The sequence below is a fragment of the Parasteatoda tepidariorum genome, chromosome 6, assembly GCF_982258835.1.
Source record: "Parasteatoda tepidariorum strain Cologne lab strain chromosome 6, Ptep-v5.0, whole genome shotgun sequence".
Classification (NCBI taxonomy): domain Eukaryota; kingdom Metazoa; phylum Arthropoda; class Arachnida; order Araneae; family Theridiidae; genus Parasteatoda; species Parasteatoda tepidariorum.
Window position 1 is genome coordinate 59,322,471 of NC_141760.1, and position 264,213 is coordinate 59,586,683.

The following is a 264,213-nucleotide window of genomic DNA, read 5'->3' on the forward strand; positions in this document are numbered from 1 at the left end:
CGCATTAATATTTTCTATAACAAATACAGTAAATTTAATCTAAATTTTGCCGAGAATTCTATGCTTCTGATGCAAAGTGATTGTAAAATATTGAAACTGTCAAATACCTCGATAAATAATCAAAAAATTTGTTCAGATATTTTTTTGAGATATTTTATCATTGGTATTTTTGGGCATATCATAACGTTGTCCTTTTAAATTTCGTTATATGTGGCTATTATGGTGAAGCAAAAATAAGTTTCAAAAGACTACTTCAAAGAAAACTCAGAGAAAAAAAAAAGTATGCTCAGAATTACCAGAATATTATAAGGTTTATCGTATTTCTGGCTCTATGTAAACACCAAACAGCTCGACAATTTTCACCAAAGCGCTTTGGCATAACAATAAAACATTATTTTACAGTAAGTGATAAAATTTGAGAAATTTGGTAATTTTATCATGATACCTTAGTAGACCATGGTATAAAAACCATTTTTATTCTGTTAAATTTACTTTTCAGTTTTGTAATTTTTATCAATGTGTAGTAATAAGAATTATAATTTTGAAAACCAGAATTTATAACGAAACGAAAAATATATAACCATATAATCGAAAAATTAAAAAAAATGAATGGTTTAAATTCCGTATATTTTGGTTTTCATTTTCAAAATTATCTTATTTTTATTAAAAATATCATTGTTTTAAAAACACAAATACTTCATAGTAAATTCGAAAGTGAATTTGTAACGCTTGTCAATAAAGTTAATGATATGGTGTAATTAACAATAAAATATGATCTTATAACAATATTTGTTAAATGTGGTGGAATTTGGTAATTTTATCATGCTACTTAAGAGCATGGCGTAAAAACAATTTATTCGATTAAAGTTACATTTCAGCTTTGAATTTCTTACTGAATGTGTAATAATAAGAGCAATAATATTTAAAACCAGAATTTCCGATAAATTGTTAGTTTATGAATGAAAAAACTGCCAACTGAATTAACGTGCACCTCGCTGCGTATGCAAGCTGGTTGTTTTGTCTGCCACCAGGATCGAGCTCACTACCCCCAGCTTTTCAACTAGCGGTATGAGCATCGCCTCAACCGACTGCACTACCGAAGTGCCGAATTGACCAGTTCAAAATTGATCCGTCTTATTGGATTTCGAACATTTCATTCCCTAAGATATTCGATCTCGAAAAGTTCGCCTTTAGAAAGAAAAAAAAATTAATTACCTATTTACGCTGCATGGGGAGGAAAACCGCGTTTAACTGACTATAAAAGGATTTTATGACCAGTGATTTATCTATTATTGGAGGTATTTTAGGTCAAGACTGTGGTCTGCACTGCGAAAAATTCTGGATCAAATTACAATAAAAAAATACTGACACCTGAGTCTCAGTACTTATTAATGTCATAAAATTTTAAGGAACAAAAAAATCTTATAAACCGTATTTTTTACATTATTTACCATGAAATCACTGAATCAGTGTAGTCAAATAAATATTACTGTAGAAATTATGGAATAAAATTCTTTGGTAAAAATGGATTTTACAGATGCTGTACTCTTTACCATAATCTGATCCAGAATTTTTTACTTTGTGTGCAAGCCAGGAGAGACAACCAATTATTGCCGATTTTCGAATTTTGGTCGCATCATTAGTGCAAACCAAAATTTGTATTAGTTCTATATATCGTTGTATTAAGAATTAGTAACATATTAGTATTATGTATTAGTACTACATTATTATTATAGATTAGTATTATATATTAGTTTTGTATTAATATTATGTGCTGATATTATGCATTAATATTATGTATTAGTATTATATATGGTTGAAAAATCGTTGACATGCATATTTACCACCTATCGTCAGGATAAGTACCTGAGTCTCCTCATTCGAGCAAACCATGTATTAGTACTATACATTGAAAAACATGTTTATGTAAATATGTGAAATTTTAAACAAAGTCGTACCAAATACTTATTGGTACTGTAGTTTATAAAAGGAAATAAATAGCATCAAGCAATTTGATCCATTTTATCATTGTCTGTATAACACAATGGCTATCTGGGAGGATTACAAATTTTGCATACTAATTTAACAATTATTTCTTTTAAGCTGAACTTTGGTTAAGAACTATATTATTGTCATTGTAATTGACCCGTAACACGAACTTAATAATAAATTGATTTAAAAATATCTACAGCTTAAAGTAAATTTTGCTTCTTTTATTACTTAAAGGGAAAAAATGCCACTTTTATTGGATTTATTGTTTGATAAATGACTGATAGAACAAACAAACAAATAAGCAAACGAATATGTTCGAAACGGCTGATTGCATGAAAGTGTTGTTGACCTGTTATTCGGCCAGGGTTGCAACTTCTTCTTCTAAAAAAATACATTGACGTTTAATAATTTACATTTTCAATCAGAAGTAGTTTTTTACTGGTAGTAAAAAGATAGCAGACTTGACTCTTGAATAGGAAAAAACGATTCCCGCTTAAAGTTAGCACATTCCATAGATTTTTTCTTCTTTTTGATGACATCGCATGCAATGGTACAGAAAAAAAAGTTTTGAAATATGCATAACAATTTTAAAAAACATCAAATTCTTTATTAGAATCTGAAGGGACATCACGAGGAGTTGAATGCTTTTTGTATTGATTCGTTTTAAACGAGCAAATGACACCACATATAGTGCGGAGACACCGTTGCAAAGTTACTGTTGACCTATCAATAACAAGCCCTCTGTGATAATGTGTATTAACTATTTTGGGGTTATTTATAAGCAAAATAAAAATACATTTTATAAACTTTTAATTCTTTTATTATCTATTTACAATTTTTATTTTCACATTTTAGTTTTTTATTTGTTTAATTCAATTAATTTTTGTGGAATGAAAAATTTAGAAAAAACTATTAAATTAGCAAATGTGTGTTGTTTTATAAAATAATTTTCTTATGCATTTTTTCTTTAATTTTAAAACTTTAATAAACTATATTCCTAACAATAGAATCATATCAACAGATTGAGTAACAATATTAATAGTAAAACAACCAATTTTATGACCTGTCCTCGCTAAACTCATGGGGCTAGTATACACGAGAACAATTTTAAAAAATATGAAAATATATACATCCAAATCAGTTTTGGTATCATTTAAAAGGAAGATAAATGTTTAGCTTTTAATAAACATTTTTGAAATATGTTCGAATTGATGTTTTATAAACTTTTTGGCAACTTTATTAATATTCTCCTTATAATAACGAACTAAATAGCATTAAAAAACATAAATACTATAAAACTTAAATAGCTTAAATACGAGGGTTGCTATTTATATTTCTGGGCTTGGAAACAGTAAGTGTTGCTAGGCGACCGCAGACGATTTTAATCGAAAGTTTGATGTTTTTAAACATAAATTCAGCAGACGATTTACCATTATAGCTTCACTTGTGTTGTTGACAGTAAATTGAAAAGTTCTTCTGTTTCAAAAAATGGAATTGAATCGTGAACATTTTCGTGCCATTATTTTTCATAACTTTCGACGTGGATTGTCAAGACAAGAGTGCTTCGATGAACTTAATTCTTTTTTTCAGCGATAAAGCGCCATCCTACAGCACTGTAAAAAATTGGTATAACGAATTTAATCGTGGTCGATGTTCGATCCAGGACGAATCCCGTGCAGGTCGTCCAAAATCCGTTGTTGTGCCAGAAAAGATCGATGCTGTGCGTGAACTGATAAAGCAAGATCGTCATGTAACATATCGTGAGATAGAGGCGTCTTTGGACATTAGTATGACTAGCATCAATAAAATATTGCATGAACATTTGAGCGTAAAAATAATTTGTTCGCGTTGGATCCCGGATAATCTGACAAACGCTCAAAAAAAGGCTCGTGTCGATTGGTGCAAGGAAATGTTGGAAAAATACGTTCAAGGTACATCAAAGGCTGTGTATAACATCTACACAGGTGACGAATCATGGATCTATGCATATGAGCCGGAAACAAAACAGCAATCAACTGTATGGGTCTTCCAAGACGAGGCAAAACCAACAAAAGTTGTTCGAGGAAGAAGCACATCGATACAAATGATTGCCTGTTTCTTCGGCATTAACGGTCATGTGGCAACAGTGGCGTTAGAGCAACGCAGGACGGTTAATTCTGAATGGTACACGACCATTTGTTTGCCAGAAGTCATCGGAGAAATTCGAAAAAAGCAGAAGAACAGGCTTCATCATGACAATGCGAGCTCTCACGCATCGACTCAAATAAAGGCAATAAAGGCATTTCTGACGGAGCGAAAGATCGAACTGATGGGTCATCCGCTGTACAGCCCTGATTTGGCACCCAATGACTTCTTCTTATTCCTACTCATCAAAAATAAATTACGTGGACAACGATTTTCGACCCCCGAAGAAGCGATTGATGCATTCAAAACGCATGTTTTGGAGTTACCTCAGTCGGACTGGAAAAAGTGCTTTGAAAATTGGTTCAAACGCATGCAAAAGTGTATTGATCATCATGGAGAATATTTTGAAAAACAATAAAACCAATTTCGATCCTACACATTTGTTTTTTCATTATTAGGCCAGAAATATAAATAGCAACCCTCGTAAACTCATGCATTAGATCAATTTAGAGATCGCTAAATTCGCCTTGAGTGATCTCTAAATTCGCGAGGAGCGTGCTTGCTAAGAAAGGGAAAAATGAAATAAAAAATAGTTTAAGTCATTTTATAAACTAAATAACAAAAACACGAACTTTTATCTTGTAATTTTTTACAGATTATTCTATTTCTATTTTATTTTATAACCGGCGTTGTACAGCCCACCCAAATTAGAGTTTACGACTTTCAATGTTTTACTCGATAGACTTGTAATTTTGATCACAGCCCAGAAGACAAGGGAACTCCAGCTTTAAGCATAGGAATTTTTCATCGGAACTAACTCGCATTTGCGTTACACTGAGGGGAAAACCCAAAATACTCCAACGGTTAGCCCGATGGCAAGGAGATTTTAAAACACGATCTGTCGATCTTTGAGGATATTTTACATCAGCGCTGTGTTATATACAAGCCTAAAACTGAATTCGTATCAACCAGCCACTGCTGGGATTCGAATCTGGGACGCCTAAAGGGAGGCGAATGATTTTTCCCCTGAGGCACCGTGGTTCCGATTCCTCTTATTTTGCTTACATCCTGCTTAAAATAGTTCTACTATTTTTGAAGCGTGAGTGAGGAAAATAATTTATAAAAACATCTTTTTGTCAATTTTTTTTTTTACTTTTCTTACTTGTTAATATTCTAACAATCAAAACCAAATGCAACTTGTGCAGTTCCTGAATATGTTTATCTAAGAACTGAACAATTACGATAATTTTGGTTCTCGCAAAATAAAAATAATTAATTTCATAATTAGAAGTATCGCTTGCTCAAAAGAGTGTCCTTGAAAAAATTCCATGCATTTTCTGAGGTTACAATTTTCTAGTATATTCAGCAAAATTTCCAAATTGTTTTCTACTAGAAAACATTTTATTCGTTCTTGACCCTATTACCTCATTGTTAATTCATAAAATTCTTTCAACCTCATTAAAGTTTGACATACATTAAAACTCGAGAAAGCTCATTTTTAAATTCTAAACAATTCTAGAGAATAAACACTCTTAAGCTATGCAGAAGTAAAAATATGATTCTGTTTAAAAAAAAAATGAATAAATAAATAGTCTACTTTTTTTGTTTATCAGGGTTCCCACTCAAATTTTCAAAGCAATTCAATGACTTTCAAGGACCTAAAATCCCATTTTTCAAGAACCTATCCGGTTCTACAGTTATATACTAAAATACATATCAACCAGATTTTACAATTACGTAGAAGCAGAAATTGTATATTTTTGAAGCACAATGCTTATTTGACAACAACAAAAAAATTATTTATTAAATTTATCAGCTAATAATTCAAATGGTTGATAGTTACATTGCAGTTTCAAGTCACTTTGAAAAATTCAAATTGTCAAATAAAATAAAAAATTTAAAAAAAAAATTATTGACATAGGATACTAGCCAACATTTAAAAACTACCATTAGTGAAGCTTTTCATGAAAAATTTAATTAAGGGAATTAGAATTAATGAAAATCAAGGAATGAATAATGCATATTATGTTAAACAAGCATAGTAAATAATTGACAAAGTTTGTGTAATTGCACGGTTATTAAAATATACTTTTTTTTAATATGTTAGATCAAATTTTAGGTTACCGGAAATTTATATAATCAGATAAAATATCAAAATATATTCATTTAACATATCTGTTTCAATTTTAATAACAAATTATCTATTTTGTTACTTAAGAATACCAATAATGTATTTTGAACATAATAAAATCTAATGTAGAACAATATTTTACAGATAACTAAGACTTACCAAGGTTTATTTTCTTTAAAATAGATCCATAAAATGCGAAGCGTTATTTTTAAAATTTTGTGAATATGCGTAATTTTCATTAAATCACATTTATACGAATCTAGATACACTATATTCAAATCAAATTTATAAGAAAGGGGAAGTAAGTCTCGAAGATTGCGCAAATCACGTATCACAATATGTGATTTGTAAATTGAGATAGAATTGCGGTGTTTGTTTCTTAAATCGGAACAATGTTAATAGCAAATGATACAAAACGCACGAACTAACAAGTCGTTAATCACACTGTGTCATACATAAATCACTTTGCTGTGAATTCTGTTGCGTGATTAGCTAATAGTTTTCATGTGAATGGTGATCATTATGATGCAAATTGCAATTTGTGATTCGAAAAATGCTTAATATAGAACAGCTATGTATGATTCTTAAATAATTTCGACGAGAATTGTGAGTAGTAATTCTTAAATCTCTCTTTTGAGAATCGCATTGCGTGATTTGTAAACTACTAGAATGAGAATTGTAAGGCATGATTCTGAAATTACTTAAATATGTATCACGTTATATGATACAGATATAACTTTAATTGAAATCATAATGTGTGATTGATATATCACTTTTATGTGAATCATGATGTGATATTTATAAAATACCTTAATGCGAATCCAGATGAGTAATTTGAAAATCACTTTAAAGTAATATTAAACATGTGATTCATTAATCGCTTTCATTTAAATTGCAATTCATAGAACATTTTATATGAATTCTGATCTGAAAATCAGGAATAAGTTTAATGTGAATCACAATGCTTATTCATAATCAATGAAAGCTGCAGAACTAAATTTTATTTATTAGCAGTAAAAACTTTATGCAAAAATTTGATTATGATAAAAAATTAATTATCATTTGTACATAAGTTAAAAGAACAAATAGGATAACAATATTAATCTGCCATAATAATAAAGTTAGCATATTGAACATATTTCTAATTCGATTAAACATTATAAATCATTCAAAAACTATGACTGCAAAATCTAAAACTTGCTGGAAATTACAGCTGTGAAACATCAGAGAGATGAACAATAATCTGGTGTGAAAAATTCAAGAGAGAAAAGTTTTGCATCTTCTTTAACCCCTTTTCACATCAATAATTAAAATTTGCATTTATAAGAATTTCTATAATTTTCCTCTGAATTTATTTATTATTTTTACTACTTTTTTGTAAGGATGATTGGTATTAATTTAATTCCTAAAAAATCAAATACTTTTCAAGCACCCTATGGCAGAATTCAAGGACTTTTCAGGGCCCTGATTTTTTTCAACAAAATTCAAGGACTTTCAAGATTTTTCAAGTACCGTGGAAATCCTGTTCATGTTTCAGAAACTAAATCTAATAGTCCTATGCCCTGTGACAAAGATGGAAATAAACGTGAAAGGAAGAAAGAAAATTGCAGAAAAGTTAGCTAGAACACCAATTCATCTGCCTTAACTGGAATATTCAAAAATAAGCAAACTTTAAATTTACTTTTTTTGTAGTAAAAAGTACGTCAAATGGTCAATTTTTTATCCATCAACAGAGTTTGACATACAAATCTACCACTAAACTCACTCTAGTGTTTTATATTAATTCGAATATAATATTATTTTATGTTTTGTTATAATATTTTTTGCATTTTTAATTGGACCTGTTTACTAACGAAAAAAAAAGAAAAAACAGACATGTCTAGTTTCATATAAAAATTCCTCACACATAGGAATCTGCCCCATTGAATGGTCATGCGAATTTCCTATAATTATCATTTCAATTATTATTTTTACCACTCATTATATTATTTTTCTGCACCGTTGATAGATTTCTTTGTCTATAAAGAATTTAATATGGAAATCTATTGCATTGAAGAATTACATAATTTTCAGTCCAATAATTTAATTTTTACCACTTATGATATTTTCTTTTCATAGATCTATTTGTCTATAAAACAGATGAGAATAAAAAAAAATCTATTGCATTTAAGACATCGCTAAATTTGATGATCATGCTACTTTCTTATAATGAAACATTTAAGCATGTAATAGTCAAACAAATGAACTAAACATTCATGTTTTGTTCCATCAATCAAAAGTGCCCTCTAAAATTGAAAGCTGGTTAGATTTTGATGCTTCTCTCCTTGACCGAGCTTATACCGCAAACATGTTTTGATATTCTTTCTAGAAGAAAATATCAAATCTAAATCACTTCTGTAAGCAAATTTCGGCATTAAATGCCACTCAAAAATGAAAGGAAGGCTAATTTTGTTTATTTCAAATTTTTTTAAAAATAAAATGTCGCTGCGGGTTCCAGTCGGAGAATAAATCAAGAGCGGATAAGGCTTTCCCTTAAAAAGGTTGCAGTAAAACATGTTTTTATTTATTTAAAAGTGAAAGGAGTATTTGTAGTTAATTAGAGTTGAATGACCCTTTTTGACTTTCAATGTTCGTTACATTTGAACAAATGACACGCTATTATGGTAAAGATAATGAGATATTTAATTTTTTCTTCTGTATAAAGTTGGTATATAACTTAGTAATTATTTTTCATAACAAAATGATAGGATTTTAATGCGTATGAAACTTTACTTTCGTAACTTTTGCTTTGAATAACAATTAATTTAGTAATTCTTGATTTTAAAACTCCCCTTTTAAAATACAAAAGAAATTTTTTGGACACGTGTTTAGTTATGCCTTTAAATTAATGTTGTTGCTGTTTAGTCACTGTTTAAAATCTATATTAAGCCAAGGATGCACTACTAAAGAAGTTTTTGTACTAGTATGGCATCAGGAGAAAGGAAATATGGAATTTATCTGGCATCATTTAATTTTTTTATCAATACTGCGCTGATGTGGAAGCTGATTAATATTCTTTAACCAATGAATAAATGAAGAAAATAATCAGAAGAGACTCCTCACATCGCCAGTTATGAATGTGCGATAGAGAGAAACGGGGAAGCAGTAAAAAAGAGAATCATTTTATTAAGGATTGCACTGTAAAAAATTCCAGATTAATTTACGGTTTAAAATACCGGCACTTTGGATGCATCATCTGTAAAATACATTTTTAAAGTAAAATATTATACTGTAATTTTGACAGTAATATTCCTTTAATTATAGTGATTCAGTAATTTTTCGGTACCGTCAGATGGGGTGACTTTGTGCAGAAATTTTCAGTTCCAACTTTGACCTAATAAAAAAATGGTTAAAATATGCTGAATTGTACAACATCTAATTTAAAATTTGTTGTTAGCCATCTAGGAAGTAATTGAACGTAGTTAAGAACTGATTTGAAATGTTTATTATTTGTAAACAATCAATTAGTCGAATGCACGCAATCACCCCGGAATGGGGTGACTTTGTACAATGCAATAAAATAATAACTTAGTTCAGTTATTTTCATTCACTTTGACTTAAAATGGTTTAATAAACAATATTTAACATTGTTAACGTACAATACAAGTATATTACATATGAATATGTACTATGTAACAACAAATCTACTTAAGATGAACATAAAAACTTTAATTTTTAGATTTCTTAACATTTTTGGATTTTTTCCTATTAACTAAATCTTAGGTAACATTTTTCATGATTTTCAGGTACAATTAAACATTTGATATGAATTGACATGAATGAACAGTTAAATGAATTCCCACATTTAACGCCCCCAAATTGCCTCCAACTCTGCAACTCGGAATGATTTTCTCTTATTAACAGTCTCTTATTAAATGTCTTAAACAATTATCATATGGAAATTGAAATAAAAAATAACAATATGAAAATCAAAAATAATATTAACCGTGAGATTTCGAATACTTCGCATGAATTTTGTTCCAAATCGTGTTTCGGTGAATTCCGAACTTTTTTGACGCTCTCGAAACGGATAAACCATTTTTTACTTCTGCCAAACATTTTTTTAACGCTTCTTTGGTGTAGTAATCACAATAATTTCCTGCTCCAAGCATTCTTTTATAAGTCCTTGGTATATTTTTCTCTGAAAGAAATTACCCAAAGTCACCCCAGGGTTACTTTTTCATTAATTATTAAATAATTAACATTATAATAATTGAAAACAAAAAATTATGCATGATTTGTTAGCTTAATTGATAAGACTTTTAAAGTATAACCTTCCTTCCTGGCCAGGATAACTAGAACTTCTTCAACCTAGCAGACTTTCCAGCCTCCGATTTTGCGACGTTGAAAATTTGAAACTGTTTGTAACTTGAGCTTACAATTTTCCAAGAACGATGATATTTACATTGCCAGTTCTTGGTAAACCATTAGTTCGTTGTGTTGACAACACAAATCAGTTGATACCGAGCCTTAAAAAAATACCCCTAGATGGCACGACGCAAAAATTTAAAAAATTACGGTTTGCACAAAGTCACCCCTCGTTGCCCAAAGTCACCTCATCTGACGGTATTACTGTACAAATTACAGTATATCAATTTTTTGTTCCATAAGCAGCTTCGGTAAAAATGGATTTTACTATAAAAAATACAAGCGCTCAGGCTCTCGGTACTTTTCATCGAAATTTGATCCGATTTTTTTAGAGCGTGAACGACTACACTTTTTTTAAAAATTTCTATAAAAATTTGGAGTTATGCTATTAAATGGAAATTGAATGCTACAAAACGTTATTATATTATTAGTCCTGGTCATGGGCTATTTGTTGCATTTAGTCAAAATTGTATGCATTTGTATTAACCTTTCTACTTGAACAAATTTTGTCAGCGTTGGAGTTTTCATCTTATTCAAGTAAAACGTATGGATTTTGAATGAATGCATCTTATATGAAAACATCGTTTTAGTCAAAAATGTCTCTTTTTTCTAAAATATAACATTGAAAATATAAAGCTCATTTTGCATGCTTGAATAAAAAACTTTTTTTTTGTATTTTCTAGTATTTATTTACTCGACTTTTCATTCACAGTAGAAGTTTTCAAAATCTAAGCTGGATAAAATATTATCATATCCAAAACTCAATTCGAAAAACGAAAATAAAAAGTTAAATATGAAAAAAGAAATATAAAACCAGTTAAATCGCAATCTGAATACATGAAAACAATTTGTAGCAGTTCAAGTATATACTACTTAAAAAATTTAAATGTTTTTATGCGTGCTTACGTTTGAATTTCTGCAGTGGTGGACAGAAAATTGCATCACCAAGAAAAATTAATATTTTTCAATGTTTAAGCGTTATTTAAAGCCAATAAAATTAGCATGGTTTATGAAAATTGAGAAATGAGATCTACCCACGATCTCATTGTTGAATGCTTCTGAAATACTAAGTCGTCCAATTTCTGTAAAAACTGAACTGCTAACTAAAATTAAAAACAGTCATTTGTCTTGTTCGTTAAGCATTTAAAAGCTGGCTCCACATCTTCAATTGACTCAAAGGAAAAAATCGAAGTATTTATTTTAGGAATATTCGACACTGATTGCTAAAAAACTTGACTACAATAAATCGACAATATGAAGAATAATTTACTTCAAAGCGTGAAACAGGTGATGTTAGGTGAAGGATCGGATTGAACCGAGGGAGGATTGTCAGAACAACTTGAACAGGAATTATATTCTTCAAATATTTTAACATCCTACACCTTTATTTTATCATAACAATAGAAGTGTATTCTTTAAACGAAACATGTATTCAGATGGAGAGAAAATTGTAATAAAATTACCGTATTGTACGGTAATGACATTTCAGGAAAAAAAACATAATTCTGGCTAATAAAACAAAAACATATGACATTTCAACCATTCATTTCCGTTTCTAGGGTAACGCTTTTCTAGATATTCAGATTTTCAAAATTATAATTCTTATTATCACAAATTTAATAAAAAAATACAAAACGGAAAAGTAAATTTAACACTAGAAAGTATTAGAATATACCTATATTCTTATTATAGAATATATTCTTCGTATTAGAATATATAGAAAGAAATTAGTATATACCTATATTGCCTAAAAGTATGCGGCATGTAAAAGATCCCTGGAGTGCCTTATTGGCTCTTGGCATTTCCGGCAAAATTAAATTCCTAGTGCACTTTAGCATCCAAATAGAGTCTCGGTGCTGCCATCTAGTGTGGCAGAAACTAGGCGTCCAAATTAACATGACCAACGGTATCTCACCCATTGTGGTGGTCCTGAAAGAGTGGATACCACCTCTAGAGAACGTACTAGGTTTGCTCATCGGCAAGACCGATTGTGTAGCTCATTGGAAATAAAGAAATTAAAAAAAGAATATTGCCTAAAAGCAGTCAAAATGACAGGATTGTGAATGCGTAAATAAATTTGTTTAAAATTAATTTTTAACATTTTTTATGTTATTTACAGTTATTTAACAAGTTATTAGTAAATATTAACAATAAAAAAAATTATATGTTGTACAAAAAGTCACAAAATTCTAAGAAATTGTGTCATTATAGACATCATTGTTTTTCTAATTGAAATTAAAAGCAGTCAAAATGACTTCCTTAGGCAATCTAGTGTTAACCGAATAGATCATTTTTAAGCCATGCTCTAAGGCAGCGGTTCTTAACCTATGGGTCGCGACCCAAAATTGGGTCGCGCTGAGTCGAACCAAAAAAATTAGTAATACACCAAATAATAAGTAATACCAACACCTCCTAGACGAAGTCATTGTGGCTTACTCAGCCTAATTTTGACTTTTTTTGGGTCGCGACATGAACATATTTCTCAAATTTGGGTCGCGACTTAAAAAGGTTAAGAACCACTGCTCTAAGGTAACATGATAAAATTACCAATTTTTATCATATATTATAAAAACATATTTTATTATTAATTTTACCAAAATCAGGACCAAAGCGTTTCGATAAAAATTTCTGAGCATTTTGGTATTTCCATAAGAGCCATAAACATGGCGAATTTAACCATATTTTTTCTCGGTGCATAAAAAGCAATACTCCATCAGTTTTCCTCATCTGACGTAGTTCTTTTTGTACGCCACTGTTTATAACAATACCATACAATGTGTGTTTAAATAATGTAAATTACACATAATGATTTTTGCTATTAATTTATAAGCAAAATATTTCATTTATTAATTTTTCCTTCTTTCATTTTCTTTATATGCTCTCGAAAAAATTGCAAAACTCTTGAGGCCTTTTATACAAATCTATATATTCATAACTTTCACAATTAATTTATTTACATGCATTAAAACATAAGTATTCGTGCTATTATTCAAGATAAATAATGTATGTTTTTTTTTCAAAAAGGTTGCTTCAAAAAGTTTTTTTCAAAAGGTCCCTTAAAATGTTTTTTCAAAAAACGTTGATTCCGAACTTACTAAATATTTATTAAATACTTATCTTGGTTTTTGTAAACGTTTTAATGCCCCATAACATGTTATGATATAAAGTTTAGTGTGGGTATGAATTTTAGCGAGTTATTTTTTAACCTAAAGTAGTAGCTAACAGAAGAAAATACTTTATAACAATTTCATAGCAACTGCCAGATGGGTCTCGTAATTCAATCCTTTTTCTTACTTAACGTTTTCTTTTAAATTTCCATTATTGTCTAAAATGCAGCTAAAGTCTGGGTTCGGAAACAAAACAATCAATTGTTTACAGAAGGGTTATACTTGGGTCAAATAAAACCCTGAAACAAATTCTTGCTCAGACCTAAAAGTTGGAAACTCGTGACAAATAGTTATATTCAGTTTGCTTGAAAATAAGCCTGCTGGCGATACCATCAACTAACTTGATCTTGAATGTCAAGTTAAATCAAAGCTTATAGTAATAGGAAATAGCTTATTTAAATAGTTGAAAATGACCTTTACAGTTCAAGATCACAAGTCTATCTGTCTTTTAAATTATGATCACAATGGTGCAATAAAACGTGAGCTTATAACAAAAATTAAAACAAAAATTTGATAGTATTGTACTAAAATCCACAATTATGAAGCGTTTTCCTATTGAATATCTGTTTATTAACAAACCTTTACGTATCAAAAATAATAAACAGTAATTATTTCAATAAAAAAGATATGTGAGCAGGATTGGTTTAATTTTTCAGTTATTATGAAAGTGACATTTCCTTTTACTTTACAAAGTGGTGGATTTTACTTGTGACGTAAATGATGACCGTTAATGAAGTACATTTTACACATTAAGAATAGCGTCAATGTTTTGTTTATTTTTCGTATTTATGTAATAATATTTAAAAAAGAAAGAGAAGGAAATGCTTATTCTAATCTCAAGTTCCTACTTTAATAAACAACACCAAATTTGGAAACTTATTACAGCATTATCCTCAAACTATCTATTGAAATATCAATGATAACAAAAAAAAATGTTTTGACAACGTTTTCTATTTTATTTCGACTTTCGAAAAAATAACGTTCAAAAATTTAAAAAAAATTTTTAAAAATTTACTTAAAAAAGAATAAGCTGTAAAGTATTATTTTTAGAGTGCTTGTCTGGTTTCAAGTTAAATACATACCCTTATTTTTAAATAAAAATATTGAGAAATATTTTATTTAGATTTATTTAAGTAGAAATATTTTATATTAGTGTAATTTCTTAGCATTATCATTACTTTATTTATAAATAAAATAGTATGTTTTAAATGCTATAACTTTCGTTTTTATATGCTTAGAGAGTATGCTACAGTCACATTACGGGTAAAAAATAACTTAATGAGGAAGGAATGATAGTAGATAAGAGTCATGTTTCGATCATCGATAACAATCCGATGTTTTGCGATCTTTTTTAATACTAGATTGCCTAAGGAAGTCATTTTGACTGCTTTTAATTTCAATTAGAAAAACAATGATGTCTATAATGACACAATTTCTTAGAATTTTGTGACTTTTTGTACAGCATATAATTTTTTTTTATTGTTAATATTTACTAATAACTTGTTAAATAACTGTAAATAATATAAAAAATGTTAAAAATTAATTTTAAACAAATTTATTTACGCATTCACAATCCTGTCATTTTGACTGCTTTTAGGTAATATAGGTATATACTAATTTTCCGTCTTTCTAGTGTTAAAATTTGCATGAAAAATGCAGTCTTTAAATGAAATGACTGAAAAATTGTGCGCATGATATTTGCATTCGTTCTTTGCTGCTTTTTTTTTCATTTCAGTTTTTACTTTTGAAATGCTGAAACAAAATTATTTATGTCAGTGGTGCATGATAATTAATAGGGAGCTTATATCACTTTTTATCTTTTCCGAAAAAGAAGTTTCAGTTTTAGTAATTACATAAGCAACTGTCATCCATAAAAGTAATATTTTAAGCAAATTATTTTTACAAAGAAATATTCCAGTTCACGTAAGTCGGAATTTAAAAAAAACAAATTTTAAAAATAATAATTAAATCCGGAAAATGCCATTTAAAGAAGATTTTTAATATTAGTTTTAAGGGGAAAATGCAGATCAAAAACATTGATGTATAGTAGCAGTAATATTTCTAAATGTTGCTTTAAGTTATAACAGTGAAATTATGCATGCGTTTCGTAGAAAAAATAATTTTCATATCATTACATTTAATTAGAAAAGATTAGAAATTTATGGTTCTTGTCATTTGAAAAATTATTCGTGTTTATATTTAAGTTTTTTTTTCCAGGAAATATTATTTATTTGTGTATATATGTCATTTAATAATAGAAACATAAAATACATACAAACATAAAATACATATACGAACATAAAATACATATTCAAACATAAAATACATATACAAACATAAAATACATACAAACAAATTAATAGTCATAAGACATCAATATATCTTTATTAATGAAACTTAACAAGGTCAAGTACGACGGACTTTTTCTTAACACAGAAAACTTTAAACCCGAAAAAAGCAGTGTATTTGAAATGCTTCGGAAATTGAAAAGGAAAATAATTAATTGAAAATTATACTGAAAAGCAAAAACATAAGAATGGTTGCAGTTAATTAGTTCGTATTGCGGGCCAAATAATTTGAGGTAAGAGGAAAAGGAAGAAGTCAAGCAGAAAATTGCACTGATACTGCCTTGTTTCTTTTTATTGAACACAATTATGTAACCATTATATAAAACAAACAATATCATTGAAGTTTCTGAAAGACAGAGTTATATTCATTTAAATTAAACTCTAATATTATAAGATTTGACCTTGTATTGGCAATATAATGAACTGTGTTAATTATGTTAGTAAAAGAAACTGTCAATCTACTAACAGTAAATATGTGAAAATTTTATTAAATAATTAAATACCTGCGGTAAAGTTAATGCACACTTTTAAACCTAATTAGGATGACATTTGTCATTCAAAAAAAAAATACTCAAATAAAAAAAAAATTTAAGGACTTCCGTAATCATAAATATATCGCGTATGAATCTCAATTAGGATACCATTGTTTTAGTTATTCTAATAATGTAGTACACGAATAGTAATATTAATGCCTTCAATCACCACTTAGACCACTTTTCAATTTAAAAATTCGAGCCATTTCTGCCGATTTCTTTCAATTTGAAAGCAATTTCTTCAGAGATTAATTCATTGTTGTAAAACTTGGGTTTACAATTACACTCAATGTTTAAGTATATGAAAGTTTTTTAGAACATGCATGCTGAAAACGAAAGTAAAATAAAACATAATGGTCGCTATACGGGATAACTTAGACCACACATTAAACATTTTCGGATCAAATTCCGATAAAAAGTACCGACACTCAGGATGCCGGTACTTTTTACCGTAAAATCAATTTTTACTGGAATATGTTGCGAAACAAAAAAATTTGATATACCGTAAATTTACTGTAAGAATTATAGTAAAATTACGTAATAAATATTATTGTAAAAAATTACGGCATAATATTTTACGGTAAAAACTGATTTTACGAATGATGCACCCAAAGTGTTGTAATTTGATCTGGAAATTTTTGCAGTGTAACATTAAGAATTAAACATTTGACTCGTGTTAGCTGGCAAAGTGGTGATAAGTAGCTAAAAAAAATTATATGCTACCCTAAACATTTATTAGAACACTTAAATCCCGGTGCATTAGGCTTAAATTGAAATGACATTGTAGAAAAAAACCAAGTGACACTAATAAAAATATGTTTATTGATCAAAGATGCTGACATTTGCTGTCTGATATCAATATTCAGTTTTAATTGTTTCATGATCACTAAAAACAAAGTTCAATATCATATTTTTGCGTAACAGAAATCATCGATAAGCAAAATTCCAATCTATTGTAGAGTACTCTGCATCCAAGTGAAAAACTCTGTCCCAGAAGGTAATACAACTCACTTGATTTTCTGAGGATTAATGGCCTAATGGATCTTGTCTGACTTCGTCCAACAGTCGAAGGATAAGCCACAAGAATTTTTTTTTAAATGTAGCGGGTAAAATTAATCACCAATCAAAATTATGAATACTTTCTGACATAACTTACGTTCAACCCTCCGATTAGAATTATATTCTCTTTTTCTAGTCCACTTGAAAAACAAAATTTTCAAAATTTTTCATTTGATTTTATTATTTTAAGTAATGGGAGTTTTGTTCAAGCCTTTGAAAATATTCTATAAATTTATTTCATCACAGTATGATAGCGTAGTCACACATTGCAACAAACATAATAGCATAAGCTGATATATAACATAAGTTTTTTATTAAACACAATAATTTAAATTGTAAACCCATTGCTGTTACCCATTGGTTTTATTTTATTTTAAAATTTTCAACAACAACAGCTTTATTCAAATCTTTGAAAATATTCTATCAATTTATTTTATCACAATCTGATAATATAGTCACACATTGCAACACGTAACCAATAAGATATAAGAGTTTTCAAGAAATTCAGATTGTAGCATAAGAGAACATAATATATGAAATAACATAAATTGACATGTAACATAAGCTTTTCATTAAACACAATATTTAAAATAGCCAACCCGTTGCTGTTACCCATTAATTTTACTTTATTTCAAAATTTTCAACAATAGAGCTTTATTCACAAATCGTTGAAAATATTCTATCAATTTCTTTTATCACAGTATGATAACGTAGTCACATATTGCAGCACGTGAATAGTGAAATTTAAGAGTCTTCAAGAGTTTCAGATTGCATCACCTTAGCAAGATATATGAAGTAACATAAGTTGACGTGTGACATAAGTTTGTGATTAAACACAAGAATTTAAATTGCAAATCTGATACTGTCTAACTTTGAAAACTTCCGTTTAAAGCCTTCAATACTATTTTTTTATTATTTTAACTATATGTTAAATTCAAGGAATGCAGAAAATAGTAATTTGCATATGCGTATATGTTTCAAAACTAAGTTTGTTTGACCTTTGGAACTGATCGTTCCACATTTAGATACTATTACGCAGACACTTCAAATGCGAACAGAACTAGCCTATTTTAAAGCAAGTGACATTAGAATAAATTGTTTTCCTTGAGCATTTACATAATGCTTTTAATTTCGAAAAATTCTCCTCATGTCAAAAACATCTCTATTTTAGAAATTTTTTAAAAAGATTTAAAAAAATTGAAATGCATAAATTTATTTAGAAAAATATATTAATTAAATATATCTTCAAAAGTGATATACAAACGAAAAACATTGAAATTTTAATTAAACGTAAGCAATAAAACTTAAAAATTATTACATTTAATCCATTCTAAAAGTAATTTAAAATACAGTTAATGTGCATTATATTAAACATTGAAAGAAATTCAAGAATAGCAAAATACAGAAAAGATAAAATATTTAAATCAAATCAAAACTTACTTTAGTTACTTAGAAAAATTTTGCTTAAACTTCAATAACACTAGAACTCCTTAAAGAACAAAACAACCAAATTTTAAATAGAATTACAAAAGAACAGGTGAAACTAAACGGGTGAACGCAATTTCATAAATTCGATCAAGATTAATAGAAGAAAACGATAAATCAATCATCAAACAAATTAGTAGTTAATCTCATTGTTGCAGCAGTGCTCTATATACATTAGGTAGAGAAATACGTTTAATTGCTATTTTGTTCCGTTAAAAATCTTCAGTAGAAAATCTTCGAATACATATCAGAAGATTTTATACTTGAGAGGAAAAATAATATTTTTATTTTAAAGCAAACGATTTTGTGAAACTGCTTGCTTCATTTATGAATTCTCAATCGCAACGCTTGAATACGCCTTCTAACGGGGAGGATATTTTCAGGCTACTATTCAAGTTTGCATTTAGTTTTATCAGAATCATTGGCATAATATTTAAGATTACTAACTAATTATTCTGAAAATTTTTCAGAATTTTTTTTATTCTGAATATTTTGTTATTCCGAATTTTTTTTTCTTTTGACTTAGTAGTTCCGCCATTCGTATGAACCTTTTAAATTTGTTTTTACTTAATATTAAGAAATAGTACAATCAAGAACATGCAGCTCCACGTATGTGTACCTTGGTACGTATAGCGATATTTATAACAGTGTAGTAGTCAAGTGAAATCTCACAGTATTATTAGTATTTCATTTTATATCTATTTGGTAATATTTTTATATGTAATTTAATTACAAAATTAAACTAAATTACCATAATTAAATTAATCTTTTACATCAAGGTAAATACATATAATTAATAGCCTTACCTTTTTGTGTTTTCCTCCATAATTTTGAAATTTACCCCCCCCCCCCCCAGTTTTAAACATTTTTTAATAATTAATGTTAGATTATTTTTAATAATTATTTATTTTGAGTGGTTTGCATAAATAAAAAAGTTTTGAAGCTGAGATTTAATGCAGTGTGGGGTTTTTAAAAAAAAATTCTAAATAATTATTAAATCTATTCATCATTGTATTAAAATAGATTATAATATTACAATGCGCAAGTTTGTTCCCATTTTTGATCAAACTTAACATTTGAAATATTTATATTCATCAACTTAGTTTAGACCTGAGGTCCAGGTATGTGTACCTAAAATTATGAGCCACTGGCAGTATATAATATATTTTATTAATCTTATTAGTAAAATAGAAATAAATAATGTAATAAAATCAGTAAAATAGAAATTCAGAACTGTATCGGCACTATTCCTGTATACTTCGGTAGTGAAGAGGTAAAAATTACAGTTATTATAGTTAAACATTGGACTGCTTTTTGCGAGTATTTTGCGCTGTCTTTTTCGCTTCTTGTAAATTTGCTCAAAATGAACATTCCAAATTAAACCATATTATCAACTATAAACCATCTTAAACTTGATTGAATAAACTTTATGGTTACTCTTGAAAGGGAAAATCTTCTTGCGATGTCAAACTTGGCCAATGATATGAACAATACGATAGATGTTTTTTCTTTCTTTTTGAAACGGGAAAATGGTTTAGTTTAAAACCTTAAAAAGTTAACAGCAAATTTCCCCAATGGAGTGATATTATGGTATTGGACTGATTTGTACGGAGAATGTAAGTAACTCTATATTTATGTAATAGAATGTATCTTCTTCTATACTCATTAAAAAGTAATTTTTTTTACTGAAATGAAAGCGAAAAAAAAAGAGAGAGAGAGAGAGAGAAGGGTAAATCAAGGCAGCAGTTGCCAATACAATTCAGGTCATTTCAAGTAATAATAAAAGACCTTACATCTTAGAAATAGTTGTTAGAAATGTTAAAGGTTGTTCGAATGCATATTTAAGCAACATAATTCTTCTCTGAAATGAATCCGTAACATTGCAACTCCCGATTTCTGTGTTTTTCCTTCTAATATAAAATGAGTTAGCATAATGAGTATAATAATTAAATGTTTTGTAAGTTTTTTTTCCTTTATATTATTTTATTTCGCTAATAATAGAGGTTTGTATGGTAATGTGATTAGGGTACGTTTGCATTTAATTAAGTATGCAAATGACATTGGGTGGAAGCCTGTTTAATAAAAATGAAAACGCCATTTTTTTTTCTTGTGGGATTATTTGTAAGTGATAATTTATTATCAGTTTAAATTGTGATTAAACTAGGTCATTAATGGTAGAATGGGGTAGCCAGACAATGAAGAAAACTATTTTAAGTTTGATAAGTCATACGAAGTGACAGGAGTTTTCAAACATATCGACTAACATTATCAAATTCAATGAAGCGGAAAGTGTTCTTAGTTAAATACAACTATACCTTATTTAACTGCTTCAATTAATTAACTATATTTCCTGAAATATATATGATATCTGACCTTATAGATATAATCTAATATCATTATATTCAAATTATAACCCGTAAGGGGGCGGGACAACTTTATAAGCAAGATTATAAACATTTTTAAAGAATCAAACCTTTGTTTTAAATGTTAAAAAAAAATTACTCTCTTCTTTTTTTCGCGTAATTAGAGCAGATTTACCCCCTAAATTTCTCAGTAACTTTGGGCATGGAACCAACCTTTTTTCATCAACCAATTATTTAAAATTGTTTCTCCTCCAGATGAAATAATTTTTTAAACAATTTTATGAAAGGTTCCAAACAAAATAAATATTACTTTTAAAGCAAAAAATCAGGAAATAAGGAATAGAATTTTTTTTTTTTTTTTTGGTGAAAAGTAAAGAAATTTTTCTTTTGAATTCGAAAGTAAACAGAGTATAGGTCTATAAAATTGTTATAAAAAAAGTATTTCTCGTAAGTCAAAGTGAAGCTTAAGGTACCCAGATTTTAAGGCTGCAGAAAAAAACACATTAAATATTTGTCGGATTTTAAAGGGTTACGCAATTAAAGGTTCTTTATAACTAATTATTTTAAACAACCCAAATGTTACCAAAAGTTTCAGAAAATACATACATATTTACTAATAAAAATAAATGTCAAACTATACACTTTATTTTGTAAACAAGCATTAATTTTATTTTATTTTTATTTTATTTTATTTCATTTTATTTTATTTTTATTTTTATTTTTATTTTTATTTTATTTTATTTTATTTTATTTTATTTTATTTTATTTTATTTTTATTTTTATTTAATTTAATTTTATTTTATTTTTATTTCATTTCATTTTAATTTAATTTAATTTAATTTAATTTAATTTAATTTAATTTAATTTAATTTAATTTAATTTAATTTAATTTAATTTAATTTAATTTAATTTAATTTAATTTAATTTAATTTAATTTAATTTAATTTGGATCAACATTCTTGCACTAACCTAAAGACTCCACAATTGCGAGACCGGTGGCAGTGCAGCATTGCGTACCGACTCCCTTTACTTCCCAAACAGGCTAGTATTCTTTTAGAGTATTCATAGATCAGGAGTGGGGATGGGGGACTTCAACTCAGAGGACTGAACCCCGACTCTTGTATCACGTGGGGAACTGTTCCAAGTTAGAACATTTTCATCGATACTAAATTTAGTTTAGTTTTTAATTTTTGACTTAGAACATCAAACTTATGTTACAAGAAAGATTTATGGCTCTAAATTTTAAAATATCAGTCTGAGTGGAAAAGAACAGAAAGAAAAATAAAACAGCAAATTGAAATTCTTCAAAAAAAAAATGAAATAAAAAAATTATGGAAAGATTTGATCGAAAAAAAAAAAAAAAGAATGAATGTATTAGGAAACATAATCTGAGTTTTTGACCTCAGTTTTAAAGTGAAAGTGGTGAACTTGACTTTGGCATAAATTAGTCCTGACAAATTGCGTGAAAAGAATGAATAAGATAGACGAATAATGAGGGTGAATGTATTGAGAAATTTTACTTATAAAGGTTACTTATGACGCATTTAACTCCAACAAGCTTTGTCAATTGAGGACATTTCTCAATTTTCATGTCATGTGCTCAATTATCAAGTTATCATGCTCAATTATCATGGACATTTATCATGTAATAGATCCATTTTCCTATGCAAGAGCACATTTACAATGCTCCCATTGCATTTCATCTAATGCATCTCAATTTATTTACTATTGTTTAAAACAGAGTATTTTTTGGATGATTGATTATATCAAACAAATAACCCTTTTCAAATTCAGATCAAAATAAATATTAATGTATGTAATCTTTTTTTTTTGTTGTCATCAATGAAGTTTAAGGACTTTAATAGCATACAAAGCTCTTTTTTCCGTATATTATTGATACAGTTGGAATCATGATGAAGTTTAAGGACTTCAACAGTATTAAAAGCTCTTTTTTCGTATATTATTGGGACAATTAGATACTGATTCATTACGCAAAAAGTTTTAATAATCAAAAGTATTTCTAATTTTACGAAAAAAATTTTTGTCAATTTATTCGTAATCTAAATTCTTATACACTTATTATTTTATTCTATGCATTTTGTTTGTGATAATACTGGTTTGAATATTTCCTTGTGCGTGATGATTTAATTTTTTGTACTGTTTATTAGGTACTTTATTTCACACTAGAGCACTAGAGCTGCAGGATGGGCTATTGGCGATGGTTTGGGAAGCATCCCTGAAGATGATCCGAGGACATGCTATCGCAATTTTGATCCTCTGCTGAGGGGATGGCTCCCCTGCTTTGGTAGCCCGATAACCTGTGTGTGAAGACGATCACTTTTCGGTAGAACAGTTTAACGAGAACCGATGCCTACTATTTCTTAGATTTCTTGATTATTACTGTTCTATTTTTATGCACTTATTTTATCGAACTCATTTTTTAATTCTTTGCGTTATATTAAGTTTAAACATGGTTGGAAAAAATTAGTCGAAATAAATTTTGTCTGCTGAATCTAGTAAGCAGAATAATGTAAATCAAAACAGTATTTCCAAGAAGAAAAAAAGGTTTTAACACATAAGCACAATTTGTCGCACATATAATTTTGAGAGTCATGGGGGTTCAGGGGATAGTACTATTGAACAAGCCATAGGAGATTTTTGAGGATTTCTCCCCATGCAACGTAAATGCGGGTTAGTTACATAAAATTTCTTCCACGAAGGCTAATTTGTCGCAATGTTTGACATAAGGGTTCTCCTGTCTTCTCAAATGGGTACAAAATTACATGGCTTTTGTAGTTGAACATCTATAGTATTAAACTCAGAATTGGTTTAACTTTTCAATATAGGTTACGAAATAAAATAAAATATTATTTTGAATTTTATAAATATACATAGCATATTTACTCGAGTGAAAATAATTATTCAAATACTTAAGATAAGCATGAATCGTTCATAGAGGATGAACTTTATGTAATTGATGAGATTGATTAAAAATAAAATAGCAGACGAAAAAACTTAATTTAAAGAAATGAAACTTTTCACAAAATAGATTTGCAGTTAATATCCACATGTAAGAATTTTAATACAATATAAAATCAAAGTAAATTGTAAAGCAAATGTACCACAGATTTTTTATTTTTAGTTCTGAAGTTTTCTGCTTTTTGTTGTTCCACAGAAGTCGCTGTGTAAATAAATCCATTGCTTTTTGTCGAGGGGCCCTTTGAAGGAACACATTGTAAATAACCAATTAAACCGAACGTGTAAAAAAAAAACGTTATTCGCTTCATATTTTCAAGCATCTTCAGGATCGAATTAACTTTCTTTTTCTCAAAAATGTTGAATAATTCTGATTAAAAACCTCTTTTTATTTTGTTAAAGGCAAAAACACGAAGCAGCCTCTTGATTTTTTTTAAGTAGAGAAATATATTTAACATTATGAGAAAAAAAAGTGATGAAAGCTGTTACTTCCCTGTAAAAAATTTTTTAAATTTGCTAAAAAAATAAAACTTTTAAAAACTTATTTAAATACTTTTAATATTTTTGCAGCTTAATAAAATTTTTCTTTTGAAAATATATTAATAGAAAATATAATAATATATAAAAGAAAATAATATTTAGTAGAAAATACATATAGACATATTAAACATACGAGCCACAATCTGTAGTTATGCAATTTTTGTAAGGCGAGTCAAATTTCAAAATGGCTGCTCCCTAATCGTAGTTTTGGTCTAAAAATTCTGAAAAAATTAATTTAGTCGTGAACCATATTTGATCCATAATGTCTTTAGCTTAAAAAATTGATGCGTGGTTGTAAAAAAAACTAAATTATGCAAAATTATCTGGTTTGTTACTTGTATGGTTTGTTACCTGTTAATGTATTTTTCAATTCCTGCAATTAGTTCAAACTTTCCCTATAAATATTTACGTATCTTGTTCAAATTTTCAATCCTTAATAAAATACTTTTTATTCATCCACTCAAATTCAAATACAGTTTTTTAATTTTGTAGGGGATGACACTTGATTTTAATACAGTTTTTTAAAATATTAATTCATTAATTAAATTTAATTAAAAATTTAATAATTTAATTAATTAAAAATTTCTCTTATATAAGATATTCCACAGGATATAAATGTAGGAATAAGTACAGTCAGGGACGAAGCGTGTAAATTGATGGAAAAAAATTTCTTTTTTTAATTATTTTTTTATTTGTTGACCTAAGTAGGAATTGACTTTAAAAAAAATTATATTGCTTGTTTAGTTTAACTTAGTACTTGTGTAAGTAAGACTTAGTTTAACTTATGACTTATAAAATTTTTGAAAAAATCTTCTTTCACAGGAACTATTGGACCGATTTCGTTCAAATTTTTTCTTTCTGCCATATAAAATTATGTTCTTTATAGTGATATAAAAATTGGTATGCTTTGAAATTTAAATTATTTTTAGCTGCTATTAAATAATGTATTCAAAAATAATAAATAATAATTAAAAACTATTTTTACCTGAAAGTGATCTTTATAATGATGTTCAAAAATATTTCGATTGGCTTAAAAAGTTTCAGAGATATAGCGAAATGCGGAGAAAATAAAAATAACAATAAGGGGTCAAAACGTGCAACCGCTTTATAAAGACCATATTATCAAGGTAGGGGCTACTCTACATATTTTGAGGACCAGGAGCCTAATTGTGCTGGAAAAAAATGCATGTTCATACAGAAAAAAAAAACAGTTTTCTGTCTGATTTTGTACATTAAAATAACCTCTGTACTAATTAATTGGTACAATAAATGTTAGGCTTACAAACCTGAAAGATTCAGTGTTGGACTTCTCCATTGTGCTTATTTTTTTTACACATTGTACTTAAAATTGTTTAATTTTACTCATTGCGTTGAATTAGCACAAAAACCAAATCTTAAGTTTTGAAACTATTAATGTTTCTCAGCTAGCCTCAATATTTTTCAGTATAATAGAATAGCTTTTTTAAAATAAATTTACTTTATCAAAAAAAATATATATAAATAAAAAGTGTTTTTGAATATGATAATACCTTCGAAACTCAAATTCCTTGCGTTTTATTTCTTGCAACAATTTTAAACATTTTGGTCTCCTTTATCTCAGACGATAACAAAGAGTCAACTAGTTTTCAGACTTATACATGTCGAAGAAAAGCTTTGTTCCAAACATTGGACAACTTAGAGGGGATTAAAAAAAGTACGTTTTAATAATTCTGATCAATTCTCACGAACTCGCTGTCGCTGATCAAACATCTCATTTGCTGCCGTCAAACTTTGAATCGGATCATTATCCACCAAAGTTTCTTGAGTTCAGCTACACATCTTTTTCCACATTGGTAAGTATTTAATTAGATTTATGATTTAACAAAAATGCTATTGGATGTTATTAGTTCTCTAAATATGCTCATTGCTAAATATTCACTTTTAGATGTCATTATTTTATGAAAATAATGTATTAAATTATAATTGAATGTCAGCATACAATGCTTTTTGGAACGCTGCTCTTGTCATACTTTGTAACAATCAAAGAAATTTTAGAAATTATACAGTAAAACCTCTCTTGAAGGACCACTCTCTGTTCTACAGTGAGATGGTCGTAAATGGAGATTGGTCATTTTCAGGAGTTTCTTCCATTGACTTCAAAATGTTACCAAAGGTGCAAGAGTTTTCGCAAGCATTTTTAATTTTACTTAGTGTTATTTTCTTGGTATAGAAATGCCACTTGTGTTGACGCCGTGAAAGCCGTATCCAAAAATAAAATTTATCGTCAATAAAAATGATCCCTACTAATATAATTATGTGTACAAACAAATTCACCAATTATAAATGATAGAAATATCTTAAATAAATGAACAATTATTTTTTCTGTTTAAGTTTGCGTTTAATTTTGTATCACAAAAATAAGCTTACTTTAAAAAATAAGAGGTCCTTTTGTTTGAGATGCATAGTTCTTTTTTTATAAAATGATCTAATTTTTCTAATTTAATTTCTAACTCTAAAACTAAATCATTGATAATCTCGTCCTCAGTGCACTCTGACTGTAACATGAGGCTGTCATTCTCTTTCAGCAATCGTCAGAAAGAGCTTCGTGTAATAAGAGCCACTCACAAGCATTTGAATCTACTTATTTGTTTCGTTAATATTTTTTACTTTGTCACTTTTTCGGGTTTCCTTACAGGGTTTTCCTTTCTCGGGTTTTTTCAGCATTTGGTGCGGATCTTTGCCCGGTAGCTGGGAGAGGCTCAGATCGTCTCTCCTAATGATTTTCTTTAACACGAAGTCTGTAGAAAAAGTTTCGTGCCTTTCAAAAGTGGTCGTAAATTGAGGAGGTCGCTATACAGAGGTGGTCTTTCCTTGAGGCTTACATGGTTTGAAGCTATACATAAGCTATTATTGATAAAAGCAATTTCTTAAAGCGCTTGAAAAGTCCGTGAGACTTCATGCAATAATTTTTTAGTCATTTTATAAAATCTAACTATGTACAGTAATTTAATGATTGTATCACACGACCCAACGAACTCGTTAACAAGACGAAAGTCTTGCGTTTCAAATACATCAGCCAGCCAATCAGAAATGGAAGCGTTATTAAGGCAGAAATTATTGTAATTTTAATGAACATTTTTATATACGAGCTGCAAAGTTCTTCTTCTTCTCCGGCACTACAGTCTATTGTAGGCCAAGGCTGTCTCCAAAAGTTTATTTCATCTGAAAGAGAATAGTTTCTATTTAAAGATAATTTTGCAATTGTAAATTTGTTTGTAACAATCAATTTCTTAAGAGTTTTGTTTATATTTTATGAAATAAATTATATCTTAGTTGAGCAGTCTTTGAAAATAAATTAAAAAACATTATTTACTGCAATTTAGGTAGTAAACATACTTAATTTTGAATATTATAAAATAAGAAAGCATATTTAAACGTCGTAAAGAGTTTTAAAACTTAAAATCTACTAACAACTCTCACTTCAAAAATTATTTGTAGTTGTTTAAAAAAATATAGAATAAGCCATATTTTTTAAGTTTTGCTTGAACAAACCCAATAGGTATTCAAGAGTATCTTAGTACAGCAATCAGGCTTCCATAAAATATTGAAAAATTTGATGCTGAAAAAATTTAAATTAATAATTAATTTTGAGGTTTCGAAGTTTTAAATCTATTAAGAACAATCATTTCGATATGTTTGAACTCAACAATTTATTCAGCAATGAAAACAAAAAATTAATAAGGAAATGTTACAAGATAGTTTTATTTTGCAATCTCTAACATTTCCAAAAGAAATATCCGCATTATCTTTATTTTGTACCAAGATTCTGAAATTCTATAAAAGGCGCGAAGTTCCGCAAGATTCATCATAATACATATTTAGAGTAAATTTATATGCAATGCGGAAAGTAACAGTACAGCTACTTTTAATTCAGTGATCGGGTTGTCACGTACTAAGATGCTATCTTAATGATTCGAAGGAAAAATCTTGAATATACGTCTTAATTTGCGCAGGCAGTATTTTAAGCCACGAAATCAGATACAAAATTGTATTTTCTCTGAATAAAAGCACTATATATATATATAGTTTACGTCTACTAATGTTCAACTCCATAGACTTGAGTTTTGAACCTAATCCAGAAGACAAGGGATCTGCTGGATCAAGTATTGAGAGAAATTTTGCTTCAGTGGAGGACTCTTTTATGGATATATGGAGAAGAATACCGAGAGAACCTCCCATGGTTAGTCTGACGGCAAGGGGACTCTAAGCCCTGATCCGTTTACCACTGAGGATATTTCACGTCAGCACTGTGGTCGGTGCAAGGAATTCGTATCCACCAGCCATTTCTGGGATTCGAACCCGGTTCGCCTCACTGGAAGGCGAACGCTCTATCCCCTGAGCCATCGCGGCTCAAGTACCTTTTTTGACAAATGTTGATTATTGGCCATAAAAATATGGGTTATGGACCCAATACATAAAATATGATTCCAGTAACATCGTCGGAAGAGCGGTCGAAATTTTGGGATGCTTGATGTTGATTTTTCTTATAACGTATTTCACCATATCTCTGATACTATTTAAGCCAATTCAAAACTTTTAGAGTACATTGATGAAAAACGTTTACTCAAATGTCATTCCAAGCAAAAGGTAATCAGAATACTTTCTAATCGTTTATATAATAGCAAATATTGAAAGAAGTTGTAAGTAACAATAATTTTGTTTCTTAAAGCATTACTTATTATTATAAGTGATAATGCGAAAAATTATCACTTATTGTCAAACAGCAATTATTTATTATTATTAAAACTCCAAAGAAACAAACAGAAAAAAGTAAATTCAAAAAAGAGCATTACGTGTAAGTAATTTAGAAGGCGAATGTTTGTTTTTTTTGAAACTGTGGTTAACTATAGTGCAGTTCATTGCAAAAGTGTATGAACGAAGAACATTTTTTTTATTGAATCAAAAATATTAATATATTTCACTGTAAATATTGTATTAATATTATATGAAAAATTACAGAAAATGAAATTTTAAACCATGAATGGAACGTTTTTCATAGAATCGATTGGTCATTTATTCTATTTGGTAAGCCCAAACAGAACATCATTTCAAAAATTACGAGATGTTCCAAGATATGCAGATGATGTAAGTATATGTTTATTCCATTGTGAATTTTGAAAACTATTCAGAGTTAATGTACACACATACTATAAGTTATTCAAATCCAATCTTTCTAAAATAAATTATTCCCTAATTGTTTCAAAATCAAATAATAGAACACTTAAGAAAAGGATGAAATACGATACTTTGGAAAAGGAATTTAAATTCTAAATCTTAAGAATAGTTCATATTTTCTTAAAAAATATTACTATGACCTTAATTAATCTTTAAATGATTAAAGGGAATATTTAATATTATAAAATTCATTAAAATATGAAGTCAATTTTCTTACACGAAATAGAAAATAATATTAACTGTAAATATATTTCTATTAAGCCTCAAAGTTTCAGATACGAAAACTTACTTTTCTTTATCGTTCTAGTATGTACCTATTATTTTGGATGCATTTTTATTTCCAATGCCAATATTAATTTCTCACATATTTTGTTAAACAAATATTTCTGTAGTTTTTTTTAATATAATTTGCAAATGTTTAAATTATCTTACATTTTCATGCATACATAATATTATAAATTATTTACAACTTCTTAAGTATTCACCTTTCTCATTTCAGGCTATTCCAAACCTAACAGCCATGTTTCTTCTAGAAATATGCATATCCATGTATACAAAAAGATCGAAAGTAAGATTAAATGATGCCATCACTTGTTTGTCTCAAGGAATGTTTATGGATGTTGTTGGGTGAAGTATTTTATTGTATGTGAATCTTGAATACGAATGATTGCATGAGATTGCAAGATTGAATGAGATCGGTGAAATTACAAGATTTAATCTTTTTCACCTTACTTATAACTCAATTTATTGACATATTATCTTCACCAAAGTGAATTCATTGCTGATCGAAATTCAGAGCATTTTTCGTCTAACTCGAATTTTTATCTTCACTGGGGCTCTGTGCCTAGTAATAATACAAGTTGTAATACTTTTTTCAACCCCTACTAGCGGAATTTGTCGCAAAACGAAACGAATGTCACTCTTTTCCTGACTTTTACAGGCAGAATTCGTTTTGGCATTTTGTTATCAATCAGTTTTTTTAATTTTCCAATTAGATGAAGTGTTCGAAACTTGACTGAAGCTGTGTGTCTGTAGCCAAAACAAGAAGCAATTGTTTTCTAATTGGTAAAACCAAAATATATCACGATTTTCACGAAACAAAATTTGATCATTTTTAGATATTAACAGATGCAAAACTGAAAAAAAATATTATAATAACAATAAATTTTAATAAATTAAAATTTTAAAGAATAAAAATTCAAATTAAAAATAATTTAAATTCCCCCCTCCCCTGTTTTTTGGAGAAGATGTTTTCAACGTTTTTTGTTTTAGATCTTTAAAAAAAAAATTATTTTGTCTTTTTTGGCCAACTTAAAAATTTTGCAGTTTTCAATTTTTTTTTTTTATATTATCCTTTGATGTAGAATGAAATTACGTGAATGATAAGTTGGTAAGGATATAGTGATTGTAAATCGGATGGGGCAAGAACGATTTTTTTCTCCAAAATTTCTCCCCAATCAAAACTTCCTCACTAGTATTCTTTAAAAATGACTGTTAAACGATTAACGACCGTCAAAAGTTAAAAGATAAACTTCTCAAAAACGAAACTCTAGAATTGTAAAGTTTTCTTTTTATGGTATGATTTTCCCCTGTGTTTCTTGTGCTTATTAATATTGTTTTCCACTCTTTTACTCCCTCATGAACAGTTGTGAGCATGCTGTCACCATAAAAAGTCGTTTTGAAGGATATGCAGGGTGTTTATAAAGTTCCGGACCCATTTTGATGTTTAATAACTCATAAAATAATAAAGATAGATTAAAATTAATAACATAAATGGTTAGATAGACTCAAAAAGTTTCATGACCCTTGTTAATGAACTTCCACGTGTGCCCCCTTCGTCGCACGGAGAATATCAAGTCGATAGTCAATTTCACGCCAGGTAGCGACAAGCATGCTGGCATCCACAGAGGCTGTAATTCTGGCTTTTAGTTCATCAATGTTCGACACTACAATAAAATACATAAACAAATAATAAATCTAAGCTAAGCAAAAGACGTAGACAAGAAAGAATTATATTTCAACAACATCGATGAGTGAAACGGCAATGTATTTAATTAACTTTACTTTAACTAACATTCTAACTTACGTAGAGATACTTAGTTCAACTTTAACACGCCCTTTTGCTTACAAATGATCAGCTGACATCATAGGTCTCATGTGTGGGTATATGTGATCTTCTTCTTCTTGAAGTGCAAGTAGGCAATTCTTTTATGATTTTTATTAATTTTATGCTGATGACAACCAAAAAGTATGGAAATGTGGGGAAACTTGATCCTACCATGTGATTTTCCAACCAATAAAAATGTACCTCCAACTGCGATACCATCATTAGATTTTTATGAATATGAAGATAAAAACTTTTAAAAAATTCTGAAAATGTAGAATGCATTATTTTTAAAGAAATTTTAATAGATTTTAGAAAATACTTATTTTAAAAATGATTCATTTGCAGATTTTTCGCTCCAGGAGGACAACTGGTTACTTATTTGTACGTCTATCAGAACTGGAGACTTGTAGACCTGCCCTGGAATTCTTTATGGACATGGTGGTTTTGTTTTTTGGCATTTGATTTTTTTTACTACTGGGGACATCGTGCAGTTCACGGTAAAAAAAATTATTTATTTTTATTCAAATACAGGATGAATGCTACCTTCTGTTACAAATATGAAATTTTTCTTACTTCATAACTTGGAGTAGAAATAAGGAAAATTTAAAAAGTATCCCACACTCAAAATACACAGTAAAATAATCATAATCGATCAAATTACGGTAAAAAGTACCATACTTTTACCTTAAAATCCGTTTTCGCCGGAACATGTTATTGAGTAAAAACTCTGATGTACCGCAATTTTTACAGTATTAATTACAGTGAAATCACTGTATCGCTCTAATTAAATAAAAATTAGGGATATAATATTTTACTGTAAAAGGGAATTTTACGGTAAAATGGATTTTACTGATGATGCATCCATTGTGCCGCTACCTATTCCGTAATTTCATCCGAAATTTTTTACAGTGTACATTCTGAAAAGTCCTTGAAAGCAATGTTCGCGAACAGAATTTCAATACAACTTTTTGCAATATTTTCAGAGCAAATTCATGCGCGAATAAGGGTTCATTTAAAAAGAAATTCAATTAACATTCTATTCACAAATACTAAAAATTCAAATGATTAGTTAAGATTTGCCTTGATTTCAGATTAAAATGCGTGTATGTAGTTTTCTTAATAACATTAAGAATGTACAAGGCATTAGTCCCGTGATTTTTAAACTCCCGTGTTCAGTGAATATAATTTAACATATTTTTTTTTACTTACGTTCTTTTAACACATTCAGTTCAATAATCCGCCGCAATGTAAGTAGTATTTCACACTTCATTACAGTTATCGTTTTAATCGACTTCATTAGCATCATATTTATTACATTCGTCCGAAAATATAGAAGAAAATTAATCACCCCATTAATCACAACAAATTACCGATTTAGTTTAAGAATAAAAAATAAATTTATTAATTCTTGAATAACGAAATTGTAGGATTTTCGCAGTCCTTAAAAATAAGGAAAATTATTACGCAACGATAACCAGAATTTTAAGATTTTATTAAATACAAATCTGGACAGATACATACAAAAACGTACAGTTTTTGGGAAAAGAAAGCCAAACTCATAAAAAAAGTCACACTAGACTAGGCGAGATATGATATGATGTAATCTCAGACATCAATCAGTATTCAAGACAGTATTTTATTAACAGGCATTGCTGATTTTGAAAAGGTTTTAAGAAGTTTATTAGAAATTTCTTTTCTACGAGTACGAATATCAGCATAATTTGTTCTTTCTATATATGTGTTACCGTTAATGACCGAAATCAAGAGAATGTCGACTTTCATCGGCGTATTTCAACATTCACATAGACGCTTTGGTGAATGGTCGAAATATTTGTTATATCCGATTTTATATTAATTTATTCGTTGATATTATTATATTTATGCGATATTTTAATTTCTGTTTAAGATAGATTAGGAGAAACATCAGTGTTACAGTTACATATATATATATATATATATATATATATATATATATATATATATATATATATATATATATATATATCAAATCAAATAATCAAAATGAAGATAAAACAAAGAAAAATTATAGATATATGAAAAAAGGGGGGAAATAATAAGTAAAAAAATAACAAACAACAATTTTTAAAAAAAAGAAAAAAAAAGAATGAAATTTTATTTAAAAAAACCGGAAAAAAAAACATATAATCTTTTCATCAACCCACACGATTATATCCGCAAAATGAAACTTATTGTTTTTCTTAACTTTCTTCGTGTTTTCTTGTGTTTATTTATTTATTATATATATATATATATATATATATATATATATATATATATATATATATATATATATATATATATATATATATATATATATATATATATATATATATATATATATATATATATATATATATTGCAAAAGCAGGTTTCTACAACTTTTTATAATAATTATTAATCATTAATCAGTTATATATTACAAGTTTATTTCAGAAATAAATATTTTATGGGCAACTCACCATGTTCACCATAGTTCCGAAGACTATAACATCTCGACAAATGTAAGGCAATCTATATTGCAGTACTTATATCTTTGGGTAAGTAGACAATGAATAATATTTAGCTTTACTTAAGTATTTTGAATTCTTTGATGAAAGTGGATTGTTTATTAGAATCATTAATTATTCAATGGTTCCACCTGGAGTTTTCAGAAAGGAGAACACTGGCCTGATAAATCAATGCATTTTTTAAAAAAAAAATTTATAAAATTTTGAAAACTGTCATTTAAATAATCTAATGTGCTAAAAAAATCTACCTTTATCAATGAAAAAATAAAAATAAGCATGAACCAGAGCACCATTATCCATCGAAGCTGCCAGGTTTCACGTTGTTGACGAAAGAATATTTCAATAGTGTAAAAACTATTGGAGTACTTAACATTATTGGCGAAATTTTTTCCATCTAAAGTACTACTCGTACTTAAAAATAAAAGAAATAATTACCAACGTTCTCAGCATAATTATTGAACTAAGATTCGAGTATTCAGGCATATATTTTTTTACCATAAAGAAATTTCTACATTAAAATCGTAAGAGCTGGTAACTTGGCCTAGCTGCTGATGCTAGTTTTGATATAATAATTTAGCAATATTTAAGAAATGTAAATAATTTTATCTTTAGATAATAACTTTATTAATAAGATTATATTAAAAGTAATATTATTCTTCAGCTCCCGTAATTAAACACGGAACATTTTGTATTCAATATATTTAATTATTATATTTTGATGTAAGAACATTTTATTAATATTTTAATTGAAACGAAATAGACGATCACTTAGATTTGAAAAATAATCATCTGTACGTGGAAAGAAAAATTTAACTTAAAAAATACAGTTTGTGTGACTCAATACGAAGAAATAAATGAGAAAAAATTTTACCAGTCGATGAGATTTACGCCAATTCGAACAGGGAATGGTTTTCATCACCCTTCATTACGTTTTTAATTTGTTTAAAAAATTTCAACATCAATGTTAAAATACTCTCTTGACCGGTGATGGACATCTACTAGAGCACGAGCTTATAAAACAAAGTAATAAATATCTGGAGAAAAAAATAATTTCCACGACAATGGATAATTAGTCAATATTTAAAGCAAAACCTTGAAAAAAATAACGAAAAAGCACTTAAATTTGCAATAAATTTCGAACAAGTTGGAATTACTAAAGAAACAAAACTCAAGTAAGTTCACAAATAATGATAACTCCTTTAACACTCCAACAATTAGTTCCGTAGTTGCATTTTAGTGGGCTGCAAATCGACCAAACATGTTTTTTTACCTGCAAAATTAGCGGTTAATAATTTTCGAATTAATTGAGTGCGAAGCTGTTTTATTTCGTAATTTTTGTAATTTTTCTACAACTCATCATAATTTCAAATTTTAAATTTTATTTTTTTATTTATTTATTATTTTTTTTCCTTGCAGGAAAGAAAGTGAGAAAAAATTAACGAAAAAATTTACTTAAAATAGCAATAATTTTCAAACAAATTTGATTTTTTAGAAAAAATGCTTGTCTTTAATTTATAAACAAATCTATCATTTTCCGCACGTCGAATTTCAACTCTTTTGTACTCTTGTGGTCTATAGAGCGGCCCGTATGATATTTTCTAACTCAAGCTTAACAGTTAATAATTCTCAAACTAATAATTAATTTTTTTAAAAATTCTATTGAACTTCTTGTACATGTTTCTACAATCTGCGTTTTCTATACATTTTCTTGTATATTTTCTGCAATTTCAAGTTTCTAAGTCCCAGTTTTTGCGGTGCAAAACAAAATGTAACGTTAACTTGAATAACTAAAACGATAGCTGCGGTGTCGGCCTCTGTGATTCTTTTTCTTAGAATTTCTTAAATTGCATGTTTTAATTCAAGGTATTAGCTGATTCTAAGCATTCCTTCAATCACATAATAAGTCATTTATGTAATATTTCAACAAACAAGTTTTATAATGATTTCCATTCATTAATGGCAAACAAATAAAACGTAAAAGATAATTCGCAATATTTTTCTTTTCAATTCATTTTCACAATGTTCCATTCAGATATACAAGGAAATTAAAGATTCAACCGTCAATAACAACAGTTGTTATGATGCCAATGAAAAATATTAATAGAAAGAATGACATTATTTTTTGGTTTTATCAAAGTGATTTTCATTAAAATCTTTTCCATGGATATAATAAATTTGATGATATTATTTCAAACTTTTGTTTACTCATCATTTCTGATTTCCTTGAATAGATTGAAGTGCGCAAAAAGTCAACAGAATTAACAAATAACTTTCCATTGTGCGTGCATGGTAAATTACGTTTATCTCTAAAATAGTTTCCTACTTTTTTCAAATATCATAAACATTCATACAATTGATTGTATTGATGCTGATGATGGTTCACTCAACATCAATAATTTAGGCGTCATTCACCAATTGATTACGTCAAATCATCAGGAATTTGGTCACACAAAATCAACAATTTAGGCATTGCTCACCGAAATATGTTATAATATTATTGTTCCCCTCGGAATTAATGTTCGACAAATTTGTCGCTTTTAAATATGTTTGGAATTTACAAAATAGTTACGAAAAATAGTTTTCTTTTTGCATCAAATTCCATGCATTTAAAAAATTTATTGTACTAATTTTATTGTTCTACGCGTGGTATAGAATTCAAATCCGTGGTATTCAAATCGAATAACAGAGAGTGACAGTACAATATTTTTTAAATTTAAACAATGAAATTTCAAATTTACAAGTTGTGCTGTGCTTTGGATTCATGTACTGATATTTGTAATTGATTTATAATTTTATTTTTAGATAATTAATTTTATTTTTAGATAATTAATTTTACAGTTTTAAGATAATTAATTTTGAATGAAATATTTTGTCAGCTCTTATTTTCTCTGTTTTTATCATTTATTTATTAATTTGGTCTCAGCATTTTAATCTCTATATTATCTATTTACTAATGTTATTTTAGCTTTTTTACACTTAATTTTAATAAATATCAATCTTCAATCTTTAGGGGCTGATGAACCTAATTAGTTCTATAGTGTTATATATTGCAATTAATAACTTTTGATATGTACCATAACATGAATTATGTAATTGTAAAGTTTGATTTTTTTTCAAGCTTGTCTACCATAATAAGTTTTTTGAACCACATAATGAATACCCAAGTGGTCCGAATGGACCCTTAGATTTTCATTGCTGGTGTGAACCTTAGTAATTTGTTAGAATGCAAGATGAGAGGAGGCACTAAAATAACTGATAATATCTATAATTTAAATAATGTTCTTGTCACTGGCATGTTTTTTTTTGCCCATAAGTACTTTAACACTTTACTATTAAGCTTGAAAAGCACTAACTTAAACTAATGATTTTTAATGCGTACATAATAGGGTTTGGAAAAGTTTGGAGTTCAGACATACGTCCTTAAAGTTAATTTTTACTCAGCTTCTGAAAAAATATCTTTAAGGCTAAGGGCATGGCTTTAATGAAAATAAGGTTATACGAACGAAATACTGATAGATTTTAAGTTAGTCAATTATTCAAAACAATTATTATTATTATTTATATCAATTTATTATTGCATTTTAGGTTATGTTTTTGCCGATAGCATTATTTGTTCCATTACCTATGTACTATGTTCATTCTCAATTCAGCCGCCTTTATCAATTCTGGATACATACAGAAGTAAGCTATTTGTTTTTTCTTATATAGAGTAGAATTGGGAGAGAAAGCACTATTATTTTTAACTTATTATTTATTATTTTATTTTGATTTATTATTTTATTTTATAAGATACGTTGAACAGACGACCCAATTTTGAGTATCCGTCTACCATTGAGAATATTTTACGTCAGCACTGTGGTCGGTGCGGGCCGGGTGTAGCATTCGTATCAACCACCCATCGCTGGGATTCGAACCTTGTTCACTTCATTGGGAGGCGAGTGTTCTATCCCCTGAATCACTACGACTCAACTGATTTATGTTTTATTTTATTTTATAAACGTCGTCAAACAGTCGGGCCAATTTTTCAGGTTTACACTACTAATGTTCAACTTTGTATCCTTGTAATTTTGAACCCAATCCAGATTTATTATGTTTGCCCATTAAATTTGCCTATAGAATTATTATGTTTGTCCATCAATGGAAAACTAACAAAAATTTTGACTTGCGGTGTATATATGTTGGTCATTGCTGATCTATTAACACCCTCAAACCTCCTTGTTTTCCTCCTCGTATTCTATATTTCCGTACCGTTCTTGATTACAAAACAGAAACTATAGCATGCTTATTTTTCTAGCTTTTATTGTGTCTTATATATGTTGCCAAGTATTCTTTTCAACTATCAATTAATTTGTATCATAATTTGTATCATTGATATCTTAGTTTTAAACATGCCTGGAATAGCAATTTTTTTAATTTTGCTTCAAAGCTTATGAGTAGTTATATGAATTTCATCAGAGAATTGTCTTTTTATCACGTCATGCTTGACATCAATACAATGCAGAAGTAGGAGAATTCTGGCAAATACCAAGTACCCCTCTTTCTCTCGTGTATATGTTGTTTTAAGGTATTTATTCACTAATATATATATATTTTGTACTTAACTTCAGCTCATAAAATCTCTTGGACCCTTGGAATATGTCCTGAACACACCGAGCCATCATCGAGTGCATCATGGTGAAGAAATTTCTATCTTCTTTTATATGTATCACTTTTAAATGATTGCTTTAGTTGTTTATTTAAAAGATTCGCGGTATTCAGTGAAGATTAATAAGATGTGTATTTCCATTTAGAAGCGTAAGAAACCGATTGTTCAAAACTTACTTTTTATTTACGGTTGATTTTGTGTTTTTTAATTCAGACTTAGCAAAAGTGATTTTCCTCTGATGTATTATCTCTTTATGACAAATTAAAACCATGAAAAATTATTTTTATACTTCTCTATATATGCACTGTTGTTAAAAGTTAAGAAAACTTTCAGATTTGGCTAATCAAAGCGAGAACTATCCTACTAATTTTAATAAATTTTTCTAGAAAAAATTTATGGAGGAAATTATGGTAAAATGGAATTATTATGGAAAAAATTATGGATTCTATAAAATGAGGAGATAAAAAAATACGTATAAGATAACATAAAATGCATCTACTGATAATGTTGTTTAATACACAATCCCAGAAAAAATCGATTAATCTATACATTGAACCATAATCCAGTAAACATTTCTTATAACTTTAAAAAATAATTAAACTGTTTCATGTTTCCCTTCTACTTGAAGAGAATAGTATTATGTTTATTTATTTAAACAAGCATAATAGAATGATTAACTATCAGTACTTTATTAAAGCTAAAACAAATCTAAACAACGATATTATGGTTCAATACGTTCCTAAATTTTTTAAATATTTAGAGATATTTTTCGGTATATTTACTTTTCAAGCAAGTTGTCGTTTCTTAAACAGATAAAAAAAATTTTTAATTTTTCTCTAGGTAGAAACAGAAACTGCATTGATAAAAATTATGGAGGAACTCTTATTATTTGGGATAGGCTTTTTGGCACTTTTGAAGCAGAAAAAGAAGAAATATTGTATGGTTTGACACATCCAATTAATTCTTTTGGCCTATTTCAAATTCAGGTATGATTTTATGATGCAAGCTAATATTAGATAGTCAATATAAGACAAGCTAATAAACAAAAATTCGTTTTGCAATAAATTATTTAAGAGATGTTTGCTTGAAGGAATTTTTTTTCAAATATATTTAGATATTTATTTGTTTGTTATATTACCTAAGTGAATTTGTTTACGAATTTAAAATATTTCTTCTCTAAAACTATTCTTAAACTATTTCAAAATCTATTTAAATTTTTAATGAAACCCTGTTATGCCACCGTTAATAACTAGATTAACTCTATACTCTATACACTTAAACATTTTTTTAAAAAATGCTAGTATTAACTTTTTTATAAAGTTATGTGAAATGCTTGTTTTTAATAGCCAACATTCCAATTTACAAAAGCCATCTTAAATTGTTTATACTTGCCAAATTATATATTGGCAAATTATTTTTGACTGGTCGTGAATTAATACTCTAAACTGTGATTACAAGTCTAGTGGATATTAGAGAGTTAGATTGGAAAGTCATTAGATTGAAATTTTACTTTTTGATTTCATCAACCCTTATTTCATTAAAGTTGATAACAGCAATATTACTGTTGATATTGAAACATTTTATGAAAACTCTGTAACTACAATATTATACTGATTTTTTTTCCTCATTTCATGACGAAAACTGAGTTTTAAAGCTTTGATGGTCATAACGTCCCTGAAAAAACCCTATGAAGAAGCTGATTTTTAAGTGTCTCTAAAAATTATTGTTATGAAATTTTAAAATGTTATGTTTCTAAACTTGGTCAGATGATTAAATTTATCTTCAATGAATATTCAAAATACTATGAATCGTTGTTTGTAGAATCCTTTACAAATATGGAGCAAATTTGTCATGAAGTTTGAGTCAAATTTGTCATATTTCATTAAAACAGGCATAAAGTTAAAACGTTTTCAAAATATAGAGAATCATTACACATATCAGTCATAATGAAGTGTGCATCAAATCTCATGAAACTTTGAATTAATTTTAAAATTCCATTACAGTTTTTTTCCAGAATGTATAATAATACTTTCAATACCTTTTTCTCTATAAATCACTCCAATAATGCTGAAGTCGATAATTTTAATCTCCTCACTTAAATATTAATTTGTGGTCACGTATGCAAGTAGGCATTTTTTCGTTTAATTTTTAGTACAGGCTGTAACTGCATATGAAGGTGTTATTTGAATAATGAGATAAATACTCTTTACTTTATTTGGAGACGCAGAGTTGAAAAGCGTAACATTGTTTTTCCAATCTTGTCTGCTTCTTGGTCCCTTTACACTTAAGCAAATATAAGCTGAAAGTGTACAGATTTTAAAATAAAATAGAAATCACTAGGAAATGGACTTAGCATCACCTTCATGTGATGCTAACTTCCTTTTTTAATAATTAGATTTAGTACACTATTGAAATAATCTTCATATATTAAGGACTCTACTGTTTTATTTAAACAGCTATTGGGCATCCATTATTTAACGATTGCTATGAACTGTGTATCATTTGTTGCAGTTCGACCATTGTGTTTACATGTGGAAAGCTTTCTGGAGTTATAAAGGAATAAGGAATAAACTATCCGTACTGTTTAAAGGTCCCGTAAAGATTAATAAGATGTGTATTTCCATTTAGAAGCGTAAGAAACCGATTGTTCAAAACTTACTTTTTATTTACGGTTGATTTTGTGTTTTTTAATTCAGACTTAGCAAAAGTGATTTTCCTCTGATGTATTATCTCTTTATGACAAATTAAAACCATGAAAAATTATTTTTATACTTCTCTATATATGCACTGTTGTTAAAAGTTAAGAAAACTTTCAGATTTGGCTAATCAAAGCGAGAACTATCCTACTAATTTTAATAAATTTTTCTAGAAAAAATTTATGGAGGAAATTATGGTAAAATGGAATTATTATGGAAAAAATTATGGATTCTATAAAATGAGGAGATAAAAAAATACGTATAAGATAACATAAAATGCATCTACTGATAATGTTGTTTAATACACAATCCCAGAAAAAATCGATTAATCTATACATTGAACCATAATCCAGTAAACATTTCTTATAACTTTAAAAAATAATTAAACTGTTTCATGTTTCCCTTCTACTTGAAGAGAATAGTATTATGTTTATTTATTTAAACAAGCATAATAGAATGATTAACTATCAGTACTTTATTAAAGCTAAAACAAATCTAAACAACGATATTATGGTTCAATACGTTCCTAAATTTTTTAAATATTTAGAGATATTTTTCGGTATATTTACTTTTCAAGCAAGTTGTCGTTTCTTAAACAGATAAAAAAAATTTTTAATTTTTCTCTAGGTAGAAACAGAAACTGCATTGATAAAAATTATGGAGGAACTCTTATTATTTGGGATAGGCTTTTTGGCACTTTTGAAGCAGAAAAAGAAGAAATATTGTATGGTTTGACACATCCAATTAATTCTTTTGGCCTATTTCAAATTCAGGTATGATTTTATGATGCAAGCTAATATTAGATAGTCAATATAAGACAAGCTAATAAACAAAAATTCGTTTTGCAATAAATTATTTAAGAGATGTTTGCTTGAAGGAATTTTTTTTCAAATATATTTAGATATTTATTTGTTTGTTATATTACCTAAGTGAATTTGTTTACGAATTTAAAATATTTCTTCTCTAAAACTATTCTTAAACTATTTCAAAATCTATTTAAATTTTTAATGAAACCCTGTTATGCCACCGTTAATAACTAGATTAACTCTATACTCTATACACTTAAACATTTTTTTTAAAAAATGCTAGTATTAACTTTTTTATAAAGTTATGTGAAATGCTTGTTTTTAATAGCCAACATTCCAATTTACAAAAGCCATCTTAAATTGTTTATACTTGCCAAATTATATATTGGCAAATTATTTTTGACTGGTCGTGAATTAATACTCTAAACTGTGATTACAAGTCTAGTGGATATTAGAGAGTTAGATTGGAAAGTCATTAGATTGAAATTTTACTTTTTGATTTCATCAACCCTTATTTCATTAAAGTTGATAACAGCAATATTACTGTTGATATTGAAACATTTTATGAAAACTCTGTAACTACAATATTATACTGATTTTTTTTCCTCATTTCATGACGAAAACTGAGTTTTAAAGCTTTGATGGTCATAACGTCCCTGAAAAAACCCTATGAAGAAGCTGATTTTTAAGTGTCTCTAAAAATTATTGTTATGAAATTTTAAAATGTTATGTTTCTAAACTTGGTCAGATGATTAAATTTATCTTCAATGAATATTCAAAATACTATGAATCGTTGTTTGTAGAATCCTTTACAAATATGGAGCAAATTTGTCATGAAGTTTGAGTCAAATTTGTCATATTTCATTAAAACAGGCATAAAGTTAAAACGTTTTCAAAATATAGAGAATCATTACACATATCAGTCATAATGAAGTGTGCATCAAATCTCATGAAACTTTGAATTAATTTTAAAATTCCATTACAGTTTTTTTCCAGAATGTATAATAATACTTTCAATACCTTTTTCTCTATAAATCACTCCAATAATGCTGAAGTCGATAATTTTAATCTCCTCACTTAAATATTAATTTGTGGTCACGTATGCAAGTAGGCATTTTTTCGTTTAATTTTTAGTACAGGCTGTAACTGCATATGAAGGTGTTATTTGAATAATGAGATAAATACTCTTTACTTTATTTGGAGACGCAGAGTTGAAAAGCGTAACATTGTTTTTCCAATCTTGTCTGCTTCTTGGTCCCTTTACACTTAAGCAAATATAAGCTGAAAGTGTACAGATTTTAAAATAAAATAGAAATCACTAGGAAATGGACTTAGCATCACCTTCATGTGATGCTAACTTCCTTTTTTAATAATTAGATTTAGTACACTATTGAAATAATCTTCATATATTAAGGACTCTACTGTTTTATTTAAACAGCTATTGGGCATCCATTATTTAACGATTGCTATGAACTGTGTATCATTTGTTGCAGTTCGACCATTGTGTTTACATGTGGAAAGCTTTCTGGAGTTATAAAGGAATAAGGAATAAACTATCCGTACTGTTTAAAGGTCCTGGTTGGTCACCTGGCAAACCTTGGCATGGGGAAATAAACGACATACCTGATGTGAGTAACAGCTTTATTAGTTGCTTCATTTCTTTTGGAGCAGAACAAAATGCGATACTTTCATCAACTCAGCCGTTACTTTTGAAAATTGATTAAGTACATTTTTTCATATATCGAGATATTTCAGAATTAGTTTAAATGAATTTAAAAGTATTGTCAAAAGAAAATCAATTTAGGTAATGTTTTTTAATACTATAATATCATTAAACTTTAAAATGCAATAATGATTATCAAATTCATAAGAAAAGTGAACGAATTTGTATGGTGCCAAAGTTGATAATAACATTTTAAAGGTAATAAGAAAGGTAATTAAAGGTAATAAGAAAGGTAAAGGTAAGTAAAGTTCATATTGTTTTACATATGTAGCTTTACTGGGATAGATTTTTAATGTAGACTAGAAGGCTCCGGCACTACTTACCAACTCCCGTGTTTCTCAATCATCTTTATTTTATTTATTTATTTTGTTTGTTAAACATCAATATTAATGAGAAAAATTTCATTCATTGACGAGACTTAAAACAATTGGAATAGGAAGCTATTTTTATTAGAGCCCCTGAAATAGAAAAGACTTAGGTTTGATCACTCTTTATTAAGTTATTTTATTTTGTAAAATTTCACTATAATTGGTAAGATCTATATCTGGTAACAGGTAATCTATCTCTAAAATCAACTCCGTAAAGTTAGAGCCTTTATTTTTATAAACATCATTGAATATCCGACCCAATTTTTGGGTTTACGAATACTAATGTTCAACTCCGTAGCCTCGCAATTCTGAACCCAATCCAGAAGACAAGGGAACTCCCTCCTGGATCAAGTATTGTGAGAAATTTCGACTTCCTGGATGACTTTTTTGATGGAACTAGCCCGCATTCGCGATATATGGAGAAGAATAACAGAGAGAACCTCCTACGGTTAGCCTAACGTCAAGGGGACTCGAACCCATGCTCCATCTACCACTGAGGATATTTCACGTCAGCACTGTGGTCGGTGCAAGCCGGATGCGGAATTCGTATCGACCAGCCATCGCTTGGGATTCGAACCCGGTTCACCTCATTGGAAGGCGAATGCTCGATCCCCTATGCCATCGTGGCACAAGTTAGAGCCTTGATTTAGGGGAGCCTTACGTAAAATCAATGAAACTATGCGCGAGTACTAGAGGACGTGAAACGTTTCTTTGAAGGTATTACCGTCACACCTGATAAAAACATCAATTCTCTACCTATTAACTTAAAAATTTAACAAATTATTTATTATTGAAAAGACTTGTGTTTAACATTGGGGTTTATTTGTAAAAATAATAGTATTTTTTTAACACTAGAAAGACGGAAAATTAGTATATACCTATATTGCCTAAAAGCAGTCAAAGTGACAGGATTGTGAATGCGTAAATAAATTTGTTTAAAATTAATTTTTAACATTTTTTTATATTATTTACAGTTATTTAACAAGTTATTAGTAAATATTTAACAATAAAAAAAATTATATGTTGTACAAAAAGTTACAAAATTCTAAGAAATTGTGTCATTATAGACATCATTGTTTTTCTAATTGAAATTAAAAGCAGTCAAAATGACTTCCTTAGGCAATCTAGTGTTAATGAGGTCATATTTTTCAAAAAAAGACCGCCTTGAAAGTTATGGTTGAATTTTTAATTAAATCAAATGTGTCATTATAATTATTTATTTACAAATAGGTATAACACGATTTAAAACTAATGAGCGCTTAATACTCTATATGAGAGCAGGAGTAGATGCAAAATAAGTTTTATACTTCTCAGCCTTCAATAATTACTCATATGAAAGTCTTTTTCAATGTGCATATTCATACTATAAAAAGAGAATCTGCATTTTAAAGAAAAGAAAATAGAGTTTTGGAAATTTTATGGTAGATTAAAACCCTAAACTATCAATATCCTTGAGTGTTTAAAATTTGAGCAAAACTGCTTTAATTTAATGCATTTATAAAAATAATTAAAATTATAACTTTGCTCAATATAAAAATATAACAGATGTTTACATACGCTTCATATTTTAGGTGAAAGCTCCCGTTCCTAAATATGATGTGCAGCTCCCAATCTGGTGCAATGTCTATGTAATATGCCAATTCCTTATACTAGTTCAAGGACATCTAACTATAATGGAGTTTTATCATGTAAGATTAAGAAAAATTCTAAAAGTTCTTTCAGATTTTCTTTGCAGTGCTGCCATTGCATCTGGATTAGTGCATGAGTATTTAAAGCTCTAAATATAATGTAAACTAAAATTTGATATTATGTTAGACTTAAATTTTAAGAATGTATATCACTTTAGTCATCGTAAATAGAATAATTGTCTCAAGGTTACTCTCTCCGTTACTATGGTTTCAGCAATGCTTTATTTTTTTCCTAGAAAAGAAGTCTAATAAGAAGTTGGAGCGTACAGTGCGTGAAATAAAAAAGGCATCACCCTGAATAACTTTCGTTCTAATGCTTGGATTTTCAATAATTAAGTGTCAATCTTAATTGTTTCAGGGAGTGGCTACAAATATGCTAATTAATTAGTACTAAATATTAATTAAGTTACGAAATCAGACACAAAACCGTACTTTCTCAGAATATATATATATATATATATATATATATATATATATATATATATATATATATATATATATATATATATATATATATACATATATATATATATATATATATATATATATATATATATATATATATATATATATATATATATATATATATATATATATATATATATATATATATATATATATATATATATACTTACCTTCCAACTAATAAAATTCATGATGACCTTCTTCAAATTCATAGCATGTTTCATCTCAGTGATATTATTAATGAAGATAACTGGAACTTTCTAGTACGTATTAACCTTAACAACAATTATATTCTTTTCAATGACCACCTTTTTCAACAAATTAATGGTATTCCCAAGGGAAATAATTTTAGTACTAACATCTGCAATATTTTTCTTTTTCTACAAGAATATAGATTTGTAAAATCACATGTTAATCTTCCAATTAATTCTCTCTTTCTCAGATTCATTGATGATCTATTAGTTATTAATTTTAATGATTTCGATATTCTAGCAAAACATATTTATCCAAATGAATTAATTCTTAATAAAACAAATAATAGTAATTCTTCAGCAAATTTTTTAGATTTGACTCTTAATATTAATGTAGATAAAAATATTACATTTAAACTTTTTGACAAAAGAAATGATTTTAAATTTCCAGTTAAAAAATGCATTGATTTTAACTCTAACTTAGCCAATAAGGTTTTTTCTAATATTATTGCCAATCAAATTCATAAATTTTACAGAAATAATTCTAACTATAACGAGTTTTTATTAGATACTGATATATATAAAAACAATTCAATTAAAAGCCATTTTCCGAGTTCATTTCTTAAATTCTATTTTAAAAATATCTTAAAAAACTTGGTATATTAATTTTTAATTTTTATTTAATTTTTCTGTTTTAAGAATGAGCTCTGATTTTTTCAAGGTAGGAACTAACTATGATAAACTATTCCTAAAGCCACTGGACGGAATAGTTTGGATGTATGACCTTTTATACTGGATTAGTTAAATATTTTTTAGTTACTTTTTAGTATTTGTAGCCTCTTAAAATTGATTTAATTTTAATTGTCCAGTATAATAAACAGTTTATTTATTTATTTATTTATTTATTTATTTATTTATTTATAATTTTTGCATAAGTGGAATGGGCTCTGGTTCGTAAAGAACCACCCCAAATGAATGCAGGTGATACGTGTGTACTTTAAAATTATGTAAGGTTGTATGAATGAAGGATAAAACCTATAAACGGTTTTCTATTCCTGTATGCAGGCTCTGATTTTTAAATAAGTCACCCTATGAAAGATGGATATGTGTAATCTATAAAATTATGTAAGGTTTTATGAACGAAGGATAAAGTCTATAAACGGCTTTCTATCCAATTGTACAGACTGACTTTTAAATTAATTTCTCTATGAATGAATTTTTTTTTAGTCTGCTAATTTAATCAATCCGTTAAACATTTTTATTATTATTTCAATTTTTAAATTTTTAATTTTTTCTCATAGATGGCAGCACTAATATTTTACTAAAAAAATTTTCTTCTTCTTCGATCAAATATATATATTTTTTTTTAATTTTATTTTATTCGATTCAAGCTATAAGCACAACTTCCAATATTTTACATCTTCGCGATTTTTGTTAACTGTTTTATTATTGTACTTTTAAACCTAAACCGCGCTTTAATTCCCGCCGGTAAGTTCGATTTCTTTTTACATTTTTTTTTTATTTCTTGATTTTTTACAACATAAGGTTTTTTGCGATATCGACACAAATAAAGAATAATTTTTATCTTAGGATAATTACTCTTTATTCAGAAATATCGCATTTATAGCAATTAGATGTGTCTTGATAACGACTATTTGCTTTTACCATTCTTGTTTCTCTACCATTTAGTTTTTTATTTTATTCATGTTTTTCATGTTAATTTGTGTTTATATATATATATATATATATATATATATATATATATATATATATATATATTCTGAGAAAGTACGGTTTTGTGTCTGATTTTTTTGTGTCACAAGTTTAGTGGTTTTCTTTGGATAAAGATAATTTGCAAACAGCGTCTGAATGTTTCTATACATTCTGATGCGGATTTTCGTAAATTCGCTCAGCATTTTCTTCAATGACTATCAGCTAAATTTATCACAAAATGTCACTATACTAATATAGTAATTAATGCTTAATTTCTAATTTCTTTTATTACAAATTTACTTTACGGTTCTTACCATTACTACATATGCCAAATACCTTTTAAACAAAGCCAGTCAGGTGCTTAGAAAACTGCAATGGTGGCAGCAAAACTAGGAAGTTAAATGTATTTTATAGTGTTTATAATCATAGCAACATTCAATAATCTATTTCAATAACTCCAAAAATCTGGTTACAAAATCTTAAATGCTGAAATTTTAATTTTAAAGTTAAACATAGCTTCATAATTTTAATATAGAGGCCAAGGTTTTTTTAATGCTTTAAGGAGCGCATGAATCCTGTTAAAAAAATAATATACAGATGTTTGCTTTCGTGAGCATAAAATTCTGATCAAAATAATGATCATCTTCTTGATGGCAAAAATTTCATTGGCTTAAAAAAAATGAAGCTGCTAATGAAAGTCAACATGTTTTGAGCTCTCAAAAACAAGCACCCATTCTAAAAACTCGCCAGGCGTAAATGAAGAAAACAAAAGTCATTTGAAACAGAAAATGTGAAGTTGCCAACGAAAAGTGAAAAATAAAACTGTAAAACCTGAGAGTGAAATAGAAAATAAAAGAGTAAATAAAAACAAAACCATGAAAACCGCAGTGGCCGAGAGGGGAAAATCAGGGCAAAATGCAGTTTCACGTGCTATGGAGAAATCGTGAGAGAGCTCAAGAGAATCAGCATTCATATGAATAAAATAAGATTCCCGGGTATCGAGATGAGCTGACATGCCGGGATAGCTAGGAATTTTGGCATGATCAACATTGTATACACACCAGGTAACACAAATCAATATGCCAGCAATTAAAAAAAATTGCTCTCGAAATCTAAACCATAGTGGCAAAAAACAAATGGTCCAATCTCTTTTGCCGATGATCCAAGAAAGGAATCTCGAATAGACAATCAACAACCATGCGCACTTTTGTGCTCTTGGTATCGTTCGCTTGGAGGAAAATCTTCTGGTAGCACTGTTGCAATGAAAAAAAGGGAGAATGTTGGATATGATTTGGAGTAGTTTTTTTGCATTGGATATCGAAAAAAGCTTATTTGGAGCGATAAAAAAGAAATTTTAGAGAATGAGCCAATAAACATTGTCCGTGACATATTTTAAAGTTGTGATATATCTTAGATCCATGCTGTTTTATTTATTTTTTAAGTCGTGAGCACCAAAAAATGAGTTTTTATTCATTTTTATGCTAGAAATCTAATTTTTTGGGTCAGTAAAATTAAAATTGGTTTTTTTCGCCTCAATTTTTCTGAAGTAATTTTAATTTTTTAAACTTTTAATTCTAACTATGGTTTCAAAAAAATATTAAATATGCATCAAGATTTACATTTTAAGCAATGATTCTTTTTTCTCAAGGATTCTTTCTTGCAATGATTTGGCGATTTTAGTTTTATTTCCCTATTTTTATGTATCAGGTAAACAAAGACATGTGATATTTTTCATCTAGCTTTAATTTTATATCATAGCTTAATTCGTTTACTTAAATAAATATCAAGTTATCAATCTATTAAACAAAATTTATTCAATATGTTAACATTCTGATTGTTGAATCACTTTATACGGATTACACTCTACAGAATGAAATGAATAATATGCGTTTAAATTAAAGAAAACCTGTTTTACAAAAGAAATAATAATAATACAATGCATTCCAAATTTTTATCTTTCAAAATTTTATAGATTACTTTAAACAACAAAGTAGACTGCATACGTTAAAATGGCCAATTTCCTTAAAGTTAACAACTTTTTATTTATTACTTTTTTTTTAAAAGAACAGAGTTTTGAAATCGGTTAGGCTAAAAATGTTTTATTTTTTTGAAAATTTGAAGACACGTAATAGCTGATTAACGAAACCAAAAGTGCCAATTCTATTCACCAGAAAATTGGACTACCAATTTCCTAAATTTTATTTGAATTGTTCAAAAATTTATATAGTTAAATACACTTTCAAACAAATTAAATTCCTATTTAAATAAAATAGGAATCATAGGAAAATTTATCATTTACTGTTTATCACTTACTTATAAATATTTCAGATGAGTATATGAAAGCAACTGATTGTGAAATGATGAAAAGAAACAACTATATCAATAATAAGCTTTAAAATGCATTTTCTGAAGCACTAAATTTTTCCATATTTTTTCCCGATAGACATATATAGTCGAAATCAATTGAGACTGTTACGAAATTTTGTGAAAATTAGATTATTGTTAAGATATTTTGTGACAATGATACTAGTCTTATGAAATTTCGTGACAATGAGACCATTGTTATGATATTTTGCGACACTGAGACTATTGTTACATTTTGTGATAATGAGATTATTGCTATGATATTTTGTGACAATGAACTACTGTTATATTTTGTGACAATGAGACTATTGTTATGGAATTTTGTGACAAGGAGACCATTGTTATGATATTTTGTGACAATGAGACTATTGTTAGGGAATTTTGTGACAATAAGACCATTGTTATGATATTTTGTGACAATGAGACTATTGTTACATTTTGTGATAATGAGATTATTGCTATGATATTTTGTGACAATGAACTACTGTTATATTTTGTGACAATGAGACTATTGTTATGGAATTTTGTGACAAGGAGACCATTGTTATGATATTTTGTGACAATGAGACTATTGTTAGGGAATTTTGTGACAATAAGACCATTGTTATGATATTTTGTGACAATGAGACTATTGTTACATTTTGTGATAATGAGATTATTGCTATGATATTTTGTGACAATGATACTATTGTTACATTTTGTGATAATGAGATTATTGCTATGATATTTTGTGACAATGATACTACTGTTATATTTTGTGACAAGGAGACTATTGTTATGAAATTTTGTGACAAAGATACTATTGTTAGGAAATTTTGTGACAGGGAGACTATTGTTATGAAATTTTTGCAAATATTTTAAACATTATAAAAAGCACAACTGCAATCGTTACCTGTTGGTCAACCCTGTATTAGACAATTTATAATTTGCGTGATCCAAAAATACGCGCTAAAATGACAAAAGATAAATTAACGCATCACATACACTGTATTTTTTTAATTAATAATAATTTTAACTTTTAGGTGAATTTTAAACTTATGAAAGCAAATAGACTTATTTTACTGTTGTAATTTTAACAAAACATTTACTGATTTAAATGAGAATATTAATAATTGAAAATCGCATTCGCTTTATCCCCACAGGCACTTCCCCGTTTAGTATTTAATGTAGCTGTCATTGAAGAAATATTCTCTTTATACGCAATTGGGATTCTTCTGGATAAGAGGTAAATATTATTCGACAATACAATATACAACATACAAAATAATCTGTACAATAACTGTAATTCAACTGTAGATGATTAAGCTATTAAGTTTCATTCTTAATTTGTCCTTTTCTACAACATTCGCAAGATTTCAAATTTCATCCAAATTTTATGATTTAGCGTCGTTTATTTATATTAACTGTGAAACAGTAAATTTTCAACTTTTAACAGAGGTATTTCCCGATTGCACTAATATCTTGAATAAAAATTTAGAAAGTACACATAAGTCTTGGTTTTAAAAACTTTTTTTTCCCAATGAGCTGCCGATAAGCAGACCTATTGCGTTCTCCAGAGGTGGTATCCACTCTTTCAGGACCACCACAATGGGTGAGATACCGTTGGTCATGTTAATTTGGACGTCTAGTTTCTGCCACACTAGATGGCAGCACCGAGACTCTATTTGGATGCTAAAGTGCACTAGGAATTTAATTTTGCCGGAAATGCCAAGAGCCAATAAGGCACTCCAGGGATCTTTTACATGCCGCATAATCATACGACATGGCCGCTGAGGATTTTCTGCATCCCGAAAATCAGGTGTCTGGGTCGGGGATCGAACCCGCAGACTTGGGCTCATAAGGCAGACGACAAACCAACTGCGCCACCCAGTCACTTCGGTTTAAAAACTAGCTTGATGTATTTTTTCATTATTTTTTTAATATTTTTCTTCATAACTTTCGTCGGAAATTCTGGCATTTCTTATTTTTCGAAGTGCTATACAGCTGCTGAGCTATAAAAATATAAAGTTACCACTTAGGTACTACATTAAAGGTACCAAGATTTCTTTCCTATAAAAATCAATCAATAAATGAAAAAACAATCAATAAATGACCATTTTTTTAAATTTTGAATAATCATCATTTGAATAATCATATTAAAAACGCAAGCTAACATAGATTCAAAGGCCTGAATAAGAAACATTTAAGGTAAATATAGGAAAACTTGCACACGTTTCAACTGAATAATTGTAAAATATGTAAAGATCGTTATTTTACAGAACTATCCAATTAAAATGCTGAAAAAGTTTTTTTTAAGGATATTCCTTATTATTTTGTTACTATGCTTTTATTTTAAAGAACAATCATAATAAAACCAAGAAAGCTCTCTTTTCGTACATAAGAGATATATTGCTTACATGGGAAAGTGGCATTGTTATTAATAACTGTAATCCGATCATTAACAATAATGATGGAATTTAAATGACTTTATTGGAATGTATTTGCAAACAAATATTGATAGAAATTAATATTTCAACTTAATGATTGATTAGGATCGCAAAAGGAGTTTTAAATGTAAAAAAATAGTAAAGAATCGACGAAAATATTTTTTTCAGAAATGGATTGGATATCCTTGCTTAGTTTCTATACTTTTATTGACCCTTCGTTTGACTACTCTGATATCTGCACAAGAATAAGAACAATGCCCTTTCACTCCGAATGTAGCAAGTGAGCTAACTCACCTATATTTGGTTAAATTTATTGCACAGATATTTATTTAAAATTGATAGTTTCCTGAAAAAATCGTTGGTGTTCGAATCGTTAGCTAAAAGTTCGGTAGCTTATTAGAAATCGTTTGACTTAACTCTTATCATGAAATAGAAATTCAGAAGAAGAGCTATGAAAGATTGAACACTTGTCTTGACAACAAATAACGTGCTCTCAAGTGCGCATTGCAGACACTACTGTTGTTCAGTGCTTAAAAAAGTAACAAACAGAATCATTTTCATGCATTAGGACTATCTTAAGGGTTCGAGGTCCTAACCCTAAATATGCTAATTAGTGCAGACGATATTTTAAGTTACGATATCAAGCACAAAAGCATACCATCTCTTTAAAAACACCTTTTTTTCTTGACAGATTTGGATTCTCGACCTTCAGAGTATGGGGTAAACGCAATCCAGAAAATATGCCCACAATAGTTTCAGGCTTTAGACCATTTAATGTTTATTTCACATTTTACGTAATTCCCTATTTCTCCAAAACTGTTTAAACAACTTAAAAATTTTTCACTCAGTTATAAAATTCGTTTATCCAAAGAAAATTCCAAGTGAAGAATAATTGTTATGTATTATTTGATATTATTTTATTCTATAATAGTCGAAAAAAATTTGACAGCATAAATTTTCTCACAGTCATTTTAAATGGCAAACATATGACGTGACATGTTAAATGGTAAAATATAAAATGTGACTTAAATCGATCGAGTAGCTAACGAGAAATCAATTTTAATTTTACGACATCTTAAATTTGGATAATTTAAAAACCATTTTACCCATTTAATTTTGTTCTGTTTTACCCAACATTCTTTAAAATGAAATTTTCCCAGCTTTACCTTATCATAAAAATTTCTGCTTTAACCAGAAAATTCATTCTTCTATCTCAACATTCGCATTTTAAAAAATCAGGGGTTTTTTTTAATTCTATTTTTAGGACTTATTTTCCAAAGGTGGAGTTAATCAGATGCCTGCTGCACTTCGCTATTGAATACTATTTGCTTCAATATTCGAAAATTACCACTTCCATTATTCAAGCAAGATGGCTTCCAGTGATGATGATTCAAGCAATTCAATTAATTTCTCTCGTTTTTTGGTTAGCTTATTGTACTCTGGAAGTATCCATTAAAGGAAAACATTTACGATTTATGATTTTGAGAGATCGATTCAAAACAGTATAAAATTAATTTCTGATTACACTTTTCTTTGTGAAAAAGCTTTTCTGAAAGTTGTACCTATTACATTTAACCTGATATTAAATAAAAAATAAAATTACTTTTTAAATTTTTATTTAGTACAATGAGTAGCTGAAGAGATAAAAATATATCTCTGAAATCATAATCAATAAAAGTTCGAGATAGTCGAAAACAGTTCTTGGTATTTATGCTGTCAGTAAATTCTCCATTAATTTATAGAATTTCTCCATTTAAAGGAAAATATATCGATTTTAAAAATCTAGTTCACATGTTACGCTGAGGAAGAACTAATATGTATGGCAAATATTAGCATTTTGGTATTGAGAATAGTCTATTAAAAAGAGTATAAAAGAGAAGATTTATTTTATACAAAAAAAACATCACCTTTTGTAAGATTCGTATGTGTTATATTATTTTATATTAAATCTGAATAAAGTTATTGCAGTTGTTAAAAATATCAATTAAGTAAATGATACATGTAATAATAATTGAAATAATACTTCTTCAAAGTAGTAGAAAACTTGATCTTAAATGGATTAAGATTAGGAAACGATTGCTTGAGTCTAATCGAAATCTAAAAATAAAAAAAAATTTATTACATATTCAATCTATAATAATAATTTATTATATATTCTGTTGTACTGAAAAATCGAATCGAAATCTATAAAATATTTATATTTTCAATTTCTAATAGTAATTTATTATATATTCTGTTGTAAAAGACAATTTTTAAAAACAATTTTTAGATGAAAATATTTTATTACTATAATTTTCCAGTTATAAAAAATGTAAAGTTAATTTAGGATATTTATTGCAAGAATCACTTAAATGAAAAATATACTTTAATTCAAACAATCTTTTACAGTCAACGCTTTTCCAGAAAGAAAAGAACATCAAACTTCGAATGAAAATCGCCGTAAAAAACATCTTATGATTTAATTATTACTTCTGAATGGTCAAATTGATACAGATTATTTCATAATCTTTAAACACATTAATACAAAAAACTTTCAGCTTTACTAGCAAAAAAAAAACACTTCAGCTTGTTGTTTTTGCAAGTATCTTTGTTTTACTAATCCCATATATCTGAGGTACAGTCACCACCAGGAAATCTAATTTCATGTGCTAAAATATTTCCTTCTTTAGAAAAGTCTACAAGAAAATTTTGATCCAGCTGTAAACCACCTTTCTCGGTGTCTACATTAATCATAAGCATCATCGATCCTTGTCTGAAAAATAAAATGCATTTAATGTATTTCAAAACTTAAGGTACTTTAAAAAAGTAATTTGACGCATAAAAGATGCTTAGTACGTAAAACAATATATGACACACAAATTACACTTACAATACGATAAAGATACTTGATATTATAAAGTAATTTGACCTATAAAACACACTTCAATATCTTTTATTTAAATTTGATTCTTGATGTGTAAAAGATACTTTGGTACATAAAATTCACTTATGTACATTAAAGTTAATTTGATACAGTTAAAGATAGTTAAAATAAATAAAAGATACACTAAAACTATAGAAAATATTTCTTTATACGGTTTGATATATATAAAATACACTCAAGACAAACGAAAGATAATTTTTGATGCGTAAAAAAAGAACTTAAAATAAATAAAATATATTTTGACTTATAAATACTCAAAATGAATAATTTAATTTATTTTTAAATATAGTTTTAGGTAAATTAAAGATGCTTGGTATTGATAAATTGTATTGAATGTAATTTTCGTCGCTTTTTAAAATTATCCGTGCCGAAAATAGAGTTTATTATAACAGTGAGCTTAGAGAAATATCTCCTACTGTGTTTCAGTTTATAGTTTCCAGAAAAAGATGCCAAATACTGAATAATAATAGTAAAAGAAAAAGATATTAAGATCTTTAGAAAAATAAGAATGGAAAATACTTTAATAACAGTTAGAATTAAAAATTTTGCCTTGCAATCATTAGAGTCTGAACTTTCGTATGAAGAAGAATGTGGAGTGAACAGTACAATAAAGTTTATTAAATTATACTGTTTTTCAATTTGCGTACCTCATTAATACTTTGATTGATAGTTGTACAGTGAATAAAAAAAGTGAACGGACCAGTCTGAATAACTTTTGATCTAATAATCGGATTTTCACGTTTTAGGATTTAATCTTAATAGTTCGGAGGGGGGACTTCAAATATGCAAACTAATTATTGCAGACGATATTCCAAGTTGCAAAATCAGACTCAGAAACGTAGTTTCTCTAAATAAAAAACTTTTTTCGAGGGACTCGGATTTCTGAACCCCAAAATATAGGGGGTAGCCGTAATCTGGGAAATATGGTCCCAATAGTTTGGTAAGGAGAACGGTCCAAAGTTTGGACCCCTAAATGTCAATTTTTTTTCTCCGTATTTCACCTATTTCGAGACCATTTTAAGTGAATTGAAAAACTTTTGTGATCAGTTATAAAATTCGCAGTCAAAAGATTATTTTTTTAATTTTTTTATCTTATTTAATATTGGTCGAAAGGATTTTGAATTCAATTTTTTACATCATTTTAAATGAGGTAACTTTGCATGACAAAATGCAAAAGTCAAGCTAAATCAATCAAACAGTTCCCTAAGTAATCGAATTTTTAAAAAAAAAACAAAAAATTTTTAAACTTGATTTTTCAGGAAAATTTTTTTCGCGTAGTGTGCGCTTATTATGCTCTTAGCACTACATTGTAAGTCAGTAATTTTTAGTATACTTCACCAATTCATCAATTATTTGTTTTTCTTTTAATTTTTCAACATTGAATAATTTTTTGAGAATATAAAATCTATGAAAAAATTTTCTGTCAACTTTGGATGAGGAAAAAACATTATATTTAATTTGAACCTGTTAAAAACGAAATAAAGTATATAGTCTTACTCTATTATCTCAGGGTAAAACTGTTTATCCCAGGCACTGAACAATGAATTTGTAACATACAGTCTTTTGCCATCCAGACTTAATTGCAGCATTTGAGGCCCTCCACGAACAGGAATCCCTTTTATATGAGGTCTCTCTGGCTGAACCTGAATCATAAACGTGTATTTAATGATTTGCCTAAAAATTAAAGAACAATTTATACTAACTATTGCTTAGATAAAGCAGTGTCATACAAACTTTACAATTATACTTGCATTTTTAATATACTAGGACTAAAAGCAATAAAACTCAGCTTTCTTATTTATAATAAACATGCATATTGGTTGGTTGGTTCTAATGTCACTTGCCACACGGGAAAGCCTGCTTGGTGAAACCGAGCAAATTTTAAGGCAAAGTGTGCGATTCTTGTTTTTCAGTGGCGCCATCTATGGTCAAGTAATCAACTTCGCCACACCATACGTCACACCTGTTTATAAGGCGGACCCATCCACAGATCATAATTTTGACCTGAATCAGAGAGCGATCGATCTCCAATCCAGTACCCCCAGAGGTATTGATTTGTTATGGGCACATGGAGGACTTTGCGACTCGACAGAATTTTAACGTGCATCAGTCACCAACTACACGGGGAATCTTCGGCCGGCGGATTTCGAACTAACATACGTATAGAAATTATATATGGTTTTATAAATATATATTTAGAAGTAACCGAACTTAAAGATACTGATTTTTAACTTTATGAAGGATCTCTAGGTAATAATTGAACCGGTTGGATATTTTACAAGCGATTAGCATTAAAAATTGGAAAGTGAAATCTTCATGTGTTCTCAGTATATAAGTAGCAGAAATTAAAAATCTTAAACATTTCAGACTTTTAAAAAAATCTCAAGGTTAGAATTGGATGATACCACTAGAATATTTTACAAGTGACTAGCGTAAAATTTATTTATTGGAAACTTCATGTTTTTTTTTTACTATATAAGACAGAATATGAATATCTTACACATTTGAGACTTTTTAAAGAATCTCTAGATTAGAATTGGGCTAGAGTATTTTTTGTATAATTGACAACCTTAGAAACTGAAATTGAAAAGTGTCATGTGTTTCAAATAGATTTAAAAGCAACAAAATTTAGCTCTCTTATTTATTACAGTTATTATTGCCTGCCAAAATGATAAATATAATTTTCATTCACCTAAAGTATTTTACTTATTATGAAATTAGTATCCTCATTCTTGCAATATTTCTTAGCAATTTTTTTAATCAAATCACAAATTGGTTAAAAGCTAAATTTACAGTTGCAAATTTTATTTAACTGAATAAGATTTAATTTGCATTGCAATGTATTATAAATTATTTTATCTCAATTAGTTTCAATTAATTTATGTATTTTTTAAGAAATGCATTTAACCTTCAGCTCTGCATCTTCAACAACAATAACTTTTTCTCCTTTACATATGCTGCCTCCAAGAAATACCTGTTAAATAAAATAAACAATAGCTGCAAATGGGTAAAAGTAAAACAATTATTAAGATAATAATATACAAAAAAAACTGTAAAAATAACATGGATATACATAAACGTCATAGAACGCTTAAATATAGATGCTGGATACTCTTAATACTCTAAAGATGAAATTCAGAGTGAAAAATATAGTTGACTCTATAGCAGCATCCATGAAAATTTAAAACAAAATTATCGAGCCAAAAAAATTATTTAGTGCAAAATTATATTGCCTAAAGTAACAGTAAGTTAGTGAGAAACGGTTATTATAATATATCTATGTTAAATTTATGATGCTTTTAGGCAAAACATTTCAAACTTTAGTACGAAATAGATAGTAGATAAAGTGAAAATTTCATTGTAGTAGTAACGTTGTTTACCTGTCCGGTAAGCTTTATATTTTCTGTATCTGAAATATCATACTGTCTGATATCTCCGTGAAGCCAGTTGCTCACATAAAGATAGTGATCATCCATAGATATCAAAATATCTGTTATCAATCCTAATATAAAAAAGTAATAAAAATTTAACATTTTAATAAAACTTTAATTAAAATTGCAAGTGTGTAGATGGTATTTTTTTTAAATGAAAGCAGTGCATTGGTGCATTACAGTTTTTAAAGTCTATGTATAACAGTCCATTAAAAAAATAATAATTGAACATTTTGATGAAAATTGTATAGATATTGCGGGGTTTTTTTAATATAATTGGGCATAAAAAAATGCCAAAAAAATGTACAATGTGGATTGGCAAATGAATATTTAAGCTAGGAAAAAATTAAAAGGCTATCGAAAGTTGACGAATAATAATTGAGAAAGGAGTGTAAGGAAACTTGTTAAATTGCGCGATATAACCAAAAGAAGTTGAAAGATACTTGAACCTCTCAAGTTCAAATCAGCAATCAAGCAGGTTTTGACATTCTTACACTCCCTAATGTATCTAATTTTTTTTATTTCATTTTTTAAAAGAGTTGTAAAAATGTATTTCGAGCGATGTTAAGACGATTCAGGCAGGAGCAATGAAAAAGGATATTTCGAGAAAAAGCCATGTTAGAGTTTATGAAGACTTATTTCATAAATGTTGACTGATACGAGTTCTACTCCCGGCTCGCATCGACCACAGAGCTGACGTGAAATATATTCTGCGGTAGACGGATCATAAGTTAGAATCCCCTAACCGAGCGCCTAACTGTGGGAGAGATTTTCGTGGTTTACCTTTCCTTTTAACACAAATGTAGGTTAGTTCTACCAAAGAGTCTTCCACGAAGGCTAGCTTGTCCCGATGATTTATCCGGGAGTATCCTTGCCTTCTGGGTTGTGTTTAAAATTACAAGACCAATTGATAGTCATCTACTTAGATTGTTCAGCGCCAGTTATAAAATAAAATAAAATGTACGCGTCAAATATAACAAGTGATATCTCTCCCATTTATGTAAATATCCCCTTATACATTAAGAAAATATCCTCAAATGTGAAAACTGTCGAATTATTAAAAAATAACAAAATCGATTTTTAATAATTTTACCGAAAATATCCATTCATAAATATTATCCTCCTACATCGTAGTTGTAACGAGTAATAACGAATAATAACGAGAATAAATCGTGGATATAAAATTCTACCTACAACTTTACTTATATCCACCCATGAAAGGTATGAAATCAAGTGTAATGTCACACACAAATAATAACTCTGTATCTTAATATTTTACCCGGCATTTCAGGAAGAATCCAGTTTGCTACTTTTTTGTTTGGAGTTCTTGCGACCAATTGAGATTTCCAAGAACCATCCTACAAATATAGATTCATAAATATATTAAAATAATATAATATTAGATAATAAATGAAAATTCGATTCTGGTTATAATTGAAAACATTTGAAAGTATTTTCATGAAATAAAAGTTGATGAAAAAGCTAAAAATTAAAAGTTTTGCTTTGAATTTTACAAGTATGTAAAATTTGAACAGTAACCAAAAACAAAGTAGTCAAAATCTAATCCCGTAGTAGAGGATATTGATCCATACTGCGTAGAGCGAAGTACGCAATAGAAGAACCAAGCCCAGTGACATTTCAAGGAATTTAAAAAAAAAATGGCCTTAGACTGAGAAATATGCGATAGCTGTTCCAAAGCAGTCATTGAAACTTATAATAACATAATGTTCATCACTTAAGAACGACAATAACACAAAGCTGAGCTATTATAATGCTAAACAATGTGAAATGCAAAAAGTAATTACCCATTTATTTACTTCTGTATCCTAAAATTACCTATAAAATTATTTTATTACAATTCAACTCAAATCGATAAATTTAGTTTTAATATAATATCGCTAAAAATGTATGTGCACTATTTTATACAGAATGTTCGGCTATGATGAGTCTTAATACATATTTTTTGAATCATTGCAAAGAATGAAGTTAAAAATGTGTACAAAATAATGAATATTTAGCAAGGATAACGCCATCGAAATGCAATGATTCACTTCTAAAGATGATGCAAAATTCATGTTAGTCATCAAACTGATTCATATTTTTTATAGCCCATTGTGCAGCTCTAGTGCGACGTAAATGAGCAACAGCAACAACAATCATATTTTTTTATCCAAACTTCCTCACTAGTGGCTCGACACTAGTAGCGTTTCGTTACTTCCTCTCTTAAACACAAATTTGAGACCCATAACTCGCATATTTTTTATCTCATTTTAGACAAAGTTTCTAAACGCATATTTCATCAGAGCAGTTGCAAAAGAATTCCTCGGTCATTTGCTCGAAACCAACAAAAATGGACGGTTCTTTTTATTTGGAAGCAAACTATTGTGATCAGTTGCATAAACAAGATCTATGTGGTATAATTAAAATGCATCGACAAAATATGTAGTGTTCCTAATGAGAATCAAGCTCTAAATGGGTAGAAAAATCGATTTTTACTTAGAAATATGCAGTTTAAAAGAAAATTAACTCTTCAATGCGAAAAATATAAATATTGTTTCAAATATACTGTGTTCTAAGAAATTCAATTAATTAAAATTATTTAAACTTTTTCATTAGTACATTAAAAAATGGCAAATTTTAAATTTTAGAATATTGTAGAATATTTTTATAGTGTATTTCTTCACATTTCGGTCGGGAAACAAAAGTCACTAGACTCAAATAATATGATATTCATGTACCAAAATATTTTCTTAAAAATCCGGTCAAATATTAAGTAAGCATCTAATGAGGGAGGGGGTTTATCACTTGCTTATTTTAACAACAAGGAGAGAGAAGTGGTATGATAAAAAATAACCTTATTTTCAATTTATTTTTTTTTTTAGTTAAAATAAAATCATAACGTGAGGGAAATTTTCAAATGTGAAATAAAAGTTGATTTCGGGAAGGAAAAAATGAGAAAAAAAATTCTTTTTTCAAGGAGTTTTACAGGTTAAGGATCTTGAACACAAAAGACTCCTAATGAATTTTCCACCCAAATTTTTCCAAAACATAACTTTATTTAATGCATAGTTGCGTCATTTTATTTGAATTTAATCCTAAAACTGTATATAGTACAATTCAAAGAAAAAAGCCAAGGGGGGGGGGCTGCAGCCTTCTTATGTAAGCATGGAAGGGGGGTTGTAAATTGCTTATTTTTGTTGACAAAGAGGGGAGAAGTTCGAAATTGCCAAAAATATGCTTACGTATTATTTAACATTCCCAAAAAAGTTACTTGGATTATGCACTTTTCGTATAATTTTTAATAGCAATTTAAAAAATCTTTGAACTACCTGGGTAAATTCAATAATATTTTTCTAGACAATTGCTTCGTTAAATCATACAAATTCTTTTAAAATATTTTTTGAGTGATAAATTGCTCCAAACATTGTCAAGTGCATCGGACGCCGGATTCTCAATTAGATATAAGTAAACGACAATACAGAACAACGTGATACTTCATTTTAAACTATTATATTATATGAAGTAATATTTTGTACAAAAATTAACTTATTTTTCAACATTCTTTTTACATTCCTTTATTCGGGAAATATTTTTCTTAGATCATTTTATAGACGCAATATTTTGTCTTTCAGATTTCGTTTACATATCATTTTAATCAGTTCGCTGTTTAAGTTAGGTAACTTTGTAACAAGATATGGGTTAATTTTACATGGTTGTAACTAATTTGAATTTCGTTACGGTTCTCCAAATTTCTGTCAAATGTAACTGGAATAGTTATATGAAGCTGAAATTATCTCCAAAAAGAACTTTAAACCTAAGTAGAACAGTGACTTTTAGACAGTAGGAATACATAATGAAGAGGCAGACTTTATCACTCTGTTGCTTAAAGAATCGAAAAATTGGTGATCATTTAGAAGCAAATAGTTTTACATTTCTAGCGGTTTGTAACGTTTATGGATTATATGTCACCAGACTGGCAACACTGTGTCAAAAAGGGTTAATTAAATGTGTGAGTTGACCTTAAAGTTTAATTAAAAAGGTTATGGCCTATTTTACATTCTTTCAATGAATCACGTGGATGCAACTAAACTGAAAAAGTACTTAAATCTGCCGAGTCGGAAAGTCCTCCATGTTCCCATAATAAATCAATACAGCTGGGGGTACTGATTCAGGAGTTTCCTTGCTTTCTGGATTGATTCAAAATTACAAGACTACGGAGTTGAACATTAGTAGTCGTAAACCCAAAATTGGGTTGACTGTTCAACGACGGATATAAAATAAAATAAAAAATAAAAATAAAAAGTAGAGCCGTGATGGCTCAGGGGATAGAGCGTTCGCCTTCAAATGATGTATACCGGTTTCGAACTTCACGAATGGCTGGTCGATACGAATCCGCATCCGGCTTGCAACGACCACAGTGCTGACGTGAAATATCCTCAGTGGTAGACGGATCACGGATTAGAGTCCCCTTGCTGTCAGGCTTTCCTGGTTTTCATTTCCATGTACAATAAATGCGGGTTGATTCTATCAAAAAATTCTCCACGAAAGCAAATTTTGCCCAATACTTGATCCAGAGTTATGCTTTTTGAATTGAGTTCGAAATTACAAAGCTGCGGAGTTGAACATTAGTAGTCATTAACCAAAATTAGGTCGGTTGCTCAACAACGGTTATTAAACTAAAATATTAAGCAAAGTATTCCTGCAAAAGCCCATTGTTCATGGAGGATAAGGCTCTTCAATTTCGAGACCAACGGCATGATTGCGGCAATGTGGTCAGCACTGCGCACAGGCAGCCTTTACTACCCAGACAAGCTAGTACCCATCGATCTGAAGCTGGGTGGTCTTCTAGCCGCCACTGGTGTTTGAACCCCAGTTCTTATGCAATGAAATTCAAACCATAAAAGAAATATTTAATATCAGTAATATCAAACTCACGCTGTGCTTGTGAAACTTGAAAACTGTGGACGATAGAGCACATCCTACAAATCCAATGGCTGAATCAGGATTGTGAAGGAACCTAACTTCCAGTGGAATTAGACCTTCTGCTCCTAAATCCATTCGCTGGATTCGCTTTCTGGTAGTCCAATCCCAAATGTTAATACTGTGACCGTAATGACCTAAGACAAACACGAGATCTTTAAATTTTTATAAAAACATCAATAATTCCTTTTTTTTTAAAAAAAATCATTAGATACTATCAGTGACACTAAGTTGATGAAGAACAAGTAAAGTGACTGTTCTAAATTTTGTTGATTTTTATTCTTTTTTATGCTTTTTACGACATCGCGCTCGTCGTTTTTCGAAGCTTCAAAAGCGTAGCTCACTTCGCTGGTGGAGAACTGAGTGCCGTAGGTTCGATTCTGGCAGCCGACTAAATTACCGGCATCCATGCTTAGCAAGGTGAACGTTAAATCTACCTAGGCTAAAATTTATCCTGTCAATTTAGTTGCTTAAGTTTAGAGAGAAAAGTACCGGCTCAAGTGCTGTAAACATCGCCTGACCAAGAGCAAAATTACGTAGCATTCCTACCATGACCGTTAGCTAGAGCCCGAGAAATGAGGCTAGATAGTTTTCAATCATTGGGTGATGTGACTCTCAAACCAGCAAAAGTAATTAAATAACCAGCAAGATAATGTGGCTCTGCATTACACCATGTTAAAGTTTGTCTCTAATTTGGGCTATAATGTGGCTCAAAAGGCTTAAAAAATTTTAACAGTATAGTGATTAAGTTTTCTGTGTTATTTCCTATTATCTGTAAGCCATCAGATATACAGTTTCAAATCTTTTAGATTCAATCCTTGAAGTAAAAAAGAATAAACCACATTAAAATGTTTATTTTTTTACAAAAATTAATAAAGACAAATTTGCAGCAAATTTACCTTTTTGTACGTCTTCCAGAAAAAATCCATTTCTAAAAACATTGGGTGCAGCCCACTCTGTGCTAACCATGACATTGTGGCGAGGCTGATACCAATAATCGTAGTTAAATTCAACACTATCATTTTCGTCTTGCCATGTGCCTTTCACTTTGAATGTGCCTTGCTCTAATAGTACAAAAGTACCTGAAAAGGAAGACTTATATTATTAATACTTTATTGCAGTTAAACGTCAACATTTAAGATTTTGAAATCAAATCTGTTCCAAACATTATGCTAAACTAAACCATTCTGACTATTCTGAATAAACTATTCTGACACCTAGACTTCGTAATAAGTAGTTTTAAATAAATATATAGTGATGTTTAACACTAGAAAGACGGAAAATTCGTATATACCTATATTGCCTAAAAGCAGTCAAAATGGCAGGATTGTGAATGCGTAAATAAATTTGTTTAAAACTAATTTTTAGCATTTTTTATATTATTTACAGTTATTTAACAAGTTATTAGTAAATATTAACAATAAAAAAAATTATATGTTGTACAAAAAGTCACAAAATTCTAAGAAATTATGTCATAGACATCATTGCTTTTTTAATTGAAATTAAAAGCAGTCAAAATGACTTCCTTAGGCAATCTAGTGTTAAAAAGTAAACATCGGACATAACTTCATTTACTATCATTTAGTTGAATATTAGTTATCTATTTTGAGATTCGCATGTAACTATATTTTGTTTTCGCAAAAAATTTTAAAAAAAAAAGAGAAAAAGGACACCTATGAAAACATCGTACTTGCTCCTGTGTTTATGGACTATCTTATCTTTGACTATTTTCTCATAGGTATAACCATCAAGGTCACCCCTACTAGCAAAAACATTTTTATTTACCTCGACTTATTCTTTCTACTAATCTTTTCAAGAAATAATTCTCACTTTTGTGCAATTTTGTACTTTTGAAAAGAAAAATTTTTTTTCTTAGTGACGTCTAACTATCAGCTTGAAAATCGTTAAAATAAAGCGTTTTTAAAATTTTTCAAAACTGTCGCTTTAAAAGTTTGTCAAGTCAAACTGTAACCTTCTCATAAAATAAAGACCAGCTTTTTTTCACAAATGAGAATTTTAAAAAAAAAATTTGCTCGTGTTTCAAATACAAATTTATAATTTCTTTTACAAACAATATTACTTTGATTTTAGATAAAACAAAGAAATGTTATTGTTGTTAATCGTATTTGTAACATTTTATTGAAATTTTTGAAATTTTTTTCTTAAAAATAGAATTTAGAAAATTTACTTCACATTAAATGGATCCCAATCACAATCACCATAATGCATGCAAATGATTTAAAAAAATCGTTTTAGGCAGTGGTAGCTAAACCAAGAAACTATCACTATTTCTAAACCATAAACTTTCTTCCACTATCATGCTTTGAAGTTTCCATTTTTGTCTATAATCATTGTTTTTTAAATTCTCCGCGAATTTTTCAACTCATTCGTGATCAAATCATGTTAGGTTTCCTTAAAATGAAAAGATAAAGGGGTTATAAATATTTAATAGTAGCCAGTTGCAGCACAGCCTACAAATGTTATAAAGTGATGAGTCACGAGTTCGATTCTGGAGTCTGATTAAACAGTGTACATACGAAGCAATTTGCAGATTAAATATGATGGAATAAAGGATTCGACTGAATTTAGGTTTCAATGTCACAAGAGCCAAAATAGTCTATGCTCCAAATAGAGCCGCGATGGCTCAGGTGATAGAACTTTCGTCTTCCAATGAGGTGAACCGGGTTCGAATCCCAGTAGATACTAATTCCGCATCCGGCTTGCACCGACCACAGTGCCGACGTGAAATATCCTCAGTGGTAGACGGATCATGGGTTAGAGTCCCCTTGCCGTCAGGCTAACCGTGGGAGGTTCTCGTGGTCTTCCTCTCCATGTAACGCAAATGCAGGTTAGTTCCATCAAAAAGTCCTCCAAGAAGGCAAATTTTCCCCAATACTTGATCCAGGAGTTTCCTTGTCTTCTGGATTGGGTTCAAAATTACAAGGCTACGTAGTCGAACATTAGTAGTCGTAAACCCAAAAATTGGGTTGACTGTTCAACGTCGGTTTTATAATATAAAAAATAAAAATATGCTCCAAATAAAAAGACATTAAATACTCAGTTTACCGAATCAAATGGTGTTCTAAACTAAGTCTGTTGCAAAAAAGAAGTTATGGGGAGAAAGATCTGGAAGGTGCCTTTGGATGATATGAACTGTGTTTAGCCAAAAGAAGATGAGCTCCACCCACTAAGAGTCGGCGTGGTTTAAAACTGAAGTGGAAGTTGCAGAAAGATGGTCGAACCAGGCATTGGTCACAATGTTTGAACGACGGATCAAAAATATCTGGCAGTCATGCCATGTATTGTTATTTTTAAACTTCAGGTTTTATTTCCCCCTAATTATAATCCTTGATTTTGAGTCACCCGTTAAAAACGTATCAACTACGATTCTTTTTAATTTCTATAAGGTTTTTTGAGTTACTCTAAAGCAAATCTTCTGACCTTGATAAAAAAATATTATAGTTTCTTAAAATTATAATTCTCGGATTCATATGATACTCATATATGATTTAATTAATCACACTGTATTAAGACCTGGTTTCTTAGACAGGACGCCGTCAGCTGGAAATCAGCGCTAACCTCTGATTGGTCCATTTGTGAGTTTGATAGTATACGTCATCGAACGCTCATCTTGAACTACAATTGCCGTCCAACTCAACTGCAGTTGGATTACAACGTGACGTTAACCACAGCAGCAATGGCGGACAACATCCAACAGCGCATTGAAATCAGCCAAGATTTTGATTTTGACATTAAACATAGCTTCTTCATTAAACATAGCACTCTTCATTTAGCTCAGCTATAATGTGTTTTTTCTTGGACAAAGTCATTATTTGTTCTCTAAAACACTGGTCGACAATAACAAAATCAATACAAATTCAAAATAAATATTTGTTTTCGTTATTAACGCATGCGCAATGAGAGATAATGTCCGCGTTGGACCGACTGCTCACGCTGAGCTAACAAAAAAGTATTTTTTTGGCGTCAGCTCTACGTCAACTTTCCGCTGACGCCCAGATAAGGCGTTTGTCCTAAGAAACCAGACCTTTACTTAAAGATGAAGCAAAAAAAAAAAACAAAAAAAAATGAAATAGATACACACACCTTTAGCTTCTCCAGTTTCATCACCTAAGCAGCTTATCATGACATCACCACTTGGCAAACAATGCACTGTATGAGGACCACCGGCCTTACCCTTTTCATGAAATTCTTCGGTATCAACTACCTAAAATCATGTGACAAGATATTTATTACATGTGACAATATAATTATTATAATGATGATATTTCTTATTAAGAAGCATTTAACACTCACACAAAATTAATTTTTACTAAAAAAGTGGAATTCCAAAATTGATATTGAACAAAATAGTGAATCATTTAAAAAGCATATCAAAAGTACTATCTTTGCATAGCTGCAGTTTTGATAAATTTTGCAGAATATTTTTTTCTTAGCTATGAAATTTGTTAGCAACAATTAAAAAAACGTGGTATTTTCTTTATTTCACAGTAATGTGGATAACAATAAAGAAAATATCAACCTCACCAATTAATCGTCAGATCTTTTAAACTTATGATTTTTTTAAAAATAATAATGAGCTAAGATAACTTTAAAGTTACGAAAGAAAAACAAGTTTGAAGTTAATAAGTGAATATTATTTTGTATGTAACATCGTATTTCTAAAAACGTATACCTCTTATGTAAGTGGTCAATAAACTCTATTCTAAAGCCGCGATCGCCCGCACTTAATCCAAATACGAACTGCTCTCAAATCGAAAAAATTTCACATGTGCCTGGTGAGCCTCAATTTGTTAACCACTTTTATATACTAATCAGTAGAGCCCGGATTTTGATGATCTAAAAAATCTCAACTAATGCCCTTAAAAAGAGCAAAAAATGCCCTTAAAAAGGGCCAAAAATGAAAATTGCGCAAAAAATGCCTTAAATAAAGTAAAAATATTGAATTAAAAAAATATTTTTGTCTTTAAAATTATTAATGAGTCATTTAAGAAATATAAAGCAATGCAATACTTATTTTACGTTCATTAAAGTTTGAAAAATATGTTTTATATCCTAAAATAACAAAAAAAGGAAAATATACTGACTCCAAAATATTTTTATTTTGTATAGAAACTTTAATGGATGTAACAACTTCCATCTCATAATATTACTAAATATCAGAATTACATTGGATTATTAAATGTTTTTTGTTAATTTGAAATGTAAACGAGCGTCTCTTGTCTGAAAGTAAATTTTCATTCCTGCAGAAGCTTCTTTTAACGTCTACTGATGTTATAGGTGCGTACTTGAAAAAGACGGTCTCACTTACTTACAATTCTTCTTCAATTTGAAAAGATTTTGCTTCACCTGTTAATATTCTATAGATTTTCTTCATTGTTTGGAAGCCAGTGTAATAATGAAAATTGATAAAAAATAGTAAAAATTGGAAAAAATTAACAAGAAACTTTAAAAAATGCATTAAAATGCAAAATATGCCCCACAATTTAAAGAAAAATGCCCTATAAATCTAAAAAAATGCTCTAAAAGACAAAAAATGTCCAAAAATGCAAAAAATGCGAATGTCATCAAAATCCGGGCCTTCCTAATCAGTGTTTGTATCATTGATTTACCGAATGTGATAATGTCATGCTGCAATAATGTAGCATTTGGTCACGACTCAATTTTAAAAAAAATTCTAAAATCACAGATGCGTGTTTGAATTACTTATTTAGGTGCAGAAATAGTGGATATTATTTTAAATCAAATCTATTAAACCAAGAATCGCATTTAACTCTAACTTAGAACATAAAATCGTCCACAAAACACGCAAAAATTGATTATTTAGAAGCCACACAAATGACATATTTTAATAAATAAACGAAATATTGAAAAACTGTCAAATAAAGTTCTCTTTCAACAGTTATTTTAAATTACTAAAATAGGTTTTGCATCACTTTAAAATATACAAAGACTTCTTTTCTGTTAAATGGCATTGTTGCCATTTGGTCAATAATAACTTATTTTCTAATACATCAGGTCAAAGAGACATAGTTTCACATGTAAAGAATGGGGCTCATGAAGCCTATATCACTGCAGTAAAACACGATCTAAGTTTTATTTTTGGATTTTGTTCTTAAATTTGATCAACTTATAACTTACGATAAGTTCCAAAGATATTATATTAAAATTACTTATGTTCCTCGATTGTTAAACTCCTGTAAGATCTTTAATGAGGACGGTCAATGAATTAGTTACTATATAGATTTGTGTAAGAAAAAAACGGATTTTTTTTTCATTAAGTGTAACCAAATATGATAAAGCTGGTACTGGCACATACTTCCAAAAATAATCAATTTAACCAGAATATAATTTTTTCTTTATTTAAATGCTTGTTTTTGGAATTTGAGGATTATTTAAGGTTTATTTAACACCTTTATAGTCACTCAAACGCTCATTGCAACTTCCACAAAAAAATAATAATAATAATAATAATTTAATTACCACGCTAATTTTGCATGGCTTGCCCGTCTGGCCAAAATGATTTTTGTGTGTTCTATATTGCATTAATTTTTTCAAACCATTTTAGTAACGATAATAATAAAAAAAAATTAAAAGCATTAAAAATTTACTCGAATTGTGTGTTTCCAATAACCTTGGCTTCGCCATCACCGGTGACCCCCATAGCATTCGACGTGTTAAAGTCGAAGTGTTTAACATTAATTTTCAACTCCATAACAACATCATAATTCAAAGCACAAGAGTCTTCCTGCATTAATTATGCTAATCTTCGTATTTATGTCATATTTGGTATTATGTCTTATAATAGAGAAAATTATCTTAAGAGATTATAAGGCTAAGGTTGAGGGCAATTAAACAAGAATGTTTAAATATTTGTTCAAGAAATTCAAATTACCTTGTGTATACGTGGTGCTCGTGGATCAGTTTCAACGTCAATAATGTAAATTCTGTCCGAATTTATTCCAGGAGCAATTAAGTAACTACGACGCACCGAACACATCTTGCAACTGCTGCATGCGTTCCATCCACTGTGGTGCAATTCATCGCCAATATTAGGAAGAGCAGTTCTATGAATGATCTGAAAGGGAAAGGTGGATTCAATATTACACAAAAGGCAGTGGCTATTGTACCCATTCTTTGAAAAAATATTCTAACCGCTATTTGGCCGACTTTCGGCAAAAGCATCACTTTACAAGTAAACCAGAGCACGAATTTGATTCTGTAGCACTAATGTTATTGAATTTCTGAAGACTTTTGAAGAGATAGTGCTGATGTCATTCAACCGATCCGAACTGTCTAGTTAGTAACCTTAACCACTTTACCATAATAAAAGGCCGGGATAGCCTGGTCGGTAGGGCACTGGGCCCATGTCCGAGAGTTCGTGGGTTCGAACCCCACCGGTCAAAGATTCCCCGTGTAGTAGATGGTAACTGATGCACGTTAAATCTGTCGACTCGCAAAGTCCTCCATGTCCCCATAACAAATCAATACCTCTGGGGGTACTGGATTGGAGATTGATCGTTCTATGATTCAGGTCAAAATTACGATCTGTGGATGAATGAATGGATGTGTGAATGGGTCCGTCCCATAAAACGGGTTGTGGCGTGTGTGCGGCTGAAGACGAATTCTTGACCATAGGATGGCGCCACTGAAAAACAAGAAACGCACACTCTGCCTTAAATTTGCTCGGCAGTGTGGCAAGTAGCATTAGAAACAACAACAACCATAAGAAAACGTTTATGTGGGATATACCGGGAAAGCGTATACTGAGTAGTAGCACATAATCTTATAAAAAATCAGTGTAAGGTATACCAGGCAAATGTTTTCCGGGTAGTGGCACTTAAACTTGAAAAAACATCAGTGTAGGGTATACTGGGTAAATATATATAGAATAGTGACACTTAACCTTAACGGTAGGTACTTAAGCACTAGATTTACATCGCATTAGCACAATGAGATATTAGTGACTGTCGGGCAAACATACCTGAGGATGATCCGAAGATAAAATATATCGCAATTTTGATCCTCTGCAGAGAGAATGGCTCCCCTGCTTTGGTAGGCCGACGACTTGCGCGCGATATCGAGCACTTTACGGTAGAGCAGTTTAACGAGAACCGATACCACACACCCTCGGTCCTTAAGTAGGCTAATCAAAGTGGTCACCCATCCGCTTAATGATCGCAGTTAGTGATGCTTGACTTCGGTGTTTTCTACTGGGAACCGTGTCTTCATGATCAGTCACTACGGAACATTAACCTTAAAGAAACTTCAGTTTATGGCATATCAATTCAGAGATAGCGCTTAATAATTGGAAGAAAAGCGTGATCCTATAACACTCGTAGTCGCTTTTGTTATCAAAACTTTAAAAATAAATAAATAAAAAATGAAAAAAGTCACAGAATCCATTTTGTGATTGGTTGTGATTTGCTTCGGCACGATAGAACCAATTGATCGATGTAATAGACACTCCTTATGGATGATTTTTTCTACATAAATGTAAACAACGACAATCTCGAGCTCTTGACCTGCCCTACTTCCGGTTAGAAAGTATACAGCTGCTTACTATACAGCTTATTCTGCAAGGCAATATTTTCAAACATATAATTTAATTTTCAACGAAATAAATAAATTATATAGTTTCTGAGCTTGAATCTGCTGTATTTCATAAAATATCAATGATATTAATTAATTCTGGTGAGTTTGAAGTGAAAATTGATTCTATTCGCATTGTTAAAAAAATTGCATGGATGCTAGATTTTGAAAGTACTCGCTTTTTTGGCAGCCTCTATTCCTCTTTTTACTTGTTCATTATTACTGTTTGTTCTTGTTGCAAGGCGTGCACTAGCATACGTTAGAGTTAACATATTGTTCGAGCATTGAGATTAGCTTCATTTTGCAAATTATAATTTAGATTTAAATTTCGAAGTTGGTATATTGTTGACTAAATAAAGAAGTGTTTAATGACGAATCTTTATTTCAAATGACGATTCTTACGTCTTGAAATGACTGGTCTTCAAATGACAATTTTATAACTGTTCTTTTTTTAAACACAAATAATAAATCAGGTAACACGTATACAAAAAATACTGCTCAAGTCAAGAAAGCCTCAAAACCCAATGAGCCAAATGGTTTCAAAATACACCGGAAACAGAAACCTGGAAGCATAGACGAAAAAGAACTTGCAGTGCACCATAGTGTAGAAAACACTATCCATTCAAAAACATTTAAAGTAGACTTGCATTTGTTAGTGTAGCTTTTTTCGCACAAACATAATATCTTTTCAGATGATATTATGAAAGTGCAAACAAACATTTTAATTAAAGAAAAAGTTACTTTCCAAACTAAACAAAACTACTACGTAAGTTTGCTTATTTCTCAACTTGATTTCAACGAACATTGTTTTTACCAACGTAAGCACTTTCGCTTCACGGTATTGTACAGATGTCTCAAGCGGTATTTAGCTGCCGCGGTATTTTTCAGGAACTTAAACAAAGTTTGCAGTTCAGAAATTCTCGAATATGAAGATTCTCGAATATGAAGAATCTTCCAAGGAATATTATGTCTCTGGGTACCTTCAAAAAACCTGGGAGAGCACAATACCGTAAAAGAATGTTCGAACCAATGTCTCGTTGTAATTTTTACATATATCATGTCGAGAAATAAATAAAGTATATGTAGTAGTATAAAATTTATTGAATATTTAGTTGTTGTTGTTTTTTTCATTAGATATATGTCAGGAGTCAAACATTATGAAAGCAAAAATAATTACGAAAATGATTGATAGTCTTACTTTTGAAAAGGTACTTGATTCGGGATCCAAATCCACTGTAGCTATGAAATCAGGAATATTCGTTGTTTGCCATTTAGCAGATACACATGTAACATAAGCCAGTTTTTCTCTTTCTGCCGACTTGAAAGCTTCCAGAGGACTGTTGTAACCAATTTGGCGCACAGGGGACGCTGTTTACAAAAAAATTATTTAACACCTGATATTTTTACTTAATGTGTTCTATTTTATTTTGTTTCAAAAAAATTTTTTTTGAGTGCTTCTCACTTTATTGTATTGATATATTTTGCTTTGGATACATTGATACAATATTAGAAAGCACTCCTTTTGGAGGATACAATCGTGTGAGCTGATGAACAGATTACATATTTTTCTCTGTATATATATATATATATATATATATATATATATATGTTCATATATATGTATATATATATATATATATATATATATATATATATATATATATATATATATATATATATATATATATATATGTCATATATACATACATATATATATATATATATATATATATATATATATATATATATATATATATATATATATATATATATATATATATATATATATATATATATATATATATGTCATATATACATACATATATATATATATATATATATATATATATATATATATATATATATATATATATATATATATATATATATATATATATATATGTAGAATGTTCTGCAATCACTGAATTTAATATAATATTTTAGAATTTTTGACAAAAATGAAGTCAAGAAAGTACATATATTAAGGGTCTCAAATTAATACTTGAGCCAGTATGACACGATACGCTATCGAACTCTGTTTAATCGATTTTGAGGAGAGGGTGGTAAAGAATATCAAAACCAATTTGATTTTCTGGTTAACCTTGAAATATTTGTTAAATTTTTTTCTTCTATATTTATGCTTTAAACAAATTAGGTTCTAAGTTTCTGTAAACACTCAATCTACTAATAAATATTCTTAAAAATACTGAAAATCATAATATATTATAATTCAACATCAGTAAAATGAAAAACGATCAATTTCTTTAATGTATATACGGTTTGTAATCTACATATTCCTTCAGGGAAAATAACTAAGCAAAACTGTAAGTGAAGATATAAACTTTTCTTGGTGGAGAACAAATTATTGCTTTTTTCTACAAATTTGGTACAATTACTATAATTCCTAATATATACAATCTGTTATACGAGTTTAGTACAGTAAGTTTATAAACATACTACTAGCAAAATAACAGGGGAAAAAATGGAACACTTATAACTTTTGACCTAATGTTCAAAGTTTCATAAACTAAAATGCAATCTTAATATTTCGAAATACCAATCAATGCAAATTAGTTTGTGCAATCGATGTTTATGTAAATGATGTTGATGCAAACGCGACACAAATGCGTATTTTATCTGAATAAATATTCCTATTGTTTCTACGTATTGTTTCGGCTTACCATTGTTTTTTTATTCTTATACGTATTCTCGATTAAAAAAAGGAAATATTTTCTGGTTTCTTTAGAAAAAAATTAACGTAACATTATATTTCTACTATTTTATTTTTGAAGAAAAATTGGAAAAATTTAAAAAAAAAAAAAAAAAAAACTGATGTGAAAAACTGAAACAAGGTGAGTTGTGAGATTCAATTGCAATTATAAGTTTGAAAGAATATTTGAAACAAATAAAAGCATTTGAAGTAGATATTTCTCAATAAATTATTTTAAATTGCCAATTAAAAAATTTATGTAAGAATTTGATTGATCGCATGAATGTTGAGTTTATTGTCCTAGGAAGAGAAGAGTCTGTATCTGCGTAACTATGCCAAACTCAAGCAAAATTTTGTACTCAAGTAAATGAAAAGGTTTTATTAATTTACAAGGGAAAACTAATTTCTTAATTAGTAATTTCTTAATTTCTAAGCAACAATGTGAAAAAAGTCAAAGAATTTTTATAAAACTTCTCAACTGCCTAGCAACGAAAGGAATATGATAACATTTCTCATGAACATTAACCAAACTCAAAATTTTACAATTATTTACAAATTACTAAATAAATTTTATTAACAGCCTCGATTACTTTTTAGTGACTGTCCAATTATTGTACAATTTTAAAAAAGTAATCGATGTTTCAAATTTGAAAAAAGCAGTTTTATAATTCGGCTAACTAAAAACAAATATTTTTAAATTAAAAAAGCATACAATTATTATGTATCTACTTAAAATAAAATATTGATAAGTTTTAAGACATTTAATCAAAGTAAATATCTAAAATTTATTACATTTCATTGATATAAATAATTTTCTGATTAATGTGCGCATTGTAATTGCAATTTTGTTAATCATAATTTCTCATAAAACTGTCTTACGATTTCGATACTGTGTTACTATATTTACACTAATTCAAAAAGTGGTTATGCGTGTATGAATTACTTTATTAGACATTCATAATTTTATATTTTCATAGTAAAAAAAATATGTTGAGCAAAGACTATTTTAATCGAGAGTTATTATTAAACCAGATGGTGGAAGTGCTTGGTATAATTATGCGAATTCTACTTCCGGACATTTTTGCATTTTGAGATTACTAAAGCTTTTATTTATCATCCACACAGGGTTTTTGTTTTTTCGTTTTAATATAAATACGGAGATAGTATTTTAATTAAAATACCTTTGTACCAATAAGAGTGATACAAATTTTGAAAATAAAATAACAATATTATTACTTACCCATGCTCGCAGCGTCTTATCAACGAAAATAACAACTTCCTTCTGAAGTTCACTGAAAGTTCAAGATCAATTGAACTAGTTTTAATGTCATGCGCCAAATTGAAAGATAACACTATCACCCAATAAGACAGATTTTTTTTTTCTACTACAGCTATTTTTTTACTTCTTCGTCATTTACTTTTACAATTTCATCAGTATTTTTACCAACAGTTCATTTGCTCTTGTATAAGAATATTTTTTTAATGAAAATAACGCTATTATTACTCGTTTCGGTATTTATTTTGCAAGAATAAATTCAAGAATAAAACTTATATAATTCGAATTTATGTCTCATGCTTTTTAATTTAGTAAAAAAAAAAGTATAAAAATATTTTAGACGAAATGTGCGTTCAAGTTAACTGTATAAACTCTGCTGAATTTATAACAAGAGATAACAATATTTGAATTACACATGTAAAGTAAAATCGTCATATGAAGTAGGAAAAAAAAGTGTAGTTGCAAAGTTTTGTAGTTTCATGAGATAAAAATAAATGAATGAAACAGCTTTTATTAAAACTAATTTTTAAGAAAAATAATTAGCAACATTTAAGCATTTTCGTTGAATTTTTTTTTTAAAATCATGATCAGCGACTGTATGAATTTCATCAATTTAAATTTTTTATAAATTATTAATTTTAACATTGAAAAAAAAAGGAATAATGCATATTAATATATATATTTATATTATTTGTATATATATATATATATATATATATATATATATATATATATATATATATATATATATATATATATATATATATATATATAGGACGCAATTATAAAATTTGTTTACGCAAAGATAATTTAAGGCAAAAGAAAAAAGATCAATATTTTATCATTTTTAATTTATTCGATAATCTAAAAGGATATGCATTGTGACCTATGAAATGTTTATATCCTTTAAAGTAAATAATTTTGCCTTCAGTACAATTGAACTGAATTAAAGTAATGTGGTGCAATTCTATAAAAAGAAATTCTGTTTCTTACAACATTAATCGTTTTAGTGAAGTTTACATTAAAAAATAATAACGATAAAAAGAAAAAATTGTAATTTTTAAAATAAAAAAAAATAAAAAAAAAACGAAGTCTAAGCTATTTAATTATAATTATTAATTATTGGAATTATTTAAAGAAAATGACTGGTGTAAAAATATTTAAGCTCGAAAAACTGAGAAAGCTGTGAAGTGCAAGTTAGTGAAATGCATTTCACTAACTTTCATGTTAGCGTTTAGCGACTCTTTCAACAAAGAAAAAAAGAAATGCGAATCGCCCTCTATTTCTAGAAAAAAACTGAAAGATATGTATATATATATTCATGAATACGATAATATATTAATGAAAAAAAAAATTAGGTTTCGAAATGCATTCTTCGTACCAGTCTTTCACGTAGGAGAAAAAGCAACTGTGATTTGAACTCAATTTCTAAAAAAAAAAAAAAAAAAAAAAAAAAAAAAAAAAAAACGGAACGAAAGTGATTAGTTCTATTTCAAGAAAATAACTTCCGTGCAAAATATTTTTGTTCAGAAAATAAAGGCTGCGAGAAACAAATTTGTAATATGTCTGTCTTAACATTCAAATGCCATTTGTAGAAAAAAAAAACTCAAAAACTGTCATAATTTTAAAGAATGACTCCCACAGAAAATACTGACGTTCGTAAAAATAAAGCTTCAAGGAAAAAATCTGAAAAATTCATTTCTGAACCATCTTAGTACACTTTTTGTGAAGCAAAAAAAAAAAAAAAAAAAATTCACTGCTTTTTCCAGAAGAAGAAAAAAAGTAAAGCTCAATTCCAAATAACAAGTATGTAATGAGAAATAATAAAACAAGCTTTTATTTTTCTGAATCTATAAGCTGAAAATTTTCGATATGACGTAGGGTTGATATAGGCGATATCTAAATTGCACATTTGAAGTCAGTTTTAAAACAAAATAAAAAATGATAGATCTCATACTTTGTACAAGGCCAAACATATGTATTGACAAATATTTTCCCATAATAATAAAAAAATTTCCATATATATTAGATTAAAAATAGTTATAAGTTACAAGTAACGTATTGTATTTATATGTAATAGTTAATGTACTTTTTTCGCTCCTTTAATTGCATCTAAAGAGCAGCCATCATCCATGGACACGACAACAACAATGCATTTTTTTGAATGATTCATCAAATCCCTCAATGAAAAAAAGACAAAGAATTTTTTTTTTTTTTTCGTACTTCCCCATTTAACCAGGGCAGGCGATGAAGAAGCCAATGCTAAGTCACTGGGCTCTAGTAAGTTCAATTGTTTTTCATTAACATTTTTTAGCAGACGGATATTTTTTATAAAAATAAAGAAATCAGCTGAATTCACTTGTGCAATGGAAAAGTACCATTTTTATTCCCTGCAACAAGTAGATTTTTACAAATTATAATAATTAATGTATGAAATTGCTTTCTAAAATGATCACATTAAAGATTAAGCATCTTATTAAATTACAATACTCAGGGGTCTGTCTAGGTTTTTCTGTGAAAATTTAGACATAATTTGTGAAAATTAAAAATTTTATTAAAAAATCAACACAAAAATATGGATTTATCGTTTCTTACAGGATGCAAAAATAAAATTTTAATAAAAAGTATTTTGTGAAACTACCGTTTTTCCTAAAGTTGAATTTGTGAAGGCACAGCTAAAGTAAGGTAGTAAATTTGGCATGGACAGACTTTGGCTTGACATATTTGAAATTCTTTCTGCTTTGAATTTATAACTTTTGGATAGAGTGTGTTAACTTAAGTTTAATCCTCCATTATGCAATCGTAGAGAATCAATAGAAAGGTTAAGGTAATTTCATTTATTACTTCTCAATTGTGTCGCACAATTTGTATTCCTAAGTATAAACATTTTTCATCTTAGGTTTAATCTTACATTATCGAATCATAGCGAGACATTTGTCCCACTTAAATTTAAAAAAATAGTGAAATAGAAAGATTAAGGCAATTTCATTTATTACTTACTCTATTGTGTCACAAATTCTGCATTCCTAATTATAAACATTTCGTTTTTCAAATACAGTTAATTATTTCTGAAACCTAGGTAATTGCTTATTTTGTTACATTTAACATATTAACAAAATATTCTTACATAAAATTATATTTTTCATAAACCAAATTAAATTTTTTTCATCACCTTTTAAATAAAAAAAGATGGAAGAGAAACAATCACTAGGGTTGATAAATGAAGCCTCCCATCTTTAAAAATTAACATTTAATCATTCTAAACGTCGTAACCATCAAGCTTTTTGTACAAAGCGTCAAGGTTGAATTTAGTGGATGAAATGAAAAAAGTAACAAGGATTGCTCTCGTTAAGCAATTATACAACCAAAGCAAGGATTCCTTCATCAGATCAGTGCAAGCCAAGGCTTTCTAAGTCTGCTTCCTCCAGGCAGTACAACTTATTGTAAGCTTTCCCTCCCAATGCTCTCAAATCCTTCTCGTAACTGTCTAACCACCTTGTAGGGGGTTTGTCTCTTCCTTCTTCTTGTACCCTCGATTTTTGAGATAGTCAATTTTTTAGCTGGATCTAAATTTTCATATCAAAAAATGTGTCCCAGTCATCTCCTCCTGTAGGACTTAATAACTCTCAAAATGTTAGGTTGTTTATATTCATTTTATATTTCATGGCTATATAAATGCCTCTGAAAATTACTAAGAAGACTTTCAAAAATGAGCAATCTATTTTCCTCTAATTTATTAATTACCCAGCTCTCACAACCAGACAAAACAATTGGTCTAATCAGAGTTTTGCGTAATTTGACTTCAGTACTTGTAGAGATAAATTTCGATTTTAACTGGTATCTTAGACCTACATAAGGGATTGCACACCATGTTCTTTGACGCTCACTACCTTAAATTTTGTTTCCTTCTCACTCATTGCCAAGCTCAAAATTCTAGGTTTTAATTCAATATAAAATGTGTTAAAAGAAAGGATATGTTTGAAATATTTAGAGAAAAAAATAAGATTACAAGATCTGCTCGAAATCTGAAGTCCGTTAAGTAAAAAATTCACCCTACTGTTTGAAATCTATTTTGAAAAAAAAAAAAAAAAAAAAAAATTTAAAATTTTCTAGGTTCTTAGAAAAAGTTTGCAAACTAGAGAAATTTGCAAAATAGAAGTTCAATAAATGAAAATCTAAGAATATATTGCCAAGTAATTGTGTGTTATCATTTTATAGGTAGTGTTTTAACAAATGCAATATATCTAATTGATAAACATTTATACTATTATTTAACTGCCAAGATACACATAGAAGATTGGTAAATCCTATAAATTTATTATTTAGAATTACAAATAAATTTTACTATTTATAGCAATATTTTAAAATTTAATTTTTATTATAACTGGTTAACATATTCAATCAAAACAATGAAGTTGAAATTAGTTTTTAAAATGGATAGGAGTATTGAAAAATTTACTTTTTCTATTGTTGTTAAATAATCACTTTGGGGAAAATCTTAAGCTTTTTTAAATAGTAACCAAAAAATAAATAAGAATTTAGAGGACAGACTTGTAAAAAAAATTGCCAATTTCAAGGAAACGGCATTCTTTCCTTACAGTAGCTCAATCAATAAAAACTTAAAATCAAATAGAACTTCAATTTTTTTTAGAAATTGAAAATAATACAATTGATTTAAATTTAAACTGTGATCTGAAAAACATTTGGAAGATCTCTGAGTTGAGATTTTGGCGAGCATAAACACACCAGTATTTTGAAGAAAGGTTAATGCAATAAAACACATAGGTATATTTGAATGAAACAATTATCTTAGAAGGAATTATCTGTTACTTTGAGAAACAAAAATGATTGTGACTGAAAAAATGATGGGGATTAGCAAGCAAAATAAGTAATTATTTCTTATTTTTAAGAAATAAAAACAAATTTCAAATCTAAGGTTGATTTATTCAAGTACTTTTCTTAAAATCATTAGTTTAAGTCAAAAAAACTGTTTTTTAAAACATATCGATTTTAATTTTTTAAAATACATCATTGATTATAATTATAATGGGAAATAATTTAAATTTTTTATTCTATAGTTATAAAATTAATTATCACAGAATTAATAAATTTCAATTAGCAAAATTAAATAAGTACCTGGTGTGAAATAAATAACTACAGCTTCTGCTTAATCTTAGAAAGCTTTGGTAAAAAATAAAGTGAGTGTGTAATGCATTTTTTATATGTTTTTATACATCTTTAAAATGTAATTATTGAAAGGTAATTTTTTTCACAAAAAAACATAACGTTGATAAAAATTCTTCCAATTGCTGGTTTTAAAAACACATCAAAACTACATTTTGTTTAAAGATATATATGAACTATGTATAAGCAATATTAATTAAGAAATCACTGTATTAAGGCATAAAAGCAGAACAAATATAAATTACTCTTCTTGTTTTCTTATAAGAAACAAGTATAAAGATATATTTGTCAAACTGTTGTTATGGTATAGTACAAGGCTACACAAAGTTTAAAATAAAAAATCTGCGAAATTAATTTGGTGATTTTTTAAAGCCTGTTTTTCAATTGTTATAATGGTAAGTATAAATTGTATTTAATTAGAATCTTGAATTCATATGCATTAAACATTTCTATAAGATTTTTTTTCAGGCAGTAATCTAGTTTAAAAATTACATCATAATTTTTAATACAACAAAAAAGCTGCATTATAACTATAAATATTCTTTTTTAAATTATCGCAGCAAGGAAATATTTTTACTAAACAAATTTATAGTTTAATATTTTATTGTAAAAAGAGCTGCATAGTATAAAATAGAAAATAAATGAAATTAGTATTTAACATTCATAAAACTAGCTATTATTGTTTTTATGAAAAATATCTGTATTTGAAAAAAATATTAGTTAAAGTATTATTATTAGTATTAATAAAATAACAGTTCTTGAAACATGCACACACTTTAATTGAATATGTGGGTTACTTATATTCAAATATCACGAAGTATTTAATTATATTCTGCCATGCACACAGTGCAACAGGTGTTTAATCACTTTGTTACCATGCATGTACAATTAACCATTATTTATTCCCCATTATAAGGCCTCTAATGGCAATGTGGAAAAAGTGCACTGTAAATAGGTAAAAGCACTTTTTTTTTAATTTAACCATTGTTAGTTTACTTAATTAATATAAAAATATTTAGGAACACAAGCCAGTAAAATATTGAACAAAATAAATCTCTGTTTCAGTTTTATAAAAATCACTTTTACTGTTTTCTTACAGCTCAACATTCAAATATTTTCTTTATAAAACATAACATTTAAATAGTTATAAATTGAATACAACATTCTGTAAGTCAACTGGATGTAATTCCAAATCAACTTCATTTTCAAAGCTTTCATTGGTAAATATATCTAAATGTTTAATTTTCTTCTTCGGAGGTTCTTCATTCTCTTCCATATAGTCAATTTTATTCATTACAGCTACTTCTGCAAACAGGTGTAATACTTCTTCCGGGGTTGAATTAATTAACTTGTCGGGTAGCGACAATCGACCTTTGTTTTCACAACCAGACAGTATGTGTTGAGCGTATAATTTAACCGCTGGATTATAATGCTTACGAAGTATATGAAGTTCCCACAGAGCAGTCGAGTGAGGATTACAATGTTCAGGATCTTCAATTTCTGGCAAATATATTCCACTACCAATAGAACTTTCAGAGTCAAGTAATATGTCAGATCCCTTAACATTTAAAATAAGGTTTCGCAATGAACTCAGTAATCCCAAGGTACCATGCACGGGAGTCTGTAAACTCACAGTACAAACTCGTTTTATGAAGGCTAACATCCTATTAGAAGATATTCTTTTCTTTTTTCTTAATATGTTAAACTCTAAGCACTTCAGAGTTAAATCAAGATGCTCTATATCCGTTGAATGACTTAAATTCCATAGTCCTTGATACATATGGCAATATATTTTATGGGGATCTATGTGCAATGATTCAGCTTGTCCTGCCAGAATTGTAAATAAAGTGTAAACGCCGTGCAATTTCTCAACATCATTCAGTTTACCTGATTCCATCATACCACATAACACAGCATTCAGGTCATCGAAAAATTCTAAATTTATTAAATGAGCGAATTTTGAAAGACCTTCTAATGCAGGAGCAATAAGAATCATCTTATCGCCGTCTTTCAGAATGTGGAAAAACACCCAAAATATTTTGTTTAGCGTTTTAGTGTGGTGTTTCCTGACAGTTTCAACACTTTCATAGGCTTGAGTTTCTTTCAACTCTGCTTCCAATTCTTTCATCTTCTTTTTATCTCTACGCTGCGTGCGAGACATTCTTTGCCATTCCTTTCTGCCTTTATTCATGTCAATCTTTTCAATTTCCGGCTTGGCCTCACGAAGATTCAAACTCAGAAATGATCTCAGCAAAGCAGGAGGAATTCTAAACTTTCGCTGTTTTATAACACTCACTATTTGCTTCACTAATTCTTCAGAAGCTTCCCCTAATTTATCAGCCTTAAACATTTTTTGAAAGGCATCACAGCACAACTCAGTAACTTCTTCCTCACCGTCAATAGCTAATGGCACTAACTTATTAATAATATCTCTGAAGAAATTAAAGCTGAAACGAGTCTTCAGCAACTCACACTTACATTTCAACGCAACCAATCCAATTTCGATAGCAACTTTTTTAAAGGTTAAAGAGGCAGACGACATTTGAGTAGATCTCATATCACGAATAAGCTCATACAGTAAATCTAAATACTTCTTGTAACACTTTAACAGGGTTTGTTCGTATCCCAGCAATTTTTTCGTCTCCTTCTTCAGTTTAACCTTCGAATCAGTTTCTTCTTGTAGCCTGATTTTATAGCCTGGTAGAATATCAGAAAACACATGCAACAGAGAGAGGCACAATATTTTCTTTTCGCTTACAATCATCTTAGTGGTTGGATTTTGGAGCATGGAAATGAGTTCCTTAAGAGCCAACATATTATTATCTGGGTCCTCAATTAAAGACGTACAAATTAGAGCCACCTTTCGTTTCAGTTCTTGCAGTTGCTTCTTCTGATGAGCATAGGTCTCGATCAAATTTTCAGATTTAATGTTTTTGACGGTTTTAATTTCAGGAGACTCGTCCTCAGAATCAGGTAAAATTTCCGATCTAAACATCAGCCCTTGTTTGTTTTTAATGGGAAGCAAATTTCGGACTTTAGTACTTTTTCGAATACGTGGTTGCTTCTCATAATTTTCTTCAATATCACTACATTCAGACGAAACAACTTCAGTTTCTTCTTCGCTTTGTCTGTTTTTCTGTTCATGATTGGATTTGAAATTTGATTTTTTCTGTTTAGAAAAACTTTTCTTCTTGAAGTTTGCCTTATTCTTTTGCTTAACATTAGATTTTGATTTGTCACGTTTTTTAAATTTTGTTTCCTTACGAAGTTGTTTCTTTTTTACGCTCATTTTATACCTTTTTATTGGATCAGAGCACGTTTCTGTGAAAGTAAACAAATTTCGGCAAGTCAACAAAAAGTACGCGGTTGAAGTTGCAAGGAAAGGCATCAAAAAAACTGAGGCCTATTTCTAGCTTATTTTGTTCACGCTAACAAATATTCTGATAGAATTTATCCATTATTTTTTTATTATGGAGGCATTCAAGCAAGAGTTTTTATCAAATTACAATGATTTAATACAATTTTATTCGTTTTTATGAGTTTAATCGTTTTCGTAAAATAAGTCTTAGAGATTACAAGAGAATTAGAAGTAAGATAACATTATTCACCATGTGCCGAAAAGAAAAACAAAAACAAGTCTGCAAGTGGGGCTATTTGTAAATTTTTAATAATTTAAGTTATCACAAAAGGGCATAAACACTAAAAGAATTTATTTATAATAAATGAACACGTGTTTTAAGTGATTTCAAATGCATAAAAATGTCGATTGAGGAGAAGTTCCTTGCCGCCGTTGATGTCGTCAACAGTATTCCATACGATGGTTACTATTTATACATGATGATTGATTTTATACCTTTGATAAACTTAATTATTGCTATTATATAATTTAATTACTACATTTAAACTTTGCTGTCCAGTATCAAAAAAAATTGCAATTTATTATATTCTCGACTTAATGCTTAACTTTAGGATTAATCAAATTTCAAACTGATAGTAAAACTTGTTAAGGTGATGTGCCCTTGAGGCCATTCAAATGCTATTTGTTTGTTGCTTAAATGTATGAGATTGTCTGTAAAAAGATAAGATTCTGGTGCTTACGATTTTGAAACCTTATTTTTGTGCATTGAGTTTCTGGAACTTAATGCAATTGTTAACACATAACTTAAAATGTTGAACAACTCTCTACAGGGCTGCAAAACAGTCGGCCTTTTTTGAATAAGTCCAGTCGGCTGGTTTTTATTAAAAGAATTAACTCTTATTTTTTTAAAAAGTCAGCTTTTTTTTTTTTTTTTTTTTTTTGGTTTCTTTAATTTTTTACTTTATTTCTCAACACGTGTTTCATTAAATTTACTTTATTGTTTACTATTTAGTAAAAACATATTAAGTATAACTCACATTTAGCTAAAAAATTTTATGATGCGTTTAGTGTCTAAAAGGCACAAACAGTCATTATCTACTTTAAGTTACACAATGGCAATATCATTTAAAATATATTTTCATGATTTAAGAAATGTTGTGAGTACTTTATTTACAATTCTATGTACTACAAAAAGTAATAGATTATGATAAAAATAATAAATTATTAATATGATTTTAATAATCAATTTTTTATTTTATTAAATTATTAATTAAAAAATAATAACTTATGAGACAGTATTGAGCTGTTTAGTTTACTGATCCACTAAAACTATAAAACAAAAATATATAAGTTGAAAATTTCCATTGTGTTTTCAAAATAGCTTAGACATAAATGAAATATATCCATTTAATTTATCATTAATTTTTAATAAGGTAATTAAGATTTTTTTATTAGTGGTTTTAAAAGTCTAATTCTGTATTCCTACAGATAATTTTTTAATGTACTGTTTAGTTTCTGTTTAAAATAAAATTTAAAACAGTAGAAAAACGAGTAACTATTTTTAATAAGCATAGGAAAAAGGAAATATATCTTTTCACAATTTATAACATTAAAAATAAATTCATAATAAAATAGTTATTCTAGTTTGAATCCTTACTGCACACTTTTACTTTAGTATTAAGTTTTATTTTACTTCAAATTTTTAAGTTTATTTTTTAAGGACACTAAATATTAGTGATTCTGGTTACACTACTTACTTTGACACCACCCTAAAGTCTTTCTAAATTTATTACAATAATGATAGAAAATATCCGAACTGTATATTTTAATTGCTCCAGAACAAACCTTCTTCAAAAACTGTGCTAAATCTTCTTTTTATCTGGAATTTTCTGTAAAACAGTAAGATTAATTTAAAGTAATAATAAAAATCTATCTTTTGTTGTAAAAGTTGGGAAATCCATTATTATACTTCCTAGTAGTTTAATATTATTCTTAACATTTCTTAAGATCTCTATTACTCATTTATTAAGATTTCTTAAGATAAGCTTGTTTCTCTTTCTGTAATGGTTAAACCACTCTGCATATGCCCATCTTTTTATTTTTCTACAGTCATTATGTGTTTGGATCATAAGAAATTGTTCCTGTTTATTAAATCAAAACTATAGCATGACCATTTATGTACTTTCATTTATGCTTTATTCATATTATTTTGATATATTCATACATAAGACAAAGTATACCTATATCCTTATTTGCATATATATATTTTAGAAGCCTATCATATAATACATCAATATTATAAGATAGGCTTCTAAAATATCTATACAATTAAATGCATATTTTATTTGTTCCTAGTTATGAACTAAACTTAAAATAGACACAAATAGATAAAATAGCTAATGACTTTTGTTTCAATTAACATTTCAAATGAATAATGTTGCATACTTTTAGAGGATAGCTTATATGAGAATTATCAAAAATTTAAGCCAGAAATCCCTAAGAAGACAAGTGATGACGCTTGCTTTACGATAGGGCTAATTAGGATTGAGCGTGTAAACTCTTTGGCGTAAGCCCCAAGACATTAACAGATAAAGCAACTCTAACATAAATCGTTTAAAGATATAGCATTTAAGCAAGACCTAGACTAAAGGTAGAGGTATGCAGAAGACATTAATCACTCCCTCTCTGAAATATAAATGGTGAATTAGTTTTTTATATCATTTTAGATTAATGTTTTGTATAAATTAAATAGATTTAAAAACTGTTATGGTTTGATTGCATTTCAGTAAAGTTTGTTTTAGGAAAACCGAAACATTTAATTAAGAAAGTAAATTAAATTACTTCTGTTCCCCTGTTTTTCTGCTCAATAGTTCAGTAAATAAAATGATCAACATTCTCTTTACAAAGGACTTGAATCTACTTTATCTCTTTAGCATTTAATGTTTGAGTATCTATATTTTATATCTTAATCACAATTTTTCTCATTTAGGAACTTTTGAGCCATCAGATGAGATTATGCTGAAATTTTATGCCTTTCAAAAGCAAGCAACTGAAGGTCCGTGCAAAGAGCCTAAACCTTATATTTGGAACACTATAGGGAGAAGCAAATGGTAATTTATTCACTTGTCTTTCAACATGATAAACTGTAATAGTAAACTGTTTGATTTTGTATAAGAACATAGATGTGAAAATGCAGCATAAGAGCTCTAGCTCATAAAGCAGCATTAATCATAAGTAAGAAAAAATTCTAGTCAGACAAAAGATAACAATGATTTGTGTGTGAATAGCGTACAATAGCCAACAATCAAACAGTTTATAATAAAACTACATTCAATTACAGTGTACAACCACTGCTTGAAAGTAAGCAACATTAGCATAGCAAGCTAGCATTAGTAGACAACCATTTACTAATGTTACTTACTCTCTATGGGCTTAATATGACATTTCCGCCCCTACATTCCTTTATGAAATATGCTTATTTTAGGTCTCCTCTACCTGTCTTAGCATTCAAACCATCCTGTATATTGATAAATTTAATTACATATATTTATAAATTATTAACTATACTTTATATATTATTAATATATTGTTAACTATACTTAATAAGGAATTTATTTTCGTGACTGAACAAGTTTTGTCTGTTTTTCTCTTAAAATTTAATTTGATATTATGCTAGCCAAATACCCATTCTTCATACGGGAGAAAAGCAAAGCACCGATTACTGAGTACTGAAAAACACTACAAAATCATACACATAACTTTCAGGCTAATACTGACACAAATAATAAAGCTAAAATGATACCAATGTTTTTTTTTTATTTACTAATATTTTTTGCCTTTCTTGGTTGATTTACATTATTAGATTAAGCAAAAGTTAGCATTATTAATTAAGCAAATTAGATTAAGCAACAGCTCATCCCATCAAAATAAAGATTGACTGTATTCTGTATCAAATGACATAATGCTGTTGCTCTAGGCAACCCATTTTTAAAATATTCCACAGTCAAGCTGCTTCTTCCAGTACTTATATCTTTGAGGGATCATAAAATCATAATCTATCTTAAAAATGTACGGTATTGGTGCAGCTGTAATCGGCACCAAATTTACATTAAAATGCATTGTACCTATCTAAGAATATATTTTGTACCTATTAAAACTGCACCAATTTCTATGATGCTAGTAGTGCCTATTACCAAATTTAAGCATCATTGGTGTCAGTAATACTATGGCTACTTTTTACAGTATCCCATAATAAATAAGTACAATTTCCTATTAATTTTGCTTTTTAGTTGATGGTTTATTTTTTTATTTCAATTAGTATCAATTACCAAAATTAGTTAAGCATCATTGACGTCAATAATAGTTTGCCGATTTTGACATTCTCTAAAACGAAATTGTACAATTTCATTATTATTTTGCCTTATAGTACATAGCTTATTTTTTACTTTAATTTGTAATTATTACCAAAATAAATCATCATTGATGTTAATAATAATATTGGTGTTTTATTACATTTCTCTTCAACAAATTAATACTATTTCTCCCTTAATTTTGCTTTTCAGTTTAAAACTTATTTTTTTATTTCATTTATCATTTATTTTAAATTATATAGTTTTATAAAAACATGTTTTAAAATCATAATTATAAACAAAATAAATATGTGGTTTCAGATTGCCATAAAAATATTAATCTGGCAAAATAGTCTGCTTATGTACCTTTGATCACATCAAGGGCGCCGGCAGGGGGGTGCAAGGAGGTGCACTTGCACCCCCCCTGGCTTTTTTTCAACAATTAAAGAGGTACAGAAAAACAATTTTGTTATAAACTTTTTTAATTAAAAACATTTTTATTCGAAAACAAATAATTAAGTAATTATTGATATATAACAATTAAAAAATTGTTTAATCAAACAAGAATTGTAATCGTCTTGTTTGCTGTCCAAATCTGTTTATAACTTTTTCAATGAATTCTGAGTCATCTTTAATTCTTTTCTTATGCACACTGAGCATGCATTAACTACTTAATCTCTCGTGAGACATTGTAGACCTATTCCATGTTTTGATGCGTCGCATTGTGCTAAAAGTGCGTTCAATAGTGCACGTAGTAGCTGAAAGAGTTAGGCCAATTTTGATTACCTCCGCTACTACTGGATAAAACGGTGTGGCCTCGATAACTAAATCGATGTATTAAAGGGATTCATAAGAATTTTCTCCATTCCTCCACATTTCGTACCACGTTGTAGCTTCAGTGATGAAATTCAGGGAGAGCTTATTTTCGCAACCGGAACTTACTTCTTTTCTAATGTTTTTACTTAGGCTGATTCAATCATCGTTGATTAATAAGAAAAATTCATTTTTAGGAAAAATACATAAATGTTAAATAAAGGTTCTTTGAAGTGTGTTTGTTTTTAAAGTCTCTAAATAACTCAATATCTGTATGCAAACATTACCTTGAATTATTACAGAATAAAGCTCTACACTATTTTATTTAATTTTTTTTTAACTTAGGCTTTATTTGTTTCTACTCAGTGATGAAGCCAAGGGCCCATGTTATCCCTCTCCTGAAATTTTGAGTTTAAAAATATATATAATCTCAATAGAAAGAACTTTTCTGTATATATTTCTTAAAATTTTTCCAAAAATAATTTTTTATCTAATATATGCAGTATTCTTATTCTTTAAATTTCAAGATATCATCTAGCGTAATTTGAAATAAAATTGCTATTTTCCCATAATGTAATGTAAAATTTAAGGTAATAACTAAATAGAGAAACATGACTTTTAACACTAAATAATTCAGATTCGTGTGTGCTATATTTGACATATAAAAAATAAAGTTACTTTAAACCAGAGGTGGAATTTTGTGTGGCACACAAACTTAATTTAAATTGAAAAAAAAATAATATTTTGAAAAAAATTTTAATATAAAAGAATTAGTAAAAATTAAAACAATACAGAAATCACATTAGTGTTTGTATCCTTGTAAGTTTTCTCCTTATTATTTGTAATTGTAAAATTGTATCATTTAGAAAAAAAGTAATTAAATGTAATTTTCCGTTTATTATTTTCTTGCTCATTTAAATACATAAAAATGATGAGCAAAAAATTGTGATTGATTAAATGTTAACCATTGTTTAAATTTCACTAGAAACAATTAAATTTTTCAAGATTTTAAGATAACATCTGTGATATTTGCTAACTTATAGATTTATTTGATCTAGAAAAAAAAAGTTACTGTACGTGTAACAATTCAATGAACAACATTAACACGGTAGTACTTATTTACACTAAAAGTGGTGCACATGATGCTCAGTGTTAACCACTCCTGCTTTAAACAATTAAACTTCCTAAGAAAAAGAAAATAAATGCATTTTAAGAAAATCTGATGAAGTAACATATCTCTTGTTTTTTTTTTTTTTTTTGCTTGCATGCGGGTATTGAAGATATTGCTTTTATTTAAGAAAGAAAAAAAAATATTTCCATTATGAAGTTTAATTTTTTGAAGAAAATAAAAATTTTGTTACAAATTGACAATAAAGCCACATTTCGTACTTCTTTTAATGTCATATCTAAAAGTTACAAGTTTTAAGCTGTGCATGTTTTTAGATTGCCATGAATAAGTAGTATATCTTCGAGGTAAATATATCTTAACTTAATATTTAGCTGCTAGAGACCAGTGTCTTTTAAAAACTTAATTGTATTTATTTTACACTTTAAAATAACTCTCCAGAAAAAGGATCAGACAACTGAATATTATTTTTTCTAAAATATGTATTTTATATTATTTTTACTGACAATTTTTTCTTGCCATCATCATTCAACTTGTGATGATAGGAAAAGCTCCTTTCGATTTAATGAAACAGATTTTTAAATTTCCAAACAACAAACGTTATCAAGATAAAAGAAAACGCCAACAATGTTTGGAAATCTAATGCAAAACATAATGAGAAGATTATAGCGATGTAGGGGAAGTTCGTACGGACCGGGTGAAGTTACTTCCGCTTAACCTTTTCACGTGGGCGCAAAAGTAAGAAATCGAGATCCTCTGGTGGGCTCTTTCTGAGACTGGGGGATAAATTCAAGAAAGGGAACCGCTAATCCCTAGAACAAGACAAGTGATGAGTGTTAAGCATCCCCAAGAGTTTTATTCTCCTTCTGTTATTCTAAACGCCATTTGCTATCTTTTACACCACGGCAGTTCGGGGTAATAGAAATACCACTGGGGGTGGATTCCAGTTTTTTGTTGAACAGTGAGAAAGCGCGGGAAAACTTCTTTGGTGGTTTTATAGGATTCAGGGTAAAAAACTACATTCCGAATGTCACATGTCGACTATTTATAGTGTTTTATAAACATTCAGAGTTAGTGCGGTGTGTCACAATTTCCTGGTTTTATTGTTTTAAATTCTATAAACAACACATAATCCTAACCATAGTCCCGAAAAACTATTCATTACGCTAGCTATAAAAATATTATGCGCGCGCAATCACTATATATATATATATATATATATATATATACATTTTTTTTTTGTTCTATCAAATATTTTACATCATATATTAACTTTAATATTACTGAAATTGTAGTGTGTCATTGCTTTACATTAATACTTTCAACGTATTATGAAACATTTAAACATTTTACTGTTTAAAATGTAAAAATATTATAACAGATTTGAGGAATAATTAAAAAAAACTTTGTTCTTTGGAATATTGTTTCAACGGGTAACTCAGTTTTTGAAAATTTCAGTTTGGTATCGCTGGCGTTATTTAAATAAGTTATTAAAGTTATATCTATTTTTTTATAAGCTCTTTGATGCCATATTAAAAGGATTGGTTTATTTACATGTTTCCGCAAAAAATAAACAAGCTAATGAGGTGCACAGTGATAATAAACACTCTATTATTGAGTTTAAAAACGTCGGAAATTTCAAGGACCAAAGGGAAAAGCTCGATCTACATCCATTTTTCACGTAAATAATGGATAGATCTTCCTCTCTTGCATTTTGGGGATTACTATGTTTAAAGTGTGAAATCAGTTCTTCCTGAGAGTTATCATGCAGTGAAATCGGGTCATAATGCGGAAAAAACCCTTTTGTTCGAGAGTGAAATAGATTTTTCTTTGAATCAATTTTTATATACATGAAGAGTTCTTTTTCGTGGTCATAATTTATTTAATTATAAATATCTATATTATACATTATAAATATCGGTATTTTAATTTATAAATATTTGTAACATTGCTGAAAATTTAATATCTCATCGAAAGATAATAAATTTTAGGAAAGAACATAAATAGTTGTAATGTCATATTTTTGTAGACAGGTCTCTTCAGTCTGAATTAATAGTGAATGGATTTAAGTCATAGCCGATGGAAAAGAAAATATAGGAAATTTAATTTGATGTCAACTCTTTGAATGAATTATTTTATTTTCATCTTTTTGATCTATCAACTTATGAAAAATACCGGTCACTTCAATAAATGATAAATATTTTTTCTCTTTATTCAGCAGAGTCATTTACTTATTATTGTTATTATTATTATTGATAATAATAATGAAATAAGAAAGCAAGGTAAATGAGGATAATTTTGCCCTAACTCCCGGCTAATTTGAAAGATCCTCTCTTGTTAAGAAAGTAAGATCATTTCGATTGAAAATTATGTTATCAAATAAATTCTTCTTATTTTATAAATTTTTAAGATTTCTTAAAAAATTATAAACTATAATAACTTTGTTAATTATTTAAAAATAAATACACAAAATTTTTTAATTAATTTTCAAAATAGTATATAAAAGTTTATATCATTCCTTTAAAAAATATTATATGCGTCAACCGAACTCTAAATTTAAAACACGATTCTTAGTACATTTATCCCTTGAACTCTTAGTTAGAATCTAATATGCGTTCTAAATATCTAACAAAATTTTTCTTCAACTTCCTTTATGTCTTTTTAAAATAGTTCCAAAAACGCGAAAACTCATAAATATTTCAGTTAATGTGCTTCAGTTGCAAATGATTATCATATAACAATCGGGCTCATTTCTTTTATTTTGCTGCAAATTTCATGAAAAGTAAGCACTTTATCGAAACTGCGTAGCATATATAATTTTTTTCCCTAGCATTTTTACATTTTTTTTAAAAAACATAGTCATTCACAATTGACTTCAACTTACTCCTGTAATAGATTTGTAAAATTTTATTGTTCAAAAATTTAGCTTCAATCTTATAAAAAGATGCAAAACTGAGATATTAAAAGAATTTCTAGAAACTACAACTGAAAGTTAAACTGTGTGTAGAAAGAGGGAAAGAAACATGAAAATCGCCACAGAAGGAAAATGGTTTTCTTAAGAAAGTTAAAAATAGCGTTTATGATTTCAATTTCTTAAGCATAGAAAATACATTAGTAATTATAAATTATATATTCATAAATGTGACATTTAAAATATTTATGTATCTAAAAGTATAAATACTCTTCGGTAGTATTAAATATATATATTTCTCTTCGGAAATGCAGATATTTATTTAAAATCATGTAAGAAAATTTTTTTTAAACTGCAGGAATTATAATCAAAATTTTAAAATTCTAATATCTATATTTATAACACGAATTTAAAACAAAACCTAAAAAAAACTATTTATTTGAGTTTATGTAAAATATATGGCTTTCATATTTTATTTCAATTTGATTTAATTTACTTAAAAGAGCGCTTTTCGATTCTGATTAATCCATATTTTTTTACATACAATTGAAAATATTCGTTAAATTATATTTGTAATAAAGAAATTAATTTATTCAAAATATAACTCACAAGTAGAACGAAAAAATTTGTACAAAAAAATAGCAACAATGAAACTGACTAAAAAAGACGTAAGAAAACGGCACACAAACAAAAAAGTTCCCGAATTTGGTATAGATGTTTGAAGGTAGGTGGGAAATGTAAAGAAACCTTTCTCCCCTTATCTTAAAAAGGTGAGACCTCTCATAGTGACTAAAACAATAAAACAAATCCCACTGTAACTTGATCCTGTCTCTTAACTGAGGAGGAGATTTTTTCCCCTATTCTTCCTCTGAAAGTGTCACATGCCCACCACAGGACCCCAAGATCAGATGTGACAACTGCTGTCATAGCCCCCCGGAAAAGGTTAACCGCTTAACTAGCTGTTTGTTTGTTTATTTAGAAAACGAGGTGAATATATATCTTCTAAAATTTCAAGATATGACGCTTTGTCCAGTTTGTTAATCTTATTTGGGAGAAGCTGTAAGAGTGAAAATGCTTTTCTTTGTGTAGAAGAAAAACGATCTTTCAACGATGATATAATGGAGTCCAAATAAGGAATAAAGATTGACTTCCTGAAAAATTATTCGCCGTTTTTAGAAGGCACATTCGATATAAAGGGTGATTCTAAAAAGATGGGCAAAATTTTAGGAAGTGATAGTACACACCCAAGCAAACAATTTTTTATCAAAAAATGCATGGTCGAAAACAAAATGCAAAGGTGCTGGCGCTGGCACATTAGGAAAGTTGTTTGATGCAAATGTGAAAGCTCCATTCCTGTTGCGAGTTACTGCGCTGCGTTATTAGTCCCTGCTTGTCGCCAAGCTTATGGCCGCTGCAGGGTAATTTCGTGATATTCCTGGTGCTTCAGAATGTTCGCCTATCTTTTCTTCGCCGTTGTACTGCGTGCATAGCCGCTGCTGGCCACTGTTTTGAACACTTATTGTAATCACATGCCATTAAATTAGCTTTTATAACTTAACTTCATCGTTCTTTGTGTGTTTTTGCCTCACATAAGAACATAAACTTTGACGCCCTCTAGTGGTTTTGCGTTTTGTTTTCGACCATGCATTCTTTGATAAAAATTGTTTGCTTGGGTGTGTACTATCACTTCCTAAAATTTTGTCCATCTTTTTAGAAAAACCCTGTATAGCTATATTTTTAAATTTCCTTTAATAAAATATAAATAATACTATATTTTCTAGTAGTTATTTAGTTTAAAAAAGGTGTATAACACGAACTGACTTCTCACAACTGTAAAACTTCATCAACACAATCAATACCAATATTAAGCGTGCACAAACACGTTAGAATACAAAACTACTGTTTGTAGTTATTTGTGTTTCAGAGTCAGTAGCTGTGCCATCAATACAGTTTCTCGAGGCAAAATTTGCAAGTGCAAGAAATTCGCACTTTTTTTTAAATATCTTGGTAACAATGAAGAAATGTATTTTGAAAAAAATTAACAGATGAAAGCATATGTAATAACAAAACAAAATGTAATAACAGAATATTTCTATTTTTTTGGGGGGGAGGGAGGGGTTAGTTTTTTAGAGGGTTGCACCCCCTTTCATATTATTCTGCCGACGCCCTTGGATCACATTGATAATTTTAAATCATTATGCCAGGTTAAGTATTACAGAACGCACAATACACAACTTCTTTGATTAGAGCTATAAGCTAACAAACACCTTTTGTTATTTTAGAGATATTTGACAAAACTGAATCATTAATAGTTTACTTTAAAACAATGGCTTCGGCTGATTTCATTTCTTGAAATGTCCCCGATTTTAAAAATCGAAAATCCGGCTTCTTAATAAGTTTGCAATTGTACTCATTCGACTCCATGTTGAATTTTGTATTTTTAGAGGTTAGTCTACCGTTTACCTGCAATCCGGTTTACACAAACCTATTCGCACAAATTCTATATTTTATTATTTATGTATAGATTATTTTAATAGCTAAATAATTATGGATTTAAATTGTAGTATATATTGACACATTTTAGTTCATTTAGTAATTTTTTACTAAATTGACTAGGATCTTTCATTCATTTAAATGTCTATGGTATACTTTTTTAGTCTATGTAATTTAATTGGGGATATTTTTATAGGAATGCTTGGAATGATTTGGGAGACATGTCTTCACTGAGAGCAATGCAAAAGTATATTGAAGAACTGACCAAAGTAAGAACAAAAAACAATATTTTTTACTTGTTTCTTATATTAGTACAAATTTCTGCAAATGTATTGTACAGTGTAACGTCCCATATCCAGACGTCCCTTTTCCGGAAGGGTCGATTTCCCAGACACTTTTTAACAATCAAAATAAACAAACATTTCTTCATCTTCCCCTCTCCTTTAAAAAAAAAAAAAAAAAAAAAAAAAAAGTCTTTTGACAGGTTTTCCCCCTTCTCAGCTTCTAGAAATCTATGCATTGAACCCATAAATCAACAGAAAAGAGAACAGAAGATCTACTAAGACCATGAGGCTCCTCCTCTGGAATGCAGGAAAGGGGGGGGGTTGTTTTCAAAAGAGCACAACTGAGTCCCCTCCCTCCCCCTTCTTTCCTATGCAGCTGGCTAGTAAAAGAGGCATTTCCTGGAACCTTTTTGAATGTTAAAGTGGAGGGGGAATCCCCTTTAGTCACACAAGAAAAAATAAAGAGAACCCAATTAGCATGCCACGCCTTTATGCTTGATTGATAGCCAATGATGGGAGAGAAAATATGAATTTGTCACTGCTCCGCCCTCAACTTGAATGACAAGTAAGGAGGAAATGAATTTTTCTTCTCCACCTACCCACCTTATTGAATGACGTGAATTTCCCCTTCTTGCTTGAATCGTTCTAGTTCAAAATGGTGGAGAGAGCAATTAATATTTTCATAACTGGGAATTTTTTTCGTTTTCTATATTTATTTTTAGAATAGCAATAATTATTTTTTTTCTAATATTTTATTTACGTTTGATTAAATATCATTCTAATACTAAAACATTATTGCCCGAAAAATAATGTTTATTTATTTTCTGCTTCTTAGATTCAGATCATTTTAAGCTTTGTTTACCTTGGAGGTCAATTATACGGAAAAATCAAATATACGGACTTCGGAAAGTCCCGCCGATTCCGGATACGCGACTTTCCACTGTATATCTTTTATTCAGAAATGTTTTTTTTTTAACTATTTTTTTATTTCTTATGCTTTTTTTAGGAATAAACAGTGGATCTTAACATACCCAATTTATTTTGTACTAGTATTCGTAAGCCAATACCAATCAGCTTCCAAAGAAATTCGATTATAGTACAATACAGAACCCGTTATCCGGAAATCAAAAAACCGAAAAACCGAAACGAAATTTGATACATTTTCCCGCCATTTTTTTTTTTAGAAAACTTTTTTTTCCTCCTAAGATTTTTGGATTTTTCTTTCTTTTTTGAAAGAAGTTAATCTTACCATCATTTTGGAAATAATCATTAGTGTACTACTTCATTGTTTTTTCTTCTTTTTAAGATTATTTCCAAAATTTTTTTTTTTTAATGGGTTCAACAATAAAAAAAACGGCTTTTTGTAGCGATCCAGAAAACCAGAAAAATCAGTTATCCGGAATAGCTATGGTCCTGATCGTTCGGATAATCGGTTCCCTACTGTACTACAAAAATTGCAAATTTTTGCTAGAACATGTTGATAGTTTTGTAACTTGTAAATTTTACAAACAAATAATTCAAATTCAATTTTTTTGCCTTAAATTGTTTTAGGAATTATATAGTACTATATAGAACTATGTTAGAGTATAATATATATATATATATATATATATTATACTCTAACATAGAGATGCACAACCTTTTTGAGTGAAGAGCAACTTGCACAGCAAGTGGATTAATGAAGAGCCACGTGCATATTTAGTCATGTTAGCAGTAAATATGATAATTTTTACGTAAACATTAGTGTTCTAAGCACTGAATTTTTTATCAGTAAACTTAATAACATATTTGCAGGAAATTAAATACTTTTAATTATTTAAATTTATTTAAAAATAAAAAGCTGCAACTTTTTTTGAAAAACTTTTTCAATATTTCACAATAATTAATTTATTTAAAAAAATGCATACATATATATTTATATATAGAGAGAGCTTACAGAATAAAGTGAGAGAAAAAATATGCGCATTTTATTTGCGTGTTGTATAAACATCGTAGTTAAAGTAGTGGTATTGTAAAATTCGCTAAGAACAGCATCCCAATAATTGCAAAAAAGTGTTTAAATTTACAATGAAATTAGCATGAGTAAAGTGCGCCAGTGAAAAATTTTTGAACTAAGTGATTTGAAATCCGCATGTTGTACTAAAAATCAGAATTTTTAAAACTAAGGGAGAATGCATCGCAAAAAATGATTAAGCACTACTTGGATTTGCAAAGCAATCGGCATAAATTAAATACAGCAAAAAGTTATCAATTAAATGTGTGATTAACTCATATGCACAATAACACATGAGTCGTAATATCATAAGAAATTTATTGGGAATTTATAAACAACATGGAAATTAGTAGTTATAAATGCCAAAAAAACAATTTAAATGTCCCTAGGATTTCTGATAAAATTAGGAAAACACAGCACGTCAAAAAGGGATTAGTATTTAAATAATCAATTTGAAATTTGCGTATCATAATAACATCGTAATAAAAATATAATGCATTGGAATCTTAAAAACCACATGGAAATTGGTAATTATAAATGCCAAAAAATTATCGAAACGTCTCTGGGATTTATGATAACATCGGCAAAAATTACTCAGATTCGAAATTTGCATATTGCAGTGTTTTCACTACAAAGCGAGAACGCGAGAATCTCGCATATTTTTTTCTTTTCTCGCATTAAAAAATGATTAACGCGAGAAGTTCTTGCACTCTATTAATGAATTTCAAAATGAGCGAATCTCGCGAATTTTGGAAAAAATTTCGTCTTCCACTATTTTAAATGAAATACGTTTCTCAATCCTTAACCCCTTGATCTTTCCTTATTTTCAACATCGGTCATTGTTATCAAGCTTTCCTATTTACCAGTATTGTTCAGAACCAGTGCGAACAGCAGAACACAATGCCCCCCACCTCCGAAACCCTTTCAGAACACATTTCTCTTCAACCACATGTTAACCGTAGGTAAGGTTTGTTCATGTAAGACGTTTAAATTTTTTGAGCTTGAATGTAAGATGGACAAATACCTTGTTAAGGCAACATTTTCTAATCCATAACGCACAAATGAAAAGGAAACAAATGTCGGTAGGAACGGTCAAAACAAAACAAGTACGGATATTCAATGGATACGGATCAAATACTAGCAAGAAGTAAGAACATGAAAATAACTTCGCTATTCTATAGCAGAAATAATTGAAAAGCCTATGCTGGCAGGTGAAGAGGATAGGAAAGTGTGTGCACAATGCTACAAATTTGCTTAGTGGTTCCGAATAGTTCAACATCTGTTGCATCCAAAACCGAATTAAGACAAAATATACTAACAGATTGACTGATAAGCATTTGAGCAACCTAATGAGAATAGCTGATGAAAAAGTAGATATAGAACATTTTCCATGTGATAATGCAGCAAGAATATTCAATGCTTTAAAAATTAGAAGATGTTAAAAATGAAATATTTCTTTTCCAAGTCTATTCGTGTTTTTTTCATTTTTAGAAATCTCACCTAACTTTTTGAAATCTCACCCAGTTTTTGAGAAAGGGTGAGAAATTCTCACCCAATTTTTTTCTGTAATGAAAACACTGATATTGTAATATCATATTAAAAATATTGAATCTTTTTAAACCATGTGGAATTTCTTTGCAATAACCAAAGATAAAGTAATTAAGAATCAACATAAATTTGCAATAGAATCAGTTCAAATTGCGTGCATTAAGAGTTATGAATCAAATTTGCAATTCTAAATTTTCAACATTCTTTTTTATTTTTCTGAGGAAAAAAATTTCATTTCATTCAGAAGCTCCCGCGGGCCGCAAGTTGTACACCCCTACTCAAACAATTATTTTACTAGGTTTTTTTTCCTAGCGTTGATATGGAATTGTCGCTTAATTTTATATTTTTGTTACTTATACCATATGTAAAAATAAAGAAAAAGGATCGAAGTCTTTGTGAAGTTCTGTAATAAAAAATCTATTGTCTTTTGTGTGAACTATTTTGTTTTTAATAGACCTATACATAAGAAAACTCTTTGTTTATTTACTTTTGGAGCAAGCTGCTATTAAAATGGGACTTAGATTATTATTTGCAAAAACATTTCTGGTTATAAATTAATCTACTAATTTTGGCCATGTCTTTCAGAAGACATGTTGAATCTGTATTTAACATCTATACAAAAGGAATATGTAAAGGAAAGGGAAGAGAACATTATTTTAATTAGTAAGTTTTAAAACCAAAAAAATTTTTCCAACTAAAATATTAAAAGTATCTAGTTTATTTTAAACTTGACAAGCATAAACAAAGAAAAATTGTCTAACACTAATTTGCATACTTTTTATTAATTAAATTTAACTAACATGAAGAAAAAAAACTATTTACCATTTTAAATATAACTATCTAATGAATATTTATAAAAAAAATATCATACTTTAATTACTAATGTATATACATATATATATATACATATATATATATATATAATTTACATTCTGCATTTGTATATATTTGATATTTTTATTTGGGTAATTGTTACCTAGTTTGTAAATGTTTTTTGCTTATTTCATTCTGCATATTATTTATTTCAATTGAAATGTCTATCATTATATTGTATAATATTACCTGGTTTATAAATGCACTCTTTATATTATTTCTCTTTATTTAGGTGATTGAAACAATGTCATACAATGAAAAAATTGCAAAGTTTTTATCTTTAATGGGATCTTTTTATGAAATTGTATCACCTGAAGATTGTGAAGCAGAATCTGATCAGAGTAAAAAAAAAATATTTCTACTTAGCTAAATTTGAATATTCTATTTGGCTTTTTCCTTTTTATGTGATTTAAACCTAAATAAATTAATTTTTAATTAACAAAACAAATAAATTAACAAACCAAAATAATAGAATAAATAAATATTATTTGGAAGGAAGGATTTAAATTTTGGTTGAAGTTTTCAGAAAGAAGTCCCTATTATGTAATAATTATTAATTTTTTATGTAGAATTTGTGTGTGAAAATAGGGCTTTTACTTTATATTAAATTTAAAGTCAATTTATTTTTGTAAACTTTATCTTTGTCATTTTTTTTTTCAATCTAACTGTAAGAAATGAAAAATTATATGTTATTTTAAAAATCTATCTAAAACTACTATCATTTATGAAAAATTATGCGAGACTTGATATTTTATCTTTTGATTACAGTTGGAATCTTGAAAATTACTTGAATTTCATTTTGATTTTTAAAGGCCTTTGAAAATTGTGCAAAGTTCTTGTAAATTTCTAAATGTCCTTGAGAAAAATGAAAAATTCATAAGAAATGGACCCTCAATCTCCCAATTTTTCCGTCAACTGCTTTTCCACGTAAAACTTATCAGACAGATGTGTAAGGATGTGAGAAATCCTTCCCTGTCTTCATAACGATGAAATGAATGCTTGCTGTGCACATCCAGTGTTTCAAGTACTGCATAAATAGTATTGAAACATAATACTTGCATATTTCTCTATAGAAATAGTATATTTATCACAATTTGTGTCAAATTAGTACTCAAACGTACTTTCTTTACTGAAAAACTACTTCACAAAAAACCATTTTTTTCCTAAATGGCTCTGAACTTCATAAATAAAATGATAAGAAAAGAAAGAAATGAAAACAAAACTATCAAGATCCATTGTAAAAATAGAAAAAGTGGGTAAACCCTCTCTTTCCAATGTATTTACTAATAGTGTTAACATTATACAAATATCTACTTTTTATTTTGTTACTAATTAATATTTTTATAATTAAGCATATTTTAATTCTATGCGAAGAAAATTTATGCTATAAATATTTTATTTATAATCGTTAGGTTAGTGTTTTGTTACATTAATAAATTATAAACTTTGTTATTTAATGTATGTTTTAGTAATTTTACTTAGAATTTAAAAATATATTTCATTTTTAGAAGCAATGTATAGTCAGTGGTCTGAAGATATTATTCCATCTGCTGTTATAGAAAACTATGAATCTCGTACTATATCTGATATGTATAACATAACTAGAAGAGAAAGACAACTTGACTTCTCAACAAAGAAAGAAGTAAATATCAATGTTCAAAATACTTTTTATGGGCATGAGATTTTTTTCCCCCTTTTTATTATCATTTTTCTCTTTTAATTATTTTTTGATTTTTTATTATATTTCCATGGATGTTAAAAACTAACCACACAGCTGCAGATTTTTTATCATCCTTTTTTTTTAATATGTAAAGAAAATCAATCAAATTTTCTGCACTCAAAATAGTTTTTATTTTAATCATGTGTATTCTTTTTTTTTCCCCTTTTGCAGTCTTATAGTTAACATGATAAGTTTTTAATATCATTGGTAAAAATCATACTACTGTGATGAATAATATATTTCAAATATTATTATAGCTTTTGGTGCCTAACCTTTAGTTAAATTAAAATGCAGAGCCTGACTAAGGCAGGGGCATACGGGGCAGTTGCCCTGGGGCCTCCACATCAGAGGTAGGCCCCCAAATCGAATAGAAAGTTTATTTTACATTTCCTTCTAGTCAAAATATCAGTACAGTGTAAAATCCGTCGGTTTTATGTTAGCTTCTTCATTACTCTATTGTATGAACATAAAAAATCTGTATTTTGTACATCAAAATATCAGTACAGTGTAAAATCCATCAGTTTTATGTTAGCTTCTTCATTACTCTATCGTATGAACACAAAAAATCTATATTTCGTAAATCCACGACTTTATAGGGCAAATTCAGTCAATCAAAACCTTGTATTTTTACATATTGCAAAATGCAATATGTTTACATAAATACAGGTTTCTTATTGGCTTATTTGAGCTATCGTAATTGTGAAAATTTAGTTGAATTCCTTTCTAAATGTCAGCAAGGATATGAAATTTTTGCAGCTAAATGACTAAGTTGACAATCAGAAAACTAATGAAATGGACAGAGTGTTATTTTGTATGACGATTGAAGATGGTGGGGGGATTTTATAGCTGTTTTAGGCTCTAGTCAATTTTCTTGTTATATATCTATAATGAGGTGAAAAATTTAAATACTTCCATAAAGTTCGGTTCATCATTACTAAAGTAAAGAAGCAAATGGGGGCCTCAAAAGAAGTTTTTGCCCCAGACCCCAATCAAGCTAAGTCAGGCCCTGTTAATATTGTGCATTGCAATTATGGAAAGTATTTAACTTTTTCTGATGCAGAAATCTCAGTTTGGGTCTACTTATTATAAACAATGTAACAAAATACTAGAAATGTGAAATCGTTTACTAAGCATAAATTGTGTATTCTTTATCAATATTTTTTTCAAACAATGTAGAGTTAAAGTAAATTTCTTAGTTCTACCAAAGGTAAGTATAAATAAAACCAAACATAACATTAAGTATATGTATCAAACAAAACTTTTTTAAAGACTTTGAGGTCCTGAATTCAATTACATTATTTATTTTTAAGCCCTTTCAGAGGTCTTTAAGTTAATCGCTTCCAAAAAAAACATTTTGCTTTTTATAACAGAAAGAAAAAGATTGCAGCAATCATTATGCTCTTGTAATACAATAGGATAGCATGTGCAACACTCTTTTGAGAAGTCAGGGGTTCAATGCTGGAAGACTTCATAATTGCTTATTAATTTGTTTTTGCTATATCTCTATATTAATTTTTTTGCCTAATTTTTTTCATAAAATTTTTATCATATATTTTTATCATGTTTTTCATAATTTTGTAACAGCCAATATTTTTATTGATAATAATCAAATATATCATTTAATTGCATGATGTACACTAATTAATTATTGACATTTAAATATTCTTTGCTGAAACATTTATAATAATTATTTGTTTCTAATAAAAATTAAACTTTGAGATATTATCCAAATTAAAATATGAAATTATCTGACACTTTTCTTCATAATACTATGTTATGTAAGAAATAGTTGAACAAACAAGGTAGGCAGATAAAGCTGAGATCGAGCATTTTTGATAAAACTACTACTATGTAAATATAAAATTCTAACATTTAAGAAATTTTGTACAAGGTGCTCGTTAGTAAAAAGAAATGAAAAAGAAACTTTAGAACCCAGTTTTGTCCAACTTACTCCTTACATGTATCTAGTTTGTCTACACCTTTTTAAAAAAATGCATGATTGACTGAGCATAGCTTGAATGCTGCCCATCATCCATCCAAGAAGGTTAAAAATAATAGCCGCCAAATAAAATATTTTAAATCTTTCTAAAGTTAATAAAGTAGATAACAAATCTTTCTAAAATATTTTAATCTTTCTAATTTATCTAAAAGTTCTCATAATGATATTTTCATGATTTTTCTTCTCTTAATAATACTGTATAGAACTATATTACTTTTACCACAAGCTGTTTTATTATTATTATTTAGAAATGTGCTGCATTTTTCATTTGTCATTACAGATTGAAGGCATTGGACATTTAGCTAATAAATCTAGTCTGAATCCCCAAAGTGTAAGAAGCAATGCACACCAAGTTACGAGAGAAAATTTTCAACGAAGTTACTCACAATCTTCTTTGTCATCATCAACTAATTCCAGTAGTGACGTTTCAAATTTTGATCTCCTTTCTGATTTATCAGGTAAATGTTTATTTACTTATTGTTTAAATTAATAATAATACAGTTAGAAAGTTTGATTTTCATTTCAACTTCTTTGATAAATATTTTTTTTTAAAAAGAGAAAATACCTCTATTTTACTTTTGATTATTCTTTTGCTTTTGAAGTCTCTAAATTATAATTTAATGTATCTTTTACTTTATGAAAATTTATATTTTATTAATTCTTAATGTGATGTTTTTTTTTTTTTTTTTCTTTTTTTTTCCATTTTATAGGTCATTAATAATGTTCCAATGCAAAAAAAAAAATGTTTTTAGAAAGTACCTTTACTTTTTTAAGTCTCTAAATATATATTTAAAATTTTAATTCAATATTTATACATAACTTATTATATTTTATTTTATTTATTAATTTTATTTATTTATTTTGAAATTTTTTATTTATGAAATTTCAAATAAATATTTCATTTTTAAAATTTTTTAACACCTATTTACAAATTCGTTTTTTTTTTTTAAAGTACCTGCACTTAATCTAAATTATTTTTTCTTTTGTTGTTCCTAAATATATTTGTATTTAGAAATTTTTTTTTTCTTCTGAAAATTTTTAGATGTTGAATCACAGGTTGTGACTGAAAGAGATAACGTTCATTTACTTCAGAGTAGACAAAACTCCCAAGTGTCTCATTGTCCAACTCATAGTGATATTTTTATTCTCACTTTTATCAATTTACAAAGTTCTATGAATGATATTTTGGAAAAGATGGAAAGCCTAAACACTTTAGCTAATGAGGAAAACCAAGACAAGTGTCAATATGTGAGTAACATTATTTCCTTTTAACATATAACAAAGTTATAATAACAATGTCGCTTCCAAATGTTAATGCTGATCTTTTTTAAATATTGTTCACCTTTCACCATGTAAAATATTTTGTATACAATCTACATCAGGGTGCATAGCGTTTGTAAAAATTAAATGTGCTTATTTTTGATTTACGATTTTTAAAAGCCCTTAAGGGTGATTTTTTTATTTGGGATTTGTAAAAAGTGCTTAATTTTCTGTCTTTTAAAAAGAGATTTTTTCTTTGCTGTGTCAATTGTCGTTCTAAATTACAAAAAATGCATGATTTTCACAATTTTCTCTGCGATATTTATCAGAAACTAGTTATTTTTTCATGATTATGTAAAGTTTTTTGAAATGTTTTTGAATTTTATTGATTTTATGTTTATAAATTAAGAACTTTAAATGATAGGGAAAAAATTTTATTACTGCACAGATCCTATTTATGATTTTTATTTGGAAAGTGATTAAATATATTTTTTGAGTACTTAAAAAGTACTTGAAAAAACTGGCTATGCACCCTGTATATGTATTTGCAGCGCAAGAGGTTTTACTTCCACCATTTTGGTGTGTTGTCATTTTGGTTCATTACTTCTCTTGCCATTGCTATTTTTATTTTTTAGATATTGATATTTTAAAAAAATAGAAAAAAATATGCAAAACATTCAGGGTTTAAAAAAACTGAACCCGGGTGGGTTTTGTCTGGATTTTATTGGGGTTTTTTAAGATATTACCTAGTAACACTTTTTAGATTTAATTTTTAATTTAACAGAGAACTATTTTAATAAAAAGAAACCTTTAATAGGAAATAATAATTAAGTTATGAATTAAGATAAAAAAAAGTTTTAATTTTAATGTAGTACCATCTTTTCATGCCATGTATTAATAAGACTCTTTAATTAATTCTTTCCTTGAGTAAAAATAAAATCATAATTATTGGGATCAGTGAAATATGCTGTTTTCTGTTTTATTTATTTATTATTAAACATTCATAAATTAATAGCTTCATTTTTTAGTTATAAAGTAAGCCTTTTGCAGGCCAACTAACTACAGAACTGCTGTTTATTTAACAATTTTCTTAGTAGTGTTATGAATTACTCTTTAAACTATGTATAGTTAGTTTTGATTTGAAAATTCTAGAATTAATATATTTAAGATAAATATGAAGTCCCTTAAATCTATTTATCTTTTATCTTATTTTTTATATATCTATTTTGATTATATTAATAAAAAAACCCATTTGAGCCCTTATTTCATTGGGTTTGTGGGTAGGTCAAAAACCCTGAAAACATTCCTTGTAATTTTTCTTATTTCTACTTTATTAACTTTTGGCTACTTAGCCTCTTGACAATTAGCCTTTTTTCAAACACTTTCTTCTATTAAGATAGGAGTTATTTAAAAAGATTTAGGTAATGAACCAATCTAAATATAGTATCTTGGAATGGTTCAAGGTGTGTGCAACATGTCCAGTTAGCACAAACCAGGGTTGGCAGGTTTTTGACATGTGACAGTTTTTGACAGTTTAAACCATGGTTTAAACCGTCACGTCAAAAACCTCACTGTCAAAAATGTCGAAAATGTCAAAAACCTATATTCATATGTGAAATTTAATTAATACATAAAATTTATATATTTTTTAAAGGATAGTGTTTCTAAATATGTTCTAGAAAAAAATAAATTTTAAATTTTGAAGAAACACTTATATTTTGAATAGTAACCAAAATCTTGTACATACTTTTGAAAACTCACATCTTTTGTAATATTATGTATATACATTTTCATGTGTTATTGAAAATCTGCAGTGATATTATTAAGAAATTTATTTATAACCAAATTTAGTGTATAGTATACTAAAAATTAGACATTTTTAAAGATAAACATTAGCAGTTTTGTACATTAGACATCTTCTTTTAAAGAAAAATCTTTTTAATATTCTTTTAAATCTTCTTAATAATCTTTTTAACATAAGACAATACAAATTTAAGTGCTTTCTGTTAAATACACAGAGTAGTTAGTGTCGATTTACAGTATATTCAGCCTATTCATTTACTATGCTGAAAATTTAGTTTATCCAAATACTTGTGAATTTCATTTTGCTGAATACGATATAGTTTTGTTGAATATCTAAATATTCAGCTGTTGAATAATTACTTCTTGCTTTCAAGATATGCATTATTTGTATTCTTAATACAAGTGGAGAAAAAAAAATTAAGAGATAAAAATTGTTTTAAAATGATAAGTGTAATAATTATAAATAAATATAATAAACAATATGAATTATATTTATCATTATTCATAAATATAACTACAGGGTTCCCACGGTCCTTGAAAGTCCTTGAATCATTTTTCGCTAAATTTAGGTCCTTGAAAGTGCTTGAAAAACGTCTTAGGTCCTTGAAAAACTTGATAGGTCCTTGAATTTGTCCAATACTGCCGGCGGCCCTTTTTATAAAACACCCGCGGATCTTTCTCGTTCTTTCTGTTTTGTTCCCGAGCTCTCTCACGTGGTTTTTAACGCCACCGTTTCTAACCAGGCCTAGCGTCTTGGTGTCTGCCAAGCGCGCGGAGCACAGCAGACAATCAATGCGTTCGGGGCGAGACTCCATTTCATCTTCTGTCGAATATGCTTAGATCTTCTTTTTCTTATCGAAACTGGAATACTCTCGAATTTCGTAACAATATGTACCTGGTAGTTTTCAATAAATTTGCCGTTTTACCATCCGCACTTGTCCTTACGTTTGAGTCATTTCAAAACTTTATTGTAACGCGTATTCGCAAAGGCACGGCTTCGTATTTGTGTTATGTAGTTTAGACTACTTATGCCTGGGAAGTGCTATTTTTATCCCCAATGGATGGATAATCAAGCTTATAAAGAATGGATTTTATTGATGCCCGAAAAGAAGTTCAGAGCCAAGTGCCGATTATGCATGAAGGAGATCGATATCGCAAAAATGGAAGAATCTGCTCTGAAATCACACATGAAAGAAAAGTATAACAAAAAAGCAGTCTCATGCCCCGAGTTCTCTTTTTCCAAAGGCATCAACATCTAATTCATCTGGTGTAAATACTCCTTCAACATCGTGTGCCTCCATGTGAAACAGAAACTTTAGTGGCCGAGGTAACATTGTCTTCTTATCTGGTCAAAAGGAATGTGCTTGATGCTGAAATTCTCTGGAGTCTGAAGTGCATCACTAGTAATTATTCATGTAACTCCTGTGAAGGGATTAGTAAATTGTTCTCCAAAATGTTTGCTAATAGCTGTATGGCGAGAAATTTTTTTTTGTAGTGCCACAAAGTGAGCCTATTTGGGCTCCTTTGGATTGGCACTATACTTCAAAGGGATTCTTATAAATGAGCTGAAGAATGTTGATTGCTACACTGTACTCTTTGATGAGACGTTAAATCAGTCTCTACAATCTAAGCAGATGGACATTATGGTAAGGAATTGATAATAAAGTTTGCACTAAGTATCTTACCTCCCAATTTATGGGTCATGGAACTGCAGAAAATATTTTGTCCTCTTTTTACAAATGCATGGATGATGGTTAAAAGCTCTCTAAAATACTTCAATTATCCATAGATGGACCCTATGTCAATTGGAAATTCTATTAGAAGCTTCAGTGTGAATTAAAAGAGAAATATTCCCACTAGGTCATATTCATTGGCAGTTGTGGATTACACATAACGAATAATGCTTTTAAACATGGTGAAAATGGGATATGTTCCTTCTAATTTTTATTTTCCGATAGAATTGTTGCTGCATAACATTTAGAGAAGGTTGTGTAAATTATGGATGAATAATTTCAGAAACAATGTTTAATAGAGGAGAGGAGGGGGTTATGGAATAGTCATGGAATCTGAAATGCCTAAGATTTAGCTCTGTCTTTCATGCAACCTTCACATGGAAATACACAGGATTAAAGGATTTCACCATTAACACCTCATTACCATTTGTTATAGATTGTGCTGAAAATGATTTTGTGAATTAATATGTAAAACCAGTAGGGTTGTTTTTAAAAAAATATACATTTTAGTCCATAATACATATACTTTCTTTTCTCTATATAAGCAAAGCATTTAGGTACTATATTTGAAATAAATTATTGCCACAACAAGCATTGTTGCTTCTAGTAAAATAGAAGAGAATAATTTTTAAAATTGGTCTTAGATTAAGGTCCTTGAAAATTTTGTTGAGGTCCTTGAAAAGTCCTGGAAAGTCCTTGAATTTCAATCTCATCATAGAGTGGGAACCCTGAACTACTTTTAAATTCAAATTAACATACTGGATAATAAAGATATTCGGTATAACATTAAAAAAAAAATTTTTATACACTTGTATCAAGTTTGTATTTATACAACATAACTTGTAAGTTCCTTATAAATATTAGTTATATGTTCCTTATATGTCAAAAATGCATAGTAATAAACTTTTAATTTTCTTAAGTATAAAAAAGAAAAAAAATTTTTTTTTTGAATATAAATATTTAAAAAATTTTTGTGCAAAATTTTTCTGCGCATGCATTTGAATATAAATTTCTGAGATTTTAAATCTGTTATTTTACCTTAATTTTAATTAAAAAATATTTTAAAAACTGCTGATTACCTATAGTATAATTAAATTTCAATATAATGCATGGCAACTGTTGGTAGTTTTGAAGTTTATATATTTTCTTGGCAAACTTCAGTTTTTGACATTTTTGACGGGTTTTTGACGGTTTAAACCAGTATTATACCCTTGTCATGTCAAAAACCACTTTTTGACGTCAAAAACCCAACCCTGGCACAAACATATTTCCCTGTGGACTTTACCATTCTCAACATGTAAAAATTTTAGTGTACTTAGCAATACTGGAAATTTATACCATTAAAATTTTATTTAGCTACATGTTTATGATTAATTGAATTTATTTTAACTTACTCAAGCTACTTGATAATTAAGTTTTACTTGTGTAAGTATGTAAATTTAATTAACTAACCATTAACTTGCTAGTTAATAAAATTTTAATACTTAAGAAAAGAACTAGAAATGATATAAAAGGGGTGACAAGTTCGGGATTTTATTTCTTGTTGTACAGTGTGCAAAAAAAAATCACACTGAATAATTTTTGATCTTATCACATGCTAGAACTCAAACTTAATAGTTCTAAGGGAGTGGCCTCAAATATAATAATAGTACTGGAAATATTATGTAACACAGACAGACACACAAAAACGTACTTGCAATGAATAAACATGCATTTTTTATTGATTTAGATTTCTGATCCTCATACAACAAATCAGTAAAATAGGGTCCTAATATTTTGGTCAGAAGACCTCTTAATATTAATATCTCAATCTAATGTCAATGTTTCATTAGACTTCTTAATGTTAATTTTACTTTTTACATGTTTCCCATACTATCCCATATTATTAATTTTTTAATGAATCAAATAAATTTTTAAATACCATTATAAAAAACTTTTATTTCATAACAGTAAAAAAAAATTGGAATTATTAGGTATATAAAATTTTACATTTACACAATTGAATTTTATCAGGCAAAATACAAAATTGTACGAATACTTTCTGGTCAAATATTTCCTTCTGGTGAAATCAGGACCATGTGTCCTGGATTGCAGCTGCCCCTTATATATTGAGGGTCAGAAATCCAAATCCGACAAAAAAGGGTATTTTTATTCAGAGAATGTACATTTTCATGTCTGATTTCGTAACTTAAAATATTGTCTGCACTAATAAGTTTGCATATTTGAGGTAACTCCCTTAAACCATTAAGATTGAGTCTCAGTTTGTTAAAATCCAAACATTATATCAAAAGTTATTCAAGGTTTTTTTTTTTTTTTTTTTTGCCACACTGTACATTAATTTTCAAGTTCCTATTTTCCTTATTTAAAAAAAAAACTAAATAACAGTAGAAAAAATAATATATTTCCCACAAAATTTTTAAATTATTTCTTTCTGCTTAAAAAAAATTATAATTGGTCTTAAGTAAAACTCTGTTGCCTAAATGTAGGATTAAGTAACAAAAAAAGTATTGCTATTTCTTATATTGTAAATTAGGTTTATTATATTATGTTAAATTTAAAGTGAGCAATTCTTCTTGTATAATGGTACAAAAAAATTTCTTTTTTTCGGAATTACTGCAGAAAAAGTATTTTTTCTAAATTCTGCTCAATTTTTCAAAACATTGTTGCCTAATCTTTTATACTCTATTGCAGGGGTGGCGAACCTTTATACAACAACGTGCCATTTTTCCTAAAAAAATGTTTAATTAGGTCATAGACGTGCCGTCAAATAATTTTTACTTCGTGATTATTGGGAAAATAATAATACTAAATACTATCAACTCAAAACTCTTTATTTATATTGAAAAAAAAACATTTTGCTGTGTCTTAGTTATATGCGTAATTCAGCTTAAAGTAACATCAGTGTGACTTCTGTTGTTGCAGATCAGATGACAAATAACTTATATTTAGGTTGTAAGATGTTAGTTTAAGCAGGACTGTTAATTTTTTTTTGCTAGTTATTCATTGTAAGCTTGTTTTTTATGGTTATTAATTGCTTTTTTAGCATGAATTGTTAATTTTTTTATTAATAATTGTTTATTATTTTTTGTGTTTCTTATGAATTTTAATTTAATTGTTACATATGTTTTATAGTGTAATAACATTTGTGTAATAACAAATGTGATCGGTCGCGTGCCCAAAATATTGTGTCGGGTGCCATAAATGGCACGTGTGCCATTTGTTCGCCATCCCTGCTCTATTGGCTTTTTATAATGCTTTGAGTTTTTAAGGTTTTGCTGTAATTAGTGCATCAGACATGCATAAATTTTTCATTTTACCATGCAAAGATGTCATTTGATAACAGTTATTGAAAATTGCACTTGTAAAACTTTAATTGTTTGGATTATATTTAGAACCAAAATCAATTTGTATAATTATCTAATTCATGAGTAATTGTTATTACCTAGAAAGAATTTTATGTACTTTTTTTATAGTGTAGTATTGAACTACTTCAAAAAACTTTTATTTAAAATAGTGCAATGCTAATTTCTCATTGTTTTAATATAAGTATGGGATTCCTTATGTTTTTATTGAAATCCTATAAACATACATTTTACACTATTTCATTTTACCCAAATCTTCCAGAATATATAGAACTAGTGGGCTGCACCTCCTTCTCGCTAACGCTCGTCAACCCCCGAAAATTGCTATGCAATCTTGTATGGTTTGCTTCACAAACCAAGCTCGCTTCGCTCGCTACTAACTTATGTACATTGCAAATGCTCAAAATTCTAAGAATTCAAAACAATCATTCAAATCCATATAACAACTTATTTTTGTTTAAAAAAATTACATCTTTTTAGTAAATACTAAGTCATTAAAATAAATTTGAATTCAAATAAATGACATGTAATTCGTTAAACCTATTAGAAATGTGCTATAGTATAAAATCTTAAGATAAAATTTCTAAAACTGATATCTCTTTAAAAAGGTTAATATTTTGGCTATAATTAAGTCTATTAAAAATTGAAATAAGTGAATTGCAATGGAAAAACCTGCATAAACAAATAAATTCTTGTAAAACAAATAAATTCGTAATATATAAATTTGTGAAAAAAAGCGCTTTCGACAAAATACTAAAATAGAGATCTATCGACAAAGACTACTCACTTATGCTTATCACAAAACTTATGCTCTCCCTGGTTATTTCAGTTTCCGTTTTTAAAAGAGCTATATGTTGAGCCATCTCAGCTAGATTTGGCATGTGACATTTTTAGCGGCAATCATTGGTCGATTTTCTAGCGTTGCCATTCAGGGAGTTGTAATGAGGTTTTTTTGTCGCCGTGTAAGAGAAATATATATATAGATGAGATGATTGAAGTTCTGATTTACATAAAATGTGCTTAAAGTACTGTTTTTATTTTAATGGCAGTCATTGGTCGATTTTCTAGCGTTGCCATTCAGGGAGTTGTAATGAGGCTTTTTTTTGTTGCCGTGTAAGAGAAATATATATATAGATGATTGAAGTTCTGATTTACATAAAATATGCTTAAAGTACTGTTACTATTTTAATGAGTTTTATTTTAATTTCAGAATTCAAACTTTGAAAATGAGTCTGATTTTAGCTTGAATTGGACTGGCACTGTATTTGCTCTTTTGTGGCCTGTGGTTGTGGAAGTAATCTTAGGTTAAAATTTTATTTATTAGTTTTATTTGTAAATAACAAAAATAATAGTTATACGTGCCATGTTGTAAAATTTACTTTTAAAGATTGTTGTAAATGTAAATAAAAGCACAATTTGTTTATTTTAAATTATTAGACAGTTTTGTTTGTGCAGTAAATATTAAAAAGAAAAGACAACAGAAATAAAATAAAAAATTTACAATCAATTTTTTCTACTTTTAACTCTAATTTAAATACTTTTTCTGAACTTCTAAATTTATTTTATAAGGAAAATATAATTTTTTTATTCAATTTATTTTCTATACCTGAAGATTTATTCTTTGAGTCCATTTATCAAAAGAAATATATATATTTAACACGTTCATTGCCAAGCTAAAAATTAAAATTTCGTTTCCTGCTCCTTGAAAGTTAATCCCTTCCCTAGTAACCAACGGGCTAGTTAATTATGCAATAATGATTAAAATGTTTTATATGTATATATATATTTGTGTGTGTTTCTCAAGAAAACTAAGCATTTAAAAATTTTTCTGTAAACTTCAAAACAAACTGAGTCATTATCAAATTTTAAAAAATCCTAATATTTTAATTTAATATTGCTCTAAATCTTAAAAGTAAAAAATAATGTTACAGAAAATATTTCTGAGTAAAAACAAATTTATTTACAAAATAAAATCATGACAAATATGTGAAAAAGAGGTAGTCTGATTTAAATATCATCTACCTGTTTTAGTATTATTCCACTTTCTTAGTGGAATGTAATTTGAAAGATATAGTTTTTATGCAACCTTTCAACCATCCACAAAATGAAATTATGTAAACTGTTCTCACAAAAACTGCAGCCACAATCTGGTAAATATATGGGATAGGTATAAGCTGTGTTATTGGAAATATGAAATAGTCTAGTGCCAAGAAAGCTGTACAACGAACAAGCTCTATCCATGGTGCATGTGATCTGAAAAACACAAATTTTAATTAAATTTCTTACCATATGACATTAAAAAAGTTTTTTTAGGTACAGGGTGCTTTTTGCCTACTAAAGTTTGTATCATCCTCTCAACTTTTAAACAACTTTCTCTACAGTTTAAAAAAATGTGAGTAACTGTAGTAAAATAAAACTTAGCATTATAGAGCCTACTATTAGAATACTGCCGATTTAGTATTCTTATCCCAAAAGCAAGTATAAAATGAGGGGAAAACGAATTACAAAGTTGTTGATTTAGTACTGACAAACACCTTGTAAACATATGCATTGCACATTTTTTTTATTTGTAATTTCCTACACTTTCCAACAAAAAAAAAAGAAAAACAAAAATCTTTTACCACAAGATAACTTTATTTTCAATGTACAAACTTCTTATAAGTTAAAATATATAAAAGTCAAAGGTTTCTTTGATATTAGTTTGTTTTTTCTCTAATATCTTTCCATTAAATTTAAATGTAGAAAATCGCAAACACACGATTGTGCATTTTAAACACTCTTTTCTCATTATTAATGTTCGGTAGGTGTCAATTTGTACTAAAAAATTACTACTCTTAAATTTTAATTCCTTTAACATTTTCTCTTACTACTCACTCAGCAGTTTTATATACTCAGTAGCTGTATGTGATATCATCTTGAAGCATGTACAGTCCGCAAAAAAAAAAAACGAATCACCCTGAGTAACTTTCGTTCTAATGATCGGATTTTCACGAACTAAGTGTCAATCTTAATGGTTCCTGGGGGTGACCTCAAATATGTTAATTAATTAGTGCTAACTATTAATTAAGTTACGAAATCAGACACAAAAACGTACTTTCTCTGAATAAACATATAATTTTTTTTACATATTTGGAATCTAGACCCTTGAATTAGTGGGGATAGACAAAATTTTAAAAAAATTGGGTGGTAAATTGGGCCGCAATAAATGTTTATATATTTGGCGATAGTCCAGAAAACCGCCAAAAAAAGTCGCCTGCGCAAATAAATATTTTAAGATAACCCATTGACTAATTCAAAAGAGGAGTGCTTAATTTTACTAGGTTGCTACGCAACCAAACTCTGATAGTAAAAAAATTGAAATAATGTTCAGTGATTGCTCGGAGGGTCTTAATTTATTGTTAATAGAAAATATCTCGAAGTTTCCAGGCCATAAACAATTTTTTGGGGGATTTCTGTCCAAAAAGCAAAGATATTATTTTAATCTTCTTTGAAAAGTAAATTTGAATCGATTTATAAATTATTTATGATAGTTTTTAGAATTTAAATACATGAACTTTTTATCTGATATTGTTTAGATTACACTGTTTTTACTATACTTATTCGAGGATTTTATACTAAAATAAAATGAGCATAACTTAATATAGCTATATACAAAGTTTTAGGGATAATCATTTTTACAGTTTTAATCGAGTCTTCTAGGCAAGAAAATTTGAAGAAAAAAAAAGTGCTTGAAAAATAAAATGTAGATTGTATAATAATTCTAATGCACATTCACAAGGCTTTCTATAATTTACGATATTTCTTTTTTCTATAACTCAAGGAATTGCTGAATGTTTAGTGGCATTTTAAAAAGATTGAAATATGTTATGTTTAAGAATAAGATATTGAAATAATATGTTGCAAATTGTAGGATTCATTGCTTAAAAAATCGCTTCATTCTACTAGATATTTAGGTTACATCGTTTCCTTTGGATAAAGATGATTAGCAAATAGCATCCTCATGTTTCGATACATTCTGAAACTTATACGTTCGCAAATTCACCATAAAATGTCGCACAGCATATTCTTCAATTACGATAAGCTACATTTACCAACAAATACTGCTACTATGGTTATTTTTGCTTTCTTATATATATCTGATGATCTCTTTTTAAACAGAGCTCGTAAGATCCTTAAGATACTGAAATGGGGGCACAAAAACTTAAGAGATAAAATATTTAATTTCATTAACTCAAAATATCTGGTGTCAAAATGTTAATTTTTAAGTTAAATATAACTTTTACAATATTGATGTTCTTACATTTTTAAAGACCATATGAATCCTGATAAAATATTAAAATGCATATGTTTACTTTAACTAGTGTAAAATCCTTATCAAAATAATGATCAAGACCCAAATGTAAAACAGTATAATTGACGATAAAAACTCAACTGGCTTCAAAACATATGAAGAGGGAAGTAAAAGTCGACATGTTTCGAGTTTTCAAATATAATCGCCCATTCTCAAGACTTGTCAGGCTTGGATAACTTGTGACTTTTATTATTGGATGCTCAAAACATGTCTATTTTTATTATCATCTATTATTTTTTTTAAATCAATGAAGTTTTTATATTTTCGATTCAGTTTCTTGGGATTATCCATTTAGTTACACAACATATTAAATTATTTCACTCGATATTAAAATAAGTTTTACATATGTTATAGGCACAGGTTCTTAGATTGAAAAAATAATAATTCACTACTTTGGAAAAAAATTAATGCAGTAAAAAAAAAAATTTTTTTTTTTTTGCTGCAAGCCTTAAAATTTTAGTTTAGGGTCATAAAAAAATTCCGTTTACAATTGAAATTTCAAAAGTCGAATGTGAAAATGGAATGTCCCCTAGTACCAGGAATCGAAATTAAATAGTAACAAGGACAACTTTTTTAAACAAGTTAGCGTTTCCGTCCTACTCGAAGTTGTTTGAAAAGGTATTTTTTATATATCGATTCCAAAGTTTATTCTACATATATTTCTGGGTATACTTTCGGAGTATTTCGATCGAGTTTAATTTTACACCCTTATTTGCTTAAAATTATTAAATAATTTACTTAAAATAAATTATTCAAGCTACATGATTTAATGCATTTATAGTATAATAATAAACGGAGCTTCCGACGCATATCCTTAACCTTAATACCGCTATCATTAAATAAATGGAATAAGCTTAGATAAATGATAAAAGTTAATTTTTCCCTCATGTAATTTTCAAGGAATAATATGTTTCGATCAAACAGATTTCATTCTGGAAATAGCGAAATTATTGAGTAGGTCCCTTGGAGCAATATCATTCTTATCCTCTTTTGACGAAATATAGGAAAAATTAGTTTTCACAGTTTCTGTAAAAAGTATGTTAGCCTACTTGCCACGTTTTTTTTTAAATTTTTATTTATTAAAATAAGGTCGGAAATTGTGTATTGTGTGCACAGCTTCGGAATCCTTACAAATTTCAATTTTTAGTATTTCCTGATTAGCAAAATAAGGCATTTTCCTGATAACAAATTATACTACAATTATATCTTAGAAATCATGCTAAAGTAAAAAATTAAACTAAATAGTTTAGTATATTATCAGAAAAAAATCTACTTGGTATCATAAAGAGTAAAAGATATAATGAAATAATTAGTGAATCACACGTGGTCGGATAATTAAAAATTTAATTTCACAACTAAGATAGTAGGACGACATTTAAGATACTGAGATATTTTAAGACACTAAAAAAATTGGCTACGTATTCCACAGATTTTTATGTTCGGTATCTTTATCCTCTTTGTAGTGACTTATAAAACATCAACACTATTTTAGATAATCTAAATTGAAGTCACAAGAAACAAAACAAAAAAAAAGACAATCAATAATTTATATTCTTTTTTCAAAAAAATAGTATGCTAAGTAAATAATCAGCTGTTTTGCATTAAATAATTTTAAACAACTGAATGTTTTTAATTTCTTAACAAGGTTTTATTCTTAGCTAGCAGACAATAATTCTTTAAAAAAAACTTGACTATAATTTGAAAAGGAAACCTAAATTAAAGAAAATCTAAATTAAAGTTCTAAAAAAATTATTAGTATATTAATGCAGAAATAATAAACGTAAAATGGAAAAGAATAAGAATTTTAAAATGTTAAAATTTTATTAAATAGTTGGTAAAATAGTTCTGCGATACACTTCCGGAAATTTCTTTTAAGATTAGGATGATATAGGGTAAACCAACAAGTGAAGGAGCATTTCATAGATATTTCTTAGAAATAAGATTTTAAACGTTTTAATTTAGATTGATTGGTAAGAGTAGCTTACTAAGTCCTTTAACAATGGAATAATAGGAAGTCCTTAAATAGGAAGTCCTTTAACAATGCATTTAGTTATCTGGTCTTTGAGTCTTCTCTGGAAAAAGTTTTGAATTTGTTAGTATCTGTTCAACGCCTTGTTTCTTTGACAAAATTATAAGGTCAGTGTTTGTTGTTATCCGTTTAAACTACAATTAATTGCATATAATAATGCTTTTTCTTTTCATTGTGAAAAAAAGAATTCAAAATATGGTCATTGAAGTTACGTTTTATTTATTTTAAGCATCATAACATAAGCAAGTACTGAGATTAGGGGGTGTTTATTAACTGAATTACAGAACGATGAAAAACCAATGTATAAACAAGTGTTCCTTTACTGGGATTTTTTCAAGTTAATGAAAATAAAAGAAAAATTTTAATTTTCTTGTACCTTTTGTCATATTATAAATCAAAATTATGTTAAAAATAAAAAAAACAACTTCTAACCGGTGAAGGAACAGGCATGTTCCTTCACTGAGAATAGATTTCCCAGTGAATGAATAGTATGTGTGAAATATGATTTTACTTCGATAATTAGTAGTTCAGCGACATAGAGGACTCCTAAAATTCAGTTAAATGTTGTATGAATAGTTCCTATAACTATTTCATTTAAATATGCAAATTTAATTGCTAAATTTATTTAAAGAATTATAATAATAATTAATTTATTATTTATCTTTATAAATGTAGTGATTAGTTATTACATCATACCTTAGACTCCTTAATAAACTATGTTTATTAACTAAATATAATAATAAAAGCTTGAATGGAATCTTTGCAGGATTTTGTGCCAATAATTAGCTAAATTATTATCCTATTGCCGTCTTTAATGTCCTAACGGGAACTGGTAGGAAAAATCCATTTAAAGACAATTATCTAGGTGAAAAATGGATGAAGTTTTTTTAAGGTGACATCCACCGATAACTCAGTGCAATGCGAAGATAATTTTAAAAGGCAAATCTTCCCTTAGAGAATAATATTCGAAATACTGGTTTTAAGAACTTCGGAGAATCTTTAGGAGGGAAGTAGCCCTGGCATCCTTTTACAAAGTGATTGCATTTACAATGCGAATGAAACAAGAGTTGAATACAGCCCTTAAACGGGAAAAATCTGCGGCCTTAAAAATTATAAGGATTTATATTCTAAAGTACCTAGGAAAGAAAAAGTACCTCCATTGGTAGTTTTTCCTTACAGAAGAATTCGTGGAGATATTACAGAATCAGTCCCTGCTACATATTTCATTGGAAAAAGCTATTCTTGAAATGAAACGATGACCGCAGCAACATTTTACAAATATATTGCAAATGTTTCTACACATGGCTAATTAAAAATGCAATCAAATTCCTAATTTTGCTTCTTCTGGATAGGTATAAATCTCATATCAATTTGAAACGGAGCAAGTTTTGTTCCTCAAAACAAATTTTCTGGTTTAGTTTTCTACGTAATTCTTGGAAATCTCGTTAGATCTTGAAAACAAAAGAATTGTAAAACAATATGTCTAGAAAATTTTACATCCATTTTTAAATAAGATTTGAGGCATCAACTGATGAAGTTAAAATGCTTTTATGAAATGCGATATTTTTTCATTCGATGTAGAAAACGTTGACTGTAACAAATGCATGCAAAACAGACACCAAGAGTTAATGAGCAAGACAACTTATCAACAAAACACATGCTTCGAGAGTAACGATGCGCTATTTCTTCAGAAGCTTGAGAAGGAAATCTTACAAGTTATGTTGCAAATTTTTAAAGGAACATTGACAGAAAAGTTTAATCTCCCACATATCCAATAACCTGCGCTTTTCTCAATATTGAAGAATTTATTTCAAAAAGAACAATTGTATAATCAAATTTTGGCTCTGAAGCTGAGACAACTAACATTAATAATGAAAGTATCTTGAAAACCGATTTTGGGATAAGTCCTCTTGAGGCATTGTTAGTTGCAAAAACGATTGGTTTCATAAGTAACTACTAGATATAAGTCAATGAGAGATGGGTTTTACTCAAACTTCGAAACTCCTTTTTCTCATTTATTATCCAGTGAGGAATTCTGGAAATGGAACTGGAAAATCAAAAGAAATTTCGAAGATACATTTACATTGGCCAAAAATTTGGAAAAAAGAGGAAGGTTAAATCAAAAGAAAAAGAAATAAATTACTCATGACGAAGAGAAAAAAAATACTTAAAAAGATTTAAAAAAAGCTTAAAAAATATGAGGAAAAGATTAAACAAAAAAATGATCGAATTATAATAATAATAAAAACATCATCAGATTACACAATGATAAACATTCATAATTTAGAACGGACTATTAAAGTGTGAGAAAAAAATGAAAAACATTTTTTTAAAATTATGTATTCAAACATATTTTACTTTCCATTCCATGATTGAAAAAAAAGTAAAATTTTCCACATTAACTATGGTTATATGTCGTAATTCCAAGAAAAATCTTGTTTTTAGACATTTGTGTGGCCTATGGATTCCTAACGAGCATCAAACATTATCAAAATTAAGTGTTCATTCTCTGGAAAATTTAGTGTTTATTCACTGGTAAGAACTGTTCCTTCACTTGGTCATCTTACTACTTATTATTTAAACCACCAAAAGCTTAAAACAATATTATGTAAGTTATCTAACTTTTTTTACATAATTTGCATTTAATAACAAACATGTCGAAACCATCATTTAGCTAAAATTACAAATTTTGAAATTTTTATAAGTTTTTTTTAAAGGCAAGCTAAGCTTAAGTGTTCCTTCATTAGTTAGTTTACCCTATAAAATGTTGAGAAATTTGCGATGTTGTGAGAGATGTTTAAAAATGTTGACTACGTATTTTTATTAATATTTATAAAATATATATTCAAGGAATTGATAAATATATTATTCCAAATCTATGCATACGTATGTATATTATTGAAATTGTATCAGTTATTGAAAAACAAAATAAAAAAAATAAAAAATAATCACATTAAATAAGCACAATCTGGTGTATTCTATCACTGAAATGCGATATTTTTTCACGCTTTTTTAGCACGCTTTTTTAAAACTAGACATTTGTTGAATAAAGTGTTTTTTATTCAAAATTCTTTACTAAATTGCAAATAAATTATTAAATGACTAAAAAAGAAACATCGTATTTTATAGTGTGAAAGAAATAAAAATAAAAAGATTAGCAAACAATTATTAGCGAAAAAAATATGAATGAAATTTTACGCTCCGCGCGCGAAGTCAAGTTCCTCCCAAGTTTATCACATTTTAATATTAATCGCCCCAATTAGTTATTTCTTTATTGTCGCCAAATTATTTTTTTAAAAATAATTAATTTTAATTTTTCTCAGCTTCTAATAAATAAAATATTGAAATTATGTTGATTAAAATGGTATAACCAATGGTAATATTAATCGCCTCAATTAGTTATTTCTTTATTGTCGCCAAATTATTTTTTTAAAAATAATTAATTTTAATTTTTCTCAGCTTCTAATAAATAAAATATTGAAATTATGTTGATTAATGGTTAATTGAAAAATATGTTGATTAAAATGGTATAAAAAAATTCATACCTTATAATTCAACTTTTTTTCATCCTCACTTTAATTAAATAATAAAAAATAATAAATAATTATTAAAAATTATTTTTCGCATGAAATTATCTTTGGGTAAATGAGTTTTATGAGTGGGTGCAATTTTTTTTGAATTGCTTCATTAGTTTTGAAAATATGACTGAAAACGCAAAAAGCGAAATTAACATTAAGGGGTACGAACTTTGAATCGCTCTCCTGACCAAACTATGAGGACCACATTTCCCAGATTGCGGCTACCCCCTATATTTTGAAGATAAGAAATCCAAATATGTAAAAAAAAAATGCATGTTTATTCAGAGAAAGTACGTTTTTGTGTCTGATTTCGTAACTTAATTAATAGTTAGCACTAATTAATTAGCATATTTGAGGTCACCCCCAGGAACCATTAAGATTAACACTTAGTTCGTGAAAATCCGATCATTAGAACGAAAGTTATTCAGGGTGATTCGTTTTTTTTTTGCGGACTGTACACACTACTTTTGCAACTGTAGGTGAAGCTATTTGTAAGTGAATATCTTAAGTCATGGATAAAATATTATCATTTTAAAAAACATATACATACCTAGCATCACTTAACATTCCTAAATTAGACAGAGAAAATATTTCAAAAACTATCACACCCACAACTACTGAAGTTGGCAAATCCTGTTGAGAGAAAAATAAAACAAAGATTACTTTCTGCAATTGAAACTAAGACTTATAGCTTGATAGTTGTATATGGAAACTAAATCCCCCACACCAAAATAATTTTATGACAAAATGTCTGTAATAAAAAAAGAATGTACATATGAAAACAGGGTTCATGATTTTTTTGATTTTTTTAAAAAATATCAAAGGAATCAGATTTTATTTTTTATTTTGTTTAAATACAATGTAAGAACTTTAATTTATGATTAAAAAAACTTTATAAATGCTTAAACAAAATTAAAATAATAATAAAACTTTATTATAACAATATTTTAGAAACTTAAACTTACTAAAATAATTTTTATTACAGTACATAGCTTTGAATGCATAGCAACCATTTTGAAACAAATGCATGATAAATTTAAACAAAATGAAATTGAGAATTTAAAGAATCCTAAAACAAGGTTTCAACTAACAAACCATAATTTTAAATTAAAATTGTGATTTACTTTTTTTTCCCCTCTTGATTTTTAAAATGACAAAATCAATGTTCAGATTGTGTTTATAAATGTAGTCATTCATCAAAAAATAAATAAAAATTTTATCTTTATATTTTTATATTAAAATATTCATTTTTAATCCTATATCAAAATATATAAGTTAAGCTAAAAAAAAAAAATTTTTAAAATCATGTACTCATTGGAATTTTTTTTCACAAAATTTCTTTATAGAAAATTTGATGATGTAAAAGATACTGTGAACATATTATGCGGAGAGAGAAAAGCAGTTAATAACCCTACTGCTTCAAATAGACTTTGAAAGAGTTAGAAAGGGAAGAATGACATTATATCAGGAAAAAAATATCTGAATTCACCAGCCTTTTTTTTCTTCTATTTTTTGCATTTTAGGGTAATTTCTTTTTAATATAACCTCCAGCTTTAGAAATATACATTTTCCACCAATAAAATATAATGTAAATTTTAATTTTTAAATCAAAAGGTAGAATTTTAATTAACATTTGCATTTTTTTAAAAAAAATTCATGTTTATTAATTATTTTCTACGACTATGCAAGTTTATATTATGACAGCATTAAATGTTAACTTTAATCTGTACTTTCAATCTCAAGAATCAAAACAGATTTTAAAAAATATTATTTCAAATGTGTTGGAAACCCCAGAAAGAAAGAAATTCCGTTAACTGAAATTAATTAATGCAACAATGTATTTAAAATAAATTTTAAAACGAAGAAAAGAAAATAATAAAAGTATCAATTATTTAAAAGACTGTTTTTTAACTTTTAAAATCAATATATACATTAAAAAAATCAATTGATTTAAATCAATGATTTTTTTTAAAAAATCAATTGATTTAAATCAACAAACCCTGCTTTAAAATATCTTTCAAATCAAAAATTAAATGGACTTATTAATGTGTTTTACACTTCACGTTTAAATACTTTAAAATAGAGGATGATTAATGATTGCTTCCCTTTTCTCATTTCTCTAATCAGCTATTGCATCATGATTATGATATTTCTCTTGTAATGGCTGATTATGATATAATCAGCTATTGCCTGACTTATGATTATTATAAAAATGATGCTAACTGATTTCAGATATTTTTGCAAAAAAGTTATCAAATAATTGCATGAGATACTATTGATGATGTTTGAGATATTATAATTAAAATTAAATGTTATTATTTATTTTAAGTTATGAACATCTTTTGAGTAAATCCATAAATTTAATTAAAGTTATATTTTTAGGTTTTCAAAAACATTTTTATGCACTTAATTACTTATAAATATAATTTAGTTTTTAAAAAGCGATTTTGTATATATTTTTATTTTTTTAAAAATAAAACTTTTGTATTAAAAAATTCTGTATAGGAAGAAAAAGTTCAGTAACAGATCTATATGCAAAATGTTAGCTACTCAATTGTGTTAGTTTTACAATGTAATTAAAATGCAATTAACTTATAGTTTTTATATTACCTGATGCATATGTGATACTGCAACATAACCCAGATTTAGAATTACAAAATGTAGAACAAGATACAATTTACACCACATAGGAATTTGTGGATCATACTTCTCCATTGGTGCTTTTACCTTCAAATTAACAATATTAAAGAAAAAATTAATTCAAATATACATGTCTGAATAATCTCTTAAAAGATATGAAATAAAAATATTGAACACTATATTTATCTTACATATTCTTTATCCACCATGAAAAGTTTTAAGAAAATAAAAAGTGTTTGTAGTAGTATTTCTTAATATTTAAAAACTTACTCTGATGCTGCATTGTATTTGATAATTTTCATCTAGGTAGGAAAATGTCACCAAATTGGCAATTTTTAAAAAGTTTAATAACATTTATTATATTTTAGTTATCTGTTCGCTCTATCTTTAGTTATCTGTTCTTTTTGGTGGATAATTCTTAAGAACAAAATAGCATATAGAGTTTAAAATTATAACTTCAAGTACAAGGTACCTAAACAGTGGTTTTTTATTTTCCTTGGCGAAAACGCTTCAAAAAATCATAGTAAAAGAACTATTTTTAAATCAATTAATCAACAAATTATTGCCAATGAAGCGAAAAATACTTATAAAACATCTACTCTTCAAATGTTAGCTCACGCTGTCTCTGAATCGCTTCTCGATAAAATATATAAATCATATCTAAATAAAAACTTCATGTCCGTTTCTTCCAAATTGAGATTGCTAAAATTTTTATTTCGTGAATATAAGCCTAAATATGTTTATATTTATTTTAACTTTTAAACAAAATTACATTAATTAAAAAAACATTAAAAATCTTCCGTGAAAACAAGCAGATGCTACGCACAAAAATCCTTTTAAAAAAAAGAGTTAAGATCAAATAACCCAACCCTTTTCCAAAAACATTTTTTATGAGTTATGTCTTCAAAGTTATGTTAAAAACAAAGATTGAACAAAATAAAAAAAAACAAGTAACGTTTAAAGTTTAAAGCTAATTTAATATTTGTGAAAATGTGACTTAATTGCTTCTTCCAATTAGCTTTTCAGTTGTAAATAAAATAAAAAGAATTATTATATAGATTTTAGAAAACCATTATGTTACATTTCATTTATTCATATATATATATACATATAATTTTTAACTCTAAAACTAAAAAAATGTACATTTACATTAAAATTTATATTTCTCTCGTCAAGCACTCAAGAAAAGAAACTTTAGGCCCATCGTGGGCCTAAGGTTTCTGAGTATCTAAATATTTTTCAATTTAATTAAGAACTTTCGTAAATATGTAATCACAGTGATTTTTTTTTTTTTTTACTAGAACGTTTGATTGAAAATATTAAAGCGTACCCTAATGGTTAACACAGGGATGAGATTTTTCCGCTTTTTAGCGGATTTCCGCTTTTTTTACTTTTATCTCTTAAATTTCAGCTTTTTTTTTTATCAAAAATTCAGATTTTCTAAAAATTTCACCTTTTTTTTTTCATAAGTATTTCGCTTTTTCAGAAAATTCACCGATTTTCAAAGAGAAACAGAAAATTCAAACTACATAGCTACCAATCCTTTCTCGTTTTTGCCTATTTTAGCTATTCCCCCCCCCCCCCTTTTACTCGCAGCAGATAAGATTTTCCGAATTTTTTACCCGCACTCCAGATAGATCCGATTTTCGTAGTTCAAACGACGCTGCTTCTGACAAGCCTTTTAGAGGTCCCAAGCCTGGAATCCGCTAATATCTCGATTCTTATTCACACGATTTTAATATCAAACATAGCTTTTCATATTTACGTGTTGCGATTCTTATTCTCGCGATTTGAATATTGTACGTTGCGATTCTTATTTACGAGATTAAAAAATACGATATTGTGATTCGTATTTACGCCTTTTTAAACCCCTATGTAGCGATTCGTATTCACGCAAGTTTAAAATTCAATGTCTTGATTTGCTCATGCGGTTTATAATATCAAACATTGATTTTCGTATTTATATAAAATCGATTCGTATTTATTTCGATTTTAAAATAAGGCATTGGGATTCGCATTCACGCATTCTAAAAATTATGCATCATAATTCTTATTTATGCAATCTAAAAATTAAGCATCATGATTCGTATTTAAGTGATCTAAAAATTATGAATCATGATTTGTATTGACGCATTTTAAAAATTCTATATCCCAGTTTGTATTTTCTCATTTTCAAAATCGTATATCTAGTTTCATATTCATGTGATTTCAAAATCCATATTTGTTATTCATATTCACGCAATTTTAAGATCAACTATCGCGATTCTTGTAAGAAGTAAATATTTTTTTTAATTAGTTACTAAAAAGGTGACTGTCTTTCTAACGACGATTATTAGTATATGTAAGTGTTGCAACATCAGAGAAACTGGAAGGGAATATATTCGAAACTTACATTCTGTGCTTGCAAAGAAGAAAAAATAGGATTTGTCACAAGATGTTTGAAGATGGACTAATGACTAAATATAGCAAACATAAAAGATATAGCAAACAAAAGCAATCACTTAAAAAGGGATTTAATTTAATTTTTTTTTTGGAAAAAGAGTTAATTAACTCACCATCAAAATTTTATTTCTAATTGCTGTTATTTATGCTATAAAATGCAAAATTCCTATCAAATAAAAAAACAATTATCTAAACAGTTGCTGACTGTCATGTAATTTTTCAAACTAAAATAGCAATTTTTGTATGTTAAGGAGTTACTATATAGTATTTCTACTTCACTGTTATTGATATGTTTCAGAGGGCTCTAGTTAGATTAGACTATAATATGAACATAATGATTCGGTCCATTGGTAAAGTTTTTTTTTTCCAATATAATTTAAAAAGTAATATTACTGATATACTTGCTATAAATCACATAACAGTATTTATTAAAAGAAATGAAATATTAATGTATATTCTGAGTAGTTTTAATTTGCTAAACCAGGTAGTTTTTCAAGTAATAATTGTCTCTTATGTGAACTGAGGAAAAATATAATTTCCAGCTTTATTTTTTAAATTGGTAATTTTTATTTTCTCTAAATGTTAGGTAGCAATGTAATCATTTATATAATAATAGATTAGTACACAGTTGTGTGTCAACACATTATTTATTACCTTAAACTGTCTGGAATTTATTATTAAAGGGTTGCGCTTGCGTAAAATTTACTATCGTGGAAATTCAGCTTTTTTGCCTTTTGGCTAATCTCATCCCTGTTAACACAAAATCAGGCTTATTATAACAAAGGTATGCATAAAAACATATTACAGTAGGGAACCGATTATCCGGAACGATCGTTACCATCGCTATTCCGGATAACTGATTTTTCCGGTTTTCTGAATCGCTACAAAAAGCCGTTTTTTTTATTGTTAAACCCAACTAAAAAAAAAAAATTGGAAATAATTTTAAAAAGAAGAAAAAACGATGAAGTAATGCACTAATGATTATTTCCAAAATGATGGTAAGGTAAACAACTTTCAAAAAAGAAAGAAAAATCCTAAAATCTTATGAGGAAAAAAACATTTTTTTTTAAAAAATGACGGTAAAATTTCTTGAATTTCGTTCCGGTTTTTTGGGCTTTCCGGTTTTTTGATTTCCGGATAATGGGTTCTGTACTGTATTAATATTCATCTTTCACATTTTTAGTCAGTTTTTAGAAACTAACTTTTTAAATTATGAAAAAGACCAAGAATGATGATTCTTCTTAAATGATTCGTGAAATCATTTTACCTAAATTAGTCTGAAGAGCTTAAATATTATCAAAATATAATTACACTCTTACATCAGGTATATCTTCGATTTGTCCATGCCAAGGTAGTCCAGGTGCCCATCCAGGACCTTTGAATATGACAGAGAGCTTGTTCCGAAAACCTTCAGTAATCCAGAAAGTCCTCCATATATGAAGAAAATGACACAACTATAAATAAAACATAGAGTTAAAGTATCTTGTGATGAGATACCAAGCTAAAAAAATTATTTTTAATTATGATAATTAAAAAATTACTTTCTTCAAAGAAGTGTTTCGATGTGCATATTATGAACATTTATTTTGAATTAATTAGTTGAAAAAATAGGAATGGGTACACTGTTAAAATATATTGGATGTTGCATCTTTATATTAAGATTGTAGCAACATTGCTGCGCAACATTGAAAAAGTGCCAAAGTTGAACTATGTTTGAAAATTCAATTACACAATTCTTTTACTGAAATGTGGTTCAAATTAACACGTTATTATGATTACAACTAATTTGTTTAAAAGCATGATTCTAAATGCCTTTGTTATGTTACTTGATACTACTACTACTTTTGAAGTTTATGTTATTAAACTTCAAAATTCATCTGCTTCAAAAAATTACAAATTGGAAATAACAGTCGACATGTTTCAGACGCTCAAAAATAAGTGGCCATTTTCAAGTCTTCTCAGACAGGAATGAGACGAAACAAAAGTGATTCGAAATAAAAACATTAAGTTTCTAACAGAAAATGGAAAAAATAAAAATGTGAAACAAAACTAGAAAAAACCACAGTAGCTGAGAGAGAAAGAAAAAAAAAAGAAGAAGAACTGCAGTGGGCATTCCATGCTCAATGGATAGTTGGTGAGTAACTAATCTCGTTAACAAGGGAATCGGCATCAAAATGAACTGATGTGTCTGAGGTAGAAATCATTTTGGTATTGTCAAAATTGAATTTATGCCCAAGATAGATTATTTAATACCTTTATTATGGTCAAATATTGCACCTATTTAGAGTATAGGAACAACAACTATTTCCTACCTGTATATAGATCGGTTCAAATGTATTTATGGGAGATTATTTAATACCTTTATTATGGTCAAATATTGCACATATTTAGAGTATAGGAACAACTATTTCCTACCTGTATATAGATCGGTTCAAATGTATTTATGAGAGATTATTTAATACCTTTATTATGGTCAAATATTGCACATATTTAGAGTATAGGAACAACAACTATTTCCTACCTGTATATAGATCGGTTCAAATGTATTTATGGGAGATTATTTAATACCTTTATTATGGTCAAATATTGCACATATTTAGAGTATAGGAACAACAACTATTTCCTACCTGTATATAGATCGGTTCAAATGTATTTATGGGAGATTATTTAATACCTTTATTATGGTCAAATATTGCACATATTTAGAGTATAGGAACAACAACTATTTCCTACCTGTATATAGATCGGTTCAAATGTATTTATGGGAGATTATTTAATACCTTTATTATGGTCAAATATTGCACATATTTAGAGTATAGGAACAACAACTATTTCCTACCTGTATATAGATCGGTTCAAATGTATTTATGGGATGCGTTAATCCATAGACCACTTTCTCTCCTTCAGGTTCAAATGTTCCAAACATTCGATCCCATATTATAAGAGTACCACCATAGTTTTTGTCGATGCAGTATCTGTTTCTTCCTAAGGAACATGATTTATCAGTCAGAAAGAAATTACATTTAAAATTTATTTTTGCAAATGTTTAATTTTCTTACCATGGTGTACTCTGTGGTGACTTGCAGTATTGAATATATATTCTAAAGGACCTAAGGAATCTATAGTCTATAAGAAAAAGAAAAAATTAGCTGATGAATTGAGACACCGGTGTCTATTTTATCTATTTCTTTTCTGACGCTCTAATTACAACTAAAAATATAATTTGGTATTTTTTAATTATAATAAAAAACAGTTACTAAAAAAATTCTGTCAAATTATCGGAATTATATTTGTACTAAAATATAAAATCCGAAAAAAGTAGTTTGAAAAAATACATTTCTTCATGCACATTCAAAAATTTATCAATAATTGATTTGATAAATTAAAGAAATTTCAATGATGAATAATTGTTTCTCTTAGATCTAAATAAGTGTGAATTTAAAAAAAATTTTGTTTGGAAGTGAGTCTCGTTTAGAAGATTTTGCCTATGACGCAGAAAAAGACAACAGTGTTACACGCTGTATTTCATAAAAATATATTATTAAAATGCTACGTATAATATTTTTCACTTATTTTGACCTAAATTAATACAAAATAGTGATGTAAAATATGTTTAACCCACGATCCGTCTACCACTGAGAATATTTTGCGTCAGCACTGTGCTTTGGGGTCGGTGCCAGCCTGGTGTGGAATTCGTATCAACCAGCCATCTCTGGAATTCGAATCAAGTTCACCTCATTGGAAAACGAACGCTTTTTACTTTGATCCTCCGCTGCTTTTTACAATTTATTGTAATATATCTCACGATGAATATCGGATGAACCATAGTTATCGACTATAATAATATCATGATTATTATCAACAATAACGCTGTCTGTGGTCTCGATAACGAGAATTATAAAATACGGTAACACCACAGTAATAATCAAGAACGATAAATTTTTAATGCGATGGTAACAGGAGCGTTATCAATAACAATAAATATAGTTTTCAATATCATTGTTGATAAATTATTATTATTGTTAATTATATCGTTTTCAATATAATTGCTGTTTTCAATAATATTGTGAGTTTTGATAAATTTAATTTGATTAACAAGGATATTGATTGCTGTGAAAATAATGTAAATTAATTGCATTGAAAAATAACGCTGTACAGCACTATTGATTATATTTCTAAATCCTTAAGAGAGGCATTAAACATTATTAACTTACTTCAGTGTGTATCCAAAACTGATACAGTAGGTTTAATTCTGTGTGGACTAGGTAAATACTTGGAGGTATTGCTAGAGCCAATGGCACATAGAAAAACTAGAATACATTGAAAAATTCACATTAAAGAAGAAAAAGAAAAATTTTCAAATACACATCAGAAACGTAAAAAAAAAATTAAGTACACAGTTTATTGATTCTGAATGACAAATAATAATAATAAAAATCTTCGTTATTTAAAAAAAAACTAGACAAATATCAAATTAAAACAGTTACGAAACCAATGTTATATCAGTGATAGGAAAAATAAGCTAAGTTAGGGAGTGTTTTTCAAAGAAACAATAATATATAAATCAAAAGTTTTTTTTTTATATATATATAGAAAAAGAAAAGAACTTTATTATACTAGCGGTGAACTGTGAATATTAGTTTCGTTAAATGGCGGTTTTATCTGATTCGAGGAAACACTCTAAAATAAGATTGACGTACAAAACGAATGGCATTAATTTGGAATTAGTAACTGGAAAGAACAATTAAGTTAAGAGAGAGAATGTAGGTATATACAGCTCCTCTTGAAGCTGTTATCGACGCAATTTTGATTGAACCTAGTTTGTCTTTAGGCACTCAGAAGTTTTGTGCTCTCTGGCTATCCAAAAAAAAAAAAAAAAAATGCCAAATTTTTCATTGTCAAATAAATTTTAATTATAAAATGAAAATAAATGCTGCTTGTAACGGCCAGAATACGACTGAATTAGTATTATCGTCAGGCACAGAGGTGCAGTTAAAATTTAAGCTTCCAAAATCAGGTCGGAATTCTGATTGGCGATAAAGTCATAATACATGCAGCCTGTGGCAGTCTAGAGACGATTGAAACTTTTAATGTCGTCAGACACAAAGGTGCAGTTAGAGCATTCAAGCAATCCGGAAAGAGGGCGGAATTTCAACCGTAAAATCAAATCGTCATAAACACGAAATCAAATGTTAATAAAAACGTAGTGAGAATATTTTTATATTTTACTGAACATAGGGTGAAATTTATTTTTTCAGGGCTACGTTGTAACAATGAAACTCACCATATAGCTATAAAATTTGTCCATGACTTATAACTATATACTTATGCATAGTAAATAAGTGAAAATAGTATTTATTAAATGTGTTTTATTCATCAATGTATTCAATCCTACTTTTAATTTTTGTCATGCGAAACATTCTTTCTAAGACTCGTTTTATTTTATAGCTGTAGTCTTCTAAGGTCCTCCGTGCGTTTTATGGTTCTATCCACATTACGCCTACCATAGTTATCTATAAGACGTCTCTACTAAAGCAATTGTGAATTATCCATAAAAAATCTATAAGAAAACGTCCAGTAGACATCGATATTTGATCCGTGACGTCATGTGGACGAATTCTAGACGTCTACCGGATGAATTGTGCTGAATGAGATATTATTTTTTATAAATTAATTTGAAAAATAAAATAAAAAATCTTATAATTATATTTAGAATTGTATATTAATATCAAGACATTTAATTTAAAATGTAACTTCTTCGCGGCAGATTTTCTTTCTTAGTTTGCGCAAATGTTTAAAGCAAAATTTAATTTCAGTGAAATGAAAATATTGGGTTAAAGTAGTTTCAAGCAAGCTTTGACCCAACATTTTAAACGCTCTCTTTTTTTTTTAATGGCCATTTAAACTTTTAATAAATGCATTAATCAAATACTAAAAACTGAAATATGCGACAAATAATTATGTAGAAAGCTTATCTTTAACATTTCCTTTTTTACTGGCTCAAATTTCGCAAAAATCCAGGTTTTTGATTCCTAAAAAGAATGTATTTTATTTTGAACATTATTGGTCATCCAGAACAAAACGTAAAAGTTCTCTTACCAATAGAAAGTAGCCTTGGAAAACAGATTGCCTTAAAGCCGTCGATAAATTATATTCCTCAGAACTATGATGAACTTGATGAGCAGCCCACAGAAAATTAATTTCTAAAATTGAAAAAGTTATGCTACAATCAGTTATTCTACAGACTAAGTAATTTGCAAAAAGAAAACTGTTCAAGATCTATAGGGTGATCTGTTAAAGTCAGTGGCGCACCAAGAATATCATTCTAGGGGGGGGGGGGTTAAAATTGATTATCTTAGTTTTACTGAATAATGAACACTAAAATATTTTCAATATTATTGAAATAATTTTTTTTAAAAATTCTTTAAAATGATAGTTATTTTTCATTTATAAATTAAATTTATTACGCAGCGAATAAAATATTTATTAATGTACATTGATAAAATACAAAAGATATGGGTTGAGTAAAAATAAAGAAAAAATTCCATACTTTAATTTTTAACTTTAGTCCATTTTTTCATGAAGTAGATTCAGAAACAGCAATTTCATAATAATATGGAACGCCTTCAATAACTTTTGATCTACTGATCGGAACTTCCACGTACTCAAACTTAATGATGACAGGGGTGACCTCAAACATGCTAATTAATTAGTCAAACGATATTTTAATTACGCAATCTGGAAAATATGGTCTCGATAGTTTGGTCAAGAGAGCGGTTGAAAGTTTGAACCCCTTAATGTTAATTTTTCTTTTTGTGTATTTCGCCATATCTGGATAACTTTTTAAGCGAATCGAAAAAATTTTGCAAGTAAAATTAGTTTATCCAAAGATAATTTTTAATATAATTATTTACTATTATTATTTTTTATAAATTGTTATAAAGAATTTAATTTTATATGGCAAAGTATAAAATTTAAACTAAATAGGTCGAAAGGTTTCTGAGAAATCGAATTTTAAGGATACGACTTTTTTAAAATTCAACTTCTCAGCAACTATTCGACCGATTTAAAGCAAATTGTGCATTTTACCAAATAAAATTTAATTCTTTAAAAGTATTTAAAAATTTGTATATAAATAATAATAAATAATTATTAAAAAAAAAATTTGAATTGAGTTACCGTTGAATAAACGAATTTTATAATATTGTGCAAAGCATTTTCCAATCGCTTTCAAAAAGTTCTTGAGGCATACTCAAAAAGAAAAATTAACTCCAACAATCAAGAAATAATAAGAGTCCAAACTTTCGACGGCTCTCCTGATCAAGTTATTGGGACTATTATTTTCCGGATTGCGGCCACCCCTCATATTTTGCCGGTTAGGAATTTAAACTCGTCGAAAAAAATGTAGGCTTTTTCAGAAAAAGTACACTTGTATACATTTCTTTAAAAATCCGATCGTTAGATCAAAAGTTATTCAGGGCATTCAGTTATTTTTCTTTTTCTCGCACTGTACGTGAGAGCTAGACCGTTTAACGTGTTTAGTGAAATGGAGTTTTTAAAATCATGAATGTGAAAAATGACCGTTCAATGTTATAACTGGCAATGTAGCCATTATGGTCAATTAAGTGAATATACCAGGGAAAAGTGACTTATTACAGAGGCAAAGAGCGTCGATAGCACTCACTGGTTTTTTACCAGAAGATGCCAAAAATTGGCTCCACGAAATTAACTCATCCGTAATATATTTTTATCTAAATCATGAAATATTTTCAAGTATGTTATTTTTATCACTATTTTCTCCGTTATTAATAATTGAAATTGCTGTAGTAAATTCTATAAATTTGGCATCATTTAAAATTTCACCCAAAAAAAGGTTGTTCGTTTTAAGTCTGCAGAAATATTATTCCTTATTGTCCGTCAGTACGCGGCTTAGTTACTTGAATACCAAATTTATTTCTTCGACTTCTTAACGATTGGAGTACTTAATAAAATGATAAAAACTAAGGCATTAGTAAAATTTTTAATTTTTTTTTTTTTTTTTTGCTAGTTTAAGAATCAGATATTGTTACAAACGAATCAACGAAATAAAGTGATTTCATTTTTTTCTTCTAATTATATTGGAGAGAAATATATAATTATATTACTCTGATATTGCAGGGAAATTAAAATCTAAAATAATGCTCTAATCAAAGACTTATTTACTACTTCAGGCATGCACGGGTTGCATTTCACTTACATAATGGAAGAAACTGATGAATAATGGACATAGGGTTAAACCATAAGTCACTTCCTCAACATATGTTTGGTTTCCAAAATACAGTCAAACCCCGCTATAGTGAACTCCCGGATATAGTGAACGAAATGTTCGGTCCCGTGCCTTGCTATACACGTATAATGTTATTTTTTGTGGATATAGTGAACCAAAAATGTGAGGAAGTTGGATATAATGAACTTTTTTCTGCCTTCAACTGATTTTTTTTTTTTTGTAATAAGTTTGAAATTTCTACTTCAAAATAAATACATATACCAGTGTTTAAAACCTACTATAGAGGGGAATGTAGCGATAAGCATTTTTTCTTGTTTGCTTCTTTTATTTCACTTTCCAATCTCTAAACAAACCAAGCAGATGTTTCTAACCCAGGCAGATGATGCACCTATAAGGTGTCAGTGGGATCAATATGCATTTTCTGTCAGATTGAATGAGTAATTATTCATAATTGGTCAAAGGGATGGACACTTACATGTGTTGATAAGGCCCTCATTTCAACTCCTCTTTGCTCTCAGTTCAGTTAAAAAAAATTGCAAACAAGTGTCTCAAATTTAACTATGGCGACCAGTAAACGTAAAACGTTCTCCATTGATGATAAAATGGACATAATCAGAAAAATTGAAAATGGATGCAATCAAGTTGATATTTGCAGGGAATATAAACTATCCAAATCTGTAGTTTGTAACAAATGGAAGAATAGGCAATTAATTATTTCTGCTCATGAAAAAAATTTCGATGGCAGAAAAAAGTTGAGAAAAGCGGACCACAAGGATGTTGAAGAAGCATTACTGAAGTGGTTCACCATTCGAAGAAGCCGCAATCTTCCAGTATCTGGACAAATGTCCATGAATTTGCTAAGCGATTTTATGAGGCAACTTTTATGTGCTCGAATGGCAGATTAGACAGGTTTAAATAGCGGAATAACAGAAATTCAGGAAAAATTATCTGAGAGTCAGGAAATGTTTTCATATCTGATTTTGAGGATTGCTCATCACCTAAAAAATACTAATTTTTTTTTTTGTACGCAAGACGAAGAGTAATGAAAAATAACATATCTTTTACTACTACATAATATTTTTAAGTCATTTACTTGAATGATGTGTAATAAAAGGGAGGAGTTTGGGAATGATTAGTTAAATTGCATGTGTAACGGATATAGTGAACCCCCGGTTATAGTGAACCAAAATGTCGGTCCCTTTAAGGTTCACTATAGCGGGGTTTGACTGTAGTTTATTGCCCTCCTACATAGTGAAATCATCAAGGCACTCTTTATAAAGAAAATAATATCGTTGCTGGAACAACAGTAACGTGTCTGTACTCTCAAATTTATGTTATTCATTTATTTTCGATATATAAATATCATGTTGAAACTATCAATAATTTTGGGGGCTGTTTAGAATCAATAATCAATCAATATAAACTACAATACAAAGAACTAAACAGCATAAAATATTGTATCAATTAAAGAAATTAACATGTTATTTGTTTAATTTTCGATGTCTAAAGAATCAATGCAAGCAAACAATGAACAAAGTATCTGATCTTTTTCTAACGATACAATCATAAGAAAAAGTGTTGAACTTTAACGATACGGAAGTCGTTAATGTGCACATTATAAAGGTAAAATGCGAAAAATACTTGATTACGCAATTTGACGAATTACTATAGTAAATTTGTAGATTGGATGTGCAAATTAACGGCTTTCGAGTTTAGCGGAAACATGTATACAAATGAAATCTTCACAGACAGTATTTGATAGCTTTTTATGTAGCTATTTTCAAAAATCAATATTTTTTTTTTAAAGCATTTTAGCACAGAAAAATGTAGTCTTATCAATACATGCCGATCACAAATAATTGTATTCAAAAGATCACTTGAAATTAATTTAGATTTTTAATCACAGAATCCGTATGAAACGCTACGTTGTCATTACTATAAGCAAAATAGCAAATAATTCGAACTACGCATAGTCATGATTTTTTATATTTAAAATGCTCTTAATAAATTATTAGAAAACATTCAGTAGCAATAAAAACCTCGTTGAATTTTCTTTTCCTTTTTTTTCCGATTAAAATCAATATCATTTTGTACTTTCTGTAATTTCGCTTTCATTAGAATCAAAATTATTTTATTTCATTAGTATTAAAACTAATTATTACTATTTAATTATTTTTAATAATTTCATTAGTATTAAAATAATTTTCCAAAATATTTTTTTTACATAATTTCTATAATTATTTTATGCAGATATTGATCTTAAACACGTTAAAGTAATATATTAAAAAAAATATGTTATCGTAGGGTATTTTTTATGACAAAACTAGGGGACATTGCAGGGAAAATTGAAGATCGTGACAGCACATATTTCACCCCCCATAAGGTCAAGCAAACAACTGTTTGTTGACAAAAATATTTATAATTTTCGAATTTAAAATAGAACATATATTAATTTTCAGCAACAACAAAAAAAAAATGCTTTTTTTTTGGTCAAAAATCTGATAAGGCGTTAAGAAACCCTTATGTGCAGATTTTTTGATAGGGAATAAGAATTCTTAAAGAAAATAAAAGATTGATAAATAAGATAAATTGCAATAATTTTTTTACCGTGACTCGCTCTGTGCCCCCAGTAATAAAGAAAATCAATAGCAGTCAGTGCAATAAACCATGTCCACCATGAATTCCAAGGCAATGCAATAATTTTGTAGTTATTATACACATAAATATAAGTGACCACCGTCCAGCTACGAAAAAAAATTCTGAAAAAAAAAATAATAAAATGTGACTAATATATACGAATGGGTGATAAGAAAAATTTTAACATTTCTTAATGGTAATACATATTAAAGATTATCATCCTTTTTCTATTTAGTTTTCATACATGCAGCAAGATTAATGTTAGTGAAAACGTAAAAGGAGCAAATTATAAGAATGGTATATCTTTTATTATATAGTTTTTAGAATACAATTTAATGTACTTACTTGCTGAGTTCTTCTAGAACTCCTTGAGTAATTGATGAAACAGCATCATTCACTCTCAAAGTTGGTTTCTTTTGATATCTCAAAATTACTTGCTCCAAAATAAAGAGAGTGAGGAAGAAGGGTATGACCTAAAAATGAGAAGAAAAATAATTAAGTGTACCTCCACCAAAAACGAATTAAATACTTTAATAAAGTAAATATTTATGAAAAATAACGGAATTAACATTATAGTGCGACTATCAGGAGAACTCCTCCAGACACCCGTCTCGCGCCGTGGCGGGTACTATGGTTACAAGGAAAAGACACTTCCAATAGGGGTGTAGGGTGAATAGTTTTGTCTTAATCTTGGCATAGGTCGTCGACGTCGTAAGTAAACCAGTCAACACCTTCTTTCCTCCATTTCACCCCCATTAGAAATGTGCTCTCGCTTGTTACCATACTTGCAAACAGTCCCAGATTTTTAGTCTGGAGGAGTTCTCCTCAAAGCCGCACTATACCTACTTTTTTAAAATTTACGGAAGTTTTACAACTTTTTATTATTAAAAAAAATACAAATATAAAAGTTTTTTTTAGAATACCATTCATATTATTTCTAAAAGGTTAATTTTTTATGTACAGTGCTCAAAATAAAAAATGAACGCCCTAAATAACTTTTAAACTGATGACTGTGTTTTACTGTTTTATGACTCAATGGTTAGAAGACCTAAGCTCAAATATACTAATTCTTTAGCACAGACAATATTTTGAGCTACGAAATCAGATACAGAAACGTTTTTTATTACTTTTCTTTCAAAATAAACAAATCTTTTTATAGACCAATTCGGATTTCTGACCCTCAAAATGTGGTCCTAATAGTTTGGTCAGGAAAGAGATTCAAAATTTGAACCATTTAATGTTTAATTCTACTTTTTGTGTGTTTCGCCATATCTCGTGTTTTTTAAGCGAATCGAAAACTATTGGCCACTTTTACAAAATTCGTTTATCCAAAGATTAATTCCTGCATAAACTAATTTTTAATAATTATTTATAATTTTTTATTATTTATTTTAAAAAAAAATTTGGAATGTAAAATAGACAAAGCAAACATCATTTAAAAAAGCAAAATTCGAAATTTGAACAAAATCGGCAGAAAAGATATTGCGAAATGAAATTGAACTTTTTTAAAATTTCGCAGCTCAAAAACCATTCGAATTTTATGCTTGTACGCGTAAGTTTTTATTATTATTATTCGTTTATGTTCTTCTAGAAATTGGGAAAATAAAAAATGGAGCATTGACTTAAGCAAAAATTGAATTTAACATAAAATTGCAAGAACTTTCGAACGATCTTATGAATTAACTATTTTAATTATTTGCTTGCCCCCCTCTACCCCCAAATTTGCGAGAGTCGAAAAATCGAATTCACCAGAAAAATTGTATGCTTCTTAAAAGAAAATAGATTTTTGAGTTGTATTTAGTATTAAATAAATAAAAAAATTAGCATAAAAAGTTCAAATTAAAAATTAGCATATTTTAAGTCAATCTCTCGAATCATAAAGATTGCAGCTTTAGTGTAAGTAAAAATTAGGAGTTCCGTTTTTTATTTTGTGTACTATAAGTTATATTGTTTTCATTTTTTAAAAAATCAATAAACCATTACAGTCTGCAAGTTATCTTTAATAAAAATGTCATTTGATAATGTTTGGATAAATAATTTGAAATGATTGGGATAAATAAATACGTACCTGATCCACATAATTTGGTACTTCTTCGACGGTTTCAAAAGAATGTTTGCTTGGATTGACGGCATAGAAAAGGTAACCTAAAGGTTCTATGATATTTAAAATAGACGCATTCCGAATTCCGTCCATTTTTTATTTACATTCTATGAAGGAAAGAAAAAGTTGATTAAAATATAGAAAATATTTAAATGAAAACAATTCACTTTATAATGAAAACAAATATGACAGCTTCTCAGCTTTAAAAAAGCTTCAGTATTTATCTCTCATATGATTTTTTTATCTATAAAATAAGATTAAAAAAAATATCCGAATAATGTAATCATCTATCTCCTAAAAACCTTTTTAAAAGCAGAAAAAGCCGCTATTTTCAAATACTTTCAACTTTAATGCAATAAAAAAATCATTGTAGTCGCTTTGTAATAAAAATTTGATAAAATTTCTTTATCTAAGTATGCGAAAAGGAATGTCTATCTGTATGTCTTTTATCTATATATATAAATATGAATATCTGTCTGTGTGTCTTTTATCTACATATATATATATATATATATATATATATATATATATATATATATATATATATATATATATATATATATATATATATATAATATGTGTAACATAAAAAGCTTAAATTAATCTTTTTATGTTATTCTTTTCTGTAAATTCTTTTCTTTATTTTATTATTCTAATAGAAACACTTTCTCGCACTTTTAAATTCACATCCTGTCCTTAAATCTATTTTTGGCTCAAGTATGCATTAATTAAAAGTAAGACATTTTTTCCTTTGCCCTATGTGGGAATCGCGCGACCTATTTGATAAACCAATTACTAAGATTTCCCTTATTCCCTAAAACGAAGCATATTACGGATTTACTTTACAAGATTTTCTTTAACTTATAATCGAGGAGCACAACTCTTCGTTCCACTTTTATAGCTGATCTCTGTCTAATAAATAAATTTTTTACCCTCCTTCCCTGTCTAAAATCCTTTAATCCTTCCATTGGGCAACGACGTTATATATATAAATGAATGTCTGTCTGCGTGTCGTTTATCTATACATATAAAACTGAATGAATGAATGCCTGTGTGTCTTTTATAGACTTCTAAACCATCCAACCAAAAATGATGAAATTCGGCAATCAGATAGTTTGAAGCACGAGGAAGGTCACTGTCGACATAACATTCTACTATAAACCGTTCGAGAGGGATGAACGAAAAACAAAAATAATTTTTCTGTTTGGTTAAGTGTTTTAAATTTAACTTTAGACAATTCAATTTATCAAATATTTTAAAGATATCGTCAGTGATATTTGCTTGCTTAGAGCTCTATTTGATCGAAAAAAGTTTATTGTACGTACATGAGTGCTTAATTATATTTTATTCCCTATGTCAGATAAATTCACTGATCAACATTAATATGGTAGCATTCGTGGATTACGTTACCAAATTAATATTTCCAAAATTGTTGGATACCACTTGTTTATTTTGTTTCTAGTAATTCTTTTAAAACATATTTCGATAAAAATAAACAATTTAAAATAAAAGGTAATTGAAATACAAAAAAATATGTATTTAAATTTGAAAGTATTCTCATAAAGAATAAAGACATGTGTCTACTAGAACGTAAATTTTTATGAGAGTGAAATTTAAATTTGAAACATAAGCCAGGGTAGCAACGCGTTAAAAACAATTACTTTTTCAGGGACTTAAATCCGAGATTAACATTCCATCATATCACTGTTTTTTTCTTTTTTTTTTTGAACAGCTTTTATCGGCTTAAGTTCATTATAAAAAAAATTATCAGATTTTTTTTTTAATTACAAAGAATAAGAATCATATTTTTATCGTATGATAACGTCGTTAGTTAAGATTAAAAAGTTTTAGATAAGAATGATAGTTTAAGTTTTAGAGAATAATGGCACTTTCTGCTTTGAAAAAAGATTTTTGAAGGATATTATGAGTTTTTGAGATCTATGTTCTAAAAACTCAATGCCTAACTAACAACTGCCTCAACTAATAACTCAATGCCTAACAAACAATATCACTATTAACTTATACTAAACATAGGTAATCAAAATAAGTTTTTTAAAGCAACAATAAAGTAAGATTTAAAAGATGGACTTTAGTATTGTATATTATTAGTATTTGGGACATTACAAAGTATTAACATTTGTCGGGAAAGCCTGGTTGGTAGGGCGTTGGACTGGTGTCCCATAGAACGGAAGATCGAATCCAGCCTATAGAAGAATTCCCGTGTATTAAATGGTGACTGTTGCACGTTAAATCTGTTGGGGTCACTAAGTCCTCAGAATTCCCATAACAAATCAATACCTCTGGGGCTACTGATCCAGGAGTCCCCTTGTCATCTGGATTGGGATAAAAAGTACAAGGCTGCGGTGTTGAATTTCGGCAGTCGTAAGTCAAAATTTGGGTTAGCTGTTCAACGAGGGTTATAAAATAAAACATTAACATACCACCCGCTTAGCACCTGGAATTGCTCAAGTAAAAGGGGAATTTTATTAAGCGATCAGCAAGAACAGTGTGAAATTCCCGTAAAGTTGTGCTATCACTATTTCATAATATACAGTATTACAGATATTTCATTTTGCTGTAAATTTCCCCGTTTATCTGGTTCTCTAATACAGAGTTTGAAATTTTTGTTCGCTTTCACATTGATACTTTATGAGAGTCAAGATTATCGTTATAACTCTCGACAATAACTACTGAGAGCATAAAAAAAACATTATAATTTTTGGCAAACTAATATCAAGGATCCTAATACCAAGGATCAAATACTACGAATTTCTTTTCTTTTTTTCAACTCTGCTATAAACTATCATACTGAGATTTCACTTGAAAAATTCCACAATAATTACTGATAGCACAAAAAAATTTATTATCATTTTTGGCAAACTAATATCAAGGATCCTAATACCAAGGATCAAGTACTACAAATTCCTTTTCTTTTTTTCAGCTCTGCTATAAACTATCATACTGAGATTTCACTTGAAAAATTCGACAATAATTACTGCTGGCATAAAAAAATTTATTATCATTCTTGGCAAACTAATATCAAGGATCCTAATACCAAGGATCAAGTACTACAAATTCCTTTTCTTTTTTTCAGCTTTGCTATAAACTATCATACTGAGATTCAACTTGGTATACAACTTGTACTTTTTTTTTACTATCTCTTGCTCTTTCCGATAGCTTTACATTATTAAAAACAATTATTTATAAGTTCAACTTGCCAAAAAAAAAAAAGAGTTTACTATGCATACAATATTATTCAACAAAAAAAAAATAGTCAAAATTCACCACAATCACCATTTTCTTGATGTTTTTACTTTTAATACATAACTTCAATTTCATGTTTTTAATGTCGTTGAGTTTACAAAGTTAATAGAAACATGTATTAAAATTAGTAAAAGTCAACAACAGCATAGATAAATAAGCGATTTTATTCAGAGATGTCATCTGCATACATCATGCAATTATTTCTCAGGCTAACCTTATACAAGAAACAAAAATAAATAATTCATTCATTATTATTATTATATTAATATATATTTCAATATTACTCCGATATTAATATATTTCAATGTCAGAATGCTCTAATTTTGGCTTATATGTCTGAAATCTTCTTTGCGTACATCTTTCCTTGGTAAAATTGTCCTCATTTTGATTTTTAATTTCTTTTAAACATTGTTTTTCACATTTTATTGCATTCTCCGTTCCTCTTTTTTTATTTATTTTGGCTGTGTGGAGGTAGCATATTGTCTGACAAAATTTTTCTAACAAAAATAATAATAATAAAAACTGCGTGATGCGTTTTTCTAAAAAATAAATTATAAGGCCTCCTTTATCCTTATACTTTATAAGGATTTAACATTAAATTATTAAAAAGGATTAAGCACCTTGACGAAAAATATTCGAAGGGCTAAAACCCCTTAAAAATGGTGCTTTTGTATTTCGAAAATTCTATTATATACGCAATCGGTGTTACTTTGTCAGACTATAATTATTTGCTAAAATTATTTTGAAACTGAAATATAGATGGCACCGCCAGCTATCTAATTAGATTGATCGCATTGAAAGTTACATTTAAGTAATATACTTTTACCATTAATCAATTACTTGCAAATTTTAAAAAAAATAAAAATAATTAAGCAAATTATATCCAGTCTGGTTTGTATAAAGTTAATAAAATATGATAAAACTTAATCTGCACTCAATCGATATAACGATACATTTGTTTATCTAATATCTATGTTTCGTCAAACAAAGAAAAAACAAATAATATCGAAGTTAGATAGCAATCCACAGGTAATTGGCATATCTAATTATTCTATCAAAAACTCAAGATTCATCAAATGTCAAACAACAAAGAGAAGAATATTTTTATAACTTACCCGAAAGATTATAGTTTAAACTATTAGCTTTTACGAACCCAGCATGACGCCGTAGGAGAAAAATAAACAGCTTTTCTGAAGGTCACATCAATTTACTTTTATCTTTTAGGAAATGGTATCAGATATGTAGTAAAAGAAAAAGGATGATTTTCCACTAAATTTTCTTTTTAATACGTTTTAAATACTAGGTTTCGTAAAATAGAGCTCGTTTTTTTTTATTACTATTATTCTCACTGTACTTGCACCATTTTTTTTTTTTTAAATTTAAAAAAGATTTGGAAAAATGCATAATATTTTAAAATTAGAATATTAGGCTTAAGTATCAAAAAATTTAGATCATTTACACAGGCTTATACTTCGTGAAACATAAATATTAATAATCTATTTATATTTTTTTCTCTGATTTATTGAAAAGTAAAGTATATTTTTGCTATAATTTAATAAACAAAAATCAATTTTATAGATGACATTTTTAAATAGAACTAGCAGGCTCCGCTAACCAATCCATATTTTAGTTTCGCATTCGTCGTCGTTCGTTTCTCCCTAAAATGGTGATACTTTTTACGTAAAACCAAAAAATTTTATTATTCAAATATAACTGTTAAACAAAAAAAAAATTTTTATTGTTCATAAAATATATTTATCAAGCAAAGAACATTTTGTTACTAAAAATTTTATAATATTATTCGTATTCTATTTTTTTTGTATTATTATTATTATAAACAGGAACAAAATAATGTATTTTACTTTATTTTCTAACCGTCGTCGAACAGCCGACACAATGTTTTGGGTTTACGACTACTAATGTTCAACTGCGTAGCCTTGTAATTTTGCATCAGGCATTGGGTCAAGCTAGCCTTCGTGAAGGACTTTTTGATGCAACTAATCCGCATTTGTGAACTTGAGTCACTTCATTCATACGAATGTGAATCATAGAGACACCTTTATTTTATTTTATTACCTAGTTAAACAACCGTCCCAATTTTGCGTTTACATTACAACTACCAATGCTCAACTTCGTAGCCTTGTAATTTTGAGCCCAATCCAAAAGGCAAGGAAACTGATGAATCAAGTAATGGGAGACATTTGCCTTCATGGAGGACTGTTTCTGCCTTTTTTTACAATAATATGCAATATTTTTACAATAATAATTTCCTTTTGCTTTTTTACAATAATATAATGTATTTTATTTTATAACCGTCGTTGAACAGCCAACCCAATTTTCTGGGTTTACGACTACTAATGTTCAACTCCGTAGTCTTGTAATTTTGAACCCCTTGTGGTCGGTGCAAGCCGGATGCGGAATTCGTATCGACCAGCCATCGCCGGGATCGAATCCCGGTTCACCACATTGGAAGGCGAGCCATCGCGGCTCTCAATATAATGTATTGTAAAAAAGCAGAAGGAAAGAAAGATTTATTATCAGTATTATAAAGAATGAGTAAACACATAAGATTAATTATTAAACGCTATCAAAATTATGGTGCTAAAAGAGCACTCGGAAATACAATTTAATTTTATCTTCAATAAGTATACTACAAAAGTATCAAGTACGTATACTATTTTTAATGTATCAAGTGATAACTGAAAGATGCAAAAGTGTCTGAGGATTCATTGAAAAAAAAATAATCTTGCGAATTTTTTTTTTAAATTATTATTTTTATTTATCGATACTTTAAACCGGATGTACAACATAACAGTGCGATGCACTATAAACTGTACAATTATGAAATCATTGCAATTCGATATTATCATCAGTGTGAAATTATTAAAAACACTCGATGTTGTAATTTTTCGCAATTCAACTGTGTTCATATTCGAAGCTCATAAAATTGACAAAGAAACGTATGGTTTATTTATTTGCTTAGCTATATGTTTGTTATTCAACTTTTGTAAATGATTTTTATCTGCTGCGAAAACAGCGTCTAGGATATACAAGTAACAGGATAATACAAGCTGAGAATTTTTAGAGTGAATTTAATAAAAAAAAGTAATTTTCAATACTTTATAGAACAAAAACGCGTTTAGTTTCATGCACATTTTTGTGTCAACTATTTTAAATTTAGTTCAAAACGTAAAATAACTTTGAAATAGTTTTAAATGTTTTTATTTATCGAGCAATTCATAAGTCACTATAAGAAACTTTTTTATTATCAAAATTACCTGATGTCCCCCCCCCACCCTTTTGCTTTTGAGATAAGGCTTATTGAACCAGTCGATTCAACTGCATTACATCACAGACAATGCATACTATCAGGGCTCGAAAAAACTCAGAAATTTTACCCGTCCCCGAGGACGGCTTGTCCAACAATGTACCCGTCCTCCTTTGAAACTAACCCGTCGCTTCTAAATAAATAAAAATATAATTTTCTTTTATTTATTACAAACATTTATATAAATTGCACAATGAATTAGTAGTTGCTAGGATTACAAATACTAGGATTATATTATACAGTAATAAAAGAAATACTAGGTTACTAATAGTAATGAAATAATTTATTTTTTTTATGAAATAATTTAAATGACAAAGGTCAAGTTTTCTGGAATGTCAATTTATTCGGGGGTACTGCGTTTGTTAAATGAATCAAATATGACGTTTGCCAGTTCCACAATCAAGTCAATGATTTACTGAGGTTTCTGCACAGAAATCTGAAAGGGGTTTTCCATTTAGATAAATTTTCATAATTGCGTTTAACGCTTCTTGTTTAAGACCAGTACGTAATGTGTTTTTTTGTAAGTTCATTGCTGAGAAGCCCCTTTCAACCGCGCAGTACTCCCAGACAGAGAAAATATCAATTCCATTTCAGGGTCATCTTAGAAGAGAGGCGCTAGACTCTTGTAAGATAACAAAAGTTGAAAATGTATCACGAACATTAACGAGAAAATGGCCGTCCGCGCGGACGTCGGATTCGAGAAATTCGTTGTCCGCTGGGAATTTTTGACCGTCGAGGACGGGCTGTTTTTCGAGCCCTGCATACTATTTTTATCTAAGTTCTTTTACACCTAAAATTTCGAAAATTCTTCATTATATATTTTAGACTCCAAAACACCTGATGCCATTCTTTGAAATAGTTTTACAATATCTAATATTGTTGCAAAAATATCCGGTGAAAAATGGTGGCCCCTATGTTTTCCCTTTAAAAGAATATTTGTTAATTTTGCCGTGAGGTATAGGTCAAAAGTGTCCAGTTGTGGCAGTTATAACAAAACCCATTTTTTTTAAAAATTAAAAAATTTTAACTACTTAAAAAACTTATGACAAGTAACGTAAGTCATTTCTCAAAACATGTCAAACATTGCAAGATACATATCTAAAATGGAGAAAAATTTTTAAAAAACATGTGTTGAGTAAAATAACTTTCAGATTGTGAAATAATCGTAATAATTCCGTACTTATTGAAGAAATAGTAATAAAATGGATTTATGACGCATCTTTAGCGAAAAAAGTGCATCAATTTGCAGACAATTTTTTAATGATTATTTATTTTATTTGTGGCCAATGGTGACCGTTAATTTTGCCCTACATCCGTAAAATCTCAAAATAAGTTTAAACGGCATGTAATTTTTATGTGCAATTTTTATTTATGCACAATTATCAAAAACCTCTTTTTATGTGCAGTTTTTATTTAATTAGTCTTTGTCTGATTGCGTTGAAGCAGAAAACGAATTAAGATAGTGTTGCAAATTTACTCTGATACCGGGCTAATGGATATCCATGGTATTTTTATCACTCTTTTAAATATTAATTTCTATTTTGATAGGTTTTTTTTATTAAACACTTCCACTCTAGAAAAAGTTGATACAGTAGAACCTCGATTAACCGAGGTTTCTGTTAACCGAGGCAATAACGAAATCTAAATTTTTTTTCTTCTCCTCTCCAAAATGAGCTTGGAAGAAATTATACACTTATTAGTTCGTTGTCCGTGTTACAGGCTTCCCCACAAAAGCACTCAACTCCCATGAAATATTACACCCTGAGAAGACAACATCCATGAATGCTTTGTTAACAGTGGTCATGTGACTTGTAAGTTTAATCGTGTCAATTTTAAAAATACAATATTTTCTTGAGATTTGTGTTATTTTTGAAAATGCGTCTTTCGATATTTAACTAAGTGTAGTTAAAAAAAATTCCATTTTACTTTTTAAAATTTACTATTAGAGTTGATTTCCTTTTTAAGTCTTTGTGAAACATAAGTTCATATATGTTTATTTTTATCATTTAAAAACGTTCTATTGTTTTTTACTTTAAAAGTAGTTAAATTCGCAAGCACGGAAAGTTTTTATACATGATTCCTATTAACCGAGAGGTACTAGCGGTCCCAATTAGCTCGGATAATCGAGGTCTTACTGTATTTATTTTTAATTTCAAACGTTATAGCATAGAGATAACTGTTTTAATCCACGATAGAAATAAAATAATTAGATAAAGTCGTTCATAAGCAAAACTTGTAAAGATAGAAAAATAAATATATCTTTTTACGAAATGAAGACCTTTAATAGTGTGTTTTTTTCTTTACGTTTATCTAAAAAAAAAATTTTTTTTTAAATAAAAAAAAAACACGTTTTAATAAGGTAGTCTAGCAGCAGAGCCGGATACAATTAGACGAAGTTAAAAGAAAATGTGAAATTCTTTTTATCATGTATTTTACAATCATGATTAAATAAAACAAATAACATTTGACAAAGGGAGGAGACATAACATTGAATGTGTAGGTGATTCAATTCCCTTCCTTTATGTACCCTAAAATGAGATATATTTAAAAAATTCGTTCCTTCTAATAATACTGGCATAGACGAAATAATTATAAAATTTAAAATAAAGGTAAGTGCCACTGGAACAATGATGAAAACCAGTTGCCTTTATTGAGAAGGTGTTTATTAGGAAAAAGTCGGTAGCTGTTTCAATTTTTAATTTAAAATCCCTGTAATACAAGTCTATAAAATATTTTAAAATGTTTTAAACCCATGTGACTTGTAAGTGAGTGGACATAATTACATCATTTTTCCAAGCGATTTCTAATGACTCGAGATTTTTGATGTGAGTATACATTCATCTAGAACAGGGGTTTCCAACTTACATGAGGCAGGGGGCCACAATTAAAAACACAAATCAAATGGCGGGCCGCAACTTTATCTTAATTTTATGTAGGACTCTTTTATGTTTGAAGGAACATTAATGGCAGATTTTTACCAAGTTGTACAAAACAAAAGTATTGAATTGCAAATTAAAATAAAAAGCAGATTTTTAAAAATATTTAATTGTTATTAATAATATTTTTAAAAATATTAAATAAATAATAAAATTTCGGGCTACAATAACTTTACTGTGCACCTATGTATTAAACAATTAATGTGCAACAGATATCTAATTGTTAAGATATAAAACTTTAGAAAGGTTGGTAATAAAATTTACATAGTAGCACACAAAATATTCAATGAGAAAATTGTGGTTTGTCTGCTGCACCTACCAGAGAATAGATATTTACATTTTAAATTAAAAATTTAAAAATGTGTGTGTAAATATTTTCGTCCAAAATGAGTGGTTTCAAAAAGTTAAATCGGAGAATTTCTTCGAGAAAATTTCTGATACGCACATGCTAAATTATATTCACAAAATACAAAAAAATAAAATAAAAAAGAGCAACATGCACGATTATTTTTGTATTTGAATAAATATTTTCTTTGATGCAAAACCTGAGAAATAAATTTTTTTGCACCATTGGTATGTTAAATTTCACAGAAACGAAGAAATTAGGTTTTTATTAACGAGAAAAGTGGAGTTTTTACCATATAGTTTTACGAAAATTAACCGCCAAAAAATGACAACTAATATAATTTTGTTCGCGGGCCACAAAAAAAAGGCTTCGTGGGCCGGATGCGGCCCCACGGGCCGCCAGTTGGAAACCCCTGATCTAGAAGAAATAAATTAGATTTAATTACTCTAGATATGATTTTGCTAAATCAAATGTATTTTTTTCTTTGCCCAACTCACGAAATGTAATTCAGGATAATGTTTCTTTAGTTGGGTTACCAGTCCATTCATATAGCAAATCAGGCTGCTTCCAAGAGATGCAATATCTATCAATTAATATGAGTAGAAAAACAAAACAGAGCTTTAAGTATAATCAGTTAATATTTAAAGCATTACTGAAACATCTCACTATTATCTTCCATAATTTGTTTAGATTGAAAAATAAGATAAAAAACGTACAAAATGTATATTTTCTTGTACAAGAAATTACATCGAATGCTGACAAAATGGCGATTTTTAAACTTCATAAACACTCAATTAGGAGTATCTGCTGCCAAAATAATGGCGGAGGCCCAACGAAGAAGCCGGCCCAAGTAACATTTCCCTAAATTGCATTCAAATAAGCATTTTTGTAAATGTTATTCTAAGAATTCTGTTTCTTTTTCGATACAAATTCAGAGTTTAAAAACGTTTTTTTTTCTCCACATGTTGTATTAGATACCTAAATTTTAACAATTCTACTTTTTCAAATAAAACAAAACATTATCAAATAGATTTTCTTTCTAGTGCTTTTTCCAGAAGAATCATAAAACATGATTCTCGAAGAACATTTTTATCTCAAAGAACAAAAAATATGCATACTCACGAAGTTCTCTCAATCCATAATATTTCTTTGGATGTTAAAAAGATCGAAGTATATGATATAGTATATTCAGAGTACGTAGATTATTATCAATGACAAAGAAGATATCATACAGATGTGATAATCGATATCACAGTTTAAATCACATGTCATAAAAAGGCGATTATTTTATTCCTTTTTATCAACCAGCATTTTCAATACATATCTATATCTCTGTGAGGAAAAAAATGTCATTCTTATTAAATACAAAATTCCACCGTTAAACTGTTTTCTAAATTGGTATTGTGAAACAAGATAGTTTCCATGCTGTTTGGAGAAAAGGGTGAAAGTCAGTAAGCAGTAAAAAAAAAGAAGAATGCAAATTAGCATTTTCAATGTCAATCGTTAGAACAATTTTTTTTTTTTTTTTTTTTTGTCATCAGAAGCTCATGTGACCTAACTTGTTTTGTCTGAATAATTAACTAATTGATAGCCCACTGATTAATTGAAAAAAAGAAACCCTTTGAAAGAAATTTTTCCTTCTGAAGTGAATACACCATCTCAACAATAAAAATATAAACAGTTTTTAAAAAAACAAAATAAAATAATAAAATAAAATAATAAAAAGGGGCAAAATTAAAAGACTAGATTTCCTGTCGTTGATCAGTAATAAATTACTATATCAAATTTCAAAATTTATAAAAAAAAATTAAATAATTATGGCAACGGAATCAAACTTCAAACAAAAAATACTTCACAATATAAATTTTAAATGTGTATAAAAAAAATATTATTCGAAATTCAATTGCTCGTTAAAATCAAAATCCATGTTGCATTCTTGGAGCATTGGTAGGTAAATGGTTAAATGAAAACTATAAAATATTAAAAAATATTCAATTTGATGTATTTATTTTATTAAAATTAAATTCGTTATGAATTTAAAGCTTTAAACATTGAATTTTATAAAATTAAATTAGGCGTTTTTTATTCTAGTTTTTAAATGAAAATATAAAAAAAAAATATTTTGAAAAAAAATAACTAATTTAATATTTTCACTTTTATTAAAACTAAATTAATTATCAATTAAAAGCTTTGAAACATTCACTTTCTTTTAAATGAATATTAAATGCTTTTATTTATATTTTTAATTTAAAATAATAAAATATAAAAAAATCGTTAATTTATTATTATTACTTTTATTAGAATTAAGTTAATTACGAATTTGAATTTATTAAAATTATATAATATATAAAATATTTTCTGTTAAAGCTAATGCATAAATTATTAAAAATTTTATGTTAATTATTATTATTTTTAGAATTTGTCCTTGCGAAATTTTGTCCGGCGAAGATTTGATCCATTATCGTTTAACAATAATGAATAATCTAAACAACAAAAAAAATTTTATATAATTTATATTTTTTTTTGTAATTTATATTTTTTTACAATTTATATATTTTTTTTAAATTTATATTTTTTTATAATTCATGTAATACTTATTAAACAGAATGCTAAAACATTTTTTTATTAATTTGAAGTATGAAGTAATTATTCGATATTTAGATTGTGTTCTGTTTTAATTGCTAGTTCCAGTGCTTTTCCAAATTTGTTCCCTCCTTTTTTTTCATTTTTATTCACCGAACAAGCTTAAATTGGCCTCTATAAAAGAAATGAAAAATTTTACTTAAATAAGATGCTAAAATAGTCTGCAAAATACTTTTGGCTGTAGCTGCAATACTTTATTCATTCTTTTCAATTACTCTTGATGCCTAGTAAACAAATATGTTACATTATTTTGTCTTGAGATTGAATAATGTGATTAATTTTTAAAAAAAGTATGGCAATTTGCCCTAGATAATTACGACATTACTAAATCCAGGCAGTTTTTCTCTCTTAAAATGTACAAAGTAACATATATCTACTCAGACATATTTACACTTATATACTTATCTATAATTTAAATGGAACGATTTTTTAATTTTTCAAAAGTAAAGAGGAAAAAGCGAACTAAGCTTACATGCATCAGGTTTTATCCAATTGTTTTGTATTCAATAGCATGAAATGCAATAATGCCGTACAAATAAAAATAAATTTTCCTTGTGATATATTTTCCTCATATATATTCCTGTGATATTTATTATAAATTTTCCTCATATTGATATCACTCAACAGTTTACTTGCCTAAAGATAGGTTTCAGAAAACAATTTTATTAATTTAAAAGTCAAAACAGAGACATAATTCAAAGAGAAGAGACAAAGCTTCATCCCGAAAACACCCGAATTTCTAAAAGAACACTTTGAGTAAGCTTAAATAAAATAATAAAAAATAGATCAGTTAAAAAAAATTTTAAAAATTCAAACGCTGCTTTAACGCTGTTCCAGTTAGAATCCCCCCCCCCTTTTTTTTTTGAACCAATAGTGATTATCAATAGTGATTTGATGCTACATAATTAAGAAAATTACATTATAACTTCACTTAAATTCCTTTACTTATTTTATTTAAAATAAAATTTTATATCACAAAATTAAGCAATTTTATGCAATGAAAAAATACAATTAGTAGCGGTTTACACTAACTGAAAAGTGCGTCCAAAAATTGACATTTTCTATTGCTTTCTATTATTATTATTATGCTACTATTATTATTGCTTTAATATTATTGCATGCAACTTAGTCGCGAAAAATGAGATAGACCGATATGCATTCTTCAATTTTAATCAAATTCTTAAGAATATTGTAACCAAAACACTAAGTCATTGTCATTGAAGTTAGCCCATGCCATTTCTCGATTTTTTTTCCTTGTCAAAATTAAAAGTTGTGTAATTGAATGAAATCAGTAACTGAAAGAAAAAACCTTCACTAAAATGGATAATTTCACATTCCTCATTGTCAGTTAATTGTTAAAAGATCTTTTTTTGATGGTTTTAAACACTCATGCAAAGATTATCCTGAAAAACAATGCAAATAATCAAAAACCATTTTATGTAAATAAGAGATGATTTCATCCAGGAAAAAAATCTGTTCCACACAGCATATTTTTTTAAAATTTAAATCTTTATCAGAATAACTTTCAGACACTTATCAAAGCCATTTATTGAAAACAATAGAAAAGAACAACTATTCCACTCATTTTTTTCACAATGTTAAAAGCTGATTATCCTGACGCAATTATTATTACTTCATGCAATTGATAAAGCTCAGATTTTTTTTTATGAAGTTATGCTTTATACCCATAACCTTTATTCCTTTTCAACTGTGTAAGTTATGCAGGATTATTCTTCATTGGAAATTAGATTTTGGAAGAATATAATAATGATAATAAAAAATTATGACAAATTTAAGATATTAGAGGCTTACTGTTAGAAAGTCATTTAAATAGAGAAAACGTTGAAGTTGTTTTTAATGGTCTTTACAGATATTTAATGTGGGAACCTTGGTTAACCCCTTCCTTCTCGCTCTCGTGAAAATGACGGGGTGAGATTTCGCCCTCTATTTCTCGCTCCCGTGAAATTTCCGGGCTGGAGTGTTCAGTAGTAACGTGACAATAAGAATAAAACTAATTCATTTCTTTTGTTCGGAAAACATTTTATTTCTCATTTTACATACTAGATGGCAGTACCAGGATATTTTTAATATAATTGTAGATAGTTAGTTTACTTTAAACTAGATGTCAGCACTAATCAAATACGTGTATTTGGTAAAAAAAGACCGTTTTCTTGAAAATTAACCGATCGTTAAGGGGTTAAGCGTTAAGGTCTGGTTTCTTAGGACAAGCGCCTTATCTCAGCGTCAGCGGGACGTCAACGTCCCGCTGACGCCAACAAAATACTGGTTTGTTAGCTCAAGGCCTGGTTTCTTAGAACTAGCGCCTTATCTGGGCGTCAGCGGAAAGTTGACGTAGAACTGACGCCAAAAAAATACTTTTTTGTTAGATCAGCGTGAGCAGTCGGTCCTACGCAGACATTATCTCTCATTGCGCATGCGTTAATAACGTAAACAAATATTTATTTTGAATTTGTATTGATTTTGTTATTGTCGACCAGTGTTTTAGAGAACAAATAATGACTTTGTCCAAGAAAAAACACATTATAGCTCAGTTAAATGAAGAGTGCTATGTTTAATGAAGAAGCTATGTTTAATGTCAAAATCAAAATCTTGGCTGATTTCAATGTGCTGTTGGATGTTGTCCGCCATTGCTTCTGTGGTTAACGTCACGTTGTAATCCAACTGCAGTTGAGTTGGACGGCAATTGTAGTTCAAGATGAGCGCTCGATGACGTATACTATCAAACTCACAAATGGACCAATCAGAGGTTAGCGCTGATTTCCAGCTGACGGCGTCCTGTCCTAAGAAACCAAGCCTTTAGTCGTCAATCCGATTATCTGTGTAACGGTTGTCCTGAATCCGATTATAAGTAACAAGGCATTCTTTCATGATTTTTGTTTTCTTCAACGTTTTGTACCTGAAAGAATTGACTTTTGGTGTCTTCTGACAAATATTTCGTGCAACTGCCTGCAATTTTGAAAATTCAACACAAGAAATTCTCCCCCCTCCCCTTCTCAAGAAGAATATTTTACCTCATTGGCTGCTTTTTTAGAAAATTGTGTAAATCGTATTTTGTCAAATACCTACTGTGTGCCCACGTAGAGGAAGAAGTTAAAAAAAATTTACTCGTGGACCAGCGATTATAAGATATTATAAGTAACTACACATTTTCATTGTTCCGTTTACTTGTCTTTTTAGTTAAGAAAAATATTTTTCTTATAAAAAAATTATTTAAGTGGATTTTTAAATGAATAATTACAATACAAAGAATGTGCTAAAATAAGCCATTTTTTTGATAACTCACATCAAAATACGAAACTGGAAATCAAAAGTTTAAAACAGAATTAATTTATGGTAGTCCGAGTTGAATTTTAGTGATCTCGAAACAACGAACCACCTATATTTAATGCATGATTCATTTCTGTGGTATTTGTTTCCAGTGAAAAAAATAAATAAATATTACTTGAGGAAATTTTGCCCCCTTTCAACATTAAAATATTCACAGAAAATTAGAGTATGAACAGATTAAAGGGAATCAAGTAACGGGGATTGTACTGATTAAAAATCGTAGACCTGTCTGGACTTAAATATTATCACTTTATTTATTAATTACATTTCGAATGAGCATCACGACATAATTTCATTGTATAAATTATTTATTTTTTTCTGTTGTCTATCGATTTCCGACAGTTCTATACGAGAAGCTATACCACTAACATTTTGGATTTTCGATCTTTGTCCAATTTTATTGTAAGAATGTACCCCTAATTTAGGGCTGAAAAATTTACATTGTGCTACGGGTACTTGGGGGTTAGTCCACTTCTCTAATTGTGGGGAACAAACTGAAATATCATCTGTTATATCTCTTAAAGATTGCGAAGTATTGCAATACAATGATCTTAGTGTATCTTCTTTAGTTCTTTGGATCCCTTCATTTGATAGCTCAGAATCATATTCATGTGTGTCGATAACTTTCTTTATGCTTCTTTCGGGATTTGTCTCTTGGCAAAATGGCGATCTTTTTACTCCCGATTTTACCGTTAAAAAACTCTTTTGCGCGGAAGACAACTCACTTCTGTGACTTGATTGGGCATTGAGAGGTATATCAGTTCTACTGTATTTGCGATTGACCCAATCCAGCGCTGCACTAGTGAAACTGTCTATTTTTAAATTTTCACTATTGTTAGATGATTGAACATCAACGGGTGTATTAGGTATTTTATTGTATTCACGATTGATCCAATCTAATGCAGCTCTAGTGAAACTATCAGTTTTCAACAGGGTATTTTCTTTGGACATCTTATCAGTAACATGCATATCAGATATTTTATTGTATCCATGATCAATGCATTGATGGTATGTTTCAGGATAAGATGCCTGAATTTTCTTGGAGAGGCAATTTTCATTCTTAAATTCACGATTAGAATACTCTCTGAATTCAAATCCATCTCTCTTATTCGGGTCTGAATCAACCAAGTCCTTGAACCTTTCTGAAATAGGAGTATCTATATTAATATTTTGTGTGAATAATCTAAGTAAATTATACGCGAATGCGTCTTCCGAGGAGTGTAGGATCCTTGATTTCATTTTTCTTAAAGCAGTCTGCTTTATCTTTATGTTATTAGTTAATAGCTTTTTCTGCGATTTCCCAATGGTTTTTCTTAACTTCGAATTATTTTCTGTTTTCGGAAAATCTATATTCCTTTGTCTTATCTGCATTGTTTCAGCAGGGGATAAGGAACCACCTTTTAAAGAAAGATTTTTTTCTGATATGTTCGAAACATCACATTTTTTAGAATTTTGTGGCTCATACGATGCTGTGGAACAACTGCAATGAGCAATGTTAGGAAAGTTGGAATAATTATTGACGATATTATTAGTTATAGAGATGGCTGGATCATTTTCTTTTGACAGTGGTGAATTGCTAGCTTCTTCCAATTTTCCCCTAAAATATTTGTCTGAATCTTTTTCAGGCGGAGTTTCCTGGGTACATTGGTCATTTACATTTACTTCAATGATTTCTTTATCGTTTCTTTTTAGTGAATACGGGACTTTGCATAGCATTTCATTAGAATCCAAATTATTTATTTTATTACTCCGGATGGACGAAAACTCCTTTTGTTCAACATTAGGAGAAATAAAGTTACATTCATTTCTGATATTGTTCGTAATTATTGTGTCAGAAGAACTTTTTGGAATTCCAGATGTTTGTTTTGAATCAGACACAACAGAAATTTTGTTATTATCAGAATTTGAATGATAAGAATTCAGTGCTTCTATTTTATAATCAATCATTTGAGAAGATTCTACATTTTTTGGAATATTTTTACAGTCTTCAACTTCGTGTAATGAGCTAGAAAAGCAATCGTCCAATTCATTCAACTCATCCTCGGATGCCATTGTTTTATCATTTCTATTTCTCAAAAATTGAACATTTTTTGGGGTAAAAACGCAATTACAAACCTGGTGTGAAAAATTATCTCCTAAAATATGTTTCTCTGTATAAAGGGAACCACTTCTCAACTCCTTCTCATTCTCAACGTTAGCTTTACTTTCCATGTGATCGACTTCATTAGTATACTGAGAAATCTTTGAAATGTCTCCTTTATTACAATCTAAAATATTTTGTGATTGGAAAGTTTCAGTTCTAAAACTGCCGCGGCCTAAATTCAAATCAGGTATATTTTGCTTTTCCGGCCAGACCATCAAACAGAATAAAGGAACCATATCGATAACACTCCCGTTATGAGGTGCAGGATAAACTGTGCTCACGGCATTAGATGGGTATTTCTTCAGGGTTTGATTAATGGTTGTTTCACATAAAGCTTCTTTATCAGACATTCCTGTGTCTGGATCATTTTGATCTTTTCCTACAAGATGAAAACCAGAGCTTGGTTTCATGTAATGGTATTCTTGTTCACCACTTCGTTTATAATTCTTTTGTGGTGAACTAGTGGTTTTAAAAAGTGTTAGTCGTTCTGGATCTGTAATTTCAGGCATTTCATCAACAAACTTTTCTCTCTGGTCAAAAGAATCTGAAAATGGTTTGGTTTCATAACTGTTATGCTTCTGCATACCGTATGGTGAAGCATGCGTGGTAGACAATACTTGATTTAAACCTAAAGTGTGTACTTGATCACTTTGGGATATTTTTCCATCTTTTGGTGGCAAATGTTCTCTTGCTTCCGTCTTAAGATTTTCATTTCTGCTAGTTTTCAACTGGTTTTTCAAATTATTTTCTCGTAGTGGCAGATAAATGTGCTTTCTCGCCGATTCACTTTTAGGTTCAATACTTGTATTATCTGTGAAGAATGATTGACTAGGCTCAGTTAAGCTATGCAACATAAGGTCAATGGCATCACTGGAACTAAGGTCATGAAGATAGACTGTTTTTTCTACACATTCTTCCTTGCGTGAAATCATAATACCACCCTCTTCGTTGGGAGCAAAAGTAGAAGGATAAAATTTGGTGTGATCAGCCATCAAATCAGTAGGAGCGTTATGTTTGTATTTGTCACATTCTGCGTTAAGATTTTGTCCTTCTGAAGTAGAAGTCTGACTAGGCATGGCTGTTGCGGACCTATTTTTTCGAATTACTTTCTCAATTTCAAACTGTTGTTTCAAAAGCCTTAACCTAATATCAGCTCGTGATAATCTATCTAAAAGGAAAGAATCTATTTCACTCGTATGAATTTCAGGGGCATCTTTCAATTCTTTTACATTTTCTTGCAATTCAGTTATAACTTCGATATGCTTGTCGATTTCAGACTCACTTAGAGCTTTAAAGTTTATACCACTCTTTCTTTCATATTTTTTACAATGGCTCCTAAGTTTGTTTAAAATACACGTTCCTTTGTAACGACTATCCGTGACTTCATTATCGCAGATACTCTCTAAAGAGTGACAAAAGTCCTCCAGTAGACGTTGCTGGCCGCGATAAAACTTCTGTGCTGACTGAATGTAATCCTTTTGTGAAAAGTTTAAAAGTTTTTCTTCGCGATAGAGATCTTGCAAGAGTGATTTTGATTCCAGCATGCTTTCAGCTAACTGATTCGAAACATTTTCAATAGTTGGTCTCATAGTAGGTACTTCTTTATCCAAGTTATTCCCATATTGGCCTCGTGAAATAACATCTCTTAAATACTGTTCATCATAATTATCTTCATCTTGCTCTTCAAAAATTCCTCCAATTTCCGAAGCCAATTTATTCCTATCTTGATCTCGTGAAAAAACGCGTTTTAAATACTGTTCATTATAATTCTTTTCTTTTGGGTTATTCTTTATTCCTTCATCTTTCTGATTGAAAAAACTTCCAACTTCTGTTCGATCTTCTTTTTTCTTTTCCCCATTTTTCTTACCAAAAGTTTTAACTGATGTACTAGTCATGTCAGGCATAGATTTTTCTTGTATAGTATACTGAGTTGATCTATCAATTAAATCACTATCAAACTTAGTGTTATTTCTTGCTTTTGTCAAAGCGTCACCGTTATCATTTTTTTCATAGGTCGGATGTTGTTCAAAATGCTGGATACTGTTCAAATACTGTTCATTATAATTCTTTTCTTTTGGGTTAATCTTTAATCCTTCATCTTTCTGTTTTAAAAAACCTCCAGCGTCTGTTCTACGATCTACTTGTTTCTTTTCAACACTTTTCCTACGAAACGTTTTAACTGATGTCATATCAGCCATTGAGTTTTCTTGCATTGTATCCTGAGTGAATCTACCAAGTTGATCATTATCAAACTTAGTAGAATTTTCTGCTTTTTTTGAAGCGTCAACCTTATAACTTTTTTTATAAGTCGGAAAACGTTCTTGAACAAAAGATGGCTCACTGGAACTCGTTGTATTATTTTTATGAATGAATTTTTCGTTTAATATTTTACTTGTTTCATGCTTATCAGCGATGTTATTTATAAGTCTCTGAATTCGATGCGCTACTGTTCTCTGTTTGATTTCTTGTTTGCCCAGAAGTTTTTCATGTTCTTCTAAAACTTGAATGTAGGAATTGAATTTATCTTCAATTTTCTTTTTGCAGATATTAAGCGCCTCTGTTGAAGTAATTTTATCAGGCTGAACATCTTTTGGTTTTGTGGGAGAAAAGGTTGCTTTGATGTTGTGTAAATTATCAGATTCTATAATCAAAGGACTAGACACCTTAATTGTTTTTCCAGGAGGTAAAGTAACAACTATTTGATTGGTAGGTTTAGAACTTTTGTGACGATATGGTGTTACTCTATTTCTGTTAGAGGGTGGAGTCCATGTGCGAAGTAGCCTGGGACACATACCGCATTCCTTATTATCACGCTTTTTATTGAAACCTAGTTCAATTGTATCTTTCTCTCCTATACTGATACGGAAGCCGTAATTCTCTTTTCCAAAATTCATTTTAAATGATTGAGGTAATGTGAAATAACCTTCCATTCTTAAACAGATTCCTTCCTTAATTTGAAACTTGGTTCAACATCTATGAATAAAGAAATCCTATAATGTAATTCAATTTTGCAAACAACAAATATAATAAAAGGTTTTAATTTAACATTAACTGCTGACAGTTATATATATAAAAGACATCTGGCCAACTGTATGATTTTTGTCGGAGCATTCGTTCTGGACAAAAAATATTTTTAATGATATAATATTTAATGCTATAATCTTTAATGAACAAAAAAAGATCTAGATACCCTTAGTTGCAAATTGAAAGCCCTGTTATTTTAGCGTAGGAAGCACTATAAATAAGTTAGTTTTTACTGCCTTTAATTCAATTTTATGTGCTATGTCCAGCCAACAATTGTCTTTAGAGAAAAAAAAAGCTCCTCATTGTTATCAATAATATTTAACGCTTTGCCAACGGTATCCTAAAACTTCTCGTGGAATTTTTTTACTGGTAAGTATAATAAAATATGTTTCCTATCTATGTTGCCACTACTTCATTTATAACAACTGGAGTTTATAACATCTTGTAACCAACCTAACTGACTCGTATCATGCAAAAAAAGAAGTGTTTGATTGAAGTTAAACTAGGATCTAATCTGTAATACGTCAACAAACTTGACTCACTAGCCCATTAGTGCAAAGAAATATTCTGGACATACAGCTACACGATGATTCTTATTAAAGTTAACCTGTTTAGAACGCCATTGTATCCGTTCATGTGGTGGATGTCGGCGAAACTTAGTATATACTTTCTTAGGAACATAGGAAAAAGCAATAAAAAATGTATCATATTTCGATCTATATTAGATGGTTCTCAGCTGTTCTTCAGCTGTCTCTCAGTTCGAAAAAAGGACTAATACAATTTAGAGTGTAGTTTAGAAAGCCAATATCACTGCCGCAAAACTACACTGCATTATACCATTACCAGAGCCTGACTAAGGCAGGGACAAACGGGGCAGTTGTCCAGGGCCCCCAAATCGAATAGAAACTTAATTTGATGTGTCCTTCTTTGATGAACTTTTTTTAAACAAAATATCAGTACAGGGTAAAATCCGTCAGTTTTATGTTACCTTCTACATTAATTTAGTGTATGAACACGAAATAATCTATATTTCGTAAATTCATGGCAGAATTCTAATAAATTTTCGTAATTACTATGGTCCAATTTGGTCAATCAAAAGCCTGTACTTTTACATACCGCAAAATGCTATAATATGTTTACAAAAAACGGGCTTCTGATTGGCTTAACTAATGCATTGTAATTGCGAAAATTTAGCTGAATTCCTCCCTAATGTCAGCAAGGATATGAATTTTTCGCAGCTAGATGGACAAAGTTACCAAGCAGAAAACTGCATTTGGCATGATGGGCATAGAATTGTCAGAAAATCAATAAAATAGACAGAATGATATTTCGTCTTGCCATTGGAGGGGAGGGGGACTTTATAGCTACTTTAGGTTCTAGTCAATTTTACTTGTTATATATCTATTATGCGGTGAACAATTTAAATGCCGCCATTAAATTCGGTTCTTCATTACTGCAGTAGTGAAGCAGAGGGGCCCCGAAGAAGTTTTTGCCCCAGACCCCAATTAGGCTAAATCTGGCCCTGACCATTACAGAAGAACTATAAACTGATATTACTGAATGTACAATTATTGTATTCAAAGAAATTCGGGAGTTAGAGGCCATCACTATGGAAAGAAGAACAAATTAATGGTTATAAGAATCCTCGGATCAAAGTGAATATTTTTACTTTCGAACTATGTATTTTAATAAAATTGAAAAGATAGGGGTTAGCGATTGTCCTTCATCAACACCGAAGAATGAGCCATAATAAAGCATTATTCTCATCCTCAACCGTTGCTGTCAATTGTATATCATCTAATATGGGTTTAGTCCAGGTTTTTCCTAATTTTTCAGTCAACATGATCGAATCTCAGTTTGCTTATGACATGATTTGTCAATTTATAATAACAATATTATTATTAATAATAATAATATTTGGCATGATAGCAATTAGAGACAGAAATGTTTTTTTTATTTACAACCGGCTAGAATGTTCGGTGTTGCATCTTCAGAGATGGTTTGAGTACAACTGATTTAGTCTATTGAAATTTCTATTAGCAGAGTAGGGGTCCATCAAAATTCTTTCCAATATTAGTGGAAATTATCATTTCAAAGCCAATTAAATTTTGAACTTCGGAGGGAAAAATTTTTTTTTTTCGAAATACATTTCTGTATTGTAATCAACGAATTCCTTACATTGTTACTGTTTTCACTAGATAACTATAAGCAAACAATAAGCAAATAGATAAAATCATAAAAAAAAAACAGAAAAGAAAAAAAAATCCTCAACTTTTTTCCCCTTAATCACTTGTTGGATATCCGATATTAAAACGAGGTGGATTCCTTGCGATAAAAGTTTGAATTCTTCACTCGTAGTAAAGATTTTTTTTTTTTTTCTCCTTTCAAGAATACATTTCTGTATAGTAATCACCCAAACCTTGCACCATTACCGTTCTATTTAGATAATTATCAATATTTAACAATAAGCAAATAGATAAAATCATTAAAAAAAAGAGAAGAAAAAAAATTCTAAACATTTTTTTCCTGATTATTTGTTGGATAATGAAGCATCTAGATTCCTTGCAATATCAGAGATTCACTCGTAAAGATAAGATATTAATTTGCGATTTTATTTATTATCTTCCATAGATAAAATACGCGAAACACGTGTTTTTTTGAACTTCTACACAGTATATACGCAAGTTTATATTTAATAAAAAAAAAATACCCGTGCTCCTGTCTCCACAAGCCCAAAATTTAACTGATATTAATTAACGTCATCTTTTATGAAATATTGCAAACAAGTGCATTGATTTCAAAACGATCAAAGTACTTCACACTGTTAAAAACAAATCTTTCTGTAATAGATTTTTTTTAAATAAATAAATAAACTATCAACATAAAATATTATGTGTTGGTCAATTCCATACAATATACAGGGTGTTTATAAAGTCCCGAACCCATTTTGATGTTTAATAGCTCATAAAATAATAAAGATAGATTAAAATTAATAACATAAATGGTTATATAGACTCATGACCCTTGTCAATGAACTTCCACGTGTGCCCCCTTCGTCACACGGAGAATATCAAGTCGATAGTCAATTTCATGCCAGGTAGCGGCAAGCATGTCGGCATTCACAGAGGCTATTGCGGTTGTAATTCTGGCTTTTAGGTCATCAATGTTCGACACGATCCTCCTGTAAACATTGTCCTTCATAAATCCCCAAAGAAAAAAGTCCAGCGGCGTTATATCAGGTGATCTGGGTGGCCAAGGAATTGGACCTCCTCGCCCAATCCATCTTCCTGGAAAATGGTCATTCAAAGAACTACGAACGATGATACCCCAATGAGGTGGTGCACCATCTTGTTTCAAAAAGACATGTGTTATTGACAAGGGTCAAAAGGGTCAAGGGGGACAAAAAGAAGTTCATTGACAAGGGTCATGAAACGTTCTGAGTCTATCTAACCATTTATGTTATTAATTTTAATCTATCTTTATTATTTTATGTTGTTGTTGTTAATTTACGTCGCACTAGAGCTGCACAATGGGATATTGGTGACGGTCTGGGAAACATCCCGGAGGATGATCCGAAGACATGCCATCACAATTTTGATCCTCTGCGGAGGGGATGGCACCCCCGCTTCGGTAGCCCGACGACCTGCGCGCGAAGTCGAGCACTTTACGGTAGCACAGTTTAACGAGGACCAATACTTATTATTTTATGAGTTATTAAACATCAAAATGGGTTCAGGACTTTATAAACACCCTGTATATAAACTTCATAAATCATGTTGATGTTGTTGTCCTTCATGATCTAGTGCCTGCTAAATCTGAACCGTAAGTCCATGTACCCCCGGTGAAATTAAGAATCAAGAGGTAAGAGCAGGGCTAAAGAGAATAGAAGGGCTAGTTCATTCCGCTCTTGAGCTGAAGCTACGATTTCCCTCCTCATGACGTCACGCTACACACAGATCTCGGAGATCGCAAGCTAAGATATTATGAAAACTTTGTATCATTCTCTCTGTAAAAATAAGTTCGACTTTTTCTTGATATTAGCTTTCAAACTTTATACAACTAACATATTTCCTTTCAAAAACATAGTTTAATGTATATATTGACACTTTTTTAGCTACATATTGCTCTATAACAATAATTTGTAAATTTAGAATCTTGGTTTTAAAATCTGCTGTTAATGGCAATTTGTTTATACTTAATCATTAGGAAACAACAACCTTAAACGCTAATTAGTCTAACAAAATAATAATTTAGGTTCATAAAAATATTAGAAATTTTACAATTGTTTATAAATATTTAAATTTAAAAGAATATAATAATATTAATTATATCATAATTAAAAAAATAATAAATATTTAGAATCACTACATTAAAAACTACGTTATGAAACCAGGGGATTTTAACTATTAATTATCTATACTTTTCATTTAAGCTTTTATTTTCTTAGATTTTTTTTTTTTTTGATTTTTTCATCTGCCTCTTTTTTTTTCAAGGAGCTGGGCAGTTTTAATTTAGATAGCGAATTTTTATAAAAGTTCTGAAATGCAAAATAAGCGTATTGCTGTTTTATTCACTGCGTGGATATCGTCCTTCTAATTCACTTATAAATTCTTTGATGACACTTCTTGATTTTCCGTCCCATGCACACTTCGAAAAATGTTCTCAAATTCCTGACACACTTCCATCCATGCTGCTGACGGAACAATTAGTCCCCCTTTGAAAAGAATGCACTTGGTAGAGTTAGAGCAATTTTAAAATCATTCTAATCCGCAATTTAAGCAAACGATTTCTCATATCATCTTCATAATCTTGTTTTAAGAAATGCTTACAGCATATTCGTTCATATTTAATATTAACTGGATCATTTCGTTCATTTCGTTAGCAATGTTGAAGTCATTCTTTACATAGTTGTTAATTTACTTTAAGGAACACGTGGAAAATTATATTTTTTTAAATTTGGTACAATTTTAAGCCCAAGATTTTACAATTACAAAATTATTTTTGAATATATGGGGGAAAATATATAGAAATTTACCAGTCATAAATAATTTTTATTTGTAGTGACAATTTTTGAAAATATTTTCTTACTTTACCACATTTTTGTGTTGATTTTTTAATATAATTTTTTTTTTCTCAAATTATGTCTAAATTTTCACAAAATAGGTACCTCTCAAAAAAACTTAGACAGACCACTGATATTTTAGGTCATGTTTTCCAGAGCAAAGCCTAAACAATCGAGGGCATACTTGGGAAAAATCGGATTCTTTCAGAACTTAAGACAAATTGGCGAAACCATTTTGCTAAATGCAAAAATTGCATCGAAATAATAAATCGGGGGGGGGGCAGTAAGAAACCAATTACTACAGTGCCTATATTAAAAACCTATGATAACAGCACATATTATAACAAAACCTAGTACAAGCATCACTAGCGTCTATAACAATATGGAGTTTTTTTTTTATAGCTCCCAAAACGGATAAGTACTTGTAAATCTTTACAAATTTATTGGGAATCAGTACACACAGAACAGGAATAAAACTTATTGAACGCTTTTAAGTCTCAAGTAAAATACCTTCATTTTAGACAATGACAAAATTTATTCTGTAAATAATACTCTTAAAGAATCCTAGAGTTTTCATAACGTAAAATCTAATGAGATATTGAAAGGTATAATTTAGTAAAATCTCCTTACTTTATCTAACAACGCAGGCTAACTTTAAAATTATGAATAATTTATTTAACAAATTTTAATTAATATAAACAGTTTTGAATTTTGTTAGTACTCCTACAAATACCTCCACAATAACTTCATACTCAAGCTAACCTTAAATTAATTTGTATTCAATTTTTTCAAGTATTTTCATCTCACTTTCTGAATATTCTCGAGTTCTGTTTCACATAAATAGAAAAGTATAAATTACTTACTAAATGTTTTTAGAAAAATGAATTTTTTAGGAAATTCAGTATGGTAGAATTTTGTTAAAAAAATCAAATGCGAAATGAAAAACTTTTAAGTAGTTATCTCTTCTTGGTATCTAGAGCAGACATTACACTCGTTTTACACAATATAATGCAAATAAATAAATGAATTAAAATAAAAAATAAGGCCAAATCAAGAATAATTTTTTTTCTCCAACTATCAATTTTGTATAAATGTAATACTATGCTGTGAATTATTTATATAAAAAAAAATTCGACACATACTGCTTTTTAAATATTTATTTCCTTTCTAACATGAACACGGTTGACAGTAGTATCTTATTTACAATTCACTAGAGCTCATTATGGGCTATAGTAGACGCTCTGGGAAACCGAAAATATGCGCGCTAAGTCTAGCACTTTTTGGCAGAACAGTTTAACGAGGACCGATACCGGGCACCCTCAGTCCCTTCGCAGGATGATCACCCAACCACTGGTAGTGATGTTTGGCTTCGGTAATCTATTAGGACCCGTGTCTTAAGATCAATCCACCATAGAACGCACAAGAATGGAAATAGGTATAGTCTGTCTATGGAAAGAACTCCCTTTGCTATTCGTGTTAAGAAAGTGGCAGTGACTATGGTTACGAGGTTTAATTATTTCAAGAAGAATTTAAGACAGGATTTAGCTTAGTTCGACGAGAGAAAGGTAATCAGGAGGGTGAGAAGCTCCCCACTATAAATGTGCCATTGCTGGTTCCTACAGCAGCAGACAGCACTTTTGCACTCTTTCTTATATTTTTAGGTTAATGAACTTAAATTAAGCTAAAATGCATACGTGGTTTATTGGAATAAATCACGTATTCAAGTGAGTTTTGAATTAATCTAAAACTTTTATTAAAAAAAAGGAAGATCAAAGTGAAATGTTTTAAGAAGGCGAGCACTTTTCTAGATAAATATCCGATTTAAACTATCAAAGGAAAAAACCTTTTTTCTACATTCTAATTTAAAAATTCTAAAAGAAACAACCACTGAAACTAGAAAAAATAGTCTGTTTTTGTTTGAAGTATAAATTTTATGGTTGCATTTAGAGGATAATATAAATATATAATTCTTCTTATTCATCAAACAATTAATGCACCAATGGCACATCATTTCCTTCAAGGTTGATTCAGCTGTTAAACAGGGTTGTATACCTTCTCCAACAATAATTTTAATTCTAATCGGATAATGAAGAAGAGAGTATTAGAGAATATAAGGGGTATAAGCTGAATATCGCTGACCTTTTTTTTTTTTTTTTTTTGCAGACTTATGTTTACTGACCAACACCCTTCAAGACATGCAAACAAACACATCTTAAACAGAGGAGGAAAAATGGAGCATATTATCAAAAAAAAATAAAATTTCGAAAATAGCCCTAAACAATTAAATGACATATTCTTAAAAAAAATAAACTAGAGGAGGTAAGCAATTTTACATATCTTGGAAGTATAATAGCAGGGGAGGAACTAATGAAGTTATACTAAATAGATTAAACAAAGTTGGAAGCATTTACGCTATCCTCAACAATTTCTGGAAAAACAAAAACATGACAAATTTTAATATTCAATACGATTGTGAAATTTGTCCTACTATATGGATCCAAGACTGCAATAAAAATAATTTGAAAAAGCTTCAAGCATTTATTAAGAAAAATCTTGTGTATCAAGTGTTTCCATAAAGTTTGTAATACAGAAATCCTTAGCAAAGCAAAACAAAAACCGATTGATTTGAAAATTAAAAAATGTAAATGGATTGATCATGTTCTACGTAAACTTGAAAAATTTAAAGTAAAACAAACTTTTGATTGGAACTATCAGGGCAATAGAAAAAAAATAGGAAGACCTAAAAGTACTTGGAGCAGGAAGATAGTAACTTAATGGAAAACAATAAGAAAAACACAGAGGCTTCAAATAAAGTAAGATGGAAAGCTATGATAGTGCTCTATGCTTCAATTCATACACCATATTTTAAAAAAAGTTTAAAATATTCTAATAAAAATTAAATTAAAGACATAAAAATTCCGCTATGTTCCTATGTCAGATATGTAGGTATAATCTTTTACTGTTTAATGTTGCAATAGGTACATAAAGTTTTGTGGATTTAAAAAAACAAGGATTTAAAAGAAAACACAATATAAAAAAATATAGTTAGAAGAGTACACAAGACTTTTAAATTTCCAATTTGTTTAAATAGTCTTAAGAACTATATAATTTTTAAAATAAATATTTATATTATATTTAATTGCATAGATTATGAAAAATTACATAATTAAGACTGATAAATATATCCAAATTAAAATTATGTTATCTTTGTTTATGTAATGAAGTTAAATACTTAATGTTGAACATTGTATTTATTTACTTGAATATTAAATAGCAGACCCAATTTGAACATGAAATTTAGTTGCTTTAATATCAATTGATATAGTTAACCTGTACTTTATATCAGAAATATTTTATGATTTCAGATGCATTATAGATCAGGTTATAGTGCTAAGCTTAATCAAAATAGGGATTTCTTATGTTAACATCTTATACTATTATGGTTGGGAATCGCATTAAGACAATATTGAAACATACATAAATAAAAAGGCATTTAAAAAATTTTAAAATCACTGAAAAAAAAATTAATATACCCCACAGAAAAAAAAAGAGAAACTTTTAAAAACTTAACCAGTTGAGAATCTTGACAAAATATTGGAATAGTAATTAGAATCAACTTTTATTGGTTTTTAAAAAACACATGTACGCAGTAATTCTGTGTTTCCCAAAGTGTGAAGTTATGCGAAATATCTTGCAACAAACTAAAATTTCACATTTTTTTTTTAAAAAAAACAAAGCCAGCCATGAAAATTTACGATTACTATTTTTCTATTGGCTATCTTTTGCAGAGTTAACAGTTAATAATTAGGGGTATCAACAGCCAGTTGTGATTTTTAACTTTTAGGCAATTCCTTTACAGTAAAAAATACATTCATTTTGTATTAGTGGTACACAGCGCTACGAAAAATTTAGAAAGGGTACACATAAGTTTGGGAAACACTGCAGTAAGTGATTGTAAATAATTTAACAAACTATAAACTTTACTATTGTAAATAAAACTGCTTTAATTAAAGATTAGACATAATTGCAGCAATTTATTATTTTCACCTCCAATAACCATTTTGTGCCAACCATTAAGCTCACCCCTTGGTTTTGGTCCAGTTGTATTCAGCAAAGTACAAAAAGGCTTTTTAAGGAATTAAACAAAATACTGAAATTTTCTTTTTTTTTTAAAATTATTAGATTCAAGACTTAGAAAGTCATGGTAAAAATTTGTTTGAGTGGTTCCATAAAGTGACACGCATGTCATGAGTTAGTGATAGATTCCTTATTCCTTTACCTTATTCGAAATTTTAACACACATCACTAACAGAATGAAAATATTCTTGGAATCGCAAAATTTTCAAAGTAATGAAATGCCAGTGTCTGAAAATGCATAATTTTATAAGATAATATTACATAATTATTTTGAAAAATATATGTAGTAAAACGAAAAATAATCTTATAAGTCTATGAAGACAGTTTAAAAAAACATCACTTTTTTTTTAAAACCAAACAACTGATTTATGATGCAATTATTTTTTTAAAGAAAAGAGTTTAACAAGAATAATAAAAATTATAATTTTTAAAATAGAAAAATGCTAAAAGTATTGTGATTGTTAATAGTATCGAGGAATAACTCAGGACAATTGTAAAGCACAAAACTTTATTAACAAGAACGAGGTAAATGCTTGAAGTAAAACAGCTTATCTACATTGATTAAATGGTAGGATGAAAAATGCAAGACAAAATATTAATACAAATAAATCACAACAATGCTCTTTACATCACATAAGTATTAATTTTTGCCAGTAGAGCCAAATCCTCCCTCTCCTCTCTCCGTTTCATCCAAAGTCTAAAAAAAAAATAATAATAATTAATTTAGAAATGTGTAAAACATAGAACCAGGAAAGATAATCAGTGGCATAATTTAGACATCGACTTTTCAGTACAGAGAATAAAAAATCTGATTACCTAAAACCAACGATTAAAATGAGAGGAATTTAGTCAAGGACAACAACCGTTTCATTAAACAAAAATAAGTACCACGGTAGGTGTCAAAACAGAGAACATAGAAAAATACCAAAAGAAAAATAAATATTTCTCATGAACTAATAAAATTTAAAATACAAATTTCAATGGAAAAAAAATTACTAGAGTAGGTAGATTGAGAAATCAATGCCAAAGTGGGGAGGGAAAAAAAAAGAACTGCTTGAATTTACAGGCAATTACTAAAAAATTCACAGTCCATTGATTTCTTGCACATTTTATTACTAAGACATAAAAATTAAATTATCTTTAAATTAAAAAGATCATAAAAATTACAAATTCTTTAATTAAAAAACAAAGGCTGACAGAATTCACTGGCCATAATAGTATGTAAAAAATAAAGTTAATAAGAAATAATTGATAATTAAAATATAGAATTTTGAAACAAGTATTTATTTGATAGAAAAAATTATGTTTTTCCAGCTTTAAACTTTATTTGCTGTTCTATAGTTAACAAAATTTAAAAACGATTCTAAAATATTCAAATCAATCTACAACTTTGTCTGAGAAAATAGAAAGCTGAAATGTCCATTTATAGCCTCATTATTAAAACTAATTCCATAGCTTCGAACAAAGGGAAAAATCTAGTTGATTTTACGAAATAATAAATATGGCAATTTAATTATTGTAAATATCTATACTTTTAATCACATGAAACTGCAAAATTGTAATAAAATATATAAATAAAATAACATTCCACTATGAACTGAAATTGACAGCAATATTTTCTATTTAAGATTGGCAATAAATGATTTGGTTATAGATTATTTTTATTATTTTATATTTATTTTCAAATTAATCTTTCAATATCAGATTTTAAAATAAATTTAGATAGTTTTAACCAGAGCTCACACTAAGGTACTTAAACTATCACAGGGTTACCACTCCAGGGTGCAAAGATAAATTTTTCAACAAAAAAAAGCACCTTTTAAGTACTTTTTAAGCACTTTAAAAAAATATAATTAGGATATGCGTGCTAATAATTTTTTCCCTTTCATATTGTTGAAATATGAAAGGGAAAAAATTATTAGCTATATATGTTAACAAAATTAAACTATTATATATATGTTAACAAAATGCAAAATAATTTTCTAAGTCACATGATCTTATAAAATAACTACTAGTTTCTGACAAAGAATTTTTTTCATGATTATATTAGCCACCATAAAAGCAATTAAGCACAATTTTAAATATATTCAATATTGAGTTAATCTTTCAATTTTTTAAATTAATAATTACTTTACACAATTACATAAAAAAATCATTCAAAATTATAATTAATTTAACAGTAATTTAAAAAGATCATCTCACTTGCAAAATTCAGCAGAGTTGCTCATGAGAACACACGAATCCTTCCCACCGAATCCAGCTCAGTATTTAAACCCGCAAGTATTTCCTAGAATGACTGGCGCTTTCATACGCTACGGACCGATGGTATGTCGAAATAGATTGTAGTTGAATGAATTATAAAAATGTTGAACAGAACAATGTGAAAACCACACTTTTTGCGTAATTCGAGGCAAAAATTGATATGGTAAAGAAAGGGGAAATTAAGCACTGTTTAAAAACACACAATGAAAAAAACACCTTTAAGGGCTTTTCAAAAACGAAAATAAGCTTTATTAAGCACATTTTAAAAACGCTATGCACCCTAAACTCAATTTCAGAAAAAAAAAATTTCGACTTTTCCAGGTATATCAGGTAAATTTAGATGAAAATCCATTCCATATTTTATCTACACCCTGCAATTTTTCATTGGAAAACATTTTTTTTATAAACATTTAAAACAGGGTTGGGAAGGTTTAGGACAGAATGGATTAATCCACGGTTTAAACCCTGGATTAAACCGTCCTGTCCAAAACCCTTTTACTCAAATTATGCCACAATTTTATCTGAACAGCATTTAAAAGGTAAAATAAACACAGAACTTATAACATATTGATAATTAAATCTACTAGAGAATATTTGTTTTTAAAAGTATAATGTTTTATTAATATTGTTTGACTCTTCAATTAAAACATTAAATAGAGGAAGACTAATCAGTAATCAAGTTCAATTGGTCCTCTCATTCAATAGTACATAACTGAAGTTTGGCTTTGCCATACAGGTTAAGCCATTAGGGACTAAGTGCTTGGTTAGTCATAAACAGGTATATAGTACTATTCAAGAATACTTTTACTTCATTCATGTTCAATTCTTTTAGCATAGTGGTGATACATCACCAGTGTCAGTAACTGAAACTGATGTTATGCCCTTCAAAACTGTTAATACATTTTTCAGTTATTTTGTATTTCCAATTTAAACTAAAGTATTTAGATTTAAAAACAATTTTTTTTTAAAATAGATGTCTTTTTTATCATCCTGCAATGCAGGAATTATAAAAATTTTAAAAAAAATATTGTGAAAAATAAAAGGTTAATTTTTAAACAAATTTAGTATTTTTTTAAAAAAATTATTTTTTTTTTTTAAATATTGCATTATTTGTCCTTATGCAAAAACATCAGTATTAAAAGCATATTTATATTTAAAGGATTATATATTTACTTTTGTTGTTCAATAAATTGTGGAGCTTCAAAAATTAAAAAACCTTTTCTTATTATATTATTTTTCTTTTTAACAAGTTGAAGAAAATTGCATAAAAAATATCAAATATTTATTGATATATGTAATTATGTGTACAATGGCTACACCTATTGAATTTTCACCTTTTACCAAAGCTCAAGATTTTGGACACTTCAAGACAGTTTAAGCCAGATTAGGACAGTAAAACTCACGAGTCCTGTCCAAAACCAGATTAGGAAGTTCGAAATCCTAACCCTGTTTTACATAATGGAATAAGAATGAAAACATGGCTAAGTTTCCCTAAAAAGTAGAATTTCATAAAAAAAATTGTAGTAGCTGTTTGAATTATTTAACTCTAATCTCAATAACTGATTACAGTTATTGACAATTCTAAGATTGGTAATTTTCCAGGTATTTTGTAAAAAACACCAGACCTGGCTTTTCATCAGAAAGTAATGAGCAAAATTCAGAGCTATTTTTTTTTAACTTTGACACTTCCAGTAAATAATTCTGAAAACAGAAATACATTTATGTTTTAATAGTGATTGAGTAATGAGTTATTGCCAGATTCTTATAGGTAAATAACTAAGTTTGTTATCGGAGAAAAAAGATTCACTAAATAAAAGACTCATGGCATACGATTTGGTCGGCGTGGCAACACATTAATTGCAATACTGGCAATAATGCCAATTGTTGAGGAATAAGAGGTATTTTTGTCAATAGCAGATATTTATCTTTAAAAAAGGAAATTTCTTCAATAAATACGGAGAAATTTGGGAAAATACAGGTAATTGGGAGACGGTCATAAAATAAGGGAGTCTTTGAAAAAACATGAGACTTGGAAGGTATGTAGTAGACCGAAGAAAAAGATTCCCTTTCTCTCTTCGACCTGAACCAAAACCTGTCCCAAACAAACTACTTGAAATAGTTATACCTCGTTACCATAGTTACAGTCATGGATTCAAACGAATGGATAGGGAGTTCTTATTTTAGACAAACTATATATCTGTTTTCCTATAAATTCTAGATAATTGCCTGTTATAGACAATTTAGGAACAGATAGCCAGCAAAAAGATATGGTTCTGTAGATATCGGACATTTAAAAAAAAAAAAGAGGACAAAAGAGCCATAAATATGATAATGACAAATTTAAAATGCAAAGTACATTTTCCCATAGTGTAAACTGAGGATGCTGTTTTTGAAGTATCAAATAACTTTTCATGGGTGATGTTGAAAGTTATGGGATACTTTAGACTCATCAATCTTTATCAGTTAAAAACATGACAAAAAAGAATAGTGCAAAAAGAGTTTTATTGCTTTCTGAAGGAAATGGTAATAGTGAAAATCTCTTTAGTTCCAACACTATTACTTCTCTTTTAAGAAGTGCATTTTTGAGTATTATATTTTTTTTATTAATTTTCTATTAATTACGTAATAAGTTGCACTCGATTTAAAAAAAGGGGCAAGAGTGAGAGAAAAAAAGACAAAGGACAAAATCTAAAGATTATCGCATAATGGTCCCTGGCTTCCCTACTATCGAGGGATACCGACCACTCAGTTCTAATGTCAGTGTTCATATCTCTGATATTTATGCCGCATTAATTTTTTACGTTTGATCAATGAATGTCAAACTTTAAAAGTTGACCCCTGATTTTCTGAAAATTTTATAGGCTTCGATAGTCTACTTATATACTGAGTATGTCATTAAAAAGTGTATTACTTGTATGTTCAAACAGAAATTCTTAATTATTAGCAAGTTTTAAAAACTTTTGACACTTACATTGGCACTACAACTGATTTTGTTAATTTAAAACATTTTGAATTTAATAATATTTAGGACATTGAACTATTACTTTTTATACTACTCAGTATAATTATGAGTAAGCTGCATAAAGAGAAATTCTGAAAACAATATTACTACCAAACTATTACTCTGCATAGTCACTAAGACACAGAGGGAAAATGTTATGTAATGCAATCAGCATTGCCTTGACCAGTAATTGAAAATAAAATTAAGGCACTGCATAGGTAAAATTTTAAATAATAAACATATTAGTAGAATTAAAAAAAGAACTTTAAAATAAAAAAAATATTGTTGTACCTCTACTTCCTCCAATTCTGGATAACAAATTTTTTCACAGATCAGCTGAGCAATTCGATCTCCTTTGTTGACTAAAGCAATGATATTGAGAAAAAAGATGCAAAATATTTAGCAAATGTAAACTAATAACAGCTTAAATTTTTAAAGTAACTACGACTTAAGATTATTATAAAGAAAAAGATTCAACTTAGCAGGTACTGATAGCAGAAATGTTCATTAATATGAGCAAAAAGAAGCTGCATTTGTATTTAAGATCGATGAAACTAAAGAATTTAACAATGTAGATGAAAAACAGATAGCAAGAATGTAACAGTAATTCGGTCTGCGGATTGTACTTTAGAAGCTGTTAAATGCCCAGTCCTTTAAGCAAGAAATGTGCAACTCAGAATGGTTTTGAAAATAAAAAATCAGAAACCTAGAAGCAAAATTTTTATGGATGGGCAGCAAAGCCCAGTTTATTTTAACCATGCAGAGTTAACATAAATGGAGAAATTATAATGAGAGTAAAAAATTTCAGTTTTAATTAGAAACCTTAATTTGTCCAAACACAATCACTTTTTAATTTTGCTTATCAATAAACAAAATAGTACTAAATGAAATACTAACAGACTAATAATTAATATACACACATAATAATCAATGGATTCTACTTTTTCCATCATCTTTTAAGATTTTAGATAATAGGTTCAAGCACAAATTTATTTTGTTCATGTAAAATTTTATAATTCCAGAATATAAAGAAAATTTAAAACTTTATTAAGATGTAAGTTTACTGGTTTAATCAACTTAGATCAATGTTTATTCAATTTTTTTTTTTTACTATTATTCTTTTTCCATTAACACTTACAGTAGAACCATGCTTATTGGACATAACCAGAAATATGTTGATATTTTGTTGAAATCAATGAACCCTATTTTTTATTTTGATACTTAAATACATTCATTTTCGGAAATTGCCAAAATCTTTCTAAATGCTTTCAATTATGCAGAAAAACAACCTTCTAATAAAAGTAACAAGGGTCGAAGAAAATTACTCAACTTACAGCCCTAGTCCTAGAATTATTATTTTGTAGTCCCCTTAACATAATTGAAAAAAAAAAAAAAAAATTACCTACCATTACTGTTAGTTTTTTTTTTCCTAAACAATTAATATCTAAAATGTATAGGTTCAAGCTTAAAGCACCAAATTTTTTGACACTATTATTCTGTCCTCATAGAAAATTTTATTTTGAACATGTTTCAGTTACAGCAAATTATCTGTAACGAAAATGTTAAATCAATACAAATTTAGTTGAATAACTTATTTAAAAATTCTAAATTTTTTTACAGGGCAAAAGAAAAATATGAAATCACTTTCAAGGAGCAAGTAAAACAATGTTTAATTTTTCAAGAGAAAACTTATGTAGTTCATATCTTAAAATTCAGTAAAAATAATTCAGCAAGTGGAAGTTAAAGAGTTTTCCTGTTAATAAATTTAAGGAAATAAATTAGCAATAAGTCTCAAACTTTTAAAAACATATAAATTCAAAATAAATTAGCCAGATTCTATTAACAGGGGTCTGTCCAGACATTTTGTGAAAGGTCTGTTTTTCGTTAAATTGTGAAAAAATTACTCACATTCCTTCAACCAGGGTCCGCTTTTATGAATTTGTGCAAATAGGGTCTGGTTATTGCAAAAAACTTTTTCAAGGAGTTTTTAAATTGTAAATAGATACAAGATTATGCTCAGCACTGTAAAATTATAATAAAAAAAATTTCATTTTCAAAAATAAACAACAATTGCTGCTTCTAAATTAGAGATGCAACATACAAATATTTGGTATTTAGCCTTTACTGCTGAAAGCAGAATATTCATTTCGGACAAATGGAAGAATCGTCTGCCGAAGACAAAACTTAATTCGTTTACATCCAAGTTTCTTATTTTCTGCCTTGGGAAGGGTTTTTTCGATCAACAAAATTATAATGAAGATAAAAATATTTGTGAAGGGTCTAATTAAAAGAAAAATCATTTTGTGAAGGGTCCGTTTTTATGAAAAGATATTTTGTGAAGGGTCCGTTAACGGACCCAAATTTCTTCTAACAGACCCCTGATTATGGATAAGCAAATTTTATAGATAAAATCATATTTTATACTAATTTGTTAAATTGAATTCAATAATAAGTATAATCATACAAGCATAATGCAAAATTCTAAAGGAAAAAAATTAAATTCACCTTTAAAGTCTTCAGATCCAAAATTAAATAAAACTACTCCAAGATTGCCTCGATAATCTTCATCAACAACACCAGCTAAAAATTTTAAGCAAAGTTGAAAAATTGACATAAAAAAATTAACAAATAATTAAAACCTTACAACTGTTCATTTTAAAAGATAAAGGGTGAACAAGAAAAGTATAGGTATTTCAGTGAGAAAATATAGTAGGTGGTAAGAGTTCAGGTGAGTGAAATTTCATGGGTTTAAAAACCAACAAAAAATATTAATCTCATGTAATACAACAAACATATAAGATAATAAAGACATCTTCAAACTATATTGAACAAATAAGTTAGGGTCAGGGAGGGTAAAGTGGGTGTAAAATCAAGTTTTTTTAAAGGCTCGAAAACCAAATCATTTAATATACCTTACTGAAATTTTGATGCATTTTATATACATTGGATTCATATAATCATAACTAATCTGTTTTGTTTGATTGTTTTCTTACAGTAATGCTTTCAAAAGAACACATTTAGATCTACTCACTTTATTTCGAGTGGGGTAAAATGGGTTTTAGTTATAAAATTATACACATTTCACAAGTAAATATTGTTTTAGAAATAAAAATGCTCTTAAATAAATGTAGCACAATTTCCTATATTAAAAAAATAAATAAATGCTAAAAAAAAAAAATTCTTATTGAGTTTCATAGTTATGGATGGGTGATCGTGTAAAGCTATGGGTGGTGGCGCTAGTGGCAAAGTTGCTCTTTCAAGACTTCCGAGTTACTGCTTCCGATATATTTTTACGCTGCAGATTGAAAAAACGTGCCATCATATTATTGCATCATATCTTTTGCAGTATTTCACATGTACCGAGTTTTTTCTTTCAGCCTTTAAATTTCAGCATTATCATATTAATAATATAATCATAAGAACATTTTCTAATTAGGCTATCTTAAAAAGATATTTTTGGCGACATTTTATTCAAACATAGCCAAATAAGGGATAAAATACAAAACATGACAAACCTTAAGAATTATTCACAATGAGATATTAACTTTCCAAATTTTTTTTTGGCCTTACGACCTCTGAGAATCAACACATTTCTGAAAGCTCCTATGAATGGTACAATTATGTTTAGATCTGAACCCAAATTACAATAACAAAACTGCATAGAATATTAGGCTTGTTCACACATCGCCTCGTAGTCATAACATAAGCGGAGGGATACACCGGAAATTTTCTAAATTTCTTCCGGTTTAAGGACGCTTGTTATTGTTTACATTAGACCACCCATCCATACAGTATATTTTCAACAAGATAAATGAGAACATAATTGAAACATAAATGAGAGTAAAAATTAATATCTATAGTAGGAAATTTAAAATGTTTTCACTATTTATAGCAGACATGTATATTTATTCAAATTAGTTACATTAAAATAATTTTATTTTCCATGAAAAAACTGACACTTATACAAAAACTCATCTATATCTTTAAATATGTTCACTGAGTTGTACCATTTTTCAATTTTGGTACATTTCTTAATTGTACACTAACATGTCTGTTACACCGTTATTTACACCCTATAATTCTTTCCTTTAAGAAATGAAATTTAAAAGAAATTTTGTTTATAGGGTTAAAATTATTACTATGTAGGGCTATATTAAACAAGTTATATATATTTTTTGAACTATAGCTTTATAAAATATAAAGCATTGGATATTTACTAAAGTTAACACAGAAGTAGAAAAAAAAAACACTTAGCTAAGTCTAATCCTATAAACCCAGTTTATTCCACATCATAGAAAAACTCAAATAGAATTTTAAAATTTATTCTAAAATTTCTATGTAGATCTGTTTTTTAAACGCCCCTACATTAGCTTGAATTAAAATTAATAGTTTTTGTCAGTTTATATTGATTACTGCAACTAATGTTGAACTTCGATGCCTTGTAATTTTGAACCCAATCCAGAAGACAAGGGAACTCCTGGATCAAGTATTGAAAGAAATTTGCTTGTTTTCTCCGAGGACTTTTTTAAGGAAAAAAATATCGGCATTTGAGTTACATAGAGAGGGAAAACATCAAAAACTCCCAGTCAGCCTGACAACAAGGAGACTTTAACCCGTGATTTGTCTACCACTAAGGATATTTCAAGTCAGTACTGTGGTTGATGAAAGGATGCAGAATTCATAATGACCAGTAATAGCTGAGATTTGAACCTGGGTTAACTCCATTGGAAGGTGAATGATCGATCCCCATAACCCATCTTGGCTTGACTTAAATAATTAACACTCAACATACAGCAGTACTGGCGATAGCACCATCTATTGAAGTATTTTTATTTAAGAAGTATTTTTACAATTAGTGGATATTTCAAATTTTTTTAAAAAATTTCTTCAACAAATGCAGAGAAATTTGAGAACATACAGTTAAACAGGAGACAGTCGTAAAATACAGGAGTCTTCGATAAAAAATATGAGACTTGGCAGGTATGAACTGAGAAGTATAAAAACACAACTGGAAGATTACCTACTGTATTGTAATATGCAACAGAATAGCCAAGTCTTAACTTTCAGGCAGAGGTCTGAGAGAAACTAAATAAGAATCATAGAATAGGACCAACTCAAAGGATGTAACTTGTAACCACCTTTGGGCAAGCTTTTAGGTGCTATTTTTTAAAAAAAACGCAAATTTAAAATTTGTTTCGCACTTTGAAGAGTTAACACAACAGTGCACAAAATGGAAATATCTCCCAGATCAAGATACAGGCATAGCCTTAATAATATTACTTAATAAAAAGAAGAACTTCAATGAAAAATTTACATACCTCCTACGTCAATGAAATTCTTAACAGCTAAGCCAGAGCGTGGGGCTGAAATAGTATAACAAAAATCAATTTCAAATAACTAAAAGAAAATGAATGTATGTGTAATTCACATCATATAGCAAACTAACCAACTCTTCCATAATGACCAGGTGGAATTTGAACTTGAATATCAGTCTTAGCCAAAACTTTACCTTTAGCAGGTACAATATATTCATAAGCACTAAAAAGAGAAAAACAAAACAATGCGTAGGTATTACTATTTGCTCTTCAATAGCCATAAGGGTAAAAATATTCAATTAAATAAGACTCACGACCATTATATAAACCTTAACACTCATAAAAATATTAATACCTATATAAATCATAACCAGCAGCTAATTTTGAACCCTTGGAAGGAGCTATGGCGTTTGGAGAGAGTTTAGCTATTCTTAAAACCTGCTTCATCTTTATCTTTTTAATTTAAGGTATAATTCAAAATAATTAAGTTATAACGAAAAAAATAAGGACTTAAAATAAGTATTCAATGTTTAAATAGAAAGGGACTAGCACAATAAAGAAAATTTGATTTAGCGCTAAATTTATACAGTTAACGGTTACAGACATTTTTAAAAAAATAGTTATTGCATTCTCATAATCTGCTCTTTGCTCAGTAAGTGGCGCTACAGTAGTACATCTACAAGCATTGTGTATTCACGATCACAACACTCGAATATGTCATCTAAGGAGAAAATCGATTCCATAAATTGACAAAAATATTTTCTGAAATTCCCATGGTGTTTTCTTTAAGAACTATGGTTAGTACAGTTTTAATTTCCATATAGTTTCCGAGATTAAATTCTTTTATGTGTCTGAAAATTGAAACAGAAACTAATTCAGACGATACACACGTTAGATAGAAACACATGTTACTCCTATAACTAAACACACGTGAAAACATATGAAGTCTAGCCTCTTTCGATCACTAAGAATATAATTTGTTTCCATTAATGTAATTTAGTTAATTTTAAAAAATTATTATAAAAAAACTTATAAAAAGATTGATGAATTGATGTGTAGTTTTACAACATATAAGTTGAGTTTTAAAATTTATATGAAACTTTCAAAAAATAACCAAAACCTTGTGGGCAAAAACTCACATATTTCGCTGCGCTACTAGGATTAAGAGCTATCTGCATTCTTCATTATTTTCTAAATCGCAGGGGAAACGTTTTTCGACAATAATTGAAACTGAGTGGAGTAAACGCGACAATTTTGAAATAAGTTGGAAATTTATCTGGGGAAGTTCTTAATCCTCAAGATCTTAATGTGTAAAGGATCCTAGTGACAGTTTCCTGGTTGATTTTGAAGTGGAAGAATAATCCATGCTCCTTTGGCAATAAACAATCGACGAATAACCTAAGAAAATCTATTTATTATTTGGGGGTGGCAGGAATTTAAAACACTAATTAGTTAAGACACTAATTCGTTATGATATTTACACTCTTAAGAGTGTAAATATCATAACGAAAAATAGTTTAAATATTCATTCGCTTTGGTCTTTAATCAAGAAATCATTTAATTGGGTACCTGCAAGTGATACCTGGGTATCGAACCTGATTGGCTTCTGAAACATGGTATTCGTTTATGTTATGAATCATCATCCAATCAGGTTCGACATCCACGGACGTCGCTTTCAGGTATCCGATTTAATCTAATCCGAAAATTAGTTCAACGTGACAATAACCTGAGCGTAATATCTTTAACTAGTCTAGTGGCAATCTTTAATTCGCCATCTTTTTGTTTATACACAATCATCTGATTTCAGCGGTTTTCTTCGTCTCAAGTCACAAGTACGCAATCAATCTGAAAGCCAAGTGCATATTTAAATTCAGCACCTCAAAATCATGCATATTATATTTCTTGAATAATGAGTTCAACTTTGAACTATAATATTAGAGCGAATTTGTTGCAACCTAAATAAGATTTAAATTGAACCATGTTTCTGTTCAAATTCCACCATAGTATTGTGTAATAAAGTTGAAGCACCTATATTAAGATTATAACAAATTTAAACAATATTAGGTTCAAGCACGCTACAAAATTTTTAATGGTTTAAGCATGTTAATAAATTACGAAATTTTAATTCCATGTACATAATTTACGTACAATGAATTACGCGTTAGAATTCCGATCCAACCAAATTGCATTAGATTGGTTTTATTACGCTCCATGCGTTTCCTTGTAAGCCTCCATTTATAGATTTCGAAGCATTTGTTCTGTCTGCTTTAAAATAAATTCTGAACTATAATTGACAATTTTGTTTTTCTGTCTCTAAATGTTTTCTAAAATCTTTAAAAAAAAAAAAAAAAAAGAGGCTTTAACACCAAAACATTATTTTTATGTTTTAACACGAGTCATTTGAATTTATAGAAATGATTTTGCCTTTATGAGTTTAATTGTATAGATTCCTTTAATCTGTGTTCCAAAGAAAGAATCTAGTAAAGTAAATTTAGAATTAAGCGTAATATTTTGAAAACAGTAGGTAGTACATCGATGTCATAATGGATAAAAAATTGTTTAGTCTGCATTTCACTTTCATAGATTTTTATCTTATAAAAGACCTTGACACCAATTTATCAGTCAAATAACACGTCAAAACGCTATTTTAGATCATGCTTTTTAGTAATGACCGAATAAACAACCTGAGAATTAAATAATTGAAACAAAATTACTTTATAAACATTTGCTTAATCTGTATGTAAAAATTTCAGTTACTTTAAATGATGAGAAACGTGGTTTTTAAAGCATAAAAAGCCTCCAGATTAGTTTCATATTCATATTTTTCTGTTAAAAGTTCAAAGAACTCGCAAATTTATAGTTTCTTTACAAAGAAGGTCGTCGTTCCGTAAGTAAATCCAAAGTAGAATAGCATAAATGAAGTTCTCAATAGCTTCGAACACTCAACAGTTTTAATTATGAATATCCTCCATCTTTCTTAAATTTCAAATCAGTCAACATAAAATTATAATACATAAATGCACAAATTTATGGTTAGATGTATGCGTACATACTAACATATTACGATTTTTTAATTTCTTGAAAAAATATTTTCAGGGTGATGGCGACTGAAACTGAAGCACTCAAAATTCATCCAAAAAATGACTTTCCCATGGTGAGATAAACTATTTCAAACTTCTTATTTATTCATTTACATTACTTTTTTATATTGTTTACTTACTTATTTATTTATTTACTTAATTTTTGTTTCATTTATTGATTTTTTTGCACGGAGGTGTCTATGAATTTTGAACTTCCAACTTCCCTTTTAGCAATTTCTGTGATACATTTTGTTTTTATTTTTCAATAGCCCTTACCAGATTTCTGTTGTCAGAGTTAATTAAAAAGTGTATACAGAGTGTATCGTAACTACCACCCTTAAAAAATATTTTTAGACTTCTTGATAAAAATTGAGTAAAACTTATACTCTAGTGGGGGGTCAATTTGGGCAACAAAAAATGAAATCAAATTAATGATGAAAAAGAAAAAGATAATACAAAACGTAAGCTTTATTGATTGAATTCAATGAAGAATGTAAGAAACACCTTTAAATTTTATCTGGCAATAAATAATAATTTGCGAAATCAATTGGTATAATTTTTTGACCTATACACGAATACCTTGCATGCAGTTCATTGCCTAAAAGCCTTGGAAATTGCGATGAGAAATTGAGCATTGTAATTCAAAGGTGGTGTGCAAGAGAAATTTTAGATTGCTATCTTTTTTTAAAAAAAGATTAATTTTCTTTAATTCCATTCTACTTCCTGTCTCTTATATATTTTTCTTTTATATATTTTTCTCTTATATATTTTTCTCTTATATATTTTTCTCTTATATATTTATCTCTTATATATTTATTTTTTATTACTCTCAACAATAATTAAGGCGATTAGGAGAGAGAAATAAATTTTAATACAATAGATAAATGATTGTTATAAATAACAAAATAAAAATCTCGAAATGAGCAATTAACACTGCTACAACTTTTCAAGGAATTGTAATTTGTGTTAATTTATAAGTAAAATAACTTGTGTCAAATTTATAAGTAAAAATATCGCTTACATAAGTAAAAACACGTCAAATGTCAACTCTGTAGTTGTATCTCTGCAGTCTGTGGAGCAGCTCACATGATCAGTAATTCAAGTACAGTGAGAAAAAGATTAAAAAAAAAAAAAAAAATCACCTTGAATAACTTTTGTTTTAATGATCGGAGTTTCACGTACAAAGTGCAATCTAAATGGCTCCTGGGGGTGACCTCAAATATGCTAATTATTGTAGCTCTAACTATTAATTAAGTTACGAAATCGGACAAAAAAACGTACTTTCTCTGAATAAACAAAGATTTTTTTTACATATTTGGATTTTTAATCCTCAAAATATATGGGGTAAACGCAATCTGGGAAGTGTGGTCCCCATAGTTTGATCAGGAGAGCAATCCAAAGTTCAGACCCCTTAAGACCACTACCAGACCACTTTTTGCGCTTTTAGTTACATTTTTACAGAGATATAAAGATCATTTCATGCAAAAAATAATTTTTATAATAATTTATTATTTTCTATTTCTTAATATAATTGAGGATGAAAAGATTTTGAATTATTAGGTAAGAATTTTTTTATACCATATTAACCTACCTTATATATTAACCTACATATTTTTTGATTGAAAAATCAAAAATTTCAACTGCTTTTATTTAGTAGAAGCCGAGAAAAAGTTAAAATTAATTATTTTTAAAAAAGTAATTTCGAGACAATGAACAAATATTTAAATGGGGTAATTATTATTTAAATGTGGTTAACCTACGAGGAACCTGACTTTAGCGCGCGTCGCGTAAAATTTCAATCATATTTTTTTTTTCGCTAATAACCGATTGCTAATCTTTGTTTTAATTATAAAATACGATATTTCTCTATTAGTCGTCTAAAAAATTATTCGTAATTTGTATAAAACATTTTATTCAATAACAAACATTTCATACAACGAATGTCGAGGTTTATAAAAGCATGTATCTGATAGCACGCAAGAGTTCTTTGACTGGATATCAATACCAGTACCAATTTCTGATCACTACAAACAGAATTTTTCGTTTAACATAAACTAACAGAAAATAAAAATAAGGATCTAATTTTACTGTTGTCGGGCCAAAAACATATGAAGTATCATGTTCGTAATGAACTTCTAATATGACTGAAAATTTGATTATAAATTAGATTGTGATTATACATCACATTGTGATTGTATTTAATGTGATTATATTTTATTATTTAGTTTGTTTTTTCAATAATTGATACAATTTCATTAATACACATACCTTTGCATTAATTTGGAATAATACAAGGTCCGGCTATTAATTTCCAGGACTGACGTAACTGTAGGAGAAAGAAAAGCCGGAAGATGGCGCTAATGATTGCATATTGAAGAGTGTTCTCTTGCGCATGTGCAGTGCAATCGGCGCCATTCTGAAGTGAATGGTTCTCGTGGAAAAGCGCATTAAAACGGAGCTCTTAAATTTCTGTTGTCGAAGTGAAATGGAGCAAAGAATTAACATTAAATTTTGCTTCAAATTGGGCAAGACAGCTGCAGAAACCTACAAATTGTTAAAACAAGTTTACGGCAAGGAAGCATTATCTCGCTCAAGAACTTTTGAATGGAAGATGATCCGCACACAGTTCGTACGCAAGCCGAAAGCAATTGAAAAAGTTCGCGTCCATGCATTGCGTTTGCCTGTGAGGCGATTCTTAGCTCAGCAAGGTGTCGTTGAGTCGCAGCATCCACCATACTCGCCAGACCTAGCACATACTTTTTCCTGTTTCTTAAGCAGAAAAATTCACTGAAGGGAACAAGATTTCAGGATGTCGAAGCCTTCACGAAAACTGTAACGTTACAGTTTTCGTGAAGGCTTCGACATCCTGAAATCTTGTTCCCTTCAGTGAATTTTTCTGCTTAAGAAACAGGAAAAAGTATGTGCTAGGTCTGGCGAGTATGGTGGATGCTGCGACTCAACGACACCTTGCTGAGCTAAGAATCGCCTCACAGGCAAACGCAATGCATGGACGCGAACTTTTTCAATTGCTTTCGGCTTGCGTACGAACTGTGTGCGGATCATCTTCCACGCTTTCGCGTTCGAAAGCGTTTAAACCATTCAAAAGTTCTTGAGCGAGATAATGCTTCCTTGCCGTAAACTTGTTTTAACAATTTGTAGGTTTCTGCAGCTGTCTTGCCCAATTTGAAGCAAAATTTAATGTTAATTCTTTGCTCCATTTCACTTCGACAACAGGAATTTAAGAGCTCCGTTTTTGTGGTGATATTTATTAACATCTTGTTTTAACTGTAACTGTGCTTGATTTTCAATTGTTTTACTATTTATGTTTATAAGTATGTAGTCCTCAGCGGCTAGCCTAATTTTGCTAATTAAAGCTTTATTAAGTTATTATGTCTGCCTAAATTGATTATCACAACAATTTAATTAGCAAAATTATATTCTGATAAATGTGAGTACTGGTATTCATCGTCATGGAAAATTTTCTGAAACCGGAACGTTTCGACTTCGACCCCACGTGTGCTAACGCTGAAAATAAGTGGCTACATTGGAAGAAAACTTTCGAAAACTTTTTGTCAAAGGTGCCTAATCTTGTTGAAGATAATAAACTCCCACTCCTAATTAATTATGTATCTGCAAATGTTTTCCAATCAATAAGTGAAGCCACCAGCTACTCGGCCGCTATCTCTGCTTTGGATGCACTCTACGTAGTAAAGAGGAATGAAATTTTCGCTCGTCATTGCTTGGCCTCAAGAAACCAACTATCTAATGAAACTGTTAACGAATTTCTTCAAGTTTTAAAGCAACTAAGTAAAAACTGTAACTTCACACAAGTCTCGGCTGAAACTTATAAAAATGAGTATATACGTGATGCTTTCATTAGAGGGTTGCGGAATACCCGCATTAGAGAGCGTCTGCTCGAAAATACAACAATCACTTTAGACAATGCAGTCAACCAAGCCCGTGCTCTTGAACTGGCTGAAGCTCATTCTGCTTCATATCTCACTAACTCACAACCTATGCCTTCTGCTGCACTAGACTGTACTGATGATGCTTTTGAAAAAGAAACCCTTGCAGCAATTCCTCGTGGATCATGTTTTTTCTGTGGTAATAGTGATAATCATATACGAAGTAACTGTCCGGCTAGAAACAGTGTTTGTCATTCGTGTGGAAAAAAAGGTCACTATCAACGTGTGTGTAGAGCGAAAACTCGGCATAAAATAAATACTACTGCCTCTGCTCATCTAATTGCTTCTGTGTCGCCAGCCCCTGGTTGTCTCCAAAAATCCCTCACATTTGTTACAGTAAATAGTGTAAAATTGGTTGCTCTAATAGACACTGGGAGTTCACTCAGTTTCTTAAACTATAAACATGTTGAGAAATGCAATCTTCAACTGAAGTCATACTCTGGTACTATCACTATGGCCAACTCTGCTGTTACCTCAAGTGTGGTTGGGCGTGCAACTGTAACTCTTGACCTTCTAGATCACAAGTATGAACAGATTGAAGTACTGGTTATGAAGAATTTATGTGCTGACTTTCTGATTGGTCATGACATTCTTAAACTCCATTCCTCCTTAGTCATCAATTTTGACGGCAGCAAGTCGCCCCTCCAAATTTGCTCATTAGCTGTTGCTAAAATTCAACCTGTATCATTGTTTTCTAACCTGACGCCTGATTGCAAACCAGTGCAAACTAAGTCAAGACGTCTCCCTCTAGAAGATCAAGGGTTTATTACCTCAGAGATACAAAAACTCATTGAAGAAGAGGTCATCGAGCCCAGCAACTCTCCTTGGAGAGCACAAGCTTTTGTGGTGAAAGGTGAAAACAAAAAATCTAGGATGGTCATCGATTACTCTCAAACAATCAACAGATTTACAATGTTAGATGCTTATCCTCTACCTAAAATTGAGGAACTCATATCTAAGGTTGCTACCTACCAAGTGTTTAGTAAAATAGACTTAAGAAATGCATATCATCAGCTCCCGATTTTGGATTCTGAAAAACACATGACTGCTTTTGAGGCAGACGGAAAGCTTTTTCAGTTTAAACGTGTCCCTTTTGGAGTTACCAATGGTGTGGCATGCTTTCAAAGAACAATTGATAAAATTGTACAAGAAGAAGGTCTTACAGATACCTACCCTTACTTAGATGATGTGACTGTTTGTGGTACAAACCAACAGGAACATGATGAAAATCTTGCAAGGTTCAAATCTGCTGCAATCAAGTTTAATCTTACACTAAATGAAGAAAAATGTAACTACTCTTCTCAATCTATATCCCTACTTGGTTACATAATTGAGAATAAAAATATTAAACCTGATCCAGAACGTCTGAAGCCACTCTTAAGTCTACCTGTCCCTAAAGATACTGCTTCATTGCAACGTGCTCTGGGAATGTTCGCCCATCATGGAAGGTGGATCCCTTCTTTCTCAAAAAAAATTCGTCCCCTCTTGGCTTGCAACTCTTTCCCTTTATCTCAGGAAGCTACCACAGCCTTCCAGTCAGTAAAAGATGATGTAGCCAATGCATCTCTTGCTGCAATAGAAAATGACATTCCATTTCGTGTAGAAACTGATGCTTCTGACTTTGCCATTGGGGCAACATTGAGCCAAGCTGGTCGCCCTATAGCCTTTTTTTCACGTACCCTAAATCAATCAGAGCAAAGACATTCATCTATTGAAAAAGAAGCATATGCCATAGTGGAATCTCTGAAGTATTGGCGGCATTACCTTATAGGGAGACACTTTGAGGTGTTTACCGACCAACGCTCAGTCTCTTTTATGTTTAATCAACAACACAATAGCAAAATAAAAAATGAGAAGATACTGCGATGGCGTCTTGAGCTTTCCTGCTTCAAATTTGATATTGTCTACCGCCCAGGAAGCAAGAATTCGACTGCTGATGCTTTGTCCAGAGTGTCCGCATCTATTGTCCCTCAGGTTTCTGACCTTAAAGACCTCCACTTTTCTCTTTGTCACCCAGGTGTTACCAGAATGTTCCACTGGATCCGTTCTAAAAATTTACCCTACTCAATCACTGATGTGAGAGCTACTGTCAACAATTGCCACATCTGCAGAGAACTAAAACCAAAATTTATCAAAAACTCTGGAGTCCTCATCAAAGCAACCTCAGCGTTTGAAAGACTCAACTTAGATTTTAAAGGCCCCTTACCATCCTCTTCTAAACATCGATTTCTTTTGACAATTGTTGATGAATACTCCAGATTCCCATTTGCTTTTCCGTGCTCCGATATCTCAACTTCAACTGTCATCTCCTGTTTGCAGACTCTCTTCTATCTTTTTGGAATGCCTGCATATATCCACTCAGACAGGGGCACTTCTTTCATGTCTCACGAACTAAAATCATACCTGACAGCTCAAGGAATTGCTACCAGCCGAACAACAGCCTATAATCCAGCGGGTAATGGCCAGGTCGAGAGATACAATGGCATAATTTGGAAAACTATTGAGCTGGCTCTTAAATCTGAAGGGCTTCCAACAAATCAATGGCAAGCCATGCTACAACCTGCTCTCCACTCGATTAGATCATTACTATGTACTGCCACTAATGAGACCCCTCATGAAAGAATGTTTGCACATCCGAGACGCTCCCACACTGGCTGCTCTCTACCTACATGGCTCACCATTCCTGGCCCAATTCTAATGAAAAACCACAATCGTAGTAATAAGTATCAGCCCATGGTTCAAGAAGTGGAGCTGTTGGAGGCTAATCCGGGATATGCTCATGTCAGGTTACCTGACGGCAGGGAAACTACTGTTAATGTCCGTCACCTGGCTCCTAGAGGGTTACTTCCTGAAAAGGCCCTTGATGCAGATATGCTAGCAACCCCTCTACTAAAAACCCCACTTGCTGACAGCTCCCACGAGGCTACTGATGATCAACTTTTGGAATCCTCACTTGATGAGACCTGTTCTTCGGAAAACACCGACTCATTTTTGAGACCAAAACAGGAAGAGACTTTGCCTCCTACTACATCCAGAATACGAAGACCACCTGCTTATCTTTCAGACTTTGTTACTGACTGATTCAAGTCACTCCCTGAACTCTTAAAATAGCTCGGGGTGAATGTGGTGATATTTATTAACATCTTGTTTTAACTGTAACTGTGCTTGATTTTCAATTGTTTTACTATTTATGTTTATAAGTATGTAGTCCTCAGCGGCTAGCCTAATTTTGCTAATTAAAGCTTTATTAAGTTATTATGTCTGCCTAAATTGATTATCACAACAGTTTTAATGCGCTTTTCCACGAGAACCATTCACTTCAGAATGGCGCCGATTGCACTGCACATGCGCAAGAGAACACTCTTCAATATGCAATCATTAGCGCCATCTTCCGGCTTTTCTTTCTCCTACAGTTACGTCAGTCCTGGAAATTAATAGCCGGACCTTGTATATTTCTCAATTTCTTCAATATATATTTTATAATTATTAATACGAATACATTGTAAAATTTTTTAAGCATCTTATTTAAAACAAAAACTAAAACTAAATTTTTAAGACAAAATGAAAACTAAATTTTTAAGCATAACATCTAAAATTAAGCAATACAACATCTTATATATAATCTTAATCTTAAAATAAATTTTTAAATTACCTGTCCGCGCGTGTTTCGCAGAACCATTTTACCAACTATATTTAATTAAATTTTAACGTTTTAAAAATATTATTCCTTACTCTACCACGTTTATTAATTTCTCATTAATATACTAATTAATATTTTTAATAGTTTAATTTAGGTTTTCCTTCAAAGTAAAATTCCTTTTTAAGTCATTGTCAAGTTTTTATTAAAAGAAAACTTAGAATTATTACCCGCTAGCTCAGAATTAAATCTTGTTAAGAAATTAAAAACATTCTGCTGTTTAAAATTATTCGTTTCAAAACAGCTGACTATTTTCTAAACATACTTTTTTTTCGAAAAATGAATATAAATTACTGATTGTATTGTTTTATTGTTTCTTGTGACTTGAACATAGGTAGATTATCTAAAATAGTGTTGATGTCTTATAATTTACTACAAGGAGTATAAGGATACCGAATGCTGTCGAATACGTAGCCAAAATTTTTAAACATGCATCTTAAAATATCCCAATACCTTAAATGTTGTCCTAACATCTTAATTGCGAAATTAAATTTTTAATTCCCTAGCCACGTGTGATTCACAGAACTATTCAACTAATTATTTCATTGTATTTTTTACTCTTTCTTTATGATAACCACTTAGATTTTTTTCGTTTATATACTAAACTATAATATAGCCAGTTAGCTGATAAAATTTTAAGAATATTTTCTATGTTGAAATTACTCAGTGCAAAACTTCTGACTGATCGTAGTAGATAAGTGCACCCTTTTCTTTAAGATTGTGCAAACAAATCATTCATTTATTTACTTTATTCTTTCTTATTTGTTTGATTTGTGAAAAGTAAATGCATATTAGTGCAACTCAAAAAACCACAAGGGTTTGCTTTGTTTTTTAAATGGACAAATTCGAACCGCAATTTTATTTTGACGTTTAAACTTATATATTACATCGTTAAATTTAAGACAGCTGCTCTTTTAGAAAAAGATCGATTCCTGGTGCTAGGAGACATTCCATTTTTGCATTCGACTTTTGAAATTTCAATAGTAAACGGAATTTTTTTATGGCCTTAAACAATGTTATTAAGTCTAGAAGTAAAAAAAAAAATGTTTTGATTGTTTCAGAAAGTATAGTGACTAATTATTATTTTTTCAATCTAAGAACCTATGCCTTTATCTTACGTAAAACGTAATATACTGTGTTACTGAATGAATAATCACAAGCAACTGAATCAAAAAGATAAAAACTTAATTGATTTAAGAAAATAATAGTTGATAATGAAAGTAAAAAGTTCAATAAATTAACGTCACAAGTCATGCATGCCTGGCGAGTTTTGAGAATAGGTGTTTATATTTGAATGCTCGAAACATGTCAACTTTTATTTCCCTCTTCATATTTTTTAAAGTCAGTGAAGTTTTTACCATCAATTATACTGTTTTACATTTGGCTCTTGATCATTATCTTGATAAGGATTTTGTACTCGTAAAAGTAAACATATTTTAATATTTTAACAGGATTCATGTGGTTATTAAAAACGCAAGAGAACTGTTACATCCATATTGTAACTAAGAAATTATCTTTACTTTTAAAATTAAAGTTTTGAGACCAGATATCTTGAGTGAATGAAATTGAATATTTTATCTTTGAAGTTTTTGTGCCACCATTTCTGTATCTTAAGGACCTTACGAACTCTGTTTAAAAGGAGTATCGTATCAGACATTTGTAAGAAAACAAAGAAATCACAACAGTGGTATTTGATGACAAATGTAGATTATTGTAATTGAAAAACATATTGCTTTGAAAACAATAATTTTTGTGGCTGCTGATATTACGATTTTATAACATGGGCAGGTATTATTATTCAAAAATAGATATCATTTCTGCTTTATAAGCAAATTAACTACTATTATTTCTGGGCGAACGTGTCTTCTATGTCATCAAAATTTTATTGAAATTTCAAACTTTATTCTTCGAAGATTCATGCTGGTGCATTGCAAATTTCGTGTGATATTTATAAATGTGATGTGTAGATTGAAGACAGGCTTATGTCAATTCTTAATAAGTTCTAATTTTATCCAATTTTTAAGGCATGAATTTATTATTTTAAAATTATTATATAAAACGTATGCAACGCAAACTTAAATAGGATTTTTTCCTTAAATTTTTTTATTCCTTCAAAATATATTTTGTTTAAGGTTCCCCTTTTAAATGTTTACGGACTGTGTTGCAGCTCGTAAAGAATATATCCCTTAGAAACTTTCCTTTTTCTATTTTGTATAAAACCTTTGTCAAAAAGCACTGAAAAAACTACTCAGATCTCACTAAAAATTTTAAAATTACAGTTTGTTAATTTTATTACTTGTTAAAGTATGCAATTTTTTAAAGAAAGACCAGGAAGTTATAGGTAAGCAAAAGTTTTTGAAAGTTTTCTTGTGTCATTAGAGAAATTTGCCTCTAGCACGTGCACGTACTGTGCCAAGTAGGACAATTTCTGTTCTTTTTAAGGATTGCGCAGAATCTGTTTAAGTTAAACGTGCTGGATGGCATATGAATGCGCAAAATTTCTCTAATGCCTTAAACTTTGTTGAAAAACATAAAATTCTCGCAATACATCATGTTAGAGTCATGGTTGCTCAGGGGATAGAGCATTCGTCTCTCAATGAGGTTCGAATCCCAGGTTTGAACCTGACATAAAATATCCTCAGTGGTAGACAGATCAGGGGTGGTTAGATTCCTCTTGCAATCGGGCTTACCCGTTGAAGATGTTAGGTATTTTCTTCTCCATGTATCACAAATGCGGGTTAGTTTCATCAAAAAGACCTCCACGATGGCTAGTTTGTCCCACTGCTAGATCCAGGATTGCCCTTGTCTTCCGGGTTGGGTTTGAAATTACAAGGTAACGGAGTTGAACAATAATAATCGTAAACTCAGAATTCATGCAGCTGTTCTACGCCGGTTATAAAATAAAATAAATATACATCGTGTTGAACAAACTATCGGAATATTTATTTGGTACAAAATTACCTACGCCATCTTAAATTTTCAATAAAAAAGCTTTTATTTTCATATTTTATCCAATGCAATTTCATTAGGAGTCCTTTAGTTTCCTTAAATTAACTTCTTCATAATTCTCTATATTACTAGGACTCAGCCGCTCCCAATAATTGCCACTTCTTTTTAAATTTTGACAGCATTTTAATAGGAAAACAATTTATTTCCATAAATACTACAAAACTGGCCTATCAGAAATTCATTGACTCTCGTCCGGCAGGCACCTATTTGAACAAACTGCTTCTTACATGGTAAAAATATTGATAAAATATGGGCTCATACTTTGATGAATGAGATAGATCAACCAACTAGTTTCCTTATTTCAATAAATTTCATGCATGTCGACTTAATATGTTAGAATGCAATTTGTAAAACCGGAACTTTTACAGGAAGTGCAGCAATCAGTATAATCGACAATTGTATGCAAGAGACAGATCAAATGAATCTTCAAATTTCAATCGCATTTTTCAGAAAACTAAATCACCTGTATAACCTTCACCTAATTGATTTATCAGAAACTGTTATGAAGTTATAGCTAAACTTTAGAATCTGTATTTTTGGATTTTCTAAATGCTACTTTTAAAATTTTCGTTACTTACGCAAAAATGCAAAATAAACTTCTGAAAATTATAAATAGCCATTTCGAAATAAAGGTGTCAACAAATCTTAGGCTACATCATATAAGAAATTTATTTAGTAATTATTTATTTTATCACAAACGAAATGGAAATCGAGAGAATGGTTTTCTCTCGATGTGAAGAGGTTGAAAAATATTTAGAAAAATCAGTTGCACCACAAATGCAGCACAGATAATTGCTTTTGCTGCGTTGCATTGGACCTGTTTCTGTATTGATAAATTATACTCATTCAAGAAATTCAACTTCGGAAAGAAAACAAAAGGCTGGTGTCCTCCTACCTGAATTTTTCCACTCTTCTGGGTCATGTTCCTAAGAGGACGCAATACCAAAGGAGAAACTTTTCATGGCGAATTTTATTTCCCCTTCAGTGGTATTTTCAAGCATCTGAAGTTTAGAAAAAAAAGATCAGGTAAACCTAGATTAAACCACGAAATTTCCAATGATAAAAAAATGATTTTAAAATGTCAAAATGTAAACAAATTATTCGGAATTATATCCTCACTGGGTAATCCTAGCATAACTTCTTTGCAATTTAATATTATAAAAAGCATTTTTCAGCATTTAAAAGTTTCTTTGTTTCCTCAAGGTTTAACAGAACACACTTTTTTCTAAATTTTAAATTACTTATGTTAAGTGAAAGAGCATTTGCGATTTTCTTCCGTGATATATCATTCTCTTAAAAAAAGCGTATTTAAGAAAATAAATAAATGAACAAATAAAATTTTAAATGACACCATAAAATCTGAAGAGTAATAGTACTTAATTTATTTGTAAAATAATAATTTTGAGTTTACGTTGCTTCAGCAAAAAAACAAAGGGTTGCCAAGTAAAATATTTCGAGGGGGAACAAGAAAAAAAATTTTTTGTCAGATTAAAATTCATCACAATTCTTTGTTTCATCCCTGTGAAAGATAAAATAAAAAAGGTTCATGACTTACTTTCAAAATAAATATATATGCTTGGGAAAAAATATCAATCTTAATATTTCATGTATTTTTGTTACTCAAGAGTTGAGGTGTCAAAGAAATGTGATAAAGCAGACAATAACATCATAATTAAGACACGTGGAACGAATACATTTCAAATTTTCTCAGATTGTTACATCTTTTATAAATCTTATTCTTTAATTGAATTATCACTTCAGATGAAAACACGTAGTTACAATATTTATAAATTTGAGAGATTTTGATGAAAAATAATTCGTTTTTAAATATATTTTAAAAGATACTCCATTCCTAGTCACCGATTTTAGATTTTAATATTTTTAACAGTAAAAATGTGTCTTATAGCAGCAATAAATTAAGAAATAAAGTAATTTCTTTGCCTATAATCTTCCCATTGTGGACAAACTCAGTTACTTAATAAAAATAAGGTAAGAGTCAAAATATTACTTTATGAAACTGCTACCCACATGTTATATTTGTTTTTCCTTACTTTTTCGTTTTGACAAAACATTTTTAAGTTTTCATAAACATAACCTATAAAATCAAGTCCGACGCATAGGAAATTCTTGCTTTAATGTATCAATAACCGATTTCAATACGGAAAAAAAATCAACCTTTCAAGCTAATAAAACCCGGAAACTTCAATATTCCTTAGATCAGCGATTCCCAAATGGTTTTCCGTGGAACCTTACGGTTCCGAAGAAAGATTTAAATTAAAGAAGAGTTTACATTTATTAAACCGGTAATGATTTTTGAAACCTGTCATTATATTTATATCCAAACAACAAATAATCATTTATTTGATATTTGGTTAGTTTCACGAAATTATTCAAGTAAAATAAATATAAAAGAAGAATTAGAAAAACCTTTTTATAAAATATTTCTTCTAAAAACAATACATTGAAGAAATTATGAAAAGATATATGTTTATAAAAAAATTTCATAATTATTTCTCATGTTTTTAATTCAATATAAAATGATCAAATCGTAAAATTAAGGACATTGTTCAGCGTAATTTATTCATTCTCGGTTTATGCATACACCAAAAACAAACTCAGAACTAGTCTAGATGCCATGCCAGGCCTGCGAATTCAACTGTTTCACATAAAACTTATAATTTTAAGTTTATCATTGATAAACTTAAAATCATAATATAATAAATATCATAATAAATTTCATTCTTCACATTAAATATAGTAAAATTAATTTATAGTTCATTATGGTTAGTATATCCACAGCTACATACTAATTTTATTTATTTATTTGGAGATCCACCAAAAAAAGCTCGAACATTTTAGGGTTCCGTTGCCGTAAAAAATTGGAAACCGCTGGCTTTGATGATTGAGTTCAATGTTAGAATAAAAAGCTTTGCATTCGAAAGTCATAAAAAAATTTCTCTTGTTTCTTAAATCTGAAATTTTTTTTTATGCTTAAATATGTTAAATAATTTTTTTTAGCTAATATATAGTGTTTCATTAGCAGATTCTTGTGCAAGTTGTTCCAATAGTTTGAGTTGTATTCCATTTCCATTAAAATAACTGAGTAGTTCAAAAGCGGTTATTTGAGTCTAAACTGCAATTTTGGTGGACAGAACTGCAAATTGCAATTAGTCTCACATGCAAAATTATTTTTATTCTTATTCTAAAATCCAACTTATTTATATTGGAACTAGCTATACTAGCATTTTCATTAACATCCTAGTACATCAGTACTAGCATTTTTGGACATAAATTGTAATGCATTAATTTATTTAATTATAATTTAATTATAATTTAATTATAATTTAATTATAATTTAATTATAATTTAATTTTAATTTAATTATAATTTAATTTATTTAATTATAATTTAATAATAATTTAATTATAAATTGCATTTTTGGACATACATTTTTATTACGTGCCTATTCCAAATTTGTTGCTGTATTAATCACCTTGCATAAACATGTAATACTCAGTATTCGAACTTTTTCAAGATATAAAAAGTGTTGCACAACTGCGTAATAAACCATTTAAACAACTCTTAAAAAGATTATTTATTTTTGAAAGCTCTTTCATTACTATATGCTCGATGAATCAACAACCGATATCCGCTACATGGTTAATATTTTTGGAGGAGTTTTGTTTAAGTTAGTATCGAATTTCAATAACGCAAAGAAATTTAACAAATTAAAACTATTCAATAAACTATTTTATCTATGCGATTTGTAAATAGTGTATTTATAAAAATGGTTAAGAAGCTTTAAATTCAAGCTCAAAAACAATAATTACAAAATACAAGCAATTTGATACTGTAGACTTATCTGACAATGAGGGCGAGGCAGATAATCATAATCTCCTCCAATAGCAAACGCCATTATCTACACTAGTTAAAATTATGCTAATACATTGTTGCATTACTTTTTTAGAGATGTTAAAATTTAAAATCCTTCCTTTTTTGACGTCGACGGCACTCAAAGTAATGTAAACATTCAGATTTTTTTAAAAAAAAACAACAACTTTTCAATATATCAACGCCTGGAATCATTCACATTTGCATATTAATAACAACTTAACTTTATCGTTTATTATTCACACTTAACTTATCAAAAAAGTTAACGAACTATGGGGCAAGAAGATCACAAGAATGTCACAATGTTTAAATTTGTTGAAATATGACCTCTGCATTCAAAATTATTTAATTTTGTGTGAGAAAATTAAGTTTTTTGTGTTATTTTTAATACTCGCTAATTGCTTTACTTTCATTAACTTAGATAATTTTTAGTATCTTTAACCTTGGTATAAGTGCTCTGATTAACTAATACTAATCGCCTTTTGTGGCATTGTACTTGTTTACCCATGAGTCTTGAATATTTCATCGCATTGATGAGCTTATGACCTAATACAGTTTGAAAATTTTATTTTATTTCTTAATAACAAGTAATTGAAGTTAGAACATTACATTAATTCGATTACTTGCATTAGTTTCACTTCCATAATTACCTAATCTAAAAAATTACGAAAGAGTATATGTTTAATTTTTCATTCCAAAGATTTCTTTTATTTTTGTTTTAATTAATTGGTTAATTGATTGGCACAATGTATATTAACAACAAAATTTGAACAGCAGAATTTTAAAATCTTATAAATTCGTGCTCAAGGTAACTAAAGGAAACGATACTAGAAACTATGTCTGATGAACAAAAATTAAGATGGAGGAAGAAAAAAAAATCAAGAGTACGTTTGTATGCTGTGGAGCCCATATTTATTTCTAAAAATGCTCAGTGTTGACCCCCTGAAGTTAAGTTTTACTTTTTAGTACGGAATTTAAAAAAAGATTTTCTTTACCATGATCAATAAAGTCGTTCTATGTTCTGGCTTTTATATGATAAATTGAAATGAAAAAAAAAGTTTGAAGACATATATCGATATTAATAAAAGTCAATAGCAACATGTCAATTTAGTAAAATAAATGTAACAAAATTTGTGGTATCATGGAATCTGTACGCAAGTAGGAATTTAAATGCATACTTAAAATAAATTTATAGTTTCTTGACATTTAAGTATTATTTCTTTCTAAATGTAACATTTAAATCTGAAGTGTTTTCTTATCGAGAATTAAGGAAGACATTAGACAGTTATTGAAATATTTACGTTTCAGTCATATTTTACTGTAATTTTCTCTCATAGATGTATGAATTTGTAATATTTCACGACAGCGAAAGAAGGCTTTTACATATCTAAAAATTCTATGCAACTTTTTAATACTCAAGCACAAAAGAATTTTTTTGAGTACCAAACAAGAAACTAAATATGTGCTTTCATATGGGCATATGACAAAACATATGGTTGTGATTATGCGCGAAGGTGAAGAACTTAACTAAAAAACAGTATTCAATTTTTCATATTCATAGTGCGCAAAATAAATAAAAAAAAATTATTACCTTAAATTTCTCTTGTTCATGGGATTGGATTTTCACGTGGCACGTTCAAAAAGGTAACCTCAAACATTTTAATTATGTAATTAAAGTAAATCCCGTGAGCATAAATCCTCCAGAAAAGAATTTACTGATGGATGACATCTTTCCTTTGAAAACCTCAATTGTTACTTCAATTTATAAAAAAAGTTGACATAAATGACTTTTCTAACATTAAGGTGCTGCCAACAAAAAAACCCGGATAAGCTGATTTTAACGAAATAAATAAATTAACAAAATATAACAAATAATAAGAGAAGACTTTTACTAATAAATAACTTTAATTGGTTTCAAAGTGGCCGCAAACGCTTATTGAAATTTTCAGCCTTGGGCAAAAAGGCTTCTACCTTAAATCTATTTCATTCCCACCGTGTCCAAACTTCTGTGTGGACTCTAGACTCTAAAATATCTAGACTTTAAAATGGACCATTCACTGTAAACCACCGGTTTGAGATCTGGCGAGTAGGATGATGGTCATTCTGCAAATGATATCATGTCCGAAAAACGCGTCTTGCACCACTCTTGTGCCTTTTTGGTCTGGTGAGCTGATGCGAAGTCTTATTGAAACTATTGCAATGATAAATAGTTGCAGTAGTTTTAGATATCTCTAGAGTTATTTGATTCTGTTGATTACTAAATATTATTAACCAAATTAAATTTTTTATTATCTAATCACAAGCAATACGTAAAAAAATATAATACTTTTAGTAATAGTTGCAATATCAATCAAGAGATATTTCACGGTTCAATTTTAGTATCACCGCTATTTCTTATTTTTATGTAACTTAAAATTAAATCCTAAAATCACAACTTTTGAAGATGACACAACACGCGTATACTCATCAAACAATTTTTTTTAAAAAAAGCAACTTAAAAAGCAAAATTGGCGACAATCTTTACAGAATTCGAGATTGATTTATAGACCTCAAATACTTGCGTACAACAATTAAGCTCCAAATATTCGAAATTAGAATCCAAGGTCGCAAGAAAATACTTGTATGTACAATGCGCAATACTTGAGAGTGCAGTGTTTAAGTGTACAAAAAATAATAATAATTATACCCTGAAAAAATTTTGATCCTAATAATCAATATTCACGTTCTAGGAATCACTCTTAATGATTTGAGATTTTGACCTTAAATATGTTAATTAGTTAGTGACTGAATATGCTAATTAGTTAGTGACTGAATATGCTAATTAGTTAGTGACTGAATATATTTTAAGTTTCGAAATCAGACACAGAAACGTATTTCCTCTTACTAAAAATACCTTTTTTTCGGTGAGTTTGGATTTCTGACCCCCAACAATTTAAGAGCAGCCGAAATCTAGGAAATATAGTCCCAATAGTTTAATCAGGAGAATGGTTGAAAGTTCGGACACCTAAATGCTAATTTTACTTTTTACGTATTTCGCCATACTTCGTCAACTTTTTAAGAGAATTGAAAAATATTTGTACACAATTATAAAATCCGTTTTTTAAAACTTAATTTAGTGCAAAAATTTTTTTTTAATAATTACTTATAATTTTTTTATCATTTAATAACAGTCGAGAAAGTTTTGAATTGTAAAATAAACATTTAAAAATAAAATTTTTAAATAAATATAAAATAAAATATAAATAAGTAAAATATAAATAAGTAAAATAGAATTTTTGCATCTTTTCAAACATTATAACACATTTCATACGCACCTGGAAAGATTAAAAAATGGTAGAAATATTAATATAATTTTCTTATATTATTATGTTTGTAGCTATCACAATGTTTTATTTTCCCTACGTAAATATATATAGAGATCTGAAGGTAACAGGTATGAAATTTTATTTCGAGTGTTAAAGTTAAAAACTTTTCAGCTTCATTATAACAAAATTGGTACCAGTTATTAATTTTTACCTGGTGCGTGCGAACCCTGTATAATTTTAAATGATGAAAGGCAAAGTTTTAAAGAAATAAATTCTTGGGGAATGAAAGTTTAAAAATATGTTGTTGTTTTTTTAAATTTTCTCACTCGGAAATTATTTGACAAATTCCATTCAAAGTTTGCATTTTGCCATTAACAATTACATAGTCTTAAATGGTGCAAACATTTATTACCTTAAAATTTAAAAAAATTCTCCCATAATTAAATTAAATAATTATTTTTAAAAATGACGCAAAATTATCTTCGGATAAACCAATTTCATAAATGTGTAAAAAAATTTAATATTTATTATTTTTTATGATTTTATTTCATAATAGTCGAAAATATTTTAAAAAGTAAGGTAAAAAGGTAAGGTTTAAAGGTAAGGTAAAAAGTAACTTTTACATCCTTTTTAAGAATGTAGTTTTATATGATAAAATTCAAATTTTAAGCAAAATTGATCGAAAAGTTCATGAGAAATTGAATTTTTAAAAAAGTCGTGTATTTAAAATCTGACAAAAAATTGAAACTAATTAAAGATGGAAAGAAAAAATTTTCCTATATTCATTTAGGAAAAATTAGGAATAGTTTTCCTTTTTTGAAAAAATTTTTATTTCAAAAAAGGACTAAGTTCATATTTCTTATAATTGTTTTATTTGTCTGCAAATAAATTGAATTATCGAAGATATTACTGTAGTGAATGACGCTGTAAGCGCTTTGCTAGTGTGTGTGTGGGGGGGGGGCTAACTATTGATCGAGTTACAGAATCAGATACAAAAACGCGCTTTCTCTGAATAACTGTGCTTTTCTGTTGTTGACGGAATTGGATTTTTGAAAATCAAACTATGGTTGCTTTGCCAGAGTCTGAAATAAATAGTCCCGATAGTTAAGTAAAGAGAGTGGTTGAAAGCTTGGCTTCCTTAATGTAAACTTTGCGAATTTACACTTTTAATGTATTTTTCCCTATCTCTTAAGCGAATCGAAAAATTTTTGCACACAATTGCAAATTTAGTTTATCCATAAATAATTCCATATAAAAACACAATTTTTGCCAGTTTCTTATTTTTTAATTATTTTATATTATAATATAAAAAAATTATAAATTATATTATAATAAAAAAATATATAATTATAAAGCCCGAAAGAAATTATAAAGTATACAAATTTTTGCAACATTTTGAACCAAACTACGTATTTTTAAATATCAACTACAAATATTTGAACGAAATCGGTCAAGTAGAATTTTATAAGTATTGGCTTTTTTGAAATTTATAACTCAGAAGCGATTTAATCAATTTCGCTCATTTTCTTTCTTCTTTTTTTTATTAAAATTTTGTGTAATATGCCCATAAATTGGAAATAACAGTCGACATGTTTCAAGCACTTAAAAATGCGATCCTGCTTCTGAGCGCTTGAAAAACATTTCGATTGTTATTTCCAATTAGTATATTTTTTTAAGTGAATGAAGTTTGTTAATTTAAAATTGTTTTTTTTTTTCAGTTTAAAATTTAAACATATTAATGTCTAAATGTTTAAAAAAATATTTTTTTTAAAGTACCAAAATGATTAATTCCGGAGAATTTGAAAGCTTATCCATAATTTATGAATTATCCAAAGTAAAGAGTGGAACATCTAAATTTTCACACAAGCTAATAAAAGAAAAGAATAGATTGAGTCTTGTGGATTTTGTTTCATGACCGAAATATGAAGAAATGTCCAATACAAAACTGCCTCAAAATGTCCAATACAATACTGCCTCAATATACGTGAACTGTTAAAACATTTTAATTTTTTTACACTTTATATATATATATATATATATATATATATATATATATATATATATCCTGAAATATATAAAAAGTGTAAAAAAATTTAAATGTTTTAACAGTTGGAAATAATTAAAAAGAACTATTAAATTAAATCAATAAATTTTTCTTTAATTTTTTACATGCATTTATAAGTTTAAAATTCTTTTAAGTTAAAAGTTACTAAATAAAAATCGTATTTGTATTTTTGGCATTATTTAAATTTTGGACAAAAGGAAATCACTTGGTCTAATAAATTTGTTTACTATGACGTAATTTTGTTCCACCTTGAAGGTATTGGCTTGACTTTCTCTTGTGCATTTCTATATAGAGTAGTTAAAAGTCGTATATATGGATGAATCTAGAATTATTTTGCCATAATTTATATTTTTAAATGATTAATGTGACTTTCTGTTGTAATAGGTGATTGAATTTAGTAGTCTATTTGATTTTCATTTCATACAATTTAAAACTTGATATCATAAGTAATTAAGAAAGTTGTATTTTCAATAGTCTTAAAGGAAAAACTTCAAAAGGAACGAATAATGACATATTTGATTGTTTATTAGCTGTCATTTTTTTGCGGACACTTTTCGTAAATAATCTATATCAGTTTAAAATACTTTTCTCGTTAATAAAAACCTAATTTCTACGTTTCTGTGAAATTTATCATACCAACGGTGAAAAGAATTATTTCTTAGGTTTTGCTTCCAAGAAAATATTTATTCAAATACAAAAATAATCGTGTATCTTTTTATTTATTTCCTTTTTTTTTGTATTTTGTGAATATAATTTAGCATGTGTGTATCAGAAATTTTCTTGAAGAAATTCTCCAATTTAATTTTTTGAAACCACTCATTTTGGACGAAAATACTTACACACACATTTGTAAATTTTAAATGTAAATATCTATTCTCTGGTGGTTGCAGCAGACAAACCTCAATTTTGTCATTGAACATTTTGCGTGCTACCATGTAAGTTTTAATATCAACCTTTTTAAAGTTTTATATCTTAACAACTAGATATCTGTTGCACATTAATTGTTTAATACATGGGTGCACATTAAAGTTATTGTAGTCCGAAATTTTTAATCTGCAATTAAATATTTTTAAAAATCTACTTCTTATTTTAATTTGTAATTCAATAATTTTGTTTTATGCAACTTGGTAAAAATCTGACAGTAATATTTAATGTTCCTTCAAATATAAAAGAGTACTACATGAAATTTTGATAAAGTTGCGGTCCGCCATTTGATTTGTGATTTTAATTGTGGCCCCCGGCCACATGCAAGTTGGAAACCCCTGAGCTAGACTATCGTTGCCATTTTTTAGATATCACATGAAGCTTGTTGCAGATGACCTCCATGTTATTTAGTGATACAAGAAAGAAAATTTGTGTTATTTGTTTTTATTGCATTCATTAGGAAAATAATGATTATTATTCCAACAATTTAATTCTGTAGTTTCTACTTACTTGAAGAGTAATTTAAAGTAAGTTTACTCGCCTCTGTCTAGCTATTGTTTTAAGTTGTTAGAACGGATTTTATAGAACGCGTGAAATATTCTAAGCCCTTTTATCAGTAAGTGGGGCAATGTAGGACAGAGAATGTCGATATTTCCCAGTATTCCAAATCAAAATCACTGGAGGGTTGGAAACACAGTCTTTACCGTAAGCGATGGGTACAGCTTGTAATGAAATGCAAAGGAATATGATCGAAGTTTTATTTGTGATTTTTTTACCAAAATCTTATCTACCAATTTAATTTTCGATAAATTTAAAATATATTTTTATGTTTCTTAAGTTTTAAGCCCTAGAACCTAGTACCTCAGGTTGGATATAATCGATGGAAAAAAGTGAGGAAAAAGGAAGCCTTAAGGACCCGATTTTGTTCATCTTTTCACTATTAGTCAAGATACTTGGGTGTTCGTTTCAGTACAGAGAGTTCAGTTTAGTATAGGAAGCCCAGAGCTTTAAATGTGTGCAAAGGAATTTCCGCAAATCAACTATTTCACGTGAAAATGGGGTTTTTTTTAAATTTATGCCCGCAAAAAGTAATTTTACAAAACTGTAAAAGATATAATTAAACAATGCTGCAGAATAGGATTTTTAACTTATAAGGAGGGGGGTAGCAATATTTCAATTAGAAATATGCATTATAAGATAAAGATATTACCCATGACGATGGTGTATAAGTTCTTTTATTTTATTTAAAGAAAATCTCGACGAGAGATTGAAGTCCATCCCTCATTATCGAGACCTTAATCATTCCAAACATCGTAAGCAATATGGAAATAGGGAAGAGCAAATGCGAAAACGGGTAAGCTTATCAGCATAAATATTAATCAGATTTTTAACGCCTTCAGTTATAAACGGTTATTCTGAGAAAAACACATAGCTATTCGTTTACTGTTACCGGCAAAGAAATGTCGTTCCGTATCTTAATTAGTTTCGTCTTTGCATCGTTCGTATATCTCTTGGCAGAGATCAACGCACGTCCGAAAGGTGTCATCGACAGATACAAAACTGATATAAATTCTGCTCCAATTGTGCTTAACCCGAATGTAATCCGAGAAATGAAAGAATACAAACTGAAAGTTCTAAAACTGAAGATACTTCGCGAAATCAACTTAACTGCACCACCTATGGTTCAAACACCTGTTCGAGTGCCCAGAAATTTCCTGAAACTATTTAATAAAACAGTGGATGAAATTGAATACGACGATAACGAGGAATTAATTGAAGATCCCATAAATGGTAAGCATAATTATTTTTGGATGAATAGTAATGTACCTCATCAAGTTTCAGAGAACATACGAAATTGTAAGTAGCATTTTTCAATGCTTAGTATTGTACAGTCCGCAAAAAAAAAAAGATATCACCCTGAATAACTTTCGTTCTAATGATCCGATTTTCACGAACTAAATGTCAATCTTAATGGTTCCTGGGGGTGACTTCAAATATGCTAATTAATTAGTGCTAACTATTAATTAAGTTACGAAATCAGACACAAAAACGTACTTTCTCTGAATAAACATATATTTTTTTTACATATTTGGAATCTAGACACTTGAATTAGGGGGGGTAGACAAAATTTTAAAACAATTGGGTCGTAAATTGGGTTGCAATAAAGGTTTATATATTTAGCGATAGCCCAGAAAACCGCCAAAAAAGTCGCCTGCGCAAATAAATATTTTAAGATAACCCATTGACTGATTCAAAAGAGAAACGCTTAATTTTACTAGGTTGCTAGGCAACCAATTTCTGACTAAAAAAATTGAAATAATGTTTTGTGATTGCTCTGAGTGGTTTAATTAATAGTTAATAGAAAACATCCCGAAGTTTCTAGGCAATAGACAGTTTTTAAGTTCATTTATGTCCAAAAAGCAAAAAAAAAAAAATTTTTTTTTAATCACCTTTGAAAAGAAAATTTAAATCGATTTATAAGTTTTTAGAATTTAAATACATGAACTTTTTATCTGATATTATTTAGATTATGCTATTTTTGCTATGTTTATTCGAGGATTTCATACTAAAATCAAATTAACATAACTTATAATAGATATATACAAAATTTTAGGGATAATGATTTTTACAGCTTTAATCGAGTCTTCTAGGCATGAAAGTTTGAAGAAAAAAAAAGTTCTTGAAAAATAAAATGTAGATTGTATAGTAATTCTAATGCACATTCACAAGGTTTTCTATAATTTACGATATTTCTTTTTTCTATAACTCAATGAATTGCTGAATGTTTAGTGGCATTTTAAAAACATTGAAATATGTTATGTTTAAGAATAAGATATTGAAATAATATGTTGCATATTGTATGATTCATTGTTTAATAAATTGCTTCATTTTGCTAGATATTTACGTTACATGGTTTTCTTTGAATAAAGAAGATGATTAGCAAATAGCATCCACATGTTTCGATACATTCTGAAACTTACGTTCGCAAATTCACCATAAAATGTCGCACAGCATATTCTTCAATTACGATAAGCTACATTTACCACCAAATACTGCTACTATGATTATTTTTGTTTTCTTATATATATATATATATATATATATATATATATATATATATATATATATATATATATATATATATATATATATATATATATATATATATATATATTTTGTGTGCTTGTAGAATATATTAATTTTCACTTAAATACAAACGTTTATATATCAAATTGAAGGTAATTTAATGTAAAATGTAATAATAAATACAGTATTACAATGTCTGTATTGCGAAAAAAGTTACGCAATTAATAGTAAGATCTATCTCAAATTTGTATTTTTTTAAAATGATACTTACACAATCAATACTTAGTAGGATAACCCTTATTTTTTAAGACAGCTTCACAGCGTCTTTTCATCGAGTAAACGAGTGTCTGGAGTTCATCTTTCGTAATCACATGGTGCAAAGAATCAATTATAGCTTCACTTAGTTGTCTTTTATTGGATGGACGTTTTTTTCGTACAAGAATTTTCTAACGTCGCCACAAATTTTCAATTGGATTGAGATCAGGGCAGTTTCCTGGCCATGGTAATATATCTATGCCTCTATTTTGAAAGCATGCTTTGCATACTTTTGCTGTGTGGCATGGAGCTGAATCCTGCTGAAAAATAAATGGTGCGTTGTTGGGGAAGAGATCCCTGATGGAAGGTATCAATTTTGGTTTCAGGACAGTTTCGATGTATTTTTGGCATTCAGGATGCCAAATCAGGCCGAAAAAAATGCACAAGTGCTACTAACGATAGAAAAATTAAATGGCTATGCCATCATGATAGAAAAATGTCATCAGATGCCATTAAATGTGAAATGAATGCAGCTGGTATTGCAGTAAGTTCAAAAACAGTAAGAAGAAGGTTATCAGGATTTGGACTACAAGCTAGAATTCCAAGGAAAAAACCATATTAAATCAAAAGCAACGCGAAAAACGAGTTAAGTCGGCAAAAGAACACATTAAATGGTCAGAAAATCAATGGAAGCAAGTAATCTGGAGTGATGAGAGTAAAATATCGCTCTTTGGAAGTGATGGTAGAAAATACGTGAGATGTAGAGTAGGCGAAGCGCTTCATCCTGATTGCATTGAAGCAACTACAAAAAACCCAACAAATGTCATGATTTTGGCATGTATCTCTGCAGATGGTGTGGGCCGAATTCAAGTGATTGATGGCATCCTGAATGCCAAAAAATATATCAAAACTGCCCTGAAACCAAAATTGGTACCTTCAATCAGGGATCTCTTCTCCAACAACGCACCATTTATTTTTCAGCAGGATTCAGCTCCATGCCACACAGCAAAAGTATGCAAAGCATGCTTACAAAATAAAGGCATAGATATATTACCATGGCGAGGAAACAGCCCTGATCTCAATCCAATTGAAAATTTGTGGCGATGTTTGAAAATTCTTGTACGAAAAAAACGTCCATCCAATAAAAGACAACTTATTGAAGCTATAATTGATTCTTGGCACCACGTGATTACGAAAGATGAACTCCAAACACTCGGTCACTCGATGAAAAGACGCTGTGAAGCTGTCTTAAAAAAATAAGGGTTATCCTACTAAGTATTGATTGTGTAAGTATCACTTTAAAAAAATGCAAATCTAAGATAGATCTGAGTATTTGCTGCATAACCTTTTTTGTAATACAGATATTGTAATACTGTATTTATTATTAAATTCTACATTAAATTACCTTCAGTTTGATATATAAACGTTTGTATTTAAGTGAAAATTAATATATACTACAAGCACACAAAGTTGAAAAACATGAAACTTTCAAAAAGTGTCCACACTTTTGGCCACCACTATATATATATATATATATATATATATATATATATATATATATATATATATATATATATATATATATATATATATATATATATATATATATATATATATATATATATATATATATATATATATATATATATATATATATATATATATAGATATATACATGTCAGATATATATATATATATATCTGACATGATACTCTCTTTTTAAACAGAGCTCGTAAGGCCCTTAAGATACTGAAATGGGGGCACGAAAACTTAAAAGATTTTTTTTTCCTAATGCCCGCCTGTGTTAACATCCGTCAATTCAGGCATCTACAGGGCGACAGATATCTGTGTGGCCTAAGGATTCCTAACGAGCATCAAACATTCTCAAAATTAAGTGTTCATTCACTGGAAGATTTAGTGTTTATTCAATTTAAGAACTGTTCCTTCACTTGGTTATCTTACTACTTATTATTTAAACCACCAAAAGCTTAAAACAATATAATGTAAGTTATCTAAATTTTTTTTACATAATTTGCATTTAATAACAAATATGTCGACATGCATTTAATAACAAATACGTCATTTAGCTAAAATTACAAATTTTGAAATTTTTATGATTTTTTTTAAAGCAAGCTAAGCTTAAGTATTCCTTCACTGGTTAGTTTACCCTATAAGATTTTGAGAAATTTGCGATGTTGTGAGAGATGCTTAAAAATGTTGACTACGTATTTTTATTAATATTTATAAAATATATATTCAAGAAATTGATGAATATTTTATTCCAAATTTACTCATTCGTATGTATATTATTGAAGTTTTATCTGTTATTGAGAAAAAAAACTAAAAAATAAAAAATAATCACATTAAAGAAGCACAATCTGTTGTATAATCATATTCTATCAGAAGCATGCTTTTATAAAACGCCACAGTCTCTGAATAAAATGTATTTTATTCAATAAAATGTTTTATTCAAATTTCTTTACTAAATTGCAAATAGAATTTTAGACGACTAAAAAAGAAACATCATATTTTATAGCTTAAAAAAATAAAAATGAAAAGATAAGCAAACGATTATTAGCGAAAAAAATATGAATGAAATTTTATGCTAAGCGCGCGAAGAGTTCCTCGCAAGTTTATCACATTTTAATATTAATCGCCCCATTTAATCATTTCTTCATTGTCGCCAAATTATTTTTTTAAAAATAATTCATTTTAATTTTTCTTAGCTTCTAATAAATAAAAACAGTTGAAACTTTAGATTTTTCAATTGAAAAATATGTAGATTAATATGGTATAAAAAAATTCATACCTTATAATTCAAAAATTTTTCATCCTTAATTTAATTAAATAATAAAAAATAATTAACAATTATTAAAAATTATTTTTTTCGTGAAATTATCTTTGGGTAAATGAGTTTCATGACTGGGTGAAATTTTCTTCGAATTGCTTTATTAGTTTTTAAAATATGACTAAAAACGTAAAAAGTGAAATTAACATTAAGGGGTACGAACTTTGGATCGCTCTCCTGACCAAACTATGGGGACCATATTTCCCAGATTGCGGCTACCCCCTATATTTTGAAGGTTAAAAATCCAAATATGTAAGAAAAAATATATGTTTATTCAGAGAAAGTACGTTTTTGTGTCTGATTTCGTAACTTAATTAATAGTTAGCACTAATTAATTAGCATATTTGAGGTCACCCCCAGGAACCATTAAGATTAACACTTAGTTCGTGAAAATCCGATCATTAGAACGAAAGTTATTCATGGTGATATCTTTTTTTTTTTGCTGACTGTACATACTTACCAGAGTTTCAGAGAACATATCGAATAGTAAGCAGTATTATTTTTCTAATTCCTCGTAATTCATCTGGCGAATTTTAGAGAAAATATTGAGTGGTAAGTATTAGTATTTTCAAATGTTTACTTATGTGCCTACAATATTAAGATACAAAGAACTTATTACATTCTTAAAACGTTCATGAAAAGAGATTTCTCATGTAATATTTCCAGAGCTGTTGCACAAATAATATTATTTTTTTAACACTAGAAAGACTGAAACTTAGTATATAACTGTATTTGCCCAAAAGCAGCCAAAATGCATTGTGAAAGAATAAGTAATGTGTAAAGAAATTAGTTTAATTAATTTTTAATATTTTTTATATTACTTACATAACAAGCATATAACAAGTTATTAATAAATATTAATGATAAAAAAAATTTACTTCACTTGGAAAAAAAATAATTTATGCATTATTATTTGTACATTTTTTGTAAATGAAAAAGCAGTTAAAAAACAGTCAAAATGACTTCCTTGGGCAATCTAGTGTTGATGATTTTGTGTTTTTGAAAACTTTTCTTGATTTCAATTCTTGAAAACGTTTTTACTGTTCATTTGCTGTGAAATTTTTATATTTTTGAATCGGTTACTTTTGAAAGGTTTCAAAAATTTTCCTGTGTGGCTGTCATACAAATGTTCATTGAATTACCTGTGTGGTAATAAAATATTTTCATACATTTTCTCGGAATTTTCCTTCTGTATAATTTGTATCTCTTTTCATAATATTATTAAAAGTTTTTTAAATTTAAAGATAAGTAAAAATATTGATATTAATTATTTTGTGAAAATTATACCCTTGTAATGTATTTCAAAATTATTTTACGCTACGATGCGCAAATATTAATGATGGTATATACTTAGGAAATGTTGAAATAGAACCTAATTAGTTAAAAATAAATAACTAAAGCAACAATACCGGGCTAGTGTTAATGTTGATTTCGAAAAATCTGAGCCACTCCATGCAATGTATTTTACCAACCTGTAGAATGTCAGGTTGAATTTATTTAGTACACCCATTGCAATTTGATACTGATGAAATTTCAGAAAAAAATAAAGACAATTTTAAAAAACAAAACAAAAACTTAAAAATTGTCAAATGCATTTTTTTAGATTGGAATTACAAAAGAAATTATATTTATATTCTTAAAATAAAACAGTGTGATTTTTTGAAAATGTTCCTAAAATGATAACCATAAAAAGATACATTTCAGTTGATAATAGTACCGTGCAAATAAATACTATATTCCCAAGATTTCTGTCTGAAATGCAATGGCACAAGCATTGAGCTCTTGATATTGTTTTTAAGTTTGAAACTTGCTTAGTATGTTTTCCTTCCTCTCACGTTTTCTCTTATTTATATTAAATCTTAACTAAAAAAAATTATAATATTAATGCGTAAAAATTTTACACGAACTGATCTAATTAATACATCTATCTCAAAATATGTAAAGGGTTAATTTATCATTTTTATGCAATACTTAAAATTAACTAAAAGAACATAATTGAATAAAATTAATTTCATTTTGTATATATATATATATATATATATATATATATATATATATATATATATATATATATATATATATATATATATATATATATATATATATACATATATATATATATATATATATATATACGTATATATATATATATATATATATATATATATATATATATATATATATGAGGGACACTGGTCTCCCATCTACGTCAAAAGGTTATGATATTACTATAGTAATACATAAAATATTGATACATTAATATAATTTGAAATTTTGTTTGCGCAAAATATAAATAATATAAATAATAAAATAAATATATATAAATTTCTGCTCTTAATTGGAGCATGAAAAAAACATATATAAAAGGCACACCGATATCCCCTCAACAACAAAGGATTAAACGATATTAGAATTTTTTTTCCTCATCGAGTTATTGACGTATGCAAAAATTAAAACAGAAATAATCTTATTTTTCCTATTCTACCACTTCAAACAATTACTCATATCTACTATGAATTACCTAAATATGCCAACTTTTTATGAGTTCAATGATTTATTTCAATTCCATTTTGATTATTAGGTTCATTGCTGTAATGATTATGTAATGCAATAAAGATTACTTAAAGTGCTAATATGCTAAAGGGACATACATTTAAGATAAAAATCAAATGAATATTTCATCAAATCATAGAGTAAGAAATATGATGAGATAGTAGCACAATTTTTTTAAAATATTTTTTATCCAAATGAGTAGTCATAAACATTTTATATCGCGTGTAGTTTTCTTTTTTTATATATATTCTGGTAGTAATATTTTTCCTTCACATAAATAATTCAATAACTCGCAGTCATGATAAAAAGTAGTCGCAAGGTCAAAACATGCAAGATATGTAAAGTAAATAAGATTATTACTTAAATACTTCTTTCATATTTTCTTGATTTATTCTATTCTTTCTATTCTAACTATTTCTTTCTAGTTTCACTTGAATAGTAACATATTAAAGATTATTACAGATTATTTGAGGAAAGAGTCTCTGAAATAAAAATTTGCACGAAATTTTACTTCGTTTGATTTATTTAACAAGCTATATATAAATCTCAATTTTTACATAATAACATAAATATATGTGATAGAAAAAGTAATAAATTTATAAAAATGCTATCATTTATAGTTTTTTATAAATTATTTTATCGATTATAATTACTTTTTTAAAACTTAAAATAATGTTTAAAATAATTTGAAAATAATATTTTATATCACCTGTATGCGTTATAACTCAACCACTTTATTGTATTTCACCTGTCGGAATAGCAAATAGATCAGAAGCTTCTTAATCTCCTTCCCCAAAGTCCGTTAATCTGGCCACCACCGAAGATACTTCCATGGATTTTTCTTTCGAATTGTCTTTTTGTCACACTTGTCTTTTAAGTTCACGATTTCAAAGGGTATGTAAATACAGATCTTATAAGTACTTTAGATAGTAGTGTATTGGTACTAAATCTAAGACAAGCAACCCAAAAAAGCAGAGGTTGGCCGGTTTTATAGATTCCTTGCATCTTCCCATCAGCTTATTCTTAGGTCTTCTTTTTTACTACTTACCTTAAGGAGTATAATAATCCAAATCCTGTCTTACAGTAAATTTTCCTTTACTTTAAAATTCTCTTTTCTCTACTTGGCTAAACTATTTCCACGTCTTAAACTTCTTTTTAATTTCGTTGGCTTTTTTTTTGCATCGATGCAATACATAGATTACTGTAATTAATTAAGCTAAAATAATTTCAATTTCAATATTGCTATTGCCTTTCTCTGTGAATTTACAATATCATATCTAACAAAACACGTTTTTATAAGTTTAACTCATTAAAATAGAACTTAATTATACTCATGTCAATATCATTCGGTGCCGAAAATGAGGCTATTCATTCCGGCAAACTCATGACAGTCAAAATTTTTGTTTCTTTTAATTTCAAATATTGTTGGTTTTAAATTATTTAGCTTTATAGAATGTTTCTAAAGTGCAAATATATATAAAATGAACAGATAATTTTAAATTAATTCAAAATACTAATTTGATGACGCAGCCCTCGCATGCCATCTACCATCAACATAACGAAAATAATAATTATTATTATAGAACTTGCCATGAACCCCGATTAAAGAGAACTGCAAGTTAACAAACAACTCTATTGCTATCTTTTAAATATATTTAAAAAAAAAACTTTTGCAGTTTATCAGCACCAAATACTAAACCTATGTGAAAAATTCACTTTTCTAACTCCCCTTCCTTACGGGTTAATTAAAACTTTAAAACAATTATTAAAATCAGGTACAAAAATTGCTCCCTACACCAACTATCTAATTTTCTGAACACTAGCACAATTGGTTCTCGAGATATTCGAGAGACACATAGACAAACATACATACTTTTCCTTTAATTATTATAGATAAATATACTTAGATATATTTTGCAAATAAATTTAGATTTACATACTAAGATCGATGGTAAATAACATGTTATTTAAGTCTTATTAACAAAACAAGCCTTTAAATCATAGGTTCCCAAACCTTTATTGGATCGCATAACACTTAGAAAAAAAGATAGTTACAAATAAGTTATAACATTTTTTTCGTTATATTCTAAATCTTTTAATTCTTTTGTTCTTTTATACACTTTGATAGTTATGCCTTTAAGATAATGAAAATATACCAAATTTATCAATGTTTTTAAGATTAGAAAAGTTTTTATTTCAATTTTAATACTTTGAAGTAAATATTTTAAATTACTCTGTATTACAAAGTTTTGACTTTTTTTTGCTTGAAAAAATTTTTGTTTAGTTAAAAAAAAATTCATTATAATTTTTGGCGAAATTTCGCTGAAGTCACAGGGGAAATGATTCTAATTCTTACAAAGATCGTTGCATCGTTTAATATTAAAGTCACATAGTACTGTAGTATTTTGTTACATCGTGAAAAAGACATTTTTAAGACAAAAAATTTTGATAATAGCTGCTCTAATAACAAATATACTGAATTAGGAATATAAAATAATTCTTCATTACGAAACAATTTAAGAATTTTAACATGTACTCAACATTAATTTCATCGTCTTTTGTTAACGGCCATATAGAAGATCTGCTTAAAAAAAAACTTAAATGCTCATAATCTTACTAGAGTCCCCTTAAAAGTATTTTCCGCCAACTAAGGGGCGATATCATCCACGTTGAGAACCTATGCTTTAAAAGATATGTTAAGATTATATTTGTTTTTAAAAAATGTTGACAAAAATGTTAGAAAAAATTTAAAAAATTGAAAGGAGGAACCATTTATTATCATTTTCGGAAATTTGTATATTAATAATACATTAACATTACTGTTAATGACGGTTTTTTATCTAGAGTAAAAATAGTTTATACAGATACATCAAAGATTTCGTGTAATACATCTGCAAGTAATTTTATTTGTTTATCCAATAAAAGTAATTTCTTGGTATATTATTTGTTCTGTGTTTATTATTTAATTTACTTTTCTGCATTTGTATTGGTTTTGATTTAAATTCAATCATTAATATTATCATAAAGTGGGAATTATAATTACTCTGGGCTTTCATAGATATTTGGCACTTCTGTTTTTCTGAAACAGTTCTTATATGAACAGCTATGTTTTAAGCAATAACATTTTAATATTTTAGGATTGCCGAATCATTGCTAAGTGCTTGGAAGTTTGATTTCTATAATCTTTCTCTGTAGCTGAGCCAATTTCTTGGACTTCTAATTCTAACTTTTAGAACTCAAAAATTATTTTTTCTTAATTTATTTCATTTACATAGTGAGAAGTATACACTATTCTTTAAGGCATTTTTAATTCTTGACCTTTTTTCAAATTTCTCAAACTACACTTAAAAAAATTTCTATAAACTTTTTTTTAAAACTTATTTCCCTAATTGAAAGGTTAAAATTACCTGTACTGTTATTATTACGTTTTTAATTTTGTTTGATTTCTAAATTAAGAGTTTGGGAGGTTTGTTTATATTATTATTATTTATTAGAATAATGTAATTCTACGTTACATTTTAAGATAAAGTTATTTAAATCGGTGTCAGGTCTTACGAACTGTTTTACAATTTACTTTTTGATGCAAATTGCATTAGTGTACTATTATGAATTACGGTTAAAAAGAATCATTTGATGATTTAGAACTTAACTTTATGCTTCATGCACAAAATAACGAATGTAAAAATTTTATTTGAAAGATATCCAGTCGTTTGGTTATCAAAATATTCAATTACAGTTATGAACTCGCCAAATTTGTTATAGCAATCTAATATATGTAATTCTCTTACGTGGCTCTCAAATTTTGGTTGTATTTCTTTTCCGCCGGCGGCAACGTTTGCTTTGTTTTGTTTACGTTACTATTTCTCTTGCACGGCGAATCGACCAATGATTGCCGCTAAAAATGTCACGTGCCAAATCTAGCAGAGATGGCTCAACATATAGCTCTTTTAAAAACGAAAACTAAAATAACCAGAGAGCATCAGCTGCGGCAATCTCATACTATTAAGCTAGGCAGAAGTAAGTAGTCTTTGTCGATAGATCTCTATTTAGTATTTTGTCAAATACGCTTTTTTTCACGAATTTATATATTACGAATTTATTTGACGATTTTTGATTTGTATCACGAATTATACTATAGCACATTTCTAATAGGTGTAACGAATTACATGTCATTTATTTGAATTCAAATTTATTTTAATGACTCAGTATTTACTAAAAAGATATAATTTTTTTTTTAAAAAAAAGAAGTTTTTACATGGATTTGAATGATTGTTTTGAATTCTTAGAATTTTGTGCATTTGCAATGTACCTAAGTTAGTAGTGAGGGAAGCGAGCTTGGTTTACGAAGCAAACCATATAGGATTGCGCAGCAATTTTCGGGGATTGGCGAGCGTTAGCGAGCAGGGGGCGCAGCCCACTAGTACACTTTTAATTTTAAATGCTATTTAAAAGAATTATAAAGTGGAAAAAGGATTTATGTTCACTTATAGATCTTAATCACTTATAGATCTTTATCATAAGGGAAATATTTGGACATCGGAAAAGGAGGCACAAGTGTTATTTTTAGTACATTTATTTTAAGTTGAATAATTTCAGCTGTTTTATGCCAAGAAACAGCATAGAAATCATAGGGGTTGATGAGCATCAGCGAACAAGGGGCTTAGCTCCCTAGCATTTATATAATTTTTAAAATATTCAAAGGAATGTCTTAAAATATATATATTATAGTTAACTTGAATCTGTGACGGAATATGCTTATTTTAAGCTTAAAAACGCTCTTTTTTTGAAGGAAGGTAAATACAGATGATTATACTTTTTTTTTGAAAAAAAAAATTATTTTTTTTATTGCATTTTTCCTGTCTCTTAGAATTCAATGGATGGAGTGGTCTTGACATAACCGAAGATTTTATTCCTGAAATAAGTGTGTATTTCTTTGAACTTGAAAAAGAAAAAAATTATTCAAAAAAATTATTATGTTTTCCACTTCATAAAAATATGCTTTAAAAAACAAAAGTTAAACTTAATATTACTACTAAAACCCTGGATACGTATATTTGCAGTAAAATGAAGAATAACACATTTAATAATTACTCTTTACATTTATTTACAATTATACATAATGCGTTTTACTTAAATTTGACTTTAAATATTTATGACAAACGCTGCACAAAAAAAAAAAAAAAAAAAAAAAATTAAGAGAACTACAAGAAGTGCAATTCCAAAATGCAAGAATGAAAGTTGAAGTAAAAGCAAAATTAGAGCTCATAAATAATAATAAACATTTTAAAAATACAGAATAAGCGCTCGATGCCCTGTTGCTTCATTATCATTACTCCCCTTCCTGATGTGAGAACCTCATTCGAACGTACAGAAAAATTTAATAGGTCTCCCAACACGTGACGTCTTGTTGGAAAAGCCTTCTTAAACGATTCATTAGAAGACGTAGCATTTTTATCTTAACATTTAAAGTAGTCATTGAAGTGGTGGGCCAAGTGTAGGTATTGAACTCAAAGAAGGGGCGTTATTCCGACTGTTCTATGAAGCATGTTTTCAAACGATTCATGGAGATGTTTCAGGATCTTCCATTCATCAATAGAGTTAAATAATCCTTATTTCTAGAAAGCACTGAAAAAGGTCCTTCATATGGAAAAGTGGAGGATGAACAGCGTCAGTTCGTACTAAAACATGTGAAGTAGTGTCAAGATCTTTTGTCACAAAAATAAAAGATTTACCGTGAAAGTCAAGTTTGAGCAGGCCTAGCTTGCGAGAAATATTTTCGTAGTTAACCAACAAAAGTAGAAACGTCCGTAGATACTTGTGCTTCATTTATGCAAAAAGTCACTAGGTAATCTTATTTTCACCATAAACCAATTCCAATGGAATTGTATGGAATTCTTCACTGAGTGTTAAGCGTAACCCCAGTAACACGGTAGATAACCCTTTTGTCCACTGAGAATTATTATGGCACATGGGACTATTTTACAGAGTACGATGCTATTGCTCTATAAACCCATTACAAGCAGGACTGTAAGATATGATTTGCCTGCGTTTGATTCCTAAGAGATGAAGAAGTTTGGTGAAAAGAGATAATCTAAAAGCCTCATTTGTCGTGGCAATACTTTATTACCTTTCTGCACAAATGCGTAACTTAGTGGACAGTGGTCCGTGTAAATAGTGTAATTGTGTCCTTCTATGAAATACTTAAAATGTTTTACAGCAGAATTGGCTGATAGCAACTCTTGGTCATAGGTGCTGTACCATCGCCAATTTCTGAGCAGCATTTGGTATAAATCAATGGTAAAAATTTAAAATACCACAGTACGACTCAGTTCTTTGATATTATTTGGCCTTTTATATTCAGCAATAATTTTGATCCGAGCATCAGCTGGTTTGACGTCCTTTTCTTAAACATGTCCCAAAAATCAATTTTTAAAAAAGCACACTTTTCTAAATTGATAACCAAACCAGCTTCTTCAAACCAGCTTCTTCAAACCAGCGCCATTAGATTCAATCGGTAACTGGTGATAAGCTCTAATAAAAGCCACTGTAGAAAATACTTTACAACCATGTAATTGGCTATTGAAGTCTTGAATATGTAGCAATATATACTGATCAGGTATTTAAACTTCGGTAATCACCTCATGGTCTGTAGCTTCCATTTTTCTTTTATACCATATGCTAAGGAAAGGCTCAAAAATTTTTTGATGGACGGATTCCTTGCTCAATCCTGTATTCAAATTCTTTTCATGCAATTTTCAAGCTATCGGGTTCCAAATGTTTAGGTTTTGAAAAATACTAGTGAATCAGCTGTTATAATATGATGAGTGAGGTCATGTTTGATCTCTTTGACTGTCGAATGTACCAGAGTTATATCTTTGAATTCAATAGTTGGTAAATTCAAGGATCAGTAGTTTCAGGCGGCATAGTATTCAAATTAGTTGACGGAACATTGACTAGCCGATCAAAGGATTTTAAAGATGTAGTAGGATCTATTAATTTTCTTTTTTTTAAATATCAACTAAAAGCTCGTATTTATTAATAAAATCAGCACCTATTATTGCTTTAGAAACATCAGGGACAATAACGGCCCAACAAAATTTTCTTCATAAGCTTAAGACGTGTGCACTTGCGAAGCGTTAGATGCACACATATTAAATTTTGGATCTGGAACTTTTTTCTGTTTCGAAGAAACTGGTAAAATTGTAGGAGTTTCGATCCCTATAATTGGAGTTTCGGCAATTAATGTGATACTGATTTCTATCGGCACTGCAGCTCACTAACTCCTTTAGGAGTGTCATTAATTTTGTTTTGTATTGTTGACAAATTAAGTTTTTCTGATGTAGTCACTTCTGAGTTGCTTTTGACAGAGAATTCGATAACGTACCAGCCGCGAGTTTCTAAAATTTTATCACCCATTTTAGTCAGTTTATCGAAACCTCAGTGCTGATAGCTTAAATGGCTTGAACTTGCTGCCTCAATTTTTACAACCAAAGTGGTTTTAAGACATTATCACAATTGCCCATTGCCAAACTGTGCATTTTAATGCCTCTATCACACGAGAGAAAAATATGTGCAACTGCAAATGTAACTGCAAGTGTAAGTGAAACTAAGCGCAATTCCTCCCTTCGGAGTTGCCGAAAGGGTTGCTTAATTGCCTGAACGGTTGCATGTAATTGGGTTACCATATTTTGTTATTTATCTTTACTTTTGGCTCATATTTTATTTTATCATATTTTATTATATCATAGTTTCTGAACGATGTTCGTAAAGGGAGGAAAAAGAAATCACAGACGTTGTAGAATATTGATTGATTTTGATTTAATTTTTTACATTTGTATTTGTGTTAAGTCTTTTTTTCAGCAGCAAATTAAAATTCTAAAAAACTTCATTTCCCCAATAGTGAAGTAGCATAGTATAAAAAGGATTATGATTTCTACCTCATAATATGAGATGATATTAAGATATCATTGAATTTCTTTCTGCGTCCCTAAAAGGATAAGAAGGTGAAAGGGAGATGGACTTAAATACATGCTGCGTCTCTAAAAGGATAAGGGTGTGAAAGGGGGATAGACTTCAATACTATCTGGAATTTTGAAAAAAAAAATTATCCTGATTTGAGTGACTAAGATATAAAACATGATGCGTAGCGTTTTGAAAAGTGCTTAAAGATGCTTATTTTCGATTTTTAAAGTCCCTTAAAGGTGCTTTTCTTAATGGGTGTTTTTAAAAGGTGCTTTATTTTCCCTTTTCGAAAATGAAATTTATGAAAGGGAATGTCGATTTTCGCCACGTATTATGTAAAAACGTGTTTTTCACATTTTTCTATTTCACGTTTTCAGAATTCATTCAACCACGATCAATTTCAGCGTACCGTCAGTCCATAGCGTATGAAAGCGCCAATCATTTTACAGGTTTGGTGAAGTACTTGCGAGTCCGCATGTGCGTCTAGTGAGCTGGGTTCGGTGAGATCCTTGCTTTCTCATGTGCAACTCTGCTGTATTTTGCAAGATATTCTCAATTTCAGGCTTTATTTTTCACCCTCTGAAATCGAATCGAAAAATCTCTTGATCATTTTTTAATGGCTAATATAATCAAGAAAAGAGTTCTTTGTCAAATTCTAGTTATTTTATCATGATCATGTGAAGTCTGAGATTTATTTTGCATTTTGTCAATTTACATAGTGCTTAAAAATATTTTTTGAGTGCCTAAAATGTTCTTAAAAGTTGCTTATTTTTTGTTGAATTTGGCTCCGCACCCTGTAAAAGCATGGTTTATTTATATATATTTACTATCTAACATGCTAGCTAGGCAAGTGCGGTATCGTTATCTATGTATACGCTAAATCGAATGAGAATAAAAACAAGCTGTCTGATTTAATAGTTTAGCTACTCGAAAATTTATAAAAGTTTCATGTGTAGAAAGGACAATTTTATGACTTATACCATTTTATGCAACTGACATTGCTATAGAATTTTATTGTCATCAAATTAATTTACATTGCATTAAGGAATCATCACGCCCGGTGGCTGAGCGGTAGCTCTTCGCGCTGTCGTGCCACAGGTCCCTGGTTCGATCGTCGGGCCGAGCAAGGTTGACTCAGCCTTTCATTCCTTCAGTGGGTCGATAAATGAGTACCAAGCATACTTGGGAGCTAAACACTGGGGGTTTCACGTATGGCTGACTACCTAACCGGAACAAATGCTAATGCATCCCAGAGCCCAAAGGTCAAGAAAACTGAGATGGGCGCAGAAGGCCTTGGCCCTCTGTGGGCTGTGCCGCTGAGTTTAGTTTAGTTTTTAAGGGATCATCAATTTTATTCATTTACACATTGCATATCAGGAGTATCACTTTTATGAAAATTATTTTTTCCAATTTCTTAGTAAAATTTTTTTTTAAATATAAGAGGATTTTCAATGTCATACTTACAATTTATTATTGTAAAATTTAAAACATTCTTTATTGATATGAGATAATTTAATTAAAAATTATAGGATTTATTTTAGGACAAATTTATTGTAATATACAGTATATAAATTAAAATTTGTTTATAACTATGAAAAAAAAAACAATATTTTATTAAGAACATACTTTTTATGTATCATATTATTTTGTTACAGACTTTTACATGTTTTGTTTTGCATTTTAAATAATACAAGAATCAATTTAAAAAACAAAACATTTATTGTCAAGTGAAACATTTAGAACATTATTCATTTTCATTTCTTATTTTTTAATTTCTTTCATAAAAACAGTATTGCATCTCTTTCCTCCTTCACCAGACAAACCTTACAGGATTATACGAAATATCTGAAATAAAAGAAAGAACTCACTTTCATGATAAAATTTTACCAACACATTATTAGAATAAGAGAGATTAAATATCATTAATTTGAAATCATTTAAGTCCTTAGGTATCCCCTTTAAACTTATTTTAAGTTTGACAGATATTTTGATTAGAGTTCTAAGATTATTCTATACACTAATGAAATATGGCAGGTATATTTGGTTTTGTAGTTCTTATGTTTGGATTGAAATTTGTTTTAAGAAAAATAGATTGTATTTATGATCGAAGACTATTAAAAATTTATGTATATTGAAAAATTAGTAAGGTACACTTACATACTTACTGTCATTGTAGAAAAGCTAAGTATCAAAATATAAATGTGAAGTATAAATAAAAAGTAAAGTATCATTAGTAAATCATCACACACACAAAAAAAAAAAGAATTGAGGGAATGAATGTAGAAACAGACAAGGAGATTGGAAATTTGCATTTTAGATTTTCAAAAATTAAAAGAATTCTTAGGGAAGAATAAAATAATTAATTCACAAATAATTATAATAATAAAAAAATTTCAAATAATCGGACACATGCTTTTACAATCAACAGTAATAAAGTTTAAAATTTGAAAATAAAGAAATATAATCATTATTATATTTTATGTTATAATAATGTAACAAAGTTTGGCGAGTTGCTTGGCGAATATTTCAAAGTAAAGCTTTTCGCCAGTATAAATCTTTACATATATAAAAATAGAAATTATTTCTATTTAAAGTAATTAAAACTTTGATCGGAACAAATTATAATAAGTTTTAATTTTATTAGCTTAAAATAAATAAATATTTTAAAAGAAAATTTATCTAGAAAATAGTGTACTATACTCACCGATACTAAAATGATGTGCAGGTTCCTGTTATGGTAGTACATCAACTGCATTGAGATGGTTATTTCATCGTGTGAAAGTATTTTTAATGCTTTGATTTTAAAGAAAATGTATTATTAAACTAAAAAACTGTTCTGTTTCGTCTATAAAAAAATTTCATCCGATCATCCTCTTCACCAACGTCGCCGCCATTTTTATTTACATTTGTCATCACATTTTACATATTTACATGTCATCACATAAAATTGAAACGTCATAAAAAGCAAACGATCTGATTGGTTCATGAAAGAAATTGCCTGAACGGTTGCAGATATTTCGTGCAACCGTGATTTCTATATCACACGAGCAATTTTTGGAGAAATTTCACTTACAGTTGCACTTACACTTGCAGTTGCACATATTTTCTCTCGTGTGATATAACCATAAGTATCAATTGACTAGGGCGTTTATTACTAAGATCTAGTTCAGAGAAGAGTTTTTTTAGCTGAACACTTTCCGAATCACTAAAACTAGCAATAAGTGTTTCCTTTAATGCGGTATAATGCTTTTCTTTCGGAAATGACAAAACTATATTACATATTACTTGCCATAGTCAAAGTTTTCTATTCCAAGGCGTCCCGCAGTGGACTGATCGTTAAGACACGGTTCCCAGCAGATCACCGAAGTCAAGCATCACTGGCTACGGTCAGTGTGCGGGTGGGTGACCACTTGGATCAGTCTGCGTAGGGACCGAGGGTGTGCGGTATTAGTCCTCGTTAAACTGTGCTACCGTAAAGTGCTCGACTTCGCGCGCTGGTCATCGGGCTACCGAAGCGGGGGTGCCACCCCTTCCGCAGAGGATCGAAATTGTGATGGCATGTCTTTGGATCATCCTCCGGGATGTTTCCCAGACCGTCGCCAATAGCCCATTGTACAGCTCTAGTGCGACGTAAATTAACCACAGCAACTATTCCAACGCATCAATGACAGTGTTATACTTTGTAAGTTCAGCCGAAACAATACAATCCTAAAACTGAACTTCAATGTGTGCAAACCATAATTTTGGAGTTTCATACAAAACAGTAGGAGGTTTCACAAAGGCGCCTTCAATACATTTAGAAATACTTGAATTATGGAGCTCTGCATCTCCTGCGTTAGGCATAGCTTAGTCTATGGTTACAACGATTTGTAAAAATCACGTCCGGATCACTAGTGAAGTGAAATAAATAGCTTGAAGAATAAACACATTTATAATTACTATATCCATTTATTTCCAATTTATATCTAACGCGTTTTACTTAAATTTGTTGTTGTTGTTGTTGTTCATTTACGCCGCACTAGAGCTGCACAATGGGCTATTGGCGACTGTCTGGGAAACATCCCTGAGGATGATCCGAAGGATATGACATTGAACGGAGGACATTGACGGAGGATATGACATTGAAATTTTGATCTTCTGCAGAGGGGATGGCTCCCCTGCTTTGGTAGCCCGACGACCTGCGCACGAAGTTGAGCACTTTACGGTAAAACAGTTTAGCTAGGACTAATACCGGACACCCTCACTCCCTACGCAGGCTAATCAAAGTGGTCACCCACCCGCAGCAGCCAGTGATGTTTGACTGCAGTGTTCTACTGAGAACCGTTTCTTTACGATTAGTCCACTGCGGGACAAAAGTAATCTGTGAACAACAAAAATGTAGGTTTATTTAAAGAAAAACTATGCTTTTCTGACTAATTTGGTTACTTAAATATCTGCCAGCCTTAAAATAGCTAAGCCACGGAAACTATGAAGATTGTGCCTTGTACTTAAAAGCACCGATAATTAGGCCAAATTGTACTTGGGATGTAAAGTTTTTCTTAATTTTTTATTTTTATTTTGCTTATTATACATCCAAAATTGTTAAACCTAGGAAAAGATAATATTCAATAACAATGGTGAATGTGAATTTTCTGCATCTTAAAAATTCAATCAATAGCAGCAAGTTATCTAAATAGAGATTCTTTGTATTTAATGATCGCCATACTGCGTTATAATAAAATATTGCGTTATAAACTTAGCATTAAACAATATTCAATAATTGTGATAAACGTGAGTTTCTGTCTATAATCTATTAAAATTATTAATTGAATAAGTGTTAGATAAAAAGTTACTATTACTACGCAGTAACAAATTATTAAATTTGTTGCGTATTATTTTACGACGCAATTTTAATAGTTGGCTCTGAAACGCTGTTTTGAAATAACTATCAGTGATTAGCGTTTTTTTAAACTTCTTTATTTTAAGGTCATGTTCAATCAAGGTTTTTGACTACCGAAAAAAATGGTTTGATTAGTGGCATAGTTCTGCTGATTGCGCAGTCCAATATCTATCACCAAAATTTCTGGAAATAGCAGGGTTTGATTGATTTCATTTTGCCGTGTGTAACAATAAAAAACATAATTGCCCTTTATTCCTCTTTCCCATTTTGCATCTGAACAAGATTTGAAGGGAATTTTAATTATTTTAAAATTTTCTATCAAAAACGACATGTTTTGTATTTTAAAATCAGATTCCAACATTTTTAAAACAATTTTGTTTTTTGTTCTAGTTGTATTCGAATTAATTTTATGCTTTTCAAAAACTCGTCCCATTTTTTTTTCTTTTTTTTTTAACCTTTTGGTGATTTTTTTCTTGAAACTTTCAGACAAAAAGAATGTTTTTCTAAAACTATTCATTTCCTCATCCGAGTTTTCTTTTTAATATTTTACTTAGATTAAGTTTTTTCCCAAAAGTTTAATCAAAACATTTATCCAATTTATGATTCAATTATGAGGGTTTTTTTTGGCGTTTTCCAAAACCTGAACAATTGCAATCCTCAAATATTTATTTAATTTTATTTCTTTAATCTATGCATTTTTTTAAAAACAAATCTCCAACTGTGTTATTGTTGTTGTTGTTGATTTACGTCGCACTAGAGCTGCACAATGGGCTACCAATTGTGTTAATAAAAAGCATTACTGCTCGAAAAAAAACATCAAGCTTGTGTGAATAGTGAACTTTTAAAAAAAATCTTAAAAATTTCACTCTTTTGCATTACAAATATAGAGCTTTCAGTAAGAAGTTAACTTAGTTAAAAACAGTTAACTTAGGGTTAAAGTTTTAATCTCTGGTATTTAACCACTTTTTTTTTTCTTTTCTTCCAGACGTGGACACGTACCTAGGTTTGCAAAACCCTTAACCGTATAGTCCACGCCTGGCCGACAGTCTAGCTCGCATAATACACAGCACATAAGCAAACAATTACAAAATTCATAACTACGCCACAAATACAAAGCACAATTGCCATATTTAACCACTGTGAAGTTAATTTAAAAAAAGTTTAATACTTAAAGTTTTGATAAATTTAAAAAAAATAAAATAAAAGAGTTCTATCGTAAAGAGCTGCCAAGTTATTACCTGGTGTCTGTCAAAATTGACTGGTGATTAAAAAATCAATTAAAAATTAATGGATAAAGACAGAAATTTACAGATTCTTCTTTCTGCTCATAAAATAGATTTTTTTTATAGTGCGACTTTTAAAATTAGTAACAAAATTCGCCGAAAGATGACGTTGCTGATTGGAAGCCATAAAACAATGTTCTCTACCGTACGTCATATCATTGAAACATAAGTATTTGCATGCGTGTCTGACTTGTTCTCTGACGCTATTTTTGCAAACGGTGGGTATTTTAAAAACATTGGTTTCAGTTTCGCTTACTTATTAGTGCTATCTGTAGCTAATTTCGAAATTTGATGATTGATACCTTGGTTGATTTTTAATATTATTATAGCTTTTAATTTGTCAATAATTTTGTATAAATATAGTTTCTATTTTTTTATGTTATATTTTGGGTATCAAATTGAGTTATATTAACAATCGAAGTTTCAAGAAAAGTTTTTGTGATAACTAAGATATGTTCAAATCAGTTTAGATGGGAACCAAAAAAAGGTTCAAAATCACAATACAGGTAGTTTAGTACAAGTTACCTCTTCAATAACTATTTTTAGAAATGTGAGAAAAATAATTCTAAAAAGTATACTAATTGGGCATCCCAAATTACTGTTTAAACAAGAAAAGAACTCAACTAACAAATCTAACGAATCGAAGACTAGCGAATCACTTAAGCGGAAGGGAAGACAAAAACACTTGTCTGATTTCAAAAAGAAAACAGAAAGGGGAAAAGTTGTGATTCGAAATACCTCCAAGCTTAATATTTTTTTTATCCGCCTCCCTCACTAACGTTTCAATAAATTTTAAGAGTGTCTTTTCCTCCTTTTATAAAATAGTGATCTCTAACGTGTATACTTTTCGACTTCCTATTTGATAAGCATTCTAAAAGTATACATTAGAAGTGGCTTAATACGGAAAGCCTTACACTGTCCTTAACAAAATAAAGATGAAATAAAAAAATTAATCCGTTACTATATAAAGAGTAAAAACTCATTTATCTTTTGGAAATTTAGAAAGGACAACACTTATGCTACGCACTTAAGCATTCAATGAAATAGATTAATTTAAACACAAATAATTTTTTTAACTGTTATGAAATTTGATCATATTATTATGATGTAGGAACAATTTAAGAAAAAATTGTCCTTGACTTCAGATAGAATATGATAACTTTAGTTAACAAATATTTCATCAATATCTCGAGATGATTTCTAGATTAATTTAAATTATGATAATGGAACGCAGTTTGGAAAATTAAATAGTTAGTTGGTCGGAGATTTTATAGCGCAATTATTTATTTAATAGTCTTTTTTTGTAAATTAAACGTTTATATATTTTATGATTTATTAAACATTCTATTTAATTTCCTTTTTTTATTTTTAATTTATCACCATCATTAAATACCCGATCTTTACCGGATCTGCGGTTAGATCAAAATTCAATTTTTTAACCTTGTAATTTTGAATCTTTCCCAGAAAACAATGGAACTCCTAATCAGCATTGGGAAGAGATGGCTTTCAAGAAGGCTTGTTAAGAGAAATTAACCCGCTTTGCGCTACATCGAGCGAAGAACCATGAAAAACTCTGAAGATTGGCCCCATGGCGGGGATATTCAAACTTATCTGCTTACAGCTGGAGAAAGCGATTCGTCAGCACGGGTAGTAGAATAAGATTTCGTCCACCGCCGTTGGGATTTGAACCTGGTCCGCCTCATAAGCAGGCAAGCGCTTCATGTTTTCAGTCATCAGGACTTTCTATTTCATTTTGGTAAATTTCGGCGTTCGCCACAATAAAAAACACACTAATCTTGTCATAAAAGCAGCCCGCAGGCCCAATTCGTATTGCTTATCTTTATTAACGAAGAAATATCTATACAATTATTTCAAGAAAATAAGTTTAATTAATAGGAAACGTGCAAATTTTTAGCCATAGAAGCATCCTTAATGTTATTAAGCAAACGATTTTTATATTTTCTCTGCGATCTATTGCTTTGTATGCTGGTTTTTTTCCATTTTCAATTCGTTTCTGAGTAAATTAAACATTTTTAATTTTCATACCTGTTAAAAATTGAGTTTGACTTTTCTGCTTTTTTTTTTTTTTTTTTTTTTTTTTGTAAAATAAAGGCAAGCATAAAAATATTATATTTTTTAGAGGAAACTCAGATGAAGAAAAAAGCTTGATTTGATACACATAAACGCTATCGCAAACTGTAGAAAGTATTTTAAGGAAAGCCGTCGCAAACTTTAAAAAGCATTTTCATAAAAAAAAAAAGGTTTTCCAATTTTCATACTCTTTTTTTACTTCATTCCTAGCTTCAACCAATTGAAATGACGAGTCCCATGACCAACTAAAGTCAAAGCCGAAATTTTTGCGAAACAGAAACATAGTAATTTTTAAAAAACAGCTGAAGTTCTGTTTTTTTTAATTGTTTTCTTAGTGAAATGACTTTAAAACAAAAAAAGCTTTATAGTAATTTGTAGAAGGAAGATATGCAGGACTCGTTGGGGAATGTAAAAAATCGTTTCACAAAAAAAAAAAAAATGATGTAGTATAAATATAGCAAACTACTTTTAAAAACAGCAAATAACAAACTAGAAAAACGATAGTAATAAATAAAACAAACATTATTTACTATGCTTAAGTATAATTTACTCTACTTATAAATGAGGTCAAATAATAAAATAAAATATACCATTTTAATATCAGTGTTACTTTGTGCTGGACAGAAAGTGTTAACAGCTCTCAGTATAATTTTAATAATGAAGTACTGATTTAATCATAATAAATTGAAATCACTGTATATTTAAATTACTGAAGCATTTAAAAAACAGATAATTATTAGCCATACGTTAATATTCCCTCATACTAATATTTCATAAAAATTTTTTTCATCGAGAACATGTTTTCTTTAACCAACAAATTTTACATTATATAGAATCTCTAAATTTGAATGAATCTTCGGTTTAGCATTTCGTGCAAAAGTAATTTAGTAGATGTGATCTCTCAACTTGTCATTTAAAAACTCTATTATATGATTACTGTATTATCGACTGCCATTAATTATTTAGTCTAATACGAAAAAAAGTCAAATAAAAAATATATCACTTCCGAATAAAATTTTTAATAATTTGCTTGATGCTGATTTTAAACTTTAATTTTAAATATTATCAGTATAATTTATAATAATAATAATAGAATTCAAGATACTAATATATTAATTATAATCGCATAATTTATAGCAGTAAAGTAATAATAATAATAAAATTACTTAGAACTGTAAGAAAAAAAAATTTCAGGCTTTTATAATTTCCCATTAAAAAAGTTTTAAGAATAATTACATATTAAAATTTTTTATAGCTATTTTAAAAATGCTGTGCCTATATTCGATATCAGGAAGATTCACTAAATGCCAAAGTATTATTGTAGTCAATTTTAAGGCGATAAATTAGATGTCTCAAAGTTACCCTAAGGTGGTAAGTTTATAACGCAGAAACATTCTTAAAATCCTTGCCAAGGATTATAAATATCCATAATAAAGTTTTACTTACCTTTGAAAAAAAGTTGCTCAGAAAAAATTATTCAGAGCTTCATATTGCAATAACTTAAATAAGATATCCAAAACATCCTTGTTATACTCTATATTAAAATAAATTTTACATTTTTAAATTTATTTGTTGACAAATAAAGATTGTCTATTAAAGAACTAAAAAGGTTTATTAAAGAAAATCTGACTAATAAACATGATATTAACCTGTTGATAACCTGTGAAATTTCTTGTAAATTGATTGATTGCATCAGATGTCGTGCCCACTTAAATATAAAATTCTGCGGGATAGTTTAATCCCTTTTAGGACAAGAACAGACATTTTATAAAATTTGGTATTATTTTCATTGAAATATGTTTAACTTTCATTCATTAAGACACACGCACGAAAAAATGATGTATGAAAAATAATATTATATTTGAGAAATAAAATGGTGCGCATAAGCACCATTGGTCAAATAAATCGAATTTATTTTTCGAACCATTTTTGGTACATTTTGGAATCATTTAGTGGAGCACTAGTTTTTAATGATGTTTGCATATTTACAGAACTTTCAAGTTTAATTCATCATAAAAACATGTGATTAATTTCAAATGGAATAGTAATGGATTCTCAAAAAGTTGAATTGTCCATAACCGTTTCAAGTTAAAATTCTCCAATTGAGTTAATAATATTTAGATATATTAAGAGCCCTTGACAATAGCAGATATTTGAAATTAGTGAAAAATATACGTCACAGTGTTCATAAAAAATATTTATCGAAGTGGTGCTCAGCACTTGAGTTGAAAATGGGTTAAGTTTTAAATATTGTCGCATTGCATATGGTTAAGCATCAGGTCTTGAATATTGGCTGAACATCTGATGAATATAAATGGCGAAATAAAATTCTGATTTCATCCGAATTTCAAACACACTTTTGGAATATGCAGACTTTTGCAATAAGGAAAAACAATGGCAGCATGAATCGCTTTTTCTTAAGTATAGCATAATAAAAGTTTTATAATGAACAAAAATATAAATAAATAAAATAATTAAAAAAATAAACAAAATAATTAAAAATTAAACAAAATAATTGAAAATAAATAAAATGATTAAAAAATAAATTTTAAAAAAATTAGTAAATAAATAGAAAATTACAAATAATCTTTTTAACTTTTCAAATGAAGCCCATCACACCTTAAATACTTGCTACTGTTTCAATAAGCTAATAAAGTAAAATATACTTCAATCGTTGATTATAGAAAGATAAACTTCTCATGAATAAACACTGGTGTTATCGGTGGCATAATTAAATCGCTTGGCCATTCATAGGGTTTTAATACTGATATTTATTTCCATCATTCATTAACTTTTCTAGATAGTAATGCAGTCATCAAAATGCAGGGAGAAGGGAGATTCTAAGCATCTTCATTAAATCAATTACTTTTTTTTTCATATCTAATCTGATGTGTACTTGAAGCTATATTTTATCACGTCAGGTGATTACCATTACATTTTTATAATGGATAACATTCAAAATGAAACTATAAAATAAAATACAAGTTAACAACTTCCGTATTTAAATTCAAAATTATCAAAAGCTAAAATAGCTGTAGGGGAGAGTGGGGTCAATTGTAACAGGGTACGATTGTAACAGAGCAAAAATTTCGAATATCGGGTTCTAGATTTGGTTCTTAGGTGGCGCACAAGGTGTATTTAATAAATCTACATGTACACCCCTGATGGCAACCATTTTTATGTACTTTTGAAAGAGTTACATCACAAAAGATATTTTCACGCCCCGCAAGTACTTTTTTTGGTATTAAAATATTATATTGTAACAAAGTAATTTTGTTTAAACAAATAAAAATTAGTAACCGAATATGTAAGTGGACACCTTAATTAAAATTTCAATAAAAAAAATATTAGTTTTGCTAATTAACTATCATTATTTTTAACAAATGAAGCTGAAATGGCGTCTTGGGGACAATTGTAACAATAAGTAAAGGGACGAATGTAACAGCTGAAAATAAATAATCTTATGTTTACAAACCATTACTTAACTCTTTAAGAACCACCAATAGTTTCCTATATCATTTATATTATGTTGCATGTGCATTATTTTATTTGTCACCTTTCACAGCATAAATTAAAATTTTTAACCCCTTAAAGTTAAAAGTTTAACCCTTTAGGTCTCTGCTCATTATTATTTTTACTCCTAAAATATCACTACTATTTTGATCAATAAAAAAATATATCACAACTATGATAATATGTATAATTAACTATGTTTTAGTTGAATTTATGAACTGTTACAATTGACCCCGTAAGTGGGGACAATTGTAACAAGTGCACAACTGTCAAAAATTGTTAATAACTAATATAATAACATTTAAAATCAGGTATTTATTTTTTTTTTCTAGTAGAGGATAGTCTACTTTACTCGTCTGTCAATTAATACTAATAATATATAGGATTTTTTGTTAGTTAAAAATAGTTAAGTAAAAAATTTTACAATTGACCCCACTCTCCCCTACGCTTTTACTAGCTAATAGAAACCTTGGGTCCTTCTGCAATCTCTGTTCTGTTCATATTGAAAATTTGTTTTATTATTAAAGGCAGTTTTTTAAATATAAAGATGGATAGGAAATATTGTATATACATAATTAGTACCAAATATTTTAATATGAGATTTTCTTTGCTTAATATACAATCTACAGCAGTAGAACTATTTATAATTTAGGGACTGTCTTAGTACATGCTTATTTTCTTCAACAAATTAAAGAAACCTTTATGAAATAAAAATGCGATCAATGAAATTCCTTTCACAAAAAATGGAAGCAAAAAAAATAACTTCGTTTCTGTAAGTTATGCGAAATTTTAAAGAAAATTTTCTAACCGATTATTGTGCCGACGTCGTTGGCTAATTAAAAAATGCGATAATATTCTTTAGTGAGTCTGCCACTTTTTAGGCTTTTTTGCAGTTAATCCGAATATTTTAAGGCGGATTAGAAAATATATCATTCAATTCTCGATTAGTCTGATTTATTTCAGGCAGTTTGCAATTAGCTTTAGTCGAGTAGGCCTATTGTAAATAACCTTATTAAGTATTTTTTCAATAAAGCTAAGTTCATTCAATCTGATATTTTCAAATACCCGAATTTTTATAATTATTCTACGACATATAACACTGATTCTCATCAATGAAAACATTATGAGGATAGGTTCTTTACAACGAATGGGAAGATTTTGACACTATATTTGATATATTCGGGATAGCTCTCGATTGATCTCAAATAATTCGTGTAATTTTGCATTGTTATATTTGTTATAATATTATTTTCGTTGTAAAATGTGTCTTATTACATACCTGCAATTAATTACAAAGCAGCTTAATAAATTCGTAAAAATGAAGAAATTTCTGTTTGGGAAATGTAGTTTTTATCGTCCTAGTTATACCAATTATCGATTAATTACCAATTAATTATATACCAATTAATTATTATTATATAGTTATAAGTATTACCAATGACCAAATATATTGTAAAACCAATTTACAATTTTGCTAAATTATTTGCTATATTTAATGAGTCAATGCAAGTTTTTCAATTTTTAAACATTTTAAAAAGTATTACTATTGATTATTCAAAAATGATTTGACTTATTATATTTCATTAAAAGGAAGAAAAAAAGGTTTTATACAAACTATAATATATACTATCACTTAAAATTTTTAAAAATGTGTTACTTCTTAGTTTATGAGGCATATACTTGCATTTTGGAAGAAAAAAAACGATATTTTTAATAATAAAAGTTGAAGCCTAATTTCTTCTTGTTTTTTAAAGGAAAATTGGAATGTGGTTTTTTTTCTTTATTTAATATTAACTATCCTCCTTTGACGACCAGCTTGGTCACTTTTCAAATACCTGTGCGGGGCACACTTTTTATTATAAATTACAAGTCATACTTCAAAAGCCTTGATGGAGGGGTAGGACTTTTATTTTAAGTTTCGTTATTACTGAATTTTTCAGTCCTGTTAATTAATTTTTGCGTATATCGATTTACATTGTTTTTCGGAAATTCTACATTGTTTTTACATTTTGAACAAATTCATTAAAAAATTAATTATTATTATTATTTAAAATAAAAAATATTATTCATTACTAGATGGAAGTTGTTTATACACATTTTTGGTTCTTCAATAAATATAAAATAAAAAAAAAACTCAGTAAATGGAGAAGAATCAGTAAATTTATATTTGTATTAGTTGTAAGCTCATCTAAAATTGATCCTGGTTTTGGACAACTTATACATTTCAGTCTTTGTGGGGGAATTTTTAAAGGATTTAGAATAGTATCAGGCCTTAATTTTTTTTACCATCTTTCCTATTTATTTTAAGTTGAGATTTTATAAAATGAACCTGCACGAAAATTTGAAATATTGTTTTGTATTTTCATACTTAAATTTAATCACATTAAAAGATTCAGAGTTTAAATTTTGTAAACATACTCCCATTAACTTTTCTACAACTGAAACTCCTTATTTCAGCAATTTAACGTAAGAATTTTAAAGAAAAAAAACATGTATAGATCCAAAAAGGTAAAACGCATGAAAGTTCGCATAACAAATAGATTTCTTATTATAAATGTAAACAAACTGTTTTAACTTTAAGCGATATGTTACCATAAGTAACGAAAAAAAAATTAAATAAGTCAGGATTAAAAAGCAAGCAATATGATATAATGGTGAATCAAAATGAAATATAATTAGAAACAGGTATAAATATTTATTTTCAACAAAACAAAAGGAAATGCTTAAAAAAGTGAATACAAAACTTGACGATTCTGGTATAAGTTTGGCGAATACTTATTCAGCCAATCTCTTGCCTTTATTTATTTGGTTTTATACCACACAAACACTAATTGTAAAATAAATTATTAAATATTGTTTAAAGGTCATATTTCAAATATATAATTACTTAATAAATGCAAGTTTCTATAAAAATTCTTATATTTGAAAGATAGTTAGAACTGAACAATTCAAGTAACCCTAAAAAGTTATTCGCTTATTTAATTTTAAAGAAACAGACAAAAGCAGGGATTCAGAAAAAATTTCTAACAACTTAAGGTCATTTGTATACTACATATGTAAGCAAATGAATTCAATAAATTATAAATAGATGAGCATTTACCTCATGTAAGCGAGCTGCACTTCCTGGCTGAAAGTTGATTTGATGGAAATCTTTACATTAGAAAGCCTTTTTTTTAAACTGTTTGCCCAATTCATCAATTCAGAATTATTTAAAGTATCTAAATGGGCTTCAAACTCTGACACAAATGTTAACACTGCGTAACTAGCGAACTTGTTTGCTCCATAATGGCGGACAGCTCAGCTCCCACTATGGATAAGCCTTAGTTTACGTTATCAATTGTTTTTTCTATTCTATTTCTTGTAAATCAAGCTCGTCAAGTATCATTTCTCTTAAGTGACACATTCTATATTCTTTCACAAAGATTTCATTTCTTTTACTATATATTTCTTACTTTACAAAAAGACAGACACGAAGCCACCTAGAACATGAACAAACTAATTATGCATCGAATTTGTCAAGTACAAAAAGCAAAAATATATCGCGGTTACCATAAAATACGTAAACAAATAATAAATCTAAGTTAAGTAAAAGACATAGACGAGAAGAAAATTTTATTTCAACAAATTCAATATGCGATATAGCGTTGTATTGAATTAACCTCACGTTAACTAACATTCCAACTTATGCGAAGAAACTTAGCACAATTTTAACACGCCATCTTATGTATAAACGATTAGATGGTGCTGAGGTCATACGTCACGTGTCTGAATATCCTGGATCTTTTCTTCTGGAAGTGCGAGTACTCAATTGTTATCGAAAAATATGTCTGGCATTAGAACATATAAGCAAATATAGAATTTATTTAATTACGTAACAATACGTACTCGTTTCATTTCTTTCAATTTCATTTCGTTTATTCATCTCCATATGGTCGATCAAAAAACAAAAATTATTCATCATCACTATTTTGTATCATTTTTAATCATTCAAAATTTCTTTTCTTGGTGATATCTTAAGGCTACCAGTTTTAATTTCGAATATGACACGCCTTTTAAATTTCTCTAGTGTTATTTTTTTTTTAGTTTTTTCGTAACTGAATTTTCCAGAATTTCAATTAAAGAAAAATAACTGGAGTTATCAACAAAAAAAAGTCATCATGTTTACAACATAATTTTATTTGATTGCTCAGTAAGTAAAAAACTGCATCTGTATTCGTATTAATTTTATGCTCTATATTCATTCATAATAATTAATAGAGTTAAAATACTGGAACTGAGCACGAATATGATTGAGGTAAAATTTTCTGCTAATAGCGAGCTCGATACCTGCTTCATTTTTCGACTGATTTAATTATTTCTATTGATGTAATCTAAAGCACATGAAGAGTATTTTTAAACTATTTTTTAAAGTAGGCCTATTAACTAAAAATGTTTTAAAAATCAGAGTTTAACGGAGTTTTATTTAATCAAGAAATACAAAATTAAGTAAAATAAATATTGTGAAAGCAGCGGAAATTACTTTATACGTGTTAATTAAATTATCAAATTAGATAAATATTGTGAAAAACTTGCCCAACACAGAAAATATTAAATAAATATTTTAGTCAAACAGCGAAAGTACGATGAAACGAAAACATCCAATGATTGGATCTTAATATACTAGGACTCAGTCTTAATAGTTCAAGATCCTAGCCTTAAATATGTTAATTTTTGGATTTTTAACCCTCAAAACATGAAATGCAGCAGCAGTATGAAAAATATGGTACCAATAATTTTATCCCCTTAATATTAATTTCACTTTTAGCGTATTTCACCATATCTGTAAAATTGAGAATGTAATCGAAAGTTTTGCACATAAATATATTTTTTATCCCAAGATAATTTCAAGAAAAAAATTAATTTTTATTATCATTTGTTATTTTTATCATTATTTGTTATTTTTATCACTATCTGTTATTTTTATTATTATTTGTTATTTTTTATCATTATTTGTTATTTTTATTATTATATGTTATTTTATTATTACATGTTATTTTTATTACTTAATTTGCTAATTGTTGAAAAAAATTGGAGTTGTAAAGCATCGAAATTTTCACACCAATTAAGTAATTTGAAAGAAATCGGTCGAATAGTTCTTTAGAGATATAATTTTAAAAATTCGCCCACTTAGAGATGATGAAGTACGTGAAAAGTATAATTAGAATTATGGGAGCCCAAACTTTTCACCACTTTCCTGCTAAAACTGTTGGGACCACATTTTCAAGTTTGCGGGTAGCTCTTCGCTTATTTTGATAGTCAAGATTCCAAATTCGTCAAAAAAAAAGGTGAGTTCATACAGAGAAAGTATGTTCTTGTGTCTGATTTCGTAACTCAAAATATTATCTACACTAATTAATAAGAATAATTTAGGTTAGGCCCTTAACCATTACGATTGAATTCTAGTACGGTAATATCCGATTATTAGATCAAAAGTTAGTTTTTTTTAACGCATTGTACATTCTAAGCAGCGAGATGTATTTCGAGCTCTAAGCTGCTTAAAGTTATAGAAAAAAGTTTAAATGAAGATCTTTTTGAAACTGTACTGTGACAGTAGTCAAGTCTCTTTCATTATTGTGAGTTTTGACAAAACTTGGCAAGTTAACAAAGATTATTTGAAATATCTAGTGAAAACATTCTTCAAACTAATTAGTCTATTTCTTTGTTAACATAAATTTCTGTGCATTTGGGATTGTGATTTGCTCTTATTTTCACGTAAGTTCGTAAAATTTTGGATGTATTTTACAAGTATATATGATAGGGTTGTCAGATTTCAGTCAGACAAAAAAAAAGCTAATGTTTTTTTTCTTTTTTTTCTTTTTTTTTGGTTTAACGTATAAAAAAGTCTGCTTTTATTAGAACTAATATTTTTCAAAAACTGTTATAATATAAAATTGTTAATCAATTAGTACATTGGAGTTATTGTATGTTAGGAACAATTAGGAGCAGCTACTTAGCAATTTCGAGATAGTTTGAAGTAACAGCTTTAATCTTCAAAGAGTTAAGAACAAAATCTTAAACTACTTAGAACTACAATGAGATACAATGATAAAGAATAATTGTTGCTAAAAAAGAGTGCGGATACTAACTAGCAAATAGTTTTACTGGTTTGTAATATTTTTTGAACTAGTTTTACTACACTGAGCACATTTCTTCAGACGTTGTTTTAGGCCTTTCCTCCTAACAAAGTTGGAATTATTTCCTTTCTAGATGACTTTGATTGCGTAGTGGGAAATGACACAGAATGTACTAGATTTGAATTTGAACTGGCTGGAGAGAACCGAACCATCAATTCCATACACATCTGGTTTCAAAAGATTACTCCAAATGAATCACTTCATATATCTGTTCGTCTATGTTCCTCTATGGATATCGATGATCAAAACTGTACCTCAAATGAAATTCTTCAAGAAGTAAAGACTGACCTTGGTTGGACTTCTTTTGAAATATCACCGAAGTTGTTATCCCAGTACCAAAACAAATATCGATTTTGCTCAGTGGAAGCTTATGGTAAAAAGTACTTTTTTTTCTTCTTTTTTTCTGAATAATTATTTCAAAATAAGATTGTTCATTCTATTCAACTTTAATATCATTATTGATTTTTTATCATTATCAAACTATTAAGCTACATTAATTTCATTAAAAAAGAGAAATGGACACCATCAACAGTTTTCTCTCTTTTTTTTTTACTTAATGATAGACATTTGTAACAAAATCGCAATCGGTGATCAACATTTGAAATATCATCCAATTAACAATTAATTACGTTTCACAGGTTGTCCATAAAATACGTGATATGGGACATGTCTGTTATTTGTATCTTTCTAAAAACAAAGTTCTAACAGATGTTAAATTTTGTTTTATATAGAATTTGCAATTATCGCACAGTAATCGCACTACAAGCGTCACATTTATAAAACTGTTGTTTCTAAGGTAGCTTCATCGTCAAAAATTTGCTGTGTTTATGCCCAATTCAACTTTATTTCTTCATTTATTGTTGGTCAAACTTGATCAAAGAAACTTCGTCAGCAAAAGTATTATTCGCTTACAACCAATATTGCAAAAACAGCTTTTTTCCCAGTAACAAGTTACTGTTCTTTAAAACTATTACAATTGTGAAACTGTTGTTTTTGAAAAAAGCTTCCTCAGTGAAAAATGTGATGTTCTTTTACCATTGCTCTTTTAACTGCTCCAATTGTCAAAGAGTTGCATTTGGAACAAACTTCGTTATCAAAAATGTTATTCTCCTTCAATCAATGCTAGTTTAACTTGTTGCTGCCCAACCAATGTTGTTTCAACTTTTTGTTTTTTCCTTGACAAAATTCTAAACACTGTTTGAAAAGCACCATATAAAGCTGTTTTAAGTGAAAAAAATTAAAGTTACAAAATTATTGTGCTTAAAAAAGGCTACTCTTAAAAATAGCTTGGTGTTTCTCTTAAAAATAGCAAGGAAAGCTTCGTCCGTGCGTAAGGCTAATTTACGAACTTCAATTGAAAACTGAACATTTCACTAGCTCTTCATAGTTGTGTTATTATTTTATTTGAAATTAAAGTGCTTGAGTTTTAATATATGTCATTTTATTGCTCATGCTTTCCTTTGTAGAAAAAAATTTAAATTAAAAATCACAACATTAAATTTATTTTCATAACTTTTTAATTATCTTCAATCCATTTTTCTATGCATAATTACTCGCATATTAATATTATTATTTCATTTCAGGAACAAACTTTGAAATTCAAGGAAATCGCCAACCTTTCGTAGTTGCTACATTGAATGCTGCTGCGGAAAGGAAACGTCGAAGTACGCGTACAGCTCCGAACAAAATTTGCACAAATCAGTGTTGCAAAATTGATTTCTACATCTCGTTCAAGGAGATCGGTTGGAATTTCGTAGTCTATCCGGAAGGATTTTATGCAAATATGTGTTATGGAAAATGCAGTAACGAAGATCAAAACGCCTTCCCCAGTCATTATCATAGGATACTGAATTTAGCTTTGACCAACAAAACTTCAACTGCAGAAAATAAAGAACCCGTATGGACTCCATGCTGTAGCCCAACTGAACTGAAACCTCTTGAAATGATATATAAAGCTTCTAATGATACCACTACTAACTCTACTCATACACTTGTTCACCATGAAATACCAAATATGATCGCAGAATCATGTGGTTGTTGGTAAAGTTTGTTTGTGCCACACCACAGGAGGAGTATCTGGACCAAATTTAGAGGCAAAAATTCCGCAAAAAAACTAGGATCATGACGAACAAATAATCAGAAATAAAACTTTGTGGTCACGCAAATAATAAGTTTTTTTCCACTTGGTATATTGTTAACACGATATATTGTCCAACTAATATTTTACCAACGCAATATTTGGTTTGTGCAACATTTTATCTATTCGATTTTTACCTTTCCTTTTGTACAAGTAACCTTTACCTTTCTTTTAATCTGAACTCTCTGCCACACATGTCATTAAATATTTTTTACATGGTACAGGATCAACACGATGCAATATTTTAACCACGTGATATTTGGCCTTTACCCCATTTTATCTATACATTATTTCTTTAAAATAAAATGAATTTTTAAAATAAAATAAAATAAAAATTTAAATGAAATTCTGTATAGTGAGATTATGGAAGATTTAGAGCTTACAAGCAGTATTCAAGAGAATTGGAAAAATTACAAACTTTCATCGATATTTGACTTCGTAATGGTCTCTCCAAATTTTGTGGAGTAAAATTTCGTACCATGAGAATGTTTATTTGTTATCCACTAGTGATTTGCAACTTTCTTACATTTGAACTCAAGAAATTTTAAATAAAATAAAGTTGGAGAATCCTGTATGAACCCAGATTCTTTAAATCATTGAAATCATAAGCACTGAATCAGTGAAAAAAATCTTCAGTTGAATTGTTTATCAACAACAAACTTATAGTTTAAAAAGAGTAACATAAAATATGTTTATTTCGTGTTTTGTTTGCAGTAGTTGTTATGAATAATCTACTCTGGCATTATTTGTATTCATTCGAGAAATGCAGCAAATGAAATGCCCTAATACGAAATTTGTTTCTTGTTTCATTTTTGTATTTATTTCACTCGAGCATCATTTCAACTTAAGTTATATTCATACTTTATTCCCATTACTATGCATTCATTGTGTTTTTTGTTCTTTTCCATGCGTGTACAATCAAATATATAAAATCATGTGTTCTATGTCTGAATTGAATTGCAAATTCTTTTATTCAAGACTTCGTTTCAGCAGTCTTGATATTTAATTATACATTATGTATAATATAGAGTATTATATAACTTAATAAAAATATGAATTATAAATACCTCTTTTCTGCTTTATAATGAACACGAGCTTTCAAGTATTTTTTATAAATGAAGTAAAAACAAATATCGCCTTCATTTTATTAATTAGATAATTCCATTAGATAACTCAATAACTAAACATTCGCAAATTTTTGGAATTGTCTATCTCTTAATTTATCAGTAAATAAAACTAATTTCTGACCCATTATTTAGTATGTATGTTACAAACAAAGAACATGTGATATTTCTTTATTATTTATATGCACATTACAATTATAAATCTTCATTATTTTAAACAACACGTTTGGTACAACTAGTTAATTTTTTTTTTTTACTTTTTCAAAAAAAAAAGCAATGAAACGATTAAAAATGTGAATTCAGTAAGTAATTTTAGTGGTTTTTTGGACAGGACTCTAATCCTAAACTCTACTCATGCATTAGATTATTTTTCTGCATAAAATCTCAATTATAATTCACCAAATTTTAAGAAAGTCGCGCCTTTTTTTTCCGAAATTTTCATATGTTTTATTCCGGTTTCTTTTTAATTTATAAAATTTTTTGTAGGTCACTATCTGGTTTGAAGAGAAATTTTTAAACTATATTTTGCCAAAAAAATGTCAAATGCATAGGTTGTCTTTGACAAAAACTAATAACAAAATATTAATTATAAAATTTGAAATTAATTATGAAAATTAGAATTTCAAAAAAAAGACTAAAATATTCTTTCTTTTTTTTTATTTAAAAGCTTTTTTTAGTAAAGTACAAAACTAGCAAAATTTTTATCAATAAATGCTTTATCATTATTTTGTTCTTAATTTTTGAATATATTGTTTTGAGTCGAAACTCTTTACCTGACAAAATTCCTAATATATTAACAGAAGTTTGCATAAACTTCTGCATATATTTATTTGCTGCCCGCATTTTTCCCCAAAAATTTAAAACTGGGGAATATGCCAACCATTTTAAGGAAGAAGGTGTTTACTTCTGGGGTTGAGTAAAAAGTTCATTTCATTTTTTGGTGTCTGGTGTATTTCATTTTTAATTATCCTGAAAGGACTGTCCAATGAGTTGGAATCGTGAAATTTACCAAAAATGCTTGTGATTAGTTAAATATTGTTCCCATTTTTATTTTGTGGTCTATTATTTGGTTATTTTTTCTTCTAATTATATTCTTTTCAAATTATTCAATTACTGTAATCATTTGTATAGTTTTAGTGATTCCAAACTGGCTCTTTTAATTTTGTTGCATGTTTTTTTGTACTTCTGTTTCTAAATGTTTTTAAGCTTAAATAAATAAAATCAATAAAATTCACTGCAATTTTTCGTCATTAAAATCATACTTATACAATTTTTACACATTGTAACTATTAAATATTTTCTCAATTCCGAATTTTCCTGTTAAAAAATACTTAATTTCCTTTAGTATAGTTGATAGAATATTTATTTAATGTACTTGGAAAAGCAGTTGGTTACGCATTTTATGTATAATTTAATATCCAAACTTAGTGAAACTTAATCCACAAACTTGTTTTTTGAATTTGTATTTAATTTTTGATTACAATAAAGCTCGTTGAGTGTTTTCTTTTTATCGAAATGATTGTTTAAGAGTAGTACGAAAAGTTTATTTCTAACAGTAAATTTTATTTTGAATATTAATAAAAATTAAAAATGTAATAATAGCGTAGAATAGTATTAAGAAAGATATTTAAGAGGGTAAATAAATATTACAGGTAAATATCGATAAATAAGAAATAAGCAAATAACTTACAGGTAAGTACCTTTCCATCTTTGTGGTAAAAGTATACAATAGAGTGCTCCTCTTATTTTAGAAATTTTTATGTTCTTGCAGAAAACAAGAAAAATGAATTGAAAGAAATTTACTAATAATAAGAAATTGCTATAAAAAGTAGTAAAATGGAAGATTTCATATACAGTAACAGCTTTAAGTTTCAGTGCCCAATTCAAGAGGCACCCTGTTCTACACTCTGACCATTTCTATTAATTTTAAGTTGATGACAACCATAGAGAACTGGATCTTCTTTATTTATTAATGACCATGTTATATAAATTTTTCAATTCAATGAGAATGTACAAAACGGTAAGATGACAATTATCTTTTTATGTAATATAGAGATAATGATATTTTAATGCTTTTTTTTCGGAAATAGATTAAATGCATCTCTTTTTTAGATGTATTAATGAAAAAGAATAAAACTACTATATTACGATCGTGTCTGTAATGCATTTTTATTCCGGTATTATACCGAAGTAATTTGTCAATACTATGGCAAAATTTTTATCTCAAAGCTGACGAAGGTTCTTCTATTTAGTACGAGGTAAATCGTTTGCTTTATGAAACTGATCATCTGTTATTATATGGCTATTAACCATTTATATTTATAACATCATTTTCTTCAAAGCATATATTACCAAAAAGTTAGTAAAATTTGTTCGAAAAAAACAATTAAATAGACATTAAAAAGCATTAAAAAATTAAAATCTATAAAATGTTTTATAAAATAAAATTTTAAAAAACATATTAAATAAATTCGAAATAGTTACATATTTGAAAGTGAAAAATGGTGTCTTAGAATTTTTCTAAACGAAAGTTATTAAAAAATAGGTTACATGTGCCCCAAGCCTGAAGAACTTTGTTAGATTTTTTAAAATGTGATTTCTGTATCGTAACTGGAATAGAATACAACATACGATATCATTAAAGAAATTAGTAGAAAGTTCTAAGCGATATTTTAATGAACTTAACATTTGATTATATAAAAGTCAAAGCTCTGAATGACTCATCACTATCTCTGATTCTCCCTCTTCCCATCAAGTTAGAAAGCTAAAATTTAAATATATGTTCTTATAAGGTAAATAGAAAAAAAATTTAAAAATTAATTTAATATTGTGAAACTATCGAGATAATTAGGGGGAAATTCGCCTAATTGACCGTAACGCTAAACACATTTTTACCAAAGTGAAAGTCTGAAATTTGAATCATGTGTTTTTTGTAAGAGAAATAGAAAAACAAAAATGTTTTATTTTGATATTTTATAATTAATGGGGTAGTTACCCTTATTTAAAGTTAAGCTAAATAAATGTTTGTCGCAAAAATAGAAGGCTCAAATTTTGACCACGCGTTTTTTATAAGATAAAGGAAAAACTAAATCAGTTTCATTTCTATATTATGTGAATGTAGGAGTTATTGGGGTAATCACTCTAATTAACACTATGCATGCAATAACACTTTCCAATCAAAATAGAAGTCTCAAGCATGAATCATTTGTTTCTTGTCAAATTATAAGGATGAACTAAAAGAAAAAGTTTATTTTCGATGTTTGTTCATTAAAGTGGTAATTTGTCTAAATGATACCAATGTTTAATAATACTTGCCTCTAATCACAACTACGAATTCGGCGTAACACGGCAAATTTCGGCCATTGAGCTATTAAACCCCGAAGAGATGGAAATTTGTACAGGTGGTCTCAATATAGAATTTTAAAATAAATTGGCCTCCCATTTGCTCAATTTCACTTTAACTATAGCTGAGTACAATAACGTGGAGCCTGGAAACGTTGAGTTCATGATGGTGAGGGACAATATTGCTAAAGAACAAAGAAGAAGTTCGTGTCGGCGAACCAACAGGTTGCCGCAGGGCGCAAGTCAGCTATACAGTAAGTTATCACTATAAGCACGATCAGATGTTTATCATCATAATAGTATCATCAGAAGTCAGTATCAAGTCAGTATGAACTAAGTTATCATCAGAAGTATAAGCACATTTTTCCGTAAAAAGACGTAGTGACATGGCAAAAAAATTAAGTTATATTGACATAAATGCTTTTAAATACAACTTTTAGCACTTTTTAGCTATAAGTTAAGCAGCAATGAGAAGATAAGGCAAACTATTCATTTACATAAAGGTAAGTACAGGAACTTACTTTGACACATATAAGCTATGTTGCTTCTCGCAAGTTAATAATGCCCCCTAAGTAAAAAGCGATTGACACTGAATGCTTCAATCGTTTCATTTATAGTTCTAGTTCCATCTTGTCAAAATTAATTTATGTAATGAAAAATATATTGGTTTGTTGTATAAGTCATTTTAAAATATGTAACATTCGAAAATTATATTAACTTATTAAAGAACTTTCAATTTTCAATCAAAGATAAACAAAAGATATTCTTGACTGTCTCCTATTTTTAATATCAACAAAATCCTCTTCATTAAATGATATCATTATTAATCATTAATTAATCTTCATCATCTTCATTAATCAATAGAATATCATCTTCATTAATTAATAGAATAATACATATTTTCCTCCATCTATTAATCTTTCGTAATCTACCCCCCCCCCCAACTGCTGAAGCAGTTGCAGTGGTAATAAGCGCAGCAAGCGGAGGTGAAGCTTCTTTATTTGTAATAATTATTCCTTAATTAAAACAATTTGTCACACACGTACAGAAATAATATACAATCAATGTGTACTTTCGTAGAATATTAAAAAATATCAATTTAAATTTAAACAATGGTACAGTGAGATCCACGTGAGGCATTTGTTAGCACGAAAAATTATCATTCGTTAAGTTATTAAATAGTTCCAAAAAATTTTTGAAAATGCATTGTTAAAATTTTAACACGTTCTTTTTAACTATTTTGTTACTATAAAAAGCTATAGATATATTTTTTTTAAAAATCAAGTCGTTAAAATTTACTATTTTAGTTACGTAAGGAGTATTTCGGTGTCGTGATCTACGCCAAAATAATCGCCAAGTCTTACTGTCAGTACAGTAATTAGCGCGAACACCATTTTATTTCATTCAAACAACTATCAATCAAAATACAGATTGAAACTAGCTTAGATATTATTCCAGCGATATTTAATTTAAAACACCATACGCGATATTTTAGGTTTAAAAATGAGCAAATAAACATAGAAAATTAGTGCCCTCGCAAATTCGAAATTGAAATTCTCTGCTAATTCAAAGTGGAACATTTACGAAGCAAGGAGTGTGAGACCATAATTGTTGTTGTTTGTAGTTTCGAAGATTTGGACGGTGGGCTACTGGCGACAACACGGGAAACATCCATGTAAATGATCCGAAGACATGCCCTCACAGCTTTAATGCCTTGCAGAGGAGAAATCTTCCCCGCTTTGGTAGCACGATGACCTGAGCTCAAAATCAAGCACTTAGAGCGCAGAAACCGCTTCTTACAAAGACCGATACCCCACACCCTCGTTCCCCTCACAGGCTGATCAAAATTGTCAACTACCCGCACTCTTACCTCTTATAGTGCTGCAAAGTTTTTTTTCGAACGGGTGGTTGCATAAAAAGAGGTATTTGAGGGGTTGCGGCTGGAGGGTCATTAACAAACTATAAGTAAATTAGTATTTAATAGGAATTAAAACTCATTACTTTTTTGATTTGGTTCCAAAAAAATAATTATGCCCGTAAAATTTGAAAATAAATAAATATTAAAAAAGGACAAAAACGCTATAATATTAATTTTGCGTGTTTAACGTTGAAGGTATGAATTTGAAACATTTGTGCTCCTGTGGCTTCCCTAAATGGTAGTAAGTAACTTCATTTGCGTCACACTGAAGCTGTATAATAAGTTATTGGTGATGATCAGAGAAACTTCCAGCACCTTCCCGAAATTTTGCCTAAACGACTGATATATTCTTTAACATAATTAAGCATGCATTTTTTTTTCTTTTTTTCCCATTTGGTAAGGAAAGACTTAAGACATTTAATATTTAAAAACTTTAAAGTATTTAAATGTTTGTAACTTTCAACATGTTTGATACAGATGTTAGGATTATATTTTTAAATTAGTTTAATTGTACAATTTATGTATTTTATCCTTTGTTAATTAAATCAGAGATATTCTCTAATTATGTTTAAATATGATTGTTAGCTTTATAAAACATAACTTTTTGATATGATTTAATTCTCCCATTGAATAAAACTATCTTTAGCGATTCAAATATTTTTGATATTGAATATATCTGTTCTATCGGAAAATAACTCGTGGTTGCCATGATATAGATTTATATGAAAAAAATTGTAATCTTACTAAAATAAGTAGATCAAGACTTTTAAATTCGAAACCGAAAAATAAACTTCTAGTTACTAGCCAGCATTGAATTTATTTATTTATAGCATTGAAATTATTATACTTATACTCAAATCTTAAAATTATTTAATTCTAGAATTCGAAAAATTTGATTACGAATATTTAAAGTTAAATTTTAAAAAAATGTTAAATTAAAGTTAAATTCATAATGATTTTAAAAAAATACACATTTATTTGTAATTTAAAAAGTAGAAATATTAGTTTGGCTTGAACACGAAGAACAACAAGAAAAACTAAATATTTCTATGGAAAAATTTGAAAGTAAAATATTGCAAAACTAATCAGGTGATAGTTTCAAAAATTTTGATCGTAAACTTTAGCAATAACTAATCTAAAATACATTAGTAAAAAGAATTAAGTTATAACAAGCAAAAATATCTTACTTAATTTTCATGTGAAATTCTTTTCTTGATATTGATTATGTATAGTTGATAAGAAGTGTCAAAATTATATACATTGCATTAAAAAAGTGTACTTATTTAGCAAATTATTCAGAGATGCAAGTTTACGAGTATTCGCGATCGCAACGAACTATAGGGGGCGTTGTTGTATGAGACTAATACCTGCGATTTCTATATGAACAGTCATTCAGTTACTCTGGAGAAGTCTTTAATGTAGCGTGTAAAACGTTCCTTAGCTTATTAAATTTAAAAAAGAAAAATGTTTGATATCCTTTCTTATGCAACCGAAAACAAGATGGCATCGCTTTTTTTAAAGAAGGAACATCCAAAACACATCTGAAAAATATTTGTAAACAAACAGAAAAAAATATGTATCTTCTTATTAGAGTTAAAACCTAATGCCTGAGAAATAGTTTTTCTAAATTTAATGATATAACCTGAGAGGCCTATTTAAACTTTGCATTCCATAGTTTTAAGAATCATATTACTTCAAACACTAAAATAAGCAAAAAGTATACATAAGCTTCATAATTTTATTTTATTTAATTTTGTAAAAAAAGTTCCTTGACAACAATTTTTATCAAAAAATTTTAAGTTTAAATAAAAATCATTATTTAGAAACTAAAAAACGTAAAATAAAGAATGCTGACGATACAAACCAAAAAAGAAAAAACCAATTCTAAAAATTCCTTACATTAAAATAAACAACTTTCATGTTATTTTTCTTTTTTGATTCATAATCGGACGCAGAAAGTCATTCTATAGAAATCTATCATCAAATAAGAAAAAAATTACTTAAAAGTAAAATTTTTCATTTTATAAAAATTAACACTTACCTGCTTTATAAATCAGAAGAATTCCAAAATGATTTGTTCTTCGATTTTTGTTACCATTTTTTAGTGCTACGAAAATGCGTTTTTGGGATTTGCCAAAAATAGAACAGGATGCAATTTTATTTTCTCAGGAGCGAAATATTTTGCCATTGTCCACCGAAATCCGATAAACTACTTTGATTTTAAATAAAGTGTTTCATTTTATGATTTGTCGCCAAAGTTTTAGTGTAGAATGGTGGCACTTAAAAGCCGCCAAATCTGTAGCGGCGGTGGCGTTATTACGTAAGTACCGAATTTTTATTCCATACTTTTTTGAATCATATTACTTCAAACATTAGAATATGCAAGAAGTATGCATTAACACATAATGTTATACCATTTAATATTTCAAAACGATTATTTTAACAATTTTTATCAATTATAAACTAAAAAGCGTAAAATAAAGAATTCTTTGGATAAAAAAACGATTTTAAAAATTCCTTATATTGAAGTAAAAAACTTCCATATTGTTTCTCTTTTTATTCTTATAGTTCTTAATCAGACGTAAAAAAGCATTCTGTAGAGAACTATCATCAAATGAAAAAAAAATATTTTCAAGCAAATTTTTTATTGTAAAAATTATTGCACTTACCTGATTTATAATTCCCGGAGAATTCCAAAATGATATGTTCCTTGTTTGAAAGCTTTATTCTCAAATAATAGATACATAGATTATCCCTTCATTGTTTTTAGATAACATACTACACAGCAAAATTTTATAATTGCTATGAATTTGAATATGTAACTAAAAACAGAATAGCTGAATTCTAGTTCAACTTATTCTTTCAAAACTTAAATTTACTTGCCAAGAAAACGATAAAAATTAATTAAGAATCAGCACAAATGGCACTATTTCAAGTAACTTGGATAATTTTTTATTGTTGTTTTCCGAATTATATGGATACAGAAATATATACTACTCTATAACGAAGAAGAATATTCTATAACTATTACAATTCTGTATGTTCTGAATTCATATTTATTCACTGGAATGACGAAAGCAAATGTTGACTTCACTTTAATTCGTAAGGAATTGAAGACAGAAGAAATTCATTTTACCTTAATACACACATCTGTATCGGAAGTCATCAGTTGCAAGTTTGTTGATAATAGAAATTAAAAATTATTGAGGAATTTTTCTTCAAATGTTTGGCGTGTTCTGTTCCTGAAAGATTTACTAATATTCTGGAGATTTTTTTCAAGTTCTTCGGCCTTTTCCTTAAGGAAATTTTGTTTCTTATTTGCTGCTAAAAATGGCGTCTGATTCTGTCAATGACTTTGATGGAACCAAATGAAAACGTGATAAATTAATGTCTGATATTTACAGGCTCCCGCTAGAGGGCGTACTCGAGCGTTGCGATCGCGAATTCCATTTTAAATGACTTAATGAAACATATCGTTTGCAATTTTACATAGCTAAATATATCAATGATGCCAACTAATAATTTAAAGTTGGATATCGTTTGCTATATCGTTTCACTTAAAAAAAAGTATTATTAAATTTAGCTGTTTTAATTTCATAAAATGTATTCTCGAACGCAACCACCTATAGCGGGCGCTGTTATTATGGACGAATAACTGCTAGCAGAACGACACGATCATCGGTTGCATTGGAGATTTCTTTTGTGTAGCCTGGTAACGTTCCTCCCTTATTGTGTCTTAGTAAATTTAAAAATTCGCAATAGCAACGAACTGTACGGAGCATTGTTGTATGAGACGAATACCTGCTATTTCTATATGAACAGTCATTCAGTTACTCTGGCGACGTCTCTAATGTAGCGTTGAGCATTGTAACTTCCTTCTTTATTGTGGCTTATTAAATTTAAAAAAGAAAAATGTTTGATATTCTTTCTTATGCAAACGAAAACAAAATGATATCTCTTTTTTTTTAATTTTTTTTTTTTTAGAAAAGGAACATCCAGAACACATCGGAAAAATATTTGTAAATAAACAGAAAAAATTATTAGAGTTAAAACCTAATGCCTGAGAAATAGTTTTACTAAATTTAAAGATATAACATGAAAGGCCTATTTAAACCTTACATTCCATAGTTTTAAGAATCATATTACCTCAAACATTAAAATATGCAAAAAGTATACATAAGCCTCATAATTTTATATAATTTAATTTTGTAAAAAAAGTTTTTTGACAACAATTTTTATCGAAAAATTTTAAGTTTTAATAAAAATCATTTAGAAACTAAAAAGCTGGTTTTTGACGCCATTTTTTAGTGCTATGAAAATGCGTCTTTGGGATTTGCCAAAAACAGAACAAGATGCTATTTTATTTTTTCATGAGCGAAATATTTTACCAAAGAAACGAAAATTTACCAATTCCCATGACATGAAACTTTATCTTGGTAAACGTACTTTTTGGAAATGCTATTTCATTTGGAATCTTAATTTTTAAATGAAAACATGGAGGACTTTGTGACCCGATAGCTTTAACGAGTACCCGTCACCATATACCACATCGGAAGTTTTCGGCCTGCTGGATTCGAACTCTCATTCTCACGAACGTGAGTCCATTGCCCAGCCAAAGAATATATAATGTGAGAAGAAGTCTAGCTTATATGTAGCAGGGGCCAACAAGATCCCTCTGTATGACAAGAAAAGCGCCAAAGGTTTTTGAGCCGACGCATACGCACATCTTTCATCCATCATAGCGTCTCTAAACTTGTTTAACAACAAATTTTTCGTCATCTTTAAAGTGACTGTTTAAAGTGACATCTTTAAGTGACCGATATCTATTTAAATTATACACCTATGTTAAAATAATAAATTATATGTATTTATTTTTTAATGAATTCATCACAAGTAAATATTTTCCTTGTTTAATAAGTAAACCTTTTTCAAAACCATATAAGTCTGTAAAGAACAAAAGCAGACGGGGTTTGAGTCACTTTTCATTAGCTGCTTGGAGAAAGGTGTTTGTTGGGAGCGGAGAGGAATGGAGTTGCTTAGGGGCCGTTCAAAAAGTACGTACACAAAAATGGAGAAATTTCAAACCCCTCCCCCCCCTTCGTACATTACCGTACATAAGGTCTTACTCCCCCCCCCCTTAGAGTACGTACATTTTATTAGTCTACCCCCCTTTTTCATAAAAATTAAAATAATTATGTTTTAAATAAAATTAAATATTTACTTAAGGAGTGTGTAGGATAAAGTCAAATTTAAATTTGGTGTATGTTTATAAAGTACGTACTTTGTATAATACCTCCCCCCCTCCCCATCGTACAAAACCGTACATAATAGCAAATCCCCTCCCCCCCCCTTCGGGATGTACGTACTTTTTGAACGGCCCCTTACGAGGTAAGGACGGAGGGATCCTCTGTAAGGAGGCGTGTTGTTTTCCAAGCAATACTTTCACACCTCGATGGAGGTAACCGTTGCCTCTAGAACTGGTTTACATGGAGGCCTATGAGAGCTGGTTTTCTGCTCACTTATATATTCTTTGGCCCAGCCAAACAGACTATTCCGGTTCCATATATACCTACTATTTAGTTCATATACTCATGAAATTTGCATGAAGATTGAAAATTTAGTTATGCACCTTTTCTCTACAACACAACCAGCTTCTAATACATTTTTAAGCATTTTCTATCACCAGTCATTGACTCGTGTATCAATACTTGAACTACGGTTTCCGAAACCTTCTGAGGCACTTTACTTAATAGGCCATAGTTACCATATGAGGATACCTGAATAGGGTATAGTTCATACGTTCAATGGCTATTAAAAGAAAAATAGGAATTATTGTATGTTTTGAGGGGGAGTAAAACAAATAATTCGGAAACATAATTGGAACGTTTTGCGTTTTGTTGGGGATTTGAATAAATATATGACTCCGTAAAGCCAATTTTGATATTAAATAATTAAACTAAGAAAATTCTAACAATAATTTAATTCAATAGTATGTAAAATATGAAACAAATCATGATAATTTTTTTAAACGCAATTTTTTATTATTATTTAATTTGATTTAATAACAGCATTTATCAATTTTTTAATCGAAGTCCAGATAATATAAGATAAAAACCGTGCGTGTATTAAATTATTATAGCAATGTATTATTACAACATAAATTTTAAGATAAAAAAGTGTCATATTTCAACTGCTCCACCCACTGATATAAGCCAAAAGTATTTATCAAATGTTATTATGTTAAATGAAATCTCCATTTCCTACTTCAAAACGCAATAAACATCACGTTCTCTGTCAAAGTCCATAGGGACTAATAAAGGGCATATCCTCCTTGGAACTGGCCAGGGTCGCCTTGAAAGGAGGAGTTATTAATTCAGGGGGCCATGGCACTCGTTCTCTGACGTCACGCATTTCGATCTATTTTCACTATCTATTTAGATTTTAATAATTTGAATGCTGTTGTAAAGAGATTTCTTTATTCACTAAATTTCAAACACTGCTAGAAAGGGAATTGCCATTTCAACGTAAACATAATTGCTGAATTTCTTTTGTCATAATTTTAAAAGAATATTTATTTAGTTCCTTCCTGAATTTCCTGCACTCTTTCATTTTTTCATCTATCTGTATATTTATAATTCAAAAATGGATCGAAAGCAGAGTAAGAGAAATTAGATCTTAATACATTTAAATGTCTTAACTATTAAAAAAATCAGGTTTTTAAGCAAAACAAGAAACTAAATTTCTTTTTAAATATAGAACATCAGTTAACCTTAAAACTTGACTTGAAACGAATTACAAGTCTTTTTCTTTTTTTTAATTTTTCTTTTGCCTGAATTACTTGACATTAGAAGTTTCCAGCTATTTTCTAATTACAGAATTGGAGCATACAAAATGTAATTCAGTATTAAGTGTACTAGAATTTAATGTATTCTAATTAAACATAATATAAATTTTATACATATACTTCAGTTTCTTTTTTTATCTTTAATTACCAAACATATATAACACCATAATTTTAATTTTTAATTTATCAGATTTTTTAAGCAAAACTAGAAACTAAATTTCTTTTTAAATATAGAGCATCAGTTAATCTTAAAACTTGACTTGAAACGTATTACAAGTCTTTTTTTTTTATTTTTCCTTTGCCTAAATTACTTGACATTAGAGCATACAAAATGTAATTCAGTATTAAATGTACTAGAATTTAATGTATTCTAATTAAACATTATATAAATTTTATGCATGTACTCTGTTTCTTTTGCATCTTTAATTACCAAACATATAACATCAAAAAACATAGTGTAAATGAAATTATCAGTCACGCGAAAAGCTTTTAAGATCTGAATCTATAAAGAGCTAACTAGTTTATTTAATAATTGCAAATTGTGTTCTGTTCATACATTTTAATTCTTTAAAAAAATTGAGATTAATTAAACTGGAAAATATTTTTTCTACACTTTGCCTTTATTAAATCCAAAAAAGTAAAATTTTGATTTATCTGAAATGTTGTCTATTAATAATTTATTTCAAATTATATTTTTAGTACATACAAGTTGTTGAACAACCTACTACACTTTTATGATTCAACTAAATCTTTATCCAGAATATTATTATCCATTAATATCAAGTTTTAAACTTATATAATTAGAATACTTTCAAATAGGAAACTAGTCATGGAAAAATTTATTTTAGTTTTTTACAATTTAATGGGAATTAATTTTTATAACTGATTGATATTGTAAAAAAAATACTTCATGTTGTACATTTAACAAAGCAAGACTGTTGCTTATCAATAGTATTTAAAAGGCATAACCTCACCAATAGCTCAAAAATTAATAAATATTAATTCAAAAATAAATACACACACATTTCACACACACACATATACTGTTTTCAAACTACAAAGTTTTTTTTTTCATCACAGAAAATTTTTTAATACAAGGTTAGTCTAAATGACCCATCTTTCAAAAATCTCTTTATTTACAAGTTAAAAACAAAGGAGCATGATACATGGAAAGATACATACATGTTCATGACACAGATTATAAATATATGTTTGTGGTCCCTCATCACACATCCTAATAATAAACTAGCTCTGTCCATATATTCAATAACTTGTTTTGATCAATATCCGTCTTTGTGATTGTGGTGCAATCATGCAGTGTTGTTGGCATTGGGGCTGGGGGTGAATAAGTTCTTCACAAGTTGATTTAAGTGATAACATAAACTTTACCCTTTACAATATTCTCTACCCCTGATGCCAACATTACTGCAGGAACACATCAAGACACTGATCGTAACGTATTGAATGCTAAACGCATGGACGGAACAGATTTACGATTTCATGCGTTCATGCGTACTGTATGATCAATTACGCACACATTGAACTTTTTTAGTACGTGCTAGAAATTTGGTGATAACATATAACCAAGAATCACCAGCCGCTGTCAGGGCCCGACTTAGCCTAATTGGGGCCCGGGGCAAAAACTTCTTTGGAGGCCCCCCTCTACTTCACTTTTTCAGTAATGACGAACCGAACATTATGGAGGTATTTAAAATTTTCACCTCATTATAGATAACATAGCAAGAAAGTTGACAGAACCTAAAATAGCTATAAAGTCCCTCCCCTCTCCAATTGTCTGACAAAATATCATTCCGTCCATTTTATTAATTGACAATTCCATGTCCATCATGTTAAATGCAGTTTTCTAATTGTTATCTAGCTGTGAAAAATTCAAATCCTTGCTGACAATAGGACGGAATTCAGCAAAATTTTTGCAATTACGATGGTTCAATAAAACCAATTAAAAGTCAGTATTTTTGTAAACATATCGCATTTTGCGATATGTAAAAATACAAGCTTTTGATTGGTCAAATTTATCCATCATAATTGCGAAAATTTAGTTGAATTACGCTCTAGAAAGCCATGGATTTTCGAAATATAGATTTTTTGATTTCATACGATTGATTAATGAAGAAGTTGACATAAAACTGACGGATTTTACATTGTACTGATATTTCGTTTAGAAAAAAGTTCATTTAAGAAGGAAACGTAAAATAAACTTTCTACTCTGTTTGGGGGCTTACTCTGATGTTGGGGCCCGGGCAACTGCCCCTTATGCCCCAGCCTTAGTCAGGCTCTGGCCGCTGTACGATATATGCTTGTAACTAAGCAATCATTTGAAAGTGGATTAATCATTCATGTTTACCTTGTAGATTGACGGTCAGTCCATAAATTTTTAATGTGTGAAAATCGCTGAGTTCATGTGCCATTAAGTTTCATAAGCTAATGTTTATATTTATGCAATACCACTCGTTTCCAGAGCTTCGTTATTGTATACAATATAATTCAAAAAATGAAAAGGCCGGCGATATTGTAAGTCAAGTCAGCTAAAATAAATTTGTTTTTCTAAAAGTGTTACAATTTATGAAGCTGCGTAGTGAAAGTATTCTTCATAAATGATAATAATTTCCTGAGTATGCTGTTTAAAAAATAAAAACTTTTATTTTGTTTATTATCAACTGATTCGTTTAAAACTATAGTTATTTAAGAAATTTATTTAATTTTAAGTTTGAAAAATGGGTATTTGATAATTTAACATATTTTAATCCGCCTTAATGTGTTTGATATAAATCTTATAGCCTTATAATCCTATAATCCGTTGCCCACCTTACGATGAATTTTGTTCTACTGCTCAAAAACTAAACTATAAAATTTAGCAGCTTGAAATTATACTAAAGTGTACAGAAAAGTGTACAGGAAATAAGAAGGAACAAAAAAATAAACATTCGATAATCATCAGCTGTTAAGACTGTTTGGAAAAAATACTGTGCAGACCTTTCTACAGACCTCAGAAATACAACAACAGAGTTAAAATACAACATGCTAAAAGGGCCATCTTTGGTTATGAACAGATTTTTTTTTCGAAATTCCAATTTGTTCCAATGTTATTGCAATTTTAAATGTTGCTTTTTTCCCTCCTTTTTTTGCAATTTATCTTTTCGTTAAATAATAATTATTTATCCATATCTACTGTTGTGAAAAAATTTATCTCAAAATTTTCATTTTATAAGGTTGAAACTTAATGTCGAAAGTAACGCAAAAAAATGAATAAATAAAAATAAGAGTGAGAAATTAGATAATGTCAGATGTAAATCTTAACATTTATATAGAAATTTATAAAATGACTGAAGGGAGATGAAAACTGTTTCTAATGCAAACTGTTATATGGTATTAGGCTATCGTTATTATTAACAACTAAAATTACTTCTTATTTATCGCAGATTCTGTATTCCCATGGTTTTTCTTTCAAGTACAGTTGATTATTTTTCGAGTTCAAATAGCCTTTCCTTTCATTACGATTAATTTAATAATAAAATGTGCATACATAAAATTATAATTATGTATTTTTTAAACAAAATAATCTTTTCTTATCGACTTCCAATAGTAATAATAATTAAAAAAAACTATTAAGAAGATTAAGGAGGGTAGCGGACTATGTCCATTATAGCGGTTTATGTCCATTATAGCGGTTTATGTCCATTATAGCGGTTTATGTCCATTATGTTCATCCACGGTTACACACATCTTTATTGAGTTATAACTCTCGGAGAGGTGAATAGCCAAATTTATTTTATACTGCTAAAACAACAAATTTTATGACAAGATTTTTTTTTAAAAAAAGTGTAGTGTGTTGAAGCTGCTATATTTTTCCTTATACAAACAAGTTTTGCTATTACTATCTCTTTAAATGTATAGTTCATACTAAGCATCCAATTGCTTTAGTTGGAACAGTAAAGTTAAAAAATTAAAGTTTAAAAGTTTTAACAAGTTCAATTTCAGAATTACTTTTTCTTCTATCAATTTCAGAATTACTTTTTCTTCTATCAATTTCAGAATTACTTTTTCTTCTATCAATTTCAGAAATCCTTTCGCTTTAATATGAAATTGTTTCATATTAAAGTAAAAGAAATTCTAAAATTGAATTTCAAATTGTATTTTAGATGTCATTTTGCTTTAATGATAAGCTTAATGTATAATTAATATTGCTTTCGTTTTGCTGAAAAATTATGTGCGCATATCAATTTGTTTATTTTTGCTCTCTATTCTGACTACTAAAAATACTTTACATTTAAAAACGTTTAAATTTTTTAAGATGGGATTTACTTTTGACTGAAAAATCTTTTACTTGATTTACAAGTGAAAACCCTGAGTTCCTTGATAGGAAGAAAAAGAAATCTTAAACTTATTTTCGTTAAGTTTCTATGTCTTTGAAAATTTTAGTCGATTATAAAACAGTTAACTACATGAAAAAATAGCCCATCCCTCAAGAAGTTCGATGCATGTTTACAAACTGCAAGTGAACTATAAGACAAATTATGATAATAAGTTGAAAACACGATTGGATAGATAACCTTGTTAAGTGATTTAATTAACGATCGCGTGAAAGAAAATTTAATTTTTTCACTTTTCGTCCTCAAAATCGGGTTCTATGAACTATTTCGATATAATTTTGATAAACAAAGAAGATAGTCATAGAACTAGGATGAAGGTCGATTAAAAAAGGAATAACTTCTCAGAAAATAAATTTAGATACTTTTGAAGTGCAAGTCAAGTATCTTAAGACATTATTCAAAATTATTTGAGCTTTTAAAAGAATGGGGGTAATAGTCAAAGAGATTATTTGATCTTCGCCATTTTCAAGTGCTGCAGCCAATAAAATTTGTCAGTTTCAATTATTGTCAGGGTTATCTAGGGATTTGGAGTTAGTAGCTCCATTTCACGATTTTTTTCAACCCTTCGAACTTCAGGTTCTTTCACCGCTGAAAAAAATGGACACAACCACTAAAAGCTTATAAGACCAAGGTAGAACTGTCAGGTGTGGATCAAGTGCTCTTTATAAGATAAATAGAAAAAAAAATTCTAACGGCAGGCGTTGAACTCTCGTTCTTCGCCTCGGAAGATGCCGAAACTATTGCTCACCTAACGTTACCCGGTGGGCACCTGGGTACTTAAGTCACGGAAGCGAGTAACATTACCCACTCCCAAAGATTCGTAGATTGGAACACATTACCACAACTCACATAGAGAAACACCCAAAGGGATTCAAACCCGCAACTATCGGCAGGCATATTCAGTCAGGCACGCTGTCAGCTCAGCTACCTGTCGGTCAAATACAGAAACTGAGAAGTGTCATTGCGAAATTTTGTAATTATCAAGTAATGAGGGGTAACTAACTCAGTTGAAAATTTTTCCACAACAATAGAAATCTCAAATTTCAACCACGTCTTTCTAATCAAATAAAGGGAGAAATTTTCATTTCGATATTTTGTAGTTATCGGGTAAATAGGGGGTCAGTCATATTTCGGGTAAATGTTCCTTATCAGATAAGGAAAAAATTAAAAACATTTCCCCCAAAGACTTCTTTTTAAATATCAGAGTAATTAGAGATAATCATCCTAATTGACAGTAATGTGAAATATCACTTTCCAACCAAATTAGAAGTCTCAAACTTGAATAGTGTATTCCTTATCAAATTAGAAGGATGAACTAAATAATATATATTTAAGTATTTGTCAATTGTCCAATTACTTAGCCTGATAGGCAGTAATACTTAATAACCTATTCCCTCCCTTTATAACAGCTTGGCGCAGCATAACCGATTCTAGCTTTCATGCTTGTCAACCACGAAGACGTGAATCCGTGCAGGTGAAAGACTATGTGGGACCGCGAAGCATTTTGTAAGCGGACCACAGATTCCTACTATAGCACTTAAATATTAATGCTGATGTGTTAGAGCAATACTTCCGATGAAATTAAGCACCAAAGTGAAGCATCGAATTCATGCAGGTGAAGGAAAATGTGGTTGTGGACGCACGATGTTGTGAGTTCGTATTGGTGAACCAGTTGGTAGTCGCAGACTGCTAGTAAAGTATAAATTAAGTTTTTGAATGTAAGAACTGGTTAGAGGGAGAGGAGCAGAATAGGGGGCAACTTAAAAATATGTATTAAAAATACAAAGGTTCAATTAAAAGAGCTACAAATGCTCTTGTAATTCAATAATCACAAGAATACAATAAAATTTAAAAGAAAATAAACGAACGATATTTTTGTTTTCAAAAGCAGAAAATTAATGTATTATATACTGTTTTGCTCTACCCACGCTGCAGAGTGAGGTGGTATGAATTAGTAATTAAGAAAACAATTGAAAACGCAGATAAAGTAAGAGTTTGTTTCATATTTATTTAGTTTTAAGTGACTATAAAAGCTACTGATACTTTCTTAGTTAAACTATTTGAATTATATATTTTCCGAATTGTGGCTACTATTTATAATATCAATTCATCGTAAACAAAATGTGCGTCTCTAGAGATTAGACAAAGTTCAGTAAAAGACCGTTCTTACCACAATTCATAATAGCAGACGAAATTATCGTTATAGCGAGCTTTTCGTTAAAAGCA

At 28.8% G+C, this 264,213-nt stretch overlaps 7 protein-coding genes and 1 long non-coding RNA gene across 16 annotated transcripts; 3 read left to right on the forward strand and 5 right to left on the reverse strand.

The window, feature by feature from the left end:
- The first annotated feature begins 26,844 nt into the window (after positions 1-26,844).
- LOC107447730 (alkylglycerol monooxygenase) lies at positions 26,845-55,670 on the forward strand. Its single transcript, XM_087165913.1, has 12 exons — positions 26,845-26,957; positions 30,124-30,249; positions 30,839-30,966; positions 32,792-32,943; positions 34,901-35,004; positions 38,560-38,655; positions 39,582-39,648; positions 40,460-40,605; positions 44,615-44,749; positions 46,784-46,900; positions 52,776-52,858; positions 55,324-55,670. The coding sequence occupies exons 2-12, from the start codon at positions 30,142-30,144 to the stop codon at positions 55,565-55,567; spliced, it is 1,380 nt and encodes a 459-aa protein (XP_087022039.1). The 5' UTR covers positions 26,845-26,957; positions 30,124-30,141; the 3' UTR covers positions 55,568-55,670.
- A 736-nt stretch (positions 55,671-56,406) lies between these two features.
- On the reverse strand, positions 56,407-78,364 carry LOC107447731 (methanethiol oxidase). The gene is made up of 11 exons (XM_071178622.2): positions 77,954-78,364; positions 75,202-75,371; positions 72,307-72,489; positions 69,498-69,618; positions 66,293-66,475; positions 65,349-65,530; positions 61,693-61,771; positions 60,363-60,484; positions 59,891-59,956; positions 58,480-58,625; positions 56,407-56,811 (listed from the first exon to the last, which is right to left on the reverse strand). Exons 1-11 carry the CDS (start codon positions 77,955-77,957, stop codon positions 56,655-56,657), a joined length of 1,413 nt encoding a protein of 470 aa, XP_071034723.1. The 5' UTR covers positions 77,958-78,364; the 3' UTR covers positions 56,407-56,654.
- Positions 78,365-84,232: 5,868 nt separating this feature from the next.
- On the reverse strand, positions 84,233-86,557 carry Noc3 (Nucleolar complex protein 3). The gene has a single exon (XM_016072934.4). The coding sequence runs from the start codon at positions 86,460-86,462 to the stop codon at positions 84,318-84,320; it is 2,145 nt and encodes a 714-aa protein (XP_015928420.2). The 5' UTR covers positions 86,463-86,557; the 3' UTR covers positions 84,233-84,317.
- Positions 86,558-86,636: 79 nt separating this feature from the next.
- LOC107455379 (uncharacterized) lies at positions 86,637-135,315 on the forward strand. Of its 5 annotated transcripts, none has more exons than XM_087165917.1 (9): positions 86,637-86,762; positions 89,521-89,641; positions 98,420-98,492; positions 103,154-103,262; positions 104,430-104,563; positions 106,921-107,098; positions 107,683-107,888; positions 116,009-116,102; positions 126,103-126,343. In XM_087165917.1, exons 2-9 carry the CDS (start codon positions 89,547-89,549, stop codon positions 126,117-126,119), a joined length of 906 nt encoding a protein of 301 aa, XP_087022043.1. In that variant the 5' UTR covers positions 86,637-86,762; positions 89,521-89,546; the 3' UTR covers positions 126,120-126,343. The 5 variants fall into 5 exon arrangements, with proteins under 5 accessions (XP_087022043.1, XP_087022042.1, XP_087022040.1 ...); XM_087165916.1 differs by lacking the exons at positions 86,637-86,762; positions 126,103-126,343 and adding exons at positions 86,783-86,993; positions 135,287-135,315; XM_087165914.1 differs by lacking the exon at positions 86,637-86,762 and adding an exon at positions 86,783-86,993 and having other exon boundaries at positions 126,103-126,654.
- LOC107450414 (alkylglycerol monooxygenase) lies at positions 116,736-155,865 on the reverse strand. 5 transcript variants are annotated; one of them, XM_071178620.2, is made up of 12 exons: positions 155,832-155,865; positions 142,810-142,949; positions 141,087-141,214; positions 140,712-140,863; positions 135,938-136,041; positions 134,053-134,148; positions 132,898-132,964; positions 132,678-132,823; positions 131,158-131,292; positions 127,367-127,483; positions 125,307-125,389; positions 116,736-117,051 (listed from the first exon to the last, which is right to left on the reverse strand). In XM_071178620.2, exons 2-12 carry the CDS (start codon positions 142,933-142,935, stop codon positions 116,832-116,834), a joined length of 1,374 nt encoding a protein of 457 aa, XP_071034721.2. In that variant the 5' UTR covers positions 142,936-142,949; positions 155,832-155,865; the 3' UTR covers positions 116,736-116,831. The 5 variants fall into 5 exon arrangements, with proteins under 5 accessions (XP_071034721.2, XP_042903300.2, XP_042903298.2 ...); XM_043047366.3 differs by lacking the exon at positions 155,832-155,865 and adding an exon at positions 153,835-154,050; XM_043047364.3 differs by lacking the exon at positions 155,832-155,865 and adding an exon at positions 153,839-153,976.
- Positions 155,866-173,564: 17,699 nt separating this feature from the next.
- Positions 173,565-184,251, reverse strand: dUTPase (Deoxyuridine triphosphatase). Its single transcript, XM_087165920.1, has 6 exons — positions 184,007-184,251; positions 183,783-183,874; positions 183,655-183,699; positions 180,842-180,916; positions 178,628-178,698; positions 173,565-173,770 (listed from the first exon to the last, which is right to left on the reverse strand). The coding sequence occupies exons 1-6, from the start codon at positions 184,096-184,098 to the stop codon at positions 173,714-173,716; spliced, it is 432 nt and encodes a 143-aa protein (XP_087022046.1). The 5' UTR covers positions 184,099-184,251; the 3' UTR covers positions 173,565-173,713.
- Positions 184,252-208,878: 24,627 nt separating this feature from the next.
- Positions 208,879-244,681, forward strand: LOC107455400 (inhibin beta C chain). Its single transcript, XM_016072954.4, has 3 exons — positions 208,879-209,378; positions 242,305-242,604; positions 243,815-244,681. Exons 1-3 carry the CDS (start codon positions 209,048-209,050, stop codon positions 244,273-244,275), a joined length of 1,092 nt encoding a protein of 363 aa, XP_015928440.3. The 5' UTR covers positions 208,879-209,047; the 3' UTR covers positions 244,276-244,681.
- On the reverse strand, positions 225,993-227,216 carry LOC122270348 (uncharacterized). The gene is made up of 2 exons (XR_006225746.2): positions 226,997-227,216; positions 225,993-226,137 (listed from the first exon to the last, which is right to left on the reverse strand). It is a non-coding gene; the product is annotated as an uncharacterized LOC122270348 (long non-coding RNA).
- Positions 244,682-264,213: the final 19,532 nt, after the last annotated feature.

Excerpts from the sequence above, each read along its gene's own strand:
- LOC107455379 (XM_087165914.1), top strand. The coding sequence starts at position 86,933 with ATGTCGATTGAGGAGAAGTTCCTTGCCGCCGTTGATGTCGTCAACAGT. Across the intron at positions 89,642-98,419 it reads ACTATAGGGAGAAGCAAATG|GAATGCTTGGAATGATTTGG; the intron begins GTAATTTATTCA and ends ATATTTTTATAG. Across the intron at positions 107,889-116,008 it reads ACCAAGACAAGTGTCAATAT|AATTCAAACTTTGAAAATGA; the intron begins GTGAGTAACATT and ends TTTTAATTTCAG.
- LOC107450414 (XM_071178620.2), bottom strand. The coding sequence starts at position 142,935 with ATGGACGGAATTCGGAATGCGTCTATTTTAAATATCATAGAACCTTTA. Across the intron at positions 140,864-141,086 it reads GTTCTAGAAGAACTCAGCAA|AATTTTTTTTCGTAGCTGGA; the intron begins GTAAGTACATTA and ends TTTTTTTTTCAG. Across the intron at positions 131,293-132,677 it reads TTGAACCGATCTATATACAG|TTGTGTCATTTTCTTCATAT; the intron begins GTAGGAAATAGT and ends TTTTATTTATAG.
- dUTPase (XM_087165920.1), bottom strand. The coding sequence starts at position 184,098 with ATGAAGCAGGTTTTAAGAATAGCTAAACTCTCTCCAAACGCCATAGCT. Across the intron at positions 183,875-184,006 it reads GCTGGTTATGATTTATATAG|TGCTTATGAATATATTGTAC; the intron begins GTATTAATATTT and ends TTCTCTTTTTAG. Across the intron at positions 180,917-183,654 it reads GAATTTCATTGACGTAGGAG|CTGGTGTTGTTGATGAAGAT; the intron begins GTATGTAAATTT and ends TAAAATTTTTAG.
- Noc3 (XM_016072934.4), bottom strand. The coding sequence starts at position 86,462 with ATGAGCGTAAAAAAGAAACAACTTCGTAAGGAAACAAAATTTAAAAAA.
- LOC107447731 (XM_071178622.2), bottom strand. Across the intron at positions 66,476-69,497 it reads TGAAACTGGAGAAGCTAAAG|GTACTTTTGTACTATTAGAG; the intron begins GTGTGTGTATCT and ends CTTCCTTTTCAG. Across the intron at positions 65,531-66,292 it reads TCTGGAAGACGTACAAAAAG|GTCATTACGGTCACAGTATT; the intron begins GTAAATTTGCTG and ends TGTTTGTCTTAG.
- LOC107447730 (XM_087165913.1), top strand. The coding sequence starts at position 30,142 with ATGAATGGAACGTTTTTCATAGAATCGATTGGTCATTTATTCTATTTG. Across the intron at positions 44,750-46,783 it reads AAATAAACGACATACCTGAT|GTGAAAGCTCCCGTTCCTAA; the intron begins GTGAGTAACAGC and ends TTCATATTTTAG. Across the intron at positions 52,859-55,323 it reads GGGATTCTTCTGGATAAGAG|GACTTATTTTCCAAAGGTGG; the intron begins GTAAATATTATT and ends TTCTATTTTTAG.
- LOC107455400 (XM_016072954.4), top strand. The coding sequence starts at position 209,048 with ATGTCGTTCCGTATCTTAATTAGTTTCGTCTTTGCATCGTTCGTATAT. Across the intron at positions 209,379-242,304 it reads AATTGAAGATCCCATAAATG|ATGACTTTGATTGCGTAGTG; the intron begins GTAAGCATAATT and ends TTTCCTTTCTAG. Across the intron at positions 242,605-243,814 it reads TTGCTCAGTGGAAGCTTATG|GAACAAACTTTGAAATTCAA; the intron begins GTAAAAAGTACT and ends ATTTCATTTCAG.